Below are 247,079 nucleotides of genomic sequence, written 5' to 3'. Positions count from 1 at the left end.
AGCCACCCCTCATGGCTAGATCTCATCTCTGAGAGTCCATTGGGTTAATGAGTAAGAGGTCCTTTTGTTTTTCAGGCCACATGTTAAGGATGATCAGCATCCAATTTATTTGACCCCATGAGGTCAAGAGTCATTCTGTTAGACCACAATCTTGTGTAAGACAAATCATTGTTCTTTTGTCACATTTTGAATTACATAAGATTTCATTTTGCTAAATCAATTTATCTATAAATGTTGTAGTTGGAGTTTGGTGTTTGCTAACATTTTTAGGAACGACATAGGCCTACACTTGGGTCAAATTACATTACTGTGATCTGATTAGTGTGCTCTGCAGGTTTACTATTGTTCTAACCAAGCAGTGGGATTTTTAAGTACAGGGAGGTTCTTTCATAGTGTGTGAGATATGCGATGCTGGAAACATGTAGGTGTTGAAAAACTTAGTTTGGGTAAATATGTCACAATGGACGAAATTATTATTAGAGGGAGTTTTTGTAATATCATTAGTAGACATTAATTGTGTTGTTTAGATGGCAGTTAACTACTAAGACAAATAATATGATTAGAAAGAGACAGAGTGGAAAGGGTTGGATTTATTTAACCTCAGTGTGCTAGAATTTCTATAGGTAATGCGTCCCGAGACCTGGACTCTCTCTCTCTCTGCCTGTCAGACGGCTAAGACCCCGATCCGCTTGAGCAAACAAAGGCCTATCCCAACCAGGACACTGCTCCTTCTCAATAGACCAGACAGAGAACCAGAGCTGAACCAACAACAACAATAAGAACTGCATCCAGAACTATCTCCACCTGTGGCATCCAGAACCAAACAGCTTGCTGACAGGCAGAGATCTACTCTCATCAGTCCCTCAGGCAGGGCATGAAGTTCCAAGCTGAGCCACGAGATTTGGCACAAGAGCAAAGTGTGGGACATGAGAGCAGAATCCGCCCTCCATAAAGCAGCAGAGAGACTGTAAAGGAGGAGATGAAATGCAAAGCAGTACAAAAACCGCGGCATGATGGGGACTGCAGATGTAGCTGGGCAGATGGCTGCCTCAAAGATTTACAGCGAATGGATTCAACGGCTGATGGATAAAGGGGGAGGAGTCAGAATCAGAGGAGATGGTCGAGCAGAATGTGTGGTGGCCGGGGTCGCGGCTTGAGATAAACCAGAGGAGAGGGGAAGGGAATCAACGGGAATGATTGAGTTTACACATAAACACACTTATTATAAGCGCACATTTGAAGAACTTGAATTGACTTGATAAATAAGTGAAGAAAAAAGTTGTATTAACCATGAATTAATCAATTGGTCAATTCAAAATAGCAGTAAAGAAGAAACTATTAAAGTAAAATGAGAATCATCCTAAAACACACTGAGGGATAAAGGGGGAGACATGACAGAGTAGAACCATATTCTTCAATCTTTTCATCATGTTAACAAATCATTCTTCAAGAGATTTTTATTCACCTGTGAATAAAGTACTGATCTCATTTGTTACAATATTGATCACCATTAAAAGGGTAATTTTAGGAACCACTCTATAAGACAAATCTTTATTTGTATGGATAGGGTTAAAGGGAGAGCTGGTGCAAAGCCAAATATAGTATTCCAATCTATAAAGTATTGATTTCACCATTGTGCCATAGTTATTATCATAGGAAATCCTTGAAAAAGTAGGGAGTAATTGTCGCATGTTCGGACACCCAGGGTTCCACACACTGCTAAATAATTTGACAGTGTTTTTGGGTAGACCAGGATGAGCTATGAAATGCAGAGCTACACAGATCCTAGTAATGTGTTGACACAGGATAATAGTTAAGTACACACGTTTCTGAATTAGATCTATTAGACATGTTAATATAGATTGGGTGTTAATGAACTGCAGTAGTAGTACAATAAGGAAGTGACATTTTTTGGCTAACACTTTTCAGGGAATGTGGGAAACAGCTGTCCCAATGAAAAGTTAGAGATATCGGAAAATTATAGTTGTAATCGTGAATTAATTAATGATGATGCTCCATATATGACAGATTTTTTTGTAGACAAAGGATATTGGCCTATGCTGAAATATCAAAGTCTCTGCAGAGCACGACACATGGCCAAAAAGACTGAGACCAACTGACCTTTGACCCTGACCGACAGTGTAACTTGAGAAGGCACTGTCAATGACTGACTCTAGGGTGAACCTGACCAAGACTTTACAACCTGACAGTGTGAGTGTGAGTGTATGTCTGCATGTGATCAGTGCAACTGCATGATTTAAAACAATGACTAATCAAGCATGTTTTTGGACTAACACATTATTCTGGGGCTCAACACAATTCCACAGAATTGGAAAACCGCACTTGTGCACTCCCACAGGAGTTTGCAGAATGTGAAACTCAAACTAAAACATGAAGATTCTGTTTCTTTTAGGACTGAAAGATGGAGAGAAACACTTCATTTCACTGAAGTGTTTACTGTGGAAATGTACATTTGGGGAAAATGTTTGGTATTTTCTTATAATCCATTATTACCTGAAGGTTTTCTTCCCATACAGGATTTTGGTTACACATGAGTTCATGTGTAAAAAGGGGGAGTGTAAACTTCACAATGTACATTTTTCATTTAAGCCCCTGTCACACTGTCCCGAAATTGACACCCGATGGACACACGATAAAGGAAATGTTCAAATTCGGCTGTGATCGTAGCAACATCGGGCCATTCGTGAGGGCATCTAAGCCATCGTATGACCGCCGGTGGAGTTTCTCAGGCTCCGGCAGCAACTTCGTGAGCGGCAACTTCGTAAGGCACTCGTGAGGGCATCTTGTCAAATCGTGTCATCTTCGTGTTATCATCGGTGCATTCACCCTCACTCTGATCGGGACGAATGCCCGATGGCACCGATGATAACAAGATGCCCTCACGATGGCCTTACGAAGGGCAAAATGGACACACAAATTCAACACGAAAATTAACCTTAACCGCTCACGAAGTTGCTGCCGGAGCCTGAGAAACTCCACCGGCGGTCATACGATGGCTTAAGATGCCCTCACGAATGGCCCGATGTTGCTACGATCAGAGCCGAATTTGAACATTTCCTTTATCGTGTGTCCATCGGGTTTTTTATTGCACAACAAAATCATGTAAATATATTATGTAAATAACCCAATTTGTGTTCTGTGAAACTAAAAAGGATATAATATTTTATTTTGAAGGACAGTTGACAGGAAGTTGTTGTTGTTATGGAAATAACATAACGGAGAAAACGTAATATTTTCTACATATAAAGACGGATAAAGTAAAGAACAAAGTCTGAAGATATCAGTACAGTATCATAGTACTGTAACATAATTGTTTTTGGTACTTTCATTGCAGTTGTATGTCTTAATGTAATGTAAATGTTGCCTTCGTGTGTGGTTCGGGGTCATCTTCGTGCGAAATTCACAATTCCATATTCGTGTGTCCATCGGGTGTCAATTTCGGGACAGTGTGACAGGGGCTTTAGGGACTGAAAGGAACCTGCTGCCCCAACTCGATTGTTCAATCTGACCATTGATTGACAGTTTTAGAATTGACCTGCTCCATATCTGGGGATAAGATACTGTATGATTTTTTTAATCATTTTTTGTAAAGCACTTTGCCTTGCCTTGCCTTGCCTTGCCTTGCCTTGCCTTGCCTTGCCTTGCCTTGCCTTGCCTTGCCTTGCCTTGCCTTGCATTGCCTTGCCTTGCCTTGCCTTGCCTTGCCTTGCCTTGCTTGCCTTGCCTTGCCTTGCCTTGCCTTGCCTTGCCTTGCCTTGCCTTGCCTTGCCTTGCCTTGCCTTGCCTTGCCTTGCCTTGCCTTGCCTTGCCTTGCCTTGCCTTGCCTTGCCTTGCCTTGCCTTGCCTTGCCGAGGCAGCAGAGGCGTCTACTTCTCTCTAATCAGTTCCACCAGTGAAGGGAAAGCCGCATCTCCCCCTCCCGATCAGCTGCCCTTGTTGGCGTATTCCTCTGAGGGGGGGCTGATGATTCACCACACAAGGAGACTGCTTTCTAGCACTCAGGTTGCCCTCTCATGGTTCCTTCACTGCCATGGAAAGTGGTGTTCTGTCTCCATGAAGGTTTCAAGTACTCTAAATCCCAGCTTCGGATGGATTTATACAATGTTTGGGGGACGGACACAGTGGAAAAGAATGACAGTGGGTATGTTTCAAAATGCCTTGTTTAAGTTTATCTCTGGAGAAAGAGATAAAAAGGGGGAATTGAAGAAAATTAAAATAAAGTGTTATGGCAAAAAGTTTAATACAGTGTAATTCTGGTATATTCATTTTTATGTCACCTGATATATGGGATGTTAAGTGTTAGTTAATGAGAGAAATGTATGTGCGTTCATTTCAAGACTCCTAAAGAGCATGAGACGATTGGGTCACACACAATTAGAGAGACAATGGTCCTTCTGATTCTGGGTGAGCTGACTTCAGAGTGGAAGGGAAGTTCAGAGATGGCCTTAGGGTATGGGAACAGTTAAGCTTTGTTGGTTAGCTGGTCCTGAGGAGGTCATGAGATGATGACTGTGAAACCCCAACAAGTATGGCTTTCATAAAGAAAAACATGTGACATTGGTGTGGTGAGCTGGAGGATAAGAGGTGTGTGTGTCAAACATGCATAGGGAGGATGTGTGTGTTTATTGTAGTAGCTAGGTATAATTACTGCTCAAACTTATGTGTTTGTGTTTTGTTGATTTCTATCTGTTTTTTCATGTTATAAGTACTAAATTGCCACCACATTTTGGAATAATTGGTTTAAACAGATGTGTGTGTTAAAGATGTTTTTAGGGGGAATGTGTGTGCGTTCTGTTAAAGAGTCCTCTGTCTGTGAAATTACTCCAAAGCATGACTGTGGGACTGCCTAAGGGTAGACACACACACACTGTAAGGAGATGGAATCAACAAACTGCTGACTCATTGCCTAGGGTTTGCCCAGAAGTAAAACCGGCCAAACTCCTCCCCGCTTATGTGTATAAATACTGTACTATTCTTATGCTCTGGGCTCTCTTCCTGAATGGCTGTCGTGGTACGTATATCACACGGTGGTAGGAATTGAGCCCGGAGTACTGTTGCAGAGTGCTCTGTATGGTGTATTGTGTTGTGTTTTACCATTAAAGCAGATTATTGTTTAACACCTGTATCTGGTGCTTTGAATTCCTTCCTTTATGATTTTACAAGATGCTCACCAAACGAACACGCGGAGCCGAGGTGGGTTTTAAAACCACTCTGACTCCAACAATCTATACAAAAATAAATACTGTGGGTCCCCCATAATCAAGTAAAATACCTCAACATTTTACCTAACTGCAATACTTGAGCAAGCACCATAAACTACATAGGGCCTGATTATGTTCTTCTGTAACTTTGTATATTTATCTACTGTATGATTAACTAAAATATAATATTTCATCACTTCGGCCAATGACATGACCCCAGAGACAGATGTGTAGTGAATGGTGGAACAACTTCATGTATGAAGTATGAAGTTTTGGTCAGTTTGCCACATTCATCAGTGCTTACTACAGAAAATAAGACCCATAGATGTTCCCATAGTCATCTCTAAACGCTGATTAGGAAGCGATAATGATGTCACGAGAGCAGGCGGGATGATGCACCACCTTCACCCCTCCACCACCACAGGAACCGTGTTTCCACTTGAAGCTTTTATTAGTTCAATAATTGCATCGTACATCAAAGTTGTGAGGAGCCTGTACTGTCTGGGACGTGCCGATAAGGTGCCTGCATGTTGGATGACGGACAGTATCATCCAGTCTCTCTCACAACACCGCCTCCCTCAATGCTTTAATTAACTATCGACGGCGAATAAAAGCAGTTCTCTGTCACAATCCTGAAGAAAGTCCTGTAGTTGTATTTGTCTGGTTAAAAAACAACACCTGCAGCTCAAGTATTGCTGATGTACCCTGAGCAAGGAATATGTAACCTGCTTTGGGGTCATTGCACGACGAGTCTCACCACTATCATTTATGCAAGAGGATAGAAATGTCATGACCTCTGCCCACAGAGTGCAGTGGGTCAATAAAACATATTAGTAGGTTGGTAGGCATTCACCAGATGTCAACGGATTGATGGTGTACAGTATAATGCTGCATGGCCAGTGATTTGTTGCACTGTTGGTGCTTGTTTTCAAATATTTATTGTGGTGCATTTCGTGGGTTGAAGCAACTTTGAAACAAACATTTAATGATCTTAATGATATTTATAAGACATATAAAGTGCTTTGCTTGGAAAATTCAACTGTGCCTGAAAGTGTTTGTTTCCACAAAAAGGTCCTCTGCCCCCTTCATTAGGTTTTCCTCATCACACTTGCATACATGTGGCATACAGTACTGGATCAAGATCAGCTCCCAAGCTAGAACTCAGATGAACTTAACCAAGGCTGAAGGTATTTCAGGGCTTGTTTATCTGGCTCGATGTAGTCAAAGACTTAACATCCAAGGAAATAAATACATCTTCAATACTGCATACAAATTGACCATTCTCTGCTATGTAAACAATGAGATTAAAGTATTGCACAAATTTACACATTATATATTAGACCAATTTATACTCCTCCCGATCTTCAGAAATGGAAAGCAAATGTTTAAAGAATATATCTAACACATGTATTTTACCAATGTTTACTTCACTTACATTATTGACTCAATTGAAATCTTGCATATTGTGTAAAACTTCATCATAGTGTCAAAATGTAATATAAAACTGAAATTGTATTCATGATTTTGAAGCCTAACCTTTCAAAACTCTAGGGGAAACTCTGGTTTATTCTTTCTTATTTAATAGTTTATAATAATAATAATAATTATATATGTATTTTATTATTATTATTTATGTTTTTATTTAAAATGTTGAGCATGTCTGAAATGTTTGTACACAATTACACAATGTACACAATTTCATTCTAAAACGATCTAAACTTTCACTAAAATCTCCTTGCTTGTCAACCTTTTCACACGTTATCTGGCACAGAGGAGCTCAAACATCACAGTGAAACCCTCTGATGTTAAAGGAGCTCTCACTGCAGGAACAGGGACGAATTCTTAAGCTGACTTGCAGAAAACAATGTTTTGTGTGATGAAGGTGTTGCTTGAATGAATAGCAAGCTTCAAGTAGATTTAGGTAGATTGGTCGTCCCAAAATCAAGGCTAAAGCAGCGAAGAGACAGAGCCTTTGCTGTTGCAAAATTATGGAACTAATTGCCCCTCCAGGTTAGACTTGCTCCAACTCTGCCTGTTTTTAAATCTCGTTTAAAAACCCACTTATTTTCCCTGGCATTTACAGGCCAAGTATGACACTTGTACTTTTAAATTTGGGTTGTTATCTTACTAGTGTTTTGTATTGTTTTTACGTCATGTATGAGAGTTTTTCAGTCTGTGGCTTCTGATCTGGTTTCATTGTCTCGTGTTTTACATTTGTTTCATGTCCTGCTTGTTTTTTATGTATTTATGCTATGTTTTTATACAGTTGTTGATGTACAGCACTTTGTTCAACTCTGTTGTTTTTAAATGTGCTATAGAAATAAAATGGATTGGATTGGATAGTAATTGACGCTGTCACGATCTGTCTTTGTGGTGTTTTGCCTTGTCTGGATCTGTCTTTGGTTCCTGTCTGCGTTGTGTTTTGTCTTGTTTGGATCTGTCTGTGGTTCCCTGTCGTTAGTTTCCCTGGTGTGTCTGATTACCCGATTGTGTTCACCTGTGGCCCCTGTGTTTTCTCCTCCCTCCTCACCTGTGTCTTGTGTGTGTGATTAGTCTTGTGTGTATTTAAGTTCTGGTTTTTCTGTCTGTCTTTGTCGGTTCGTCTTTTGTTGTTGACTGTGTTCACCGGTGAGTGTTCTGTCTGTCCAAGTTCTATTTTCATTATCCTTGAAATAAAGGTATTATCAGTTTAATCTGCATTTGGGTCCTGCTTCCTTCGCTCTACCGTGACAGAACGAACCGACCACAAAATGGACCCAGCAGATGATCCATGGGAGGTTGAATTACAGCATTTAACTTTCTATCTGGCTTGCTGCTTCGATTGGTGGAAGGGAGCGTCCGGTGTTCGGCAGAAGAGGGCCGCTCTGGTAAAGGCGCTCCGGTTGGCAGCAGAGAAACCATGTTTTGTTGAGTTTTTACCTAACTGGATTTTGGACTTCCTTCAAGCATGTGATTCCAGGCATGCTAGCTCCCTGTCTCCCAATTCCCATCCTGGCACCATACGCCTTGGTGGGTTCCGCCTGAAGTCTACCCGTGCTTCTGCCCCAGTTCCTGCTTCTGTCCAGGAGTCGTATTCCGGAACTCGTCAGGCTTATGGAGGTCCACGGAGCATTCAGGAGGCTGCTAAGAGGAGTCGTCGCAAGGCCAGGCTAGCAGCCCGAGCCCCAGCAGCCTTGGTTCCGGCTCCAGTACAGGCCCCAACAGCCATGGTTCCGGCTCCAGTGCCGGACCCAGCAGCCATGGTACCGTGCTCCAGTACCACCCCACACAGCCATGGATCCGTGTTCCGGTTCCTTGCCCAGCAGCCATGGTTCCGGCTCCAGTGCCGGCCCCAGCAGCCATGTTTCCGGCTCCAAAACTGGCCCACACAGCCATGATCCAGGCTTCAGCTCCGGACCTTACAGCCATGTTTCCGGCTCCAGAACTGGATCTTACAACCGTGGTCCCTGCACCAGAGCTGGCCGATACAGCCATGGTTCCGGCCCCAGTTCCAGCCATGATTCCGGCTCCAGTACCGGGCCCAGCAGCCATGGTTCCGGCCCCAGTTCCAGCCATGGTCCCGGCTCAAGTACCGGCACCAGCAGTCATGGTCCCGACTCCAGCACCTCGTCTCCTGCTGGCTCCCCAGCCGACGCCAGCTCCCCGAGTCTTGTCGGCATACCGGCCGACTCCAGCACCTCGTCTCCTGTTGGCTCTTCAGCCAACACCAGCTCCCCGAGTCTTGTCGGCGTACCGGCCGACTCCAGCACCTTGTCTCCTGCTGGCTCCCCAGCCGACGCCAGCTCCCCGTGTCCTGTCGGCGTACCGACTGACACAAGTCCCCTCTCAAGTTCCTACCCGAGTCCCCTCTCCAGTTCCTACCCGGGTTCCCTTTCGAGTTCCCTCTCGAGTCCCCTTTCAAGTCCCCTCTCCAGTTCCCTCTCCAGTTCCCTCTCCAGTCTCCTCTCAGGTCCCCTCTCGAGTCCCCTCTCTAGTCACCTCTCAAGTTCCTACCCGAGTCCCCTCTCGAGTCCCCTCTCCAGTCTCCTCTCAAGTCCCTTCTCGAGTCCCCTCTCAAGGTTCCTCTCCAGTTCCCTCTCCAGTTCCCTCTCAGGTCCCCTCTCGAGTCCCCTCTCTAGTCACCTCTCAAGTTCCTACCCGAGTCCCCTCTCGAGTCCCCTTTCCAGTCCCCTCTCGAGTTCCCTCTCCAGTTCCCTCTCGAGTTCCCTCCTTTAGTCCCTCCTCTAGTCCCCTCTCTAGTCCCTCCTTTAGTTCCCCTTGTGAGTCCCCTCTCGAGTTCCCTTCTCTAGTTCCTCCTCTAGTCCCTCCTCTAGTCCCTCCTCCAGTTCCCTCCTCTAGTCCCTCCTCTAGTCCCTCTCTGGTCCCCTCTCTAGTCCCTTCTCTAGTCCTTTCTCAAGTCTCTCCTCTAGTCTCTCCTCTAGTCCCATCTCCAGTCCCTCCTTTAGTCCCTTCCCTAGTCCCTTCTCAAATCCCAACTCAAGTCCCTACTGAAGTGCCGTTGGAGGTTCCGCTGGGGCTCCTGCCAACTCCATGTTCTGTCCCGTTGGGGGACCTGCCGACTACTCTCCTGCCGGGGGTCCTGCCAACCCCTTGTCCTGTCCCGTTGGAGGTCCCGCCGTCTACTCTCCTGCCGGGGGTCCTGCCAACCCCTTGTCCTGTCCCGTTGGAGGTCCCGCCGTCTACTCTCCTGCCGGGGGTCCTGCCAGCTCCTTGTCCTGTCTCGTTGGAGGCCCCGCCGACTATTCTCCTGCCGGGGGTCCTGCCAACCCTATGTCCTGTCCCGTTGGAGGTCCCGCCGTCTACTCTCCTGCCGGGGGTCCTGCCAACCCCTTGTCCTGTCCGGTTGGAGGTCCCGCCGTCTACTCTCCTGCCGGGGGTCCTGCCAACCCTTTGTCCTGTCCCGTTGGAGGTCCCGCCGTCTACTCTTCTGCCGGGGGTCCTGCCAACCCCTTGTCCTGTTCCGTTGGAGGCCCCGCCATCCTCTGTCTCGCCGGGGGTCCTGCCAATCCCGTGTCCTGGTCCTCTTCCGTGGGGGATCCTGCCGAGGCCTGTCCCACCAGCTCTGGTTCCTGTCCGGCCGACACCGGGTCCTGCCCGGTTTCCGGCGCTGGCCCGGCAGCGCCTTCCTGCCCGGCCTCCGGAGCTCTCTGGTCTTCGCCCTTGAGCCCGGCCCCCTGAGAGCCGCGGTCTTCGCCCTCGATCCCGGCCCCCTGAGAGCCGTGGTCTTCGCCCTCGAGCCCGGCCCCCTGAGAGCTGTGGTCTTCGCCCTCGATCCCGGCCCTCTGTGAGCCGTGGTCTTCGCCCGCGATCCCGGCCCCCTGACTCTTCCTGCCGCTGCCCTCGTCCTTGAGCCCGGCCCTCTGACTCTTCCTGCCGCTGCCTTCACCCTCATGCTCGGCCGCCCGAGTCCCCCACCTTAGACTCTGCCTTGCCCCCGGGCCGTCCGCCCGAATCCCCCTTTTTGAACTCTGCCTTGCCCCCAGGCCGTCCGCCCGAGATCCCTTCCTGGTCCTCTGCTGTGCCTCTGGGCGGTCAGCTCAGTCCCGTCCTCCTGACCCCCTCCACCCACCCTGGTAGCCTAGTGATACATCCCTCCTCCGGACCCCCTCCACTCACCCTGCTTGAGGTTTTGGACTTTTGTGTTCTTTTTTTTGGGACGTCTGGGATCCGTCCCTTGAGGGGGGGGTACTGTCACGATCTGTCTTTGTGGTGTTTTGTCTTGTCTGGATCTGTCTTTGGTTTCTGTCTGCGTTGTGTTTTGTCTTGTTTGGATCTGTCTGTGGTTCCCTGTCGTTAGTTTCCCTGGTGTGTCTGATTACCCGATTGTGTTCACCTGTGGCCCCTGTGTTTTCTCCTCCCTCCTCACCTGTGTCTTGTTTGTGTGTATTTAAGTTCTGGTTTTTCTGTCTGTCTTTGTCGGTTCGTCTTTTGTTGTTGACTGTGTTTACCGGTGAGCGTTCTGTCTGTCCAAATTCTATTTTCATTATCCTTGAAATAAAGGTATTATCAGTTTAATCTGCATTTGGGTCCTGCTTCCTTCGCTCTACCGTGACAGACGCAGTGTTTTCCCTTATTTTATGGGTTTAACTGCCCTAATTACTTACTGAAGTTTAGAGTGATATTAAATCCTGTATCATGTGCTTTCCAAGTTGATGGATTTGGTTTGAAGCGCAGCATCTCTATCGGTATTGCCAACTTTTATCTAAAGAAAAACAACAATTGTGATTCATGGTAAACTCAGAAGCTTTTTTAGGGGGCTTTTAACCATTTTGCAACATTTCAAGCACAAAAAGATAACAACAAAATCAGGAATGAGACAAAAACTATTTTGAAAAGAGATACAAATATAGTTATATAGCTTTAAAACCAGAGCCAGACTGCTTTCACAAACAATTGTAATCTCTTTCTTGATTTGATTGGACATAAACCTCTTACATGGTGAAACGTTGGCACCTGTTGTCGTTCAGTCTTGAGGATTACACTTCAGGGTTACCTCACCTCGTGCCCTCAGCAACCCAGGGATCATTCATGTCAGACCAAATACAACTGTTGACTTATTATCATCCGGCGAGCTTTAAATGCAGAATAATACATCTGACCTCTGTGAACCTTAGAGGCTGTTCAGTGATGTACAAACCTATTGTCACATTCAGGTGTCTATAAAGGTTAAATGACTTAAATATGTTTAATAGAGATTTATGAGTGAGTGGGTCTAGACTCTCCATTATGTACCTAATTAAAAGGATAATGGGATCTTAGTGTGGGAACGTGTATATATAGTGTAGTGTGTATGTCCCATTCTTAAGCTGACTTGCATAAAACAATGTCATTTGAAAGGCATAAATATAAAGGTACAACGGTCAACTTTAATCTCACTTAATGTTTTAATTCACATGTAAATAACATTCTAGGAGGTGGACAAAATAGCCCAAACAGCTCCATATAATACCATTTTAGTGAAGTTCATGTAATGTTTAATCTACCAAAGATGGTATTTATTTGTACACACAACCTAGTAGTTTACACTGTTGTCTATCAGATGATTAAATTACATCTGCAATATTTGTCTTCAGTCAGGTTCAAAAGCTTTTTCGTTGTAATCCTGTTTGGCAACCACATAAAAACATTGTCTCCTAAATGAATGTATATAGCTTTCCACCACGCTCTGTAAAGGATAAAGACCTACCTGCAATTTCTTTACTTGCCATTTATTTGTGCAGTTAGTATTCCCAGTATGCAATGAGGTTTTAAAGCAGGTTTAAATCATTCAAATTCTCTGTATTCGGTTTGAAATTAAATAAGTTTATCATGTTTTCATATCTACTTGTCTCGATTAATCTACCGTATTTGTTACAGGCTGTTAGAGCCTGTTAGAGAAAAAAAGGGTTCAACACAAAAAAAGAGAGACAACATAAGTTTATATTTTAGTTTAAGTTTATATTTTATTTGAACAGTTATTACTAAATGTATTGGAACGACTCTGTATAGCGCTTTAGTCAAGAGGTATTGTTCTTACATGTGCTGCATTAAATACATTGACCTGACTTGATACTAATTAAACTTTCTCTGACCCCTGGTGTGTATGTGTGTGTGTGCGTGCGTGTGTGTGTGTGTGTGTGTGTGTGTGTGTGTGTGTGTGTGTGTGTGTGTAAGTAAGTAAGTAAGTAAGTAAGAGAGAGAGAGATAGACATAATGAGAGACTTAACAAGTGAGGGAAAGAGCCAGACATCATCAGCTTTCATTAATATTTACTTTAACTACATTCTTGTGACACATCTTCTTTGATCATTTATTTTTCACACTTTCTCAGTAGACTGAATCTGGTGAGAAGCACTGCAGAGATGTTCTGTACCTTACAATCAGGACAAAAGGCGAGGGATCAAGGATCATCATTTGGAGGAATTACTCTTTGTTAAATCCAGATCTGAAGGACTTATGCTTATACTGAGGGCATCTGATCCCAGCTGTCACACTTGAGGAGTGAGACATTGAACACCTAGGAACTCCGGGAGGAGGAAGAAGAAGAAACTACTCGACAACTCTGCAGGAAAAGAAAGCTTTGTACCATGCATCCATCTGCTGTGCAAAATGCTTCCTACTACATGGGCCCACATGGGGAACCCCCTCTGTCACGCACTGGCTTCCTCATCCTCTCCATCATTATGGCAATTTTTACCGTTCCGGCCATCATACTCAACGCTACAGTGATCATCGTGTCCCTCCTGCACAAGCAGCTGAGGCAGCCGCTCAACTTCGCTCTGGTGAACATGGCTGTGGCTGACCTGGGAACAGCTATGACTGGAGGGGTCCTGTCCGTGATCAACAACGCCCAGGGGTACTTCTCCCTGGGAAGAACAGGCTGTGTTATGGAGGGCTTTGCAGTGTCCTTTTTTGGTGAGTAAAAGAGAGTATAAGTTGAGTACTCTTCTTAAACTGTTCATACTATTACGGATTTATGGTTCAACATGCATATCCTTTCCAGAAATGTTACATTTAAGTACATTTTTACAAGATAACTAATTTCATCCCATACATTTTTGCTAACAACATTTTTAACAAATTCCCCATTTCCTTTCTCCTCACTTCTCCACAGGCATCACATCTTTGTGCACAGTGGCTCTGATTGCAGTGGAGAGGATGTTTGTCGTGTGTAAACCATTGGGACAGATTACCTTTCAAAAAAAGCATGCGTTAGGAGGCATAGCCTTGTCCTGGCTGTGGTCCCTCACCTGGAACACCCCCCCCCTGTTTGGATGGGGCAGGTATGAGCTGGAGGGCGTCGGGACGTCCTGTGCACCGGACTGGCACAGCCGAGACCCTCACAACGTCTCCTACATCCTGGCTTACTTTGCAGTGTGCTTTGCAGTTCCCTTTTTCCTTATACTAGCATCCTACTCGAAGTTAATGTGGACATTACACAAGGTTAGCACGTATACATGTTGCTTCATAACAGGTGTGGTGAAAAGTAGCTAAATGCATTTAAGTACTCTCCATTTCTTTCTTTACATTTTTTACGTCATTTACTCACTATTTAATATACTACTGAGGTACAATTTCCGTATTCCCATACTAAAATGTTATACTATTAGAATCACAAGATGTATCTGAAATCTGGAGTTTACTGACTTCAAATAAAAATAATTTACATTGCCAAGAATTTGCTAAGTTTATAAAATACAGGGAATTGTTACAGATTAAACCTGTGACTCTCAACCAAGCAAAACATACATTCAGATGTCAGCTGGTAACAAGTCCTGTCAGCCTCTCAGCTGATTTAAAAAAAATGACTTTAGGCTGAAAAAGGTTAAATAACACAATACTTTTCAAAAAAGATGACACAATTGTTGATTCTGATGTATCATGTGACCCTTTGGAGGCGGCCAGAACAAATCGACTTAACTGGATATTTATAATTAGCTCAACTTAAATAATTAGCTTAACCTAACACTGCTTATTTGTTGACTTAGTATTAACAATGTGATCATACATCATAATGTATCCCACAGATGGGCCATTTTACTGCAGAATGATCACTTTTATTTTGTATAATTTACTTTTTATTGAATAAACTTGCAATTGAGTATATTTTCATTGTTGTATTGGTACTTATTGTATTTGTAATACTTTTTCTAAAGAGAAATATTTTATAGCTTACAAAGCGATATGCAACGGTTGTCCTTATTGAAACCAAGGCTTTGCATTCTTGTGGTGTGATCCAAAGACCATTGGACCCATAAGTGTTTAAAACGATACTCTGCTCCCACAGGTATCCAAGATGGCCTGTCTGGAAGGCGGTGCGGTGGCTAAACGAGAGGCGAAGGTGGCGTCCATGGTGGTTTTGATGGTCCTCACATTTCTCATCAGCTGGTTGCCTTACGCCGGCCTGGCCATGATGGTGGTCTACAACCCGGATGTGGAGATTCACCCGCTGGTGGCAACAGTGCCTGTTTACCTGGCCAAGAGCAGCACTGCGTACAACCCTATCATCTACATCTACCTCAACAAACAGGTAATGTTACTCCACGCATAGATACTAATTGCAGGTCTCCCTTGAGAAAGAGATCGGTGATCTCAATGGGATTGATTCACCTGGTTAAATAAAGGTTTGAAATGAAAATCATTGAATTTAGCCAAAAGAGATGAACAACATGCAGGTAATAAACCTTGCTGTGAATCGGCTCTTAAATTCTTAGCTCCATCTAGTGGTGTTGATGGACAGTGTTTAAGGATAAAGGTTTAAAGACGTTTCTACAATTTAATGTAATATTTACATGTTTTATTGGGTATACATTTTGCATATTCAAATCAACATTTTGTTGTCTTCCCTTACAATTAAATGTCTTTTTTATTCTGAATTATTTGTCAACGCTAAACAAAAAACAGAAAAATGTATGTATGACTGAATTACAACATGTAACATTTTACTTGAACTCCCCCTAGCAGGTAGTTTTTATGCACAATTTAAAGATTTAAATAGTTTTAATGTATGGTATTTGTATATCATTTGTTTGTTTTAAAATATCCTATATTGACATATTATTATATTATTACAACAGTGTTACAACTACAACTTAATATTATTATTAAAATATAAAAAGTTATTCTTGCCCCTAACTACATCATAGCATGTTTAACAAATGTTTATATACAGTTCTGCTTATAAATGCTTAGAAGGTTCAAATGTAACATAAGTGATTGTTGATTTTGCCACATATTCTAACATTGGTGTTATATAATAGTCAATATTATTATGTAGCATACATTATATGAATTGTATGATTTTTTTTATAATAACGCAGCTATAACTTGCTGCAAATTGTTTGTCAATATGTTTAAAGAAGACAGTATGTGTTTGCTGAACTTTTTAGGGCTCATTTTTGTTTTTTTACAGTTTCGTAAATACGCAGTTCCCTTCCTGCTGTGTGGGACAGAGCCTTCGGAGGACGATGAGACATCAGAGATGACGACTGTGGAGAGCAACAAAGTGTCTCCCGCCTGAAATGTATACAACATCAACCATCTAATAGATTTCTGGCTGAAATGTTCACAATCCAGATTGCACATCTTTGTGTCACCTGACGCACACATATCAGCAACACTAGCTCCAAGTTTTAAATGATGGATTGATGGTTAAGACTAATATTTCTTCGACTTCACATGAACAGACTGAGTGGTGAGGAAAACAGTGTCATGTATTGTGCAGAATACAAAAAAATGAGAACAGTAATTCAGCATAAGTTTATTCAATGATGATCAATATAAAATAAAATATCAGTTTCGATTCAAATAAAATGAAGGCCAAAATAAAATGAAAAATACAAAAAAATGTATTGATACAAAACCTAGAAGGTTATAGTAAAGCATTTGCTACTAAGAGAAATGATGTTTACTGAATAAAAACATTAAGGAGCAAATATCAAGACTTTCAAGTAGAGAACATTACCATGGGTCTTTCCATACGTTTGTACATATTTTACATTATCTTCTATTTTAATACAGCTTTCAGAACATTAATAGTTGTAAGAGTAATTATAATCATAACAATATGAAGAAAACTAATAGAAACGTTCAAATCAATAATGTGTTTCTCTGTAAACCGGTACTCTACCATTTTATTTTTTTCCCTACCTGCGAACAGAGAAACAGTGCACCTTGAAAATATTTTTTTGAATACTCTTTCATTCCCAGCATTGTAAGGTGAGGTGTAAATGACAAATATAGATTCCACTAAACCATACACACAGTCACAAAAAGTACAAAATTGTCTCACCTTAATACACAAATCTGTTTAGAAAAAGGAGAAACAAAAGCACTATACAGTCACTTGTGCAAAGACAAACAGCTATGTGCTAATATTTAAATACCATTGGTATAGACCAAATCATCTTTTCTTTTTTCAGGAATCCCTGACATGAGGTAAAAGTAAGTTCTTTTCATCTGAAGTTTAACACAACTTTTAAAAGTGTTTACAAAATAATGCATATCTTCAGTTCATCAGTACTGTATTTGCTACGAATAGTACAATGTGCCTGTTATGTGCATTGGTCCTTTTATATGACAGTCATCAACAAAAGGACTAGAACACATTTTTTTTACTCACAAACAATTCAAAGAGCCCTTTCAATGTGCACACAAAATGGAAAACCTACATTTTCATGACAGTATTTGGTTGAATTAGAGTACAGAGCGCACTCGCCTACAAATCAAACACTCATGAACGACACATTAACCCTAAATATCCCAGGTGCTAATTCAAACTCTCAATGGTAATGCCTGAAAAAGCCCACTTCAGTTTACTTAGTCCAGTATTGTAATAGATAAATAAAGGAAAATTGATAAAAACCTAGATATACTTTATTGTCTTGTGTTCAAACTTGTGGGCTTCAGTTGCTCATTTGTATGCATCCATGTTGAGTTTTCCCTCCTAGCCTCATTGGTAAAATATGATAAAAACACAAAGTCCAGGTTCAATCCCAATCTCTTTCACAGACTTGACTGCGGGACACTGACAGACAGGTAAATTGAGACAATGATATGTTGTCACGTTGCCCAACGAGGTATACTGTACGCACCAGGCCGGCTGAGAGAGAAAGGGGCGGGGGGGGGGGGGGGTAGTATTGCTTAGCCTCTCTCCAGCATCCTGACAGCAGGACACCCTCTGTCCTTCTTCCTACAACACGTTGGACTGTTTCTGACCTTTGGATGTGTGCACGAGCCTCCTGCCACCACCCCACTGTGAGGCCTCTCACACTTTACGAAGGCTGAGATGTGATTGCCAAGATTCAGTACAAAGGTTGAATGGAATTGCACCCTCAACAAAGAGTATGTCATGGAAAATCCCAGCACAAGCTATGGGAAATATTTATTTATCCCTGTTATAACCATCTATCACTTCCCGTTCTTTCAGCAGCAAAAAGGCATTTCAGTAGGGGCTGACCTAGGTTTGACTCTGAAACCAACTAAAAAAGCAGCATTGTTAATGCACTATGCATCTTAAATTCTTGTGCATGCCCTGCACAAAATATGCAAACAAAGGTGTTCATCACATCGGTATAAAATTTCAGCGCTGGATCCTAAAAATGCTCCTTTAAAGGGGGCTTAACCTTATGCAACTGGTGTTGGTTTAATGAAGTAACACGTGTTCTCCTAAGCTAACAAATCAAAGCTATTTGCATATCTTGTGCAGTAGTGTTGTCACACAAGCAGAACCTCTTAAAAATGCTGTTTTCATAGGCAAAAAAAGGGTGCATATCAGCAAAAAAGGCAAATAAAAAAAGTCTGCTTTTATAGCATTACAGGAGTCACAAGGGTCCATATTGCTGATCTTTTAAATGATACATAATTACAAAATATAGAATATCTCTTTACAAAGTTTCTTTTGTTATATAATACAATTTACAGCATATCAACTAGGAAATATTAATCAGGATATTCTAACATTTGAAAATAACCTGCCTGCTAGTGCATTTATCACAAATGCTTTTGTCGCTTCAAAAGCACATATCTCAAGTTGAGTGATGCTATAAGTAGGACAGTTAGTTCCTGCATAATCTGGTACGACTCTACTGGTGCTCTTCACTTTTTTGACTCAGCTGTAGCGATCATTAAACGGTCTGCACTAAAACAACAAAGGGAACAAGTAGGAACTACGGGACGAGATATGCCTTTCTATGCTTGCATTGAAAACTTGCATGATATGCCAAACCTTAATAAAGTGACCGAGGTAATGACATCGTACATCTGATTGTCATCACCCTTAGAGAGTATCTCATACCTTTGCCAATTGGTCCATCTTTCACTGGTATCAATGTCCTCATCATTGGCTGCAGGCTGAACCGGTTCATCACCTCCATTCCCTCAGCAGGTTTCTGGCTCTTTGTTGTGACCTCCATTGCCGGAAGGTGGAGAACAATTAAATGAACAGGACTAATGTGTCTCTCTTCTATATGCCTTTTCTCTCCAATGTAAAAGGCACTTCTTTTGGTCAGAGCCAACAGATGCATTTCTTTTTTAAATTTCCACTGATAGTAGTCTGTTAAAGTTCTACGTTGCAGTTTTCTTCAGCCACTGCTATAAAGTCGTGATGCAGATCATCTCGTCTGCCAGGTCCTCCTCATAAGGAGCTCTAAGTTCTGTCTCTGGCTCCTCGTCGCTGTAGCTGGCTGCAGTGTCCTGCAGGTCATAGTCCCTTGGAGTCAGGATGGGGAACACGTTGACCCCGTTGGGGCTCGGGGCCATCCCTCCGTTCAGCAGGTGGCTGGCCGCACTCTCCATCTCATCTATCGTCATCTCACACGCATCTGCAATCTCGTGCTTTGTGGCAGCGACGAACTTGGGATCCTTGGCATATCTCCCAAGCCCTTCTGATATCAAAACCTGCTCCACAGAATGAGAGGAAAGAAATACATAACTGTGGATTTCTGCAATCTTGTTTGACTTATCTTGCTTGTCACATTTTTATTCGACAACAGAATAAATATAACAAACGCATATTCACAATAGCTGCAAAAATAAAAGTGTTAATAAACAGTGCATACACTGGTTTACAGACACTCACAACCTCACAGTCCCTTGACCTCTATCCATATTTCAACCTGTCGAAAAACTGTTGCCGCAAAATAGTAGGGACACTTTTTGATGGCAAAGATAACTTTATTTGGTCCGTCACGCCTCTCCTCCTTCAACCAATCCTTAAACTCACCGCTTCCACAAGGCTGGTGGCGCTGCCTCTCTTCTGGTGGTACTGGTTGTGGAACTCCGGAGGCACCTGCAGGTGGACGGGGGAGTACGTCCTCTGGGAGAACTCCGGGTCGTCCGTGTACCAGGAGCTCTTGCGCACAGACACTTGGCTGCTGGCGACGCTCCCCCTGTGTTTCTGGTCCACTCGGATGAGAGGGGTGTAGTATGGCGACTGGTCCTTACTGCCCGGAGTGGCGGGGGGCGTGGCCCAGGAGCGGGTGGAGCGGGTTGGGGAGAGGCGGTGGGCTCTGCTGGAGTCCAGGCCTGCTACGGCCATGACCTGATGTGTCAGGAGAGACAGGGTACAAAGTGAGCACACAGCCACAGAACTATACTACTACTCCAGGAGGATTAGTGCACAACTCCTTTTATACTATTTTTAGGCATATATTATAGGTCTCAGATATATAAAAGCAGGTCTATGAAGTGTTTTGCTCAAAATACAAAACAGATCACCCCCTAGCCATGCCTCATACCCCTCTAATTCAGCCGAGACGAGAGCTTATGCAGGACAATTCTACCCAGAAACTCAGCTAAATGCTGCCGTGATGAAACACCATATTATGTTCCAAACCACATGAAGGATTATTTCTGAAACAGTATGGAGCTCAAATGCTTTTTCTCTCACGGGTTTACCACAAGGTGAGTTCCTTTTATTATTTCCTGCTTTTTTACACATACTCTCTCCAGTACAGCGTTAGCTCGGAGTGTTAGCGATGCTTGCTAATGTAAACACAGACCATATTACTTCCAAAATAGCGCATTGTTTCTGATAGCGACGTTTCTGATAAAGCCAGCCCACATTTCTGATATAACGTCATATCAGCAGCAAATCTGGATCAGCTCCATTGTACCCCCGTTTTTAGAGATGTGAGTAAGGAGGAAAAGAGAGAGGGTTGTATTTTGTGTGTGTCTACTGACACAACGGGGACACATATTTATGTATAAAAGATATCAAAAAGTGCATTTTGCATGATAGGGGACCTTTAAATAACTTTACCTAAATGTACATTTTATATAATTCATCATAGAAGGGGAATTATACATTCCATGCAAGTCAACAAGGTAGTGTTCAATACAATGTGAGCAGCAGTACGGTGAGGGGGCCTTGTGCCTGTGTTACCTGTTGCTGCATGAGGTGCAGTGGCAGAGCAGTGCGCTGGTGTGGAAGCTCGTCCTGGCTACCTTGTCTGCGCAGACACTCAAAGTTGAAGGATGGCCTCCTGTGACCTGAGCGAGTGAGGAGTGGACAGTGAGTGGGCTATAATATATGCCCAGGAAGCTTCGACAGCATGCAACACTCAACGAACATTAAACGGTGAGTGGGTACATCATACAGTAAATGTAGTGGTATGAGTGCATTAAGAAGCTATTTTATGCCTTGCATATACACATGTTTTTGGAACAGTAGGTTTGTAGGCAACTTGTTATTTTTTGTTCCAATCATTTGCTTTGACCTACTATGAAGTCATTATTGTGTTCTCTATAACATTGTGAGATTTGATTATAACTTAAAAATCGTTTTTTCGCCTCTTCCTGCATGTAGATGATGTGTTATCTGTTATGTTTCCATATGTTTAAATAGTGCAACTTAATTATTTGTGTGTGTTACAGGGGATGGGGTCTGTTATAAGACACAGGAGTAACACTCTACCAATATTTGGACTCTACATCCTACATTATATGGCAAGACATGTTTGTGTCTCATTGAACCTAAAATGTATAACATATTGGTATGAAGATATGTAAACATGTTGCAGGATGAAAAAGGGTCAAGACCTTGAGGTGTGGCAGGCAGTAACCGTCTCTTTGGTGACCTCCGTGAGTCGCGGTAAAGCAGCTGCTCGTCATCGTCATAGTAACTGTCAGGGTGATGGTAACCTTTGGGAGTCTCATACTCGGTGTCACTGTTGGGATACCTGTCAACACAAACAATAAAGATGTTGGACGACAATGATTTTGGACACACTTTTATGAAACCATTTCCTTTGGGTTAAGTTTTATGGTTCTTTAAACACCTTAGTACATGCTTCCTTTTCTGAGTGCAACTCAATGACAATGTAGTCGTCACATTAGGTACAACTTAAATTGCTACATAAGTAAGGAGATGTACCTCTCTCCTGAAAGCATACTATCGTCTTCATAGAACTCCTCCCCGCTGTAATACTCCCCAGAGAGCCGGTCTTCTTCAAACTCCTCCTCCCTGCGGATGGTGGGGTGGTGTCCATCGACTCCATGCGACCTGAAGAGAGCGCACAGGGATCAGAGCGTGCACACCGCTGCTGTTCAGCGAAGTTACTAAAATATGGCCATGCACTGCCATGCAGACGCAAGCAATGCAACTGACCACCCTTATTTTATTGAATACCATCCACAGCCAAACCAAGACAACAGGCAGAAGATTTGAGCTGAGGAGCATCACTCTGTCTTCTAATCACCTCTTCTCTTTAGAGGTGCTTCGTTAGTTGAGTTAAAACACTGATGTTTTCTGGAGTGAATAAGTGAAGGACTTTTTAGGGCATATAAGCATTAAAAAAGGTGGCTAGATTTACAAATAAACATTCTCAAACACTTCCCTTGTTTGTAGGTCCTTCTTCAAAGCAAGCACGTCACTTTGTCACATGCATATACTGTAGAGGGCTGCTCTCAGCAATATGCCGCCCGCTAACGCTCATGTTATTGCTAATTCAAAGCATCGACACAACTGCTTCACAACAGAGGCAGATGACAACCAGACAAATGACTTGCCAGCATATAGCACACAACACTGACTTAGTGAGGATGCAACCATTCCCTGGATGAAACAAATAACATAAAAATAAAGTCCTTCTTTTGCTTTAAAGACATACCGCTGGAGCCAAACCTAGAAAAGCAACATACCTAACATAGGTCTCATAGTAGCGCCTTCTGTCCCAGAGAGCAGAGGGATGGTTGAGAGAAAGCATTTTGGTTAGGAAGGAGAAAAGGAGGAGAGAACACAGAGAAAAGGGCAGAGAAAGCATGACATATATATCATACAGTATATGAAACATATACAGCATTCTCATATATATGTATGAGGAGGAGAGCGTGTGATGGCAGGTGTTGACGCAAGTGTTGGGTGACAATTCCATTTTCTACTTATGAGATAAGAAACAATCTAAAACGCATTACTCTTTTGTAAAGTGGCAGCAATGAAATTGTCCCCCAAACGTATTGGGTACTAAAGAAAATACTGGAGCAGCTGACTAAACAGGGCATGGGAAATCAGGAGATAAGTGCACTATTGATCACTTGTGAAATGAACTGTCAGTATGAGACTAGGCTTGTGATCCATTATGAAGCGAAGGGTTTACAGTACAGCAAAGGTTTGTGCAAAGGGAAGATTTGATAAGAAGCTGGGTCCTGCCTGTGGGGAAAAAGTACTTTCAACAGATAATGTCCTTCTCAGGGAGCACAACTAATGGGTTTTTTGTATTTCCTGCATTGGATACGTCAGTCAGATAGCTGCATGGCAGTGTCAAGTAAACAATAAACAGATGAAAAACTTCTGAAATCAATGACATTTCTACATTTGGCAGGGTCAGAAATAAAGAATGTACTCAGAGACACAGATCTGAATCCACGTGTAAGATTTTAACTACAGTGTTTCTGCAGCAGATCAAGCGTTGATGATCAGCGTGTGGTTACCTTTGACCCTGGGGGGTCTGGGGCTTCTCATAGTCGTAGTAGGAGCTGCGGAGACCTGGGTAGCCGTTGGGCGGTGCATGCTCATAGTACCGATGATGTCCTCCGTTAGGCAGGCTGGACACGTTGGCGTTGTTGAGGTTGATGTTGGTGGATTTTGGAGATTTGCCGTAGGAGTTGTGGTGGCGGTTGTGATGGTGGTGATGTTGGTTGGGGTGGGACATTGCGTTAGCTCGAGATAGGCGTCCCACCGGCTGGTCCATGTGGGCGTAGTGGGGCGGAGGCTGCACCTGCAGAGGTCTCTGCGTGGCGTTGGTCTGGTGGCCGTTGGATCGCCGATGACCACCGTTCATGAGATGGTTACCGAAGAGTCCCCCGTTACGCTGTGGAGGAACGCTCAAAGTAAAACCACTTTCTACTTCTCACAAAGAAGCACAACTAATGTTTAATTGATGTTAAGGCTCAGGGTTTCAGAAATGGTATGAGCAAAAATAAGTTGAAAAGCTGGTTTCATGGCACATGACGTGAGCAAAAATGTTTGTAGTTTTGAATTGAAATGAAGAAAAAACAAGCCAAAATAAATCTAATTAAAGCTACATATTTGTAGAAATATAAACTAGAGACACGATTACAACTATATATTTAGCTCATCAATATTTTCTTTTACATGTACATTAAGAAACTTTTTTTTAAGCACAATATTTAATGTTGCCACAAACATTCCTCCTGTCATGTAAAATTAAATCAGTTACCCTATAAATTTCCTCGTCTTCCTCTGGAATAAAGTCTACTAGCTCGTCATCCTGCAGATCACATGATATCGCTCGGCGAATTTCGGGCCCGATATCATGCAGGGTGCGAAGGCCAGCCTGTAACCATGACAATAAGAGAGCTAAACGCTACAGTGGGGACCTTCATCTCACAGCAGCAAATCTGACAACACAGTCACAACCAACACACACACACACCTGCGCTGAATATGCAACAGCTGACAGTAACAATACTGACAGACAATGAGACAGACAGATGTGCTCCCCATAATGCAACCTGCTGAGAGGCTTACTCACAGCATCCAGCTGTGCTTTGTGGTGGAAGTATAATTTCCTTCCTTTTCTTTATTTTGGTGATGTTTTTTTAAACCAAATTAGCACAATATACACAAAAATGTCCTTATAAACAAATTAAAAGTTGGTTATGTTTACGGTCAATGATACAGATATATGGGGGTAGACTGTAGCCATATATCATATATTATATAAAGGTAACAGAAATGGCGACAAGCTTGTGAATTTCATGAGTGGATGAGGAATTGTAAAGCAGACGATGACACACGCTTAACATCAACATTGATGATATTTAGAGACGCAGAGACATAAATAACAAATTCACACATTGGGAACATAAAAAAAAACACATTAACAGATTCATACTGTACACCAAGACCATGAACGTCCTGCTGGATCATAAACCATAACATTAGCATACTTAATGATATTTAATGAAATGCACAAAAAAAGACACATTTTACAGGTTGACACAACACAATTGCAATGCTTGAAAATCCATGTTTTCCCACAATTTCAAACAATCTTTCTCGCTTAAATAATACACACACAAACTGGGCGAGACTCACCTGTAGAGCGATAGCTGTGTTGTTCTGCGTCGGGTGAGCACCCACCAGGCCTTCCTCTTTACGTTTCTTGAATTTCCTAAAGTAGTCCTGTATCAGGAAGGTGGCATAGAACTTCCCCACGGTTACCTCATCATCTGAGTGAACAGACCACACAAATGCTTCCTGTGTCAGCAGGTCACTACACACTGAACCCTGGGAGAGAGAATGAGACACTCTTCTCCCCTCTCGTCCATACTGTTACAAACTGTGGGTCCATCACCTCGGGACGGCAGACAAGTCAGACAATCTTTAAGCAAAAAATGATTTGTATTGTTACTAAATACATCCATCTTGATGGAGTATATACTGTACCTTAATATGCACCACATTAATTATTTTACTTCATAACTTTCATGTGAGTTTGCATATATCTAAATCTGAACAGCTTTGGATGATAGGTTTAATAACATATTTCTAATTTAAATGACATTTAATTGTATTAATATGACTGATTTAAGATGTAAGTAATAACTATTGTAACTCCTTCCTTACTGTTGCACTATGAGGAAGACAGAATAAGCAGAATCAAAATCAGATAGACTTCACATACACATACAGGGTTATAAAATACTGCTACTCTTTAACTAGCACTGAGTGATTGGCAGTTAAATACAGGCTGCAAAATAGAGACTTTACCATATTTAAAATATATAATCTATGTTCTACAACTTGTAACCTTGTAATATATTAACACTTTTGAGATTGTTAAGTGGGAGTAGGGTGTATGAACTAAATATTTCGTAATTGATTTACATGTCAGAGAATGCCATTTAATTGACTACTTTAGCACATGCAAGCAAGCGGATCTACAGTATGCATCATACTGTACATGTCAGTGTGTTTGGGTAAATGCACCTATTCATGCCGATGTTTTCCTTTTAGTTATATGTGTATGTCGTCAGATATTGCACTTAGAACTGTGTATTAATATCCTCTTGCATTATGTATTTTTGTCATATTTGGATTTTTTTCCCTAAGTGTTTGAGAATCATTCTGAAGCAGGGGTCTGAATCACTTTGCACAAGCGCGCTGGGGACAGAGATCGGAGAGAGAGGCAACACTAGTTCCATGCCACCACCCTAAAACAGAACTGCTTCAGAATATTCTGAAGTGCGCCAGAGTTTTGGATACAGAGATATAAAAGTGTGAGAAGAATAAGCTGTGGAAGCCCAAGCAGTGAGAAGAGGACAGATATTAAGACAACTGAGTGGGACAGAGAAATTGAGAAAGGAGAGAAAGAGACAGGTAAATAGGAAAAGATAGAGAGAGGTTAGTGAGAGGACAGAGCATGCACTCGCACGTTGTCTACAAGGCCATGCAAGCCCAAAGCCCAGCAGACAGTCAGTGGCCTCCGTCAGCATCCGGGGCAGGAGGAGGACACACATGGATAAAAACACACTGCTGAGGGGACAACCAGGAGAACATGAGCAGAGCAGAAACAGCACAATACAGCTTTACTTGTGTGTGAGAGTTAATATGTGTGAGCACGTTTTTATTTGAGGATATAGTTATGAAAGAGTAGTTTGGAGATTCCTGTAATTTAATGCAACAGCGTACGGTTAGTGTGTGTGTGTGTCTGTGTGTGTGTGTGTGTGTGTGTGTGTGTGTGTGTGTGTGTGTGTGTGTGTGTGTGTGTGTGAGCTGCTTTAGCTTGGTTTGTGTGTCAAACTATAACAAAAGGACCAGGAGGTGTGTGTGTGATTTCACTAACCACCAGCAGGGGGCACAACTTGATCCAGGAGCTTCATGCTGGTTCTCTTCCAGATTTTCTTGATGACAGCTCGCAGCTCTTCGTTGGACTGCTCTAGATTACCTGCACCACAGGGAAACAAGCGTCGCTGAGAAACCAGCAGTAACAGCCATCTTAACTCCTCACAAGCATGTTATTACTGGTAACAGAGCATCAGCAGTGTTGTATGTGTTTTAAGAGAGTGTTTTGGGTTTTATATTTTGCTCATACCTTCTGTTTTGATCTTCAGGGCAGTGCGCACCAGTGCAAACAAAGTGGCGTTAAACATGACCGTGCCGTCACTGTTTAGAGGCATGTTCATAGCTACCAGCCTCTGAAAGAAGAGCACATCGAGGTTTTAAACAAGGTTGAACAGTCCAGCATAATGATCAGCATTTATGTGTATGTTTTATAAAAAAGATTATAAAATATGGGAGGAGCAGAGACCTTGCAAGCGACTCTGTGAGGGCACAGCTTGCCGAAGCCGAGAGGAGGCTGGATGCGACGAAGAAGTGTCACAACATCCAGATGCTTAATTCTGCCCCTGTGAGAAAAACAATCAGATGTAAAACCTGTACTGGGACAAATCACTACACAGAAACATGACTGCGAAATACTGTACTATATATATATATATATATATATATATATATATATATATATATATATATATATATATATATATATATATATAATAAATGTACTTTAGGTAATAAAGCACATACTTGGCCTCGGGGTCGTACTCTGACCAAATTCTTTTGAATTCATCGAGGTGGTGTGGACCAAGAATGGACCAATCACGTGTCAGATAGTCAAAGTTGTCCATGATGACGGCTACAAACAAGTTGATAATCTGGAGGGGCACAAGAAGATGGTCTCTCACGTAATTTTGCTTAGCATTGTGTGGCTGTTAGTGTTAAGCAATCGAGGTTTAAAAAAAATCTAACAGCTCTTGTAGAAAGGGCTGTGAATTGTGAATGCTACATAGTTTTCTATGAGTCTTGGAGACTAGATCCTTTAAACTAAATGAAACAATAGACATACATTGTTGTTGCATGAGTGGGGATTTGTTTTTGTGCTTGTATGATAATTGAAAAGGAACTATTCATCTATTATATTAACGATCCTTCTTTAACTGTAGCAAATGTATACATTTAAAATCGTTAATCTTACGGTCCTCTTGTGATACTGGTATGAAAAACAGTGCAGAAGGTAATAATACACCGTAAATACTGCACTTAATAAATAAGTATTAGCCAAATATTGTTAAATGTGTGTGATTACCAAGAAGGCGCAAAGCATGTAGAAGCTGATGAAGTAAATGATTGCAAATCCACTGCCACACGTCATCTCCTCCCCGGGGCCGTAGTCGGACTCTGGGTCACACAGTTTCCCTGCTATACAGGCCAACATGATCTCCTGCCACGCCTCTCCAGTGGCACATCTGGACAGGCATGAAAGATACACAATGATTACTTAAATAAGTGACCCAAAAAGAACACTAAGAACACAGTGAGTCCGTTTCCTGGTGACCCCTGACTCCAAAGTCCTTCACAAAATTGAAAATTGTTTGACTGATAGATGTTATTATTTGTTTATTGATTGTTATGAACCTGTCTGAGGACCACAGATGGAAATTAGCTATTAGCTATAATCTGGCATATTGCATCTCTTCTCTTTGCTGAGATTAATTTTTTTGTATGCACGGTCCTTCTATAAATAAATAAATAAATAAACACCTGAAGAGGAGGAGCACAGCCTGAGGGAAAGTCTGGAAGTTGTTGTTTCTGTTGATGTGTGTGCCGTCCACCATGGCAACCTTTCCAAACACCTGAAGCAGAAATATAGCAAACATACAATTACCTATGACCCTACCAACTCCAGAAAAACCTCTTCTATCACACTATGTTACTCACCTGCATGCCAATGACAGCGTAGATGAAGAACAGCATGGCTATCAGAAGAGCAACATAGGGCAGCGCCTTTAGGTCAAAAGAGAAAAAGGTTTAATATGGTAATATTCCCTCGGTAGCAGATCAGGTAATCGTTTCACTGTGCTTCACCTGGAAGGATTTGATAAAAGTCCAAAGGAGGGTGCGAATGCCTTCCCCTCTGCTGAGGAGCTTGACCAGTCGCATGACTCGAAACAGTCGAAAGAAGGTGATTGAGATGCGAGCGCTGTCCTCCGTGTTCTGTGGAGAAACAGAACAGAGTCAGAGGACAGGAGAGGAGCCATGCATGAGGAGAACACAGAGCACCTGGCTGTGCTTCACAGCATGACAAGGTCTGAACTGAGACCCCGGTCAGACACATATGGGCTGAGAAAGCACTGCGTCTTAAGGGCAAAAGTGCCTGTTTAGAGCACACCCATGCATTTTGCATTTGGGCATGAATTTGTTTTCTGCTCATGTGGCAACATCTATTAAGATTCAAATAGCAGAAATGATATACAGTAAATACAAAGCTGCAGATTCTGGCAAATATTTGATAAAATCATAATCCAAGAGTGTCTGAAGCAGTGTAGCTCCAGCTGATATGTTTCTGTAATACTGCGTCTAAAGCACTGTCAGGCACCTTGTCACTGTAAGACCTACAGGGAAGGAAGCAAGGAGGCAAGCATGCTGGAGAAAACCTTGCCATACAAGCATGGCACCCTCAGTCCAGAGTCACTGCATGCAGAGTCACAGTGGGGCCAACCCGAGCGGGTCGGCCAGGAGGTTCAGAGGTCAACCTGATCCCAGGGCTCACCCATGGGTCCCCACCCCACGCAAGTATGGTGGCAGAGACCATGAAGCGGTGTCAACAGCACAAACGTGAGGAGCGGCACAGAAACCGCTCCCACCTAACAGGACACGCAGCGTCACGTTTGAGTGACACACTATCTTAAGAAATATGTCCAAACATTAAGGAAAATTAAAAGCGTATCTCTTTAAAAAAAAAGAAAGTATATACAGTATGCAAACAAAACAAATGCAAGAAAAGAACATTCAAAGAATGGGAACATACCATGAGAAAGTAAATAAAATAGAACATAGCCAAAGTTCATAGGAGGTATAATGGAAACATATCAAACCAGGAAATGCAGATCTAAACATGGCCCTGAAAGGGAGGAGGGGAAGGGAGGAGAGGGGGTTTGGGAGAGGAGCATCTTACCCCCTGCTCATCCACCACAGGTGTCTCCGTTGGCTTTAAAATCAAAGACCTGCATTAATGACTTGTACAGAGCCCGCAGGTCTCACACACATAATATGGCCAAACATATAAACATCACATTGGAAACTTTATCACACAACGGCAGCACGTGAGACGCAGACAGAACAGAGTCACTACTCCTCTCATTGACGAGACAACACTGTCTTATTGTTACACTATGACAAAGACAGACATTCATTTATCACTGTCTATGTACACTTCATTTAAGGACAGACATAAACACATTATCGTAAGACTTTAAACGCCTGCCACACAACAGGTTTACAGCTTAACATTCCTATGTAGGACTCGCAGTCAGACTGACATACAACATGAAATGACTTCATTACTTATTAACATGTAAGACTGACATAAAACTTTATCACTCCCCCGGTGTAATGGTCATAACTGATTGGTCATTACTGATGGGATTAAATGGATGTTATGGTTGAAATGTCTTCACCGCTCTCCAGACAACGTTAATGAGAAGTTAACTGACTGACAATCAAGTATTTTTCAACACACCCTCACAGAGTTATTGCAATTCATGTCATTAACAATAAATCACAGTATATCGGCAGTATTAAGCGAGCATTTGTTCATATAAAGATGCAAAAAGAAATCGTTCAGAGGTGAAAGTTAAATTCAACCTGTACAATGATTTTTTTATAAAAGAATGGAATAAACTCAGCACTGAAAAGAGTCATATGAAAACAAAGAGATACTCCAGACAGATATGGCTTTGTTCAAATACCTCAGCGTGATACTTCACAAACCATCAATATGAGGTGCAGAATGAGCAGAAATCATAAAATGAAATTTCTTGAGGAGGTTCTTTAGGTAATCCTGGCCACAGCCTTGATGGAGCATGCGCTGCTGGGGAAGCACTGCACGCACACACAAGGCATTTTGAGGATGAGGAGCCGTTGGTAAAGTCATAGCAATGCAGTAACTCATGCATATCAGTAGTGGCCTGCAACAAAACTGCCATAGCAGGGCGCTCTCACAGTCCGGTGCAGAAAGAGGTGAATGAACAACAGAAGAGAGAGGAGGAAACCAAGAGAGAGAGAGACCAATACTGGGTCAGGGAGTAGAACCAGACAGTGCGAGTCATACTGGATGAAGAGGAGAGGCAGAGAGGTGTGAAGAGTAGAGAGTTACTGTAGGAGTGTTCATGCACCTGACTGGAGTCTACACACCTGCGCTACACATGAGCTCCACTCTGAGCTTTAAGAGCTCACTACAGGAAGACAGAACAAAACACAGAGACAATCACTCACAGAGACACAGACACAAGATCATCAAAGAACCTCAAACTCAGCTCCATCAAACCACCATCAGTGTAAGTGTACAAAACCAGGTCTAATTCAGTGTTTTCCGCTGAGAAATATAGGTTTACTGATTCTTACCTGATGACTGTATAATAAAAAAGATGCTGAGACTTTTACTTTAATTTGTGGACTGTACATTTAGACTAGTCTGTTTTAATCTCTACAAGTAACTGTTTCTATCAATGACAGTACGCTTATTAGTTTTTCCTAATATGATCGCATTGAATAAGAAATCTGTGAAGTTGCAGTGGCCTACACAACCTTAAGGAAAGTAGATGATATTACGTTAACGCAGTTCTCAGCTTTTCAAGGAGTTGAGCTCCACTGATTCTATATTAAAAATCTCCTTAATGTTGTGTAGGATGGATTTTTCCAAGCTCGGAGCTTCAGGGCCATTCTGTCTGGAGGGTAAAGAAAGATCGAGGAGTATGGCAAGAGAGAAAGGGCAAACTTCAAGAGGCTCTGTGAAAACTGACCGGAGGGGAAGGGAGTGAATGGCCGCGCGCCATCTGTATGAGGCGGAACATGGAGAGGATGTTAATGGAGCAAGGTGAATGGCTAACACTTCCCAGCATGCATTTGGAGAGGTCACAGCAGTCCAGTGAGAAACTTAACAATCACACAGCCTATGACTGGAATGGCAAGCAAGCAGCTTCAATTAATACATCAAAAAGCCACTACAGAGAAGCTTTCAGATATGTTTTGATAAAGAGTTTCATATCTGATCCGCCAGTTTGCTTTATGACACAAACCACATGCAATGCAAACCACAAGTAAATGTAAATGATGGATAAAATGCGCCTCACAAGAATGACTATTAAAGTCCTTGTGAAATTGATATTATGCCCCCAACCTTCACAACACACATGTTTATACATACAGCACACCTTAAAGTATAGGCTGTATACATGTTAAAACACACATGCATAACAATTAAACCTGCACACGCCATATGTTTTAAACAAAGTTAGTGCTCTTTTATACACTCATGCAGACACACATTTAGGAAAACAAACTGAGAAAACACAGAAAACATGAATTATAACTCCAGAAAAACAGCACTGCAGCTCAGACGTCAGGGCACTCAGGAGGGGGCGGGGGGGCAGGTTGAGCAGAGAGTCCCCATCATCACTTAACTATTGATTCTGGTCCTAATCTGTTTCTGGGGTTTGTTTGTATCCTTGACTTCAAAACTGACTTTCTTTACCATTTGAATAAACTCAAACTAAACACAACAAAGTCCTTTACAGACTTAAGTCATTGTTTTAGGTGTTTTTGTGAAGAGCAGAGCCATAAAGAGTTGAGTATTTTGTAGTTGGTTTAAGTAAATAAGTAGTTATCTTATTTTTATCGAGCCTTGACATGAATTTCAAAGAGACTGACTGTGATTAATACTGAAATATGCTTAAAGTAATTACAATTAAATCTATTTGATACTGTTCTAACAAAAACCTATTTCTGAGTCAATAACATTTGATGACCAATGAATCCACTATAAGGGGTCCCGGAGATAAAGTTGTTATAGACAACGGGTCACACACACACGACGTTGTTGTTCATTGCCATACTTGCCTCTACAAGTTTCTATGAAAACAAAACGGACAAAAGTAAGAATTAGAAAACGTCATCATTAATCATCCTGCTCAAAACAAACATACAGTACAGGCCTCAGATCACAAACAAATGTGAGCGGCTCCTGTTTTTGTTGTGTAAAGGGTTAACAGTCAGCATGTTCAGCAAACATTTTTTTATATTTTCTGCAACAAACAGTACTGCAACAGATTGAAAATAAAACATTTAGCAGAAGGTAAATTCCAACGACAGACTATTAGATGGACTCATTGTGCTGTAATGTAACAACAATAACAATAGGACATAAATGAAGATCAAACTGAAGCTTTACAGAATAAGCCAATGGCGCTTTAAAACTATAAATGCCTACGTTATAGCATGCAAAGTAGCATAATAAATATAGAAGCTCATAATTTAAAAAGGCTACACTGAATACACTGGAGAAGTGTTTCCCAAAGTCTAAAGGGACATCAAGTGATTAAAGACAATAAATAGTTGTTTTCTTCTTTTTGAAATACTACCTAGTTTTACTTCTTAAGGACTGAAAATATCCCTTAAGGCCCTGTCACACTGTCCCGAAATTGACACCCGATGGACACACGATAAAGGAAATGTTCAAATTCGGCTGTGATCGTAGCAACATCGGGCCATTCGTGAGGGCATCTAAGCCATCGTATGACCGCCGGTGGAGTTTCTCAGGCTCCGACAGCAACTTCGTGAGCGGCAACTTCGTAAGGCACTCGTGAGGGCATCTTGTCAAATCGTGTCATCTTCGTGTTATCATCGGTGCATTCACCCTCACTCTGATCGGGGCGAATGCCCGATGGCACCGATGATAACAAGATGCCCTCACGATGGCCTTACGAAGGGCAAAATTGACACACAAATTCAACACGAAAATGAACCTTCGCAAGGTCCTTCGGCAATTTTTTGGCATGCCAAAGATTTTGCCACTGCTCACGAAGTTGCTGCCGGAGCCTGAGAAACTCCACCGGCGGTCATACGATGGGTTAAGATGCCCTCACGAATGGCCCGATGTTGCTACGATCACAGCCGAATTTGAACATTTCCTTTATCGTGTGTCCATCGGGTTGTTTTATTGCACAACAAAATCATGTAAATATATTATGTAAATAACCCAATTTGTGTTCTGTGAAACTGAAAAGGATATAATATATTATTTTGAAGGACAGTTGACAGGAAGTTGTTGCTGTTATGGAAACAACATTACGGAGAAAACGTAATATTTTCTACATATAACGACGGATAAAGTAAAGAACAAAGTCTGAAGATATCAGTACAGTATCATAGTACTGTAACATAATTGTTTTTGGTACTTTCATTGCAGTTGTATGTCTTAAATGTAATGTAAATGTTGCCTTCGTGTGTGGTTCGGGGCCATCTTCGTGCGAAATTCACAATTCCATATTCGTGTGTCAATTTCGGGACAGTGTGACAGGGCCTTTAATGAAAGACAACCCAGAAGAAGAAAAAACATAGTTTCACTTTCACGGTCCTGGAGACAAAGAGGCTGGGAACCGCTGCACTAGAGGTTGAGAAAACATCTTATAAATGCCATGTGGCTTTTCTGTAAGGCTTCAGTTCAACTTGAAAAGCAGAATAAAGAAGTACTTACATTAACTTCAGTGATAGCAATATCGACGACACTACCGACAACAATTAAGGCATCGAATGTGTTCCAAGCATCAGCGAAATAGTGCTGTTAAATCACGACGGTACATATAAGGGAGGTGAGGGAAAAGATGGAAGCAAAAGACCATGAAGAGAAGGAGAGATGATCAGAAGATCAGATCATTGAAATGGCAGGGTCAGGAGAGGACAAAAAGAGAGAAAAAAGGAGAAAAAGTGTTAAGATTTATCAGATAAAAAGCCAGAAGTTAGAGTCCTGCCATGGCAATCCACAGTGTGGGCCGAGGGGGCCCGAAACAGAGAGAGGTCGGAGGGCAGCGGGGCTCGTTGCAGCTTTACTTACATCAATCTCACTGAGCACAATGTCTACTATGCTGCCCATCACAACCATGGCGTCGAACACATTCCAGGCATCCCCAAAATAGCCCTAAGTGAGGTGGAGCGAGCGGTGGGCAAGATGGATGTGAGATCAGCACAAACAAAACGTCTTTACTCTTACACTGAAATAAAAACAGCCTAATAATTTCAGAAACACAGAAACCACTGCTGGCTACTTCAGCTGAAGTGCTCACTGCATTATAGTGCACGGAGATGTGCAGAATGTGGTTGATCTGCACCAAATTGATGTTGATACTTAAATCACATGCAGAAACACTGCTGCCAACAACTGGACAAACAGTGTTGGCTTTTATATTTAATTAAAAGAAAGTCGCACTGCACCCCACACTGTCTCTTACTAGCAACCTGTCCTTCTTCGCAACACAGAGCTGTTGGCCAGGCAGTCGAGGGTAAAGTGAAAAAAAAAGATTACTGACGCACCCTGCTCCACTCTTACACATAAAGGTAATAGTTTGTCATTTGATCTTTTACTGAAAGTTAGATGGAAGCGCTTGTCTGGGAAGACATTTGCGGGGGACTCACCCTGGGCTTGAAAGCGATGAGTTTGAGAACCATTTCCACAGTGAAGACAGCAGTGAAGACCATATTGAGAATGTCCATTACGTAGTTAAAGAGCGCTGACTGGCCGTAGTGCTGCAGAGAGGAGATGAAAGGCACGGGAAAGGAAAATAAAAAAGGGAGAAGCTTGTATTCTGATGTGCAGTTTATTAATTTTACACTAAACAAAAAACCTGGTCAAAATTATAAAAAAACAAACAAACAAATTGTACAATAAGAACAAATAGCTTTAAGAAGACTTCCATTAAAGCCAGTAGATGTCAAATATGTATTAAATTACAGTATGGTTGAAAGTTTAAGCTTTATAAGACGAGAGTAAGACAGTCAGAGGGGAAATGTGTGTTGCTTTTAGTCCATTTGTCTCTTTTCCCTGCATCCTGCATTGATGTCTACCACAGTATTTATTTCAGATAAAAACCACTGGAGGGAGCCAAAATGAAACATTATAAAATTGTTTAGCTAGCACCAGGAAAATAAATTGCTAAAGTAACAAAGGCAGTTAGTACATCAAAGTCAGTTAGAGCAAAAAGCTTGGTGAAGTTAAGATATTAATATAAAAATATATTTTTATTTTCCTCCATACCGGTGAAACTATCTTTGCTAAATATCTGCCATCAGTGTGTGATACATTCTGATGAAATCTTTACGAGATGTAGACATGTTTAAATACATATATTAGAGGATGTTGTAAAACTTACATAAGAATTTTTGTTTTATATTAAACATATCAATCACAATAATGACACGTATGTTAACTGATGACTTCTTACCTGTACAGCCAGGCAGAGCGTGTTGAGCATAATGAGCACAAACATGATGTACTCAAACCCGGTGGAGTTCACCACGTACCAGAACTTGTACTGGTACGGGTTTTTAGGGATGTACCTCCTCAGTGGACGGGCCTTCAGAGCGTACTCCACACACTGACGCTGCACGGAAACACACAAAGACGGTTTCAGTGCTCATTTATTGACACACTTCTTACATCTCAGTCCAACCTCGACTTTCTAACTTAAGAGACTTACTGCGGCCTATTTTATTTTCTATTGAATAACTTGAAACCAGTATATTTGAACACACACAAACACACTGCTTTCAATTTCCCACATTTCGTGAACCCCATGACTGACCTGATTTTTATCGAGTTCACAGTTTTTGTACTCTTTCTCTCCTTGTTCCTGAAATGTGACGATCACAAAACCTACAAAGATGTTCATCATGAAGAAAGCAATGATGATGATGTAGATAATGAAGAAGATGGAAATCTCCACGCGGTAGTTGTAAATGGGTCCCAGGTTCTCCCTGTTGGAGTCGATTGCCTTGTAGAGCAAACTGAGAAGAGAGGACAACAGAGAGATCAAAACTCACAGCCAAAACTATTATTTTAGTAATAACACTGTATCGGACTTCTATTGTTTCAAAGCTCTAACAATGGGATTCAAATATTTGAATCTTACGAAGGCCAGCCTTCAAAGGTGGACACAGTGAACAGAGCCATCATAGCCATGAGGACGTTATCAAAGTTGAATTCGCTGTTGTGCCACATTCGTCTGTGGATGGACGGCTGGTTCACATCTCCATCCTTATACAGGATGTACGTGCCCCTGAGAGGAAATAACATGTTAGGTAGGGGTTAAGACTGAAACTAGGATCACATTTGCAGGTAATCAGCTGTGAAGAAACACAGAAGAAAACTAACTTGCACTCTTCTGAGTTGGACTTTCCTTCATCCGTGCAGCGGTAGAACTTTCCCTGTGGAGGAAAACGTGAAATGAAATGCTTATAACATAAAGTGTTAACCACTATCTATTGCTACGTGTATGATGTGAATTTGCTGCTGACCTTAAATAGCTGCACCCCTATACAGGCGAACATGAACTGGAGCAGAGTGGTGACGATCATGATGTTTCCGATAGTTCTGATGGCCACAAACACACACTGCACCACGTGCTGTAAGACAGAAACAAAAGATGTTGCGGAATCCACCCTGACTGTGTTATTATTGTGGAAAATAATGTAGGAGACTTCGGGATGAGACCTCACCTTTAGGCCTTTGGCCCGATTGATGGCCCTCAGGGGTCGAAGAACACGAAGGACCCTAAGAATCTTCACCACTGAGATGGCAGAGGACCTGAACATGGAAGTTAATGGTGTGATGTCTGGCTAATTTGCCAATTTTTAGTTTTTTGAAGAAGCGCAGGGAAATGCAAACATGAATGTAAATCCAGTAGTGCCAGCAACAATTGAAAAGGGGATTTTTCAATTGTTGCTGGAACTATTTCATTAAACAGGGCTCCAATCAGAGGGCGGTTGTTTCCTAGTTTAATTGTACTCACTGAATGCCAAAGGAGACAAGGGAAACCCCCACCACCAACAGGTCGAGGAGGTTGAAGTAATTTCTACAGAATGCCCCTTTATGGAGAAAGGCTCCATATGTTGTCATCTGAGGAGACGACAGAGGAAGTTAGAGGAGCAAATGGCAAAGAAAAAACACACATATTTCATCCAACACATACAAGACACACCACAACACAAAGTCACACTGCAGAATATGCAGACACACATATTGTACTGTATTAACATGTTAAATAGGTAGAAAAACATATGCTAACATACATCACTCTATCTTACACACGCACACACGTCTCCACACTCTTGAAATCACTCTGATTCGGGGGGGCAACTCAGAGCAGTGAAACAGGAGGCTATATCTACCGTCGCCACCCCCACAGCCCTTAACTACATGAATGTAGTAGTAAGTCATTCATTTCACAATCAACTATGGGATGAGGCAATCAAACATGCATTTTGTTGCCATGATGTCAGGGATCGTTACTACCTGCGAGAACTCTAGTTATAGTGATCGGAAAGTAGAAATGGCCTTACTGTCACATTCATGTGGACCGTTATCTTAAAGCACATTCCGTTATGTTCTTTAATAGTTCAGAATAAGGGGAAGCAGCTCCCAATTAAAACTTCAGAGTTCAGCAGGCAGAGAAGAAAAAACAGCCAAAATAACTCTTCTTTCAAATAATAAAAGTAAAGGATTAATTTTCAAGTGCATGTAAATGTGGAGCCTTGCAGAGAGCCGGAGAGAAGAGAGCGCTAACCAGGAGCTTTTGGAGTAAGAGATGAACTTGGCAGGTTTTTTGCCAAAGCGGCTGCAGACGCAACTCCACATTTCTATGCACTCAGTCAGGGAAAGCAGACTGAACCATGCTCGGCAGGAACATGGTTGGTTTTGCCCCCTCTTTTATGAGTAATCTGAAGAGCAGTCAGTACGAGAGGCATGGAGTCAGCTTTGACTGGAGTTGATTTCAAACACCTCCCTGAAGATGACCTCGAACTCAACTTCAGACAATGCCTTAAAGATGTCTGAACAGCCCATTAAAATGTGTTGCACAAAAGGGTTGCATCATGTTTTTTACATATCTCCATCATCAAAATCATTTCAGCGATGACTGCCCGGATGACGTGACACCCATGTGATTATGTAATGTAATGTAGATGTTTCCTTCCCCCAACTTGAGTTCTTTGATTAGTGTATTTTTGAAGAAATCTGTTTGTGTAAGTGTGTGCAAAGTTAAAACTCCAATATTTGCTAAAAGAGGTGCCATGAAGAAAAAAGGAAATAAGAGAAAGGAAACAAACAAGCCAGGTTGTACTGAGTGGCAGGTGACACACAAGGAGAGAATGCAGCAAGGCTCTCGTTGTCATTTAAGGGGTTACCTTCAATACGATCTCAAATGTAAACATACTAGTGAAGACATAATCTGCATAGCCTAGGACCTGGAAGGCAACGAAACGTTTGGAGTGTTATTGGGGTACAGTTAGGCACAGCAAGGACAGGGGACATGGCATTTACCTTCAATACGATCTCAACAGTAAAGATAGCCGTGAAAGCATAGTCAAAGTAACCAAGTATCTGCAAAAAGCAACGTACATGTTTAACAAAGACAGTTCATCGTGCAGCTTCATACATCATATTTAAAGATGAATGAGATAAAGTACATCTGAAGTATTTTCTGGAAAGAAGTTGTTAGGATTCAACACAAAACTCTAATTAGTTCAAGGTGATTTTACCCCTGCATCTTATGCAGATTATATCATTATCAAGCATAAAAAAAGACCAAAAAAACGACACAATAACCAATATTATTGAGAATAGTGCAGTAGAAATTATAACAATGCACTGCAAATAAAACATAAAGCTCTCTGGTTGATTGTTTGCTTCCTGTACCGGTGTTTTGCTTCTTTGAGCTCATACAAATAAAAGTTAATATGCTTTACATTATTGTCAACCATAAACGAAAAACTTCCTGATGGGATTGTGGCTTCATTTACATTCTGAAACGCAACACTAGCTTGACATAAAGCATCTCACTTTAAAATATTCATCGCCTTTTGTTTTGTTCTAGCTGTGTCCTCACAAGCAACTCTTTAAAAGCTCTCCTTTACGGTGCATTCAAGGACACGCTGTGATTTGTGAGCCATATTACATTCATTGTTGCTGTTAAAACAATTCCAGGAGACAAACAACATTTAAAAAAAGCTTGCTGCTGAGTACATAAACTGCTAAATCATGAATGTCGGAACAAAGCAGCTTGAGCGGGTTGCAGATCTCACCATTCAATTTGGACAATGTGTAATTTCAAGCATTTATCCCGGCGTCTTGACAGGAACAGCCTTTGTTCTGGTAATTAGTCTGTATGTATTGTTTTGGATTCTAAACTGCAAGCCATATTTTTTAAATGTATTATCAAGGACATGATGGATGACATAGAAGCAAAAACCTGTTTTCCCTTTATCTCTGCTTCTGTTGGCCCTCGTGGAGAACATAATAATAAGAAGAACAGCAACAGTGGACACAAGTATATATGTTTTTCTGATAACATCTCTCTAACAATATATTAAAACACACTTAAATCCTCCAAAGACAAAGCTGTTTTCAAGATGCTGCCTCAAAAGAAATAAATCACTTTATAACCTCAGGGGGGAAATGCTTTATAAAAGGTTCAGCAGTTATGTAATGTTATAATTGGGCTAAATTATGCAAAACCACCAGTGTGGTTAACAAATTATAACACCACTGCATTTAAAAAAAAAATGCTAACTAATATTAAACCTAGAAAAGTGTCATATTGTTTATTTTACTTCAGTCCCTTATCTTCGCTACACAGTTTCCTAGAGCCAGTAAATACACTTCTTGTGAAGGTTCGTAGACTTACATTATTGCGAGTTGAGAAGTTTCGGATGGGATCCTCAGCAGCAAGAGAGACGGAGCTGAGCATGATGAACACCAGGATAAGGTTGGTGAATATGTGGTGGTTGATGAGTTTGTGGCAAAACACCCGAAACCTAAAGAAGAAAGAAAATAGAGCACAGCCCGAGACATCAGTGTGATCCGAGGTCTGACCGTGTGTATGTGTCCGTGTGTGTCACTGTGTGCTTCATACGGGTTGGTGGTGCTGAAGATGAAGAAGGCACTTCCCTCTGGGATAGGGGTGATCTTCTCCTTCTTTACCAGTTCAGAGATGACCGGCCGAGGCCCCGATGGAACTTCTGGATCCTCCTCCTCCGCTGCAGTGTCCTCAATCTCCTCCTCTTCCTCCTGACGGACAAGCAGAGCGGTTTAAAGTGTGTTTAACTCCTCAAAATGTAAAGATAGGGTATTGTTTCATTCAGAAAGTAAATACCTTTTCCTCTTTTTCGTCCTCCTTTTTGTCCCTGTAATGAATATAGATATTGTTATAAACGATGGAGAGGAGTTTGAGTATATACATCTGGGCATGTTTGCCACAGAATGACATGGTAGGAGATCAGCTGTCACCCTTTCTTGGGTTCGTCTGTGTTGAGAGACTCTGCGTCTGCCAAGTTGTCCACAGCGATAGCCAAGAAGACGTTCAGCAGGATATCTGAGCAAAGTGTTCAGTAAAGGACAACGCTCTCTATAAAAACACCATTAATAAAAAGATGAATGTAGGTGAACTCAGGTTCTCTCAGTTTCAGCAGTTTTGCGCATGGCGGAGGATACAGTTTCCGCAGATGAAGAGGATGATGAAGTAAAAGCACACAATCATCCCAGAAGAGGAAGGGCCTCCGTACGCCATGATGCCATCGTACATCACAGCGTTCCAGTCTTCTCCGGTCAGGATCTAAAATGTATCAGAATATTAATTTTGTGGGAGAATAATCAACAGCAGTTTTCTCACATGTATAGAGTTCATTGTCACGCGCCACCTTCCAATCCTTGCTTTGAGGCTTTAATAAACCCATTAGAGCCGCTTTAAAGGTCCCCTATTATACCGTTTTTCATTACTTTATTATAGGTCTCAGATATATACAAACATGTCTCTGAAGTGTTTGGCTGAAATACCAAACAGATCATTGCAGCATTACCCATAATCCCCTCTGTTTCTGCCCTGTTTCAAAAGTGCTGATTCTCTGTCTGTTAGTTTAGATGAAAATAAGGAGCTACTCCACACGCCCCTCTGAGAGATATTTGGTTAAAAATAAATGGTGCTCTAGGAGGAGATTCAGGTGATAAGGTGGGGGGGGGGGTTACCTTGGTTGGTTTTGGCTAATGGTTACACAAGCCAACACATCGTTATGACATCATAAAGTGGCCAAAATCTGATCAGCTCATTTTCAGACAGGTTTTTATATAAATGGATCAGGAGAAAAAGTGAGCGAATCTTTTCTCCTGAAAGTTTCAGAATCTCTTTCCACAGAGGGGACACATGTTTATGTATAACAGACGTGAAAAAGTGGATTTTGCATAATAGGTGACCTTTAACATGGCCAAATATACTCAATGTATTTGATTGATACTTAGAGAGTGCATTGTTCTAGTAATTAAAAATAATATTTGGGACTAACAGATAAAGGTTGATTAGAATTGAGATGTATCTAGAGACAATGTTTGGCACACGTTTTGCATTTGTCCATTCATTTACCTTTAAACACCAACCAAAATACTGACTATATACTAAGCAGTACGTTTGGCAGTTCAGTTTGATGGACTATGACAAACTATGTGATAGTGACTCTTCTTTAAATTACATCAAACCTTGCCTGGCATTTCTTTACTACTACTCTCTGCAGTGAGCCAATACTGGGTTATATATCAGCAGGGTGTAATAATATTACTTTTGTCGGTAACGGAGTAGTGTAACGCGTTACTTTTATAATTCAGTAATCACACTACAGTTACTAACATTGCCCCGACACGCGTTACTTCGTTACTTTTATAAAATAATCACACTCACTGACAGACAAGAGGGGTTTCCGCCGCAGGTTTATATACATGTAGGCCTATGTAATCTGCGCGATTTGCGAGACCACATCTCCACGTGCAGTGCTGCATAAACATGGATGAGTCTTTTCATCTGTAAACTCCCTCAACGGGGCCGCTCGACTTGTGTTATGTCTTCCTTAAAGCAATAGTAATTGGGGGGCAAGTGGAGTCTCGCAGAGGCAAAACTGTGGCGCGCACACTGTAGGTGCGCCGCAGTCTGCGTGATCTGCCTGTAGGGAGGGTCGGGCCGGCCCTGCGAGTAAAGTAACGAGTAAAGTAACGAGTAAAGTAACGAGTAAAGTAACGAGTTACTTTATGTAGAGAGTAACGAAGTAGTGTAATATATTACTTTTTAAAAAAAAAGTAATATGTTACTTTTTTTTAGTAACGACCCCATCTCTGTATATCAGCCATATTAATTCATTGCTCTGGCTCTGTTTCTCTTCTCCCTTCAGCAGTCTGTAAAACCTCTTACCAGGATTATTTCTAAATCTGAATCACACAACAGCATTTATCCTTTTTATCTGTATTTGAAATGTATTTTCCATAGGATGCACCAATGGGCAAATACTGATTGTTTGCTTTTCCTACTGTGTTGTCCTAATCTGAACAGTATATACCTGAAACACTGTGAGGAGGGCTTGGGGAAAGTTGTCAAATGTACTCCTCTTGGTCTGGGTCTCATCAAAGTTGAACTTTCCACCAAAGACCTGCATGCCTAGCAGCGAGAAGATGATGATGAAGAGGAAGAGCAGCAGCAGCAGGGAAGCAATGGACTTCATGGAGTTGAGCAGAGACGCCACCAAGTTACTTAGAGACTGCCAGTGACTGAAGTAGAGGAGAGAGAAAGAGAGAGACAGGTGATTAACTGAACACACACACACACACACACACACACACACACACACACACACACACACACACACACACACACACACACACACACACACACACACACACACACACACACACACACACACACACACACACACACGGTAACAATCTTACCGTGTGACCTTGAAGATTCTCAGCAGGCGGACGCAGCGGAACACAGAGATACCGAGAGGAGACATGATTGCCAGCTCCACCAGGATGGTTTCAGTGATTCCTCCACACACCACGAAGCAGTCAAAGCGGTTGAACAAGGACACAAAGTAGCACTGTAGCCCAAGACTGTACATCTTCGTCAACATTTCACATGTGAACAGGGCTAGCAGCACCTTGTTGGCTACATCTGAAACCCAGAGAAAAAGAGATAACATTAAACAAATAAATTGGAGCGATATATAAGGGGTTTAGGATGACACTAAAGGACAGTAGAAATGTTGCTAAAAATAATGCACAAAATGGTCGATGGTGTTAAAAAAAAAAAAAACTGCATTGAAATAAATGTTATATTAATAAAACTGAAATGCATAAAGTGTTCAATAACATTTTATTTTTATTATACATTCCTAATAAGACAATTGGAAAAATGTGTATCACAACATACAATATTTAGAAATCCCATAAGATGTATGTTCTCCTACCCTAGGTTTCCACCTAGCTTTATTGATTTGTAAAATCAATAGATAATTATAATAATAATAATAATACAATAATTATAATAATTCATACCCTGCACTTGTGTCAGCCACATAGGCTGGTTGTAATGCTCTGATGATATGGTGAGTGTGTTGAGGAACACCAGGATGATGACCAGCCAATAGAAAGGCACCGATTTGACGGCCAACCGGCACTTCCTGCGGCAGAACCTGTTCCAGCGACGCCAGCGCCGACTGCAGGAGGAGAAAGCAACGTTAGTGCAAAGAAAAACACTACATGTGTCACGCTTTGCTAATTCATTGATTAAGAAGTACACATGATTTGGTCACAAATATTACAGTGTCCAAACAATAGAATAAATACATCACCTTAGTGTTTCCTAACAAAATCACTACAGTCTGAATCCAATAATAAGAAGAATGCAAAGGAGTGAGGGAGAAGAGCCACGGGGGAACTGCATCAATACTTTTTTGCAAGTCACACGTTCCAGTAAATGAGGAGAAAAATACTGCGTAAGACTGTTCTCTAAAAATACCTTAAGGCACATGCTGAATTTCTAAAAGCTGTTGATTTATCATCCTCAGTAAAGACTCATTAAAATACAGTAAAATGAAAGCCAAGCATTTAAAAATAAAAATCTGTATAATATAATGCTGGGCATGAACCCCTATAGCAAAAGCTGTATGCACCATGCAGAGACAAAGACTCACAAAGATACTGACCTGAACTTTGACTTTGAAATTTTTTGACTGAAAGAAAGAAGAACGTCAAAGTTTACAAAGGAAGGTTGTAGCAGAGGTTTGTTAGGCATAGAAGATGTCCAACTGCAAAAGTCAACAGAATTATAGAGTAGGAAGTCAATATACATGCAAGTTTTTATTGTGGCTGTTTGTCCTGTAACCTGAAAAGCAGAGGTTTTTTTTAGACTGTAGCAACGCTCCAAGCAGCTATCTGTTGTATCTTCATTTGACGTAAAAAAAGTGTTGTTGTTTGTTGTTCTCACCACAGAGGTCCGCAGCATGGTGTCTTTTCATCCTCCCCATTTTGGTTCTCTGTGTTCACAGATTCTGTTTCGCTCGCTGGAACGCTCGCTGCAGCAGCAAATAAAGCACATAATTACAAAATAATACTCGCTTCACTGTGGCACCACATTCTTCAGATTCAGTGCCTCCCAGGGGCAAGAAGTGTGAAAAGAAATAAATCGGAGACTGCCTTTCTCACATCACGTTATTCTGACAGGAAGTTCTTCAAAAAGGAAGTGAAAAGAGGCACTGAAGGAACACATTTGACTAATGAGCAGAGATTTTAAAAAAAGGATCATACTCCCAAGCCTATGTGCGTCACAATGATTTGATACTGATTTAAAAAAATAAGCAACATAATGATTGTTTTTCATTGCTAAACCACGTTACAGCTACAAAACTTTTGACCTCATAGAGAGGAAGGAGCTGAGCACTGTGACTGTGCATCACTGTCATCATTAGTATCATTTACCAAGTGCTGAAAGGGAGCTGACATGGGACAGGCGAGAGGACAGCTGCTCTATGAGGGCTGACTGATGCAGACAATGAGGGAGCAGAGGGAAGAGGGGAGCCGGCCGAGGAGGACAGAGCTCTTAAAGCTGTCTCTGAAATGCTACACTCAAAGTACTGCCAGCGCTGCGGAAAGACTTTCTGCGCAGACAGATGATTAACTGTGCGAAACGTCTCAGTGCTTTAACTCGTGTGAGGGAGCGTGGTGTGTGCCGCTGCTTAGCTTATGTAGACGTGTTGGCTTTGATTCCTGAGCGGTCGGACAGCTCTGAAAATAGTGCTGACTGCTGGAGTAGTGATCTGGGTTTAGCCCTGTTTCCTATATTCATACTGAGCCCCTGCTTTTTAAATGGGACATGGAAAGGAAACGGGGCGTGCCTGCTATCCAACGCAGCCGCAATTTTATTCCATATGAGACTAATTTAATAGTAAAACATAAAAAAATGTTTGGAAACAGAAGACCTTTAAAAAAGGAAAAAACAGTGAGGAAAAAAGGAGAGAACACAAACTGGAAGAGGCTGTGATGCTCGGACACAACAGGTTTGACAGAATAGTAAAGCACAAAGTGATGCACAGCAACACACACACACGCACACCAACACACACTCTGGATGCTCCAACTGGGATCTTTTATGCCACTGTTGCTTACACTTCTGATTCATTTGTTTTTTAAAGATTTGTATTTACCAATTATGTGGAGTGTTTGTAGATAACAGATCAATGATTCTTCAATGATAGATTGTAAGTCGCTTTGGATGAAAGCGTCAGCTAAATGATATGTTAATAATCACTTGTAAAGTATTATGTTTGTTTTTTGAAGCAGCAGCAGCAACAGTGATCCTCTGGCACTTTTAGTTTATGGTGTTTTTTTGTTTAATATGTTCTAATATGAAGTTTTTATTAGTTATATTTTTGTGTTAATGGTTTTCCTGTCTGTCCGGTTGCACTATGAGTTAATCAAGGCAAGTTCTGTTTTTTATAAAAAGGCAAACAATCTATCCAAACATTATTATAAATAGAAAATAAATTCTGAAGACAGTCTGATCTGATTCTGGTCAAATTGACACATTTTCCCGTAGCAGATTCATTTGAGCATCAAACACTCACATACACACACATACACAAAAGCAAGAGAACACTGGAGGGAAACCACAGGATTTACCATGAGTGTCGGACGACTGGCTGAACCACCCAAACCTTCCTTTCTTCTTCTCAGTAAGGTCAGCCAGAGTCACCCCTTCATGTGTAATGCATGCAAGCCCATGCATTCAGACACAACGGCACAGCAGAGGGACATGGGGGGCGAGAATGGGCTGCTATCAAAATGGGTCAGAGCAGACAAGCACCACAGGACAACAACAGTATTCAAAATATCAATATCTGACAATGACAAGAGCAGCAGGAGCCACGGGGGCTGGGGACACTGAGGAGGGTAGAAGAACAACACAGAGAGCCGTTAGTCACTGAAGGCGCCTGCAGGTGACGAGGCCCTGCGCTAACATGTCACAGTGCTAAGTAAAGCATTTGCATGGCAACGTGTTAGCCGGGGATCGTCATGTATCGTCGTCAGACACCAAAAGCCGGGATGGGTGTGTGGACCTGCCTCCCCGTCACACAGAACCTCCGCGGATTAGGGAGCCTAAACTTTAACTCTATATGTCAAGTATGACTAGAGGAAAAGACAGGTGGGAGAGGCGACAGTAAATGGACAGAGTGCATTAAAAAATGAGGGGGGAGATCGTAATGAGAAGACAGAATGTAAAAAAATAAAGATTGTACAACTCAAACTAAAGGTGCATAATGTTGAAGTTCTGCATCATGTGCTGCTTATATAAAGAGGATTTGGATTAAGAGTTTCTCTACTGCTCAAGTAACATATTTGTTCTTCTTCTCAGATAAACTGTAAGGGTAGTCGCAGTGTGCTCCACTTCTATCAGTGACTGCCATCGAGCATGAAGATAAGAACAGTCTGTACCGCTCTGCTTCAAACACCTCATGCATCTATGTTGGTATAAAAATGTATGTGTTCTTTGATCATAGTCAGGAAAGTCTCACTGAGTATAGCTGAAATATTGTTCATCATTATGGGAAATTCCATCATGAATTGTAAATAAATCATTAGATTATAAAGTGTGTAACATTAGCTGACCTTTTACCTGCAGCTTTGATCGATCAGCAGGCTTCACCTATTTCTGCTTCACTTAGTAATTTCCTACAATTCTCATGATGACTTTCCGATAAAACGTAATCAGACCAACATCAAATCTGCAAGACTTTCAAAACGGATTGTTTTGCTTTCGTCTGTCAGTGGAGAACGTTGAAATGATGTCCTCTCTGTTGGATTTCTTCTTACATGATTGTTAAAAGAGGAGCAACATTGTAGGGCTAAAATACGAGCAAATGATTTCGATTGTAGGTTCGTTTACTAATAATATCTGCTATTTCTGTGCTACAGTAGATATGTCTGTTTCTGTGCTAGATATGTCATACACTCATGATTGACCAGTTATCTAAAGCAATAAGAAGAATAGAGTTTTCTAACACTAAATAGACACAGGCATGCATGCATTGGTTTGGTTTTAAACAGTATAAAGGGATACATATTTATCTTAAAAAATCTAAACATTATCTCAACCTAATTAACTTTTTAAAAATAAAACTCCAACTATGACACATTAAAGATTTCTAGGGTACAAACTGATGCATTTCATTATTATATATAAATACTCTAAATAATAATAATTCACAACCCACTCAAGCTACCAATAACTCCGGGATAGATTTTCTCACAGACTCGATCAGTTTGTAGTATTGAAGGGCTCTTGAGATGCAACCACAGCGTTTTCTGTGAGGAATGGGAGAAGGTGCTTACGGTTGCGCTTGGTCTCATCAGCCTCATCCTCGTTGTCCGGGTCGATGTCCTCGGCCTGAGTGATCCAGTCCAAGTAACCCTTCAGATCCTCCTCCAGCTGCTGCTTCTCCCGTAGCTTCTGGAAGTCTCCCCGGGCTTTGGCTTTCTCTCTCTCCTTGGAAAACTCTCTGGGTTCGCAGAGGGACACACAGACCAAACAGGAACACATACAAAAGAGTGCATGAATGACCAAAAAACACACACAGGAAAAAATTATGTTTTTCAACATGCAATGGAACAGTCTTCCTTCCTGAATTAATGAATATGCATTATGATATTTTCACTACATTGAATAAATATTATCTACATATTCACATACGTAAATCCCAGCTTTTAAATGCCTTGTGTGTTTGTTTTAACCCTAGCCACTGGAGGGAGTTGTACACCTTTGAAAGCGAACACAGCACTATATTTAGATCCCGACAGTACAGTAGTGTATTCTTCAGGCGAGCGTCTTAATCATACAGAAAAGGCAATTTAGGTGGACAGATGGTTTCAAGACACACAAAACATTTGCACAGCATCTGAATTCAAAGATTATATAAAACAAAGACCGTTGAAACTAAAATATGTGGGGATCCAGAAGACGGTGTGTAAATATATTCAGTGAATGTTGGGATATAGCATTACTGAGAGAAATATGTATTAAACTGTGATAATTAAAAAAGCAAAAAAGCAAGGCATTTAGGAAGCTGAAAAATAAATTATGCCAATCTAAAGAAAGAGACTGCAAGTGTCTGTGTTGATGATTCTGTTAACCTTGTTGGATTTAAAAAAAAAAATGAAATCTGGGTTTTCAGGCTGGTCAACCATCCAGAGTTAATTCTACTGTAATACCCCACCCCCACTCCACAGAGCTGGGGAAGTAAACTGGGGTTTGAGAGAGCTTAGGAGCGCAGAGGGAGTGAAGGGCGAGGAATAAGATTAATTTCTCTCTCAGGAGGATGGGTGGGTTTGAGGACGGGGAGGGAGAGGAAACGCTCACTTTGCAGTTGCCGCGGAAATTCTTTTTATGCCAACAGAGGTCAGAGAAGAACGCCTGAGAGAGAATATTCATTTATCTTGTGGTCTTAACACAGAATAGATAAAGTAGAGTATAATATCTTAATATTTGTGTATAAAGATTGTCAGGATCCTTACATCCCAAGACTCTGCAGCACAGCCTTACTTATTTATAGGCTAAAACTCAATAGTAAGCAGTGCCAGAGTGCACAACAAAACACTGCACACGCTTTGCACACTGCACTCCAAAACCACTGCACGAATGTCCTCTTACCCACTTAGCACACCTAACACAAGGTTTAACACGAAAAAGGATCCCAGTATGATCAGGGTAACAAAATAAACACAGGGTGTTCCGAAGCCGATGGCGTCATTGACCTACAGGAGCCAAAAGTAGGCGGTTAACAGACAGAAACACAAAGAGCAGAGACCCTCCAGCCTGACATCAGGCAGAAGGTCTCTGTTTGCAGAGAGAGGAAAGTGCTTACCCGCTCAACACACCCAAAACCAGGTTAAGAACGAAAAAGGAGCCGAAGATCACAAGACTGACAAAGTAAACCCATGGAAGCTCTAAGCCCATAGCATCGTTCATCTGGAGAAATAAGCATAGGCACAGAGGAAGGAGAGGAGTGGGAAGAGAGGAAGAAAAGAGTGAAACAAACTGTTAAAGGAAAACATAGAACAGCTTTTTCTTCAGATGAAGAAGAATAGAGATCATGCAGGAGTATTAAAAGTAGCAGGACAGCATGTTATTGTTGTTGTGAGTTGTTGAATGCATTCAATCTTTTATTCAATCAATCATATCAGAGTGATAAGAGCTGCCTCAAGACGTTTTCAGCAGCGTCACCATCACAATGTCAGTCACATGTTGGTTTGATGTGATCTGAAGCCGGCTGGCAGTCACATGATATTGGACTGGGAAGGCAGAGACTCACCCAGTACAGCACGTCCGTCCAGCCCTCCATGGTGATGCACTGAAACACGGTGAGCATGGCAAACAGGAAGTTGTCAAAGTTGGTGATGCCTCCGTTTGGACCGTGCCAGCCTTCCCTGCACACGCTGCCGTTGATGGGGCATTGGCGCCCGTGCCCTGAGATCGCACATGGAGCTGGTTCCTCTTCTGCTATCGTGTCTATAGAACGAGAGCATCATCAGAATTGTGGGGAATTACTGTTTTTTAAATATTTGATTATTTTAAACAGGGGTCTCACACAGTATTTGGAGTAATCAAACAACTTTCTAGCAAGACTGTAAAATTAGCAGATATATATGAGATGTGTAAAGTAGAAGGTGTACTCATCAAGAGGGCTTACCCACGCCAGGAATAAAGCAGGTTGCGTGCATTTTACCGATGAAAAGCTCCAGGCCGATAATAGCATAGATGATGATGACAAACAAGACCAGGAGGGCAATGTGGAGCAGAGGGACCATGGCTTTAATGATGGAGTTCAATACCACCTGTAAACCTAAGCAAGGCAGAAAAAGAGACATTTTATATGGAGCTCGGCTGCACTTTGCACAGTAATACAATCCAGCTGCTTCTACTTTCTACCACTCTCTATCCCTGCGATTACTGCAAATACAATCATGATGGTTTACATTTCAAAATATGAAATCTACATTTTGTACACAACATTCACCATTAAATATGCAGTGGTGGAAAAGTATTCAGATCTGTTACTTGAGTAAAAGTACTAATGGCACATTACGATGAAATACTCCACCCAAAGAAAACGCCCTGCATTCAAAACCATCTCCATCCGGACTAATAATATATAAACCTTAAACTCACTATTAAAAAAAAAGGACTATCTATCAATGGCTAGGATCATTAAACAATATGAACAGAAAATAGGTGGTAAACTGTATGTGTTGGGTAAGAGTTGTCTGTGTGTGGGTTCAGCTCAGTACTCACTGGGAACTCCTGAGACCAGCCGCAGGGGTCGCAGCACACGAAAGGCTCGAAGGGCTTTAACATCGAATCCACCTCCAGGTTTTCCTGCGTGACCATGCCCTGACGGATGGTTAATTTCTCCTTCTAATTCGACTTCTACCTTGTCTTCTTTGGTCAAAAGCTCCAAGACAACACTGAAGAGTCTGTGAGAACACAAAAACGTCACACTATGAGTCTGCTGAGGAAAACATGCTGTATGACATACTATTAATCGATAATTAGTTTACACACAGAAAATGAATCGGCAACTACTTTGTCATGGTCCAGTGATGGGTTGTCAATGGTGAACGACATTAATTCATAATACATCCTTCATTACTTTAAGATTTGCACCCTTATTATAAAGAATTACCAATGCGTTGTCATACATAAGCCCAAGCACTGTACAGAAAACAGACTGTTTTGTATCATCCATAATCACACATTCAATAATTTCCATTACAAATTATTAATTAATACAACTTTTTATTCATACTTAGTTACTTTACATTTACTTCCTTAACTAATTGTATTAACTGTAACATATTGTATCTCATGACACAGCTAATAAATTGTGGTTAGCTTAACAGCTGATAAATCAAGGTTTTAGCGTGGTAACCTAATTACTGAATCAACCAATAGGAAGTTCTCTCGCACATAATATATTGTAATTCTGGGACTCTATAATAATACCATAGGCTGAAAACATTTACAAAACCTTCTGAAACATCTGAAGCTTAAATGAATTCCTGGCTGAGAGGGTTTTAATTGAATTGTGGATACCAAAGCATAATTTAGCTGTGAAACTATAATGTAGCATGTGTCATCAGTTTACTTTACAGCCACCCACAAACCATACTGATATCACCAGGATGCATTTGAGTTTACAAGAGTGCTACAGCGGAGAAAGCTGAATACAATGCACTGATAATGTTAATAACTAGCATATAAAATGGGAAGTTAACACTGTAGCAGTAGCTTCCACATATTCATAGTGTTTGTAAAAAATGTTTTGTTTCAATATAAAGTCATGGCTGATGCTGAAAGTGCATTATAGCAGTATTTGACCCCTTTTGTCTCAATATCTATACCAATGAAAGTATAAAGACGGAAGAAGAATGTTTTCAAAAGTGGCCTAAAAAGGGAAATCAGCAGTGAAAAAACCTTTAAAGAGGTCACTGCATCACAGTCAGTCAGACATTCCTCACCTAGCCAAGAGGGGAAATCATCTGGACACATCACATCAAAGCTGCACTAAAGGCAGTGAATGGAGCTGCCGATGGGAAGGAGTTCTGAGGGCCTGTGAGCGCAGTCTGCTCAGACTTATGTTGAACTGAGTCACAGCTGCAAGACTGCCCATGTGCCACCGGGGTATCATTACTCATCCAGTCATGTTCAAAGGAAAACATATCGACACCTTTTACCTCCTTTTTACTCCTCCTACTCCTAAGGAGATCCAGCCTCATGAATGTAATGCTTTTTTACAAGGTTAACAAAGTGTATCCTCAAATCAAGTGGATTAAACCCGTTAACAACAAATCACTTTACAATTATTCATTTTGTGTACAGCGCTTACTGTGTTTGAGGAGCTTCATTCATTAGTTTCTTCTATTTTAGGCATCCAATGGTTCAAAATTAATTAATTTCTGTTTAAAAATAACTGCTAATTGATTTTAAAATGCTATGCAGAAAATAATGAAAACACTTGAAAAACTATACATCCTTCTCTTTTTTACTCATGGGAACTTCTGAGTACATTGTGAAACAAAAAAACACATATTTGTACATTGAAAATCGATACAATTTAAACACATTCATCACTGCACAACATTAGTGTTCAAAGTTGTTGGCGCTATTTTCTTTATGTTTTGGTCTCCACCGACTCCTTTGAGAAATGTAGAGTACGTCTCTTTAGCTGCTAACTGCTACACTAGGTACTGTATGTTCACCAGCTGTCAGGAAGAGCAGATTAGAACAATCCTTCTACAGTATAAAGGTTAGTTGGAGTACCATCTCAGTACATACAGTAATTAATTATTAATGAAAAAGTAACATTTAGTTTAGTTTAAGAGCTTTAAATACACTGGAATGATACAAGTAAAGAAAAATCGTATCTCATAATTACTCACCTCCACTAATCTACCCTCAAAATGAAAAATGTCACTTTTGTAAGTTCAATTCAATACATATTTGTTTTCATGACCTTACTGTTACTATTTGTTTTGTTGCAGAGCTATTTTATATTTCTTACACCCACTTTATTATACATGTAATACAAAAATCGTTTTAATAAATCTTTCCACTTGGGAATGGCTCTTTTCTTGATTAAAAGTAAAAGGCTTTTTATCGTAACATCAGACCTTACATGTCTTATTTATCTTGCATTTAAACATATTTCTCTCTAATAAGAGCATTATAAAAAAAACTGCATTCAAGCGCTAGGAAAAGCACAGCTGAAACTCCAACCCCTCCCTACTTAGGCTGAATGTAGGCTGAACCTTGACCTTATGGCATACATTTATAAAGCCATATTGACAAAGCTATATTTGAATACTGGCAGTATTATTCCAGTGTGTCATTTCAGTGATTTAGCTGCAGCGTTCGATCTCCATAGCAGACGTCTTTGCATTTGACTACATGGCAGATCAGCCCTGCATGCTGCATACAGACAGAGATTTGACCCAGCTACCCACTGGACTGTGTGTAGGAGAGGAGAGAGAGGAAGGAAGATAGAGGAGAAAAAAAGAGACGCTGCGATAAGGATGAAGATAACGAGAGCAGAGTGTGCACGGGATAAGGAAGAGGGGGGGGATTGAGGTGGGGAAGTGTAAAGCATGACGTTCAAGATCAAAATGGAAGGGGGGAGTATAAGAAAGAGCTGCAGAGACAACGCAAAGCAGGATGGGAGAGTGGGAGAAGAGAGGAGAGGAGAGGAGAGGGAGTGTTGGAGAAGAGATGAAGTATGGAGAGATGGTGACTCACTCCAGTGGTGGTAAAGCTCTGATTTATTCTCTCTGTATTTTCTGGGTCATACACTGTGGGTGTATGAGGGTCTCTGTTAGCACTTGGTCGCTTGGAACAGAGGCTCAAGCAACTTTCACTTTAATACTGACTGCCTCTCTCAGAAACACTGTCAACGGCAGCTGTCAAACTGAGATCAATGTGCAAATCACAAAACCTCATGATTTACGACACATTGTTCAGCTGGCTTGATGCCAAATGAAGCAGGAACTAGTTTTAATCAAATACATTGTTTACTTTCAGATTAAGTATATTGAAATATCTAAACTCTATGACTTACCCTATGACGACAATGACGAAATCCAGCATGTTCCAACCGTTTCTCACGTAAGCGTTTTGGTGCATCACCAAACCATAAGCGATAATCTTCAGAAAGGTCTCAATTGTGAAAATGATGAGGAAGGCATACTCGACTGTTTCCTGCAGACACACAGAAAATAGAAGAAGAATAGATTTTTTATAGGAACTACATATGATGGATTATCATGAAAAAGCATGAGCATGGCATTAATAACACACACAGGAACAAACACTGAGGCACAAATACAGCAGCATACAGATACAAACATATACAAAACTGTGGTGTAAACATTTAAATCCAGCTCTGTAGTATTCATGAATGTACCGAAAGAGAAAAGACAAAGCAACTTTAAAAACGGGAGTGAAAAATGAGCAAAATAATGCTGTTAATTGTGTGCCGTTATAATAATAATAATAATAATAATAATGCATTACATTACATGCATTATTTTTTATTAGAGCGCTTTTACAGGTACTCAAAGCGCTTTACAAGTACACATTACACATATTAGACATGTAAGAGTCATTACTGTGGACATTACCCACAGGAGCAAATGCGGGTAAAGTGTCTTGCCCAAGGACACAACGGCCTGACGCAGTGACGGCCGAGGCGGGATTCAAACTGGAGTTCACCATCTGATGACCAACGCTCTAACCACTGCGCCAAAACCGCCCTTATCTAAAACATTACCCGTTTGTTCAATCCGTAACACAATGTAATATTGACATAGCATTTGAATGTATCAAACCGAACCAAAGAAGAGTTGCATGTTGTTTCCCAAATGCCAGTCACTCACATGGCTGCAATGAGGAAAGCTTCAACACATAGGTATTTAGTGGAAGAGCTATGAAGCAGGCTGAGCCCAAGAAAAGGAGGATGACTGGTTTTACGAGAGATTTACATTTCAAAGTACAATCAATTCAAAAAGAGAAAACATAATTGTTTAACCAGAGCAGCCAAATCTCACCTTGTCTCGACCTCATTCTGATCTGATTCGGTTCTCACACTTTCCGAGACTGTCTCAGCAAATATTCACAGAAGACTTTAATAGCCATGACAACAAGAGAAACCTTCAGTTACATGATCATATTTCAAGCCAGGAAAGAAAGGGAGGAACATCAGTGTTTTTTTGTTTAGTGTTTTAACCTCCAAATTACAATGAAGCTGTTTCGCCTTTTGGGTCAATTAATTTGTTTTGCTATTGAACAGACCTCAAAGAAAAAAGTGGCATACAGCTGACCACATGTGAGCCTGCACAGTTATGTTTCTTTGGTTTAAGCTTGGGAGATTTATTGAAAATATGCTAGAAAAGGTAAAAGATGCTTGGCTTTGTATAGGCCTTGTCAGACGGTTATCTTTTGCAACTCAAAATTGTAGAATAACCAAAAGAAAAAGTACAAATAAGCACAAATAGGACTATGGTTAAGAACAGTGATTCACTAAACTGAACATCCGGTCCAAAATCTCTCTCCCTGTATGGATGTATCCGAGAGAATAAAAGAAAAAAAGGTCAAACACACTTTTGTTTTTAGACAGTATGTACTGGAACCAGTGATGTAACTCAGCATTACGCCTCTCTGCGGTTGTTTCAAAGACAGAGAGAACACGAGAACATAAAGCCATCAGGTTGAGGTCGATTAGGAGTGTGGCTTACTACAGAGGCACACGTTGCTGGATAAAGGGGGGGTGTGCATGTTAGTGCACAGGGATGTGTGAGAGGTTGATGGTGGACACGCCACAGGGTGACTCGTCTTATTTAGGACAGTCTTGGGACCTCCCTGGAGATATGAAACCAGAGAGAGGCATCCTTTATGCATGAGACAGGTCAACGTAAACTCTGCACGCAAGCTGGTATACGTCTCTCAATACAAACTGCCATTTGACTTTTAACATGGGAAGAGCAGGGGTTCTTATTATACACACACACAAATATACAATATATATAAATAAAACTTCTTCCACTTAAGAGAGTCCTTAATCTGTGTGTTCTCTGCAGACACCATCAACGCTTTGGGCTGCGGGTCTCGTTTTCCCAACAGTTTACTGCAGATTGTGTGAAGCACTTAGCCCAGAATAGGAGCCTCTTTGTTACTGAAGTAAAAGGTTGAGTTAAGCTTGTGGCTGCTGCCTCTGTGCCGGAGCATGCTTAGGCCTCAGGGAGCACAGAGAACAGAAAGATGCATACCAACGGGGATGGAAAGGAAGTGACGGAGAGAAATGTGAACAATGAGAAGTATTTCTTGAACAAAAAGGACCAAACAGCTGCTGCAGGAAACTGTTGGTACAAATGAGGATTCATTTAGGCCGTAATAAGTCCAAAAATAAACAAATTATTGAGCCTTTACTTCGCCTGCCAAAGATCTTAAGAATTACATGTTTCTTTCTCGTGTTTGGTCAGTAATTGAGTAATAATTGAGCAAATATGGAAAGCAGAAATTCGTTGTCAGAACAGATTTAGCTTTCCAAGCCACAATTCATTTATGCAAATTGCCACTTCCTGGTTCGAGAAAGCATGTTTAATATAATAGCAACTGATAACCATTCCCTCTCAATTAACCAACAATGTATTCAATCATCAGCATGTTAAACTGCAAGCAGAAAAAGAACGAGGGAGAGCCACAGAAAGAGAAAGAGTGAAAAACGAAGCCTTTGGGAATGACCATAAATATCTATGACTCATCCCAGTTTATTTGTGCTGAAAAGAGACTTACAGTATATTCTCTTTTCTCATACAGTATATGAAACAATAAGCAGTTTATGTGTTTACATCACTTGCTTATATTCTGTATACACAAACAACATGATACAACAAGCGCTCACACAGGCAGTCCTTCAGTATACAGCACATGCTTATGTACTAAAATGCACGCTAACAGCACATTATAAATTCATGCAGAGCAGGAAACAACACGCCATTATACATGTCCGTCCTCAACGCCCACAGCACTGCAGACCCTCCCCTGCCACAGGGAGACATTCTTGTGTTCATGTACATCTCAGTTCATCTCACACACTCACATCACCATAGGACAAAGGAGGCTAACCCGCTCAACCATGCATTCTTCTACATAACTGGCCATATGACTGAGCCATGCGGACATAAGCAATGTAAACCTATTAAGAATTCAGATGGGCCTGTGTGCAATGCCCATGAGGCTCCGTTTATCTTCTTCCAGACTACACACACAAAGCACCAATTTTGTGCACACTAATAAACAGTGGAAATGGCGTCATGAAAAAAAAGAGACCTTTTTCTTGTTTATTTATACATGATATTGTATCATCTACATAAGTCTGGTTATACGGCAGCCTCCTGTGATACACGAAAACTAATCACAGTGTTGAATATTTTGAATTCAAGATATGTATTAAAATACATTAAACATGAAACACTGTCCATAATGTTCATTATTGCTTCCTAACCAGATATGTCCCGTTCCTTTATATCAGCCAGGTCAATGTAATCTATACAACACAGAGTTATTTTGTGTACAGAAAAGACTAAAATAATCAAATTAAAATATTCAAATTGTGCTTACAAACAAAATACATGTTAAAAATGTAAAATAGGTAGGACAGTAAGTCATGACAACATTTGAAAGAGGCCTGCAGCCATTAAATATATATCTCATTAAGGGCACGACAGTGAATTAGAAAAATGAGGATGATGAAAATGATTTTTTTTTTGCAGTGAGTTAATGTGAATAATGCCAATACAGTAATACAGTTGGGGCTGCAACTAGACTATTTTCATTATTGAGTATTTTGTAAATAATATTTCTGTTCTATAAATGTCAGTGAAAGATGTTTATTGCAATTTTACAAAGCACTAACTGATGTAATTCTCGTTTACTGCAATCCAACAGTCCAAACCAAAAACAGAGCAGTTCAGAGCAGATGACAAATCTGAAGCTGGGAAGCAGATCATTTCTGCAATTTCTTAAAATAAATGTCTCAAAGTTTTAATGTGAAATTCAATACATTAAACTAATTGCTGCAGCTCTAATTTATGCTAACAAATGCATTCTGCAGCCAGTAACATGTATTTCTTATTTTCTTATTACATGATCACCTGAGTGTTACTACATGTGCGTGTATGAAAAGCCACATCTGAGCGTGTGGTGGCGAGGCCATATTCCCATGAGTCACAGTGACATCATGCATGTTTGATATCTGTGTGCGACCAGAGCGCTTACAAGCAGAGCAAACACAACAAACTACGAGCTATAATACCAATGTCAACACAAACCATATATAGTGCAGCGGAGAGTCCACACAGTCAGCACATACAACCAACACACAGAGAGACCATGACCTGCACTGTGCAGCTGGCAGCCACGGGACAGTTTGAGAGCAGACCTCAGAGTGCCACAGAAACGTTATAATGTCATTTTGGATCTGATCCTGCACACAATAAGCAGACGTATATTCTGTAGGACTTTCCACATCATTCTCCCTCCCCCATGTGCTCTCATTTCCTCGCTAACTCTCTTTCCTTCCCCTGTCTGTAGAGATCAGTCAGTGCCATCCAGCCACACCAGGCATTTAGTGCTTCTTCACCGCCTACTCCTGCAGGTTTGCACAGTAAATACATGTGTTTGAGTGTGCAGGCTATGTTGGGATGCATGTTTATGTGTGTGTTATGCATGTGGTTCGTGTTAATCTTAAGGCCTGTGACATTACCATAACAGCTGATCCTACTTTCAAGAATTTGACATTTTATTACTGTTTGTATATCATTTCCTGGTAGTTCTTAACAGGAAATAGACTGATTATGCATGTCTCTACATTGAATTTCATTGTTCAATTTTCAAATATTTTAAACTGCTGACTACATTTAATAATAAAAGATAAAAAAGAGCAGCAAAATGTCTTGAAATCCAGCAATTACATGACAAAATAAAATGTGATATATACCTCATCTGTTCTAATGTCATGATGATCCACGTGTTTATATATATAAATGTATATCTACATACACGTGTATTTGTGGGTGGTATGTGAAGTACTGTGGGGGTGGGCAGGAGTAGTGTGAGGATGTGGATGTCACACTGCCAAGAAAAACACTACATGTGCAGGTCATCTTAAGTATACACACACTACCAGTATATTCACAAAGAAAGAAGACATCACACTGAATATTTCTTGCATAAGCTCTGTGATGTATTGCTAAGTTTGGCCCTATAAGTAACACAATCTACACAAATGATGTAGTTGTAGAATCAAAATGTTCTCAGTTAGCAAAATGCTGCAGCTTTATTACTACATTAAACGTATTTTAAAGCGACCTGTGCAGAGGAGCCAATATAATTCAATCTGCTGAGGTTATGTGACTGTAGTGAAGAGAAGAGGGAGGTAATGGAACTGAAACCTGACTGCATCACCTCAGGGGGAATAAAGCTTTCTCATGAATTTCCATTTCAGTCAAGCTTACACACTATTTTCTCTATTACAAATATGGACACACACACATAAACACACACACTTTATGTGAGGAAGACAATATGATATATAGAGTAACTGGCATGAAAACCAAATCAAAACTCAGGAAATTGAAATAAGATCCCAGAAGACAAAGTTCAGCTCTTCAGTTCAACGCTGCACGTCAACCAATCAGCTCGGCTCTTCACTTTTATTGAAATTCCTCCCTTGTAGCTTTTGGCTCAAGCATGCATTGAACAAGACTTTGCTTAAGTCAAATATGCTTACACAAGAAAATATTGGATTACTGACTCAATGCATTAAATTCAGTATCTGTCTTATTATAATATCCGCATGCCATGATAAGGAAAGGAAGATAACTGAAGCTAACATGTACCTCCACTGCTATATTTGGGTTTGCAGGTTTTCTTTATTGTCTCTTCAACAACTCCTCTCATTATGATTTGGTGTCATACTCAGTTATCATGCCTCACATGTTAAATGCATTGCTCTCACTCTGTCGACTTCAGTCTCCCTCACATACACAGATTGGAAAAGTTTGCAAAGTAAAAAAAAAAGAAAATATATATATTTGGTTCATAGAAATCGTCTGTGATTCTCCTTTAAGAAGGCCCATTTGACGCACATGCTCTGCTGTTGTACTTAATCATGGCTGCACTTTCACGCTATATCCACATGAAGCTAACACCGCTCTCATTTCCTCTTTGCTCTCTCTTGCACAGTCTCTTACACACACACTTGCACATGCAGAAATACACATTCAAGATAACAAGCAGGGACAGTGCTAGTGTGAGCGCCAAATGAGCAGTTACATTAAGTGACTAAACACATACTACTACCATCATCTCTATGGGAGTCCACAGTCCAGACGTTGCTGATTGTGCCAGCCATCACACACACACACACACACACACACACACACACACACACACACACACACACACACACACACACACACACACACACACACACACACACACACACACACACACACACACACACACACACACACACACACACACACACACACACACACACACACACACACACACACACACACACACACACACACACACACACACACACACACACACACACACACACACACACACACACACACACACACACACACACACACACACAGGGTTCCAGGTAGTGTATATGAAATGCCTACATACACACTCCTAACGTTCTAGATGCACATTAGCTAATGTGAAAAGACGTCTGAGCTGAATTACCACTAAACCTAATGACTGTTTCATGTCAGGATCAGATGAAGAGCAGAGAGGAAGATGAGAGGCCAGGAACTGCACAGGGATGGTTTCAGCAGGACTGATTCTCCATACTTTATTTCCTTTCCATCCTTTGTTAGTCTCTTGTCATAATAAATGGATCTCACAGTCTATGGACGGAGCTACTTTTTTGTCTGACCGATTTGATGGTATTGATACTCTTAATCTTAATCATACTGTTTTTCATCAATATATTATAGGTCTCAGATATAAACAAAACATGTCTCTGAAGTGTTTGACTCAAAATACCAAACAGATCATGCATTGTAGAGTCCCATAAACCCCTCTGTTTCAGCCCTGTTTCAAAAGTGCTGATTCTGTATATGTAGCTTTAAATGCAAATGAACATGAGCATGATTTGAAAAAAACAAACAAGAGACACTTGTTTCAAACAAATGTCCAAAGTTAAAGGTATTTTTACACATCACCTTGAAATTCAGGTATGGTTAGGCTTAGGTTACAGATGTAAGTAGACCAGTGGCGTCACTACCAAGGTAAGGAACTTTACCCCGAATAATGAAAACACATTTTTTTAGAAAGTCACTGATTTTTACTGCAAAACCCACACACATACCACCAACTGCTTCATTCGTCACCCACATACAAATGTACAATATTCTTTACACGCGCAGCCACAACATTGGCACATAAAGCACATTCCATGGAAATGCATGTCATCAACTCCCAGAGCGTAGACTAGAACCACAGGCTACGATTACTATTATTATCAAAACAAAGAATGTAGCAATCAGTAACATCAGTGGCTAAAGGATTTTATATCATGTTTGCTATAAGGCGATTCAAAACAAGAGAATAACAAATACAAAGTGTGCATGTATAGTACGTGTGCAAAATGGGGAACCTAATCTGCATCTTTCAAATTGTTTGAAAAAGTAACATGAAGGAAATCATTGATGCACCAACAGTATTATCAGATAAGACTTCACAGTATGGTGCCTCTGATAATCTATGACATATGAAGCTTAGCGCAAGTTCAACCAGGAAGACCGTCTTTCTCATTCATGTTTACGTTATTACTCTCTCTCTCCTCTCAATAAGTGACAGGGGGCGTCACTCTTCAGTCTAACCAATCACTTCGCTCTATTTCCAAGAGCCTATCATAGCGCTCTGTCAAACCTTTTTAATCTGCTCTTTCCCCCTCTGACAGCTGTCATTTCAGGTGACTCGACACAACCCTCCTCCACCCCTTTTCTCCTCCCGTCCCTCTGAATCCAGGTTCAAGCTAAACCACTCCTCTTCAGACCCCAACTATCCATTCACCACCACCAGTGTCTAGACCCCAGGGGGTTTCATTGGATCGGTTCTACCCTCCCGAATGATACTTCCTGCACAACGGGGCCTAAATCGCCAAAATTACCATTACATTCATTTGTTCATCTGTGCAATAAATATGCATCACTCAAAACCGTCTCTCCTGATTGAAAAACCACTACAATCTGGCACATGCCCCTCAGTTGCCACACTGAAGCTCTTGGTGGCTGTGATCAGTCAAAAGGCATTGGCTGCCAGTCTCAAGTTTGGCACTGTGATGGTTGTTAGTATGTATTTGCATCGTAGTTGCTCATTTTGTAGTACACAGTATGTGAATTTCACACCTACAGTATAACATATATAACAATACTTTACTTTAGCGTGGCATTTGTCTTGTCGTGTAACAGGCCTGAGAGTTCATTGAAGCTGCTGTTAAATTGTGAATGAGTGAACTGACTGTCGATGTAAGTTTTAGGGGGTGAATGCAGATAGATCCATGTGATTAGTTAAACTGCAGTGCATTTGAACCAGATTGGAACTGCTGACTGCTGACCTAGATGGAGCTGATAAACTATAGCAAGTATTAATTTAAAATAAAAATACAGCTATTCTCCTAAAGCTAAGAGCAATTTTATGTTAAATGGGCTTTTAATGTATCTCGCAAGAACAGGAATACCTTTCATGTTGCACTATGGCATCAGGCAAGTGTAGGCATAAAACTTGAGGATAAAACTGTGGTTTAAACTTTAGGACTTGATGTTTAAAAAAGACTTACTACTCAACATTGTTTCGTTCTGTTGAATCCATTGATCTTTCACTTGCACAAAGCATTTAGTAAAACTGCAAGATAATCAAGTCGTAAAATGAGTGTAACATATTTGTACAAAACCTGCCATCTCAATTAAAGATGACATTAGAAAATATGTGCTGTTTGGTTGTGTGTCACAGTATAAAACACAATAACACTACATTCAATTACTGGGGGATGACAGGCATGTAACTGTCATTATTCTAAACAAGCTGCACTTGTTAATCTTAAACAGGGGGGACAGTTGTTTACAATGACCATCTCCCACCCCATCACCTCTTCTTGTCTCAACCACTTGAGCTAGTTGTTGCAGCAAATGTAGCAAAAGAATATCCTTTTTTATTTTAAATGTAGGAAAGCTGTCATAGTATGAAAAACATGCCACCATGCAAACAATCTGAGTATAAAAGATGTCTTGTAACAACCAATATCATAGCACTACCTTGTGTGCAATCTGAGCCAAATGTCTTCACGCTTAGTCATTAGCATTCAATCATAATTAAAAAATATGTATCAAAGTGATTCATGAATTAAAAAAATCCTGAAGTGTTAAAGCATCCTAATGTGAAACAGATTAAAGCTGTGCATTCTCTGCTGGTTTCCAAATGACCTCTGAATTGGTTTGTGGAAGGACATTTTTGGCTTTACATGCTTGTGTCCTTTTGTCCCCAGTAAAATAAATAGCACTGCGGCTCCAGAGTTATGCAATTACTGTGGTATGGGCAAACATTTCATGATACCGTACGCAATTCGCTGTGTTGCCTTCAGAAGGATGAATCATATTCTTCACGAAAAGGTCATTGTTTTGCTCAGCTACCTTCAGCAGGAGCTGCCCGGGGTGTTGAGTCTCAGATAGATAAGTCAGAAGTGACCTTAAAGTGAAGGCAGACTTTTGTCTGTCCCCTAGACAAGGTGGGTGCAGAGGAGACACAGTCACATGCAGAATGGGCTGTGTGTCTTATGACTAAACAAATGAAGAGCAAGAAAGCAGGAGAATATTGGGGAAGTTACTGAGTTCCGGACAGGGTTTGTTTTCTTACGTGCCTGTGTGTGAGCTCGCTACATCCTGTTACTCACTTGTGCCTCCTGGTGTTAGCAGGACCCCAATCTTTTGCCCTGTGTTCAGCCCGAGGAGGAAATTGCTTTCTATTTATAATGAGCTGCTGCATTTAACCAAGCCTTACTAACAAGACGAGCAGACTCGTGCTATTTAGGCCTCTGTGACTTTGCAGCATTGCACATCCTAACCCAAAGCATCTCTGCAGCACATATAGACTCAATGTGGACAGTGTAGCACAAGCAGAGGAACAGATGCAGTAGTTTTACCTTTCAAGAGTTAAGGTTAAATGAGAACGCACTAAGTAAACTGTCTACATATCCATGAGTCTAGAAGTCAGCTCGTCTGTTTCAAGGTTTCTGTTTCTCTTGGTGCTGAAAGTTACACCACTTCTGAATGTATTACTCAGTGAAAAGCAGCTGAGCTCAGCAGCCTTGTGATATAATGTGATCCTTGCTTTACACATCAGGCCTCTCAGCACCCCACCTCAGGTTTCATATCAGTCCTCAGCCCACCTGTGAGGCTGCGGAGCAGAGCGGTGTGAGATGGCAATCTTCCCGACAGCCTTACCTGCTGGCTGCTTTTGCAAAACTAGCTCAGCATTTTTGCCTGTAGTGCTCCTCCTGTGACTACACTGTGAGTTCTGTAGAACAACTAAGGCCAAGCTGGCACACCTGCCCGACAAAGTATTCTATTGTTCAGCCTCTGCTGAAAAGGGAAATATTGCATTATTCACTCTCTGGTATTGGATTTATTGTTGACACTGCAGGATTAAACCAAAGTCCTGTGCAAGCTATAGACAAGTATCAGTATAAGGATCAGCAAAAACATGTATAGTGCAGACAAGAATCCACAAAGGAGGCAGTTGTGCATTTGAACTTTAGCCCCACTGAAAAAGCAATTAAATGATAATTCATTTGCATTAACATGTTTTACCATCTCTACTTGCATGTGAGCCTTATCAAGGATGAAGCTCAGTTCTGGACCATGAAGGGGTCATGAAAGGAGCGTCCACGTCGCGGCCCTGGGAGTATTGACGAGATCGACAAGATCGACAAGATCAAATAGATCGACTAGATACTGCTAATCCTATCACCACTACAAGCAACAGTTACAAGCTACAAAACAGCCACAAGCTACGCTACAAGCTACGCTAGCCGCAAGCTAGTATGCACAAGCTACGCTACAAGCTACGCTGAAAGCTGTAAGTAAGCCACAGAACACCAAGAGAAAACATCATGCCTGGAGATAGACACAAAGGACGATGCCGTAAACGAAGGACCCCCTCAAGACCGGCATTGACAGTCATATCTGTGAACATTGAAGGGTTCTCCTCTGCAAAACAAACCATCTTAGCCGACCTATGCAGCAAGCAACACTGTGACGTCCTCTGCTTGCAAGAGACGCACAGAGGGAGTGAAAACAATCGCCCCACCATACCAGGAATGGTCCTGGCCATTGAGCGACCTCACCGGCAGTACGGCAGTGCTATTTTTGTAAAAACAGGCTCAGCTATAGAAGATACAGATATGTCAGATGGCCATAATATCGAAGTCCTATCTGTTGAGCTAAGCAGTGTTGTAGTAACATCTGTCTACAAACCACCACCTGTAGACTTTGTATTTCCCCAGCCAATCCCCAAAATACACGGCAAACCACAGATCGTTATCGGTGACTTCAACAGCCACAGTACCCAGTGGGGCTACCCTGAAATGAACAAGGATGGAGAAGCAGTAGAGGACTGGATGGATACTAACCAACTAAGTCTGATCCATGACCCCAAGCTACCACACTCGTTTTTCAGTGCTCGCTGGAAACGTGGCTACAACCCAGATCTCACCATGGTCACAAGTAACATCGCTGGACTGTGTAAAAAGACGGTGCTGGACCCTATTCCATCAAGCCAACACCGCCCCATTGGGATCCTAATCAATGCGGCTGTAGTCCCAACCATCGTGCCCTTTAAAAGGCGCTTCAATTACAAGAAAGCAGACTGGAAAGGTTTCACCAACGAGCTGGAAGAAAAGATCACAAACATAATACCAGTTAGCAAGAACTACGACCAATTTGCTAACCTGGTGCTGAAAACTGCTCGGAAACATATCCCACGAGGATGTAGAGTTGAATATATACCGGGACTTTCAAAGGACTGTGCAGGACTCTATGACAACTACGTCAGCATGTTTGAAGCAGATCCCTTCTCAGATGAAACAACTACCCAAGGCGAGAAGGTGATGGAAAGCATTGCCCAAGAGCGAAGCAAGACCTGGAATGCTCTTATAGAGTCCACAGACATGTCAAAAAACAGCAAGAAAGCATGGACACTTATTCACAAGCTACGAGGTGACCCTAAAGCAGCTCCTCAGCACCCAAAAGTCACGGCCAACCAAGTTGCCAACCATCTGCTCGAAAATGGAAAGAGTAGAAAGAGAGGGAAAAAGACCAAGCTGAACCGCAAGAAATACACAGAGGACCCTGCTTTTACAAGACAGCTCACTATGGAAGAGCTGGAAGGGGGAATCTCTATCCTCAAACCAGGAAAGGCAATTGGACTGGATAATATCGCAACGGAACAGATCAAGCACTTCGGTCACAAGGCAAAGACGTGGCTCCTACAGCTCTACACACAAGCTTCCTAACATCTGGAAGAAAGCCCACATTATAGCACTGCTGAAACCTGGGAAAGAACCATCCGCTCCCAAGAACTTCAGACCAATCTCACTTTTGAGCCACACCTACAAACTCTTTGAACGTCTGATCCTCAACAGAATTGGTGCCTTTGTTGACGAACACCTCATCCCTGAACAAGCAGGTTTCCGCCCTGGCAAGTCGACAACTAGCCAAGTACTCAACCTCACCCAGTACATCGAAGACGGATATGAGGAAGGGATGGTAACTGGTGCGGTGTTTGTCGACCTCTCAGCTGCCTATGACACAGTCAACCATAGACGTCTCCTCAGTAAGATCCTGGAGACCACAAGAGACACCCGCCTGACAGAGCTGATTGAAAGCATGCTTGAAAATAGGCACTTCTTCGTTGAGCTAGGAGGAAAGAAAAGCAAGTGGCGAAGACTCAGGAATGGCCTCCCACAGGGAAGTGTGCTTGCACCACTTCTCTTTAACATCTACACCAACGACCAACCAAAAAGTGTAGACACCCGCCGCTTCATCTATGCAGACGATCTTGGCATAGGTGCACAAGCCACTGATTTCAAAACTGTGGAAGACAGACTCTCTAACGCTCTGGCAGAGCTAACACCTTACTATGAAGAGAACTACCTACGTGCAAACCCATCTAAGACACAGGTGTGTGCCGTCCACCTGAGAAACCGTGAAGCCAAGCGCCAACTGAAGGTCAGCTGGTCAGGAACCTCCCTTGAACACTGTGAGCACCCAGTCTACCTAGGGGTAACCCTGGACAGATGCCTCTCTTTTAAGACCCACACTGAGAAGACCAAGTGCAAAGTGAGTGCGAGGAATAACATCATCCGCAAGCTCACCGGCACGACCTGGGGTGCAAACCCACAGACTCTGAAGTCAACCGCACTAGCCCTCTGCTACTCAGCTGCAGAGTATGCCTGCCCAGTATGGGAACGAGCTGCCCATGCCTAGAAGCTGGATCCCGCCCTCAATGCTAGCTGCCGCATTATCACAGGCTGCCTGAAATCAACACCTACAGACCGTCTGTACATCCTGGCAGGCATAGCCCCACCAGAGATACGACGAAATGCAGCAAGCAAGAAAGAGCGCCAACAACAGTCTACTGACCAAAGACATCCTCTCTTTGGCCATGTGCCAGCCAAAAGCCGCCTTAAATCCAGGAAAAGTTTCCTGAAGAACGTCCCACCCCTCGGAACACCGAGCATAAGTAGTGAAAGAGTCACTCGGTGGGAAGAAAGACTTGACAACCTCCCATCAGCAACAACAATGGAGCTAAAGGCGAGCGAGGCACTGCCCCCTGGAGCAGACACCAACTACGCAGTGTGGAAATGCCTAAACAGAATAAGATCTGGTGTTGGACGTGCAAAAGCCACTCTCGCCAAATGGGGATACCTAAATGACGGGGATGTTGTTTGTGACTGCGGCATTGAACCACAAACCATGCAACATCTCCTGATATGCCCCCTGCTGGAGCAACCCTGCACAACATCGGACTTGGCAGAGTTTAATGAGAAGGGACAGCAATGTGTTCAGCTGTGGCTGAACCACATCTAACCAAGCCCTGTAACTGACTGCCTTGTGGACACGATAAGAAGAAGAAGTTCTGGACCGTGTGAGAGGCAACACACAAATTATAGCATTTCTTAATGGGTGCATCCCTGAATCCAATCGGACATTTTTGTTTACAGAGACATATAAACTCCAGTAACAAATACTAAACAGTGAAGCCTCAACAGGTTGAGACAACAGACATATTACAAAATATTCCGAGGCATTATATTAGATCAGATTAGAAGTGGAACATAGATTATTTCCAAGCAATGTTAGTTATTAAGTTTGATGGCATTTGGTTATCCCTGGAGTGAATATTGAAACGCTACCAGACCTCCTGAGAGTGCTCAGGATTTATTAACAAAGCAGTTAGGCTCCATAATGATTGCATTGCAAATCTATAAAAGGTCCCGAAGGTAGAGGCTATACGTCAGTTACGAGTATAAAAAAAGCCCCTGTCAACGCTAACACACATGGTTCATTATCAGTCTGAGGCCTGGACACACTTTAGTGAGTGGCATCTGTCGCTGATTGCTGTTTAGCTCAATGGAGTTGCTACATCCGTAAAGCAAAAAGAAAAAGACAGCTGGTGTGTGTGTCACTATTCTAGTGCAGTATTAAAATAGTCTTCCAATGGTATTGTTAATGTTTTTAGATTCACATTAGGGGCGCAAGATGCAGTGTCCTACCAGTCTCTAAAACTGTTTTCCAGATTCTAGTTCCATACTTCTTGTTCAACTTTCTGCCTCTTGACCCTGTTAGGACAATACAACTCTTCTACTTCCACTCCCAAGCAAACCCTGACAACACACTGTACTGTACATGGTACTTTATCATACACTGTAATGTCCCAGGTGGCCCACTTTCCCCTGATGCACAACCTCTGTGTAAACAAACACCCTGAAATCACCCACATCAGAAGCAGGACACATTACTTCTTTAAAGTAGACCAGACACACTTTTTACTGAAGCTGTAGCTAATCTAGCACAGCAGGTTGAGCAGCGTAACATTCAGAGAAACACTCCGGTCGGTCTTTTACAGCAGGCTGGTATCATTTCTCTAACATGGTCCTGCTCTCAGACGAAGCTTTCAAGAACATTCAAACCTCTACACTGAATAAACTGCACGTGAATCATTGAACACTACAGCTGCATACTGCTCATAAGGACCACATTCTGTGTGTTTGTCTGGCTTTTGGAGAGTGCACTCATCCCCAGCTGTGGAACAATGCTTACAACACTACATCACCCATAATTCATCACACAGACATAAATGCACAAGGTGCACAGAGTGGTGCAATGACGATAAATGCTAAGAATAGAAAGCTGAATAAAACCTCAGTACAGGGAAACTATGACATGATAAAGCACCAATGAGGGTAGTTGTCAAAGTGTTTCTGTGTATAGGCACAGCAGCATATCTGCACCATAAAGCAATATGCTGAAGATACAATCTGTATGCAGCATCTCGAAAGAGGGATAACATCAAGCTTTGTCAACTGAAAGAGGATTATGAAGTAGCATTTGGTTGTGTATTTTAGGATCTAACTAAGATTGTCTTCCAAACATATCACAAACATCGCAACTGATAACAGTCATTCATTCAAGCCATCCATCACGGTCTCCACTCATTGAGTTCATCTGAAAACTATGCAGAGCATTACCAATCAATCTTTAGTCTGAGTAGCAGCAATGAACAACAGGCACCAAATGAATAAACAGATTATTACAGTGATGTAGAAACTACTCACCAGGTCATGGTTTGTGGAGTTGGAATCATCTGCTGGGAAGGGTACATACACAGCTAAGGCCATACAGTTGGCAAAAATAGCAATTAATATAAAGATATCAAATGGCCTGAGGAAAAAGGTTAAGGAAAACACGAAAAGTATGTATTAAACAGTAAGAAATACTATGGATACAACATGTTAAGTTATTAAGTGTGATATATTCTTATCCTAAATGATTTGATCCGTATTTCTGGAAAAATATCTCAATCTGCAGATTTACCATATTAGCCAGATGACACCAAGAAACAATTTCCATCTTAAAATTAGTAATAAATCAAAGCACAAACTCTGTCAAATATAAAAATGAAATGTTGTCCTGATGCACAACTTCATGAAAATAGATTATTGGTTAAAACAACCAACCAAACTACATTGCTTTATATCTTTCTGTAGACATTTTTTTTTTAATCTTACGGTCAATTCTTCACACTCCTTTGATCACTGACAGGATATTTCAATTAACAACTTTTAGAACAACAAACACACTGCTGCACTGCTGCATGCAGTCCATGCAGAACAACTTGGACTATTGATACAGCCACAGCTACATTTCACAAAGAGTGCTGATGTTAAAATATTTCTTTGCCATTCACATTAGGCAATCTCCTTTATGACATCTGATGGATTTTGTTATATCAACATCTGCTTAAGCAACAAACCCACCAGACACACAGCTGCATCGTGGCCGTAAGGGTTGCACGGTTAACTTTAAAGATGTAATTCGATAGATCTTTATAGCAAAAATAAAATGTGAGCAAACAGAAATGCTCAGTATTGGTTTAATGGATTCAGTTAAGCTCTCCCTCACTATTCTATGGATATGGGTTCAAGAACAAATGAACAAAAGAAAGTAAAAACCATAAAGCACCTAGTGAAAGCGTTGTTTGAACTAGAGGTTCAGATAATATACTGGAAGATTAGCTCTGGTTTAACTCGAGACTCATTTCACTTGGTGTCCAACCAACAGGCCAAAACCCGAAGACATCCAATATCCACGGACACAAACGAAACAAGTCTCACATTGAACCAGATAACGCTTAGTGTTTTTCCTTGAAAGATTAATCGGCTAACCAAAAAGGTTTCAATTAGCTTTCCAATCTTATCGACTTATCAACTTAATCTGAGCTCTGTGAACAGGTAATGGTCTTTGGTCAAAACTCCACACAGACATGCACCCAGCCCCACACTAAGCCGCAGTTAAGGATACTTCCACTCCACCAGGCTGATGCAGGCCCTGCGTATGGGGTTGTTGAGTTTGAGGCAGAACAGAGCCCTCGGGGGCCTGCTGTTGGCGTTACTGCCCTGTTTCTTGCTTTTGGCATACTGCTGCCTCTTCTTCTGTGCCAATGCACCTACCGGGATGGTAGTGGACGCTGGGGCAGGCAGGGCAACAGGTGCGGGGGGTGCCACAGGGGCTGGGGCTGGGGCAGGGGCCACAGCAGGGGCAGGGGTAGAGGCAGGAGGGGCCTCTGGGGCTGGGTCCGGGGCGGGCCCGTTGGCGCTCATGGTGTGGGCGTGGCTCTGTGAGGAGCATCCAGCAGCATGGATCTGCCAGGGTAGACGGGGTGGCTAGAGGAGGGCAGAGTAGTCTGACCAATTAGCTGGCACGTCACCAGGGGGAGCGACTCTGGTGCTGCTGGCATAGTTTGCCTCTGAGAAGGCGAAAAAGGGGAGAAAATCATCAGTATATTTCACAACAATATGTTTTACAACAATAAAGACTAATTGATATTGCTTGTCTTCAAATCACTACAGTACATCGACTTGCATAATGCAATACAACACACTTTAAGGTTGTCGTCCGTGTTTATAACGCTTTGTAAGACCCAAATGCATAAGTTTGACCTGCAACAACGCGACTGAGACCTCTCAGGTAACGTTTCCGTTATTCCCAATATTTCAGTTCATTATGTCAGTTCAATGTCTGATAAAGCTGCCTTTAGATTGTGTGACCCCAAATGCTTTAACAGGCCTCCTTATGCAATACATTGGTTGTAATATAATCATTTGAGACCTACTGTATGCCTGTTGTGTAAATCATTCAAATAATGTTGATTAAGTGGCTATCTCTTCTTCCTATCTTCTCCCTTCTTCTTTTCTCTCCTTTCTTTTTTTAAATCTGTGTGTAAAGCCTCGTATACGTGCTATCTAATACAACTTGACTTGCCTTTATAAAATATGTTTTCTTTATTCAAGTTACTGACAATCCAGCTCAAACTGTAATGTTTCTATTAGAAGATGGAGCTAAATCAAAATATGTCTCTCCCAGCAGTGCTTGTGCTGCAGAGGTGCACTGAGAAGGTATACAATACATTAGATGGTCCAAATGGTCTCAAAGGCAATGGGAGTACAGTGAAGTAAAAAGATGAAGGCAGGGGTAATTCATATTGGTATATCAAAAAAATACTAAGCTACAACTTATGTAACAACGTTTTAGTTTAGCTTAGACATAACTGATGTTATGATCACAGACCTACACATATCAAAGATGGCAGAATAAAGAAAATAAGTCAGACAGCTCATTGAACTTTTAAGGATGCAACCTAGATAATTCAATAAGGTCAGCACACTTGTAATGTGTCTTGTTTTCATAAACAGGGAACATTTTGAAATGTGCCACTGAAGCTGAGGACCGTTAAACAAGAAATATAGCAGGTTGGCCTGGTTCTGGTGATGCCATTAAATTCTTAAATGTATTTAATCCAACATTTCCTAAATCTGAACATATACGAGGGGAAAATATAAGCAGATAATATGCAGATGTCAACAGGGAAATTAAGCTTTAAATTCAGCCCTGCCACTCTCAGGCATCTCTTGGTCACATCAGTTGTGTAAGTCCTTGAACTGCTGAGCAGGCCCCGCAGAGGAAGGAACAGAAAAGGTCACATTGCAGTGATGCTCCAAGAATAATTCATCTTCATATTGCAAAGAGAAAATATGATATGTGTGTTACTGTGATGTAAGACTACACATCATGTAGTGAATTCAGCCAGCTTTTCATCTCCTTTATGCTACGATGGTGTAGCCGAGGCTAGTGAGCTCGATGTATGAACAATGTCTACCAAATGCGCTTATTTTTGGAATTTTAATTTCACTGCTGCATCGACAACGTCGACCGTGAATCCGTGATGAAAAGGAACACTGACATTTCCATGAGCGATTCGTGACAAAGTAACAATCATCCTCGTAATTCTCCTTGGACGCCACCAAGGTAGGAAATGGTAAAATCCCCCCAAAAAATGATGTGAAATGACAGGCTGACTCCGGGCGCTCATAGTGAACAATTGAGCATCGCACAGCCGTCAGATGGTCCTCGCTGCTCAGCAGAAAGCATCTTTATTACAGCAAACCTGGATCAGAGAAGCTCTGATTCTCAGGGCTAATATAGTGGACAGTCCACATGAACAGAGCCCACCTCTGTTTGTGGAAAAAGGTACCAACCCGGTATCAGCCCAAATCAAACTCCATTAAAATGTATTTACGTGTATTGTTCATGACAGGGGGATGAATCCCCTCCTCTGAATCCATAAATCATGACAGCGTCGAGAGAAAAGTGGCCATTTAATTATAACGGCTGTCCTCTGACAATAAAGGCTATCATCATTGCCTGCATGCAGGAAAACGCAGCTATGCTAAGAGGCTAACTTCAGTCAGTGGAGCAGAAACCGCACCGTGCTGTACCTTTTATCCGAAGACTTTATGACTCAGGTCCTCTCCGCTCGGTAACACGGGTCCAGGGCGAGAAACGCAGGTTCGGTCTCAAACAGTGGGGTAAAATTCATCAGCTCCGGTAGCAGGAGGGATACATACAGCCTGTGCATTAATTAAGCTCTCCCATGGTGATCGTGGAGAGCTGGAGACAGGAGAGTGCGCACCAGACAACAGAGCATCCTCGTCCGCTGCCTGCTTACCGTCACGGCGCCAGTCAACAGTGAAAGAACAGCAGAGCTCTCCTCCTCACATCCGGAGGTGCTGCTGCTGTGGCATGTCCGCAATGTTACCTGCTCACCGATAAAAAGGTGACCCACTTAAAACAGGGTGTCACATGCCGCATGCGTTAATCACGTGAAGGTCACTAAGGCAACAGAATAGACTCAAATCAGTGAGCCTGGTTATTTGTTCATTTTGTAAGTGATCTACTATGAGGCACTAAACCGGCTTAGTAAATTATCTTACTTTCTAAAAAGGGTTACAGGTTGAACCTAATGGTTAAACAAAAAAACTACTTTATTAATGCTTTATTGTTACGTTTTAATACAGTCTAGACTCTATGGTTTATTACCAAGAACAGCTTTTGTGTTGCCAACATATGAACATCCCTTACATCACATTAACCGACAACTTATCAATACAAAAGGATTATAAAGCCAACTGATTTATTTACCATAACACAACTTAAGTAACACTGGGAGACCGTTAAATTGGTATTCATTCCTATGATTAGCAAGGGTAATTTATTAGAATGTAGCCCAGCCCACTACCAAATAAAGACAGGATCCAGCAGGACAATAACTCCAATTTTGTTTTGTTTTGCCACTCAACTATAAACCATAGGACTAAGACAGAAAACAGTATCTCTTATGTTTGTATTGTATTGTCAATAAATAATTGCCATTCTATAAGTGAAAACTGACACTATTTCCTGCTCAAAATATTATTAAAGTTACTTTTTTTTTTTAAATAAAGGATAGAAAATGATCAAAAGGACATGGAATCATTATAAAGTCAATTATAAATAATGAGCAATAATAATTTATAATTTCAATCTTCAGAGATCTGGCTTCTGTAAATGCAAAAGGCCCATCAGTCAACACTAAGGCAGGTTTGACAATGCACTGAATTGCAGGATTGGGAGATTCTGCTGGTGAAAGGATTCTCAGCATTCCCCAACTACAACAGGCTTTCTATTGATCATCAGCAAGCAGTTGCTCAGCAGTTTTTTTGACATCGTTATATCTTTTTTTCCCTAATGTTTTTTTATGTCTATCTTGTTTAAGTCAGTGAAAATGTCTCCTTCACCCTGACATGTTGCCCTCCATCAAACTGTTCCCTTTGCAATGGAACTACATTTCCCATTTGCGCATGTGATGAGAAAGTAAGTCACACCACCCTCCTTTTCTAATGGTAAGACACACTAGAGCAGCTAATTGTGAGCAAGCACATTCTGGAGTGCTTCAGATGTACAAAAAGATGCCTTCCCCCAAACGTATCATTAATTTACGTATGTCCAGCGTGAAACCATTTTACATCCAGAAATAATACATTTGGTTTTACATCAGCCTCAAATAGAATGCCTCCCATTACGCACTACAAAAATAAACCATTGTAACTGTCTTTACGGCTAAATAATTGTAACTATGTAAGTGTAAGTTAAACTATACTCATTCTAAACGTGTCATTCATTTTGAATGGTGTTAGTTTTGACGTAATCTTTTAATCCAATGGTTAACATTGTTGTTAAATTAGAAAAAAGCTGATTGTAGGTTAAGACAGTCTTGACAAATGCAACTGCATCACAAGGTACACACACTCAGTGGCGTTTCTATATGTACAAAAGTGGTGGGGCACAAAAAACTCAGATGTCTATAAGCTTCTGCAGTGAGGTTCATGGCTGGTGAGGCACTGGCACTGACTCTTCAGGTTTACAAATATTATATTTGACCTAAATCAAAATATAATATTATTTTCAAAAGCTTTTTTAGTCTGATGCTTCAATTAATTTTAAACAGACAGTTCAACAGAACCCAAAAAATGTAATTTTATCATTTAAATATTGAATTGTTCTCTCTAGTAAGATCCCATTTTCAATAAAATGGTGGTTTTACCTTGACTTGAAGATGAAGTCCATTTACCTATCCTTCTGGACAAAAATCTCTATTACTTTTTTGTAAAAGTCCTCCTTATCTTCTTGCAGTTTCAAAAGTCTATCATAAATCTAAATGATGGATTTATGATTCGAAAATGATAAAAGTAGGGTAGACATGTGGATATTATCCGGCTGAACAAAACGTACATTTATCTAACAGCTACGTTTCCCACAGATCTTATTTTGAGCTATTTTCTAAAATCCTATGGAGAAATCTCATTGCTTTTTTGTGGAGGGAAGCCATGCGCAGCTTACTTCCTGGTTTTAGGACGCGTCTCTCGTCTCCTCTTCACACACCACACTTTTCGCGGCACACGTACTTACAGCCAATCAGCTCTGAATTATGTGAGATGACGTATGGTGGGGATGGCAGCTCTATGCCCCTATGGTCATTATTTTTTGCCACACACATTAAATAGGAAAATACTCTGAGCATGCGCAGTGTAGTTTTTGCAGTCACCGTTCACTTAGACAGTGAGAGGGAGGGGCAGGATCGGGTTTTGTCCCACATGGCTCTAAACAGCTCAATAGGCACACACTGTAGACACTAATTAGAAGAACACAGACTAAAACAGCAATGTACAGACGAATCAGATGATTAAACATGATCTTAAAATATATTTTATATATATATATTTTTTTTTTTGCATTTTGTTGTAATCATTATTTTAATACTTTCTGCTGACACTAGGTGGGGCTGTGCCCCACCTGCCCCTAATGACCAGTCGCCACTACACACACTAGTCCCACCCTTATAAAAAACAAATGATAGCTTTGACCTACAGAAGACCCTTAAAAACTCTTCAGTTGTTTTTTACTTTCAAGGACTAATTACATTGGTCAAGCGAACGAGTAAAAGCATGCAGCACTTAGAAACACCAACCGTTAGGCCACTGACTTTTGTTATAGAGTATTTCAATGAATGGTTTCACCCAGAAGTATTTCCTTTCTCAAAGTAATGCTTTCATTAATATCCAAAACCATAGAACAGCATAAAAACAGAACCTGGTCATAAAATAGCCATTTTCAATAAATATTTGTGACCACAGATCATTACTGCTGAGCTATTACTGCAGTGTAGTAAATATCCTACCTGCCAGAGTAGAACAGCTGAGCCTCGTCTTCACCTACATGTCCCAGCTGACACCAGGCAGCCCAAAACAGTCCTGTTCTCGGGCGGGCTGGTCAGTGAGTGAGCGGCAGCAGTGTTTGGTGAGAGGAGGCAGGGACGAGGCTCCCCATATCAACTTACCTGTCTGCCCAGGATAATGGTTTCTTCTAGAATCACCTTCAATTATTCACCTATGGATGAGGGGTGTGTGTTGGTAATTGTGTGGCTGCTGCTGCATGTTGTTGTTTCAGAAGGCCGACAACTGTGAACTCATTTTTCGTACATTTTGTTAATGAGAGGCAATTCTCTATCCAAACTAAAATCTGAGTTTTAACAACATCTTCATTTAAAACACAATGTATTAATATAATATTAATATATTAAGATTATTTTGTATTTAAAGGTCCCATGTCATGGCCATTTCTACTGATCATAATTCCATTGTTGAGGTCTACTAGAATAGATTTACATTGTTCAATGTTCCAAACTCACATTGGTTTTTCATATACAGTAGCATCTCTGTATAGTATGTGTATTCACTCTCTGTCCTAAACGGCTTGTTGGAGCTCCTGCCCCCCCCCCTCCTTGTGAGCCCAGTGTGCTCTGATTGGTCAGCTCGCCCACTCTGTTCTGATGAGTCCACCACCGTTACAGCGGAACATCAGTGATTATGTGTTACAATGGCGTTAGCAACCAGAAAATGACACCAGCAATGACAAACAGATGAGAATGCTGCGTGGGGTCTGGGTGCTGTGTTGGCGGGACGTTGCACGGCTCTCTGCTGTGAGGAGCGGACAGTGTGAGCTGGATTACTGGTGTCGTTTCCTGGTTGCTGCGTGGGGTCTGTGAGACAGCGAGACATCGCGAAACTCAGCCTGAACTCAGCCTGAGCGCCATGGACGCGGGAAGGGGGGGTGCTGAGGGGGCTGCAGCACCCCCATCTGCGAGGCTCCACTAGCTACATAATACAGAAGGGGACAGGTAATAACCGGAAAAGCATGACATGGGACCTTTAATACAAAATAAAATGGAGCTTCTAAGACAGATATGGTTCCCTCATTTTATCTTTGGTGATGAAGCAATAGTTTGAGGATTGGGAAATACACAATTATAAATTTCTGTTTGACAAAAATAAGATCAATAAATACAATAATAAATCAATACAACTCCCATTTCTATATAGTAATGCGAAGTTTGAGCGAGAAGGCATCCAGCTCAGCATTAGCACTGAAACAGGGAGAGGCATCTCTAAAGATCACTAAATATGACACTGCAGGGGGTCACTGTGTTCCTCAAGAATCATTTTTGGAATAATATCACAAAATAATAAAGTACACAACTTGCTGCTTTAACATTCTGGTATGTGTAAAGATGAAACAAACAACAATTAGTATAAGGTAATTATTATTGACCTATTGAGGCTCTGGTAGGTTTTGTTTGGTTTCCCCCTGCCTTTAGTCTTTATGTTAGGCTAAGCAAAATAACTGTTCCCTCTATAGCTTTACAAAGCTTCTCATAACTCCTGACAAGAAAGCAAATAAGCACATTCAAAATGTCCAACTATTCAACGGATTATAATCTTTAGCCTTTCTATTAGTTTACCACGTTTGAAACACAGTATAACAATGATATGCCCTAATTTTAATTAACTAATTAATTTGAACGTATCACTTCTGTTTCACTGCTTTTTTTCCTTCTGCTTGTTTCTCCTGTTGTTCTTGACCTGGTTGTGTCTGTACTGTTGATTTCACTACGAAGCTGGCCATACTGCAGGGAGGATGGTGGAAATAACAGTAAATGTTTCCGTATCCATTCACCTGGAACAGCCGATGTGCAGGTAGCTGTGTGTGTTTATGGTTTTTGTGACATTGTGTTTAAACTCTGCATCTCTCTTCAAACACACACAACCCTAGTGTGTACTTCCAAGGTGGATGACGCAATGCAGTTTGTTTTCAGGGAAAATGGAGAAAAAACACAGAGGGTGCAGTGGCCCCCAGGGACCACGGGTGTCATTTGGCTCTGAAGAGCAGTCTGCACCCACTCTGATTTGATCTGCTTCTCTACTCTCTGTGCCACCAAAACATTTGACTGAACCTGAAAAATGTAACAACTGTATTTCTCAAGATAAAAAATACATTATAATCTTAATTTCCCAATAGTACATTTTCAGTACTTTTACTTTTTTAAAGGGTCCTGATTAAGATTTCTTGACCTCTATTCTGTGGATTCGCAAATCCGAAAAATATAAATGTCGTCAAAGCACATCTTTGACTCTTGCTGTGTTAGAGGTACTTTGTTTGGCTATTCTCTAAAGAGATTATGATGTTTTGGGACTATAAAAAAGCACAATGTGTTTAGTTTACACACTCAAACAGCTGTTATGTTTGTAGATCTCTTTGAAAATGCACTTAGCTTTTACTATTTGCTTTATTCTCCTCTCTCTCTCCCTCTCATTCTCCCTCCCTCTGTTTCAGCAGCTTTTTTTTAAAATCAGATCTCAATAAAGCTATGAGTGTTCACTCTTAAACTGCAAAACTGCTATTTTCTTTCCAGTGCTGTTCTCATCTAATCTCAATTCCATTCAACATTTCAGTATCATAACTTGCTCTATATCTGAAATGTATTTTGTCAATCATACTGTGGTAATAAAGGTTTCTAATATTTGAAGCCTTTATTACCCTATATTAGCACGTGCAAAATGATGTTGATTTCCTTGCCTTACCATGCATATAAAACCTGTTTAGTATGGCACTGAATCAAAAGCACTGATGCAAGAATCACTGCTTCTGCATGTTTATGAGAGGGCAGTGTGTATATTTGCGTATGTGTGTGTGTGAGGGGAATGTGTTGGTGGAGCTGCTTGAAGGAGAGCAGTAGTGATGGAGCCTGAAAGCCCTGCAGCGCAACTGTTCTCCCAGTGCATCGTCAACTTCACTGCTGAGCCCACAACACACGCTCAGCCTTAACCCCTGCTCGCTCCACACTCTACTCTTCTCTCTGAATCTTCTTTTCTCTCTTTGTTTCTCCTCTTCCACTCTCTCTCTCTCTCTCTCTCTCGCTCGCTGGGCTTATCTGAAGCTTTTCAGCTGAATCTTTATAAAGCGTATCTTCAAGTAGTTGAATCCACTTGTCTTGATTTCCTCATCTATTCATCCACATTGGTACCAAGGCCATGTCTCAGCCTTTTTCAATTTTTTTCCACCCACCCATTTGGGCCTTCAACTCAATCCAGACCCTTACTTTCGGGATGATCACCCATTTCAGCTGCAAACAGCTATATGACTGAATGCTCTGTTGATAATCCAATCATAAGTCCTATGCTATTGTCTTAAGCACTGTAAGGAGGTGGGGCCTCTGGGTGACAGACAGCTCTCAGATAGAAGGGCAAGCAGTATGTCATCATGGTGACTGCAGAGCGATTTAAGTAAATGGAGTGATAAGAGCAGAGTGGAAGAGGCTCAAGCCTGAAGGAGCGACTGGCATTAAAGCAATGTACCAAGATTCATGGTTGTGAGATTCTATGCATACGAGTGTGAGAATATTCAGAGTTCACTTATGTGTGTGCATGTGCACATGTCAGCATGCCTGAGTGCATGTGCACATATAGGACTTTATATCAGTAGTGTGAATCTGCATCTGTGCTGCTTCTAAAATCCCATGAATCATTAAAACCCAACAATGCTGACTACATTGTTTAACCTGAGCACTGCATTGTGTTGGAAGAGTCACACACATGCTCTGTGTTATATTAAGGCATTGTTTAAAAAGTGGTTGATTTGCTCCTCTTTTTCTGCCAGAGAGATTAAAAATAGAAACATTCATGCTCTCTGAATGTACTTTCCCTCCAGGAAGTGTGCAGTTGTGGATGTTCGACATTGGCTGCTCACCATCACGTGGCATCTTCTTCCCAGGCTGCCATTGGCTGGCACCTGTGGGGCTCTGTGAAGAAAAGCTTTTCTGACAGCACCCAGGAGCCCAGAGGAGTTGCTGCAAACTGGGAGAAGGACAATGTTGGTGGAACCAGAGGAGCATTGGGGGCGCTCAAGAGATGGCATCACCTCGGCTGGGAGCGTGGAGGTGCTGGGAAGTGACCTCCAAGTCGCAGCTAAGGGCAGGAATCAACAGAGATGTTGACATGGATGGTGAGATGCAGAGGATGTGAATTAGGGGCATCATCATATGAGCTCAGCTGACATTTAATTTGTTGTCATCTTATTTTACTGTTTCCTAAAACTTTACATCAATCTGGATTTGTTTCATCCTGTGGTTTAAAATACACGTGTCATTGCCATTTGACCTCACTATTGATTCCGTATAAATTAATTTCAAAATGAATTAGTTCATTCAAAAATCCTCTCTGCTGAATGAATATGTTATATTCCAATGTTTGTTTTTTCCAGTTCAATAATAAGCTTATAAAGTGAATGGAACTATCATATTAACCACAGGCCATAGAGTTATACATTTATAGGGAGACAGGGTCCTCTGGTGTTAAATGTGAGAAATACAACAGGCCAGTATTGCAAGGCTTTTCAAAATGGAGTAATGAAATACAGTGAATGTTCATACAACACATGAAGGATTATTTCCAGCTGATCTTAACACTCTTTACCTCACATATGTTTTGTGTCTGGGTTTTTGGTGACCTTTTATGTTAAGGCGAGACACGGCAGGCAAAAACATCGTTTTTCAAGTAGGCCTACTGGTCAATTTTGAGATTTTGTGCTATTTTGATTCCATAACATGTTTTCTTTCAGGCTTTTGGAAGGAAAACGTACACAATACACATTTAAGTGTTTATTTTACTATAGTTTGTCTATTTGCGTCTGTATATTTCTCCTAAATTCACCAAAAGTTAGCATTCTAACGTAACATAAAGTACCGCGACCGCTGTGTGCACCATGTCAACAGAGGTATCGCTGGAAAGCTGTGTCTCTCCTGCACAATCTCATCGGATCCAAATATGGTAATTTCCTTTGTATCAGCAACCAATCGTGAAAGCACAAAGGGGTCTTAAACCAAGAAACGAAATCTCATTGGCTGGTGTACATTTCTGACAACGTGATTCGTTCAGATGCGTCACGTGGTGTGCTAAAACACTTCCTGGTTAGCTTTCAGCTAGAAATTGAAATCTCAAAATGCCAAAAGAACGGCGAAAAAAACGTTCACAGAGAAGACGACAACAATTGTCACTTGCACGAAGCAAGGTTATTTAAAAAAAAATGACACTGAACATGAAATACCTTCACGGAGTGCGTCGAGGCGCAAGCTGTCATCCAAAGAACAGGAGGGTTTAGCTAGCGCCTCACTGCAATCTTTAAAGGTCGTTTTCTCAAAATGAGTTTTTTCTCCTACTCTGAGTTCGAAATTTCAACTTCAGTAGCACGTACATTCACCAAACCTTCCAGTTATATTCCTATCAATATTATGAAGGCTTTTACAGAAGGGTTTGTTCATATATAATTCATAGCCTGAATTATACAACATTGTATACCTAAAAACATGGCGAAAATGGATATTTTAGGGCTGTTGACAGTATTTTCTGATTTATGGAGTGATAAAAAGAGATATCCAATATCCCTTCTGTAAAACCCTTAGATACTAATATGGCTACAAAATGAAACAAGAATTTTGAATCTGGCTATATCCAAAGTTCAGATTTCGATTCCTGAAATGTGTTAAAATATGTGCATATTTAATGAGATAATGGATAATTTGCATATTTAAACATGCTATTTCAGAAAACTTGTAATACAAAAGACAATTGCCTTATTGTAAGTAATTAACTGGAGAAATTTCTAGCTGATACCTTTAAGTTAAAAAAATTACCCTATTCACCTGGGGTGTCTCGCCTTAAGCAAGTAATGTATGATTTATATATGAAGAAAATGGTCAAACATCATTGAAAAATCAAGACATTGAACGCTGTATGATGTTCATTCAGATCTAATTATATTATTTCCTCACTGCTCCCTAACAGCATTATTTTTCATTTTTTACAATAAATGTAATACCACCCCCTGTTTCCATCCATTGGAAGCTTCCAGACTGAACTACAGCAGCAGACTGAGCAACTCTACGCTGTGAGCAGTTTCATCAGATACACTTTAGCAGCAGCACATGTTCAAAATTAAAGCTTTTTTGATATTATGCAATAAAATGTTGGCCCTTTTTTCTGAATAACCCACTCATTAATAGACAGTTTGTAATTGAAAATGTATCAGATTTACCGAAAGGTCCTAGATGGTACAATGTAAGCAGTTTTTGAGTCTCCTCATATCTTTATCTCCTTTGTTGACTCAGCAGGTGATCATTGAAAGAGGTCAAATGTAGCATCAAAGATAATCCTCTAGGTGGCAGGCCAACTCTCTCCATAATAATAATCCCCTCATGTTCTGTGCATGTCAAGCATCCCATTTAGCTATATAAATCTTGTGACAGTAGTATTGAGAATGTAAAGTTGTATACCTTATATTTAATTTATGTTATATTGCTTATTAATTTAACAAAATGTATTTAGTTTATAAAAACATATGAATTAGACAAAAATATATAAATTCAAGGCAAACTCAAAACACAAATGCAAATAAAAAAAGTAGACCCTAAAGTAGAGTAAACACAACCAAATGATTAGTTTCTCTTAAAACGTTTTTGTCGATTATCTTTAATAAAGCTCTAATATTACAAATACATAGCCACTTTTAACATGGGAACATCAACATTAACCTTTGGGCACACCCTCACACTCGCTCTCACTTTTCAACTAAAGCTCAATTGTAAACAAACCCTCGTTGCAGGCCTGAGTTGTAGCTTGTGAGCGTTGAGGCCTAAAACAAGCCAAGTGTATGGTTAACACAAGCAGTAAAATATCAGTCAGTCTCTCAGTACTTACGATTCATTTGGAACAGTCAGAAGGAGTAGATTGGGGGGAATGGATGTCCGGCTGCAGGCGGGAGAAACAGCTCCTGATCTTCTCCACTCACAATTGTCGGTCTCCTGAATCAAAACAATCAGGTGAGCAACATGTCAACATGCCATTTCATGACGATTTAACAATAGCTTGGCTCAACTAGCTCCAAATGCAAAACGAATAACTACTATGCTAATGCTAACGGCTACCCCCGATTAGTTAAACAATAAGAATTTTACACTAAAAAATATTAGCTCACAGGTAAGAAATAAGTCGGATAGGCCTACATGGTTTACATTGTGTATCCCTAAATAGAGTGGCGCAGGAAAGCAGTTTACCAATTTCGTTTTCATCATGAAGAGTAGACAACTATAAGTTTATGTTTTAATGTAACGTGTTTATAGTTGGCAGAATATAGTTAGAATAAGTTATGTGGTTAACACAAGATTATTAGGTTTTTAAGTTTTGTTTGCGGCATTAAACACGTCAGTAAATACCTCACTGATCCATGTCTGATGCTTATTTGTGTCTTAAAGACGGTGGTTATTGGCAAGTTAGTAAATGACACGACACGAATTCGCCGTTAGCTAAGCAGCCATGCTACCGTGATGTAGTTCATTTATAGCCTAAAGATATCTGTTAAATTCGGGCAATCATAACATACCACATTCCAATGGGGCAGTCCTATAGCTTTTTTCCCCCTGCGATGCAGCTTCCGGCTAAGCCCCGCCCCTTTACCTGTCTGTGTTATTGGGGTTGGCTGATTGAAATATTTTCCATTAAAGTGCACCTATCATGCTATTTGTAGGCAAGTCTCAGATATACAAAAAACATGTCTATGAAGTGTTTTGCTCAAAATACCAAACAGATCACCCATTCTTAGCCATGCCTCATATCCCTCCGTTTCAAAAGTGCTGATTTGGGGTATAATGCTGTAAGATTAATAAAAAAAAGAGGAGGGGGCTGAGCTCATGCGGGAGATTCTACCGGCAGATACTGCGGTGATGAAACGCCATATCATGGATTATCAAGAATTATTTCTGTAACAGTATGGAGCTCAAAGGCATACCACAAGGTTATACCACAAGGTGAGTTCCTTTTTATTTCCTGTTACTAACTGTATATCTGTAGACTTGGTAGGCATATGTCTTAAATGTCCGGTTAGGATGTATTAGAACGAAATCTAAAATGAAAATTGTAAATAAGCAATCTGTATGTAAAAAAACACCTGTATGTAAATTGTAAATAAGCCATCTGTATACGTCAAATATGTCTTATATGTCTTAAATGATATGATGAATTGGAAATGGGGGACCCTGATGTAAACAAGACGAAAGTCTTTCTCTGGTCTGCATCCCCTTAACAATTGTATGTTTTGAGCTGTACTGTACTGTACCCAATATACAAGCTCTTAATAAACTTTTCAATCAATCAATCAATCAATCAATCAATCAATCAATCAATCAATCAACCACAAGGTGAGTTCCTTTTTATTTCCTGCTTCTTCACTTCGCTAATGTAAACATGCACCTACCATATTACGTCCAAAACAGTTGGGCATTGTTTCTGATAGCAACGTTTCTGATAGGGCCGTGGGTGTAAAGCCAGCCTACATTTCCGATATTATGTCATATCGGACGCAAATCTGGATCAGCTCCGTTGTAGAGATTTGGGTAAAAGAGATAGGGTTTTACTTTCTGACGCTGTGTGAGTTCCCTGACACACCTTGGACACATATTTATGCATAAAAGACATCAAAAAGTGCATTTTACATGATAGATCTCCTTTAAAGTTCAGGAAAACAAAGATTAAAATATCATGCTGCAAAGCCTGCTCGCGTACTTCTAAAATACACGTTAGTCTTTTAAATGAATTCTAATGAATTTTGAACCTTAAATCTTAACTCTAACATTTATAATACTTAACCTTTTCTACCGTTTTAACATTTCATACATTTGAAGGTTGACAACTGTTTGTTTTGGTTGTTGATCCATATTTATAAATGTTTTAACTTTTAACACGTTGTATTCAGTGGCGTAGCCACCATAGGGCCAGGGTGGGCCCAGGCCCACCCAGTTTACTCATTGGCCCACCCTGAGAAAGCTTCTGTCATTTAAAAAAAAAAAATTATTATTATTTTTTATTATTTTATTATTTTTATAGAAAAATGTATTCACCCATTGAGAATATCCAAGAATTCAAAGTGAAATTCAAGTGAACAAATATTGAGTTTAATTAATGTTGTATGTGTTTTGTCCTAACCGAACTCATTTACGGTAAAAACTGATTGTTGGTTCCGGCGCGCGCCATAATAACGTGAGAGAGGCAGAGAGCTGCCTGCAAAATAAATGATGGCTCAAAGTTCACTAATGAACTTTGTTTTTTTTTTAAAAGCCAGACTCCAAGAAGAGCCCCCACTGCCCTCGTCTAGCAGCGATCTATACGATCATTTTCTGATAACGATGAAATAGCCCTGCCTCCCTCTGCCCACGTCTCCCTCTCTCCACCTCTCCTGCTGCTGGGCTGTCAGAAGAAAACGTTTATGTAGCATTTCTTTATTGTCGAAATTATGACATTTATAACGGGATCAAATCAAAGTGAATGGCCTGCTGCTGCAATTAATAATAATAATAATAATAATGATAATTCATTCTATTTAGGGGCGCCTTTCAAAGCACCCAAGGACACCTTACAATTCATAACATATTCTAAGGAAAGGTTTTAAGACAGTACAAAGAATGCAGTCCGGGTGATGTTTTTTATGTGTGGTGCAGATGAGAGAGCTGTCCAGAATGACACCAAGATGTTGTGTTTGTGCTCTTGATAAGCCATTAAAACAGTAAAATACGTGTCTCCTGTTCACCAAAACATACCCATCTGTTATGGAAAAAGAAAGTATTCTAAAAGTAATCTGCCACCGGTACCGGCGGGGATTGTTGTTAGCTTCTGATGCGCAGAAGAAAAATCTGGTCCACCCTATTTTTTACAGGCCCACCCTAAAATACATTTCTGCCTACGCTACTGGTTGTATTTCTAAATTGATCATGTTTGTCTACAAATCAACTTGCCAGCTAATTCTTTACAACAAAAAAATGAATGATGGTAATTTTATGAAATGTTAAATGTATACTACATATTTTTTGCAGCATGATAACATTGTCTATTTGTCGTACTGTGTGAATAGGTCGTCTTGGATTTTAAAGCAAGGGAATTATATGCGATGTTTCATTTAATGTTTATTGGAGCAATTCTTAAAAAAGTGCTCTGTACTGTTCATCGGCTGTTTTACCCAGTTAGAATATGCTCTGAGCAGTGAGTTCCAGGCAGTGGCGGCGCCAGGGGGGTGCTAGGGGGTGCACCCCCCTGGATAGCCATAGCATCCCCTAAGCACCCCCAAGAAATGTATGTCTCTTCTTTTTTTTTATGTGTGTGAAATTCATAATTTCAAAAATTATTGATTCGAAAATCATATGCTACAGTACAGTACACGTAGCCTACTTCTGGGTCTTTGTGTTTCATTCAAGCTCTGCTCTGTGTGTGGCACGAGCCATTTTGTGTGCGTGCGCGAGCGAGCAAGAGAGAGTGTGCACCAGTACCGGAGATCGTTGTGGTTAGTATCTGGTGCTAGCTAGCTACGCTAACGGATATAAGGAGCTTTTTCAACAACAAGGTGAAGGGAGAACTCTCTCCTGTCAGATAGCTCAGTGAGGTAAAGGACTCTCTCAGTGTTTAGATAGTTAACTTTAGTCTAAGTTATCTCAGTGGGTCTCAAACGGTTTGGTCATGATTAATGTAAATAAGTATATCCGAGGCACACGTTTATATGATCATTATAGGTATAAAAAAATAAGAGCATAAATGAAAAACAGGTATGAAATACTATATGACAGTAAAAGAAGAATACAGTTTAAAAGGGGAGTGATTTGTAAAATATCCATAAAGAAAAAGAAAATCTGTTTACAGTTCTGTTTCATATGGGTGTTGAGAGGTATCCATATATCTCTTAATTTTGCTCTCAAAGTGCACCCGATTGATGCATTTAATTTCAATATTTAAAAAAACTTCCCCGGGGGAGCATTCCCCATAAAAACAAACCATAAACAAAACTAAAGAATAATAGAAAATAAATATTTCTATTATTACAATTATTGTATTGTAATGCTTGAACAAGTATAGTCAGCATGCTGATCAGATTTAAATTATTACAGTATGATAAAGGATGTGGAGTCTGGCTATTGATTACTGCACATTTTGAATTTGTGTTTTATTTGTGGATTTGTCATAACTTAATATATAGCTTGAAAATGCCCAAATCTTATGCTCTCTATCTCTCCCACATTCTCTCTTTTGTTCTGTCTGTCCCTACTTTTCAGTTTCTTGTTTATTCTTCATTCCTCACCTGCATCCATCAACTTTATTTTGTGTTATATTTAGAAGAAAAGCCCGCTTAGGCGTCACCAAACATGGGCTTTAGCAGTAAGAATGTGCTGTTTGGAGTGAGTAAATAACAAAGAACCATCAACACTACAATCATTAGCTTAACCCCCTTATACCCTCAGGGGACATGGAGGGCTGGAACAAATGCCAGCTAACCTTGGGCGAGAGGCGGGGCACACCCTGGATCAGTCGCCAGCCAATCTCAGGGCTGACACACACAGACAGACAACCATTCACGCTCACATTCACACCTACCATCGAGAACTGAATTATTAGTTTAGACAGTAAAGCCAAAGGGAATCAGGGTGAGATGCTTCAAATGCCTGACCCCGCTCCTCTTCCCAATTATTCAGCCCCTCCTTAGACACGCACACACTAATGCACATCTAGCTGTGACACACCTCCAGCATCCCAGTCTCACTGTAGCCAATGAAATGACCCGCTCGATTTTAGCAGAAACACCCAGCCCACATCACTGGATTCCCCCTCCTCTCCTCCTCTCTCCTTCTGGCTGTGTGTGTGTGTGTGTGTGTGTGGTGTGTGTGTGTGTGGTGTGTGTGTGTGTGTGTGGTGTGATGTGTGTGTGTGTGTGTGTGTGTGTGTGTGTGTGTGTGTGTGTGTGTGTGTGTGTGTGTGTGTGTGTGTGTGTGTGTGTGTGTGTGTGTGTGTGTGTGTGTGTGTGTGTGTGTGTGTGTGTGTGTGTGTGTGTGTGTGTGTGTGTGTGTGTGTGTGTGTGTGTGTGTGTGTGTGTTGTGTGTGTGTGTGTGTGTGTGTGTGTGTGTGTGTGTGTGTGTGTGTGTGTGTGTGTGTGTGTGTGTGTGTGTGTGTGTGTTGTGTGTGTGTGTTTGTGTGTGTTTGTGTGTGTCTATCCTTGTGCATCTAATGTAATCCTATGTGTCTGCACGCCTGACAGGATATATCCAGCCTCTCCTCCATTCTATCTCTCTTTCTCTTCAGCTCCCGCTTTATCACACACATACACAGGTGCTGCTCTTTGCCAACTCTTACTCTCTCACACACACACATTTACAACTCACAAACTTAAAATAGGATCATAGCTGGTCCACTTTTCTGGTGCTGAGGAACTTGACATTTTGCCTTCATGGAGGATTACCACAAACCAGACCAGCAGACGGTGCAGGCGCTGAGGAACATCGCCAACCGCCTCCGGATCAACTCCATCAAGGCAACGACTGCAGCAGGCAGCGGGTGAGTCGACTGCACTGGCTCTCAGACATCAGCTTAACCACTGTGACGCAGACATGCACAATGAATGAAACACATAATGCAAACTTAATATTTCTTTGCAGTATGGATTCTATACTCTATCTACTGACTTACTCACATACATGTATGTGCAGATGCACACATAGCGAAGTGCTGAAAGAACAGCATGTACTGCCTTTGTTCTCCTCCTGTGATATACTGGTCGTATCATTTCAACATCCATAAATGCTATAATTAGTTTTGCTCTCAAAATGGAAATACCAATTTCTATATTATTCTGCAATTATAGAACATTTATGGACCATTTTAAGAAATGAAAGGACTCAAAATGCATGTGGTTTTCATTCAAAAATATTTGCGAAGAGATCAATATTATATTTTTCTAGCTTTGGAAAGCTAATATGCAGTACAGCACTATAGACTACCATGTGAAAAGTCAATTGTATGTTGCAGATAGACATACATATGGCGTTGTTGCTGCAAGAACATTTTTATTTTGTGATACTGGTATCACAAAATAAAAATGTCAAAATACATGTTTTTTATGTATCACTATAAATCAGTGTTATGACTGTTCAAACTATTATGTGAAGCCAAAAATATTCTCTATATTTAAAGAATCAAGAGGGTTATCATGATGGAGAATTCCTCGCCACGCCACAGTGCATGCAGTGTAACCGACACTCATAGAACAAAGGGAAGCACTGAATTATATTTTACAAAATGTTGCTTAAAGTAACATATCTAAGTCTTATTAGTAATAATGACTAATGGCTGTGTTAGAATGCTGCATGTGTCATATTCATGCAGTTTTAATTGAAATTATTTTATTGATTTATATCTTTCATTGTGGAAAAGACCAAAAGCAAGCCTCGGGCCTTTGAATGAAGTATACAGCATGTTGTCCATAGGGCTCAGGTCTAAAACCACCACTTTATGACTTTATTAAGAGTATTCCAATTAATTAAAAAAGGTTCCTGCTCTAAAATTGAGCTATTTGGGATTTTACAAGACTCATTTAACAAAAATCTTTACAAGACTCATTTAACAAAAAATCTCCAATCCAGCTTAGCTTTTTTACAAGTAGTCATTGTAACATCCCATATAACTGCATAATCTTAATAATAACAACTGTATTCAACTAGTGTGTGTATGTCTTTGTGGTTACGGTACATTCATGCGTGTGTTTGTACTCATGCCTGCCATATGTGTAACAGCACGCACGGTCTTCTTTGTTTCACAGACACCCCACATCATGCTGCAGCGTGGCAGAGATCCTGTCTGTGCTTTACTTCCACACCATGAAGTACCGCCCTGAAGACCCGAGGAACTCTAACAGTGACCGCTTCATCATGTCCAAGGTGAGAGTCAGGTTTTTAATGTCGTACAGAATTTGACCTTTTTCTTCACTTCAGTGTAGAATGCTAAGAAAATGTTGATTTATGCATTTCTTTTTCCTCAGGGTCACGCTGCTCCGGCCCTGTACTCCATGTGGGTTGAAACAGGTTTCCTCAAGGAGAACGAGCTGCTCAGTTTGTGCCAGGTTGACTCTTCCCTGGAGGGCCACCCAAACCCTGTAAGCTGTCAAATAAGGTGTCATCCTATAGAGCAAAAACAGTCAATCAAATGTTTTAAATAACACTGTGTATGTGTGTGTTTTTGTGCATTTCAGAAGCAGCAAATTGTGGATGTAGCCACTGGCTCTCTGGGACAGGGTCTTGGTGTGGCTTGTGGAATGGCTTACACTGGGAAATACTTTGACAAATCTAGGTAATTCTTCATACATGTGGATAAATGACTGAAAAAAATCACATTAGTTTTACAATTTTAGTTTCCTTAAATGCATTTTGTTTTTCTTTTGCAATCTAGATTTCTTGCATGTGTTTAAAAACCCATGCCTTGTTTAAATCCACAAATTAAAATGTGTAGGCCTGCAGAATGCATTCAAGTGTTCAGTGATTGGGATTTTCCAGATTCTGTGGGTGTGTGCTCCGGCTACATGCTCTGCTCTCACAATTATTCTGCTCTAATAATCACAGCCCCAGCAGTCAAATCTCACTTATGTATACTATGTACCATCAAAGCTGATTTAATATCTGATTCAAATTCAGGCATTGTGGATATTGCCATTAATGTTTTTTAGGTATGTCAAAACTGATTCAATGTTCTTTTTGCCTTTTAAAAAAATATATATTTGACCCATATGGCGCTGTGGGTTCTTAAGGGAGACATGTTTTAGAGGCAGGTGTGAAACTCAGCAGCCACACCTTAAGGGGCCTGAAGCTGCTATCGTGTCACAGCTGGTTATCAACCCCACTGTCAGCTAAAGGAAAAAGAATCAATCAGACTGGAAAAGAGTCTGAGAACATTTTCCATTTTTGTAAGATTTGCACCCCACCCACACTAATTGTATTATCTCACCCTGTTCCCAGCTATCGTGTGTTCTGCCTGCTGGGGGATGGCGAGATGTCGGAGGGTGCTGTGTGGGAGGCCATGTCGTTCGCCTCCCACTACCAGCTTGACAACCTGGTGGCTATCATGGACATCAACCGTCTGGGCCAATGTGACGCTGCACCCCTGCAGCACCACGTAGAGAAATACCAGAAGCGCTGTGAAGCTTTCGGGTAACCTAAAGGTCAAAATGTATATTGCAGTACAGGCTGATATAGTCTCAATGTAGCCTACTGTATGCTGTGATGGATTTTTATGTAGAAGCTGGTGGTAATAAAAGGAGCATTATCATATGTCTATCCATAGCTATTACATGTATTACGCTGCCATGGTATGCATTTAGCTTTCCACCTATACCAAGCATACCAGATGTAAGACTTTGTGTGTGTGTGTGTGTGTGTGTGTGTGTGTGTGTGTGTGTGTGTGTGTGTGTGTGTGTGTGTGTGTGTGTGTGTGTGTGTGTGTGTGTGTGTGTGTGTGTGTGTGTGTGTGTGTGTGTGTGTGTGTGTGTGTGTGTGTGTGTGTGTGTGTGTGTGTGTGTGTGTGTATATAGCTGGAATGCCATTGTTGTGGATGGACACAGTGTGGAGGAGCTTTGCAAGGCTCTTAGCCAACCACGTCATCAGCCAACTGCCATCATTGCTAAAACCATCAAGGGCAAAGGCATTCCAGGTAACTATCTGTCAATCTCTGCTCCCCATCTGCAAATGCATTGCTCTCACCCTTGTGCATATTACATAAAGGTCTTAGTGTGTGACCCATTAATCAAACACTGTTTAAATATAGCAATGTGATGGTCTGTTCATGTTGTTACAGCTGCGGAGGATAAGCTGGGATGGCATGCAAAAACTCTGCCCAAAGACATGGCCGAGATGGTTACGAAGGATCTGCAGAGTCGCATCATGAACAGCAGCAAGCACCTGTACCCTCCTTCCCCCGTAGAGGACTCCCCCCCCGTCAGCCTGAGGAACATCAGGATGCCGAGCGCACCCAGCTACAAGACTGGCGAAAAGGTTTTCCACCCGCACACTAAAAAGTGTACAGAAACCACAGAAGTGCATTATTGAATCATTTTTTAAAGATTAAGCTTTGTTAATGATTATTTTATATTTTTACAGATAGCCACACGCAAGGCATATGGGATGGCTTTGGCAAAGATAGGCCGCTACAATGAACGTGTTGTGGTCCTTGATGGAGACACCAACAACCTCACCTGCTCAGACATCTTTAAGAATGAGCACCCTAACCGCTTTGTGGAGTGCTACATTGCTCAGCAGAACATGGTACGTTCCCCCATCAACCAACATATTATATCTTTATTCTTATATTTATGGAAAAAATCATAGTTCTTTGTATGGTATTTTTTGTGTAATTCCCTAAAAGCATAAAACCTCTCTTTAATATTGTAATTTTGCTGATGAAATGCTTTTTCTCAGTTCTGATTGGATAGGAAACAACCCTACATCTCACAGCTGTGAGTCGGAGCTTGTGGTATTTAATTAAACATGACTTGTCTATTCATAATCAATAATGAACAAAGCAACCCACTTGCCTTCTTATGGCCAATGTGGCTGCTGCTGACAGCCTCCCCACATGGACCTTTGCCATTGTCTGTCTGCTTGGATTAATAATTTGGAGAGAGGCGTTCAGTCATAAATTCCTTGTGCTCTTATTGCTGGTTCAAGCAGCAAACTCAAATGTAGGTCATGTGAATGACGATAAGCAGTCATGACAAGTGTAGTCAGAAGTAAAATATTCATCAGCGCAGAGCCGGGCACCATCCGGCTGAATGTAAGAGAAAGTCAAACGCTAAATGGCAAAATGTCTGTGGATTTAAAACCTATCGATTTAAATTAAGCAGAATCAAAGAAAATAATCAAAAGCTTTAAATGTTGTAAATAGAGAAGAATGTACTTTTATGGTAAACGTTTTATTATTAAATACATTCTATATTAGTCCAGTTTAAATGTATCCTTTATGGTAGTTTTCTTTGGTTGTCTCCAGAGAGTTCGATCTAACATTACATTTACGTTTTCATGGTTGGTTTTGTGGTGCTTTTGAAAAAGCAAGGAAATAACCTGTGGTATTTGGGAGAGTTTTGAAGTCAGGATAAAAGGATATTATTTGTAAGAGGAGGCATGCCACTGAATCCACGCATATGGGAAAATAAGCTCCGGAGCTTTGGAAAAAACTCTTCTCATCCCTCTGGACTTAACATGGTCTGTGGTTCAAAGACGCTTTAAAATATGGTGTTTGATGCAGATAGTTCTCCCTCTGGGAGATCTCTAGAAGCACAAGTGACCTGTGGAAGGTTATATCTCTTTGCTTTAGTATCAGTGCTAATAAAAACTTGAATTTCCTTTTCCCAGGTGAGTGTTGCCATGGGATGTGCTGCCCGTGAGAGGAACGTGGTGTTTGCTAGCACTCTTGCTGCCTATTTCACCCGGGCCTATGACCAGCTCCGGATGGCAGCCATCTCTGAATGCGACATCAACCTGTGTGGCTCCCACTGCGGCCTGTCCACTGGTGAGCCAGGACAATCCCTCTCACACACCTTACCCTACCAAACCTTCACAAAAATGCACCTTTTATTCCCCTCCCACTGAAGCCAGACATTTCCACAGACCATTTCATAGTCACTAATGATTACAATGTTTTAAAGAAGGATCTTTGTGTGTTTGTGAGTGTGCCTTTGTATCAATCCTCACTTTCCCTCTAACTCTGTGTTTTCCTTGCTGTATTTCCCCCCTTTGACCTCACAGCTAATACTCAATCCTCCCATTTTCTCCCTTCCTCACTGCCCTGGAAGCTGTCAACAGGGAACCAGGTGTCCCTCTGTTAGTGCAGGTATACTGCATGCACAGTCTGGCTTTATGTCTGTGTATCTGCATGCATCCAATAACCTGACCTGTCAAAAACCTTTGAGGACTTTCTGAATGTTGAGAGTATACAATCAAACACAAATGTACATATTACAGGAGAGGAAGGCCCCGCTCTAATGGCTCTTGAGGACGTGGCTATGTTCAGGGCTCTTCCCACAGCCACCATATTCTATCCCTGTGACGGTGTGTCTACAGAGAAGGCTGTGGAACTGGCTGCAATGACAAAGGTACATAAAACCTAAAAGCAGTGTTCTTGCTTCCCTTCTGTCGTATCTCTAGAACATGTTTTTATTGGCAAAGCAAATGTAGCCTATTTTGTGTCAAAATGTTTCCGTGATCAAATGTCAATGTTTCTCTTCGTAAGGGTGTTTGCTACATCCGAACCAGCCGCCAAGACAGCACCATCATCTATAACAGCAATGAGGACTTCCATGTTGGAGAGGCTAAGGTGAGTGAGAGGATAATAAGAAAACAGAGAAACTTCAGTGCAAAATGAACATTCACTGTCAAAACTGTAACCTAAAAGATAATATAATACTTTTCTCTTTGTTTCCAGGTGGTGTACCAGGGCAAAGATGACCAGGTGACCGTGGTTGCAGCTGGAGTGACTTTGCATGAGGCCCTGGCTGCAGCTGAACACTTAAAGAAAGGTATAGTACATGCAATACTGCTTCTGGTCATAAGAAGATAAGGAATATACCAAATTGCGTCTGACACATCAATTCAATCTAAAATATGCTATGATAAAACCTATTGTAAATGCCAAATTATGTAATGTTATCTATAATTACTGTGCATAAAATAAATAACATCTAATCTTAGATTTTGTTTTTTAAATGTGTCTTGATTTTGCACTCAGATAGGGTTTGCTTGCAAATACCATATCATATTTCATAAATGCATTATAGTGATCTTAATGACTAGCAGGATTCTTGTTACAAGAACCACTTCATGAATTACATGTCTTAGTCATTAACAGTATCACGTTACATGTTGTTTTCATTAACTGAATAAACTGAATTTCCAGAGAGGATCTCCGTCAGGGTCATTGACCCCTTCACAATCAAACCACTGGATGTCAAAACCATCATCGATAATACACGTGCCACCAGGGGACGAATCCTCACCGTGGAAGACCATTACTATGAAGGTAGGCTTGCATAAAAGTTGCTAATACTGTTCAGCTTCTGCATAATGTATGACCACCACCAACCTAACAGCAAAAAGCATCTCAGCGTAATGCAGCTTTGGTCATTGGTCCAAACCCTTGGCTGTGTTGCGCTGGCATGTTTTTATTGGCTCAGAGACAGAGACGCGAGATTTCCTTAACTGAGCATGTGCCCATGGGGCTCTGTGTGACCTATATAACACAGACAGCCATGCCCTGTGTCTGGTTAGGGGGAGGGGGAGGGCGATGGCATGGACTTGACTAGACAGAGCCTTTATGGCATCTGTGTGATGTTAGGTATCTTATTCGTTTTACATCTGAGCTAGAAAGTAGTATAATATGTTTGTATGTATATATGTCCATTCAAATGATCAACATTTTACCGTGATATCTTGTTACAACAGTTACTATATCACTTTATCACTTTGTTTTTAATTGTAGTATTATTATTTTTATTCTATTTTATCTTTATTTTTTTGTTTGTGTGAATCCTGTTTTTCACACTGACCCTGTTGCTGCCATAAACGCCTAAATTTCCCCACGGGGATAAATAAAGTTCCATCTTAATCTTAATCTTATAATGGTCAAGGGGCCATGTTTAGATTAAATGTATTTGTAATGTTTTCATGCCATCTCTTGTCAGTATTATTCAATATCTTAATTTTGATTGTCAATGAAGTTTCAACGCTTTTTAATTCGATGCCTCAAGGATGTGGATTCGCCTTCTCTCTCTACACCCCTCTCATGTGATGACTTGTTGTTCCTCAGGTGGCCTCGGGGAGGCAGTGTCCTCAGCATTGGTCAATGAGCCTGGCCTTAATCAGGTCCGCCTGGCAGTGTCCCATGTCCCCCGCAGTGGCAAACCACATGAGCTGCTCAAGATCTATGGCATCGACCGGGACTCCATCGCCCAGTCCATCCGCAAGATGCTCAGCAGCTCCACCAACGCCAAGTAAATGTCTCCCTGCCCCACCCACCTACCTGATCACACCCCTGCAGATGAAGATAAACAGTCAAATATGTTTTATTCACATGACACCCAGCTCTTCACTGTGAATCCCCCTAAGTAAGTAATGTGATTTTGTGCCGTACACTTTAGAGTTCCATTTTTGCCTTTCTCTCTTTCAAGCATCCATTACAATCACATACAAGAACAGAAATTCACAAATTCAAAAAGACACCCTCACTCCTAAACTCAGCGTTATCATGAATCCAGTTAAATTAGCAAAATGTGTCCATAACTGACTGTGATGCTCACCATACAAAACAATTCATTATTACATGTTAAATATGAAATGCTCCGATGTGTTTGTTTTTTTATTGCTCTTTGATTAACTTCAACTGGAAATGTTTTATATTGTTCTGATGTAGCTCTTGGGTGGGGCATTGTAGTTAATCCTGCAGTAGTTTCAGAAAGAAGCCAACTGAGTTGTTGTTTGTAGAAAGTAGTCGGAAAATCAAACAAATGTAGGTAGGACATAAAGAGCAGACAATCAAAACCATAAGTCACATGCTCAGTTCATTTAAACTGTTTTGGTTTCATAAGTTGTTCCATTCCTCTTTAGCACTGTATTTCTTAAAACCGATTTCAAAGTTACTATCAACATACACACCTCAGTGTTCATTTGTGTTAGCTGTACAACTGGACCATACCAGCAGTGTGACGATAATAACTATGTGCTCAGTGACATTGTCTTTTTTTTACAAAAGGTAGAGGGCTGTTGGCCCTTTACATGCTGATGAAGAATGTGACTAGCTGCAACTATGACATTAGAGTTACATATGTCTTGTTAACCCAAGAAAAAACACTTTCTTTGTAACTTGACATTTTGTATGTACCTTACTTTCATGTAATAAAACCCTCTGCATTTGAATTTGAATTTTTACTCTGTGTTTTTATTTGTTTTGAGTTTTTTGTTAAAGCGCTGGTGCAAGCAATATACATACACATCTGTACATTCGTCTTTTACTTTAAACAGTGCACAAAATCATGAATACAATGTCATTCGTCATCACATAAGTACACAGCACTGTGAAATGTACTGCATTTATCCCATCCTAGGTTTAAGAGCAATTTTGAATAAAAATCTGATCATTCAATTTTTTGACAGAGAATGATATGTGCCGGTTTCTGTCGATACATGCGTGGCTTCCTACAATTCCATGGGATAATTCCATCAAACACAACTCTGCGGTCTGTGGTTGCAAACGTCTTCTACCACCTCTGTTTCTTCCTCAGCTGCCTGTCCAAAAGATTAAAAAAATACCATCCCTTTAACTTTGAAAGACATTTACAATACAGTATTGAAGCTAAAATGAAGCTACAAACAATCAACAGTATGCAGAATAAAATCAGCGTACAAGCCCACTTACCTCAGAGAGCTGTATTTCCGTTTTGCTCCTCTAAGAGCAAACACAATGATTCCAAATCCATATGACAGTGTATAGACTGGAAAAAAAGCATTACATGTTACCACAGCATTTTACCAAGACGCCTGCATTTATTACATGCTATTAAATCATGTGGTTTACCATGATAGGAGTTTAGGTTTAGGATGGCCATAAAAAGTGCAAAACAAAATCCCCAGTAAACATCTATAGAGAGAGAGAGAGAATTAAAAGATAATGACAGATCTGGAAACCGATCTGAATGTAGACCTAATTCATAATTATATTTAAAGGTTCTTGTTTTATTATACAGTGTTTTGCAATGGCAATCAAAACCAGTAATCGTATTACTCACTCCAGTGCTGATAAAGATTATAATTAAATCATGACTGAAATCAGTGTGCGTACCTCTTCTGTCATATGGAAGCCCTTTACATCTCCTAGTATGGGGTGGAATATCTGACAGACAATATAACAAAGAATTTACATTAGTATTAGCATTCATGTCCGAAGAAAACCTAAAGGGAATTATGGGCTTGTCCAAAATGACATGTCAAATGAACATCTTCTGGTAAAAATATAACAGCAATTCAATTCAAGTTCAAATTACCTGACATTATGCCCACAATCTCGAACACTGTGGTGAAAAACACAGCAAGAACTGATGGAACAATGAGTGCTGAAACACAACACAAACATTATTAAACAGAGGACATTTTATCAAGTTGTAAGTTAGTTCAAATCAAATCAAATCAAGTTTTATTTATATAGCACATTTATAAACGATTTTTGGTCGAGCCAAAGTGCTGTACATATAATAAAAATAGCCTATAGAGACACTTTACAGCAAATACAACAGCACAGATTGTTCAGAATATCAGTATGAGAAAAACGACACCCTCTATCCTTAGACAGATAGTTGGTGATTACGTTGCATTTAAGAATCTAAAATATGATGTCAACTTACAACAAAAAGGCCTATACAGTGCTGTTCCACATCCCAGACCAAAGCATATTGAATAAAAATGGTAATATTTGTCTGAAATGTTCAAAAGAATAGATTACAATTAATAAATATTGTCAAAATAAACATATGACTTTTGTTTTCTTCCACCACATTAATGTACATACATTGTCCGTATAAGTCCCCTTCCATATTCCTGAGAAAGACACATTATCATGAACTTTTGGTAGAGAGAGGACAACACAAATGGTGTAGATGGGTAAACAGAGCTGTTGCTAGAGACAGAGAGAGGTGGGGGAGACTGACAAAAAGGGAAAGAAAGCAGGAGAGAGAAAGAGAGAGAAAGAGAGACCAGCATTATATAGTAATATAATACAGAAAGATTATAGTGAGAGTATGAACTTACATTGCAACAGGTGAAAAAGCCTGAGAGCCAGAAAAAAAAACAGGTAACCTTACCATTTATATTCAGATGCAGGTAAATTCTCCAAGCAGGTGTTGCGACAACACCTATAAGACAAGTTTGTGAACCCTGTCAAACAACTCTGTTAAGTAATACGCACAGACGGGAAGGAAAGTCCCAGACAGCAGGTTTTACTTTCACATCCTTTCACAGGCTATCTTTATATGTTTGATAAGTGTGAAGGCTAACTGGCAATGGTTTAATGCAGGGGTGTCAAACTCAAGGCCCGGGGGCCAAATCCGGCCGGCGACTTCATTTCATGTGGCCCGCAAGAGCTTGCAAAGAATATAATATGTTTATTATACAGTAACATGCCACTTTACAGAAGCAGGTTGCCCATACACTACATGTCCCACAATGCATCTCGTTTTGTGACATGCGCACTGAAGAGACTTGCTTTTATTTGCCCTGGACTTCTGCTTTCAGACGTAGTTCATTACTAAGTTATTATCCTATCCGATAATTATCCAATTCAGAGGCAATAATGTAATATAATACATTATATATATATTATATATGTATATTTATATAGTTACAACTCGCCCTTTGAGTGCAACCATAATGTTAATGTGGCCCGCGATGAAATAGAGTTTGATACCCCTGGTTTATTAATGTATCTCAATTTTTAGCATTTGGCTTACATAAGTGTTGTCTGGACAATGTTTGGAAACATTACTGATGTAAACAAACATTAGACAAACATAAAAAGCTTGTATATATATTTCTATAATGTCAGTCCATGTAATAAAGCAAAATGCCAAATATTAGATATTTCCAGCCTGATTTTCTGCATTTTATATAGGCCTATGGCCTATTTTAATGTAATAATTTTGGGTTCAGGTCTTTTGATCTCAGCTCTAGGAGATTCCAATGGGCAATTTCTTGGGTGTAAATACTTCAATAAACAACTTATTTCCTAGTTTTTTTTATGTTTGCACCACCAGACACCAAAGCAAATTCCTTGTATTTGTAAATATACCTGGCAATAAACTCAATTCTGATTCTTCTGAGGCTAATCTTACAGCCAAAGCAAAAAGTAAATATAATGCAGTGGGTCTATGACATATTAATATAGTCGTAGTTACATTATAGAGACTGTAGATGGCAGTGCTGTATCGAAATCTTCAGTAAATTACCAGAACCAGTCCAGGCCCGCACAATGCATGCTGGTACTTGCAGTCAACAGGACAGCTGCAGAACGTAGATTTTGATATGTTGGAAAAACCTCAAAACTACATTTCCCTTCCCACTAATGGCGATTTGAATGTATTGAAAGGGAAGCTTTTTTCCCCCAATCGATGATCTCAACTGAAGTTTCCTCTGTCAGCTTCACATAGAGGCTGAAGAAACTCATCGAAAATGAAAAAAGTATCGTCGAGGTTGAGCTTCGTTGAAGTCCTCGGCGGGAAACGTCAACTGGAACGTAATAACATTTAGGTCCCGACAATGCGGCTCAAACAAAGCAGGCAGTGATTTGTGGTATCTGTGGTTTTCTGTGCTGCTCCTGCTCAGCCAGGGCTGGGTCCCGTTACACTGGGTGAGTCGGTGACTCACCAATATGTCTATGGAGGAGCAGGAATATCCCGAAGCGGTACTGGTGACAGAGGCCGGGCCGCAGTGGCTTCAAGTGGAGGTCGAGCGTCTCAGCCGGGAGCTCCGGGAGACGACCCATGAGAAGATCCAGGCGGCCGAGTACGGGCTGGCGGTGCTGGAGGAGAAGCAGCAGCTCAAACAGCGATTTGATGAGTTGGAGACAGAATACGAGACGGTCAAACATGAGCTGGATCAGCTGAAGGAGGTAAACCGGGGTCATAGCCACGCAGACACACTGACACTTTGAAGATTTACGGTAGATTTAACGTTAACTCATTAAATGTATCGGTATGTGAGTAAACAGCAAGCGAGCAAACGTCCTGTTGGCAGCAACCGGTACCAGAGGTTGTAGCAACAACACTCATATCGGTAATCACAATCATCATATCATATATTAGTTAATCATAGACTGGATGAAGTTCATATCAATCATGGCCTTAGTTCCTTTAAAGCTCAGCTATAACTTTAATTTATGCCTCCAAAAACTACAAAGTGCCCCAAAGAGCATACTGACAGGCTGGAAAACGATATGAAGTCTGCCAGATTATCATATTGTAACCAATATTCGTATGGTTTAATGATTTCTTCACCTCGAAGGATAAACATCACTACATTACTTTTTGGTCACTTGCCCGTACTTGCTCCTGGTATGCAGTAAGGTTGAGGCCTTCAGATCAGAGCCTGCAGCTGCAGCAGTATGTCAAATTGAGATGCCTATGTGGCCAACCTGCTGTCAGTTTATTGGGTTTAAAAGTAACAGGAAGGGTCCAGGCTGTAGCAGAAAGACACACTTTTCAGACCTGTTTTGCTGCTCAGTTTAAAGTGAAGCTTGAGAAAGATGATAGCCAACCCATGGTATTTTTGTAATGCGTATCCCAATGTCCTTTTCAATTATTTAGAATACTCTTTGGAGAGACATTTCTAACCCAAGACAACAACAGTGCTAGCATTGTTTTTTGTGGGGGATTTGTCAGTGTCTTTGGGTCGATAAGCAGTCAGAAGAGACCTTGGTTCACATGGCAAGGAGGTTTTAATCTTCACCATAACTAAATTCAGCTGCCTGAGACTTTTAATAACCCAATTTAGCATTACAACGTTATGACTTCAAGCCATGCTGTTGTCAACAAAGCCATACACATCACCTCAGCCCTTGATCTTTGAAAGGAGATGTACACTTTTAGATAACTATTTGCTGCTGTATCTGACAGTTATCAGAGCCAACAATAGGAGAATGAGGAAGAGTCAAACCTAAGGTGGGATGGTAAAAGCAGAGACATTCGGACACCTGAAAGTCAACCAAATACCACACAAACATTCGTTATTATCTATCTAATAAACCATGCTTTAAAAAAATGCAATAACACCATAAGAATAAGTGACATTGGATGACATTAAGAACTGTGGGAAGTTTTGACCCTACATCAAAGGAGAAGTTGGGGTTTTCCTGTCTGCGTACTAACGTCAGTCTTGTATAATCTTGCGGGCAGTGTCACTGTATCATAAAGCACTTGTGGTCTCCTTGTTATCGATTTGTCATTGGTGTTTTACTGGTAGCCAGAAAGCCACAAATGCATAATAATGTGATCAGGTAACGGCTGTGAACAGTAGTATTAGATAGTAGTAATAGATGGATGCCAGTCCATTACTTAGATATGAATAACTTAGCTGCATCAACAATTAGTTTTTACTATCAAATTATTTGCATTTTGTTTACTTGCCTTTATTTTGTATGTTTAACATTTTGTCTGACAGTTGTAAAAAGTGCAACAACATTTCTAATTCTCACCGTCATGTATTAAGGTTGCTTGTTTTATTCAACTAATAATCAAAGCCTAACATATAATAATGTAACATGTGCCATATTTGACAAGCATCAAATCATTTAATTGACAGAATGTTTGACTAATTGTTACAACTCTATTTCTGAATAATAAGTGACCCATCATCTAGTTAGGATGAGGAACACTGGACACATGTCGATGGAAATGCTTAGTTGTTTGCTGATGGGGATTTCCTCTCATGGCAGATACTGCAGTCCAGTCACTCGGTGAGTCATAGATGTGGTCATTGTCTTGGTATCTCATGATGCTGACTGTTACTTCTCTTTTTAGTACACAAATATAGGAGTCCATTAGCACCCACTGTGCTGGAGGCTGCAGATCCATTCACATTGTGACTGACAGTGGCCTGTCACGTGTTTGTTGACTGAAAACCTCTGCTAAAGAAAATGTGGGGTTAGAGACTGGTGGTAGGGAGAGCTGCAGCTCGGTGGTGGGTTTCTGGACTTTCTTGGACAGTAGTTGTGACGTCACCAGTTTGGCTCAGTGTCATGGCTTGTCGGCTGCATGTCCACACGCCTTTATATCAGGTGGCTGTGGGAATCTGACGTTAACCTATTCATCTTATTTCAAGGTGTGTTCTGACTGTCAGTACTGTTAGCTTAAGCCTATATGCTTTTTCTTGGTATCCTTCCATTTGTGCACTCACAGTGGTGACCTCCATTAGACCTTGATGCTATGGAAAGGCTTTTATGGGACCAGAGAGTGACTCATCTGTTTCCCCGGCATCTTGTTGCGTTCTTTGTTGTTATTTTGGCCGGAAGTGACTGAGTATGCCACAAATGCAACAGCTTTTCAGTTCAATTGACAGTATATGACCAATTTCTGCTTTATTTTGCAATATATATATCAGTCATTTTTTTAAAGAAGCTGAATTTCAGTAGGATAAAATGGCAATTGTCTAAATAACTCACTGATGGTCATGAAAGCTCATCACTCCCAGGCTGTATACCACTTGCTCCATCAGTCAAGTTGTAAAGGATAGGTATATATTAAGGAAGTTTGCAAAGATTGTAATTAGCAGATATAGTTGGAGATGATTCATAGTGTTTTATTTGAGTGCTGTAGTTTATTTGTTTGATTTGACTCGACATGTGTTTGTAACAGTGACTGTAGTGATTACTGTAATAGAAAATGCAGAGGCAAAACAGACATAAATGTCTGGGGCACAACTTTTTATCAAAATGAGATATACTCAATGTTTAACTGTAAATTCAAAATGTGGTTGTCTCAACTCAGATTTCCATGACAGACCAAACTGAAAGAGATGATTTTGGATTGGACGACAGCGTCCTCCAGCTTGTCATGTGAGCATGAGGAATCTAAATGCATATAGTTCAAATGTATCAGTGCTTGCACTAATCTCTTTTCATGCTCTGCCACTGTGTAATATGAACGTTGTGACATTAAACCAATTAGTAGCAGCAGGCTGACAGTAATTGTCAGTTAAGGCTTTCTGTAAAATAATACGCAAGTCACCGTATTAATGACTGGCATGGTATTTTCGGAATGAACAATGTTTGGGTAAGATAACTTTTATCACCGCCAGAGGTTATTTTTTGTCTCTCTTAAAACAGGCCGGCTATTATATGTTTTATTATAATATGTTTCTGATGTTTATTCTTTCCCTGTGTCCCCAGGCTTTTGGACATGCTTACTCAGCCCACAGGAAGGTGGCAGCAGATGGGGAAAGCAGGGAAGAGTCTCTGATGCTGGAGTCAGCCAGTCAGGAGGCTCTGTACCAGGAGAAGGTCCTCGAGCTGCAGAATGACCTCCGGCAGGCCAAAGGTTCCCTCACCAGCGTACAAGCTGAAAATGATCGCCTGTCATCCGTTGCCCTGGAGATAAGAGAGGTGAGAGTGAGCGGTTTTAAGTATCAAAGTATTGAAACATGAGTAATAAGGAGCAAACTTCAAATTAGAGCGTAAAGAGTATAACTAACTCTCTACCCATGAATATATGTGTTTATATGAAGTGAGCATGAATGTTTTTATTTGTAAGTATTTAAACAAACGTAATGTCTCTGTTAAGAATGAACTGTTTATGTACAGATTAAAACTGCATTTTACCAAGTCAATCTGAGTATTTCTAATATGTTAACTTGAAATTGCTCCCTAGATATTGTTGACATACAGATCCACCATTTACACGTGTGGTGTGATGTGAGCTCTTATACCACACTTTTGCGGTATGCTAACATCTAGTTTAGTTTGTCTCACAGATGTAAGAGCCAATTACTGAATCAAAGTACTAGTGTGTTTGAAATGGTACACATCTTCCCAATAATGTCACCAGTTAAAAGAGAAATATAAAGAGAGACGGTTAGTTTAAATGATTTAAGTTGAGGCCAGACAGCCACTAGTTGTCAGGGTGAGTTGTTAGAGAGTTGAAGCCGATGCTGGTAGTGGGGGAGGGTCTGCCTAGGAGCAGCAGGAAAGATGATGCAATGGTCCACTGTGGGTGACACAAAGGATGTCCTCTGCCAGGGCTCTGTAGCATGGATTGGTAAGTGAACCATGTCCTCCTTCTGTCATTACAGACGCCTGCCAAAGTCTTACCCTGTGCTATGTGAAACATGCTGACATGCTGATACTCATGTCACTTGACCAGCTAGGCAGTAGCAAGGATGTAGTGTGCACTTCATGGGTCATTTTCAATCGATAAAATGCATAGAGCATTTTGTTATTTTTTTTATTTTGTGTTTATTGTCATGCATTCTCCCTGTGTGTAGGGTTCAGAGCTGGCGGAGCTGCAGCGGGGTCAGCTGCGTGATGACCTGAGAGAGTGTGAGGTACGGGAGGCTCGTCTGCTGCAGGACTACAGCGAGCTGGAGGACGAGAACATCACTCTTCAGAAACAAGTCTCTGTGCTGAGACAGAACCAGGTGAGCTAAAGAACATGGAACCTCACTTCGTTGCACAAATTGAAGTGGGTGAAAATTATGAGAAATAGTAACATTTTTCCCGTATAAACTCCTTTTTATTAACGAGTGGTAACGTTTTTCACGTATAAACTCCTTTTTAAGAACAAAACCACACACGTAAAAATGTTCATGCACCAATAAAACCACATAGTCATTATGTCATGTAAGAAAGTGACAAGGCAAGACATGTCAACTGCTCCACCTACACTTTAGATTTTTGCTGTTCACCTTATTAGTAGTTGCAATTAAGATTTTATGAAATATTTGTATGGTCATTTTTGCACTATGTTAGGCACCTTGGCATACAAAAAACCCACCAATGAGGTAGGGCTGTACCCGAATATCCGAATATGTGGCCGTTGGCCCACTATTTGGTTTTTAATTTCGTTATTCGGATATTCTTTTTTTTTTTTAATTTAATTTATTGAAATCTCCAATATCAACGTAAGAGCTTGTGCCTCTTCGGGGGGTGCTAACACTTAACCATCAACTTTATCGTTTACTTTCTCCGTCTTTATATGTAGATATGACTTTTCTCCGTTAATCTCCGCTCCTTTTGTCCGTCACGTTGTTTCCATAGCAACAACAACTTCCTGTCAACAGCGCTAACTCTCCTTCAAAATAAAAGCATGTCCATACAAAATAGGAAGCCAAGCCAAATTACACTTAAGACATATATACAACTGCAACAAAAGTAACAAACACAACATCCTTTTCAATTTCAAAGAACATACATTGGGTTATTTACATGAACAAATAACTATAAAACAACAATACTGTAGAATAACAAAATGAATGCCTTGAATAAACCGAAATGCACGTGTTGAAGCGCGCCACAAATCAAAAAAGTAAAATGTAGTTTAATTATTATTTTTGACCGTCTGCTTAGGTGGAGTTTGAAGGTCTAAAGCATGAGATCCGGCGTCTGGAGGAGGACTCTCAGTGCCTTCACAGCCAGCTGGAGGAAGCCATGCGTCTGAGAGAAATCGCCGAACGACAGCTGACTGAGGCCTTAGAAACGATTAAAACCGAGCGTGAGCAGAAGGCCACTCTTCGAAAGGAGCTCTCCCACTACATGACCATCGGCGGCTCCTTATACAGCAGCCCTTTCAACATCTCCATCGACAACCTAAAGCTGCACGATGATCACTCCATCTTCTACGAGCCGGACAACGACGATCTGATCAGAGGCTTTGAAAATGGCTTGGCCAAGATGGCAGAGTGTGAGGAAGACAACAGAGGGAACAAGAGAGAGGCTTTCAAGCCGGCTCCCGGCCTGGTGGACGACCTGCTGACCGAGCTCAACATCTCTGAGATCCAGAAACTCAAACAACAGCTTATGCAGGTATGAAGTCGGCCTCCATAACCACAATGTATGGCCTGATATATTATCAACACATTCACTCAAAAATAAATGAATTACAAAGTATGTAATGCACAGGAGTAGTTGATTGTCCTTCCTAACTGCTCTTGGGTAACTATTTTATCTCAGCTGATGTATCTGGCCTATAGTTTACTCTTTGAAAGCCCATACAAGCAGTAAAGTGCCCAAACATTTATTTGTGTTCAAATTAATGGGTCAGTTGAATAATATATCTGTAATAAAACAATGCCTCCATTCATGACCGATATATTTTAAGAAATGTTTACGAAGGTTTGTGGATTCATATTCAATCCATTTGAACATTACATGAATAGACAAGCTAAGTAAATGCACAAAGCTCATCAGGGATTTAAGATTTTGAAGAAATGTTTTGTTGACGATGCCAAAACAGCAACAATAGTTCATACAAAATGTCAATGCGCAGGATTAATATATACATTTAACGTAGTCAGAACTGTAACTGTCCACATCAAGTGTTGCTTACATTGTAAATACATGATTGTTGATCATCTTTGGATTTATCAGTTGTACATTCTTTCTTTTTATATGTTTAGGTGGAGCGAGAGAAATCGTCCCTGATCAACTCTCTCCAGGAGAACCAGAAGCACCTGGAGCAGGCCTATGGGACTGTGTCTGAGCAAAAGGAAACGGTCAACAAGCTGACTGAGAACCTCACTGCCATGAGGAAGCTACAGGCCAGTAAGGAGCGCCATTCTGCTCTGGACAGTGAAAAAGACCGGGACAGCCACGATGACGGAGACTACTATGAGCTGGACATCAACGGGCCGGAGATCCTGCAGTGTAAATACACAGTGGCTGTGTCTGAAGCTGGGGAGCTGAGGCAGGAACTGAAGACGCTGCGGTCCAAGTACGAGGAGTGTCGAACACAGTATGAGGAGGAGCGCTCCCGGTTCGATAGCGACGTCCATGACCTCAGGTCGAAGTTGGCGTCCCTGGAGAAGATCAGCCAGGCGGATCAAGCAGATGTGACTCGTCTGGAGAAGGAGCTGCGTCTGGTCAGCACGTCGGCGGGAGAATCACTCGGCAGCCTTAACGTGGCGCAGGATGAGCTCACAACGTTCAGTGAAGAGCTGGCCAATCTCTACAACCATGTGTGTATGTGCAACAACGAGACGCCCAACCGCGTCATGCTGGACTACTACAAGGAAGGCAAGGCCATAGTGAGAAGAGGTAAAGAAGGGAAGGAGCACCAGTCTTCCATACTTCTCACCAACGGGCTGATCACTGAGTCTGAATCTGAAAGCTCCGGCAGCACCACAGTCACTTCCGCCCCAGAGCACCGGCCAGAACCCATGAACGTGTATAACCTCGTGGCCATCATCAGAGACCAGATCCTCCACCTGCAGCAGGCGGTGGACCGCACCATGGAGCTGTCCCGTCAAAGACTTGCAAACCTGGAGCGGAGCACAGTGGCAGACAAGGACAAAGAGGCTTGCATTGGAGAGATCCTCAAACTGAAGTCCCTGCTGAGCACCAAAAGGGAACAGATTGCCACTCTCAGAGCCGTGCTGAAGGCCAACAAACAGGTCAGAGGATCCCAGTGTGTCTGTATGTGTGTGGCCTAGCTGTATGCACGCTGCTGCTGCTGTGTATGTTTCCCAAAGGAAGGATGTTCATTGTTTCTCAGATAGACTTGGGCCTAAAATAACCGCAGTGCAATAAATGAATAATGAATGAATACTTATATAAGTTCTTATTCCCTTTTAGACGGCTGAGGGTGCGCTGGCCAACCTGAAGAGTAAGTATGAGAGCGAGAAGGGCATGGTGACGGAGACGATCATGAAGCTCCGCAATGAACTCAAGGCTCTGAAAGAAGATGCCGCCATGTTCTCATCTCTTCGAGCCATGTTTGCTACAAGGTATGATTACTACCTAAATGTGAACAAGCACTTATTTACATTTTAAGACTTTGCCAAGTGTTCCAGCGCGCACAACATTATTCAAACCTACTAATGTCCTGTATACTTCAAAGGAAATATGAGAAAATTACCAGATTAGAGAGGACATTTATTTAAATCATGTTAATTCTTCACTAATTTTAGCATATTTCTCCTAAAAATGAAAAAAGAAAATGTTAAATATTTCATGTTGGTGTGTATAAGACACAAGGCATTGTGGGAACAGTCTGATGTAATACTGTGTGAGTGAGCGAGCAGAAACCTCATCCTCCCATCTGGAAATTGCTGTCTCGGGAATGGAGAGCCCATGTGACTGCAGCAGTGTATAAAAGGCAAGCTGCTCCACCTGCTGGATATAATGTTCCTCTCTGGTTTCTTCCTATCCCCCTCTCTCTCTTTTCTCTACATCTCCCTCTCCTCCCCTCAGGTGTGATGAGTATGTGATCCAGCTGGATGACATGCAGAGGCAGCTGATTGCTGCTGAGGATGAGAAGAAGACTCTGAACTCTTTGTTACGTATGGCGATCCAGCAGAAACTGGCCTTAACCCAGCGCCTGGAGGACTTGGAGTTTGACCATGAGCAGGCCCGCCGCAGCAGCGCCACAGCCGGAGGAGGCAAGGGCAACACAAAGGGAGCCTCTGCCAGCAAACATGTAAGTCGTATGCTCTACTGCAGAACCAACTGTGAGCCACAGAGCACCTGCAGAGGCTCTGGGTTCTTCTGCAAGGCTTAAAGTGGCCCTTTTAAACCTCTACATCTTTATTATTATTTGTATTTTTGTATCCTTATTTTTGCAAGATTTTTCTCTCGGGCTGTGCATTCACTAATTTGTTCTCACTCTAAGCTCTCTGTTTTGGAGCAATTATAGCTCTAACACAATATATGGCATACTAGTATTATTTCTTCATCCTGTACAGTACATTTATTTATTTATTCATTCCACACATGGCAGTTATTTTAAAACAAACATGTTCACTTTACGAAACGTGTACACTCATACTGGGTTTTAAAAACAAAGGTATAGCGCATGGTGGAAAGGAGCAGGGAGAAGGACATCTTATTCGATCTGCCCCTTCTTACAAAAAAATAACAAAGGAAATAACCATTAAAAAGTCAAATGAAAGCAATATTATTTCAGTCACGGTTGCTTACAAATACTGAAACATAAAACCAGAACACAATCAACAGTCAACTTCATACTGTCTAAATATGCTTTCATGATTGTGCTCACAATGACTGGTTTAGCAGAACCATTCCTCTCTGCTACTATTCATGTCAAATAATATACAGAATATATTCATTTGGGCTCAAGGAAGGCACACATCTCCTGAGCATGAAGTATAAGTGTTATTTTCCTTGTGATATTTATATATCGTTATTTGGCTTGCGATCCACGTGAAACATGAAACTTGAATTCTAAATTGAATTCAACTGAATTAGCTTCCGGGCTACATCCAATTCCAAATGTATATGTGATCATTATAGAAATATATCATTAGTAAGTGTGCGGGTCATTTGTTTTGTGAGCGGATGATGCCACATGTAACCAACAAAATAATTATGTGAAGAAGTGCTTAGATATTCTGGCCTGAAAACGAGTTGGATGAAGAGGTTTAATAACAATGTTTACAAGGATGTTACATACAGTACATGTGTTATCTACTCGATATTTATCTTGAAGAATTCATTTATATTTAAGGTCAGTTCATATTACAACTCCTTTATTCGCTCACTGAGCCGAAAAGGCTTGTGTTCTATGACTAGTGATATACTATTCTCTATTTTCTGTATCATATTCAGGAAGTGAAGAGTTTGATTTAATTATTTGAATGATAATGACATCGAGATCATGTAAAATGTCCCTGTATTATCAGTGGCCCCTTACTGAATCCTGCATGCATTACACCCCTCATTCTTCTGCTTTCATCTAATGTTACCTTAATTATATAACTTAATTCAAGTGATTCAGTGGAAATACACATTTCAACAATCAACCAACAATCGAATTAATGTGATTTCTCTTCTGTTTCTGTGTTTCTATTTGCAGTAAATCAATCATGCCAAGTGTCCTTAAGGAGCTCCGTCAGCCTGTCTGTGACAGTCTCCAGTCACCCGGTTCCTTCACTCTCTAATCATGCTCCAAATCATGTTAATGTTAACACTCGAACATATACATCAGTCATTGCCAAGGGCCTTGTTTTAGAGTGCCAAAACCAGAGTGAACATTAAGAGGGAATGACTCGTCGCATCAGCGGTCCTCTGCAGTCTTCCAACAATATGCACCACTATTATTATTGAACCATAGAAAGCATCAGCGCAGGCCTTTGCTGATCTCTCATTGCCAATGTTACCATGACTGTGCACTTTTTCGCTTTCCCTACCCATAGCTGATTCCTCTATCTTTCTAAAAATCATACTAATTATTTGAAATATTATACATTCATTTTTTTTTACCAGATGTGCATGTTCATCTACCAGGTGATATTTTTAAGTGGTTCAACATGTTTTTTATCCTTATTTATTTCATAGCAACACATTGAGAGATAATGTGGTAACTGCTTTTAAACCAGAATCTAACAAGAGGGACAAAAACACTTTTCTGCCTTAGTTGTTTTCCTTTTGGCCTTAAATGTATGGGTGCGTTTCTGACAACCCATATAAACACTTTCTAGGTTTCAAGATAATTGATAACCTTTGTTCCTGTTTATCTGATAAAAAGAAATATGAAATATATTATTTTCACTAAAGACGATCCTGCAAATATGGAACTTCAGTTTCAGGGTATTACTACATGTTGTGTGCTTGTCCTTTGTAGACATGGCAAAGCTGTTACAAATTCAGTATGCTTGTTACGACTTATTTAAACATTTCTAAGTTAAGGTCAGATGTTGAAAGTATTCATTAACTTTATTCATGAAGGAGAGTTTTAATGTTATTGTTTTAATACACCTTTGTTTAAAACGTCTAAGTCCTTATATATAAACAAGCCTGCAATGCCATTTTGTGTCTGTTTCTATGACTGCAATTTGCAAACATGGCAAGAAAAAAACAACAAAATGTTTGTGCTATGTTAAACACATTGTTGCTCACATACTTGGTCCTAATTGTTTTTTTTCATATGATTTTACTATATCTACAATTGTATTTATTTGACACTGTTCAGACAACAGGGTGCCATTATCCTCTTTCTTTCATAAGGGAGTCAAGAGTAAAAGTGGCTGGTCAGAATATTGATCATTGAAGACTGAACATGGGGTAAAACACTAGTAAAATGTTTGACTGTGGGTTACTGCTAACAGTTAAGGATGGTGAACAAATAAATTAACTTTAAAAGTGTCATTTTGGTTCATTATCATGCAAGCATAATGTTACTCATCCAATTGTCATTTTTAATAAAGCTTCATTCTTTCACTGTTGAGACATTATCCTATATTGCTTGTTAAGAGTCAATTATTATGCCTCCAAGAGTTGAGAAAAAGCTTCACTATTACCATGTATATGCCTTTCTATGCCTATCTGATCACTAAGAAATGAATTCATTTATTCATGCACTTTCTAGTCTCATACGACACAAAGTTGGATCTAATTTGAACGTGACATTTACCCTTTTAAATGTACAACGAAACAGTTTAATAATGTGTTTAGCCATAGTTTGGAGATAATTGTCTCGTTTTATTGTAAATACATCTCAGCATTTGTATAAAGTAATGCATTTATTTCGTTAATCTGGGAATTGCCATATCTATTTCCATTTCCGGTCAAAAGGAAAGTGTTTTTGTTTCCTTTTTTGAAGACGTTTACGTAAACCACTCCCTGCCTGCGCGGTGACGTCAGGGGGCGTTCCAAACAAAGGACAGGGGATTCCACAATGGGAGGTTTGTGTCTTTCCTTACGAGAAATTAGTTACCCTTATCTTTACAAAGGTTACTATTTGCATTCTGTTTTGGTTTAATCTCTTCCCATTTGGTCCAAAAACACGAACATTATAACAGCGCTAACGACCTCAAAGGTTGCCTGTCTTCGCCAATGACAATGTAGCGTTTCAGTCAAGTCCTGTTTCTAAAAAGTTTCTTAACGACACATTTGCACTTAGTAACACGCTTAAATGTTCGATTTGCAAATGTTTAGATAGATTACCAACCATATATGTATTCTCACACTCCGTTACGATTAGAGACTTGAGATCATGTCAAACTTATTTTCTGTATTCAGACCTATGCTACCGCAAACGTACTTCTCTTTCCAATGAACCAGCTATCCTGTTGTCAGACAGCGTTTTGAATGTATCGCTGATGTGCTGAGTTATTGTTTTAAACGTCTCTCTTTTAACGCGGACAGACAGTTTCCATGAACAGCTGTTGGCGGACAGCGCCTTCCTCAGAGCTGACCGCAGACTGGACACAGAGCTGCTGGACAAAATCATCCTGCAGCTCAACAGGATCTACCCGCAGATCCTGTCAGACAAGGAGGCCACCAAAGTAAGTTCTCATCACAAAGTTCCTCACTGTCTGGGTCACAAGCAGGCAGAGGTGGAAGAGATGAAGTCAAAGATGTAGCACAGTGTATAGTTCGTTTTAAGATGTACTGCAAAGGGAAGCATCCCTGTCGATGTTATACTTTATTTGACTATTATTACTGCTGGTATTTACTGTGCTGGAATCTAGTCTATCATTTTCTGTGACTATTTCATGAGATGTCAATTGTCTACTGTGAATCACATTGGACTGCAATTATTGTATGAACGGTGCTAAACAGTTAAAGACTATTATAATGCATTATATTCAATAAACTTGTAGCAGGTTCTTATGCAGAATGTTATATACCGATATGATTGGTAACTATGGTTGTGGGATACATCTCAATGAGTTAGAAATTCATTATTTCCCTTTGACGTTGAGTAAAACGATCATGTAAACTAATCAATAATATACTGCAGGAAGGTGCAAATGGCTTAAAAGTATATATTTCAACAAGTATATTACATTACATTACATTGTATTTAGCTGACGCTTTTATCCAAAGAGACTTACAGTAAGTACATTCGACCATATTAATTGTACTCGCTTATATTTTTAAGTGAATGTACTTTATTATGTGACATTACATACAACAACAAACACTGTATTTAGAATATGTTGTTGTCAAGCACCTGATAGTCTTGGTACATATAGGTACATGAGTATTCTTTCTTTGAACAGAACGCTTCTGATTATGTCCTGCAATTAGCAGTTTATGACAACATGAAAACATATTGAAATCAAAAAATCCTGGACCTTCCTGTCTGGCATGGGCAAGACGTGTTAGCAAGCATTTCCATATACCATATATAATGATATCCTGTAATAACTGTTGTTATCCAGTTCAGAAACTTGGATGTGTCCACAAGTGTCCGAGTGGGTGAGCTTCTGACCCACCTGCAGGGGAAAGGAGATGAAGCCTGCAGGGAGTTCTACAGAGCTCTTCACCTGCATGTGGAGGAGGTTTACTACAGCTTGCCTACCAGGCTGCGCCTCAGAGGTTAGTCCCCCAAAACAGCGCCTTTATATTATGTGAGCTATTTATTCATTATTTGGATATTACAGAATAGGCTTAAGGTATGTAGTTGTTTGTTTGAGTATATGTTACATTGTATTCTTATCCGTCCTGCTCCAGATTCCTTAGATCCACTCACAATGCCACGTGTCCAACAACAGAGACATGTTCTAAATGACAGAGGTAAGATGCTAGTTATTTATTATTTAATGATGGGCAGCAAATGATCAATGTATATGATAGTCATTGTGATTGAAACAAAATATGCCATTAGTGGGACGAGTAGTCATTTAATGCTGAGAAGTACACAGATAATTCATTATATTTCTTACGTTATGCTAACCTCTTTCCAGGTCCGGCCTTCTTTCTGGGCTGTTTCAGCGTTGCAGTGGGAATGGCTTTACTTTACTACTACAGTGGTAAGTAACTTTGCAGTTTTTCAACATAACCTGACTTTGCAATGTTAATAATCAGATATTGTCAGTATTATTGGGTATTTATTACCAATTTAAGAACGCATGCTTTGAACATACTACTTCACTTAATGGTGTTCATTCAGTGATACAAGATGGTGTCTTTATTCTGTAGAGACAAAAGTGACGGGAGGTAGCCGGGTCCTCGGGATGGCTTCTCTGGGTTTGAAACGAAAAGCTCAGGAAGTTCTCATATGGTACACTGAAGAAGGCCTCATGAAGTAAGGGAGGAGGGGGGCGACTCCTTCACACCAGGTGCTTCAGCAGTTCCGCTCCTATGAATTGTACCAAAGCATAGCACACTATATATTTTCAGGATTTGATACTCATTTTGTACACACTTGTATGAAGTATTCTGGTTGTGGTCTAAAATGAGGAATATGGGGTATGTTTAGAGCTACATTTGGCCCTTTGCTCTGTTTTCCTCACATGTTGTTACCTATTTAAGTTGGCAAATGGGACTGAATACACTCATGGCATGAACACAGGGAAATCAAAAACAAGCTCATTAAGTTGTTCTCACTACCTTTTAATGTGGAACAAAATAACTTTTACAAACCAAATAAACAAGAAAAACATAGTATAGTGACAAAATTAGACATTTTGAAAAAATAAATATTTACAATAGGAAGTATGTTATTGACTATAAATGGTCAATTTTCAGCAAATGCTAAATATAGCCTTGGTGTATTTCGCAGTCCTATAATAACTATCCTTAAATGCAGAAATGACAATTTGGTACTGAGACTATCCTAAAACTTTTTTTTTTGTGATGAAGAATAAGGCAACTGATGTCAAGCATACAATTTAAAAGTTCTCCCCAAATGTAGTCAGAAACCAACCCCATGATGCTCAGCATTGGTGGAACAATACTGCCCTCTTGTGGCTAAAAGTGAACTACATCACCAGCAGTGCACACATATGTTGGCTTGTCTTGGTTTCATAATAGCTTCCCGAAAATCTGCTGCTCACATTTAGACAGAAAACGGGATAAGGCGTTTTAACAGCAAGATATTATATTGAGCCGTGTCCGTATAATAACACTTTTAGACGAGTTTTGCAACCACGTGATTCCCTCCGCCAATGAAACACGCTACCAGCGCAGTGCATTATGGGAAGAGCTACCCAAAACATAAATAATGTCTAATGAAGAGTCGTACTAATACAAATTAAACACTAATTTAACTTTTTACGAATGAAATATTCACCATGTGTGTCTAATATATGTGTTTTTTTTTAGTATCCAATTCGGAAGTTACACCGTAATGAAAAGTAGGTTCCATATTTCTGGGTATATATAGAGCGGACTTGCGTGTTAATTGTTGTGTTGTATGAAAGGAGAGAAGGTTAGCACTCCCCTCGACAAGGATGGAATTGGCCCTAGTGGCCATCAACACATATACGGTTAAGGCACTGCCACTTACTTCGTGGCATCTATAACCAGATTTTTTGATTAGTATAAATTCGACTTAATCCAACAAGTATTTACTATCTCTTAATTTTCTTTTCCCCGTTCAACGTTTAGACCATTTACTCTAAGAAAGGAAGCATGCCTTAACATGTTCCTGTGTCTTTGTTTCCGCTGGGTCGGGCAGGATGTGAACTCTTATTATGTTCCTCTTTGCCTTCAGCATTTAGCCTCTGCTGAATACACGAAGGGTTACTGAAACTCCTGTGTTTTCTATCTCATAGAAGGAGCTAATAAACTCAGTTTCTGAGCGTTAAAGTGCATTCAAATTTGTATATAATTCACAGCTATAGATATTGTATTTTGTAGAGTAGAGTGGATATTATATTAATCTCATTGTGCCTTTTGGTTGACTATATGTCAATAATTTAATAAATTGTATTAATTTACTCTACACAGATAGAATTAGTTGGTATTTATCAGGCTGTTTGTAAACCATGACATAGAGAACATACTAGTAACTATCATAATGGTGCTGTGGTCTCTTTATTAATTGTCTCTTGCTGGGGTAAACTTCAGGGTATCAAAAGCCAATACCAGACTTTGTTGTTATTGTACGAATTAATTTTGTAATATTATTCTAAAAGGAAATATTGATAACTGATTTTGGATGTCCATTGCCTGGCGGTTTGTTACATTTTGTGTAATGTGTCACGTACAAAGGCCTTAAATTGGAAGTGCCATCGTTTGAACTGAGACTTTGGTCTTTTATAAAAATGCATGATAAGAATAAACGGGACAAAAAACACATCTTATAATTTCTGAAGTTTTATTTATAAAATGTATTTCAAAATAAGTTACATAAGTTGTATAAGTAATACAAGATCATGTGAAGCTTTGGAAATATTTGGTCATTTAAAAAAGTGATTTAAAAAAAGCCTAAAAGTAACCACGTCAACTATATACTGCAATAGTTTAACGTTTTTAACTAATATATACAGGTTCAAACAAAACACACAAGGCTTTCGACAGCACACAGAACAGAGCATGTAAGGTCCACTTCATTTGATTGGTTGAGGTTTATGAAAGTGTAAACTGTTTAAAATGTTCCCCCAATGTAATAAAGCTTTTATCATGTAATGCCTCATGAGCAGCATGGTCCATGATTTACTATTAAGGATGTCTTTTGGGTTATGCTATTGTGATGATGTTCTTTGTTTCCTAAGGCTGCAGGCATACATTGTGGTTTAGACTGACAGATACTGACACATTTCAAAATAAGGGATGCAAGTCTTTTTTGGTTCCTGATTAGTTTCCTCTTTTTTTTACATAGGTAAAGGCAGTCATTTATCATCATCGGTAACCTGAGCATGATGAGGTAACAAACTGATTGATGGCCACATGAAATAAAAACAGACCGAAAACTTGTCCAAAGTCAGAGGAAGGGAACTCTAGCACGCACGCACGCACGCACGCACGCACGCACACACACACCAATTACCAGAGTCTCATGCCTAGGACGTCAACAAAAATGGAAGTGCAATGCCACTTAGTTTGGGGAATAAATATTCTGCATATTTGTGTAAATAATGTGGAGGTCCTTCTTTACTAAGTTGATCAGCAGGCATGTAGAGTCCTGTAAAGGGTGATCAAGAACTCGGGTTGGGCCGCTGTACACCAAAGGCTGTAATGAAGACGTTGACCACGACTATGATAAAGACGAAGGCTGTGGTGGTATTCTCCAAGATGTTCAGCTTGAAGTGCATGCGTGTATCATTCAGGTTCCACTTAACTGTAAAAAGAAAAAAGGAAATACATTAGTTTTGCCTAGTCCGTAGGAGTAGGCCTGCCATCCCCTCAAGAAACTATCACAGAGTTTCCTGTTGTATTGGTAATCATTTCTGAGCTCCATGGTATAGATGAACAACATCTGACAGCACAGCCCTCAAGTGAATAATTCGCTTCTTCCTCCATTAGGACATTACATGCTTCGCTGGGTTGAGAATGTTTTTTTCTTTAGAAAGAGAAGGTCTGTTTTGTTTTTTTAACGACCGTCTCAGATTTGGCAAATCTCCAAGACATGACTTATTTTCCAAAAGTTAAGAGAGCTCTTTAAAACTGGAAACAGCTGACAGCAGAGGCGCTTCTTCCTGTTGTGACTCCCTAAACTCAGCCAACAGTATTCTGTTAGGATAAGATAAGGAGCCAAAGGAAGAGTGAGTACACTGATATGTATGTGCTCCCAGGGTTATGGGTTATATGCAGGGGTGCACATAACTGGTACGCAGATAAGCATGCGCGGCAACAATCTGAAATGCGTACCGTCACTCACTTGTGTCACAAGGCGCATTTGCGTACCGACGTCTTATGAAGCTTTTCCAGAAGGCGGTTAGATCACCGGACGACATAGTCGGTCTCCGTGTGCACAGACAGGGCTGCTGTTAACGTCGGTCTGTACAACGGAATTGTGCCAAAACTACGCCTACCGGCTGCGGAGGGAGAGTCCCCCCTGTCTTATTATACATCCATGGTCACTACCCGATCTGCAGCTCTGCCCAATCTGCAGTGCGCATGTGCGAGATGGTCCGTCATATTGGAAACCCAAGTAGGACCCTTGACACGGTGGCTTTTGGCAAATCATAAAAAGACAACGCGAGAGATGAGTTATTATTATTACGTGACTTCACTATTATTTAACAACTCTTTTTATTGGGTTCTTTTATTTGGGGTTAAGTAGGCTACATTGTCAGAATAAGTGAGAAATTAATTTAACTTCTGTTAGACAGCTATATGCCATACATGTTTGCATACATTCACAGTAAATATGTATTCAGTATGGTAGCTGTCTAACAGAAGTTACATTTCTCACTTATTGTGATAATGTACTTAACCCCAAATATGGCGGATCATCTCGCACATGCGCACTGCAGATCGGGTAGTGACACCCCCCTTCACTGGAGAAGGGGAAATATTGACGTTCGCGATACAGAGGGCTTCATCAAATAACTCTGAGTGAAGTATGAAGTTGGAGTACCAAACACTGACTCCAGATACTCATCTCAGTACCTCACTGAGAAAGTTATGTGCACCCCTGGTTATATGCCCAGAGAAGCCTAAATATTATTGTGCTTCTTTTTGTGTGGTTAAAAATCTTCGTTGGTAGACCTGTAAAAACAGCATGAGACATTTGATATCCAATTTAGTACAAATGGTTTCAGTTGTAGAGAATGATTAGCCAACAAATCCTATCAATGAACAGCAGTTGTTAGTTGTGTTCCCATGTGACAGTGTAGTTACAAATGCACACACATTGTAACAAGTACACGTTTTTTGACCCGGCCTTTGCCTGTAACAGTGGACTCAAAAAGTCCCATTTGTGACTTAAATGGGTGTGCATGTGTAACTTCAGTATCACATAGCATGGGAGATTTGATTATTGAGTTTCACAGAGTTATCTGCCTTGAATCTGTAAACGGATTTTCGCAAAAGCAGTTCCTTTTGTTACATAACAATTGTTATAATCAAGTCGACACACCTAGCTAATCTGGACAAAGTAAACATGATCTCACATTTACTTTACACGTTGTTGCAGTAGAAGACACGTTATTGTGAGTAGCAGAGGACCAACACAATATATTTTATATATTTCAATGATCTCTTTAAATATATAAAAGCCTGGAAAATAAGAAATTGGAGACTCTCAAATCACCTATGAAGATGAGCAGAACTCCCACTATGATTTGTAGGATGAGAGAGATGCTAATGAGAGTGATAAGGGGTGCATAGAAGGTGAAGCCGGGTCCTTGCTCCATCACAGCCTTCAGCTGTGAGGCGTTGGCCATCAGTAGAGCTACATCCAGCATGCTCTCTGCCGCACTCTTCTTATTGGCATAATGGTTCATGTTCAGAGGCCCCTGTTGCCTCCTCCCCTGGCCTCGCAGCGCAACCTAAAGGCAAACATAAACCATGACATCAGTATGACATCAGTATTGACGGTTAGAAATGTGGTAATTCCATTCCTCTATTAATGTCTCAATTATGGTAGATTTCATGAACATAAAATATGTTGTCATCAGGTGTTAGTTATTTACTTTGTGATGTAGCGTCTGAGGTATTTTTATTAAGTGCAACCTCACCCCCCGGTCTAAGCCAAACTCCACCCTCTGCAAAAATACAAACAATTCTACTAAGTGGGAAAGAGGCCGAAAAAGGGGAAATGGATTAGAAAGGCTAAATGACAGATAAGTTCAAACAGGTCCACTCAGCCGAGCAAGGTTGCATATTTGTACATTTGGTAAGAAATGTCAATATTAACCGCAGCATTGGTGAGTTTAATCACAGTGGAGTCATATCATTTCCCTTACAGCTTAAACATGTGTATGTGTGCACACACTCTTTAAACTTAAGAGATGTGGTCTAACTCACGACACTTCTAAATGAACCCACTCTGTTAGTGTACTGATGTAATAGAAATAAACACATTGAGTATCTTCACTTTTACCACTGTAACTCTAACACTGGAAACAGCCTGCTTTCTTCTCCTGAAATTGTGTAAACAAGGTTTTTAAATGAATGGGACAAAATAACAACGCACTGCTGCAAGCATGATGAGTTTTATTTAAATATGTGTGGACAAATGATGTCACCTTCTCAGGAAATACAGTGCTGGAAATGCAGGGGTTCTTTTTCAGCCTAAATCTTCCATTTAGAAATAATTGTTATTATGTTATGTTATATGTTATTAATAACTCAACCATGACAATACATTTGATCGCAACTGATCATCATGACGGCAAAACTATAACCCAGATTTGTGCAATTCCAGTATTTTATTTTCTATGAAAAAAAATGGTGGAAGTGAAAGTGTATAGTGGCTAAATTGAAACAGGAACAACCATGACCCTCTGAGCAGGTCACAAAACTCACAATAATGACCTCGATCCGGTTTCACTAAATACATCACATGTAAAACCACATATGGTTCCATGAATCATTTCCCCTACTTTTTGTAGAACAGTAAAGAAATGGGTTACGTTTGTCTCTTTGGTGAAATGAGACCGTAGTAAATGGTTAATTGAAAACAAAACTATCACATCACAGGAAGCCAGGGTATGTGGTCATGAGTTTAGGTTAGTTCCCAGGGTTTCATCTCGTAGTTCAGAGATTGCAAAAATGTCCCCCTTGTGTAAAGGTTGACAACGCCACACACTGAGGCTCAGCTTAGCGTTCTTGTTTCTTCAGAAAACTACCAAGCCACAGAGGAAAAAGATGCTCTTGTGGTAAACCAGCAGTGTCAATAGCTGTCCCGAGGGCTGCTCGATTATGGCAAAAATCATAATCTCGATTATTTGGGTCAATAATTGATATTGCGGTTATTAAAAATGATTATCCATTTACTTTGAAAACATAAATGTATTGGAGAATTTTTTTTTTGAACAGTATGTTTTTAACAGTTGATTACCCTGAACTTTAAGTATAATTCAACTGAAAAACCAATTAAAAAAAATGTAATTTGAAAAATAAATAAATAATAATAATACAAAAATAATCTTTTTATTTCAATTACGCTGTTTTCGTAATCGTTGCGAGCCATAATCGTAATTGCGATTAAAATACGATTAATTGAGCAGCCCTAGCTGTCCCCCATTAAATGTAATTGTACTGTTACAGCTTCATTTTCACTTTGTGTCCTCTGACTGTCCTAGCTTCCTATAAATACGGTGCTTTCTTTAAACGTTGGTTATAATGTGTTCTTTATGTGGTGTGGTTTTTGTTAATAACTTTGGATGGTTCAATATACCAATAATCATATTTTAAAGGTTTTTCCTAAGTATTGTGTGTCAGAATCTGAATTTATAAAGTATCTAATATATAACTCAGTAAAATATAAGTAGGCTATAGTAAAAAGTACAAAATGTGCTTCCAAATGTACAACAACTACAGTAGTATAGAGTAGTATATAATACAAATACTCGAAAGGATGATGAAAAATGACAGTAGCTCAAATGTGTACTTAAGTACAGTACTACAGAATAAATGTACTTATTTACTTTCCACCACTACACAGTACCATATAAAGGGGAGCCAGTGTAGACCCTCGGACAGGCTAATAAAACACACATATTTATTGTTTAAGAGAGCAGATGTAAGTTTGCTTTTACATTACTGAATGTGACCAGGACAAGCACAGTTTAAAGCTATTTAGCGTTAGGTCCGATCAGATCATATCCCTGGTACACCTGGAGGTGGATTCCTTTACAGAGCAATGCTTGTTGGATTTGACTTACAGCCACATGGTCTGCTGTGTCATCATTAAGTGTAAACTGAGCCCTGAGGATGAGAACAGGGCAACAAAGGCAAACTCAGCTCACAACACAAACACATGTTATCTGTTGAATAGAAACTAATGCTAATCTGCTAACCGGTCACATTGGCTTAATGACCTCAAACCCGCAAACACGGAATGACACTTTAACAATGGTTAAAAAAAACAAACACCGTTAGGATGCGTGGAAAACAACAGTAGACAATATATATCCGCTGTACCCGATCAATATATCTTAATTGTGACTGTTTTTGAGGGGATTTTACCCCGCCTGAGCTGCCCTGGATGTTAGGGGACGCTTTACATTACGCTGTCTTTTGTCACGAACACCGGTATTAACTTACCTCCGCCTCTCCATTTCGGTCGGCATCACCGTTCATTTCATAGCTGTCCGTAGCCATCTTCTTAATAACTTTATCCAGAATAGCTTGTTTTATACTGAGTGTTCAAGGGTTCAAGGGAGACGGTGGTCCAGCCGGCGGGTACAGACTGTATAAAGGCTAGCGTGACGACAAGAGGGAAAAACTCCAGGCTACCGCCCCTCCTATACGGGGGAGCCCGTCCTCAGGCTGTTAGTGTAAACACGGCAGGTTGCTCACTGGAATTTATGGGGGTATTTCCCACAGTTGAAGTGAAACCATAATTTCTTCAGAAAAGCAGCGTTTAGGACTGTAACGTTATTTAGCCCTGTCCCATGGTGGACAGACTGTGAAGGCAAGATGACGTTGTATTGCCACCCTGTGTATTAATGTGGTATTGCATGCTCAACTCTTTGGATGTCCTGGCGATGCAATGAACCAAAGGGTGCTGTATTTTGTCCTAATTTAAACCAATTCAAACTTGTTCAAGGAAAACATGAATTTGATATACTGAAAAACTAGATTTGGTTTCAGAGCTTTCTAAAACACCTTCTACATAAGTGACACCATATGCTAATTAAAGCTTTTGATTTTCTTTGGTGATGGATTTTACAAGTTATAAATACATAAATACATTATTGAAACTTGTTAATTGGCAAATTAACCGATTCCAGTAGGGACCCTGGGGTTTCTTTTTTATTCCCCTCCTTCCCTTTTTCTGTGCATATTATACTTATAAAATAACATTTTCAAGTTGAACACAACAAAAGATAATACAAAAGAACAGAAATTGCCATCTTTGCCTAATTTTCCATCTAGACTTGAGTGCCACCTACATGTATGCGTTTTAGTGTAAAAAGTTAATTCATTAATTAATTACAACTTTGGGAAAAATGTAAAATCATTATTATTGAATTCAACTTGAAGTACTTCTTACTTGAAAACTATGAGGTATTTATAGGGATTAAGCAATCATACCATATACATTCATTCTGTTTTAACCTTGCAGGGGTGCATGGTAATGTTATTATATTGATCCTATACTCAATTATTTTTGTCTTTTCCCCCACAAGTCAGATCCTGTAAGTGTGTATCTATTTTAAGAAGAGTTGGCAAAGTAAGATGAGCAACATAGTGAGAGTCTTAACTGAAAGTCTTATCCAATGAAACACATGCAGTCATGTGTGTCTTCAGGAAACAAGACAATGAATGGGATGGCCATACACTTTTGTTTGCCACATTCAAGGCTTCACATTGTAAACCGCCCCCCAAACATTGACCGCACCCACCAACTGGTTCCTATTATTTCCTCTGTTTCCCTGGTGACCAGGGCAGGTTTGACTGAATGATTGACCCCATAAAATGTAAAAATGTTCCTTTTAAGTAGATTGTTGTAAAGAATAATATAATTTAGACCTTAAGTGAATATTTTGACCTATCCATTCATGTTCTTAGTATATTGTTTCCCTTTAAATGTTCTAACTCTTTGGTATGAAAAAAACGAAATAGTAATCCTATACAAGCATGACAATATGACCTCTGTGTAAGTCAGAATGTTAAAAACAACTTTGTTTAATTTAATGTATTTATATATATTTAATCAAGGCCTGCATTTGAAAAGTTGATACAAAGCTTCACAATATGGATACACATTTTAAGTTTAAAATCTCCCTCACTTTATCACCCCTTTCCAAATATTTTTCAAAGATTAGAAAATAATATTATTTTGTTAATTACTTATTGTCATTTTGAAAGGCCAATGGAAAAAGTATTTTTACATTCGTTGTCATTAATGCTTTAACATGTTGTTTTATTGGCAGACACTCAGGTTAGTTTGGGTCTTGTTGTTTGTATTTAATGTTTAAATTGTTTACATTGGTTAATCTTCATGTAACTATAGCATCTCAACACAGTGCAAATGCCAATGCACAAAACTACCCCAAATCAATTGTTGACATTAAAACATAATATAGCTGAGACCCAGCTTGTCATATAGCTGGTAATAATATTATCATATATTTTGCCAGAGAAATACAGTTGGTGAAAAGTGTGCCAACTAACCCTGGTCTCACCTAGGCTGCAGTATACTAGGCTAATATAATAGCATGACATAGCCTACTGTATACACTTATAATATACAACAAGTATATCAAAAGCAATTTTAAAACAATATTTTAATTATAAAATAATTCAGATAAAACCAAGGTGAAACAATGTAGGCCTATGCTGTGTTTCTAAATAGAATTTTAGAAAGCACTTTATTTAATTACTAGCGTATGTTAGGCTATGTGGCATGTTATGTACCACCCCCCCCAGCACAGGCAGCTCAGTATTGTATTAAAATGGTCTCCGGTGCGTTTTACACGGTAGCCCATAATCCCTAGCAGCGTCCCTTTTGGTTGGTACGTTACATATATATATGTATATATATGTGTATATATATATATGTGTATGTATATATATATATGTATATATATATGTGTATATATATATATGTATATATATATATATGTGTATGTATATATATATATATGTATATATATGTGTATATATATATATATATGTATATATACATATGTACGTTCCTCACAGGAAGTTTACCACGTCACCATCGGACGGACATGTGGTCCATGCATAGGGTCCATGCAGCCTCTGTCACGGGAGGCTGAGGGTGCCGCCTAAAAGCGTGCCGAGTTATTGGATACGTGTTGTTGCTAGGGGCGTGGGTTGTGCAGTGAAATATTCTAGTTTTCCTAAACCTGGACGAGATTAAATACAGGAAGACAGCAGTCATATAAACTGCACGACAGATGAGCAGATGTATTTGACCTGAGGGAAACTGTGCCGCAGTGAGACATCTCTGATAATCGCTTCTATCCTGCACTCCCCGGGACTGTAAGGAGAGTACGGAGGATAGTTAAAGGAGCGACGCAAAGAAGCTGAGGTCGCACTTCTCGGAACTCATTTTCACCCGGAACACCTGCTATTTATTTGCATCAAACGCTGGATGAGTGTTTACAGGGGATGACAGCTGCGCTATTGGTCTTCCCGTGATGTGACTTTGCAGGGATTAGTGAGCGAAACAGCCTAAACATCCTCTGTTCACACAGGCCAGCGGTTTGTCTGCGGAACACATTATATAGCCTATTTGCGCTGGAGCAGACCTTATACAATGTGGAGGGAACTGTGTTCGTGAGCTCATATATGTTGACCTGGCAATGACATTAGGTTTAACTTGAATAGCTCCGTGCTGTATTGCAGCAAGGTGGACCGGGGCGTGAGGTGGCAATGCGCGCATCCTCCGAGCTGGACATTTTGTGGGGGTGTTATGTTTCCTAAACACATTTGAAGCATAAGGCCATACATCCATCCTGAGCTGGCGAACTGCGTCACTGCATGCGAGTTTTGCAGATAGGCAGTAAACTCTCTCACCGCCGGGAGAGGAGCATCATCCTCTCTGCACTATGTCTACGATAAGCGCTTAACAGAGCAGCAGGGATGGATTTGGCGGATCATTCCAGTAACGATCCGCCACTGGGATCCACATTTTCCTCAGCACCCAATTTAGATTCGGACATTAATGCAAACGGCAATAGGGCTATATATCAGAATGGGACGGACCACAATGTCAATAACATCCAAATGGCAGCCCTGCGAGGAGCCAGTGACCCCAGCGCATACCCCTCCACAGACTACCGCGCGCTGGTCCGCCAGAGGTTCATCCGGCGGAGTTTGTGGTTGTCAGACTCCGAGGAGCAGCAGCCGGTGGACACGCCGGAGCCTGTCAACAGCAGCCCGGTGCTGAACATTGACCTGAGGACCATCGTTGATAGGACTCGAACCCGGGTTCTGCAAGGAACCCGCCTGGGCCTCCAGGAGACGTCCAGCACGGAGAGCCAGGTGGGGAAGAAGGACAACCCCTCAGAGAGTGCAGATGAGGAGAAGAGACACCGGAGCGAAGCCGAGCCAAAGGTAGAGGTGGCGCCTTCGGACGTTTCAGGTAAAGCCGGAAGTGACGAGAACGAAGAGGAGCCAGGGATGAAGGCTGTGTCCACTTCACCTGGAGGGCGCTTTCTCAAGTTTGACATTGAGCTGGGAAGAGGGTCCTTCAAGACTGTCTATAAAGGTCTTGACACCGACACCTGGGTCGAAGTGGCATGGTGTGAACTCCAGGTGGGTTCATTCATCATTCAAGGCCAACATTAGCCACTGATAGCACTTCGGGATTTGTCTTCAAATATGAAGTGCATCACAAATGAAACCCATTATTATTATTATTATTATTATTATTATTATTATTATATGATTATTTATCTCTAACAGCACTGTGGGTAGTGGTTTGTTAAAAAACAACAATGAGCCCAAAAAGTCATTTTGCAGCCAAAGGTAACCCAAGATGTTTCTCTCAAGAAAACAAAGGACTTGTTTAATGATACTGCTACTTAATTAATTCTAGGTTTTTTTCAAACTCTCCGTCAGGAGTCTCTCAGGTATACCAGTAAAGCGTCATATGCACCTTGCATGACAAAGTGTCACTAACTTCTTACAGATGCCTCAAAATCCACCCTATAGAGTGAATGTGAATAATTGTCAGATTATCTGTCTATTTATTTGTATTTCTTGGCTTTTATTGTCATAACTAGGGTCAACCATTTAAAGAGCAGGTTGAAATTGATGAAGTCTGCAGTTAGTTGTGTTTTTATTTTTCATTGATTTAAAGATTTGTATCAACAGAATAGTTCTGTTCCATTGTTTTTATACTCTGATATTGCTGAGGTACTATATGCTTTACAGCACCAGATGAATTACTGCGTTTGTTTCCATATGGGGGAACTGAGAAAAGGCATTATTCAGAGTAATGTTACAGGGCATAGTGAGGAGGAGGTGACTGTCAGTCATGTTCTCTTTGTCAGCACTCACTTTGCTCCAGCCTTTCCTCTCATAATTCCCACCCTTAATGTTTCTTTATCATGTAGTTTTGTGTTTATCAAAGACATTATGAGACTTTAATTTTCAAATGTTCAGCTGTATACTTCCTTGAGATATAACTAAATTAAATCAAAGTATTTCAGCATTCACACCTTAACAGTGTTTAGCCCATTCACAGTGTTGCCAGGTAATCTTTTGACACTTTAATTAGTCATCATTTTAGCATGGAGCTAATACAAACATAGCAGTGACAGCTTACTGTATCACTAACTAATGTATCAACTTTTAGGATTTATATTTGCTAAGCTTTTACAGCCTGCATAGAGCAAATTACTACCAGGGAAACGACCCTGGGATTTGGTTCAGCCACTGTCAATAGTTCACATCTTCTATTAGTTGATATAATGGACAGTTGTCTAAGACTGAGTCATGCTAAAGCACTACTTTAAATATTGTGTTTACCAGTGATGTGCTCATGAGTTTCTTGGAAATAAGTCATTAAAACATCATTACATTTTCTCCCATCAAATATTTTTTTAATCAGACTTCGATTAGATGCGTTGTTTGAGTCAATGCGCTAGCTACCTGTGTATTGGAGCTCAACATACATTTATGAACTTCAGTCTATCTTAAAGTGACCATAATGAGGATACTGGTTGTGACTTTGAGACGCAGCCCTGCAGCAGTATTTTATAGGTTTGGTGCGGCTTGATAACGACCAGAGCTGATGCTTTTTTTTTGTCTTCCTACTGTTGCAGAACTCAGGTTCACCCCATCAGGCCCGGGGGAATAAGTAATCACAGCACAACTCAATAAGGTTTAGACACAGAATGAAATCACTATTACGTTGTGCTTATCTCACAGCTTTTTGTTGGCAACAACACAGGTCCCTCCAGATTCAAGTGAGGCTACGTGAAGTTCACCATTTCTTTTTTATGCACATGTATATTATACATATAACGAGCATTATTTGCATGGGCAACTTCAATCAACCCTTGTTGGAATTAAGGAAATGTGTTCCTAAATGATTGTGCAAAAGGTGATGAATTGTCCTGGCTTCAACCCACATTTTAGCCTGGTTCCTCTCAGCTTTGAGTATACGTTTAGTATCCAAGTCTTCACGGGTAAGGCCCTAATGTTTTTTTAGAGTAACTATTTGCGTCTGAGCAGGTTTTTATGAGATTTAGTGATGATTCAACCATTCTGTCCCTAGAAATAAGGCCTTGCCCTGCAGAGCTTGTGTGCATGACTCACACAATGCTGCTGCAACTTAAATAGATATATAGATACTGTGTGTGTTTGAGGGTAAAACTAAGAATGAGACAGCAAAATACATAGATTTTCATTAAAAGGTTTATAAATCAGATTTAAAAAGACGCCAGTGCTTGTTGTGGAGCAGAACAACCTGCTGGACTTGTTACTTATTTATTCAATGAATGATTATTAAACAGCAATTTGTTACCCAAAGTGAGCAAATGATGCAACCTAATTCAGTAAACTGCCAAAACATTTCACCAGCTTGAGAACTGTGTCTCACTGTTGCACATTATTTGTCGTGTTTGATGGCTTAATTAGGAATACTAAAACTGGAGAGTGGAGAGTGAATCTTGCTGATGCAGCCCTCTGCACCAAGACAGAAAGAGAGAGGAGAGTGGTTCAGCTAAGGACAGCAAGATACACTCATAGTGTTTCATACACAGCAATTCAAGAATACTATATTTATATTCATTTCAGCATTATTCTCTTCATCAATACACACTTATTGAGAAAAACCTGCTGTTCATATATTGTTGTTCTATGCTTTTATTGTTCAAAATGAAGATTCTTTGTTGTGTGCCACACCCTGCTCAGACCTTCTCTCTGCCAAGAACCATTACTAACCTGTACATAAACCTCCTGGAAAATTGGACAATGTTACCAGAAAGATAGTTTTATTGTAATATATTTGTTACTAATGAGAATCACCATTATGAAAAGGGCTGAAGCAGGTGAGGCATATCCTTCACGATGCCGCTCGTAATCGAGCATGTAATGCTGCACACTGCATAGGTCATTCAGTCCACACTGAATGAAATCTGATTCCCCAGCATCAGTCAACAATCAATGCGAAGTGATGTACAAGAGGTTTTTGTTGAATTCCAGACATTTGAAATACTACATTCAACATTATCGTTGCCATTAAAATGTGTGCATTGAGACAGCAGGAAAAAAATCCAGAGGTCATTCAGCATTTTGTGGAGGCTGAGGCCATTGGGTTGTATCTGCCATGCTGACTGGAGAGAACAGAAATGTAGGATGTTCGCCCGTCAGCTGTTTTACTATTTATACAGTGGTTCAGGGAAGGCAGGGGCCAAAATATTGATCGAGTATACAAGGATTCACTCAGGCGTGTTACCCAAAGATCAATTTAAACTCTGAAGAATTGAACATTAACATTAATGATTATGTTCCTTTTTATGTCTTGTATTCTTTGATGGATGAGAAGGAATCTCCAGTGGCTGTTTAAAACTCTTATTGTTATTTTCTTATATTGCTTTTTTATTTTTAACCAGCAGCAGATTTGACATTAACTGATTAAAAATACGTTATAATGAAATATAATCTTTTGTTTATCCGGCATGACAGATGTGTTTGTCTCTGTATCACACCACTCAGGATTTTACTCACAATGGGTGAGTTTATTGAGTCCTGTGTTTTACACACAGATCAAATTAAGTAGATGGTTCAGTCCTGCATGTTTACATACCAAAATGCCAATGCTGTGTTCACTCTTAACATGAGCCACAGGCATTTGTAACGGAGTGCCCACATCTGAAGGAATGGTACACTATTTAAAGAAGGTTTAAAGGGGATTTTTATCTTCCTTTACCTCTTGTCAGAATATTCGAAAAACACTGAAAACGACGATGATTCAGCAACTTCTTCCTCCCCCTCCACAACTTGTTCAATTTGGATAAATTAAACAGCACTGGAGCTTCTCCTATGATAAGGCTCTAGCATACTGACAAAAGTGAGTGGGTGAACCTAGAATTCATTATTTTACATTCAACATTTTTTTTTCCTAGGAACGGAAACTATCAAAAGTCGAGAGACAGAGGTTCAAAGAGGAGGCAGAGATGTTAAAGGCTCTCCAGCATCCCAACATCGTGCGATTTTATGACTTCTGGGAATCACCGGTTAAAGGGAAAAAATGTATCGTTCTGGTGACAGAGCTGATGACCTCAGGGACACTTAAAACGTAAGTTTATATTAAAACCCTTTTCTATAATTATTGATATTGGTGAAGTCATGGTATGTTTTCCGTCTTAGCTCATGTGTGTCCTTTTCATCCTTATACCCATCAGTAAATCACAGATTGTAAGTTGCACATATTAGTCTCCTAATATTAGTTCACCTTACAGTTTAATGACCAACATCATGTGTATCAAGTTTTATACATATTGCCTTTATTTTTAGTCAATGTGGTTTGAACCCGAAAAGTATTTACCTGGTGACAACTTGAACATCTCCTTCGTCCCACAGGTATCTGAAGCGCTTTAAGGTGATGAAGCCTAAAGTTCTTAGGAGCTGGTGCAGGCAGATTCTCAAAGGCCTCCACTTCCTCCACACAAGGACCCCTCCAATCATCCACAGAGATCTGAAGTGTGACAACATCTTCATCACTGGTCCTACAGGCTCTGTCAAAATAGGCGATCTGGGCCTAGCGACACTGAAAAGGGCCTCTTTTGCTAAAAGTGTTATCGGTAAGTGAAGTCCTTGTCTTTATGAGAGATATATTTTAAACCTGCAGTAACTCTTTATGCCCTCTGCTCCAGTTGAAACATTATCACCTTTTAAAATGATATGGGAAATGATACAGAGCAACATTTGCATTAATTTGTTTTGACTCTGACTCTGGAGTATGTAAGACCAACAACTCCTGAGGGAAATATCTGGCCCTTAAACTTTCATTAAACACGTTTTTTTAAAACAAAGATTAACATCAAATCAAAGTTTCAAAGTTGCATCCCAACAATTTCTCTCTGTCTTGTGAGTGATTACTAAAAACAGCTGTGTTGGGTTTCAGTCCTTGACACTGATATTGATCCCTCTGAAATAGGATGACACGCTTAAAACTGCATTTTACTTTATCATTTATCTGTGTTTTCTTGCATTATTCTCTAGGCACTCCTGAGTTCATGGCCCCAGAGATGTATGAGGAGCACTATGATGAGTCTGTGGATGTCTACGCCTTTGGGATGTGTATGCTGGAGATGGCCACCTCAGAATATCCCTACTCTGAGTGTCAAAATGCTGCTCAGATCTACCGAAAAGTCACCAGTGTAAGATCACATTTAAGACTGTCAAATTCTATTACAACTGCTTTAAGTCAGGATTAGCTGTCCTTAATGAAATAAATAAATGTCGACTGGAGACATTTACAGGGTTTGCAGCCAATGATTGTTTTCACGATAAATAATCAAATGCTTTTTGATGGAATGTCTTCTGAATAACCACACAATCTTTAACTTGTTAACAATTGATGACACCTGCCCACATTTATTCATTGTTAAAGTATGTCTTGAAATCTCATTAAGAGTTATAAAGTGAGATGTAGAAATGTTTGCTAACATAAGCTGCCAAAACTACTAGTCATCAAAGCAAGGGTGAATTTACATCTTAAGAATTACATTACATTATTTAATATGTTTTCAGTGCATACACACATTTAGTCTGACCTTAACTAGCAAAAGTTAAATGTTTTTTTATTTAAAAAATGACTCCGTCTTACACTTTGAATCCTTTCTCATTTAATTTCAACACTCAATATTTTCAGTGCCAAAGAAAACCTATTGTACCGCAGTAGATCTTTAATCCCCAGAGTCAAGGTTCCAGGGAGAAATGGGTTTTGAATGTATGTTTTATTACCCTGCAGACAGCACGTTCTGTACTTCCTGGTATGTAGTCACACACTAAGGACTGCTATTTGTAATTTCTTGAGTTGATAAATGCTAATGCTTGTTTGTATTGCAGGGGGTAAAACCTGCTAGCTACGGCAAAGTCAGTGACCCAGAAATCAAGGAAATAATTGGGGAATGTATCTGCCACAGATGGGAAGAAAGGTAAGGGGAGCTGGACCTTTGGCAGTGACGCATATTGTATATAGATAGAGGCTGACTTTTAACAAAACCCTGTGTTGTTTTGTTTCTGTTCCTGTGTGACGTCAATACCATTATTTGGCTCTGGCCCAGTCAATGTTATTGTGTGTTATGCATCATTGATGTGAGGTCACTATCATCGTGGTCCGTAGCCCAGGGCAGTATCTGATGTTTGTTTGTTTCCTGCAGGTACTCCATCAAGGACCTCCTGAATCACGCCTTTTTTGCAGAGGATACAGGCGTGAGGGTAGAGCTTAATGAAGACGATGATGGCAAGAAAGCATCCATTGCCTTGAAGCTGTGGGTTGAGGATACAAAAAAGCTGAAGGGGAAGTACAAGGAAACTGGTGCCATCGAGTTTTCCTTTGACTTGGAAAATGAGGTCCCAGAGGTTGTTGCCCAAGAAATGGTAAACAAAATCTTTGAATTACCAAAAATAATCATTGTATTTTGATAAATATGCACAGAAAATAGTTGTAACGTTTATGCCATTGGGGGTATATAGGTGTACTACACTAGAACAATCAGGAGATCTAAACAAAGGACTGATCCCTTTTGTCTTAAGACTTGTTTGGATGTCTATTGACCTTTGCTTTTTCACCGGCCCTAACTCACTTTTCTGTCCCACAAACTTCATTTGTCGACTCTTAGAAAATACCAATTTTTTATTGACTGGCTTGTGTCTGTTGAAATTCATTGACACTTCAAAAATAGCTTCAATTCAGTGCGTAAGGAAGATGAAGCTGCAGGTAACCATAGCAACAATACTTCTTTGTTCTTCTAGGCACGGTGACACACAATGAGGGAGTGGAGGTAATTCAAAGAGATGCCTTTATATATCAGGACAACTTGTTGTGGATTATTAACTATGTAGTATAAATGCACTACAAAGGGTTCTTTATACAGAAGTGTCTTGTTATAATACAGTCTTTACTTTCGAACACAATCCTGGGCCCTTTTAGTTAGGTGTAATGTATCTGGTTTAGTGGTCATGTCAGTAATCATACGCTTGATGTAATTATTGATTAAAACTAAAGGCAACTGATCGGTTGATCTGTGCTCTCCCATGTAATGAATGTCAATTTGTTTATTGATTACATATACTGTGGAATTACAACCTTAGTTTGTTCTTAGCTGCAGTGATCATCTAACCTGTGTCCTGTAGGTGGAATCAGGTTTTTTTCTGGACTGTGATGTAAAGATAGTTGGGAAGTCCATCCGGGACCGCGTGGCTTTCATTAAATGGAAAAGGGAGCGGACTGTCTCTCCAGCTGTGAAGAAGCCGCAGCCGAACCTCCTGACGGTGCTCGGACCCGCCGTGCCACAGGCAGCCACATTAGCTACGACAGATGGTGAGGAACAGGAGGTGGAGCAGCAGACTCTGGTCTGCACCGTGCCAGCCACCACGTCTTCCACAGGTGAGAACGTGCAATCAGTAAAACACATGAACGTATCCTACATCATACAAACTCATGAATCCATTAACAGGACAGGACACACTGCTATGAATCGTTAAATTGGTATATTTGAAAGTAAATGAGACTGCAGCATCCGAGTAAGACCGATTAGTCATCATAAGACATCATCACCCAGCTTTTGAATTTTAATGAGATTTTTCCCCTGTCCTTTCTCTGTGTCCGTCCTTCCTGCAGAGGACGTTGTTGAGAAATGTAATGTTTTATTCACTCTGTTATTACAGCTGACAGCGGAGTGGGCCCTGCCATGCAATTAGATGATCTAAATAATCAGCAGAGTATCTTCAACCAATCGCTTCCAGAGCCCATCTCCACAGCTCAGATGATCTACAGTCCTCCTGCTCTGGTTGAGCCTCAACACCAGGGGCCATACCAGCAACCCACAGCACAGGCCTCTCAAGAAAGCTACACACAGACATCCTCTCAATTACACCAGGGGGCCTACCAGCAAACCACAGATCAGCTGCATTCTGGGGCCTATCATCAACCTGCAGCACAACTGCACCAGGGGCCTTATCGGTCTCAAACCGTGAGTGACAGTATTTCTAATTTCTCTGTGGAAACTTTTGTAACTTTTTTCATTGAAATCTTTGGAATTTTACACTGCAACTTGTATGTTATGACAACAGTGTGTTAGAAGGTCCTACCATGTCAGGCATTAAGGTTAGAAAACCCTCTCTCACTAAGACAATGAATAAAAGCCCCTCTCTATGTCCACCACAGGATCTAGCTTAACCAATAGCATAGAACTCAGCGCATGCCACAGGCTTCGTATCCTCTAACTCAGCCCATAATCCATCATTATTATCTTCTCAAATGCCCCCACATACACACTCACATCATGCCTCAGCAAGTCATTTCAATTCACCTCTGCGTTCCCTGAGTTTACTGCCTCCCTCCTCCCTCCGTCTGAGCGTCACAGCCCCCACCGCCAATGAAAGGCTTGCATGTCTCTCCTCATGATGGTTAAGACAAAGGGAGGAGCATCTCTGTGACACAAAAATATACACTTTTTCTCCACATCTTTTAATTTATCTTCAGTCTCTAACCCCGGCTCACCCACATCTCCTACATACACTTTTCTTTTTCTTTTTGGCCCTATTCTCAAACAGTCAACCAGACCCAGTGACTTCCCCTTCACATCTTTCCCCACCCTCAAAATTGTGCTCTCACTGAGTTAATATGAGGGTGGATATCTCTTCTGATCCACTTTTCCATCACATCATCTTCTATCGCATTACTTGTTAAATTACACAAACATGACCATGTACAGGGCCCAATGCATGTAAACCCCACTATATGTTTTCTGACAGACTATTTCGGATCCATCTACACCAGCCACTACTATGCACCAGAGTAGGCAGACAGCACAGAGCTTCCCAGCTGCATACCCCAATCCACAGCCACAGTTTACTGACCAACCCACCCAGGAGCAGGTACTGCATGCACCAACTGCGACAGGCCCTGGCAACAGCTTAAGTGAGACACAAAAAAGCAGAAGTAGAAGGCCAAACCTTGGAAGTCAACACTTGCCAACAGAGAGAATTGTCCCAAATGCTTGTTTGATATTTAGAGATACTGATTCTATCATCGGCATTCAGTGTCACCTGTTACAGATAGCCAAAACATTTCAACATGGAGGAGATTATTGTGCTATTTAGTGGTACCAGCTATCTGAAAGCCCACTATTTTGAGTTATATCTGCATGTGAGGTGGGTACAAACTGCATCTGATACCCATTTTAAGTTCCTCATCACATATTGTACAGTATTTGTTTGTGTGTATATGTCAATGTAAATGGTTTTACATTTGTTTCCTTCCCATTTGCCTTTACTCCATTTAGTGCAAACTTCAACAAGCTGCTGTCCTGCCCCAGGTATGGCAAACATTTATTTTAACTTAACTGTGGGCTACAGTACATACACTACAAACACCACAGAATAGTTGGATCAAATGAAGTCTGCCTGCCACGCAGCTCCCTTTTTTAAAGTGGAGCTTAGACTACAATTTCTTAAGTTTAATGCAGAAATCACTTTGTATTTCTATCACACAGCTTATAGCTTGTTGCATTGTTTTCGTAGCTGTTATCTGCTGAGCAGACCACACCTCACCTGAGTCCTGCTGACACACCTACCAGTTTTTCACAGTCAGTGTCCAGTACTCCTCCCCCGCTCCTGCCCCATGAGATCAGCACACAGGTGCGTTGTAGAAGCATTAGCGCACAGTCACACATAAAGACCAGTGACCATCCCCTGCCATGGCGATATTTGCGTGAAAGTTCACCAAACTTCAAATTCCCACGATGCAAAGATGCAAATTTGCTTCGCTACAGGAAGCAATATTTTCATACCCTTGCTTGCATAGAATAAAAGAAAATGGGTGGCAAATGTAAATTATGTGTGAATTTGCTTAGAAACAACAAATTATGGTAGATAACTTGGTAGAAACATTTTACAGATGTTAGTAGGTCATACATAAAGGGCCTATCTGAATGTTATTTCCATCGACTGGTTGCCTTTGTTCATTTTTGATCATTTTCCATTCTTTCCCAGTTTTCCTCACCATATCCTGTTCAAATAGGGTGCCTCAAGCCCTCCTCCATCCCCCTTACTCCTCTGCCATGTGCCTACAGCAGCAGTGGCCCTCTTATGTCTAGCTCCCATTACTCACCCTTACTCCACCAACCCTTCCTTACTCTGACCTCTCACTCTGCCCTGTCCTCTCTCGGGTCCCCTCAGACCCCTCTGTCCACACCTCAGCACATGCCTAACTTTGCACTCCCTATTCCACTTTTAGCTATGTACATGTCCTCTGCAGTGCCTCAGCAGCAGGGCGGCCCTCTGACATCTCAGACAAACTTTAGCTTCCATACCACCCATTCATTACCTTTCTCCCAGGTACAACCTATCCCATACCCTGCCCCCTACCCTGAGCAGGAATTGGCTCAGCCGCCTGTTCAGGTGAATATTTAGCTTAGTTCTCACTGTTGTGGTTGGGCCATGGGAAATCTCTAATACTAAGGTAGCAATGTGTCTTGTTGATATAATTCATGCAGGGCTTGTGTTTAGGGACTTAGAGGTAAATATGAACCAGTTGTAATTTATTGATGAACAATTCCCTAAATGTGCTATTGTTTCCTGGTACAGATGATTCCACCACAGGGTAATGTTGCCCTGATCCACCCTGGGTTGCCTGCTGTACAGACTCGTCTCTGGGAAAGTGGAGTAGATGCAGAAATGTCTACAGCTGTCCAAGACTTAACAAGTGCTCCTACAGTTTCAACTGCAGCCTCAATCTTAGGTCCAGCTCTAGTTGAAACGCAGTCCCAAACACAAACACCAGCTCTGGTCGCAGCACAAAACCAACAGCTTTCAGCATCAGATCAAGCTGAAGTCATGCCTCAAACTATGGATCCAACCTTTGTTAATGACCCACTGTCAGTCCCAATACAAGTTCCGACGGCAGTGCAAACGATAGCCCCAGTTCAAGCACCAATTTCTGCATCAGATCTCCCTTTTGAATCACCAAAAGACTTATCGAAAAGCTTAGCCCCAGCCCCTGTTGCAGCTTCTGTCCCAGCTGCAGTTCTGCAGCCTGCTGGCATCCAGACAGCAGGCTCAGTGTCTGAGAGTGCCAGCGTGGCCACAACTCAGCAAAACTTTGAGTCCACCTCTGCATCCGGCACCCTTCAACAAGAGTCCTGTCTAGAGGTGTGTATGTTTTTTGCGTGTAATATTGATCAATACACATATGCATATATACTTACTAAAAGAGCATGTTTTATATATTCTTGCAAGAATCCCTTCTGTAGATAATGAAACTTCTACCAAGGTCTCCTAACTGTTTTGTACATGCACAATTCTCTGTCTTCAGGATGCGCTTCAAGACAAACCCATAGGTTTACCCAATTATGCCTATGACAGGTGTGTGTGTCAAGATTTTCACAGTTTTTTCAGCTATTAACAGATTCTATAGAACTTTGTGTGATGAAAATGCTGACACCGACATAGAGGTGATAAAGTGTTAAACTTTTTATTTTATAGTTTTAACTCTGATGTGGCATCTGGTAAGGAAACAAGTGATGGCTATGACAGCTTGGCTAGTGGAGGGAAGGGGGACGGAAAACCCAGGAAGCATCACCGCAAGTCTGCCCGCACACGCTCCCGGCAAGAGAGGACCAGCAAACCCAAACTGAGCATGCTAAATGTGAGTCATGCTGTCATTTTTGAAGTTATAGTTTTTTACAAATTGTGAGTTGTATGATTGTTAAGTGTATTTCCTGCACACACAGGTTTGCAACACTGGTGATAAAATGGTTGAATGCCAGCTGGAGACACACAACCACAAAATGGTGACCTTTAAATTTGATCTGGATGGAGATGCTCCAGAGGAAATTGCCACTTACATGGTTAGTTGAAGCTTTTACAATTATTTGGTTATATTTATGACACTGTTTAACATATTTTAAATTGTATGCTTACAGGTAGGGAATGGGTTTATCTTACTGATAGAGAAAGAGATCTTCATTGACCAGCTAAAGGACATTGTGGATAAAGCTGAAGACATGCTGAATGAAGATATTGAGGGAGAAAGGGTCTCCGCCCTAAGTTGTAGTCCTGAACAATTCCAGATATTTGAAGGACTGGCAGGAGAGGTAAGAGGGACTATACTCGTCAACTTTTGTAACGCTTGACTTGTGCAATCTAAACAACTAAAAATGTCCTAAACTTTCATATTTTAAGACAGTATAACAGCTTGATCATTACTTTCCTTGGTAATTTAGCTACCTGAATCAGTATGCAAATATTAATTAAGTTGAACTATTCGAATTGACTGCAAATATTATTTGGATTATATGTAGTTCATTACTCCCTCAATCAAATATGGTTATAGATATTTAAATACAGAATGGCAAGAATAATATTGACTTAGCTCATTGTCATCTGTCTTTCTCTCTGCAGTATCAGCAACCTGGAGCACATCAGCCTGTCTATCAGCAGAACGGTAAAACAATAATGCCCTTCATATTGTATCCATCTGCATGTCTTCATTTTGAATGTCACATTCTCCTGGAAGAAAATAAGTGGAAATTGTTTGAACAATTCTTCACACAGGAAAGCGATGGTTCATAATTTGCCCTGTTGAGGAGACGCCCACATCCAGCCAGGAGACCCCGTCTGATGGGACTGTTACACAGTCTCCATGCAGTTCCACCACTACCCAGCCTGCTGACAGTGTCACTGCAAAACCCAGAGGTGACTTTGTTGCTACAGAGCAATTTCAGCCAACTTATACAGCTTCATAGAACAATAGCACTACTTTGTGGCAGCTGGATGAATTGCAGCCTAAAGCTCTGGTGTGCAATAATAGCTTTTAAATAAAAGGTTTCAAAAAAAGTTGGTATATATTTACACTAATTGAAAGAATTTTCTCTCATCTTGATTTTTGTGTCCTGCAGAAGAAGGGTCGTCTTCCACAATGTCTGGTGGAAGTGGAGGCTTCACCTATGACGTCTATGGATTCTGTAGCCCTCCGATAATGTCCAACACAGACCCTCTTTTCTTAGCTACCCTGTCTCCCCCTGTTTCTGCTCCCCCGACCCTTCAGTCAGTGACATCAGGGGTGCCTGCTGGCAGCTCGGTGCAGCCCAGTGTTCATCATGCTCAGCCCGCCAAAGCACAAACTTTGCCCCCGTCATCCCCACATACGTCTTTCCCGATTGATGAGTCACGGGGATCCCCTTCGGAATCCGTCTCTCCAATTCATGCAACTCTGCAGATGCCCGACATGTCATACGCTGTTGCTATGGCTGACGAAGTGCCCTGCTGCCCTCTGGTTATGCCCTTATCTCTGGATGTGAGCGGTTTACAGGCTGTGCCTCCTCTCGCTCCACTTCCACTCCAGGAGCCATGTTCAGCCAAAGATCCTCCGTCTGTCTCCTATGCCTCGGCCGTACGCAGCGAGCGCCCACAGCAACCTGTGGTGCTTCACCAGCCTTTTTCCAGCGTGGGAGGAACCAAAATGTCCTCGGTACCCCAGAGCCCTGCGCCATCCCAGCACGGCGCAGGGCATGGTGAGTTAGATGGTGAAGGAAGGCTTGGCCGTGGAGGCTTTGTGGACAGCACTATAAAAACACTGGATGAGAAGCTGAGGAACCTGCTCTACCAGGAATATGCTCCCATGTATCCATCGGGCAGTGCTGCAGAGACCCCGGGCTCCTGCACCGAGTACATACAGTCTCCTCCGGGTCCAGATAGTGCCACAGGAGGGTCCGGAAACAGCACGCCGGGGCCGATAGGGGAGGGCCGCTACAGGGTAGGAGAACAGCTAGTAAGTACAATCCACAGTGACTTGTTAAACTGAATGAAAATATACAGTATTTTAGTTGCATTAAAAAAAAAACACTTTCTAATTTTAGAGTAAGATTTTATCTACAGTAAGATCTCATGAGAAATATTTAGTTAGAGATCAACTAAAGATTGTGTCTACATTAACAGGTGTATAATAAAAAAGTAATAAACAGTTTTATCGTAATTAATAATTCCTTGTTTTGTTCATCTCTCACCTTAGCCTCAAATTCCAGAGAGAATGGATAGTTTGAGCACATTGAGTGACTCAGCTGTGTGTGGTATGTACAACACACACTAATCAATCTAACAACCTGCTATCATTAACTATTTGTTGATTTTGGCATTGCCACGGTGATCATTGTTGTTGAAATGTTTGCAGCTTCCCTGTCAAGAAGACACGTTCCTCACTCCACCTCCTGCTCTGGAACAAGAGGCCGATTTAAAGTACGATTACGAGATTTTACTCATTTAAACACATTTAAACACAGTTGGTAACTTTGTCATATTGCTGAAAATATCACTGAGAGAAGTTTCAGCAAATATGACAAAAAAGGTATTTAGCTAACTGTAGTTTTAAGGGGCAAGTATAATTGTGTTTTTAGATGAGTTCAACTGCATATGCTCTAACAGAAGCATTGCACAATGCCTTGTGTTTAGCTGATTTGCTCTTTTCTTTTTGCAGATCATCTCTGTTCCTCCTGAAGTAGCCAACAGACTAGATGTGAAGCGGAGGAGCTGGAGCAGCGCTGCCTCACCAGCACACCCTGTAGGGTACAGTGAGGACTACATCCAGGCTGAGGCCTTATCAGAATCCACCACAATTGGCCGTTTCTCTGTGGTTAGCACAGAAGATGAGATGACTCAGAGGATGCGTTGCAGCCGATACTCTGCCCCGCCAGATTTCTACCTGGACACACCTCCATCAATGGCCAAGAGGGAAACTCTGCCTCGGGCCGTGACATCCAACTCTGTTGCTGTGGATGTCACGGTCCATGCTCGTTTCCTGTCCTCAGACTCAGGGGCTGAGAGCAGTCCTGCAAAGATGGCTCCTGCCACCCCGTCACAACATACTCGCTCTGAGCGCAGAGGAAGTGACCTCATGAAGAGGGCAGTGGCATTCCTCCGTCGCTCAGGGCGCAGCAGCAGTGTGCAGAGCTCTGACTCACCAAGCAGGCATGGAGGCATGCACGGCTCGGCCTATGCCAGCAGCGATAATGACTCAGAGATGGAGGACTCAGACATGAAGAGGGAACTACAGAGACTCAGGGAGAAGTGAGTATAGCCATAGTTTCTTTTGGCCTTATTAAATGTCTTTTCATGAAAATATGTAGTTATTTATCTTCAAGTGACCACTATGCTGCCGCTTCCATCCCCTCAGACATCTGAGGGAGATCTCTGAGCTGCAGGCCAATCAGCGGGGGGAAGTGGAATTGCTGTATTGCCGGCTTGGCAAAGCTCCTCCTCCTGGCCTGGGTCTTTCTCATGATGCACCACCTGCGGGGCGTAGGAAGAAGTCCAACAAGCACAGACTGAAGCCTGGCAAACTTCTCAGCCCTCTAGTCCAACAATTTAGAAATGTCACAACCAAAAGTAGTGACTCAAGCAGAACAGGTGAGTCACTTTTAAGAATGTCAAAGATTGAATATTTACAGCACTGGCACAATGAGTATGCCATTCTGATGCCTGTGTGTGTGTGTTCAGTTGTTGCTACAGGTACAAGTGAACCCACAGTGAGCCTAAATGGCTCTCCAGCCAAAGGGTCTTTCCCCACTCATGAAGGGAGGGCTCGGTCATGCACTAGTCACCTTCCCAGCTCAACGCCAGAGCCTGTGCAGACTCAGCAGCCCTGTTCCCTCAAGGGCTCTTTGTCTTCTGATAATATTTACGGTGGACTACAAGGAGACGGCACTGGCACACAAGCTCCACCGGGACAAGGTGAGCACACAACCAAACATCTTAGCCTGACAGTCTTTACACAAATACAAGAGTGTAAACATGTATATTCAACAGAGAATAAGTAACAAATACATGACTGTGGATTTTTACAATAAGGTTGGGTATTTCAGTGTGTGCTCTTCTTACCCTGTTATCTTCTCCCCTCTTTGATTATACTCCTCTACAGGCTGGTCTAATAACCCCCAAACTTCAGAGAGAGTGACCTATAAATCGAGTAGCAAGCCACGAGCTAGATTTCTCAGTGGGCCTGTGTCTTTGTCTATCTGTTTGTACCTCTTCTCTTCCCGCATAGCTTCATTTGTCTGTTTGTCATCATCATCCTTTATTTCTCTACTTTCAGCTTACTGATATATTTTTCTCTGTCTTTGCCAAATATTATGCAACACTGCCAGGTTTTTAACGCTTTGCCTCATCCTTACCACTTTCTTTTATCTTTTATTTTTGATAGCGCAAAATATATGGCTTTTTCAAACCCATGAAAGTAAAAAAGTAAAGTAGAGATTTTGAACTAACTATAATATATTATTATTATATATGTATTTATACTCACGGTTCCTGTTTAATTAACTATTACCCTTTTCAGAATGTTGAGGTTTGGAAAATTAAGTTTAATTTGAATAAATTATTTGCATTATTTCACATTTCAAGTGTCTCATACAGATGCTATTTGAACAATTCAACTTTACCACCAACCATTACTAAGCAATAGACTTCTGCATGCACCCCAATCAGCCATAACATTTTTAATTTCTCATTGCTTCTTAACCTCTCCTTTCTATCTTTGTATCTCTCTAAAACTGATAATGCACATTGATAGGGATAATTCACTTGCATGATTTTGCTTATAAATGGACTCACTTATTTTAGGGGGCTGATTGCTTTGAATGTTACTTTGGTTTTACTTTGGTTCTTTGTTTTGTGGCAGTATTGAGCATCTTTGTTTTGCACTGCATCTTGTTATTTAACATTATTACCAGCTAATGGAAATGTACATTTGTATAAAGTATTTTTGTGTTACAGGGACAACACTGAAGCGTCTGTGTCTCGGCAAAGAGCGTGGCAGCAGTACGTAAAATGACTGTCTTGCTAAAATGAGTTCAAAGGCGGGTTGATTTCAATCGGTTAAATTAACTCAACAACATGATTTCATGGTATGGGTGTATTTGTGTCTCTTCAGGATCTGGAGCTGGGCCAGGGGCTTTCAATCCATCCCAGCAGCCGCCTGCCGGTGCCACGCCTCCTTCTCATCAGCCGGTGACAGGACTGGCCCAAGCTCAGGCAAATAACAGCAACAACAAGACAGCCACATACACTGGCTTATCCATGAGTGCCAATGAAAACAACCTGTCTGAAGACTTGCAGCGGCTGATGGAGGACTGGGCCCAGGAGGTGCTTATAGTCACCCACAGGCCTGGTACCAACTCTCTGAGCATCAGTGGGCAGCAGCTCTGGAATCAGGTTATGCATCGAACACATGGACAGCTGACAAGTGCTTCAGACGTGAGTCTCATGCTAGTTGTGCACCAGTTTGCTCTGCATTCATATAAAACAAAAATGATTAAAACATATTTTTAAAGTTAAGTTGATCATAGAGGTACAGTGATAGTTGTGCATATACCCACTGTCTTTAGATAATGTAACCTGAAGTGGAGAACAAAACGCATTGACTAGGCATTTTGATTAGTTTAGGATTATGGGAAATTACAATTATTTTTAAACTATTGTATATGTTAAAGGTCCCCTATTATACTGTTTTTCATCAATATATTATAGGTCTCAGATATATACAAAACATGTCTCTGAAGTGTTTGGCTCCAAATACCTTGGTTGGTTATTGGCTAATGGTTACACAAGCCAAAAAATCGTTATGACATCATAAAGTGGCCAAAATCTGATCAGCTCATTTTCAGACAGGTTTTTATATAAATGGATCAGGACAAAAAGAGAGCAAATCTTTTTTCCTGAAATTTACACAGATTACGTTGATGTATAAAATACATTAAAAAGTGGATTTTGCATAATAGGTGACCTTTAAGACAACACACGATGTAGTACTAGTTTGATTATATTTAGTTCATTACTCCCTGACACTGACAGTAATTACCCATTAGCTTTAGTAAATATAAAAGTGTACAGTTTGGTCCTGGAAGTGTTACATGTAATGGGCAGCAATAACCCTTTCTAATTGATTGTATTTTATGACATGCAGTTAATCATTATTGTGAAATTAAAAATCGGCCCATTATCTGACCCTGTTAGGTATCATGGACAGCCCCAGGTCCGGAGGCCTGCAGTGCTTCTCTGTCCTGGCCTGATAGCCCGGGGTCAACAATCATTAGCAGCCCCTCCACTGGGCCCCATGGCAGTTGTCAGCTTCGCTCTCCTGCTGCTTTCAGGGCCGTGTCCTCGCCTCTCTCTGTTAGCCAGTGGCCTGGGTTGCTCTTTCCTCTTCCTTCAGGAGCCTTTGCCTTTCCTGCTGTATGCTCATCCCAGGACGTCCCCAGCCCGACTTCAGCTCCATCATATCAGACGCCGGACCCAAAAGCCAGGACTCTGTAACCTAAGTAGCATTGTGTCTTCCAACTCCGTTACCAAAAATAAATCTCACTATAGTTCTAGTCAATCTTATGTGCATATACTGTATGTATATATATATATATATTTAACCAGCATGTGTATCATATGTACATACTCATATCCACTCTTGAGTTTAAAGTGATTTGGTTATTTCGTATCAACATACCTCATGTCCATATTGCAGTATAATCCTTCAGTGCAGTGTAATGGCAGTAGTACAGGTAAAGAAGCCTAATAAAACCAATCGGGCTAAAAATAGTACATTTTTGTCTTAGCTTATTAATGTATCTTACCACTCATTAAATGTATACAATGAACTGTTCATTAATAATACGTTTATATAAATAGTTCATGTTTTTTTGCTCATATCACCTCTATGGTTGTGTGTATATGAATCATTGTGAGTCTACTCTGTACATAGCCTCTGTGTTTGTACAGATAACATCAGATAATCCATTGCTCGGTGCTGCAGATATGTGTCTTAATGCAACACCTCATTAGCCACCATCATGCCGTCACTGTGAAGACTTGACATCCTGGTCACTAGGACCGGTTGCTTTACTCTGCTCTCAGTCCAAGGGTAGGTTTCATTCTTCATCGATGAAATGCTTCCAGCACAAGCGCTTGAAATATCTTTAAGAGATTTGAATGAACTTGAATTTTATCTTCATGTGGAAAAACACCTGTGAGAGTGCCTTGAAATGAAGTTTCAGTTTTATGAAGAGAAGCTTTTAGATTCAAAGCAGATACCAGATATTCTATATATGCTTTAACCTCCAAAGGTAATTGATGTGATTTGAATAATACATGTGGAATTTCACATCTAATTTAGCAACACAACATAAAAAAATACTTTTATCTGGTCATGTTGAGACATAAAATATCACAGATTGTAAAACTAAACCTTGTTCACTGAAGTAATTATTTGTGGGATTTGCTCTACAACCTTCCACCTCCTGCATGAATACACTGATATTCTGAATGTGCACAGGTTGATGTGGTTTGCTTCAAGAGGATGTTATAAAGAGAAACTAGCATTGAAACAATACAACAAGGAGGGCTGAAGGACTCAACCTTGAGTCAAAGTCATTGTCATGCCATACCTCTAATGCCGTCTGTAGCTTTACATATGGTTGCCTTTGTGGTTTTACAGAAATTATTTTGTGATTGGTTGTTGTCTGATACATATTGATGATATGATGATGTGAGAGGCTCATAAAGAATATGAATAGATGAGAAGCCACAACTGTTTGACATTTTATTATGACAATGCATAGGTTTTCTAGATGATGTTTATCCAACGCTAGCCTCACATGATCATCTTATAAAGCTAATTATGTATATGGCAGAATCAACTCAAAGATCTCCAACAAATATTACACTGTCATGCTTTAAGTTATTTCAATAGTGCAGCCTCAATCATCACTTTCACTTCCAATACTTAAAGCTCTTGTAAAACTTTTATTAGGAAAGCTACTGCTGAATAATACGTTTGCCTAATTCATTAATGTCTCGCATATTAATATTAGAGAGAGTATGGGTCAAGCTTGAGAAATACGGAAAACTACATTTCCCACAATGCTGTTCAGTAGGACTTTTGACATGATAAGGGTTATTTTGTAATTTTTGGAAAGACCTTTCCAGAGCCACATAATACAAAAGTACAAGCAGTGCTCTTTAGGATGAATGAACTGCCCGACTGCAGTGCCACTTTAAAAAACTTTCCATGTTTGCACAGTGTGATGATATTTTGTCTTAAAGGTATAATTTCTTCCATGATGGTTTATGGATTATTATTATTTTCATGAAAACGTCTCCTATGTAGCTTTTTCTTTGTGCTTTTCACATGTATTTGATCTCTTTAATGCTTTCAAAGCAAGCTAGGTGTATGGTTCCTTTCGCCCACTGTATCACCTGTTTTCCAAAATTGGTACTATTTCACAAAAGCTGTATATACTTATATAATAAATTAATATTTGCTTGACATCATACAATATTAGTCTTGTACTTGTTTTATTTTCAGTGCATTGTGAACATATGAACCTAAATTGTCTAATGTTGTCTGAGTTTGCATTGTAAGCTGTGGGCAGCAGTGAAGCTTATTTTTGTGTCCCATTCCCGGCAGTATGGGAATGGAATGTAGGGGACAGTTTGTGTTTGTGTGTGTGGGGGTGGGGGGTTGTGTGTGGGAGATGTTGATACAAGAGAGAGAAAGCGGAGTTCGACCTTTTAAATAAATGTGTATACACATCATGTTGTCCATGTCTATTTAGGACAGTTTGATCTGTGAGCATTTCATTCTGCTGGGAGCCATCATGGAGAGAGCTGTGCTGCAAATCACCCTCTTTGGGCTGCTGCTGGCTTTGGCTGCGACACAACCGAACAAGGTGAGGACACAAAACCTAATAGAACAGAGCATGCCACTGCAATGAAACTCAATCTATTGAATACATCTATTAAGTATGAACATCTAGGGATTTTTTGTAATTTAATTAATCAATGGCAGCAGTTTTTTTCTCTAGGGGGGGGGGGCTATTCCAAAATGTAAGCAAACGTTTACACAAAGTAAAAACATATGTCATCATAGTACAATGCAGGGCTAGCTCAAAAGCACCACAGAACTTGATACAGTCTATTATTTGAGAAGGGAATAAGAACCTCCTTATTATGCTTACTGATCTCTTTTCCTGTAGCTTTCATTGAGTTGGACAGCTATGTTTAATTTCCCAAACATGGCAAGTCGCATAGCAATATCCATGTGGACTCTAGTTTGTTCATACTTTTTAGTTTTTTCTGATATGTGCTTAACCCTTGTGTTGTGTTTTGGATCTGCCGTGACCCGTTTCAAGCAACAATTGTATAATATCTCTCTAGTTTTTTTTAATTGGAAAAAGGCTTCATGATGACCTCCACAACAACTATATTAACATAGCAAAACTGATTTTGACCATTTTACCTGAAGTTCTCTGTCAAAAAAAGTGTATAATTTGGTGTTCGGGTCCGGGAAGCCCCAGCAGTGCATTGAACTGTTGTGGGTGACTCTGGGTCAACTTTGGCCCAATCGAGACTCATCTTTTGACGTGACCCAAACCACCCCTTTCTTCGTAACACAATTTCAATCAATATTTTATTGTAGATCATACATTTTACTGACTAGGGTGAATTGACCTAATGTGGGACATTTTTTGCATTTCAGACTTCGGGAATATATTGCGATATGAAGCCGATACAATAAATCAAAATCCAGTACCATTCTGAAATCCCCAGGATGTGTCCTAATCAAACCACATTTAAGTTAAATGCATAAATCTGGTGCACTTTGAGAGCTACATTAAGAGATTTATGGATACAGCTCTCAACACTCATATGAAACAGAACTGTATTACAATAATCCAAAAACCATTAGAATATGCTCACAACCAATACAACATATTTGATAAACTCCTCTCTCCTATCTTTATCTTACCTATAGTCTGCATTCTTTCTTTTTAATGTATACATATTCGACTAATCACTCCCCTTTTAAACTGTTTTTTTTTTTTTTTTTTTTACTGACCTATTGGAATGATTTCTTAACTTAGGCTATTTTTTACAACGTGTGTTGGAAGGATTTATTAAATTACTATGAATATTTGGGCTTAAATTAATTGCCATCTTTTAAACTCAGACATTTATCCCTAACATTATCCCTGACTTTGTCATACCATGTTAACAGAGCCCCCCAATTACCCCCAATTAAGCCCCAGATACCCCCAATTATTTAATATGATTTGCCCTTCACCTTAAATATCTAAAATAATGCATTAGAAGACTAAAACCCTGTAAATAACCATTGCTCTTGCACAATCCATGCCCCTTTTAGAACTGTCCCACATTAGGCAAATCATACTGTCCCACTTTGCGAAACATGTTTCCTAAAGTGGGACGATGGAACATTTGATTGAAATAAAAAATATAGAGTATATTTACACCATATTATAATATGTTCTGATGAACAAACATATCATGAACACATCCTGATAAAAACTTGCAAGATTGTTTTATTTATACGAAATTTAAAACCTTAACATTACATTTGTCAAAACACTTTGGGTGGTCTTCACACAGGGTACTTCCTGTTTGAAGGTTTTTCCACCCTCATCTGTGATTGGACATTTGAGAAGTCATGTGATTTTGATCGCATGACATCACAGCTTGTGTTATCCCGTAGTTTCATTGACTTTCATTTGTTTGCGGAAGACCTACACCCATTTGAGTTTAGGTGTCCCACATTAGGGCGTGTCCCACATTAGGGCAACTCACCCTATATCATATTTATCTTTATTTTGCTAGTGGAGCCTCGCAGCGGCGAAACCGTGCCGCGTCAAACTAATTGTGCCGCATAAGTGCGCCACATTTTCGGCTCCCTCCGCAAGATTAGGCCCCCTCCGCAAGGTGAGGCCCCACGCAGTCTGCGTGATCGGCCTGTAGGGAGGGATGGCCCTGTGAATGTGTATTACTTATACTGTTGGGCAGTAAATATGTGAACACAGTTGGGGGTCACATTTTAAGCACAAAAGATGGACCCCTTGATGTTGTTCATGATTGTTGTGATGTGTAATCAAAATAACAAAACAAAATAAGAATAAGAGCGGGTTAGTTAGCCCAACAAGACTTTTATGATGCCATCAACTATTAGATTTTCACCATGACCTGATCTTTGGTCAGCTGGTCTTGAGCCAACATGATTAACCAAGCCATTCAATTTATTGAAATGTTCCTCCTGCTTTATTTGTTTAGGACAACTGGGACATCTACAGCTTTCACATCAACTCCACAGTGACCAGTCGTTACGCAACCACTGTCATCACGAGCCGCATGGCCAATCGTATGGACGAGTCAAAGGAGATAGAGTTCCACGTCCGGATTCCCAAGAACGCCTTCATCAGCAAATTTAGAATGTGTGTTAGGCAAACATGTTTACAGGAATTTGCACAGAAATGATTTTACATCACAGAATAAAAATAATAAATCTCAGGCTACTAAAGAGTACTACGCATAAAAATGACACATTTCCCTTGGTCTTCTTCAGGTTTATTGATGGCCAAGTGTACGATGGCGTTGTGAAAGGTAAAGAAAAAGCCAGGCAGCAGTACACTGAGGCTGTGTCCCGCGGACAAAGCGCCGGACTTGTCAGGTACAACAGATCACGTTTTTGACAGGTCTTTTAGATGGTAGCCTATGTGTGTCCTCTCGAGAACGACGGAAAAAACATATTTTTGTATGACTTGTATGAAAATGTGTTAAACATCTTTGCTGTAAAGTCTTTCAAATGAAACAATCTGAGAAGGAAATATTCACCTTTGGTTGATCTAATGTTACACCCACAATAATGTTATAACCTGTGATTAGGGTTTATACATATTATTTTTGTTTAAATTGTACACAAGACCGAGGGGGAAACCACTGTTTTAATGCAAAGTTGATCATCTCATTGCAGTTCTGTAGGGAGGACCCTGGAGGAATTTAAGACCTCTGTGACTGTGGCTGCTCACAAAAAGGTCACCTTTGAACTTACATATGAGGAGCTGCTGAAACGCAGGCTTGGAAAGTACGAGCTGCAAATCCACGCTCGACCCATGCAGCCTGTGAAAAGCTTTAAAGTGGGTCTCCCTTGATCTATTCTGGAAAACAATAGTGCGGCAAAACATTTAGCATGTTCACTACTTCTAACTATTTTAATGTATTTCATTTTGCCAGGTTGATGTGCACATTCACGAGAAATCGGGCATCAATTTCGTTGAGGTTAAAGGAGGACTAGCCCTGGCTGATGCCATCAACAAAACACATGCAGACAATGAGGTACATCATAAGATAAGATAGTACTGTATTGATCCCAATTTGGGACATTCTTTAAATGTCCCAATGGGATTTAGCAGTGATTAGAACTTTTGTATTTAACTCAGATTTGACTTTATTATGATTTATATTTAACCATTTAGCTACATATATAATGGCAATGTACATTATACATTCTGTCATATGGCTCATAATTTTCTATTTTTATAGGTCTACTGTTGCACTTTTTCAACATTTGTCTTTTTCTGGTTTGATCTTAAGGCGAGACACCCCAGGTGAATAGGGTAATTTGTTTAACTTAAAGGTATCAGCTAGAAATTTCTCCAGTTAATTACTTACAATAAGACAATTGCTTTTTGTATTACACGTTTTCTGAAATAGCATGTTTAAATATGCCAATTATCCATTATCTCATTAAATATGCACATATTTTAAGACATTTCAGGAATCGAAATCTGAACTTTGGATAAAGCCAGGTTCAAAATTCTTGTTTCATGTTGTAGTCATATTAGTATTTAAGGCTTTTACAAAAGGAATATTGGATATCTCTTTTTATCACTCCATAAATTAGAAAATACTGTCAACAGCCCTAAAATATCAATTTTCGCCATGTTTTTAGGTATACAGTGTTGTATAATTCAGGCTATGAATCAATGATATAAGAACAAACCCTTCTGTAAAAGCCTTCATGATATTGATAGGAATATAACTGGAAGGTTTGGTGTATGTACGTGCTACTGAAGTTGAAATTTCAAACTCAGAGTAGGAGAAAAAACTCATTTTGAGAAAACGACCTTTAAAGATTGCAGTGAGGCGCTAGCTAAACCCTCCTGTTCTTTGGATGACAGCTTGCGCATCGGCGCACTCCGTGAAGGTATTTCATGTTCGGGGTCATTTGTTTTTTGTATAACCTTGCTTCGTACAAGTGACAATTGTTGTCGTCTTCTCTGTGAACGTTTTTTTCGCCGTTCTTTTGTCATTTTGAGATTTCAATTTCTAGCGGAAAGCTAACCAGGAAGTGTTTTAGCACACCACGTGACGCATCTGAACGAATCACGTTGTCAGAAATTGACACCAGCCAATGAGATTTCGTTTCTTGGTTTAAGACCCCTTTGTGCTTTCACGATTGGTTGCTGATACAAAGGAAATGACCATATTTGGATCCGATGAGATTGTGCAGGAGAGACACAGCTTTTTAACGATATCTCTGATGACATGGTGCACACAGCGGTCGCGGTACTTTATGTTACGTTAGAATGCTAACTTTTGGTGAATTTAGGAGAAATCTCCAGACGCAAATAGACAAACTATAGTAAAATAAACACTTAAATGTGTATTTTGTACGTTTTCCTTCCAAAAGCCTGAAAGAAAACATGTTATGGAATCAAAATAGCACAAAATCTCAAAATTGACCAGTAGGCTACTTGAAAAACGATGTTTTTGCCTGCCGTGTCTCGCCTTAAACTGCATATTGTTGTTCCAGTAGTGTGATGCAGTGATTAGATTTCAGTCTTATCACATTTAACAAGAGGTAGAGGATTTTTTGAAGAATAAAACCTGCTCATCAACTTCTGTGTCAATAAAAAGTCTGTAAAAACCTTCTCCTTCCTGTTTCCAGGTGTGGGTGAACTTCTACCCAACAGAAGACCAACAGAAAACGTGTACCAGCTGTGGAGAGCAGGGAATGAATGGAGATCTGGTTATTGTTTACGATGTCAATAGGGACAGTGGACTGGGAGACATTAAGGTAAAGCAATAGTTCACGTTCTGGAAAACTTTAAATGGTCTATTATTTATTTTTTGAAAACCACTATACATACTGAAATAAAAAAATATTTTACCATCCCCTGTTGGTTCAACAATATTTTATCACAATCAAACTTTCTTCTTTCCTCCCCCAAGACTTCAGCCGGGTACTTTGTTCATCACTTTGCCCCATCTAGTCTTACCCCCATATCAAAAAACGTTGTCTTCTTGATCGATCGAAGTGGCTCAATGCACGGCAAAAAAATTCGTCAGGTAAAGTAATTGAAGAATGTGAGTTTGTGACATATTGCTCATATCAGTAAGACATAACTCTTTATTATATACATATAGACACAAATGAAACACAACATATTACATAGTTTTATACTTGAATAAAAGTCTTGATCTGTCAATTATGTTTTTTGCACAGACCCGGTTAGCCTTAATCCACATCTTGAACGACCTGTCAGAGGATGACCACTTTGGTCTTATCACTTTTGATGGCAGCATTTCTTACTGGAAACGAGAACTTGTTCAAGCCAACCAGCGAAACCTGGAGAGTGCCAAAATATTTTCAGAAGATATTAGAGAAAGTGGATGTAAGGATTTTAGTTAAAATGTTATGAAGGGATGAAAACATATCCCAGCAGAACGGTTGTGATACAATTGTTTGTTTTTTTAGCCACAAACATCAACAGTGCAGTGTTGGAAGGAGCCAGTATGCTCAACGCACATCCGAGAGAAGATTCAGCATCCATCCTCATTCTTCTCACTGATGGAGACCCAACAACCGGTTCTTGCACATTCTTGCACATAAACACAAGCAAATACTTCAAACATGTTTTATAAGGACCCATGTCCCATGTGACACAGTCCATCATTTTAAAAATGATTCCCCTGCAGTCATTTTCTCCATATCCTCTCCTATCACCAAGCTATGACCTACTCTTGTGGGATATTGAACATCATGGAAATTAAAACACAAATAGCAAGTCAAGTTTATTATCAATTAGCTTTAAGAAATGTGCACCCTCACCATCGATAACTTTGACTAGTCACAGGATAGTTGTTGGATTGGAACGTCTGAGTGGATTGGTCTTATTTAGCCGAATGTCCTTTGTCTTTGCAGGGGTGACAAATCTTGAAGAAATCCAGTCAAATGTCAGGGTGGCTATTGCGGACAAATTCCCACTCTACTGTCTCGGTTTTGGTTTTGATGTAAATTTTGAGTTCCTTGAGAAGATGTCGCTGCAGAACAATGGTGTGGCACGACGGATTTATGAAGACTCTGATGCTGATTTACAGCTGAAGGTATTTGCGATCAGTTGCTCTTATTGTAAATGTGACAATGTTATTTGATGCATTTCCATAGAGAAAATGATAACGGTTGGATGTGGAGAATTACACATTTATACATTGTACATACTGCATGTCAACAGGGTTTCTACGAAGAGGTGGCCACTCCTCTTTTGATCGATGTGACTATGAGCTATAATGGTGGCACCAATCTGACGCAGACTGAATTCAGCCAGTATTATAACGGATCAGAGATTGTGGTGGCCGGTAAGATCACTGACAACGACATTGGAACCTTCACTCCACAAGTCATCGCAATTTCAGTAAGAATTGCTTCGCACTGCACACCATCTGTAATCTTCTGAAAGGTTGTTGAAAGGTTCCTGTGTATATGCTGACATATTACTTCATTTGGACTATGACAGAGCAGTAAAAAGATGACGTTTTCTAACCCCAACGGCACCGTGGAGTCCACTGGAACAGAGTCTGCCGACCACATCCAGAGGGTTTGGGCCTATCTCACGGTCAAACAGCTTCTGAAGAAAGAGTGAGTGTCATGTCGACCATCATTTTTTCTTGCTGCCTCCTCCTTAGATTCAGACAAATGTATTTATCTACTTGCAATTCATTTGCAGCTGTGCCCAGTCCATACATTAAACTTCAAAACTCAAATGCAAAGTATATATCAGAGTAAACACAAATAAAATTAACAATACAACGGAAAACGAGCAGCAGTAAATTTAATTAGACATTTTGCTTTACCTCATATAAATATCCAACTTGAAAACAATAATGTAACAGTCTGTGTTTATACATATACTAACAGTACATAGGTGGGCCACAAAGACAAGGCAAACATGTAACTTGTAATATTTTAACTTAAAAATACACGGTATATTAATTATTGATACCACAGGTAAAGTAAACGAAAAATACTTCTCATTTCTAGTCGATTGCAGTGGAAAGAAATTACGATGAACATATAGCTCCTTTACATTAATGCTAACACTGACATGATTGATCAACTATCATCAAAAATCTTTTCAGCACTTGTTGCAGAAAGAAAAAAGTTGACTAAAACGGTGGTAAAATGTATGTGGGAACATTACTTGTAGGTGAAGGCAAAAAACAACAACATTAGCAAAACATAAAGTTATAGTAATTGTAGCTCTCTTCACTACACAGACACAGGTCGGTTCTTTGAAATGGGCGTTTATTCTTGGCATTTAATCTTGTAGCCTCCCTTCTTCCGTTACGCCGTGAGAACTACAACAACGAATAACACATATACATAGCCAAACACATTAGCATAGTGTGCTACACATGACAAAATATGAATGAAAGCATAAAACAAATAGCTCATTGGCCGCTTGTTGTGAAAGGAGATTCATCTTTAAAGTTCCTTTTCTGAATAACTTTGTCACGGACTGCAGCAGAGCTTCCATAAAATACATCAACCCACGTTGAGTTGTCCATTGCATCAACAAAACACTAGGCACAACAAACAACAAACACTCACGCATATTGGTGTAACATATACAAATAACTGTATTAAATCATGCCATATTTTAAAGATTATAATATTATTGAATTAATGATGTTATTCTTTTTAATTAAGGCAACTTTGTTACTTCATTTACAATAATCATACTCATGCCAACTCACATGTGTAAACACAATTTGTGACACAGGCTGCTGTTATCTGGAGCTGAGAAGGAGAACGTGAAGAGAGAGGCCTTGGAGCTGTCGCTGAAGTACAGCTTTGTAACTCCACTCACATCCATGGTGGTCACCAAGCCTGAGGGAGGGGAGACCGAAGTACTCCATAAACCCAAGGAAGGAGAAGCCCCACAGACAGGGTCAAGGCATCAAAATATAGCTTATTGTAAGCAACCCAATGTGAATAAAGCAAACACGATGCAAAATCCAGTGTCAAGACTTCGTTCTCAGAGCAATTTTTTAAATAGTCAGTCTAAACAGCATGATTTGATAAAAGGTGGTGTATTCACTATGTATAAATACAGTTACTAGATTTGATAAGGATTCCTTATTGGCAGGTGTAGCGCTTGCATGCCATTGATAGATATAATTTAAAGAACTGGACATACATTTTTTGTTAAAATAATCCACCATCATTTATTTATTTGATTAACGTAAAGGTTGGTAAATGTGTTTCTTATTCAGGTAATTTAATATTACCATTGATTGTTTATACTAGTGTATTGCAACAGAAGAGATGATTTAAGTGATTTATAATGGTTTTGATATGAGGATCCCTGACATGACAATTTTGCAGCAATGCAAGCTCATTTGTTAACATCCAACAAATGTTTATTTTGTCATTGTTTTTTGTCTTTACAGCGGGCACTGTGATGCATACATTTGGTAAGACATACATCTGAATTGGACATAATAGAAACAATATTGATTAATTAACAATTTGATGTATTTTAATGAATAACATACATTTTGTCTTAAGAGTAAATCTACTGATTATTTGCAGACTAATATGTTATTTACTGAATAAAATGTTGTTGTTTACTATATATTAAAAACTGACAAAGCAGGAAACTGATAACGTATCTACAAAGCAAGAATATTTCAAATTAAGTTTACAAATGTTTTTAAGAATTTATGTTATCATCTTTTTCTTTTTAGGAGCACGACAAGCTTCACCAGGTAATTTGGACCAATTAATAATATACTGTACTTCATACACGTTCGCATAAATAAGCTTTAGAAAAGGAATAATCACATCCAAAAAATGAGCAAGAAACAGATGCTAATCTTGACAATATTTTAAAACAATTAGTGTCCGTTTTCAAAGTAAACTAACAACTGAATATTTCCTTCACTTTATCATTTCTTTCTTTTTGACAAGACCCCCATGAATAATATACATTTTGTCTTAAGAGTAAATCTACTGATTATTTGCAGACTAATATGTTGTTTACTTAATAAAATGTTGTTGTTTACTATATATGAAAACTCATCTCTTTCGACTCCACTTCGAGCGATAGAATTATTAACAAAGCACTTATATACTAATAAAGGACTGGCTTACCTAAAGCCAGTTGAGTAGCACTTGAAATGTTTGGCTCTATGAAACCTGATGTACTTATATGATTCTGTTTACTTCAAGGTTGTGTCTTCCTGGTCGAATGTACTTATTGTAAGTCGCTTTGGATAAAAGCGTCAGCTAAATGCAATGTAATGTAATGTAATATATTGAAAACTGACAAAGCAGGAAACTGAAAACGTATCTACAAAGCAAGAATATTTCAAATGACATTAACAATTGTTTTTGAGAATTGATGTTATCATCTTTTTCTTTTTAGGAGCACGACAAGGTTTACCAGGTAATTTGGACCAATTCATAATATACTGCACACTTTCACATTCTAAATAAGCTTTAGAAAAAAAGAAATCACGACCAAAAAATGAACAAGAAACAGATGCCAAAGTAAACTAACAACTGAACATTTGCTTCACTTTATCATTTCTTTCTTTTCGACAGGAACCCCGGCATGTAAGATACAATTTCACCTTTTCATTCTAACACTATTCATTATTAATCAATACAATTATGAAAATATGACATAACATGAATACAGCATACATTTTTAAACCCGACAAAATGTTTTTTTTTCATTATGTTAAAAATGTGAAGAAGCACTGTAGTTCATTTGATGTCAAGAACTGAGGGTGGAGGAGGATGCATGCTTTAGTGTTTTAAAGATCAGCTGTATACTAGTTTGGTATCATAACTTCATTTGTATCATCTTGTATTTTTTCACAGCATACCCTGGTCTGTCACGTCAGAACTCATTTGCACTGTTCTGACATGAATTATTATTAATATAATGATATACAGTTTACATCAATTAACAGCTATTTTGTAATTTGTATCATAACTTTTTCTTTATCACCTTTTTAGCGGATGGCTATAATAATAATTCATTTATTTTATATAGGCGCCTTTCAAGGCTCTCAAGGTCGCCGTACAAACACATAAAAAACAAGATACACAATACCTAACACCAGCATAAGAAACATAAACAAGACAATGCAACAAATCAAATAAATAAAACAGAGGATGTGTGATGGATAATGATCAGGGTGGATAAGCGAGTGTGAAGAGATATGTTTTGAGGCGTGATTTGAAAATGGGGAGAGAGTCAGTGTTGCGGATGTCAGGTGGGAGGGAGTTCCAGAGGCGGGGTGCAGAGCGGCTGAAGGCTCTAGACCCCATGGTGGTTAAACGGAAGGGGGGTGCAGTGAGGCTGAGGGAAGCAGAAGATCTGAGTGTGCGGATGGGTGTGTTGATGTGCAGGAGGTCGGAGAGGTACAGAGGAGTGAGGTTATGGATGGCCTTAAAGGCGAGGAGCAGAATCTTAAAAACGATACGGGATTTGACGGGGAGCCAGTGAAGTTGCTGAAGAACAGGAGTGATGTGGTTAATGGAGGGGGTTCTGGACGGTGATGATGCGGGCGGCAGAGTTCTGAACCAGTTGAAGTCTGTGGATGGATTTGAGAGGGAGACCAAAGAGAAGGGAGTTGCAGTAGTCGATGCGGGAAGTGACGAGGGGTGTGAACAAGAATGGCGGTGGTCTTAGGGTTAAGGGACGGCCGGAGGCGGTTGATGTTGCGTAGATGGAAATAGGCAGACCGAGTGATATTACTGATGTGAGATTTGAATGAAAGTGTGCCGTCGAGGATGACACCCAGACTCTAGGCTATGGTTGGATGGACTGTAAGAAAGCATTTGAACTACTCTGACCTGATTTGATTTCAATGTTAATATTATTATATAACGTACACAGAGCATACATTCTTTTTAATTAGTAAACATTTTTAAACTAAAACTAAAAAAACTGAGCAGAAAAACTCTGGTTTATTTGATGAATATTAAAAACTCTGTGGGATGTACATGCTTGAGTATTTCAAAGTAAATTAACAGCTGTTTTGTAATTTGTGAAATAACTTTATCTTTATAATTTGTTCCTTTTAAACAGATGGACGAGGTAAGATATAAACATATGCATTTTTCTGACATGACACTATTACCTTATAATAGTAGAAACAATAGTTAATGTTTTGTAAAACTGAAGATGGAGGGAGATGCATGCTTGACTTTTTCAAAGTTAATTAACAGCTGTTTTGAATTTGTATAATAACTTTATAATATTTTCCTTTATAATAGTATCATCAATTTTATAATAAGATTTGAATGTGCATCTGCACTGGTCTGACATGATAGATCATTATTTCCTTTTCATTATTATAATTATAAACCGCTGTCGTTGTGCAACATGAATCAATTCTCAATCATGATTATTTCTTTAACATTATGCTAAAAAATCAACTAGAAACACTAGTTCATTTTTTGTAAAACAAAAACTGAAGGTGGAGGGAGATGCATGCTTGACTATTTCAAAATTAATTAACAGCTGTATTGAATTTGTATAATAACTTTTTCTTTATCATCTTTTTTTCCTTGACAGGTTTAGGCTTAGGCTCAGCATCAGGCTCAGCATCAGACTCAGGCTCAAGGCTTACAAAGTTAAATGCTGGGCGAGGTAAGACATCTGCACTGCTCTGACATGATGGACACCTTATTTCCTTATAATTATTATAATTATAAATAGCTGTCATTGTATGAAAAAAGCATAAATTCTCAATCATGTTAAAAAAACTCAATAGACACACTAGTTAATGTTTTGTAAAACAAAATCTGAGGGAGGTGGAGGGAGATGCATGCTTGACTATTTCAAAGTTAATTAACAGCTGTTTTGAATTTGTATAATAACTTTTTCTTTATCATATTTTCCTTTTAACAGCTGGGAGAGGTAAGACATGAACGTCTGCACTGCTCTGGTGTATTTATACAAAATATATATAAAAAACTGAGGGTGAATACTTAAGTATTTCAAAGTAAATTAACAGCTGTATTGTAAATTGCATCATAACTTTTTCTGTTTAACAGTATTCTCAGTATTCTCTACTCAATCAGGTAAGATGTAGTTACACATCTGCCCTTTTCTGACATGAAAGATACACTAATCATTTATTGTAAATAATTATGTATAGCTCATATAATATAACCTGCAGCATCAATTATCTCTATTTGCAAATATTCAGATTCTTCACAATACATGTTGAATGGTTAAAAATGGTTTACTTGATGAATATCAAAAACTAAGGGTGGAGGAAGGTGCATGTTTTTTTTCTTTCCAAATAAATTAACAGCCGCATCGTGATTTGTATTGATTAATTAATAATGTCTTATATTTTATACTCGTTTTCATACATTTTTGGTAACAATCAAAAAGTTACATGAGAAATAGTTGCTACACATTTTCATATTTCTGCTTATTAAAGTTGAGCCACAATATATGAACATCCAGTTTCATTTTCAGTTTATCTAAACGTACTGTTTACGACACATTTGGGAGGATGCAAGCTAATTTACAAATCATCACCATTTCAAAGTTTTTGAACAACTGCATCATAAATAAGTGTAATCATCCTTTTCCTATAAACAAGGTACAGGTACACATCTTCAGCATTGTTACATACACAATTGTTTAATAATAATAATTTCAATTTCATATACTGCATACATTTCAGATTAGACACGATGAGTACATTTAGTTATTTTAATTGTTTTTAATTATGCTGCGAGTGGTGGGTACAGCTGGGTGCTTATTTATCAAATCTTGATTATTTAAGAGAAAAAATAATTACTGTATCACATTTTCATGATATTGTCCCTTTTTCCTATGACTCCCCAATGTGTGGAACTAGGACCAGGGCAAGGTCTATTTATTTATATATTTATGACAAAGGTTCATCAGTGTAATGAGTAAATGTTGTAGCAGTGAGGTCATACAAGGATGTCTTATCTTAGCTGATGGCCGGCCATAAACATGGTGGGGGTTTTATGTATCTCACCTGGCCTTGATGGATGTGTTCTACTAGTTAATTAGCAGTTCTTCCTTAATGTACTGTGTTATAATCCAACTAAATATGTTCAATTCAAAAATGTCTTTACTGTTCGTTCAACAGATCCAACAATGACACAACGCGGCCATACTGTTCCTTTGGTTGGGTTAGGGTTAGGGTTTCATGCTCAAGGTAAACTTTTTCTTTGTTCCAATTCTGATCCATCCTTTGCGTTTTGTACAACCACCCTAAAAATCCTTCAGGCAGTGCATTACCAGAGTTTTTCTGCTCATTTTGGTTAAACACAGGCATGGAATGAGACGATTTTCTCAGAATGTATGCTGTATGTTGTTTCATGTCAGCTTCACACAGGCTGGACAATGTGTTTATTCAGATGTTTGTTTTGAGGCTGATGTTGGGTGTCAGATTAGGGGTGTCAATTAACCCACTTTTCTCTTCAATTAACATCCTTAAAATTGTCACACATCGATATGTAACTGAATTTGTTTAAATTGATTTTATTTAGATATGGATTCACTTGGTACCTCCGATATTGAAGATCTTGAAGAGGCTACCATGCTATCACCTAACAGCTGAGTTTCTCAAATATATCATTCATGGTAGAATTGATATGAAAACATTACATGTCACTTGTTTAAACAAATGTTTTTTTGCTACAATGTTCTTCAAATCATGTGAGACTGAGACAAACATGTCAAAGTCAGCTGCTGAAAACCATCACAGCATTTGCATCAGTTCAGTCAGACAACTCACGTACTTCTTTAACATGTTTATTAGAAGCAGCATATAGTTGAGTTTGGCGTCTAGGCTCGGCCTCATCACTCCACAGACATACATAGCACGATGAGTGATGATTAAATAACTAACCCCGAGCCTACAGGTAGAAGCTGGGGTGGTGGTGGGGCAGGCAAGCAGCAGCGACGTGGAAGTAGCTGCAGCTAGCAATGCATAGAGATATCTGGCAGGTTAAATAGAGCGGCATAAGGAGACTCTGTTTGGTTGGTTGTAGAGTGGCAAGGGGGCGTTATGTATGAATGCAGCATAAGTGCTCGAGTTGACTGCCTGAACTAGCTCGCAGGCTTCGCCCCATAAAACAAAGAGTGAAGAAAGACAACACATTATAGGAGGATATATCAAACAAATGAATGACCTCTGTTATGCACCTTGGTATAAACTTTACACCAAATTCAGGTCACATTACTTGTGTTTGAAAACGGTTTGAATCTACACATTTTATCGTTACTGTGTGTGTGTGTGTGTGTGTGTGTGTGTGTGTGTGTGTGTGTGTGTGTGTGTGTGTGTGTGTGTGTGTGTGTGTGTGTGTGTGTGTGTGTGTGTGTGTGTGTACACTAATCATTTATTGTAAATAATTATGTATAGCTCATATAATATAACCTGCAGCATCAATTATCTCTATTTGCAAATATTCAGATTCTTCACAATACATGTTGAATGGTTAAAAATGGTTTACTTGATGAATATCAAAAACTGAGGGTGGAGGAAGGTGCATGTTTTTTTTCTTTCCAAATAAATTAACAGCCGCATCGTGATTTGTATTGATTAATTAATAATGTCTTATATTTTATACTCGTTTTCATACATTTTTGGTAACAATCAAAAAGTTACATGAGAAATACTTGCTACACATTTTCATATTTCTGCTTATTAAAGTTGAGCCACAATATATGAACATCCAGTTTCATTTTCAGTTTATCTAAACGTACTGTTTACGACACATTTGGGAGGATGCAAGCTAATTTACAAATCATCACCATTTCAAAGTTTTTGAACAACTGCATCATAAATAAGTGTAATCATCCTTTTCCTATAAACAAGGTACAGGTACACATCTTCAGCATTGTTACATACACAATTGTTTAATAATAATAATTTCAATTTCATATACTGCATACATTTCAGATTAGACACGATGAGTACATTTAGTTATTTTAATTGTTTTCAATTATGCTGCGAGTGGTGGGTACAGCTGGGTGCTTATTTATCAAATCTTGATTATTTAAGAGAAAAAATAATTACTGTATCACATTTTCATGATATTGTCCCTTTTTCCTATGACTCCCCAATGTGTGGAACTAGGACCAGGGCAAGGTCTATTTATTTATATATTTAGGACAAAGGTTCATCAGTGTAATGAGTAAATGTTGTAGCAGTGAGGTCATACAAGGATGTCTTATCTTAGCTGATGGCCGGCCATAAACATGGTGGGGGTTTTATGTATCTCACCTGGCCTTGATGGATGTGTTCTACTAGTTAATTAGCAGTTCTTCCTTAATGTACTGTGTTATAATCCAACTAAATATGTTCAATTCAAAAATGTCTTTACTGTTCGTTCAACAGATCCAACAATGACACAACACGACCATACTGTTCCTTTGGTTGGGTTAGGGTTAGGGTTTCATGCTCAAGGTAAACTTTTCTTTGTTCCAATTCTGATCCATCCTTTGCGTTTTGTACAACCACCCTAAAAATCCTTCAGGCAGTGCATTACCAGAGTTTTTCTGCTCATTTTGGTTAAACACAGGCATGGAATGAGACGATTTTCTCAGAATGTATGCTGTATGTTGTTTCATGTCAGCTTCACACAGGCTGGACAATGTGTTTATTCAGATGTTTGTTGTTTGGTTGGTTGTAGAGTGTGTGTGTGTGTGTGTGTGTGGTGTGTGTGTGTGTGTGTGTGTGTGTGTGTGTGTGTGTGTGTGTGTGTGTGTGTGTGTGTGTGTGTGTGTGTGTGTGTGTGTGTGTGTGTGTGTGTGTGTGTGTGTGTGTGTGTGTGTGTGTGTGTGTGTGTGTGTGTGTTCTGTGTTAGATTAAGGTCAAGATTAATATGATGTGTTTATGCAGTGGTTTGTTTTAAGGCTGAGGTTATGTGTCAGAATGCGTGTATCGATTAATGCTTTTTCTGTTAGATTTACACCATTTCTATACATGTGTGTAATGTGAATATATGTAACTGACTTTGTTTAAATGTCATTTACAGTTGATGTAGCACCTACTCAAGTTCATGCCACCATTGTGCCGGCAACAGATAACAGTTGAGTTTCTCATAGATGTTATTCATAATAATGTATATAATTACAAAATAGTTAACTAAGATAATTTGGTTTACACTGGAATGTTTCAATATGTGTAAAATAAGTGCTAAAAGTCAGTGCTTCACAGCCACAGCTGTATTTACCTTCTCTCAAAAGTGTACTGATCACCACATGTCATATTTGGACAATCATTATGAATGAGTTTATAATTCAGGGCATCATATTTACTCTCACGACAAGTGTTTCCTTCAACTGTGTGACTCTCCTTATCCTTTATTATTCTTTAGTTCCTGTTTCCCATCGGTTTCTGCTAAAAACTGAGAATCAGTCAATTCCACTCTGCTTTGATGTCACTGGAGACGTTCGCCTTAAACTACTTCACCATCCCACCAGCGGTCAGTAAAGCTCCTCTCTGTGCCTTCACTATTTCACTTACATATCTTTAAAAGCCTAATCGTAAACCTCTATTAGTTTGCTTTTTTTCTCCCTATGTGTAAAAGAAAATACTTATTTCTTTCTCCTCCTTTTGTGTGTATAGTGTAACCCATGATCACCCTTAGTTTGCAGTGGTGGGAAGTAACAAAGTACATTCACTCAAGTACTGTAGTGGTACTTCTACTTTTACTCAAGTACAAGATCTGAGTACTACTATCTGAGTGTAGGAATACTCTGTTACAAGTTAAATTCAAAATGTTACTCAAGTGGTCCATTTCAGAATAATATATATGATATGTTTTGATTATAATTATAAAAGTGTTATCAAAGCTGGTAAAGGTGCAGCTAGTTTGAATGACTTTGTATACTGCAGGGTAGCTTGTGAATTTACTCCAGGTGTCACTAAAGTCTGATTTAAGAGTTGATAATATTTCACATCATTAATCCAGATCTGCAAAGTAACTAAAGGTATGACATTAATGTAGTGGAGTAAAAAAACAGAAGTAGAAGTACAAAGTAGCAAAAAATGGAAATACTCAAGTAAAGTACAAGTTTCTCTAAATTGTACCTAAGTATAGTACTTGAGTAAATGTATAGTTACTTCCCACCTCTGGTTACTTCATTTAAATATAAATGTCTCACAACATCTTTTGGCCCCAGGGAGTACCACTGGGCTGCAGTACAGTGTATTACTTTTGATACTTAAAGTCAAGTCAATTTAGCAGTGGTGGAAAGTCTAAGTACATTGACTCAAGTACTTTACTTAACCATTAGATGCATAAGTGGTTTTCTTAGAGTATCTTTGTAATTCCATTTTTTTATCATTTCATATTCCAGCTATTCCTCAAAAAACATGTTTTGGATATCATGCCATTCAAATTTTTAATTTAAATGTTATACATTTTAAGAAATCGTAGTTTTTGTATTACTACCCCAAGCTTCCATAAGTGGGTCAAAAATGACCCGCATGCATTTTCTATGGAATTTCTTTTTTCTTTCAAAATGTAATTTTTTTTTCTAAAATTATAAATAGTGAAAAATTAAATATAAAATATTTCTAGTGTGAACCAAAATATAATACTAAATATTATACAAGTGATTTTTCTTAACCAAAATGACAAAAATTGCATAAAAACACATATTATTCTAATACAGGTCCTTTTTGACCCACTTATGGAAGAGTGTAGGGTCCAGTCACTCGTGCATCTAAGGGTTAAGTACATGTTTAAGGTACATGTACTTTACTTGAGTATTTCCATTTAATGTGACTTTATACTTCTTTCCCACATTTGGGTAGCATATATTGTACCTCACTTTATTGATATGAAAACAATAATGACATTAATGTACTGGTACTTTTACTAAAGTGAAAGATATGTGTACAGTAAGGATAACAGTGTGATATTGAGTTGAGTTAAATTGTTTCTCTTTTGTATCAGAGCTGTCTGTACACGGCGAGCTTGATTCAGTAACGAATGGAGGCTTCACAAGGATTGTCATCCAGCTCAACGCTGACCTGTATGTTGATGTTGAAGTCAATAAAATCACCGTGATAGAGGGATCGAGAATGACACACCACACTGGACAGGATCCCATCACAGCTGGAAGGTGACTCTACGTAGTAATGGCAGGAATCTTGCCTTCTTGTTTTTCATATTTCAACATATTTCCTTAAATATTAAACTTTTCCATGCAAAACAAGTCTGAAAGAAATTAAGACAAGCTGCATGTTTTTTCTAGTTGGACAATTATTAGGCGGGACAAGGACATCGATGTTGCTGGTGGGGACACACACTTGGTCATCTTAATTCAGGGAAAGGACGCTCAATCATTCCTCTGGCCCGTTTTAAGACAGCAGTCATCGGACAGCGCTGAAGGAATTTTAGGTGGGTACAAATTATGACATTTTTGTATGATTTGCTGCAATGTGTCCTTGAAGGCCAGCTATCTTCCCTAATTGTTTGCACTCTGTGTCCAGCTCTGAATCCAGTTTATGAGGAGGTGCCACAAACTCCCACCACAAAACTTAGGATCAAAGACCAGGAGAATGACGTTACCAGGTATATTTTAGTTGGTTTTAATAAAAAGCTATCTATCTATCTATCAGTATTATTATTATTACAAGTATATGACTATTTTTGTCTTTGTTTTCCAGGGACAATGCTGCTGACTACAGTATTTCCCCCCCCCTGACACTGGACTGCTGGCTCCTGTCGGCCGACTCTGCCCTGCAGAGACGCCTGGAGGCCTTCATAGTTTGAAAGGAAAATTATTCAAACACAAACAGATTAATCGGGGAAAAATACTTTCTAGCTTTAGCTAAGATAATCAAATAAATATTATCCAAGCTCATTGGTTGTTGTTTATGAACTTAATTAGATGATATTTATCTAGAATTTATGGTATCAATGGTTTGACTAATATTTTGAAATTCAAATGTATTTCTTAAAACATTTAAATCAAGAACATATCGTGACATTTCTCCTGCAGCTCTCAATTCATTTTCCAAAGTGTTATTCCTTTATTATTCTTTTAGGATTCAAACATTACCATCATGTCATTAAAAAACAATAACTTTGGTAACACTTTGTTGCCCATGTCAATTATACATGATAAAGATACATGTTTATTTAAAAAAAATATGCAATGCGTTTTAATCTGCTTATGGTGCTGGTTAATTATCATTATAAGCAGTCATGAGCATGAATATCCATATCGATTTCCAACAATATTCACAATATCCTTCATGCGTTGACCTTTTTAGTTTATACTGATCATAGTGCAATCATGTGATTCCCTTTTATTACTTCAGCAATGGCCAAAAAACCATCAGTGACAATGATGAAAGTATTAAGATATATATAGTAATTTAAAAACCCTACAATATGCTATGATTATTGTTACAAAGCATAATTAATATTTGAGTGCTTATGGATATGATATATAATCTGATTTTAACGTATTTGTGTATGTATGTATATTATATGAAGGACGTTTTTAGAAAGTTTTGCCCAAACTTTATATTCCAATGACATTGTTATAGTTAGATGTGACTATGCAAACACACTCTCTGTGATTTATTTACTCAAAAGAGTAACTATTCTATAACCATCATGTAAATAACTGCCTCATGGTCAAACATATTTTCTACAGGGTTTTAAAGCCCAGTTAGCAGCAGAGCTGGTCCTAAAACATACTTACAGTTTAGACTGAGAGGTTCCTCTACTCAAAAAAAGAAAATAGTACGGTGTGTAAACAGTGGAGTCTACTGTTTATACACCGTTTTTTTTTTCACCAGCAGCTGCATTTACATAAAGAGCATAATGTCACCAAACATCTTAAGAAGGTGTGGACAAAATAAACTATTTAAATCATGCACTAGCCATACCACAATATTAAAAAACATGATAATACAAATACAAGTTCTTGCACTCAGAGCTTAACCTTCAAAAATAAGGATAGTAGGGGTATAGTTGATGCACTAAATGTTTACTCAGCAGCAGTGCAGTCAAATGTGGTATGAGACAATGGATTATCTCTTTATCAAGACTAACTACAGCAATGTTTAAGAGTAAAATATATCAGTCTGAAAAGTAAATAGCATATTAAATGTATAAATTCTTGGAAAGCTTCAGTGAATGTTCCTCACAGTTCAACACAGAGCTTGAATAAACATACTTTTTCTACTTAGTTTGCAGTAGCAAAGTAACTTCCTGAGTTTACAGAGTAAACTATAGTTTTTGTATTTTTTCCCTGTTGGTTTGAAAACATTTCCAAAGTTATAAGCCACAACGTTTTTTTCCTTTCGTTCAACATTAAGTGATCAAACCAGTCGAGCAGCTATGGGAGGCGTGTTATAGTGATACTTTGGATTGTCCTCTCGCGGTGCACTAGAGTGCAAAGGTATGTGGGTTATTATGAGCGGAGGTGGTAAACTTGTTTATCAAGGCAGAGTCTACTGAGAGCTACATTACACAATCAAGGATCTCTGCCAAACCGACATAACAAGAACAATTAATCAAATGTAACAAATTGTTGCCAACAAACCACATGAAGTGTCAACTGTGGTTAAAAAGCAGCTCTGTTTATGAAGCTACTTTAACTCAGTGTTCAAGGTGGAGTTACTTTTTAAACAAAGTAGTTGAGGACTTTGAGCTGTCTATGTTGTTCTGGTTATAGTGTAATGAGGAATTCAGTCAGAGCAGGAAGTCTCAATATGATGTGCTTTTTAACAAGGTGAAGGACTGTGCTGTGACTGAGCAAGAGTGATAGAGAAAGCGGGAAAGAGAGAAAAAAGGGAGGGAGAAAGGGAGGGACGTACCTTGAAGAAAGACAGTGACGTACTTCATGATTCCTTTTTACAATGACTCAAATAACACAAGGTGTACAGGTAATCTGAGGAGAGGAGCGTACTTTCGGTGGTTTATTAAACTCAGTAAGTAACCCAGAGGATTTTTGATTTGTGTTATTTCCTACTGCTGATGTTACATGTATATACTGTCAAAGCCCTGTTTGTTTACAGGAGTGTTAAAAGGACTACAGAGTTCCCAGTAACTTTGTCCATTGAGGGATTTGTGAGCTTGACTCATCAAGTTAGTTGTAAAACACAAACAGATGGAGCCCATTTGTAAATTATTGAAAAAGAAGAATATGATGTCTTTGATTATTATATCACTGCAAACGTGTGAAGAAACACCTGCCCATACCTGGATTGTCTTTTCCTTTTCAGGCTGGGACTAAAGGTGAAACCAATCAAACTCAGCTAACCACGTCTCGATTCCCTTCATGCTGATGTGCAGTTTGATCAAGAACATGTTAAAGTTAAATGGCATCCTAAAGTCACAATGAGGAAGAAGACACTGGACTCGTTTAAAAAGGTTGTGATGTTGCTCCTGGACAGAGATGTTTGGTGAAAAATACTGTAGGACTCCATTGGAGTGTCCTCAGTCAAAATGCTTCATACTGGATGGACCATTTGGTGCGTTTTACTGACTCTACACATATCAGCCTGCCATCTGGAGATTTCTGGATATGACAGCGACAGAGTCATTTGCTCCGAGGTAAACAACTGGAGGGTGAACTGCTGGGAAACATTGAAGCAGACATTTCCTGTACTGCAGAATAGTACATAGAGTTATTGTTGACATATTACACTTTTAATTTCCTTTTACTGCTGGTGTAGCCTGCTCTGACAGTTTGATTTCCCTTTTCACTGATAAAGTGTTTACTCTCAAACATTTAATTAAGCAGACACAGGGATATAACCATCTGCCAGCTTGTGAAGATATAGTGCCATTGTATGTAGACCACCAATCACAATATATTCCTCTGAACAGTAAATATTTACCATCCAGATTACATTCAGTAAAAAGCCGATGGCACATATTAAACATATGTCTTTCTCCTTTTTCCTTTCTATTTTTGACTTTTTTAGGGTCTCTCTAATTGCACCATGAAGGATGAGATGCCTTTTAATGTACAAGAGGAAAATGCTGTGGTTGTCCAAAACCTGACTCCATATTTTAAGCTCTGCTGCAGGGACAGGGCGCCGTGTGTATTATGTCTGATTATAGAAACAGAGATCAACATTCATCCGGGTGAAGCCCAGGAGGATGAAGGCCACTCTGGAAATGGAGAAGAGGATGATGGGGAGGAAACAGAGAGGAATTTTAAAGGTATAATCTACATGTTGCCAACTATAACTTGTTATTGGTTGTTTTGTTTAATCAATTTAACAATCCATTCCTTTCTGTTGCCACCGCCCGTCTCCAAAAGTACATAACAGGTTTTCAACGTTTTCTTACCATCAACTAATGTATTCGTTTTGTTATAGTTTGATTTTCAAGTCAACTTGCAAGTACTTTCTGCTATAATAGGCATCACAGTGAACTCGTCTTTTCAAAGTTACATTACTGTCACATGGGGACTAGCAGTAGGAAATATTTAAAACAACATCCAAGATGTGACAGTCACCTGCTCAGGAGCATGTTAACATGTTAACCTTTATTTATTCAGGGGGAGGTATACAGTGAGCAATTCTCCTTGTTTCAGGTTGTGGGATGTTGCGAAATTATTACTGGAAGAATGTTTGAGTATACATGGAAGCTGTTATTACAGGGTTATTGTGAAATGAACGGTGCTTTGTTTCACAGTCGCTGTACAATGTGACTTACAGACCACAGAAACTCATATTTGCTTTATCTTCACCCTTGATCAACTAACTTGGAGAAATTCTACATGGTTAAAATGTCATGTTGATCAATTCGTATAAAGTGGAGTAAATGAAAACCTGACTGCTAAACCATATGGTGTGGCAATACAAATCATTCCCATGAGTACACTATGATACAGGGAGCAATAGTTTGAACAGGAAACAATAGTGTGATCTTATAAGTGTGGTTTTAGAGGTGTGTCTTACATGTTTACTATCTTATACTGTGCCAATGAATCATGAACCCTATCTTGTCTGTGTTGCAACAGCGTCTGTGACGGTATGCTACTGTGCAGCTCCTGCCATGTCCATGTGCAAGAAGGTGGAGTTTACGGTTAACCGTGCAGCTCTTTCTCATGAAAAGCAGTCAAAGGTACTGTAGACTCCCTGTACTGAATCAAAAGTATGAACTACTCACTTCTAGTAAACATTGTCTTATAAACTCTCAATGTTTCTTATACTTTAGATTTCTGTGGTGATTATTGAGCCACTTGGGGTTTCCTTCAGCAGTCGTGTGATTGTTTATCCTAAAGCTTCACCTCTGAGACAAGAAGTTTCTGTTCCTTCTCTAGATGATGGTAAAGTCTATTCTTTTAACTACAAAGCACTTGTTAAACTATTATAAACCATTAGTGACACATATTGTTATCTGTCTTCAGTTTGCACCCAGGAGCAGCAGGAACGTCCAGACGAATGCCATGGTAAATATTCCCCACATAATACCTGGTTGTTTGTTTCCTTGTGCCTATTTATGAGTATTTGTTTTGGCAGAATATAACTAGTTTCTTAATTTCCTCATGTCAGTGCCCAAGCTTATCAGTGTTATCAACAAAGAGATGAATCGGATGGAGCTGCAGTTTGATGGCAGGAATAAGAGCTTCCCCTCTGTGTGCATCCAGTATGAGAAGAATGGAAGGTGTCAGGTCAGTGTTGTTTATCTGTGCAGTCTGTAATTTTTTCTTTTGTTATTGTTGTTTTTTGCAGAGTTCAAGAAGGTCAAGTTGACCAATTCTATTTGCAATGTTTTGTCCGATCAGCAGTACAAAGACCCAAATGCATCTAGTTTAAAGTCAAATACAAGAACAACAAGTAACACCAAGTAGAACCAGTGAATGTTTAGCATTTTTCTTCAAAGTTGAAGTTTACTTAAATGTATCAATATCATCTTTCTGTAGGTAATTCAGCAGTAGCATACAGTGGCATTAGATGGAAGGACAGAACAATTACAGACATAAATTCAATAAATGTTCCTTTAGTTACTTGCAACCACTAGTTTCTCAATCTCATTAATAAACAATATGTAAGTCTAGTTATATTAAAACCCTTGTTGTGTTTAATGTTACTTTGAAGGGATGGAACAGGACGACCATCCCACTGTATTCTGTGACCCCCTGCATTTGTCTCCAGGTAAACATCATGGTTCTATTATAGCTACTGTACCACATCAACACTGTATACCTTTATAATTGTGCGTGTTTGTGTGTGTCTGTGTGTCTAGGTCTGGGATGAGGATGTGGATGGGCAGAGGTCCAGGCGCTCTCACAGTTGCCCTTTCACTGACACAGGTGAGACGTCTTTTTTTTCTAGTTCATTTTCTTTCTGGTCTTGTTATCACAAGGTAAAGACTGAGCAGTTTAGCTCTGAAACGCTGATGTTTACTATGTGTCCATTCAAGATGTATTCCAAAGGAACGTATGGCAGAATGTGTCAGTGTCTGTGGGCCCGGGTCAGATGAACAACCTCCGCCCAATGCTGTGGTGGAACCTGTCCGCACCCTGCAGGCTGGAGGGGGAGGTGTGGCCCTGCAAGAAGGAGAGCAGCTGCAGGGAAATGAAGGGCTTTAGACAGCAGCTGTCAAATGGCACATGGAAACAAAACAGCAAGGGACAGTGGGTAAGAATCTTTTAAAATACTTATTATTGGTTTTAAGTCTATAAAAAGCTTAGCTCCTTCCTATGTTGTTTACATGTTCACTAAATACACACAAAATATTCTGTTAGAATCAATATACCTAGAATCAGAAATCAGTTTATGAACTCCTTCTGGTCTCTGGAAGTCTCTGCCACTTGTTAAAGGTCTACTGCAATTGTAATACCATCTTATCTTATGTGTCTTTATCTTATCTTTATGAGTATTTGCCTCTATTAATAAACATGCTCTGTAAATATACTTGACTTGTTCCCCTCAGTAATTTATGATTGTGTCTTCTTTAGAAGAAAACAGGGGTGTTTGAAGAAATCAACCTGAAGCTCTCACCATGTGTGATGGTAAAGTATTCACAATTTCCCTCCCCAGTAATGTTATTACTTTACCAACGTTGAATAAATACTTTATTTAAATATATTTGTGCAGGTGAAGGTAAAGGGAATGGATCGGGAGCTGGGTCCATTCTGTTTTGAAAACAGTGAGTCTGACACATTAATACTTACACAAACTGATGCTGGTTTGGACACATTTAGCTGAAATGCAGCACATGTTCCTCATGCTTTTTACAAACAGAGTTTTATTTTGTACTACTTGCAGCTGACAGGTGGCACTGGAGTCTCCTGATTGTTGGTATCATGCTGCTCCTTTGCTTGACTGTGTTAATATCTTCATATCTTCTCCGGCATGACTTTGTGAAGAGTAAGTTCAAATCTTTTTTTCCTTTTTGCAATAAGTTTAATGAATATGGATGAATTCCAGGACATTTTTCACCCCTCCGATTCTAGCTTATGCAAACATTGAATCAGTTGTGCATGGCACTGAAATGATAAATACATTTTGGTGTATTTCTGCTAAGCCCACTGATATGTTTACTCCTATCTTTATGTCTGTCATAGAATGGGTGTGGAGCTGGTATCATGGCGGATTTGTACAGAGTAAGTATTTTCTTGTAATATCACTACTTTTTTATTAAAAAGTCATTCAGTTGGAATGGAACAACTCTCTGATAGTTATCCTCTTGTTTTATTTCTCCAAAGTTGGCATGAAGTGTCATGTGGTGTTGCTGAGCCCCCCAGATGTGGATGACGGTGTTTCGGAGTCAGTGTGTCGGCTCGGCTCACAGCTCTCTAACCAGGGCTTCAGCGTGTCTGTGGACCAGTGGAGCAGGAAGGAGCAGTGCACTCTGGGGCCTCTGCCATGGCTGTACTCCCAGCTGCTGGAGCTGAAAAGCCTGGGCGGCCGAATTGTGATTGTGTTGACCCACAAAGCCTTAGAGCGAGTAAAAACATGGACCCACCAGAACCAAGGGGTTATCAAGATGAAGAGGGAAGACATGGGTTTTCCTCAGAAGTCTTCCCCTTACTCTGATGTGTTCACAGCCTCTCTGTGTCTCATCCAAGCGGACAAGCAGCTGGGCAGAGCTGCAGAACGTTTTGTTCTTGTGACATTTGACCCCAATTCAAGCATTGACAGGAGTCTACCAGAGCTTCTTCAGGGGCTGCGCCTGTTCCAGCTTCCCTCTCAGACCCAGGCATTCTTGTCTGAGCTCGCCGTAGTGGGGGCGGGGAAGGGATCAGGGAAGGGATCAGGTAAAGACATGGGCCCTTTCTCATTTAATCAAATCCCCCTCCTCGACTCCTTGACTCCTCGGTCCTCCGGTAGTGACCCGGAAATGAATTTTAGTGCGCTATGTTGAAGGACATCTCATTTCTCTAAATGCACTTCGAGGACCGAGGATCGAGCGTCGAGGAGGCTCTCTGGAGGAGCAATAACAGAGGATACACTGATGGGTCCTCCACGGCTCCTTCGTGGATGCATTTCCGGGAACAGAGATGTTTCAAAGAGTCGTGACGCACGGCCGGACTTATCTCAGCCAATGACAGCTCTGCATGCATCCCCTGGATATTATTTTATTAACTGCTCTCATCACAACGCGATGTTTACAGAGAGAACAGCTGTGAGGTCCATGCAGAAAGCAGAGCAGTGTGTATAATATATATCACTCAGTATAACAGGCCTACTCTCTTTATTTGCTTTAGTTTAGTAGATATCTACAAACAAAGAGTCGATATTTTTCTAAAACCATTTAGTGCTTCACATAATAAAATACACAACGGCTGTAGCCTGATTATATGCTTTAGGAGCTGTAGGTGCGTGTGGTACAGTGTGTAGGTGTGTGTGTGTGTGTGTTGTACAGTGCGTAGATGCAGCGGACAGACAGGTCTCAGTTGGTTTGGTCCTCTGCTTACTTTTAATACTTGTAAATAAAACTTGTGGCCCGTAATTTATTTCCCTCATTGTAGCGACCAGAGAGGGAGAGGGGGAGGGGGGGGGGGGGGGGGGGGTGGTATGTGTGTGTGTATGTATGTATGTATGTATGTATGTATGTATGTATGTATGTATGTATGTATGTGTGTGTGTGTGTGTGTGTGTGTCCGCATCTCTAGCCTGTTATTGTCTCATTATACCGCACTGTGAATGAATTAAAAGTAAATATATAAGTGGTCATGAACACATCTGTCCATCAGACAGAGGGCTGCTGTGCCTCCTGTCATCATTGATGGACGTCTCTTTAAAATGACCGCTCAGAGGAGAGGAGTTCTCATTTCTCTAGCCGCCTGCTGCTTCCCCTCCTCTCTCCTCCTCGACTCCTCCGTTCGCATCTCCTGTGGGCGGGACTAAGTCTCGAGGATGGGAGTCGAGGAGGGGAGTTAGAGAAATGAGAAAGGGCCATGGACAGGGTGGAAATTGAGGGCATCAGATGGATGGAGGTCAAAGTCTAAAGAAGGACCAATCTAGCAGAATAAATCACACTGTAAATATCTAGAGTTGATAAAGAAACGGAGACAAAGACCTTTTAGCACCCTTTAGTTATTTTTTGTACATTATTGCTGCTCTGTGCATATGAAGCATGTGTTCATCCAAAATGTGGATGAGATGAACATCCACATTATTAAATAATAGCTGGCAATTATCTATTTGGTGTTATGCCATGAAATGACTGTTGCAGCCAATTTGATGTATTTTAATATTTGTATATGAAGGTGCTGTGATACTACTGAATTGACCTGGGCATAGGCGGGGACTCAGCCAATTTCAGGGTACAGCCTACTATTTAGGGAGGACACAGGTGCACAGCATTAGGGATTGGGAATCACCAGAGGGAGGCCACACAGTTTTTCAACCGTGCGTGTTTTCGCTTATTTTCTGTTTGTTTTGAGTTAATTTCAGTTTATTTCTTTATCAGTTAGTTGTTTAGTTATCAGTTAAACACCCGGCTCTACTTTTGCTGTCATCATCCTGCAATCCAAATAAACATCTTAAATGCACTCAAAGAGAAGACCTGATTTGCTGTCAACACCACGCGTCTGGAAAAGCTTCACACCATATCCCTCACTGGCAAATATTTGTTGTTCGGTTGCCTTTCCAATGACCATAAACCATCTCCCAAATGTTCAACTCTGCATTTGCATGTTTTAGTCCCACCCTGTTTATCTTTTACAAAATATATGATATCCCAAGTAACTGCAGGAACATTACGTTTTTAGCAAATATAACTAAGGAAGGATTAACTTGTGTTTTTGTTGGGGACTATTTTCAACTGGACATGATGTACTAGTGAACACCAGCAAGATATCAAATCAAATCAAGTTTTATTTATATAGCACATTTATAAACGATTTTTGGTCGAGCCAAAGTGCTGTACATATAATAAAAATAGCCTAGAGACACTTTACAGCAAATACAACAGCAGATTGTTCAGAATATCAGTATGAGAAAAACGACACCCTCTATCCTTAGACCCTCACATCGTACAAGGAAAAACTTCCAGAGAAAACCCACAGTTTAAGGGGAAAAAGTGGGAGAAACCTCAGGGAGAGCAACAGAGGAGGGATCCCTCTCCCACACTGTAAAACCTGACAAGTTAATAGAACTCAAACGTTTTGTTGAAACCAATTACATCGAAATTTTCGAGTACCTTAACTTAAATGTTTTAAGTTAAAGTATAATCTTATCAATTGAGTTCTATTTACTAGTAATTTTTAAGTGACACAAACATATTGTTTTAAGTTAAAGAAACATGGATATATTAAGTTATTTAAACTAATAATTTAAAGATCAAGTATCTTTAACTTAAACATTTTCATATCTCTTCAACTAGATATTTTGGGAGCACAGTAGATATGAAAATCAGGTAGATTTAACTTAAATATTTGTATTACCTCTAAACCCCAATATGAATTAAAAATGTCAATTGAGTAGTACTCAAAACGGAATGTCGAATACATTTTACATTAAAACCGATTACATCGAAATGTTTTGTTAACTGTAACTCAAAATCCCTAAGTTAACATTTTGACTAAACATTAAGAAGCACTTTAACACTGACAATTTAAATGCAAATTACTGTTTTATTAATTGACATAAACTTTACCAAACAATAGATAAATTATAGCAAATAACTAACTTTTCAATACAAAATAAATTAAACAGTGCTAAGGCCTTGACAAATATCTATGATATATTTTCTTAAAAGTATAAAATAATGGTAAACAGTCCTTCAACTTGAAGCTCAACAGTAACACAGTTTTCAATGAACATATTTAAAGTGCAGGATGTAAACAGAGAACTGTGTGTGTGTGTGTGTGTGTAATATGTATTGTAAGGTATCAAAATGTATGTGAAAATGTTTTCCATCCTTTAACATTTACAAACAAACAAACTTGAACAGTAACACATTACAATGCATAGAACACATTTAAAGCAGCAGTATGTAAACAGAGAACATTGTGTGTGTGTGTGTGTGTGTGTGTGTGTGTGTGTAAAATATGTATTGTAAGGTATCAAAATGTTGTCCATCCTTTTTTAACATTTACAAACAAACAAACAAACTTGAACAGTAACACATATTACAATGCATATTTCAGATTTAAAGAGTGTGTGTGTGTGTGGGGCACAACGCCAGCGTCCAGCCACAAGGGAGTGTGTGTGTGGGGCACAATGCCAGCGTCCAGCCACAAGGGTGTGTGTGTGTTATATTATAGGATGACTAAAATGTGAGCAGCTCATTTTTTAGGCTCAATACCCTGGGCCTCATGTTCCCTTCATCCAGGCCCATCAATACTTTCTGGATGAAGTCGAAAGTGTTTGCCAACTCTTTCGGGTAACTCAGATGGAGGGCATAGATCAGTGCGAAAAGATGGATGAATGCCTCAGCCAGTGTGGGGAGTTCGATAACTTTGTCCCCCTCTCTGACGACAGCGATCTTCTCTGGGCAGAAGAGCGTGGCATTTGTCGACCTGGCACTGATCAGAAGTCCGACCGCGACGTCATCTACTTCTGGATCCTCAGACTGCTCTACCTGATGACAAGAACAGATACACGTTACCTATTACCCCAAATTGCCTTAGCTATCTCAGAAATATGTTTGCTGAAAAATACATCAGTGACATATCACATCAAATAACCTAATGTTTTGTGCATAACGTGGGTTTAAGGAAACGCCTATTCGCATTGCACCAGAAACTTCAGCCTCTAAAATAACCAATCAGTTGACATAAATTCTTTCTACAGAAAAAACATGTATAACCTTCATAAGGGTATTATTTATTGCATCACTGTATTAGACTGTGTTACTAGTAGCTGGTTGTACCTAATAAACTGGAAACTGAATATGTATAGTATAATCTCTCCCTACTACACATACAAAAATATATGGGGAACACTAGAGATTATTTTGTATTAAACACTAATGCTGCAGGAAAGAAAGCCCTCTCTTGATTGTGTGTGTGTATGTGTGTGTGTGTCTGTGTATGTGTCTATGTATGTGTGTCTGTTTGTTTGTATGTATGTATGTTAGGGGTGTAACGGTACACGTACCCTTCGGTTCGGTACAGGTGTGTACCGAAGTGTACCGAACGAATATAACGTTAAACGTAAAAAATTGAGAACGTGAACAACTTTTTGGAAGTAATCTCAGGTGCTGCGTCGCAGCATTCAGAGTAATTTGCTCACATTGGGTTCAACGCGTCATAGAGCGAGCAAGTCATTTAATTGGATGAGAGGCATACTATGAGAGCTGGTCAGAGGGATGCGTTCAAGGACAAGGATGAAGGACAAAGACAGGTGGACCGAACCAAAGCTGTTTGTCGGCATTGTTCAACTAAAATTGGTTACGCGGCTGGCAATACATCAAGCTAGCACACTCTTGAAAAGGCATCACCCGAACGTGAATATCACCGGTACCAAAAGATAAAAAGACTGAAGTGCAAACCCAACTCCCACTAGCATTTAAGCCTCCACCACTCGCAGAGAGTTCAGACCGAGCCAAAGCTGTTACAAACACCAAATATCCTTATGTTGCCATGTTAGCAAAGCGCTACCTGGCTGTATCTGCTGCCTCTGTCCCTAGAGAGGGTGTTCTCCACAGCAGGAGACTTTGTTAGTGCCAGCAGATCTGCCCTTTCGGCAAGCAATGTGGACAAGTTAATTTTTCTTTAAAAAAACATGAAAATACAATGACAAGCAAGTCCTAATGTCAAGCTGGCTGCTTAGGAACTAGTACAGTAGGCTACAGTTCAAATACAGATTATTTCAGTGAATCGAAAAGCTGCACCTTAATGTTTATTTTATTTATTTATTTTTTTTAGTGAAGATTCAGTTTAATAAAAAATAAAAAACCCAAAACTAATAGTTTATGTTTTGTGAGTACTAGTAGCCTACAGTAAAGTTCAAATACAGATTATTTCAGTTCATCGAAATGCTGCACCTTAATGTTTATTTTATTATATTTTGTATTTATTTGAGTGAATACATTATTCACAGTTTAATAATAATAAAAAAATATATATATATATATGTTTTATTTTGTGAAAAAAAATTCTGCTGTACCGAAAACGTACCGAACCGAGACCAAAAAACCGAGGTACGTACCGAACCGAAATGTTTGTGAACCGTTACACCCCTAATGTATGTGTGTCTGTTTGTATGTATGTATGTATGTATGTATGTGTGTCTGTTCGTGTGTCTATGTATGTGTCTATATGTGTCTGTATGTATGTATGTGTGTCTGTTCGTGTGTCTATGTATGTGCGTGTCTGCATGTGTGTCTGTTTGTATGTATGTATGTGTGTCTGTTCGTGTGTCTATGTATGTGTGTGTCTATGTATGTGTGTGTCTATATGTGTGTGTCTGTTTGTGTGCATATGTATATTTATAAGATAAATTATATTTTTTGATGATCTGTCACATACATTCAAAACAGTTATTATGCTGACTTACATGCCACAGCCTCAGAAACCTGGAGTCATCCTCATGCAGAAATCCAGGCAGACCACGGAGGACAGCAGCACGTTGGCTATGGCCTTGATCCTTGAGTGCGATAACATATCTTTGTTTTACTTTGGATGCTAAACAGCATAGCCACACAACAATTTATATCACAAGGGCTCTTCCATGACTGAAGAGATTAACATTTTGAAGCAATTGAGGTGTCTGCGATCCCACCTGTATCTCATTAGCACAACAACAAGGTGCAATAACATTACCACTGCTGTTCCCTGCCCAAACACAAGTATCTTAATAATAAATCTATCAGGATGACCCCCGCCCCCCAACACACACACAGAAAATCCACTCTAGTATGATAATAAAACACCAAGAGGCTTAACCGACTCACCTGGAAGTCATAGGCGGTGAAGAGCTGATCCAGAACTTCAGACAATTTTCCTTTGCGTGCCGCCTTCTTCCTGAACAAGCTCAACAGACATGCCGATCCAACTCCGCGTAAAAGTGGTTCTTCAGGTTGAAGTTCGTTATTCTATGAAACTCTGCACAAATCTGCCAAAATATAAAATGACTATTTAATTCAGAGTACAATGTATATGTGGACTATGTGGACTGTGTGGATGCAAGGCTTACCAGGCTGAAGAAGCCCTTTATCTGCCAGTTGCTCCTAAAGAGAAAAAACATTGAAGGTTAGCTGGGTTGCAAAGTTTTCACAAAATGATCAGAGAAACACTATTTTCGAGCATAAAATGGCGGCAGGCGGGGCGCTTTCTTCTTTTGTTATCGCATGCATGTCTGGGCATGTTTTATTAACTTAGCGGCAAAGAGGATTTAGGTTAATTTGATCCACATTCATTTTATCCACTAACGTTGTACCATAACCGTGCGTTCTGCATGTTTTGTAAAAGCAAGCTAACTTGAAACCCATTAGGCGCATTCACACTGCGGTACTTTTCCCACAAAGGTTCATGTGAACTTAGTTCATGTGAACTCTTTTATCGCGTTCACACCAAAAAGAGCCGGTACTAAAATGTGTTCATGTGAACCTTTTTACCCCCACGAAAGTCCCTGCTACAGAGCAGGGACTTTCGTGCAGCTCTCTTGTGAGAAAAGAGCTATGTTTCTGATTGGCTGGGCGGATTGCAAACCATGCCCCGTAAAACTCCCAAAAAGTTTTGTGAAGCCGCCATTTTATTATCCTCGCATTAGCATTATTAGCATTAGCCCAGCGCAGAAACGCAGAGACTAATTTATGGCAACACAAAATAAAACATGGGAGCGGTGGAGATGAAGAGGTGTCGGTGTTCTGGCGATTTACTCGGAAGGCTTCAGTAGAAGCTGCTGGGAGTCCCAGCAGCTTCTACTGAAGCCAGTCCCCAACTCCGGGGACTTCCTGCCGGGGACTTTGGGCGGCAGCAGAGCCCTAGAGAGATAAGAGTTACGACACTCTTTGATGTCGCCGCCAGCCGGTCACGTGGTTTATGTATGCCGGGATAGTTCAAAACGCACTTCCGTTGCAATGCTTCTCTATGGCAAAAACAGCACAAACATGGTCAAAATAGTCATAGATTAAACCAACGCTGTTATTTTTTAAAGATTGCTTTCATATTTACATGATGTGGTTACACTTTGTATGGATTGGCACTATTTATAAGTTTCGTTATTTAACGATATTTTGAGGGGAAAGTGTGGTAGCACAAGCAGGCTATGTTGCTGTCACTGCCAGGGCAGTCACGTCCGTAGTATAGTTGCGCTGCGCTGTCATGTTCTTCTATGGGACAGACAGACAGCAGCAATTGCGTTATTAAATGGTAAATATATATATATATATTTTTAAAAAAACACACACCCAAGTACTTTTTCAGCTGTAATTGCATTATTGCATACTTTTTATTGACAGTTTTAACTAAATTTAACTAATTTAATGAGATAATGGATAATTTGCATATTTAAACATGCTATTTCAGAAAACTTATAATACAAAAGACAATTGCCTTATTGTAAGTAATTAACTGGAGACATTTCTAGCTGATACCTTTAAGTTAAAAAAATTACCCTATTCACCTGGGGTGTCTCGCCTTAAAATATGGAATATTCAAAATGTTCTTCCGAGGGATAATATCCTTCTCACCTTTTTCACCCCTGACCCGTTTTCATGCCTGTACTTAGATACGTTTTACATTTTTGGAGGGAAACGTTTGTGTTCATGTTAGCATGGGTAGCATGATCATGTTAAGACTATGAATATGATTTTACCACAACAGTGGATGAACAATTGATATATGTGTTTGAACAAGAACAACAGGAAGAACAAAGTAAAAGGGACGAACAAATGTGTGAACAAGTATTAAGAACAGTGTATGGAAAAAGTGATGTGATGTGGGATGTGTGTTAGAACAAAACAAAGTAAAATGAATGAGAAGGAGAACAAAGAGGGTTAGGGTTCAACAGAAAAAGCCAAAAAACACAATTTTTGATTAATCTAAAGTGTAAAACAATCTTCAACACAGACCAAATTAGTGCCCTTGGACAACAAAACATATGGTGGGGCAAAGAAACGATAAATTAAATTGAGAGAGTGGGAGACTAAAAATGATTACTATGATAAATATTCAAACTATTTACAAAACTATTTACAGAAGCTCCTGTTGAACCAGCAACAAAAACATGTTTGTCAACAATAACGAGGCCACTTTGCCAGGGGGAGGTGATCCAGCGACGAGACAATAAAGCAATTCATATTAGGTTCTGTTGAGACACTACAGCAGGGGTGGCCAACCCGCGGCTCTCGAGCCGCATGCGGCTCTTTGCCTAGTTTCATGCGGCTCTTCAGTTCATATCGAATTGTATATGTGTGAGTTTGGGGGAGAGACATTGACTCCTGACTAGTGTTGCACGGTGTACCGATACTTGAAAGGTACCGCGATACCCTGCCGTTAAAAACGTTACGATTCCGCCGTTTCATTAGTATCGGTACTTTAAGAATGACGGGGAAAAGTACTCCGGTGAGAAAGCGCCGTTTTAATAAGAGCCGTGTGTGTTCAGCGCTCTGCTTCCACTCCCTGCACTGCAGCCTTGCCTGCAGTCCCTCCCTCTCAAGCACGCTCTAAGTCCCTCCCCTCTCAAGCACGCTCTAAGTCCCTCCCCTCTCAAGCACGCTCTAAGTGCCTCCCCTCTCTCGTGCACGCGCTAGCTGCCAGAGCATGTGAGAAAACGAGAAGCATGGCTGCAAGTGGGAGTGCAACTGCCGCTGCGCCTCGGCTTGTTGACAAAAAAGACGCCAGAAGCGAAATTTGGAAGTATTTGAGCTATATCTCTGACAGTGAGGGCAAGCCTACGGACACCACGAGGCCCGTCTGTGAGACATGTATTAATTTTATTTAATACGAATTCTTGTCATTTATTTTATTTATTGTTCTCATTGTTTAAAAGTTTGTGTTATGGTTCTGGTTCTGGTGTGAAATAAAGCACAATAATTACATTTAAGACTGTTTCCCTTTTTTTAAGAAAAGTATCAAAAAAGAATCGGAATCGCAATTCTTGACTTGGTATCGAAACCAAAATGTTGGTACCGTGACAACACTAGCTACTCCTGACAGTTAAACCTGATATTTAGTAGGTCTGTTAAGTATTGAATGCTGATAATTCTGACGTAATTTGGCCGGTCAAAGTTGTTTGGGCTCGGATAAAATCGCTCCGTTACTTTCGTCCCGTGTTACTTTCGTCCCGTGTTACTTTCGTCCCGGCTCTCCCTATGTGTGTATGTGTGGTGTCAGGTGTCAGTATGAGAGGATGACAGCGCGTCTAATTTTGATGTGACCCAAGAGCCAATCACAATAATACCTGCGATGCAGTGAACCAATCACCTTTGAGGGGGGGAAAACCTATCGTTGATTAAACACTATCCAGTGTTTCCCCTACCATTGTGTTGGAGGGGCGCTGCGCCCCGCCAACGGAGCCCCGCGCCCCCCCCTGAAATTCAAGGTGTTTCAAAAATATATATAATATATATTTTTTAAATATATATATAGCACCAAATTGCAAATAATCTATAACTACTGTCACTTTTCACATTGAACATGTGCTCTTTTATTAAATAAACTAAACGCTTTCATTTTAAGTTGTGAGTTTAGTGTTTTTGACCCTAAGAAACACTGATGCAATAATCAATAACAATAATCCACAGCTCCTCTCTCTGCTCCAGAGGATTTAAAAAATATATATCCCAATGCCACAAAGATGCATCAGTGACGTGGTTGACATCTTGTCTCCAGAAAACAAAAAACTGAAACAAGCGTTATCAGTGACTGTGTGTTTGATGTGGCTCTTTGCAGTAACATAGAAAAAATGTGGCTCTTAACCTCTGACTGGTTGGCCACCCCTGCACTACAGAATATAAAACCTTCCCAGCCATGACCTCTCAGAGGAGAATGCAGCACATCAAACTGGAGTCAGGAGTGTGAATAACACATTTTGACCAAAACAAATTGTTGCTTACCAATACAGTGACTGAACATTGGACACCAAAAAGTTTGACCTCATGTCGTCACGCAACACTGTTACTGCCCTAAGTCATTTCAAGATGGAGGAGTATAAGGCCATCAGCTTCCTCCGGGACTCCATCCATCTGTTTCGGGGCCTGAAGATCGGTCCCAAGGGCAGCTGGAAACCAGTCCAGACAGGACTGGTGATGGCCACAACAACAATCCTGGAGGTCCAGCATGACCTGTTGAGACAAGGGCACACATTTGTTCTCACAAGCCGCTTCACTCAAGACTGCCTGGAAAACACATTTTCGTCCATTCGTCTGAGGAACTCTGTCCCAACACCTGTAGAGTTCCAATATGCTCTGCGCGTTGTCACTGTGGGTGAAAAAAAAAAGTGCTAATTTTTTTTTTTTTTTTAAAAAGTGTTTATTTAGTTACAAATAAACATTTTGGATGCATGACCATGTTTTAGGCTCATCCTTCATTCACTGCTGTAGAGTAGCCTATTCAGTAGGCTATTACTTGTTTAAGACTGAATAATACCTTTGAAGAACAATCATTAAACTAGTGTGTATATTACAATACAAAGGAATCTATTCTAGCATGCCATCAAGCATGAGTAGTGCTAGGCTAGTTGTACAGTACAGATGAGTTAACACTGAACAGTACCAAAAAAAAAAAAGTACAGTCAACATGTCACATAATGAAATGTTAGTATATCCCAAAATTCAATGAAATATTAAATGAAATATTTATCACAAACGCCACCTCATTTCTACTAGTACTAGCAGTTAAGTCATATCATACAGAAAAAGCCGACTAAGGATGGCTGACACGGTCAGGTTCAGCGGATAAAAACCAAAATAACAATAAAAACACATAATCAATCTAAATCCTGCTTGTTAGTTACCCAGCATCATTGATATATAAGCTGCTAGCGATTCATTACTGAAATCTTACCTTCAAAGCTGACGAAGTCGCGCTAGCTAACTAGCAGGCAATGCTAGCTAAATTGGTTGTAACAACCAAGATCAAATATAGATAATTACGCTGTGCATATACAAATGAAGACCAGTATAAGCATCATCAAGGGCCTCTGATACAATATAGACAGTTGACAATTCAAAAGAGTTCGATATTTCAGCAACTTACCTCTGGAACTAATCGACGTGCCGTAATGTAAGTGAATGAGGTTCAACGCCCAAATGACAATATTTTGAACTATTTTGATGTCCATACCCCGGAAGTAGGCGCCGCCATTTTTTACAACGGAGGTCTATGGGAGTGTCGTAACTCTTATCTCTCTAGGGCTCTGGGCGGCAGTATACGCCGTGAAGTGGTTTGTGGCCTGCCAGTAAGCCCAAAGCAGAAGAAGAACAAGTGACGTCAGCGGCTTCATTTGCCTAACGGCCCGTCTACACTACAGGCATCGAAAAAGCTTGAAGCTGGGCGTGTCTGAAGCTTGGCGATTTTTTGCGAGCAACGCGACCAACAACCAATCACATGAATCTCCCGCCCCCGACATACAAAGCAATAGCAATGTTAAAACGAAGTAAACTGGATATAAAATCCCCAAACAGGCGAAAACCTACCAGTTTCACCCACTGTCTCTGCCACCTCCCTCCATGCCTGGTTCCTCCGGTTTGTATCCCGGTAAATAGTTCTGGTCGGAAAGAACCGGGTGATTTGCTACCGTAATTTCTCCTTTGGAATATGATGAAATGAACTGCGGTCTGGCTCTCCCAGCTTGCACGCGGTTTGATTGGCTAGCGCTTGTACTGGCGGGAATTTCAAAAACGGGATTTGATTGGCTGACGCCAGCTTCGAGCAAGCATCGAGCCTCAAAAGTTGAACATTGTTCAACTTTTGACGCCGATAGACGCTCGCGATGCTTGCAACGCCTTGCCATGATACCCACAATGCAGTTCGGCGAAGTTTGAAAATATCCTACGTCACCCCATTCAAATGAATGGGCGAAGCGTTGAAAGCATTTTTTGACGCCTGTAGTGTAGACGGGCCGTAATCCACCCCCAGGGACTTTTTCCAGTGTGAACGCGATCTGTACTTAGTTCATGCGAACTAAAGAGTTCACATGAACTAAGTTCACATGAACCTTTGTGGGAAAAGTACCGCAGTGTGAATGCGCCTCTTGTAAAATTAATAGTCTAGTATTTCAAGTTAGCTTGCTTTTACAAACATGCAGAACGCACGGTTATGGTAATTGTAGTGGATGAAATGAACTTAAATTCTCTATGCCTCTAAGTTAATCAAATATGACCATACATTGCATGCAGTAACAAAAGAGAAGAAAAAAAACTCCCGCCATTTGTGGTTTGAATTTTCCGGAGAACTTTTGCAACACAAACGTTCCACTTTGAGATATAACTTAAAGCAATATAAAATACTGTCTTACAGGTTTAAATCATTTTTCAAGTGAGGCAGATATTAAATCTAGGCTAGCTAACAAGAGCTCAAATCAAACTAACACACCATGCGACACAAAGAGCATTAGATGCAGAAATTAATAACAAATCATTTAAATACTGTGCAAAGGCAAGACGTAACTTACCGCGGTAGCGCGGTCAAATTCCGGCAGTGAGACTTGAGGGCACGGTGGGCAAAGTATACTTCTGGAAGTTTGAGTTTGAGTGATTTCATCCGAGATGAGCTATAATGGCGGACTCAAATGAATGAACGCGGTGAGAGCAGTGAGGCAGTGAGGCACGTCGGGGGCGGAGCACATACGTGATGACGACAGACAGATTCAGTAAAAACATTTGAGTACAATCCCCAATATGACCCAAAGTGGATGAATACTGTATACACAATATTACAAATCAGTTCATAGTCATCAGAACATTTGCGGTGAAATAACTTTTATAAATGTTTGGGTTAAAACAACCCATATTCTTCAAGAAGCTTGTACTGTTCGGTCTTACAGGACGGACAGACGTGCAATAGATGCCGTGTGTAAATCGAAGAGATCATACATTTGACAGCATATAGACAGAATGTTAGGAAATGCATGTGTCTGTAATAAGAAGATGAATCCACGAGGATGTCAGCTACAATCCTGTGGAAGCCATCAGGGAAGCAGCATGATGAGACCCAAGGTTCAGCCACGACCCGAAATCCACGACTTAATCCAGATCCAGGACACAGGACTACAGCAAGAGGGTCAGCCTCGACTCCGGATCCCGGCGTAGATATAGAACAAGAAAAAAGATTTGGCTGGGTTAATCAGAACAAGAGAATACACAGACAGAGAGGGAAAAGGTCATTGGATAAAAGTTATTCTTGATAACCCTCTAAAAAAGATCTCATGAACTTCCCTCAATCTATCAAGACCCGAGCAGTTCTGATATAGGATAAGAAACAGAGATAGGGAGCACAACAACAGGACTGAATGTTCATTGTTATGAAGTTAAATGTTACAATGTGGGAGACCTGTGATTTTAATGTTTTGTGCCAAAAACTGTGGTCTACTACGGTAGAGGAATACGTTATATCAAGTTTCGGCTACACTTTTACACACACTGCTTGTTTAAGGATTAAACCAATTTTTTTTTTATAAGAAGAAACATGTAGAACATCCTCAGACCTATGCTTCATAATATTTAACCTCAAATGTAACAGATGTATCATATCCATGTGCTGTCCGTCTGTCAACACTGGTTTATAAATACTTGTGCTTATTTTTGTGCATGGTGGATGTCAGATTTTGATTGGCCATCTCCAGTCAAGGGCTGTGGATCTGATTGGTGCAATATAGTGTCAGTTTAAAGACGTGGAGGAGCGCTTGTTAAAAGTGTTCACTACATCTCAGAGGGGCGGTGCTATGAGGCAACTCGATGTTCCACCCGCTCGGGATGTTTGGTTTATTTTTGGCATCAAACCACGAAGGAGTGTTGAAGTGTGATAACTTGTGTGTCAGTTGTATTCACCCTTTTTAAACTTTATTAAGACCGACAGAGTGCAGAGTCAGTCCGTGAGTCAGTCGACGCACACAGAGGAGGTAAATAAACCCTTAACGCATGTCTACCGTTTGTTTTGAGTACATCTTAATGGTTGCTGTGCTTTTACATAATATAAATGTAGCACTATTTAAGTATTATTAGCTTAATTAATTTCGAAATTGCAAAGTAAATCAGAGTGAAATGTGAAGCATTTAAGCATCTTTTTAATGGTTGTGTTTATGGTGAAGCTAACCTTTATTTATGGGCCATTCTACCGAATTGGTGCAAAGTCAGGTTGGAAATGTTTTGAAATGTATGTTTTTTTCCCATAACTTTGTCCATATATATGTTGTAGTTGTACCATATCTAAATTACACATATCTAGTAAAATAACCGTACATTTTTATATATCGTATTTTCAGACTGTATTGGAATGTTCTTCCTCTACCAAAAATGGTCACTACCGAAACATAGTACATACAACACTGTAGTAAAAAAGCATTACTGTATATTAACCTGTTAAGATTGTTTTACCTTCCCTTCTCTAAATAGTATTTTAACATATGTATTGAGGGTTAACTTTTCACAATTAAATCAATCAAATTAATTTTGTAATCAAATTTCAAAGTTCAATTTATACAATCCATAAAAATCATAATGCAGACTTTCTTTGTAAAATGCATAATACTGATCATATTGATTCCAGAGTTGATGATTTGATTGTTGAAATTGAACATACATTAAACCAATCAGTATCATATCATTTTAGTTGATAAGTCAATATACTTCAAAACATCCAATGTTTCGGTAGTGACAGCAGTATTTTGTTCTCAAGGTTGTATCATATTCCCTCAACCTTATGTTGAAGTGTGAATGTTTGAAGCTACTGACCCAGAATCAGCACTTTAGTAACAGGCTGAAATAGAGGGGGATGAGGCTAGAATGGGTGATCTGTTTGGTATTTTGAGCAAAACACTTAATAGACATGTATTTTATATATCTGAGACACCTATAATATATGCCTACAAATAGTACAATAGGATACCTTTAAATTAACACACTGATTTTCAGACTTTAAAACACATTTATTTCAAAACTATGGGATTTACCTGCTTACCATTCCATTTTGTCACTACCGAAACGATCATGTCAATTACCGAAACGTAACCATATGTTTCGGTAGTGACTGTTTTGGTAGTGACGATTCTAGCAAAAATTGAGCATAACAAAATAATGCTAGCAAGTACTTGGCAAGCATACACGTTTTTGAAGAGGTTAACACACATAAAAACATAATGCTTTGCATAAAACTCCGAAAAAGTTTACTTAATTGAAGATAATATGTGTTTGGTAGTGACAATTCTTAAGGTTACACGCCGATTTTCAGATTTTGGAACAGATTTATATCAAAAGTATGGGATATAGCTACTTGCCATTCAGCCATGAGGGACAGGGATGCAGTGTCACTGACTAGTCAAAAATGCAGGGGTGTGGCTAAAAACCAGGCTCAGCCATTGGACTAAAACACCTTGTGTTTCGGTAGTGACATGAAAACTGGGGACATGATTTTTTGAGTATAGTTTTTTTATTAAAAAATGAAACCCACAATAAATCGAAATATTCCAACTTCCGTTTGAATGTAATCATAAAGATCTTCTAAATACACCATTGAACAAAATAAAATAAAAATGTTTTTAAGTGTTATTCACAGAAATTGGAATTTAGATGTCAGGGTTGGGGACAGCTACTTAAAGTACCCTATAAATTATGTTTTTGTATATATTAAGCTTATCACTATATACTTTAATGCCTTATGTTTAAATAGACCATAACATATTCTTAGTAAATGTAGTGGAAACTTCTGTGTAGCTATGCAGTGGGAGTCACCGACTCAGGAAGGAGACACGGGAAGAGCAGTAGCTTTGATGTCAAACACATGATGGTTTATTTGGAGTTAACGGCCGGAGGATTCACATCACAAGTCCAAGAGTCAGAGGTTCTGACTTCACGGTAGAGTTGCCACGTCAATTCTGGAGAGCCTCTCTCTTGCCAGCCCATCTAACTGGTTTCGCAGAGAGTAAACAACATATTTGAGGAGATAGCCTAAACAGTGTGGGAACACAGAGCTACTTGCCTCGGACACTTATGACCTCGAAGATTTTACCTTGGAGTCCACAAATACAGAGAAGGAAGTGTCCCAGTGTACCCACAACACAGACCATCTGTATCCCAGTATTGACCGGTCACAGAATGGGAACAATAACATTATTGGCTAAGCCGCCTGTGTCCTTAAAGAAGGTAAACAGACATCGAGGTTTGTCCTGTATGTTACAAATTGGCATGATAATTGATGATGATAATTATTTCCACAACAGTAAATATCTATGTCTGAATACTTAATTGTTTTGTTAAATAGTTTTTCTTGTTGTGGTACCACACTTTGCACTAATTCGGTAGAATGCCCCATATACTAATTTCGTCTATAACAATGCATCAAACTTTGTAAGCAGGTCATGTGCTTGTTTGTAAAATTGAATCTAGCTGTCAGGTAAATGTAGAGAAGGCAATACAGCTTGCTCTATCGAGCACATTTTTCTACCAATAAACTTAATGTTGTGCGTTGGCAACTGTGTTAAATGTTTTTTGTTAGTTTAGTTTTTTATGTTTCACTTCCTGTTTTATTTTGTAATCACCTTAGTGGCTTCTCAATACTCAAATGTCCCCTCCTCGACTCCCCTCCTCGAGACTTAGACCCGCCCACAGGAGATGCGAGCGGAGGACCGAGGAGGGGAAGCAGCAGACGTTTAAAGAAACGAGAACTCCTCTCCTCTGAGCGGTCATTTTAAAGAGACGTCCGTTCATTATTACGTGGCAACAGCTACATCAGCTGTCGAGTGTTTTGTCATAGCGCTGTATCTCTGTTAGATCAGCTGAACATTGTTCCCCCACATATTTACTTTGAATTCATTGAGAGTGCGGTATAATGAGACAATAACAGGCTACAGACACACACACACAAATATATTTATATAAATATATACAATTTAAAGTATGAGAGCACTCTCATAATAACGTAACACAATCAGAGACTGGATATATCCCCCCCTCTCTCTGGTCGCTGAAATGGGGAATTGAAATTACGGGCCAAAAATTGTATTTACAAGTAGGCCTATTAAAAGTAAGCAGAGGACACCAAACCAACTGAGACCCGTCTGTCCGCCGCATTTACGCACTGTACAACACACACCTACACACTGTACCACACACACCTACAGCTCCTAAAGCATAAGCCGTTGTGTATTTTATTATGTGAAGCAATGCTCTTAGAAAAATATCGACTCTTTGTATGTAGATATCTACTAAACTAAAGCAAATAAAGAGAGTAGGCCTGTTATACTGAGTGATATATATTATACACACTGCTCTGCTTTCTGCACGGACCTCACAGCTGTTCTCTCTGGAAACATCGCGACGCGATGAAAGCAGTTTCTAAAATAATATCCAGGGGATGCATACATAGCTGTCATTGGCTGAGATAAGTCCGGCCGTGCGTCACGCCTCCACCGTTCCCGGAAATGCATCCGTGGAGGAACCATCAGTGTATCCTCGGTTATAGCTCCTCCAGAGAGCCTCCTCGACGCTCGATGCTCGGTCCTCGGTGTGCATTTAGAGAAATGAGACGTCCTTCAAAATGGTGCGCTGAAATTCATTTCCGGGTCACTACCGGAGGACCGAGGAGTCGAGCAGTCGAGGAGGGGAAATTTGAGTATTGAGAAGCCTCTCTAGTCTCGTTCCTGTTTCCTTTTCTTCCCGCATCGTCAGTGTCTGCCCCGCCCCTGATTGTTTTCCACCTGTGTCCACTTATATAGTGTCCTGTCTCCCTGTCTGTTGCCAGATTGTTTTGTGTCTTATGCCAAACTCTCCAGCGTTTTCCAAACTCTTCTAAGTTATCGTTACGGTTATTGTTCATATTAGTAATTATAGTAAGGTAAGATCAGGTAGAAGTATTTTTCTAGTTTATTTGTTAGGTAAGCATTTAGTGTCGATTTATCATTGTATGTATTTTTGTGGATCTGCTGATCCTGTGGTTTTGTTATTCATTATATTTTTTTATACAACTGCTTTTCAAGTAAAGACTCTTTTTGATACTTGAATCCTGTGTCTGCATTCATGCTTTTGGGTCCACTCCTTGTACACCCGTGACACTTAATGTGCTTTACATGTATTAGAGGGGAAAAAAGAAAGATCTACACATATACCAAATGCTTATACACACAATCTGCATGCATACAACAATCTCATATACTGAACAAACTCTGCCAACATAAGTAAGACTGTGTACATAACTGAATATAACAAAAATGAATAGCTAGAAGTCTATGTTTGTTTTTAGTGTATTATGTTTTTGTTTATCATCTCACTTTAAAATGTAAACCACCTAAATTGCTCATAACATTGAAGTTAGTTTAAGGTCTTCTTACTCAGTTCAACCTATTCCTAGCCGTCTCTCTTTATATTTATATTTGAACAGATGTACAATTATACGAAGATGTCCTTCTTTTTGTATTGTTAATGTAAATTCTGCTTCTTAGCTTTAAACGTACATACAGCTTATAGATGGATTAAACTGCGATATTTTGGACCTAATGGAACAGATGGCAGTCAGGACGCTCCACAGGAACCCTCTGCAGGCTGCGTGGCTGTGTGGTCTGCTGGCTGCTCAGGTGCTCAGCTGTCCAGACTCCTGCAGCAAGTGTTCAGGCCCAGAACATGACCAGTGTGAGCAATGCAGAGCAGGATGGACACTCCACAATAACACCTGTGTAGGTACTGTGCAGAGCTTACCTTCACATTTATGTTTGGTATAGGACAAGCAGACTAATGTTCTAAATTTTAATGAATGCGTGTTTTGATCTGTTTCAGACATTGATGAGTGTGGCACTGAGCTGGGTATCTGTCCTACAAACAGATACTGCTTCAATACACAGGGTTCGTTTGAGTGCAGAGGTCAGTGGTCTACAATCTGCGTAAAATACTCAATATGTTACCTTCTTCTATAGAAATAATTAAGACCAAATGAAATAAATAACTGAATAAAGTAAACATAACATGCCAGAAAACAGTGGAAACATATCAATCATAATTTACCAGAGGGTTAGGAAGACATCCTCAAACACCTTGTTTAGCTCAACCAACAGCCCACAACCTAAAGATATTCAATTTACAGAAAAATAGTAAATCCTTACCTTTGTGAGGTTGAAGCCAGCTAATATATTACATTGTTTGACTGATACAGGGCTAACAAATATATCCTTTATATATATCCTATCCATCTATTAATTTTATATTCTATTGATTTATATACTTAGAAATAGAGCCCCAAAACGGACAAAAGGAGGTAAAAGTCATCAGTATAGCTCAACCAAACACAGCCAAATATATGAATATATCCTCAATGTCAGTTAATGATATTGTGAGTGAGAAACTAAGTTTAATCACAAACACAAAGTTGGTTTCCTTACATACAACCAGTTGAGAATATAAAATAAAATGTAAATCTTTCACTAGTTAATTTTATGTTTTTAACATATATTATCATGTATCAATGCCCAGGCAATATCAAGCCTTGTTTTGTAAATGAATAAATGTAATGATCACTCTTTCCTCAGATTGCGACCCGGCCTGTGTGGGCTGTATGGGCAGTGGACCAGCACGCTGCAGGAAGTGTGCCTCTGGGTACTCACTGACAGGGTCCAAATGTTTGGGTGAATACCTTAAACATAATATTTGAAAGAATGATTTTGTGCTCCAGATGAGATTGCATAATGAAGCTCTCCTTGTTTCTCTCAGATATAGATGAATGCAGTGACAGGGTACTTGCCTGCCATGGTCTGGATGAGATCTGTACCAATACAGAAGGCTCTTTCCGCTGTGACTGTGCTGAGGCATTCATCCACAAAGATGGTGTCTGTGTGAAGAAGCAGCAGCCTCGTGAGTCTTATCACAATCCCATGCACCTCACCTGACTGCAGCCTCTCACATGTGTACCTCTCTGTGCAGGCGTTCAGGACAAAGGTCTGTTTGAGGATATCCAGGACGACGAGGTAGAGGTGCTGCAGCAGATGTTCTTCGGGGTGGTGCTTTGTGCTCTGGCCACACTAGCTGCCAAAGGAGATATGGTCTACACATCTGTATTTATGGGGGCAGTGGCAGCCATGGCAGGGTACTGGCTTTCTGACAGGGGGGACCGTTTGTTAAACAACTTTGTCAGCGGACGTTAACACAAATAGTACATGCTGTATGCCAGCAAATTAAACAATCACTGTTCAGAAAATGCAACTGAATCGTGCGCATTCACGTTTGTTATAAACAATATTAGTTTTTGATATGAAAGTATTTTGCTCTGAAAGATGGTCATATTTGTCACTCTTTGCTCTCAGTTAGAGAAATTGTTGTGGCAAACTTTTAAGCACTGAACTATCATGAACAAAAATGTAAAAAATACTTGAGGGTAGGTAAGAACGGAGAAACCAGCATTTATTCAAAAACGAGTAAGCTAGAATTTGAAAGTACACAACCGAAAACAAATCTGCCCCTTCCTTCAGACTTCCTTACATAGCCCCTCCTCTAACACACACGAATGCGCACATGACCAATGAGGGCACGAGATGGAAGGCTGACAGGCAGGTAGGCCATCCAATTATCTGCCGCGGGCCGAGGCAGATATTTGGACTTGCTTTTTACAGCGCCACGGCTTCCACAGATGAAATATTTATATATATTTATTGTCAAAGCATTTAATTTATTCCTTGCTATCAGGATGTTAAGAGCATTCCATGGAATATAACAAGTGTTTCTGAAGTGAATTACCTACCCCACCTTTAAGGTGTTTGTGCAGAACCAACCTTTCCTTTTAATAGGAAACATTTTAATAAAATTCAAGTTTTAGTTACATGAACCTGGAGAAGTGACACTTTTCTCTGTCCCTGCAGCTTCTCTCCGCTAACTACATATTTGTCTTTCCCCCACTGGCTTGGATGTTCTTTACATGTTTTGAGTTTTCATTAAGTCTGTGGTACCGAGCTTCTCAAAAGGAATGTGGTTGTTTATTCTTGACCTTTAAAAATGTAGTTGACAAACCTTTATTTAAGGCACACCTACCAGTTTATAGTCTGGAGATTCTTAACCTTATTTTACAGTCTGTGGATTGAGTTGGTTCTGTTGTCAACACAATCTCCAGTTACTGGAAGACTGCAAGGTTTAGTAGAAAGTTGTTATGGTGTTAGACATTTTTCTAGCTTTAGATGCCTTGTTTTGGTATTTGGTGCCAACAAAATAAAATGTTATTAACTATACATAGATTTAAAAATAATTTACTGCTTGCTTGGATTTTCTCCCAATACTGTATCAATGACATTGTATTTGTATTCACGAAAAATAAAGTTTGTACCTGTTCTACAATATAGTATATCGTGTTTGCACTATCCAACAGTTGCATATAATGATCGTAGTATTACTAGAAAGTACTTATAATTAAGATTTGAGTACAGGGATGCAAACTTGTCACCTTTCGGCGAAATTCGCCGTTTTGAATCCAAAATAGGTCGTGTTTGTGATTCATGTAGATCTGCAATAAAAATGTTTTTGGGGTATGGGGGGGTCTGAGACCCGGAGTAATCTGCGGCCGCGATGATGGTCTAGCTTCAGCAGCTACATTACCTACGGGTGCGTTCGTTAATATTAACTGTGTGGTCGGGAGTCACTGTGGCACAGACTGGACCGCTGGTGAACAGCTGTTAGAACGGGTCTTTCAGGTGTTCAGAGCAGAGCGGCAGAGCGTGATGTGAACTGAACAGTTTTTCTGTCGCAATATTATCGTTGAGCTGGCTAACTAGCATACATTGTCACTATCTGCTAACCAACGTTAGCTTTAGCCTTCGTTTTCTAATAGTTTTTTTCAGCTACCTGTATAAACAGAGGTGGTATAAGTATAGATCTTGTTCTTGAGTAAAAGTAGAAGCACTCAGATCTTGTACTTGATTAAAAGTAGAAGTACTCAGATCTTGTACTAGAGTAGAAGTACTCAGATATTGTACTTGATTAAAAGTAGAAGTAGGCTACTCAGATCTTGTCCTAGAGTAAAAGTAGAAGTACTCTAGTAAAGGTAGAAGTACTCAAATCTTGTAGGCTACTTGAGTAAAAGTACAAGTACTCAGGTTTGAGTCAAAGTAGAAGTACCAGGAATGTAGGAACAATCCTGCAATCAAAATGTTCCTCAAATAAAAGTACAAAAGTATTACTTGAGTAAAAGTAGAAGTACTCAGGTCTTGTACTTGAGTAAAAGTACCAGAGTGTAGGCATACTCTGTTACAGTAAAAGTTCTGCATTCAAAATGTTAATCAAGTAAAAGTAGAAAAGTATTCTCATCAAAATATAGTGAAAGTAGCGACAGTAAAAGTAGTCATTGTGCAGATTGGTCCATTTCAGAATAATATATATGATATGTGTTATAATGATTGATCATGAAAGTGTTCTCAAAGCTGGTAAAGATGCAGCTAGTTTGAATGACTTTGTATACTGCAGGGTAGCTTGTGAATTTACTCCAGGTGGAACTAAAGTCTGATTTAAGACTTGATTATATTTCACATCATTAATCCATGTCTGTAAAGTAACTAAAGGTATTACATAAATGTAGTGGAGTAAAAGTACACCATTTACCTCTGAACTGTAGTGGAGAAGAAGAACAAAGTAGCAAAACATTGAAATACTTAAATAAAGTACAAGTATCTCAAAATTGTACCCACGTATAGTACTTGTTGAGTTTATGAACTTAGTTACTTTACACCAGTGGCTATACAGATACAAAGACTAAGCCTTGCACAGAGGCATGAAAATACATTTTCAAAATGCTCAACAGTGCTGCCAAAATTATAAACTGACTGCTACACAATTAAAATAAATGCTTTTATATATTTCTATTAGATGGGACTCTTTGGCGTTATTATTAACTGCTGCTTTAGTTGTTCTGACTGCTAAAATCCTGTTATTCCTCATTTTAAAGCCGAAATTCCGTGGGGTCGGGGGGCTCGGATCCTTGTCACCTTTTTCATACCTGATGAGTTTGCATCCCTGGAGTAGAAAAATGCCAACAGAGACAGAAAGAAAGTCACCTTTATTTGATGGATATAAACAAGCTGGCCAACACTCAATAGTAGTATTCTGTTATACATCACATACAATAGCAAACTGGGGAGCTGAGGATAGCCTCAGAGGGTTAAAAAAAGAAGCAGAAAACATCACAGAGTATCCATGCTTCATTCAAAACTTTGACTCAGTCTCTCTCTTTTTTCTCCATGGACTTCCTCTGATAAAGTTTTTTAAATAGATTTTTCTCTTATGCATTCATGACACACACACCCACATCCATGAAAGCAGCTATGTGCACACACACTCACTATCACTCCTTTCTCTATTCTGAATACATTTACACAAGCAACTCCAAAATCATGCTGCACTCTCACAAAACTGCACAGGCTGTCTACTAAGGGGACACAGTAAGTGAGACACACATCACTCTCAAACACAACATCACACCGTCACGATGCAGATGCAAGTAATGAATGAGGAATGATGCATCATGGGAGGCTAGCTCACGTTCACACAAGTAATCATTCAGCATGCTGGACACTCACATTTAACGTGTTCCTAGATCTTTACTTTACAGCTCAAAACATTTACTTATACAAATAGTACAGTCTCAAACTGGCATATTTTATAAGCTTAAACCATAGACAAAATTAAGTTAACTTAAATACAAAAAATGAAGAATAAAAATGTAAACAATTTTTGTTCTGTCAAAACAAAAAAATGTTTCTGGCATTGGTCACAGTGATTTGTTTAATCCAAAGTTTTCAGCAACATACAGTTACAGAAAAACAACCTGTATACAACGATAAAGTGAAAATGTTAGGCTTTTCATACTTTTTTCTCAAAGGCCTTTTGAAAATAACTGGTGAACCTACAGGCCTTTCAAGTATTTTTCTACACGGCTGCCTCCAGCCACAGACTTGACTTCTTGACTCCACCTCACACTGAGTGCGATGTTCGTTTTTCACACCCAGGATTAGTCTTTCGTTTAAACCCAGGGAACAAGCCCCAGCCTCTAAGCCTCTGTGTCTCCTACCATTTTTTTATTTGACACAACAGTTGAGAAATCGCTCTGCATAGAGAACAGGAGATTATCCTTACGTCGTCGCTTTCAGTTGGCACGTTATGTAAAATTCAGCATGCATGCGCACAATTAAAATGTTTCATGTGTTCTACCATGTAAATCATATATGGTATTAGGAGAACCCCCTACTTCAAGTATTCAAAAGATAAGGACCTGAAAGTCGGGGAATTGCACTCGGCCCCCCGATGGTGGATTGAGAGGATTTTTGCTCCTGTCTGTTTGCATTGCCTTCCCATAAAAAGAAAATTCCAAATCAGGACCTTTCTTTTAACATTTGTAAACACAACCACGAAAGTTTCACACATCAATGGATTCTTGGTCAGTGACAGGATGTGTGTAGGTTCATAGGTGAAGCGGACACATACTTTTTGGAAGATGGGTAGATGGAAAGACATTTACATACAACAATCAACACTTGGCCATATAAAGGAGACACAGGCACCATGAAGGGAGGGAGAGGAAGTAGGGGATTGTAACAGTCTAATTCAATTTTCACTATATAATGCGAGTTGTTTTTTCTACTTGATCAGCTGTCACAGTCACGTATGTCACCACTTCTGTTTACAAGACGACAACGACGACAAACACGCGAAAGAAATGCATCCCGACAGAGTCACTCGAACCTCTACTTGGATGTTAAACGTGATAGTCATCACTCACAAGTGCAAGTTTCTGACTGCTTTAGTCCAGCAGCCATAATCTCATTGCTACTGATGTGAGCTGCAAAATTCAGTCTTTTTTTTGTTCGAAGTTGTCACCACAAGCCAAGTGATGTTCAACTAAATGTTTTCATAAGGAAGGAATGTAATAATGTCATATTTTATACACTTCTAAATAGATTTGGATATACTTCTATTCCTCAAACTGCTCTAAAGCTCTTATATTTTTTTTCTTTTTGGGCTGTCCTGTTTTCAGACAGGGAATGTTTCTTGTTGCTGAAGGGTTTTCTCACAATGTACAAATCAGAGGAAAATCACACCACTCAACACTCTAAAGACATCTCACTGACCTCCAGCCAGTTAGAAAAATAACCATGAAGAAAAAAACATATATATCTTGTCAGTTTGAAACGATTTTCTGACCACATATAGACACACTATAGATTTCTCTCTATATGTATAATATATATGAATATCTATCATATATATTGTGTACAGTTTTTACGAGGCACAGGCCACCTTGTTGAGAAGGAGAAAACAGGTCACTATGTTTGGGGTGGTCACACCGGAGAGGGGAGCAGGACCATACTGTAGTCAGAGATGGGGTGTCAATGGTACAGCCAGACCTGCGGGGAAAACATCGATTGAACCTCCACCTTATAGTCTATACTGTATTTATAGTAGCACTCTTCATACCATCACCTCTGTGTGGGTCTTGAAGTAATTGTTGTTCATAAGGTCAAGACGTATGTACAAAGCAGTCTTACAGTTGTTTGTGAAGCCCGTTTTGGGATCAAGTCCCTCTACTGTAAAAGGACTAAAAGATGCTCTTGACCAGGTCTTCTGACACCATTTAGTTTGAGCACCAGCAGAAGCACCATTAGTAAAAATTCCTGCAACACGGAGGAGGTGCATAGGTGCATAGTATCAGAAAGGAAAGGTAAAATGACTTATGATATTTATTTTTTTAACCCTCTCTTGGCCGCTCTGATTGGATGGTTGATTACACTTTTGGTGATAAATTTGAGCAAGGATGTGGGAATAAAAATGCATTCACTCTACATTGACTTCTGCATAGATTGATTCTTTTGTTGACTACTTTTGATTAAAATGAGGTAAGATGAAGAGAAACATTGATAGCACCCACAGCCTTGAGGCTATAACAAGCCCATGAGCTGGAAGGCCCTGCTTCAGTAGCCAAGGGAACCCCACCACTGCAGGCAAGGCTAAAGGCATACTATCAGCAAGCTTTAAGCTCTCCCTTTTACCAACAAGAAATTAAAACAGAAAACGATCTAATCTGGTGTGTGGAAAAAGCAAGTGCCTCTAAACAGATGTGTTGTGTGTTGGCATGTATAAAGGTAAAAAAGAGGTCACTGTGTGCCACAAAGGGTAAATTAGCTCATCGACACGATCAAATGATTAAAACTACAAAATAGTCATGAGGGTGATGACAGCCAGGTCGAGGGGTCAGATGTCACCAGGTGGGTCAGCAGGGCAGTGAGGATCAAGAAACCAGAACAGAGTCAGGTGGGGAAGCCAGCCAGAGGGATCAGTGGGTAGGAGAAACAGACAGCAAGAAGACCAGGATCTTGATCCATCGCAGGGAGGAGGATGAGGAACAAATACTGGGCTCTGGCAGGCAGTCATGAGATCTCTGCTGGGTGGATGGAGAGGGCGTTGTTGGCCTGAAGAGGTGTAGTGATCAGCAGGTGACAGACAGGTGAGGTGACCTCTGTGAGACGTAGGGCTGCCATGTTGATCACATGCCATGTTCAAGCAAGAATCTGACAGGGCACATCTGTCTCTATGGGTATCAACATCATTTTAATGTAGTCCTGCATCTGTGTTTCTGTACAGAGGAAGAAGAGGACGGCTGCTCCTGTTTCACACAGAGAAGAGGTCCCAGGTCACCTTGAGCAGAGAAAAACTAAATAGAGTAAGTTTGTACATTTATTTTGATTAGATTCATTGTGTGTGTGTCATTGTACATTATGTGTTGGAAATTACCTGATCATCTGTCAGTCTCCCCGCCTGACCTGCACACCTGAGTGCCCCCTCCTCGTCCCCAGAGAAAATAAACAAAAGTCCCATTGCTGAGTGTCGACTGAGTGAAGGTAATACATGTTTGGTCGGGTAGTGTTTCAACATCGTGGCGTGGCTGTGCTACTCCAGTAGTGACTGAATCATCTGAATGTGAGAGATTACAAAAATCAAGGCGTCATGCAGCTGTTATAAAGTTATAAAGCATGAAGAAAATGAGAATCATAAAGTTATAACATCTTAAACATATCTCACCCCTCAAAACAATATTAGAGCTTTGGTTGTCACAGCAAGGATTATGCCCAAATGCCCTCGTCGTCATCCTGCTAATGGTAGCATTTCACACAAGCAGCAGGGATTTGCATAAGAGGAGGAAGTAGACAGAAACCAGAGTTACAGTTGAACAAATAACCTCTCTGTAACAGCAGGCAGTGTGAGAAAGAAAATATGTTATAAACGTCTAGGAGTAGTTGTAGTACTGTTTTAACTTAAAACTACAAAACAAATGGCCTCTCACCTGGTCCTGGGCAGGGCGGTGACCAGCATGTGGGGGTCCTCGGGCCGGCCCTCCACGATGATGGGGCGATGGGTGACGTGGATGTTGGCCGTGATGCGGGTGCTGGGGGTGCTGGGGATGTGGATGTTGGGGTCCTTGTTGGGGAGGGCCGTGTGGGTGCTGCGGGTGAGGGTGCTGGGGAGGAGGATGTCCGTGTGGGTGCTGGGGAGGGTGCTGTTGGTGAGGGTGTTGGGGCTGTGGGGGTCGTGGGTGCTGTTGGTGCTGAGGAGGTGGTGGGGGGTGCTGCTGGGTGTGCTGCTGTGGGTGCTGATTGGGATGCTGATTGGGGTGCTGCTGGGGGTGCTGATTGGGGTGCTGCTGGGGGTGAGGGTATTGGGGTTGTGCCTGCTGTGGGTGTGGGTGCTGTTGGGGGGGCCTGCGGGTGTTGCGGATGCATGGTGTTGGGATATGGAGTCTGCTGGGCGTGAGGAGCGTGAGGAGCGTGGGGAGGGTGGGCAGGGTGGGGAGCGTGCGGAGCATGGGGAGCGTGGGGAGGGTGGGGGTACTGAGGCTGAGGCTGGGGCTGAGGCTGAGCATGGGGAGGCTGAGCATGGGTAGGCTGAGGCTGGGGGTGGTGAGGAGCGTGGGGATGATATTGTTCGTCTTCGTAGTTGTCGGCAATCAGCTTCATCCGGCTTTGTGTCTGCAGAAAGAGAGGACTGTTAGTGCATGCTGATCTGAACAGTATTCCCTCACAATGAACATCAAATGAGTTAATGACTGGACAATACACAGCATTTAGTACATTTGGGTTGACATAAAAACAAGGAACACCTACAATAAGATAAGATAAGATAAGATAAGATGAACCTTTATTAATCCCCGAGGGGAAATTCAGTTGTTCAAAGCAGCAACAGGGTAAGCGTGAAAAAAACAATGTTTTACAATCCAGTGCAATAACCATGCAAACAACACTGAGGCGTATGTGTTTCTTTTATTCTCAGACTGAAGTTGATTTATCTCTGTATTCATTTTTGAACTATACTGTGATTTGGTTTAAAAAATACAGGAACAATCTAAATTGTTAAATACCTACAGTAGATCACTACCACTGTACACTAAATACGGATCTAAAGTCACTTGCCAACTGAGCATTAAGATAAACAGCTCGAGAAAAGTCCAAAAGCATCAAAATTCACTCCCAGCTCACTAACTAACGTGTTACTATACATCATTACAAAGATGTGGTTCAAGGTGAGTTTTATGCTAAATCTCTTTCTGGGTTGGGTTCAGTGACTTCCTTACTCTCAGCTGTTTTCCTGGGGACTGCAGTCATTCCATACTAATATTTACCGTATAACATATTTTACAAAATGTTGAACTGGTCTTTTAAGTGTCAGTCCTTGTTGACATGGGACTATGTACACTATAACCACAATTTGTCTTTAATCATGCTGTTTCACTGCATTCTCTCTACATCATTATGATTAGTGATAATCATTTGTGTACATACTTTAGTGTTATTTACTGTACATAAACTACAAGAAGAGCTGCTCATGAGTCAGGTTGAAAACATGTTGAAGTTCACTGACAATAAGCAGCATACATCACAATAAACAGAGGTCTAACCGTCATTATTTTTTAATTAATACATCATGGCAATAAAGGGCCACTTACAGAGACATTAAGAGGCCGTAATGTTGCTGCCTGAATTTCTGGTGTATAAATCATACTAGACCTTTACATTACATTACATTACATTACATTACATTACATTTAGCTGACGCTTTTATCCAAAGCGACTTACAATAAGTGCGTTCGACCAACAAAATACAAACTTGAAGAAAACAGAATCATATAAGTACATCAGGTTTCATAGAGCAAAAACATTTCAAGTGCTACTCAACTGGCTTTAGGTAAGCCAGTCCTTTATTAGTATATAAGTGCTTTGTTAGTAATTCTATCGCTCGAAGTGGAGTCGAAAGAGATGAGTTTTCAGTCTGCGCCGGAAGGTGTGTAAGCTATCTGCTGTCCTGATGTCAATGGGGAGCTCATTCCACCATTTTGGAGCCAGGATAGCAAACCCACGTGTTTTTGCTGATGGGAACTTGGGTCCCCTTCGCAGCGAGGGTGCAGCGAGCCGTTTTGTTGATGCAGAGCGGAGTGCACGTGCTGGGGTGTACGGTTTAACCATGTCCTGGATGTAGGAAGGGCCAGATCCATTCGCAGCATGGTACGCAAGTACCATTGTCTTGAAGTGGATTCTAGCAGTTACCGGAAGCCAGTGAAGGGAGCGGAGGAGCGGCGTGGTGTGGGAAAATTTAGGAAGGTTGAAGACCAGACGAGCCGCTGCATTCTGGATGAGCTGCAGAGGTCGGATGGCACATGCAGGTAGACCAGCCAGGAGGGAGTTGCAGTAGTCTAGGCGTGAGATGACGAGAGCCTGGACCAGAACCTGCGTCGCTTTCTGGGTCAGCTGGGGACCTATCCTCCTTTAGATCTAAGACTTCGAGTGAGACTCAAGTCAAAGATTAAGATTAGACTTGGACTTAACTGCTGCAAGACTTTACTTACTTGAGACTTGACTCCTTGAAGACCTGACATGCCTTGAGGCTTGAAAGCAAAAACATTTAAGACTGAAGTTTGGACCTGGTAAACACACCTTGAATTTAACATCACTAGGCCTATGCACTGAATGGATTTGACCTCAGCTATGGAAATGAACACAGCTTTGATAGGAAACTATCAAAGCTCAAATGAAATGGCATGTTAATGGCCAGATAAAACTCCCAAATGACTTGCAAATGAAAACTTGTTACTTGAGTTGGACTTGGATGGAATTACTTGAGATTTGACTTGCACAGTAACAATAGATTTGACTCATACAGCAAAATGAGACATACTGAACAAGCAAAGAGGATCAGTGGCCATGCATGTGCACTACCCCCCTGTAGATTAAATGGAAAACATGTCTAGTTGCCTTTTTCATTTTGATTAATGTTGCCAACAGTTTTCATTGACATTATGCTGCAATACTAACGTGTTGCTTGAGCTGGTGCATCAGTTTGTCCCGCTCCCTCTTGAGGGACAGCACCTCATCCTGGGTCTTCTTTTTATTGGAGGTCGACAGCTCCAGCAGTGCAATATTAGCATCTTTCTCACTGATGGCTGCAAGCAGAGCCTGTTGCCTGAAGAAGAAACAACAACGTTTTGTTATCAGCATTTATATTCTTTGAATTAGAAAGAACATTAAATAAATGTTATACAGGTAAGCCATCCAAATCCACTCTTAATTAAAGGTCCCATGTCATGCTTTTCCGGTTATTACCCGTCCCCTTGTGTGTTATGAAGGTTGTTATGCATGTAAACGGTCTGCAGAGTCAAAAACCCTCAAAGTACACCCTGTAGCGAGTAAAACTCTAACACAGACCTCCCCAAAACGCCTCGTTGGAGATTTCTCATTTTCTTCCTGGGTATCGCTACGTATGGATACCCAGTAGCCACGCCCAGAGCTATGGCTGCACCCTCTGCCAGCCTTTCACGAAACAAAGCTTCCCAAACCTTTCAGCGATTCATGCCAGATATGTACAGCGTAGGGCACTGAAGAACGATGCTGTTCCTACTTTGTTTGGACCAGCGGGAGATTCGGGTACACAACCCAAAGTATTCATTGTTGTTTGTGTATTTATGATGTTTAAAACAAACAAGGTATCGACCACGACTGTTTAAATGGGTAAACGTTTTTCGGACTGCTAAGTTGGGATCGCGGAGAAATGCTCTCCGCAGACCCATTCTCACAGCGTTACAAACCTTTTTCTTATTCAATATCAAGCCACACGTATTGTTTTTACTTCGGCTGTGAGTGTTTGTGTGTGCTCAGGATGAGTTTCACTTGTTCTTGCTGTATTTGTTTCGCCGACACGGAAGCCCTGTCTGCTCCTCACAGCAGCTCCTCACGAGCAGCTGCACGTCGCTTGACCAATCAGAGCACACTGGGCTCACAGGGAGGGAGGGGCACGCTCCAACAAGCCGTTTAGGACAGAGAGTGAATACACATACTATACAGAGATGCTGTATGAGAAACCAATGTGAGTTTGGAAAATTGCACAGTATAAATCTATTTTAGTATACCTCAACAATGGAATTATGATCAGTAGAAATGGCCATGACATGGGTCCTTTAAAGAAACTTCAGATCAAGCGAATCAATCAAATGAATTACATTAATGTCAGGTACTGTTTAAGAGCAAGTAAATACTTATGAACATGATGCTGCTTAAAAAAAAAGTTTACAAAAAAGACTCTAAACGTTGGGAAATTTCATCCATGAAAAAGTTATTAGGAGGTTTATTTTATTTGTATATGTGGGACTATTGTCTACTATTTATTTAGTATCTGATACTTAATGGATATACTTATACTATAGGAGTGAAAAGGCTCAATTGATTTAAAATGTAAACTAGGAATTATTGTATTTATGTATGTTAATGTATTTTAAATTATTATTATTTTAATGGAACATTTGAGATTCCAGACCAGTAATGAATTAAAGCCTTAGCCAGAAAAAACAACAAGAGAAGTGGCCATCACAAAATTATTTGATGTATTTGTGAAGCTGACAATATGTCATGATGGCACTAACTTCATCTCCAGGATCTCCTCCAGCTGTTTCCTGCGCTCCTGTCTCATGTTGGTGAGGTTGCCGTCCCGCTCCTGCAGGGACTGCTGTGTGGACGAGAGACGCTGCTTTGTGGAATCCAGCTCCTGCCTCGTCCTTTCCAGCGTATTCATCAGCTCCTCCAACTGCATCACAGAGGAATCCACACAAGATGTGACACATAGAAATGAAGACGCATGTTTCCTTAAAAACATGTTGAAGCATCGGTTAATACCAAGCAGCAACCTTTGGGTCTGAAATGGGAGATAATGTGGAAGTGCCTTAAACCTGGATTTCTCCAATATCCAGCAAAAGGCCATTTGAAAAAGAAGTCTGATTACAGTATAGCGAAGTCTATGAGAAATCGACCCTACTTTGGATATGATTTATAACCACTTCAAAACATATGGCCCCAACAAGTTTGAAGCGGTTTCAAGTCTCGTTCAATACAGAAAGATCTTCAGTTTGTAAAGTATGGTCGTACTTATAGTAAAACAGACGATAAAGCAGCATTTGTTTTGACAGGTCGCCACTACAAAAGGTGTCTGTGTTGGTTGTTGTCGTATTCTGGTCGTACAACGTTGACCTATTCACGGTGTCATTTCACCTCAGAACATTTAGTAACTTTTTGTCCCTAAAAGTGTATTTTTCCGTGTTTAAATTTGAATTTTCTTCACCTTCTTGTTTCATAAAACTGAAATAGTGACAGCCATGCAATGCATAACTGGAGCTTGCAAAACAGCAGTCAAATAACCAATCGATGAAGTCTTGGTGACTACGTCCCTCTTTTTACATACAGTACATAGTAAATACACAGTGTTCTTTCTTAACCGTACCTTTAAGTGGTCCATGGAGCCATCCTTACGAGGGTCTTGTCCTAAGCCCTTCTTGTCCCCTTGTGGTCCCAGTTTGACATTTGGACCCTTCTTGGTCTGGTCTTTGCCACCTTGTCTGTAAAACCATAAAACTTTAAGGATATTTCCATGCTTATACATTCTTTTCGGAGATCCAATCTGTAGTTGCTGCAACATTTATTTACTATAAAATGTCAAAATGCATTATATTATTGAGGGATTAGTGTTGCATAGGAAGTACAGTAAGTAGTGTGAGTAGGGTACAATATATTCCCAAATATCATACAACAAAAAGAAAAAACATGAAAAACAGACAAGAAAACAAGTAAAGCGTAATGGATGATCGTGTCAGGTGCATTTTGAATGAATGTTGTTTAAAAAAAATGGTAGCAATCACAAGATGACCGGGACAGCGACAAGACATGAGTATCACAGATTAATTCATAGCTTCATGTAAAAATGACATTGCTGAAATGAATCACATTAAGCACAAGAGTTAGGGTGGATCGAGGTAGAGATGGGTGGGAAATGTGGGGAGGGGCATAACTTACCTTGGAGTTAGACTGCAGATGGGGAGAGGATGAGGTAGAAGACAAAGATATGAGACGACAAGTGGAGGAGACGAGAGCACACAAAGGAAAGGTAAAAAACAAAACAAAAGATACATTAGATCCACAAAATAAAAAACAACCACAAAAAACAGTACAGAGGACCCCGAGGAGATCACAGTGTATTCATTGTGCATGGGATATTACAGAGTCGCCTGTGACAGCCACTGCACTGCAGCCTGACACAGATAATGCAGGATGCACCTTCTCTGAAATTACGGCACCGTGTGCATCTGCTGCCAAACCTTGGAGACATGCAGTCAGACAGGCACTAGTCAGCAGGGCGAAAGAAGAAGAGGGAAGACAGGTCTGAGTGGCCGAGCAATAGGAAGGAAAGCCAACCGTGGTTAGACCGGGAGAAGGAGTGAGCTACTGGGAGAATTAGTCATGGATGCAGGGAGGTTCAGACAGAAAAGACCCAACTGGACTGACACACTTCACGATTAAGGGTTCAGTCCAGACCCTACCTACTACAGCACCTCACTCACAGACGTGTGTAGACTTGGAGACTCAGCTCTGTTCATGCAGGTCACTAGGCTGTTTCTCTTTGTATCGGTTAGAGCAAGCTTGGAAGGGTGAAGGGGAAGGAGAGCAGGAAGGTTGGCAAAGAGAAAAAACCACAAGAAGAGAGAGGGGCTGTCAGGGGTGTGAGGGTAAAGGGGGAGATGGGTGGATACAATGAGCTGAGGAAGCAAGAAGAGGCCTCAGCTCTGGATGGAATTATCTTGTATAGGAGACAACAGACAACCAATGCCACATAAAGACACAAAAACGTGAATGTGTGCGTCTGTTAGTGTGTCAGTGTGTATTTTCACTTAACAAAGCACACTGAAGGACAGAAAATATAACATAGTTAACAAAATAGATGAAAAACGAAAGGTGAGTAGGGAACAACACGCTTCTAATGCAGTATATATGCAGTATTTACAGCATTAAATATCTATATATACACATATTTCTGCACACTTTTTGACAGGGGCTTTCAGTTAAAACTGTGAACATTTCAAAGTCAAATCTGTGAAATGTCGTTACTAGTTTGCTGCATCCCTGGTGTGATTTTTTTTTTGTGGGACTTTACTATGCATCATTACAGAAGCAGGCCACAGCAGCAAACCAAGCATGAAGTCAAGTCTACTGTTAAGCCAATCCAAAGTAAAGCACAGAATATACTATATGAACGCCTTTGAATTACAAATCCTGAACTCAAAACATGTTATTAATTTGGATCATTAAGACATACAATATTTGAGTCACATATGAAATAAATAATTATTTTTGATGTGGTGCTGGTTTGTCATTGTAATGTGATTTGTCAATTTACTTTATTCTCCATTCTGTCATCAGTTCAGGCTAAGATGACTTTTAATGATGGTTGCCACATGCAGTTTGGAAAAATAATAAACGTGCTGCCTAAACTCTCTCACACTCACACAGAGTAGTTCAAAAACATTCATGGCACACATGCATACCGTTGAGTAAACACAAGAGTAATAAATAGAAGCAAACATGAATCCAGGGATCTTTGCATCATGTGTGCAGTAGAGCGCTAACACCAAAAGCCCGTCACTCTGATACAAAGTGATGTGAATCCTTCAGACAGCAGGCAGACCCAGGCACACAGGTGTAACCAGATGCAGTTGCAGCAGTCGCAGTCCGAGACTTTAACCACGCAGCCGAGCAGAAAGTGCCAGGGCAGAGCACTCACTTTCCCAGGAAATCCCACACCATGCCCCCTATCTGCTGGGGGGCTGCGGACACTGAAGGGAGCGGGTCAGGGGGAGCTCTGCCACCGGGACGAGAGGCGGGGCGAGGGGCAGTGGAAGGGGGGCTGGTGTCGGGGTGCACAACAGAAAAGGAGCCCGGGAGATGGTGGAGAGATTTAAAAAAAGGTTGAGTTGTCGATTGAAAAAAAGATCAATGGCAGAGGTTGAAGAAGGGATAGGTGGGCATGAAACAGATGATAGAAAGGTAAAAGGGATAGAAAAGAGTGGGTAAAGTTGGCAAAAAAGGAAAAGAACAGTCAATTAATTGAAAACCACCAACAAATGAGCATGAGACAAAAATTAAATGGACCCTGTTTTTTTTAAAGCCACATTTTCACTGCATGGTACTCTACTGGCTCTACTCAACTCTTAATGCTCTCTTTCTTCTCTAGACAGAGCTAATGTGTCATTTTCATGCAGTCCATTCAGTCTTTATTTCATCATTTTAAATTCCAGCCAAAGTGAATGACGATGGTTTCCTCCAACAGCTGAACCAAAGCCAAAAGCTTCTAGTGTTGAGGCTCAAGACCACGTACCACACTGAGAAGTGAGCCAAGAGCTGATGAGTCCACCAGCTTTATTTATGTGGTCCATTAACTGAAATCAGTTTGACCTCTTCCATTATGGGGGTGATTGAGTGGCACTTTGTGTTCAAATATCACATCTCACATAGCGTCACAACTTCAACAGAGAGCCTTCTGTGTGTGTCTCAGCAAGCAGCTGAAATGATTGTCCATCAAAGGGTGTATTTCTGAGTGTAAGACCAGGTCTGGGTTCAGTGCAAGACAATGTGCTTTCTCAAATTCACGATACCAAACACCACAGAAAAAATTATCTACATGTATATATACAATATAAACAAACATTTGGGATAATAACAAATTCACACAAATTACAAAATAAATGTTTTAGAGTTTTTTGTGTGATGCAAACAATAAGGCAACATTTAAAACAAATATACAGATAAAGCCATAACTATCTGTATGTCCACAGCAGCAACATATCACTTTGAGTAAGAGAGAAAATAAATCACTGGATTTTTTAAATCATGTTGTGCTCCTGTAATGAATGTTTGCATTATTGTATATCATAGTTTGAAAGCCAGAAGGGGTTTGTTAGAGGATAGTATGTTTATGCAGAAACATCAGTGTAAAGTTAAAGGTGGGGTAGGTACGTTTCAGAAACCGGCTCGAGATACACTTTTTGTTATATTCCATGGAATGCTCTTAACATCCCGATAGCAATGAATATCTGAAGTGCTTTGACAAAAAATCCATAAAAAAAATGTCATCTGTGGAACCCGTAATACTGTAAATCCGTTTAGCGTACCCGGCTAAACGGATTGGATTGCCGCCCTGTCTGTCAGCCTTCCATCTCGTGCACGCACAAATGTATCTCGTGCCCTCATTGGGCGTGCATTGCAGCAGTACTTCAATGACTCGCCAGCAACAGGCGGCCACTTTCACCAGTCTGCTGACGTCATGTGCGCGTTCATGTGTGTTGGAGGAGGTGCTCTGTAAGGAAGTCTGAAGGAAGGGGTGGATTCTTTTCGGCTGTGTACTTTCTAATTTTAGTGCACCCGAGCCGGTTTCTGAAACATACCTACCCCACCTTTAAGGTTAAGATGCCTTTGAATACTTTTGCCAACTTGTCCAAGCAGTCAAAGTTAATTACCTTTCCAGTTCAGCGATTTTCTTGTCCTTGTCATTCTTTTCAGTCTCCACCTCTCGCAGGATGTCCAGGAGCCTCTCCACCTCCGTCTGAGACTTGTTCGCCTCGTCCTTGTAGTAATTCATCTCCTTCTCCAGCAGCTTCACTCGGTCCACGTACTCCGGGTTCCCTCTGGGGCCGGTCTGATGATCCACCTCATGGGCCTTCTGCATCCACGTGCCAGAGAAAGACACAAACATGCACGCAACCATAGATACACTCAGTTAACATTATAACATCAATGTAACATTTGTGATATTGGGCTATATAAATAAACATTGATTGATTGATTGATAATCATGCAGCACAGCACAGCATGTTTTACTGCCCACTGAAGAGAGATACACGCGGTACATTGCAGTCCATCATTGTCTTATATTAACCACTCCCCTTGCACTCTCTCTTTCCCTCTCTGTTTCTGAATGAATATAGCAGAGTAAAATGTTGTGGACAAGGGCGCTGGTGCTGGCTCATTAGCTTTAACAGAGCTATTATTTAGCTCCATTTAACAGCCCTCTGAGACTGCCAGACACTTCCCCCACTTGGTGAGTGTGCAGAATACAGGATTGGGTATGTGTGTGTTTGTGTCTTGTGTCAAAAATGGTGACAAATTAGTGGCAGTGGAAAGATAAATTGTGATTCTGTCTCTTTCTGTGACAAACTAAACACAGCTCTACTGCTTAGTCAATACTGACTTATCTCACTACTATTGCAACAGTTTGTAACTCTTCATGAAGTACATTACAGTGGTACACATCACCCTCGAGACAATATGCAGCCACACGTCAACACAGGTCGCAAAAGTGCAAAGTTGTACAGAGCCATAGTGCAACCACCAAAACACTGCAGAGATCTCCAACCACGGCTGACACCTCAGCTAACCACACCACACTGTGACGAAAGAAAGCGTGGCAACACCAACAGTGACAACATGCAACAAGGTCGACCACGTCATGCAAACCCAACGAAGCTGCACAGTCTTTGTGATTGTCAGTCAAAAGAATGGAGAATACGTTTCATATTTTAAGCATGAGGAGTGATGTCAGGATTTTACTTGTGGAAGATTTCTTTCAATGATTGCAAAAATGTACATCGTTATTATAGATCCACCAATTCATGTGAGGGCATTTCAAAATAACCTTGTTAAAATAAATGTTTTGGATTTAGAAATTAGGCTCCATTCAGCCTGCCGTTTAAGATGTCGAAAGCCAAGGATCTTTTTAGGATGTGTTCAAAGATTGTAAAAACACACTATAGCTACTGTACTTATAAACTCAACAAAAATCTGTCAAAGATACACGTGATGTTATCAGCTTTAAAAATCGATTATCAGTGCACCCCTTGAAACTATTTTACACCTGACCTGGATCTGAGATTCTTAAATACACAGAATTGTATTCTGTAAAAGACAAAAAAAAGTTATAATCCACATTTTTTCTCCGTCGTCTTTAAACATATTTCAGTTATAAAAACGATAACAAAAGGTCAGCTTCACACTTCGAAACCTGTTTTTTTTTCACTAATGTGCAAGAAGAAGAAAACACACTGTAGTTAAATACACTAGCAACAGATAAACCAGCTACAGACCACTATTAATAAAGTTCAGAATTATCTTGAAATACTGTTTAATAAGCACCAGCTTCACCATGTGTCACAACACAAACAGTTGCAGGATGAGTACGTTGCACAGGACTCTGAGTGCAGTGTAAAGCTCACTATATCAGTACGGTGTGATGATCAACATGCGTCTGGTGGCTCGGAGGTGTAAGCAGAACCTGCGCTGACGGATGGCATGATCACCATTTAGCATGTTTCAAAGACTAAATCAGTGGTCCTCATGCTTTCAATATGGGCCTCAGAGAGCTCAGGAGAGGGACTTACAGGATTTTTCATGTGACTGAATAGCTGCTCAGCTTGCTACATTGAAAACGGAAGGGTTGAGGAAGGGAGCGGGGCGGGAGAGTAAGTGTTAGGATTTAGTTGAGCCAGAGGAGGGAACAGCAGGATCAGACATGTCACAATACATGTTGGACAGAGCAGTAACATAGTGTCAGTAGGCTACAGCAGACGTTGTTACAGGTTAGGGACAACACAGCACGGACAAATGTAGAGGGACAGACATGGGGATAGCCTGTGGGTAATGGAGTAGGAGGAGGCGGGTGACGTATTTTATGGACTGCCTGCTCCCTGCAGCAGGCCTAACAGAGCAGTGCAGCCAATCACAGCAGCGAGGGTGTTATTATCATAATCAACTGTGTTTATATAAGGCAGGTTCACATTCTTCCGTATGAAGCTTAAAAAAGGATTAAAAGTCTTCACATTTCCTTATGTTTAATGGCAACAAGTGCATTCTGTTGAGGAATTGGAGATTAGCCATTGAGAATCACCCTCTATGGAAAAAAACACACAGCGAGAAGGCCTGCCACAATCACTGCTTTTGTTAAAAGAAAATATAGAAAAATGATCTGATGTTCTTGTCCATATTGTACGATAAGTTGATAACGATATAGTGAGAGGCCTTGGTGCAAGGTCTTAGTTGCAGAAATACTGTAAATTAGTGGAGATGGAAATATAAAAAATACAAAACTCTTTTTAATAACTTGATAGTCTCTTTCAACGTGGTTCCAGAGAAGCTATGCATAGTTCAGCCAAAGTTAAAGTGGACCTATCATGGTATATTTGAAACATATATTGTAGGGCCATACCTATATAAAACATGTGTGAGAAGTTTTTTTTCAAAATACCAAACAGATTATGCATTTTAGCCAAGCCTCATTTCGCTCTATTTGCTCTTTCCAGCCCTGTTTTTGCAAGGGCTGATTCTGCTTTTGTGGAAGACTACAGTGCCACTTACAGGCCTGGCATATGTACTACAGCGTCTCCAGCGCTTTCGAGCGGTCTCTCATTCCCCTGATAGGTGGAGAGTTGCCCATATAGGCGGAGCACCCCTTTTCTGACATCAGAAAAATTCAAATAATAATCAGCTCCGTTGCAGCCCCGTTTTTAGAGATTTGTGTATGGAGGAAAAGAGAGAGGGTTGTGTTTTCTGACACTTGGTGAGTTCCCTGACACACCGGGGACACATATTCATGTATAAAAGACATACAAAAGTGCATTTTGCATGATAGGTCCCCTTTAAACTGCATTAATCATAACATTTTAATGAAGACTAAAATAAGCAATTTCTCTCTTTGACACCTTCTTCATCTGTGTATAACCTTTTCATAAAGATAATGTTTTTTTCATTTTCATTTTTAAAATTCATTTTCATTGGTTTTAATTTGTATGCATCCAATGGGTATATTGACTGGGTGTAAGGGTTAAACAAATCAGATGTATGTGGGAGTTGAAAATGAAAAATGAAATCGATGTTTTGAGTGTGTTCAGAGCATTGGTTACAAAGAACAACAACTGTACATTTGAAAGTAAAACACATTTGACCTTTGAAACAGTAGGTGACAAACACATTTTTATAAAGCCTTGTAGTTATTGCTCTTTAACTTTTCTTAAACTTAGATGTCAAATTCAGATGTATATCATGTGAAAATCTACTACATTACAGATTGTAATGCCAACGTTTGCCAACGTTAATGCCAATGTTTCACCCTTATTTTGGACTGCCTCTTTAATGCAACATGTGGACAGAATGATAGAGCTTTAAGTCCAGTATAAAAACAAATGGAATAGTAAATACCTGTGTCATAAAATAATAATGAGATCTACACATTAGCACGATGAGTAAAATGTGTACTTTGAAATGCACCCTTACCTTCTGCAACTGCGTCTCCAACTTACTACACTCCTCTTTTTTTTGCTCGATGGCGATCTCCAGTGTTTTTAGCTTTGATTCCTTCTTGAGGCTAGAGGAGGCCAAAGACGAAGCATGATCCTTCAGATCGATGAGGCTGGACTGCAGGGAGACAGCGCAGAGAGTTAGCACAGGTTCAAACCAGCTGGTCAAACTAGGACAAAGTGACACAGGTTACAAAGTAAGGGCCTACTGATAGGAACAGGAAAGATATGCAGTAAAGTACAGCAGAGCAGAGTAGTAGAGAAAAAGATGCAGCATGTCTTTGTACTCACTGACCTCTTTCTCTGTTAGTTCTATCTGAAGGCCGTTGACCTTCTCCTTCAGATCCTTGTTCTCCTTCCTGTAGGAATCCACTTCATCCAGACGTTCTCTGTCTTCCCTCTCCCTTTGGTCCTTTAAACGCTCTATAATCCTCTCCTAACACACAGAGACATCAAAACAGAGTTAAATGAAATACACTTGAGAATGCTTTAAAGAAACATCTTAAGAATTACCAAAGTCTTAGCTCAGTATGAGAAACAAGACACATATCAAGCGACTTAAGAATTAAGTGTAAGAGTAAGCGCTAAGAACTTTAAGTTGTATGAGGTGTCAAAAACAAAAAGTTCAAATTTGCGGAGTAAACGTAAAGGATTATTACTTTTGGGTTTGATCTAAGGAAAAGTTTGGAAAATATGCTTATTAGCTTTTTGCTGAGACTATCTTGTTTGTTAAATCTGTACAAAAACTGCCACACGTCAATCATTTTGTCCTGCAGCAGGTGTTTACATCTCAACTGTGAACACTGCTCCTCCCTAATGCGGCAGTTTTGTACCATACCTTCTCTGACAGAGCCTCCTCCAGGGTCGCCAGGGCAGTGTCTGTGTTACTGGAGTCGGTCTGCAGAGACTTGACCCGGTCCTTCAGATTCCCCAGCTGCTTGTCTTTGTCTCGCAGCTGCTCCTGCAGATTCTCAATCTGACACAGGGAGGAGGAGGTGGCACAGGGACGAAATAAGGGAAAGAAGCAGGTGTAAAAAGCATGACTTTAAACCAGAGTACTCAACGTTGCTTTAAGAGCTGGACCCTCTACAGACAACGTCATGTTCATAGTTTGAAATGTGCAGGGGCTTTATAACGAAGCATTTCCATTAAAAACATCAGAAACGGCCAGACTTTGAGGAGTTTAGGAAGTAGAACTGAAAATAGAACAGAATATAAATCAAGCAGCAATCTGTTAGAACTATGCATTGAGACTAATGTAAAAACACAGCTATTTAAAGACATTAAAACGTGTGTGCTGATCTAATATACTATACTATATGGTTGACACAACAGAGAAATGAAACCAAATAACCACATCAGGAGAAATCACGAGAGATGTCAAAGAGAGGGATAAAAGTAGATGGACGAGAAAGAGGAGGTGTGTTAGAACAAGGGGAGAGAGAAAAAGCAAAGGGAATGGGTGAGCGGGTCAGTGTGAGAGAGGGAGTATTTATAGCACACACACACTAGAGGCAGTGAGGCAGAAATATCTTCTTGCTTGTCTTTCTATGGACACTTTTCCCCTGAGAGCAGAGACTCTAGTCTTAATGGAGATAGTAACTATTCTGTTTTCTCTTTTCACAGAGTGACTGGTTTTGTTCAGGACACAAAAATCTGACATGAAAAATTACCCAACTCACTACTCATTTATCTGGAGTAGGTCAACATACATCTGCACCTCCTCACCATAGTTCATTGTAACAGATGAATCATGTAGCAATAACTCAGAGTGGTTAGTAAGTGGTTTGGACAATTTCCTCAGTTTGTAGTCACACTTTTTGACTTTTAAACTCCTGTTATCCACCCAAAAGGGCAGGTCTTTTTTTGATGTTCACCTTTTTCTGCAGGACATTGATCTTCCTTTCTTTGACCTCCAGCATGTCCTTCATATCCCTGATTTCTCCGGCGAGAGTGCCCTTCTCCTCCGTCAAGTCCTGCAGCTGCTTGGTTTTCTTGTTCAGGAAGGACTCTTTCTCCTCCAAACGCAGACGCAGAGCATCTACCTGAAGCACGACACAGCCAAACACACCCAGTGCAGTGAGTCTACTTACAATACAATAATCTTACATCATTTTTATTTGATGGTAAATGAGTAACAAGGAATTATAAGACAAACATAGGCACAGCTATGTTTCTTCTCCCTGGCCTTCTAGTCAGAGCGGAGCACGACTCATGACATTTCCCTGTGTTTGATTTGCTGTTGTAATTTATTGTCCTCTGTTTTGCGATTGTAGTAATGTGTTATTTATTATTTGCATGTACAGCACTTTGGCTCGACCAAAATCGTTTTTAAAATGTGCTATATAAATAAAACCTGATTTGATTTGACAGCTAATACTGGCTTTTAGGTATTAATTAGGGCCGGGACTCGATTAAAAAAATTAATCTAATTAATTAGAGGCTTTGTAATTAATTAATCGAAATTAATCGCATTTTTAATCGCATATACATATTTGACCTAAGAACAGTGAGAAGCAATTTTTTTTCACATGGATTTTAGTATACCATTAGGCGCATTCACACCGCAGTACTTTTCCCACAAAGGTTCATGAGAATTTAGTTCATGAGAACTCTTTGAACCTGGGGGAGGATTAGGCAAATGAAGCTGCTGACGTCACTTCTTCTTCTTCTGCTTTGGGTTTACTGGCAGGCCGCAAACCACTTCACGGCGTATACTGCCGCCCAAAGTCCCCGGCCGGAAGTCCCCGGAGTTGGGGACTGGCTTCAGTAGAAGCTGCTGGGAGTCCCAGCAGCCTTCCGAGTAAATCGCCAGAACGCCGACACCTCCTCATCTCCACCGCTCCCATGTTTTATTTTGTGTTGCCATAAGTTAGTCTCTCTGCGTTTCTGCGCTGGGCTAATGCTAATAATGCTAATGCGAGGATAATAAAATGGCGGCTTCACAAAACTTTTTGGGAGTTTTACGGGGCGTGGTTTGCAATCCGCCCAGCCAATCAGAAATATAGCTATTTTCTCACAAGAGAGCCGTACGAAAGTCCCTGCTCTCTAGCAGCTCTCTGCTCTCTAGCAGGGACTTTCGTGGGGGTAAAAAGGTTCTCATTAACTAATTTTAGTACCGGCTCTTTTTGGTGTGAACGCGATAAAAGAGGCTAACGTCCACGCTAGCTTCCACGCTTGCGAATTCCTTTTTGCATAATTTGCACACAACCGTGCTCTTATCAACGCTTCCATCCGTCCGTTTTTTAAAACAACATTTCCCACTGTTGTTCACTGTGGTTTGTTGTTGTCTGAAGTCATGAACGTTAGTTGGTGCTCCAGTATAATCGGTACGCCTGAAACTCATCCAGTGAGAAACGTTCCACGGTGCAAAAATAAGTGCGATTAAAATGCGTTAATTTTTTTAACGCGTTAATTTTTGTGTAATTAATTAATCTTAATTAACGCGTTAAAGTCCCGGCCCTAGTATTAATCAATTTTAACTTTATCTCTATGTCATTCAAAGGAGCATAGGTCCTGAGCGAGTATTTTGTAGTATGGGAATGATGTAAGGCGTATGCATTACAGTAAGGGTAATGCATCCTCAGTTAGTTGTTTGTGTAGCTATTTAATGGTTATGAGATGTGCTTTGACAGTGCACTTCTCATTTCTATATATTTGGTGGAGCCCTGAGTCACAGTTTAGTTTGAAGTCCCAGAGTAAATAAAGTGCTGATATGATTTGCAGTAATATGCCTCGGGCTCAGGGCTAGCCTCTTATTTGCTCGGTTTGGTTTGGAGTATGAAAATGTTTGTGTGGCAGTGAATTGTTATGTTTATTTTCGTTATGTTTTAAGGGTTGTTCTGTTACCTCTGTTTGAAGGATGGCAGCACGTTGCTCCTTGGCAGTGAGAGACTCTTTGAGCACCTCGATATGCTGTTTGCAGTCTGAGTTCTGGTTGTTGAGAGTCTCTAGTTTTGTCTGCAAGGCCAGCAGCTCCGACTCCTTCTTTGACAACTCCTGCTTCAGCTGGTCAATCTACAGACGACAACCATTACAATTAGCAATGCATATGTGGGGGTATGACAGAGACAATGAGTGGGAAACAGTGAGCCATGCAGTCAGTAAGGCTTATGCACTATTTTCATCAACACGCTCTCTCATTAAAAATGCATTTGGGACTGACTCTCCTGCATTTGTCATATATTATACATCATCTCTATTCATGATTAATGAAAGAAGTCTAAAAATAGAATAACAAAACTGTGGCTGGTCCACGCCTGGTTGACTTTTGTGAGGAGCGGCATGTAAACACAGGGCCAAAGCTCCTGAGAGACATATGAGCCCCAGAGAGCAGCAGACATACACACCTTGATACAATAACAGATTTCAGATGGCCCTGCTGGTGTAGCTCCAACTGCTAAAAGTTATCATGACGTAATGTAGCATGCACTGATAGAAACTCTCACTGCTCTGAAAACTACACAGGTGAAGCGGTAATGTCCTAATGTCGACATTACGATTCTTGGCAGCACAATAATAAAGTACCCAGCTTTTATAAGCAATTAAGAAAGACATGTTAAGTATTGTATTATGCCATATAACTCCCTTGCTGAGTTTGCCTTATTTGGTATCCTTGGTACGCTGATTTCTTTAAAAAAAAGCTTCTCTCAGATAGTTGCCAACAGAACACTTTGCTGATGAGACAAAATGCTAAAGCAGCTTATTTAAAAGACACACAGCTTCGTTTAGTATTCTCCTTGCTGCACAGTCATACTGTACCGAAACGAATCAACTGTGTTGGTTTGTCAGCCATATTTTCATAGGATCTACATTTCATGCAGAGTGCAGAGCTTATATACCTTGGTCTTCATGAACTTGGAGTGGTTTTTGTAGACCTCCATCTGTTTGATCTCCTCCTCTCTGTCCTCTGTGTTCAGTAAGCCGTTCGCCTTCAGCATTTGGATCTCATCCTCCAGATCTCGAATGTTGCGCTCCAGAGAGGCAATTTTGGTGTCCTGCACACAAACATGCAGAGGAGACACACCTCAAAATCCAGACTGGCATGTCCAAAAGTTGCAAGCTGCAAATGAATGTAAGCTAGATACAAGAGCCCAGGACAGAAAGAAAGAGGGAGACTAAAAGACAGAGGGAAGAAGAGAGAAAGAGATGTAGCGAGATAAAAGAGTGGAAAAAGCTCTGGAAGACGCTGAGAGCAACTGCAGTATCTGTTGGTCAAATCAGAGGCTTTCTGCTCAGCTCCTTGCAGCAGCTCAGAGGATTAATCACCATTAGGAAATATTGAGCAGACATCCAGCATGGAGAGATTAGCCCAGGACAACGAGAAACGTGCAGAGGGAGAGGAAGAAAGTAACAAGGCGTAGCTTTTGCCGTAGTTGCTTGCAGATCGATGCAGAATCCAGACTCTGGACTGCGACTGTGAGTCCAGCTTTAGCTTCACGGCTTTTTAAATAAATAATACAACGTCTTTAAGATTAGCCATGGTCCATCAACCTCTCCAGCAGAGCATAGAGCAACCTTGTTCCTTCCTGTCGTTCTCTCTTTTTGTGTCTCTCCTCCTCTCCTCCTAGTGGCTCTGGACTCATGAACCTGTGGCCGTAAGCAGGGTCAGTCCCGCTGCAGAGGAACATTGGAAATGTGTCGAAATGATGATTGACAGACGACCTGAGCACTGCACATGTACTTCGCCCTGCCGCTGTATCTCACCTCAGTGTTCGTGTTACGAGACGAACATCAATTAACTAACATTGCTTTGCTGCAATAGATATAAGACGGCGTACCTTCAAAGGAGGGGGAATTTATTCCATCCACATGTGATCACTGGTACATCGACCTGGTCAGTAAATCTTATTCTTTATCTCTCTTCCCCTGCCTCTTTCAATCTATCTCTCTGCAAACTGGCCTCTCGCTGTCATAAACAACCACACCTGTTTCCATGGTAGCAGCAGGCAGGCTATATACTGTGCACTGTCTCTGGTGAGTGAGCAGGAGAGGGCGGGAGGGATGTAGGGTAGATGGGGAGGGAGGATTATTCGTGCCTCAGCATCAGCATCCACACAGCAGAGGGAGTGGAGGAGAGGGGAGAGATGCAGGGTCTTCCTGCACAGCACAGGGGGGAGAAGGCGGGTCTTCCCTCTCTCTGTATGCAAATCAACAGTATCCCAGAGCACAGATGTCACATGACCGCATCGGGGGAAGGCTGAGGCCTGCACAGTGCCGACCCAGCCGAGAGAGAGGGGCTGTGTCAGCTCAGCGATGATGTCATGATTTATTTTGAGGAAGTGATGTCAGGCCTCTGCAGTGAGGCTGCCGGAGAGTACAGCCATACAACACTTGTTGATCTGAATAAGCCTTTTTATATAACATATTGACATATTACAACTGAATCAGATTTGTGTATGTATTAAAATGTAGTGTGTGTGTGAAATGTAATTTGCTTGATCTAAAGGCGAAAGAAAATTATACTGGATGGGTGGGGTCTTCTTGAATATTTTCTAATGTAATATGAATGCTTGTCCGAGTATTTAAGTGTCCCTTAACCTTGTTAAAGTTACATTAACATTATATACATATTTTTTTCTCTCCTTGTTTCACTGTCCTGTATTCAAATCCAAGAAGATGCATTCATACATTATTAGTACTGCACAACCAGCTTAAATATAATTTTAAAAAATCCAAATGTTTGCATCATTTGATACTGTTTTGCTTAATAATTCAGCTAGGCAATTTTAGTGTCTTCAAAAAAAGACTGTGTGCGTGTGAAATAGTTTGAAGCACTGCAAATGTCACAATGCCAAACTAAATATAATCAGGCTGAATTGTTGGACCTGCAGTCTCTGATATTGAAGAGTTAATTTTTGAAACTTCGGTTGCCATGACCAGCTGCTGCATCTCTTCGGCGAGGGACGACAGCTGTAATGTTGAACAGTAATATTGATTCTAGTTGATGTTTACACAACTGCTTTGTGAACAGAAACACAGTCTGTGCATGTCTGCGTGTGAGAGGGAGTTAGAGAGATGTGTCAGTGTGTTAATTATTGACTCAGCTGCTGATCGTCACAATAACAACAGAAGATTCAGCAGAACACACAGGCCTGTTAAGTCATACAGCAGCTTACATAATACAAGGCCTGTTAATGCTAGTGACTCAAACACAACATCTGTATTTTAACATCTGGTTCTAGACAGACTGTCAATTATTAGCTTGTTTGAAGTCTGTAAACTGTCAGATAGAGGTGCCTTTCTTTAAAAGGTAAAACAAATTAACTAAATATTAGTTACTCCACTATTCTAAAGAACAGTTCAATGGACAATTTCAATGGGGACTGCTGTAGTGGGTAAAATCCTGGCTGTATATTGTGCGTCTGGTTCTTACTTTCATCTCTATGATGGTCTGCAGGGCCTTGGTTTTGCCTGGATCCTGGTGCAGCTGATTTCTTCTGTGCAGTTCCTTTTAGAAAAGATGCATTATTATGTGGCACAATTACAGCAGAATCTAGTGTTAACGCAACAGAAAGCACGATTATATGACTACAATTGACTTAAGGGAAAAAACACTACTAAATTCATATAAAGGCACATTGCACATGTAAAGTGTTTACGTTACATAACCAATATGCTACAATATGAGCCGCAGAATAAAGCATATTAAATCGACACTGCCCTCTAGTGATGAAAAGTGAAAACAGTTAGTGTTCAGTCTTATACAGTTACCCCCATATATTAATATTAACTGAACCTGGTCATAGAGTACCTCTCGTAGATGGATGTTCTCCTTGTCTTTTTGATCCAGAATAACCTCCAGGTGTCCGAGCTGGGCCTCTGCCTCAGCAATGCGCCTGGCTCTCTCCTGCTCCTCGTCCTCGGACACCCTCCCGGACCCCGGTGGCAGCCCTTTGCTCTGCAGCATCTCCAGCAGCTTCTTTATGGACTCGTCCCTGGCACCCAGCGTCTGCTTCTGGGTCTCGATCCTCAGCTCCATCTCCTCAAGGGTCTTCCGCAGCAAGAAGAGCTCCTTGGCCTGCCTGTCGTGTTCGGCCTGCAGACGCCGGAAGTTCTCCTCCGTCAGCTCGATGGTGGTGAAATGGTCTGAGCGGTTCCCACCCTCCTGTTGAAGCAAGTGGTTCAGGTCTCTCTGTGTGCGCAGCTCATCCTGCAGAGCCTGGATAGTCATCTGGAGGTGCTGGAAGAGAGACTTTACAATTATTGAAATTAATATTAGATGTTACCACAATGCAACGTTTGTCATGGCAACACACATGAGGGTAAGCACATTTAAATACACTTCTTTAATGCAGTTGCACATTGTTCCGAGGAATAATGCTTCAGCTGGTTGGAAAGGGGGGGACATATCACTTTCCAATCATTCGAAGCAAATAGACTGCAAACAAGTGATATTGTCAAAATACAATACGGCCTATTTAAGGACAATTATTATGTATATTATTTCTTTAATCTATGTGCATGACAATAACATTATTAAGTCCCTATTCTTTTCACAAGTGAAGATTGCTCAATCTTTTTACATGTGAGCAGAACTAATAAGAGTTGTTATTGTGCTAATCTGAGTAAAAGACAACCCGGATGCTTCCGGTCACAAAGTCGCATCCAAATATAGTGAAAAGAGGTCTGAGCAAATATCTTAAATTTTATTTTTTTATCTTCAATTTCACTATGACCTTTTAACGTTACTGGACACTGTTATAATTATTATTATTATGTATTTATTTCAACAAGGACCATGCATACAAATACATTAATCTCAGAAAAAAGAGAAGAGATTAATTATGCCAGATTTGAGCCAATAGCTCATTTCGTATCATGTGATACTGTATCATTGCACTGTAGAGACGGCACTGTAATGTGTTGATTACATGCATTCTTTTTTGTGAAGAACGATGTACATGTCCAGAATAAAATTAAAATAAAAACAAGCTCTATTAAGCCTACTATATTTTTTTGTGTGCAGGGGTATTTTTTGTAGATTTAGGGGAGGAGTGTTATGGCCTCATTTCTGTCACAGATTGCCTCAGGCTTGGTCTCTCCTGTTAACATTTTCCTCCAGCAGATATCTCCAGAGAGAGATCAATCTATGTCCAGAAAATGGCTCAATCAGGATTTAGAGGAGAGAAAAAAGATTCTTACACCACAAACAAACCCACTTTACAGGCAGTCTGGGCTTGTAGGGTTTATGTTACTACAGGGGGATCGACCACCAGACACATTTGGATTGACACAATTCAACAAACAGTCACTTTTATCATGTCACAGTGTTTATAGGGTAACACATGAGGGTTCACAGGAAAAGGATGGGGTGTGAGCTGCTGTAAAGATTTCACTTCCTTTTTGAGGTTCATAGGAGAGGTTGTAATGGTGCAAAGGGATTGTCAGGTGTCTGAAAATACACGGCACACTGAAGGTGACTCTATGTTGTGCACACAACTCGTGGTGCAAACATAGGGACAAACCTTGTTTCTCCTGACATCCAGCATCTGCAGAGCATGGGCAGAATGAATAGAAAAACACATGGTATGGTAAAAACAGAGCGTCAGAGCATGATAACAAAGAAACGGATGATAAACACTAAACAGCCAGAGATTTTAAATGAGAGACACGCAACGCAGCTGCTCGGTTATCAGCTCCAGCCCTGAATCAGAATATTATCATACACACAATGAGAAATGTATTGAATGACAACATTTCTGGAAAGAGATGAAGAGTAGTTTTGAAATGGCTGTAAAAATGGTTCTGAGCAACGGGCATGATCTAACATTGACTTGTCTTAGATGTAATCACTGGTCTAATATTGTTAACAATTATTTCTAGTAACATTGACTTAAAACATTTGTTTTGGTTTGATTTTATTCATCTATCAACAGCCTCCACATAACATACAGTATGTAGTCAAATATTAACAGTGCAAAGCAGCAGCAGCAGTAGTAGTAGAAGTAGTTAGTGCTGTAGTAGTAGTATTAGAAGTATTTTTAACACTGTAAGTAAGGGTTTTGTCTTATCAGTCTACATTAACTAATTTATTGTCAGTATATTACTTCTCCACTACTTGTGTGAAACATGTGCTCTTCCGACCATTGGGGGGCAGTGTTTGTGTTAGCAGAAGGAGTTGATAAAGGTTTCAGCTGACTGCAGGGCTGTTGCCATCTTTAACAGTTTTGGACATACTTATGGAAGTCAGTGAGGTTAAATCCAGCGACAGAAACCACCTACCTAGTACATCTCAAATTCTGAATTTCATACCGAGTATAGCCTTACTTATTATTATGATGTCACATGCCAACATCCCTACTGTTACATCTTGTAAATATAATGTATAACAATGAATGGATCCATACACTGTCCAAAACTTATTTTTCCTGACAAAAAAACCTTCAATACAACAGTTATTTTCCTCATAAAATAAAATGAACATGCTCCCTAAGTCCCTGTAAATATTGGCCTGCTGCTACACTGCTTATACAAAGTAATTACTATCAAACAGTGAAAGTGAGTCAAATGCAAACTCTTAAAACAAAACATTTTCTCTCTCCTCATATCTTCTGCCTTTAATCTGACCTGGCCTGCTTCCTCTACCCTACTCTGTTCTCCCTGATCAATAACCTGCTGTGTTGAACTGAACAGCAGAAGGCGGCCCAGGGAATCAATGTTTTTCAAACTGTGGGTTTAAATGAATTTATGGCCGTTCCCCCTGACATCTGCAGCAGAACTGTTCTAGCTCCTGTGAGTCAGTCATCTTCTGCTGCATATCCTGCAAACAAATCTTCCAGAGGTTTCTGGAGTCCTGGAGAGATGTTGAGCTACAGTGCTCCCCTCTCTGGCTGACACCGGGGCAGCCAGGGGTAACTGCCTGTCATAAATCCTTTTGTGCAGAGACACAAAATCCTTCTGAGAGCCCCATCGACTATTGCATTTTGTCAAATTTCCCCTAAAAACTCTGTCAAGATGCCAAAGCTATGTGTTAAAGTGTTGGTTGATTAAACATGTAGTATTATACTTAATATTTCCCCCAAAAAACCTTAAGTCAAAGACTCAACAGGTAGCGGTTATTGTATGGCAGATATAAGGTTTACGGTATTTATGTTAACAATCTTAGCTGGTTGCATCCTAACAATTAACTTGAACTTTGGCTAAGACTGGGGACACTTTATTATTTTTTTCGATCATAAACCAAATATTGTACAAATTAGAAATTTGACCTGATGATGGGAGCAGATAAAAACAGTTTGGGGATCATTCAAAATACAATAATTGATCCCGGAGGGAACATGAGTTTCTGCTTACAATTTCATTAGAATCCATCTAATAGTTGATGATGCAATTCCCTTAAAACCACAAATGTCCGACTCATTGTGGAGCTAGAGGGAAAGTCGGGGGGTCAGAAATTTCATTAGCATACATTTTGTTAGCACCATGTATTTGCAAAACTTTCTGAAAAATGTATACTAGTTGAACCAGAGGATACGTTTGGGAATCACCAAAGGCAAAAGCTTAACCCTTTGAGGATTACAAATATCTAGACTCAATTTCCTTCCAATTCATTCAATGGTTTTGAAAATATTTCAGTCAGGGCCGAAGAGTTGGACATGTTAAAACATTAACATAAAAGCTCTGTGCATAGATTGATACTCAAAGCTGATGATATTCAAATTATTTTACAGGTGGCATGCAAGCACGAGCAGCTATATCTGCTAAAGTATACTGCATATATGTGTGTGTTAAGAGAGAGTGGGCGTTTGCATCTGACAGATGGACAGCTCCAAAGTGCTGAGTCAGAGCATCCTACTGCTCACTACATCCCTAATCTCTGTGTTGTATGTCGTGACGGCTGACAATATACAATTGCGCCCACAGCCATGCCAGCAGACTAGGCATTTATTAATCTCCACTCAGCAAAAGAAAGGTAGAAATCAGCGTTAATGCAGAAATCTGAGTTGGAACAGTAAACAGGAGTGATGCTGAATTGTAAATTATATTTTCTTACAGTACTTACAGAACTGTAAAGCAATAAGTGTTTTTCCAAGGTGCATGGCGCTATTTAATATGGTTTATTTATATTCCTGTTTGTCATCTAAACAGTATAGGATGCGCCTGAGCAGATACTAGGAGTTCCCCTCATAAAACAGAACAGCCAACTGTGACAATGAAATATAGTTCCGTTTTATAAAGCCAAACAATGTCCTTTTCATTTACTGAGAGTCACTTTGAAGTAGGGATGCACGATAATTATCGGCCCGATATTAGGAATTATGACGTCATCCCGATAAACCCGATACCAGTATTAATAGCCCCGATAATATACAATATATTTTTTGGGTAAAAAATAAATAAAAATACTGCGGTGTGGGTGGAGGGGCGCTTGTTTTTCACTCGGCTCCTCCCGTTTTGCCAGTACTGTGGTATTAGTGGTTTAGGAAGAGGGGAGTTCTTCACAAATCCAGCGCTCCCTCACTCATGCCTGGCTGTGACGTAAATGGTGTGCGGCCGTGAAGCCAGGACAGTAAACAAACATGTCGTCGGTGGTATGGGCGTTGGAGCTATGTGCAACTCAAGGCATATGCTCGAACCGGAGCTGCCTGGACGCTGCAATCATGTTGCGCACTATCCGTGCTGAGTGTGCTGACTTTTCGTACAATGTCCCACTGTCTGGCTTCCTGCATAAAGTCAAGTGCTCGGCGCAGTTGTGGCGAAATGTCGCTCCTCTGTTTTCATTTAAACAGCTCCTTATATCCGTTAGCGCAGCTAGCTAGCACCAGATGCTAACAACAACAATGCACGTAAGGTCTCTCTCTCGCTCGCTCAGGCCACACATACACACACCCTCCCGGTCCTCCGATTTTTTATTATCGGTTATCGGTATCGGTCTTGAGAAGCAGGAAGTTATCGGTATCGGTATCGGTTTCAAAAAACCAATATCGTGCATCCCTACTTTGAAGTGTAATAATAAGCGCACATTCAAATGTATAATTTAGAGAGTGCCTGCAAAGTATTTGCAGATTTCAACTAGGAAGAAAAATATATCATATGAAAAAGGGAAACATTTTAATCAAGAACCCAACAGGGCCATAGAATATATACCTAAATAATAATATAAATTGTATATGATCAGCTCTACAAGGATCTAACCGACACAGTGAAGACCTGGGCAGAAATGACCAAAGCAAGTGAAACATCTGCACCATCAAACTTTAAGAAAATAATGAAAGAAGCTAGAGATGAACAGCTGAAGGAAACAGATGATCGTGAATCCAGATAGAACAACCTGGTCATTTACCAAGCAGATGAAAGTACTGAAGAAACCCCGGTAGAGTTCTTTGACAGTCTTTGTGAAAACATTTTTGAAATAGGGAAACTTCAGACCAAACAGGTTATCAGACTAGTAGGAACACAGGCTACCCAGGGCCTCAAACAGAACAGACCATTACAAATTGTACTCAACAACAGGGATGACAAAGAGAAAATATTCAAGAATGTGAGGAAACTAAAAAACAGTGAAAACAAGTATCAGAGAATAAGCATTTCAAATGACTACAACAAGGAAGATCGTGAACTCATCAGGAATAAAGTCGAGGAGGCCAAGGCAAAAACAGCAGCCGATGAGTCAAAAAACTACGTCTTCCGAGTTCGCGGTCCACCCTGGAACCTGTGACTAGTCAAACTAAGGAAGCAAGAATAGATCTCGAACCCATAACCCAATATCGAGAAAACGGACACCCAGCAACCACCAATAACAATGTAATATTGACAACTGAAAACCAATCTGAAATCAGTGACCAAGAAGTGAGTGAAAGCCTGTCAACCATAAATACAACCTCTGTGGATGACTCAGCCGACAACATTGTAGGGACCACAACCACCACAACCTGCCCTGGCTCACTCACTGCATGAAACGCCAAATAAAAAATAAAAAGAAGTTATACAACAAAGCCAAGCGATCAGGCAAAACTCGTGATTGGGAAAACTTCCGCAACCAAAAGAAACATGTTCAAAATAACCTTCGCAGTGCACACTGGGCCTATATCGAAAACACACTCACCCAGAGTCTTGCTGAAAACAATACCAGACTATTCTGGAAATATGTCAAAGAGTGTGGAGCGGACAACATTGGAGTCTCCCCTATTAGAGAGGGTGAAGACCTCTACAGTAGCAGCAAAGACAAGGCTGAACTCATCAACAAACAATTTAAATCTGTATTTACTAAGGATGATGGTAGCCAGCCCTCTATATCAGGAGATCCAGCCCCGCAGATAGAAGACCTGATCATCACGACTGAAGGAGTGACCAAACTACTGGCAAATATTGAGATCAACAAGGCTAGCGGCCCAGATGGTCTACCCAATCGTATACTCAAAATGCTGGCCCCCCAAATAGGCCCACTGCTCAAGTGCGTATTCACAGTCACTTCAAACAGGAAATCTACCCGATGACTGGCTGCAGGCAAACGTTACGCCTATATTCAAGAAAGGGGTCCGGCACACCGCCGCAAATTACAGACCAGTTTCCCTGACAGTAGTATGTTGTAAACTCCTGGAACACATCATTTGCAAACACCTGTTGAATCACCTGGAAAGGCATAATGTCCTCACCCCGTTCCAGCATGGATTTCGACAAAACCATTCGTGTGAAACTCAACTCCTAGTCACAATGCATGACCTGGCAAAATATCATGACCAGAAATTGCAAGTCGATGTGGCAATCCTTGATTTCTCAAAGGCTTTTGACACGGTTCCACATAAGCGCCTGTTGCTAAAGCTGGCCCACATGGGTATAACCGGCCCAATACTTGATTGGACCACAACCTTTCTCATGCAAAGAAGCCAACAAGTAGTCGTAGAAGGGGTGAAATCAAGTACAGTTCACGTTGACTCTGGTGTCCCACAAGGCACTGTGCTGGGTCCATTGCTTTTCTTATGCTACATTAATGACCTGCCGTCACATGTAGCATCTACAGTGCGGTTATTCGCGGATGACTGCCTGCTCTACAGGCCTATTAAAAATGGAAGTGACCAAGAAGACCTACAGGGTGACCTGACTAGACTTCAGGAATGGGCTAAAACTTGGAGAATGTGCTTTAATACTAGTAAGTGCTACATCCTACGAACAAGCAGATCAACAAACCCGCACATTAAAAACAATACTCTATGTGGCCAGGTGTTAAAAGAGGTGACCCACCAGCCTTATCTTTGGCCAACACATTGGCCAAATTGTAACACAGGCAAACCGTTCGCTCGGCTTCCTACGCCGGAACCTGCGACGTTGTCCCCAGAAACTGAAGGAGACAGCTTTTGTGGCCCTAGTACGTTCTAAACTAGAGTACGCCAGCTCGGTCTGGGACCCCTACACTGATAAAGACAGTGATGCCCTGGAATCAATACAAAGAAGAGGTGCAAGATTCATTTTTGGAGATTATGAATGGGACAGCAGTGTCACAGAAATGCTCAAGCGGTTGAACTGGGTGGAATTAAGTGAAAGGCGGCGATTGGCTCGTTTGGTTCTCTTCTTCAAGATTGTCCATAACATCTCAGCCATTGATGCATCAATGTACCTAGAGCTAGTTAGAAGAAATGCAACCCGCAAAGCCAACTCTTTGAACTTCGAGCAAATTTTCGCAACTAGTGACACTCTTAAATACTCCTTCTTTCCGAGAACAATCAGAGAATGGAACTTGCTACCAGAAGAAGCTGTCATCGCAGAAACCGTGGAGTGCTTCCGGCACATTTTAAGAGACATTTAGCGGGGATCATCCATCCCCCACTGAGCGTGATACCTCTGGGTTCTGCTCAGTATTAATCCAGATCCTATATTCTAGTAATGACAGCTATTTGATTTAATACTATGTCTTAAATCTTTCACTTTAAACTGATACAACATGCTCAATGATACACAGCCTCTGTGTAATGATGAAGTGAAGTCAGTGAGAGTCTGTAGACAGCCTTTCAGGGCAGGTAGTAAATAAACTATTCAGATAGATGAAATGGCTGACTCTTCAACAGCAATGTCAACAAATGAACGCCTTTCAAATAGCACAAGTATTATAGTAGTAGTAGTATAAAAAAAATGTCATTCAAAATTATTTTCAAAAACTAGATTTGACAAGCTGACATGTGGGCATGAGATGACAGGAATCAAACTGCCAACCCTGGATAAGTTCATAACCATGAGTGGACTACCTCCTGAGCCACAGCAGCCTGTAAAAACTGTGGATTCACCATCTTGTCTAATTCTCTTTTCATGAATCACCTGGCCTCCTTTCAAAGAAGAACACATCTTTATTGCATTCTCGCTTTTGTGTAAGATGGACATTTTTGCACTGTTAGCACTGCACTGGTCTAATCTAAAGACGTGCTCTTCCGAAGAACAAGACACAAGCAGAATGTAAAACATCCTATCCCTTTAGCTTTGTTCCTTCATTCTCCACTCCCATCTTAATCAATCAAATTCAATCAGATTTGTTTTGTAAAGCCCAATATCACACATGTGTCTCAGGGCGCATCATAATGTGTACAGCATGAGACACTAAGTAAACATGTAAAAAACTCCCAAAGGAACCTCACAATTAATGGGGAGTGTTCTTTCACACTGTACATGTTTTCCTGCTGCAACAGTTGAGACTTCTTATTTCATTACCTTATTTCCTCTGGCTTAAGCAGCAGCCATCTTATATGCTCACCGTGGGGGATGGTTACCACTGGAAAAACCGATGAGCTCTTTTAAATGTTCACATGATACTCCCTGAGTCAACTTGAGCTCACAATGTCATGACCTTTACTCATCATGTGTATGTGACTCCTGAAAGATCTGAACTAGATCTAAATACAATACTATTTAAAAACAATAATAACATATGTCATCATAAAACGTCCTTTATTGATTTCTTAAATTAATTTAAGTTTTCCGAAACAGTACCTTTAAATATGCAAATGCATGCTTCTTTGGGTGAATTTAAGGAACATCTTCATATCCAAATAAAGAAAGTTTTGTAAAAAAAAACACGACGTATTAATATATATTTTCTATGTTTGGTTTTCGAACTCATTGACAAAATAGCCAAAGCAGTCAAAACTGTCCATTGCATGACCATAAGGTTCTCGATTTAACTCAACATACAACAATACATGTACATTTCTGACCTCCTGCTAAATTATGAACCATCCAGATCTCTCAGGTCTTCAGGGACTGGTCAGCTTTCTGTCCCCAGAGTCAGAACTAAACATGGTAAAGCAGCGTTCAGTTATTATGCTCCAAATATCTGGAACAAACTCCCAGAAACCTGCAGGTCCGCTGCAACTCTGACTACTTTTAAATCCAGGCTGAAGACTTTTCTTTTTGTTGCTGCTTTTAATTGAACTATTCATATCTTAGACTCCACTGTAACTTTTATCCATGTACTTTTTCTTTTAATGTTTAATTGAACTATTCATATCTTAAACTGCACTGAAACTTTTATCCATGTATTTTTTCTTTTAATGTTTCTTTTATTAGCTTTTCTTTTTAATGACTGATTTTAAATGCCTTTTTCTTAATGTCTTTCATTTTTTGTAAAGCACTTTGAATTGCCCTGTGTTGAAAAGTGCTATATAAATAAACTTGCCTTGCCTTGCCTTGCCAACATACTGTGTGGGGTGCACACCTGCTTCACCTCATATGAATCACGTGTGCCAACGACTAAATGTGACTTTACCTCTCCCACACAAGAGACAGACGGGTGGTGATGACTAAACACCACACATTAGCAGCTGGCACGACTACAAAGGGGAGAAAGCTGTGATCATGAATTCAAGCATCACTGTCCACATTAACACTACAGAAGGAATGTATTGGACGTGTAAGAGACCCAACACCCTATACTTTACTGAGACACAACAGTCCCCTCCTGAACAAATATTCCCCCTTTATAGCACTGTGAGATGTAACATTCGGCAGTACAGAGTAAAGATAAAATAAAAACATGTCATGCCTTAGAGGCAAGTATCCATGCATAGCAAAGGCAGTGTGATGAGAGGAAGCTCAGCCTCCATTTTGGGGCTTACTGTATGTGTTGAATAGGGCCGACTGGGTGGCTGAGCAGCAGTGGTCATGACTCAGTCCGCTCTACATGTAGCTCACAGACTTCCCTCCAGCAGATTTTGTCCAGCTTCAGCATGACAAAACATTCTGCTGAATTCAAGTCAAATAGATTAACGGTATTGCCTGAGCCAGTAGCATAGTACATACAAAATGCGTCCTGGGCTAGTTACCTCCAGTCTTGACCATCGACTGTCGTTATTAAAGCTCTGAAGGCTACGGTTGGTATTTCACTGACAGTTCAGTTTGTGCTCCAATGAAACAGATGAAAGATAAACTAATGCCTGAGCGGCTTTCTTTTCTCTAAGATGTTGTAAAAAGATGCACATATCCCCAGATCTTATTTTTTTAACAAAATAAATGATGCACTGCATTTGCTCAAGCTAATCGAGGCCTAAGGCACCTGATGCAATTGTAAAGGCTGCTAGAAGATGGATGTAATGATTGGCCTGAAATGACTAGATTATTAATGAGGCAATTTGCTCCTCAATCAGCCTCTCAAACCATCCCACCATAAGTATACACTTACGTAAGGACGCCTCACAGCCCAGTATTCAAGATAGAAAAAATACCAATTATAGTAACAAGGCACATCTGCCTTTTATTAGCCGGAATACTTCATTAATGAACCCAGCTAGGAGTAATATAAATATAATTCAATGCAGACAGAGTCAGAGCAAACTGTGATGGTTTGCTATCCTGGCTCCAAAATGGTGGAATGAGCTCCCCATTGACATCAGGACAGCAGATAGCTTACACACCTTCCGGCGCAGACTGAAAACTCATCTCTTTCGACTCCACTTCGAGCAATAGAACTATTAACAAAGCACTTATATACTAATAAAGGACTGGCTTACTGAAAGCCAGTTGAGTAGCACTTGAAATGTTTTTGCTCTATGAAGCCTGATGTACTTATATAATTTTGTTTTCTTCAAGTTTGTATTTTGTTGGTCGAACGCACTTATTGTAAGTCGCTTTGGATAAAAGCGTCAGCTAAATGCAATGTAATGTAATGTAATGTAATGTAATGTAATGATGGACAAGGCTGAGCATAAAATACAATAAAAAGAGCTCTCGCTTTGTATCGAGTACAAAAGACATGAAAGCCAACACTATACGGCTTTCTTCTGTCGGACACATTCAGCTCCTACAGTGTATGAAGCCAAGCTAAAAATATATACAAGGATTCCCGCAGAGTATTTAATCACACTGAACACAAGGAATAAGTGGCATGATGAATGGCTTGGACTTGTCAGTGGCAGAGCTGGTTAAGCTTGAACAGGCACATTCTACACCCGAACACTGTCCCCATACATTTACATGAATCATAAAGATATAAAAGGATCAAAGTACCTCTGGCTCCCCTCTAGGGACCACCAGCAGGTAAAACTGAGAGGCAGAGCGCTCCACATCCTTCCCTTCAGCAGCGTGACACTGCTTCAGGGCTGGCAGACTGCAGCTCTTTAACCTCCAGTCAAATCAGGTGCGCCACAATTGATCCGTTTTTAAAGGGGATGTTAGGACACACAATCGCATGCAGATATGTCCTGCACAAAGACAGGCAGGTCTCATTTAAGGGTCACACTAATGGTGTCCTGCTGTGACCTTGAAGGGTGGAGTGATGGTGTTGAGTGATGAGTGGCCTGCTGGCTGCTCAGGGTTTTGCATCACTCAACCCCAGACAGACAGAATCGCAGACAGACTGGCACAGACAAGACAGCCAGCTGGCAAATTTCAGACTTAACGTTGCTTGAGACTTCGTACAATCAGCTGCATCATCTCACAGAACTGCTTAAAAAAACACTCAATCTAGCAAGGCACAGCAAATACCTCAGTGTGTCGTGCACTTTTCTGTGTAGCTGAAATCTCAAATTAAACCAAGAGCTGGCCTCTGAACAGATAACATTTCTTCTCATATTGAATGCAAGTGCAGTAGGTTATTTGGCTTTATATCTACTTTTTCTTTTGTTAAAACTTATTTTTGACTTGAATTAAAAAAAAATATTCCTAGGGCAATTAGGTGATGAAAGATAAATAACTTTTCTGCATATTGATAAGTTTCTACATTTAGTCACACACACTCAATCTTTTGTCAGCTGCATCTCCGCAGATTTCTCAGCCTGAGACGGCGGGACGCGGGGAGGCTGCGGGAGGCTGCTGTGTGTGTGTGTGTGTGTGTGTGTGTGTGTGTGTGTGTGTGTGTGTGTGTGTGTGTGTGTGTGTGTGTGTGTTGTGTGTGTGTGTGTGTGTGTGTGTGTTCGGGCTGGGTTTCGCTGTGTCTCGCTGTCTCGCAGACCCCACGCAGCAGCCAGGAAACAACACCAGTAATCCAGCTCACACTGTCTGCTCCTCGCAGCAGCGAGCCCCGCAACGTCCCACCAACACGGCACCCAGCAGCATTCTCATCTGTTTGTCATTGCTGGTGTCATTTTCTGGTTGCTAACAAACGCCATTGTAACACATAAACACACATCAGAGCACAGTGGGCTCATAGGGAGGGGGGGGGGGAGCAGGAGCTCCAACAAGGCGTGTATGACAGAGAGTGAATACACATGCAGAGATGCTGTATGAGAAACCAATGTGAGTTTGGAAAATTGAACAATTTAAATCTATTCTAGTAGACCTCAACAATGGAATTATGATCAGTAGAAATGGCCATGACATGGGACCTTTACATATTTATGTGCGCAAAGAACTTTTTCCAGAAAGGTTGCACAAGTACTGAAAAACATGACTGAATGCAATAATGCTCTGAACTCTGAGGGTCTGTGGAAGATGGTGAAAGCAGAGACACACAGATCAAAGAAGACCATAGAGAAATAGCAGACTAGAGAAATTGACTGCAGTAATGGATGGATTACAAGGGCTGAGAGGTTTGGTTTTACCTGGTTCTCTTCATGAGTGATTCTCATCTGCTCTTTCAGGATCGATGTGCGAGCGGCCTCTTCTTTCCTCATTATCCGCTCCTTCTTCAGCTCAGGACTCCAGAAGCTTTTGATGCTGTTGGTGGATGATCCAAGTTTGCTGTCTTTCAGGTCAAGCTCCCGACGCAGCAGCTCATTCTCTCTCTGCATATCCCTGAGCTGGACCTGAAACTCCAGCAGCTCCCCCCCACTGCTCCGCACCGCCTGCCTCAGCAGTGCGGAGGGCATCCCCTGGTGGTGGTGGTGGTGGTGCTGCAGCATGGAGAGGGAGCCCAGGTCACTGTAAGACAGCAGGTCGCCGTGGGGCAGCCCCACTGAGGCGATGTTGGGACTGCTGCCCATTGCTGTGACGCGGCCCCCGTACATGGCCCTGCTGGTGGCGCGTCCCAGAGTCATAGTGCCTTTCGGGTAGGTGGCAGTGGAGCCCAAGCCCTCGTGGTCGCTCAGGTACATGGGCCCCGAAGTAGCATAGGCAGCATTGAGTGACTGGATGTTCTCCATGGAGAGCGTCTTTCCCCCCGCACCACCCCCGCCCCCGCTGTTGGCCCTCCGATGGCCCAGTCTGGGGGACCTTGGCAGGCGCGGGGACCGTGCGGGGCTGCTCTCTATATGGCCTACAGCTCTGGCACTGCCGTACATGTCCTGTGAATCGGCGGTGTGGCCGCCAGAGGGTCCTTAATGGGAGCGTGCTGAAGTGAGACTGCTCTGACCCTCTGAAGCATACATGAGTGACTTTATTTCATGCCTTAATGGGTGGAACACTTCAAAGTCAGACCTGAGGAAACGGGAGAAAATAACCTGTTAGATGAAAAACAACTGTTTGTATGTGTCAGATGAAAGGAGCAGAAATAAACAGCAGGTTTCCCTGGGAAAGAAAATTGGCCTGAAAGATGCTCAAGTTAGATAAATAGTTTTTAAGACTGTCTTACCGAACATCGTCAGCTAACTGTCAAAGTTTATGTGGCTCTTATATCAAATGGCCTAGGAATTTTCCCAGCATCATCCTGGTTACCCACTGGCCAACATTTATCTACATCCCATTAATACTATCAGGCCAGACAGCTATACAACCACAGAGAACATCGGGTAAACTATAAACTAATTAAAACAGAGGATACAATATTATATCTAGTATATTGTCTGTTCTGGAGATTTTTTTAATGAGAATCAGGCTTAATGTAAAACAACAAGCACACAGTTTATGCATCAGCTAATTCTGTAAAGACCAAATTAGTAAAAGAACAATTTGGCCCCCATTTTGATCAGTGATTATAGTGAGATTATAGAGGATAACACATCACAAATAGTCAGAGAGCACCAGAGTACACCAACATCTACCACGGTGTTGCCCAAAACAATGTAATCATTACAATGTCCCCAACTCAGTGCAATAACAAATACAAATTCAGCTGTCATAATTAGGCCCGTGGCCGATGACATAAACTAATCCTCTTCTGAATTGTATTGTCTAATAAACACATAAAACGTGCTTATAAAATAGCCATGGGGCAATTATTTTGTAACCATGTTGTTGTGCAATTCACAATATGCTCTACAGTTTTACTAGCCACCATTTTATTAAAATGGCATAAATCATAAGATCCTAAAATAGTGCATAGCCTGCTGCCTAACAAGGAGCAAGGGATATGGATGGCTTAATTTGTTATGATTTAATAATAGTTCTGCCATACCTCAAGCTTTAATACCGTACGAAATATTTCACTGTCTATAAAATATTTAAGCATGAGATGACACATAATGTCTATTCCATTATGGTAGAAATATTTGTAAGTACAAAAGTTGGATTAACAGCGAATGTTGGAGACAAAGTTGCTGACAGACCTTATTGATGTCACAGGCTGTCTGGAGACAAATAATATTGGATAGTCTGTGGACAAAAAAAATTAGACTCTTCCATCAAAGTGAACTACGGCACTTTTTCTCCTCGGGTGAAACTTGCTGCTCAGACCCAGTTGCCATGGTGACTATGCCTGGGCTAACGCAGATAAAACACCTCAGTCGTCTCACATGACGGAAGCATAAGTTCCAAAAGAAGTGGCAAAACTAAGAGGGTGAGTGCTGCGGCAGTGTCAAGCTGACATGACGGCATGAAGGCCTCATGGAGAGCTTTCTTTGTAACAATCCCAATCACCCCTAATTTTCTTTAATGATTCTGAGTGACAGAGGAAATTACAATTCATGTGTTAACAGGTTTCCTCTGTGTATGAAGTTTTGGATGACAAGACCCTCAGTTGCACTCACTGAACTGTGTGGAAACACATAGCTAGGAGGTAATCACTGCAGGCTGGCAAAGGAGCTCGGACAGGACACTGTCATCACTGCTAGTTATATTAAGGTGTCTGAGTGGACAGGAACGTCCCAATATAAATGGCGGAACAAATTATCTGAATTTGGATTGGGCGGAGCATGTGTTAACATTTTGCTTTTATAGTATAAGAACAATGTACACCAACTTGTTTTTTCTATTCAGTTTCTGAGATACACTGGCAAGTTCAATAAAAAAAACACATAGCTCTTATCTGCATTAGTCAGTTTTTAAATAAAATGTCCTTTACAAATGTTCAACCTGCGTAAACTGTTGTTAAATTAGACTGATGGGTTATATTATAACTAGAACATCATATTTTCTGTATTATTGCAGGTCTGTAAAGTCTGGTAGGCAAATGTATTTGGAACAATAAAAAGATCCAGCAATTGGCAGAATAAGCAAAACTATCTTATAATAAAGGATAATTGACCTGCATGTTGTCTGTTGAGCCGCATAATAAAATGGTCCTATTTTCTCAGGACGAAACTGGTCTAACATCAGTCTACTTTAATTACTGTTCCTCTTTAATAAATATTTTCTGTGATAATATTTGTTTCTAGCCTTTTCCATGTTGCAACTGTTGTTCCTTCCTGTGATTCAGGCAGTAGCTTATTGGTACCCCTTTAAGTTGCCTTATCTTACCCTGAAAACGGTATACAAATCTTGTTTGTCAGCTGACGCATTCTAGTAGTGTTATTAAACTTCAGCTATGATTCACTTATGTCGCTGCGTTTGTTATTGTGAATCACATCAAAATCAAGTTATGTGATGTGGGGAAAAGTAAAAAAAAGATTATGCAAACTGTGTCGCACGGGTGGGCCAGTGATCTGGGCTGTGTGCCATCCAACCACAACCTCCACTCTTTAATTCAAGCTTCATCTGTGTTAATTCTAATTTTCACCCTCAGCTATTTATTACATTTTAACATATGCCAAAAAATATCTAGGCTACTTCAGAAAAATGATGACAGGAAAACTCTGTTAAAATAAATGCTAACACTACAGACTTCCACTATAAAAAAATAAACACACTGAACCTGGCTGTCTCAACAAAAGTAAACCATCTTCACTGTAATGTCTGTATTGTATATAAGATGTTTTTAATGTTCTATTTACCCAGCTGCATATTGTGCCTTAAGGGCTTTAGATGCATAGTCTGTCAAATGTTTAGTATGCGTATGGGAATACTGATATGGTTTGAGCCAAAAGTAAAAGTGTACAGGGATGAGCTGCAAAATGTGTTTAAGTAATCAATTAATATTCTAATCCATGCAATGACAGAAAAACTAAAAATTGCCCAAGGTGACCCATCATAATTACGTTTTTTTGTCTCTAGCAGTATGATACAGGGATCTTCGATTTAGAGTGTTTCTAAACAGATATATTCAACATCAACAAATACAACGATTCAATTATCATTTGTGTACATATTGGACATCTAATTTAACATAATATGATGTGTACAAATCCATAGCAGACAAAATCATGTTCTACACACATTTTCACACATATATCCACAGAGCAGTAAGGCTCATTTCTCATGTTGAGCAAAGCTAATTGACCAAAGTGCAATCATTAGATCATTGCAGAAAAAGTGATACAACTGGAAAATCTGAGAGATGCCAGCTGAAAAGGCCAATTGTAACCCATCAGTAGCCTACAATTAAGAAAGGATAAGACAAATACTTAAAAAGGTTAACTTTCATTGTTAGATATTTACCATGCAGCTTTATGTGGCTCTTAGCCATGATGTAACTGTCATTTGTGACCACTACTCAGGTATTAGTGAGTAACACGCAAAGTCCTCTCAGCAAATGCCAGTATTACTACAGGCCACTGATGAAATGATCACTGGCAATTCAGAGAGCAGTGGTGCGTTAACAGATGGGAGGATTCAGATGTTCTGACACAAAGATTTCACCAAAGGCGATGCTGAGTGTATCTGTGGGGTTAGGGAGAGTCTTTTTCTATAAGGCGATCATGACATTTTGAAAGCCAGCATGCAGGCATTTTATTCCAACTCTTTTCAATCTGAATAAGACTACTAATTAGAAGCAGTGATCTTTGACTGTGATAACATGCTTTTGAGGTCAGAACGCATGTCTAGGGCGGACAAAAGGGATTTTTTTTCTAAAAATAGCCTTTCCAATGGGTTGATAATAAAGGCATTTCATGTGAAAAGAAATGCCAGGCTGTTCAATGCGATGCAGTGCTACTTGAGCAAGTGCAACACATGCAGCCTCCTCATCACGTATTACTACACAGCATAGCCTACCAACCCCGTGCTACCCAGACTTAAATGATTGGATGATAAAATACAAGTGTGGGTCTTGAAATAGCCGGATCACCAGTCCACCACAATTCAATATTCAACAATAGTCCTGCTTTGAAATGGCTTGCGAATGCAAAAAAAGCCTCTCGTATGAAACGACCTCGGCAGATGTTTATCTTAATTAGGCTACACACTAAGGCTCCCGTTTGCAATTCAAATATTTACTCTTATGTTTGCTTACTGGTGATGTAGGCTGACTAACATTTAATGCAGCATATGAGGCACGACAGACCAATTGACAGCTCATTGGGCCTACATTTTCGATGGCTCCGACGTGGTGTGCGTCGAGCACCTGATACATGACATATTATTCTTACCCGAGGTAGGGAAGCCCACTGAAACCTTTATTTTGAAATACGTCGCTGCACTATCGTTTCCACGCGGCTTTAAAGTACAAATTCCAGGTATCAAGTCAGCACTGACTGGCTGTGTCTATATGCACATCGACGACCACCGGAATTGCTTTAAATGCACGTAGCCTCTGCTTCTAAAGCCAGAACGCTCACAATACGCCCGAAAAACGAAAGGACACACGTGCCAACACTTCGAAAAAGAAACGCGGACAGACTGTGTGTAAAATAAAAGAGGCAAATGTACCTTGCTCGATGTTAATTCCTCTCCTTCACCGCTTGAGATGGCATCTTGACGCCTCCATTCACCGGAGCAGCCTCTGAGCATCCTGCGCTGTCATTGGGCAGCGGCTCTCTCCTCCTCTACACACAGGAGAAGCATCACAGAGGCAGCTGGCAGCAGGGGATGGGCGGAGGAGATGCGGGAGCGGCCTGCTCTCAATTTCTCATCATCTCGGTGTTGAATGGTAATTATTGACAAAGTCACCACACAATAATCAAATATGTTTCAGTTTGTTATTTGAATTTCATATTTGTCTCTTCAATGGCTGTTATCTTTCATTTATTTACAGGTTCCCGGAAACACTGTGATGTAGTTACAGTATGGGTAGGAGGGCCTTATTCAAAATGAGATGGCTTTGGATCAGTCGTCAAATCATGGGTAGAGCCGGCAGAAGGGTTTTCGATGGGGTATGTTTTGCCCTTTATTTTGACTCTTAGGCAGCCCTTCTTACCAGCTGTGCATCATCAAGACATTCTGACTTATTGCTGTAGGTAAAATATGGTTGGGGTTAAATAAGGGAGGGGACTATAGTGTGCCAATCCTAGTGTAGGAGGAGGGATTTGCACGCCTGGCAGGCTCAACTCTGGGGGAAAAATCCTCAATATTTTCAACCTGTCATTTATTCCTCCCTACTCTTGCACATCTGATCCACTTAATTCTTATTGGCTGAGTAGAAGAAACAGAATTACCCCAACACCACTTGCAAAGTGGATCAAGTAAGCAGGGGTGGATAATACAAGCTTGCACCACTTGGGGAGACTTGCCTTCTTACAGTTAGTTAGACGGGTGAATCGATTCCACTCTCATGTCAGTTAAATATGAAGCTATAGCCAAGCATAGCTTAGCATAAAGACTATAAAAAGCCAGTCTAAATCTGTTTAAAGGGAACGCTATCCACCTAAATAGCAGTCACAATTGTTAAAGGAAAGGTCCAACTGTCAATGGCAAATAAAAGCAATACATTCCATGTGCTATGTTGTTCAGAACGCTAAGTTTGCAGCTGCAAAATCTGTTGTCTTCCCCCCGCATCCAGCATTGTCATTTGATGTGACAGTAATGTAACTAGCTATGTCTTAAGCAGTGTAAAAGAAAAAATAGGTGCAAAGAATGTTCCAGAAAAGGGTACATTAAATAGTGTTTTGGCTGAGTAGATATTCATTCTAGCCACAGTTTACGGCCCAAGGAATGACAGAGGCTGCTGCTGGATTTGCTGTGTAGAGGATACAGCTGGTGATACCCCCAGGGTGTCAGATGCTGGCATGCAATGCATCCTGGTATAGGTATGGCTGGCACGGCTTAACAAGCAGAACCCCGCTTTCTCTGTTAGTAAAGCACACAATGAGAAATGTATTGTTTTAATTCACATCCACAAAAAGCTGGTAGTTTCATGTTTGCAGTAGTCTTCAAAATTGTATTTGAATCTTCTCATTTAACTTCCATCAAGAAGTAAGTGTATTTCTGTAAAATGTCAAACTCTTCCATCTAGTTTGAAATTCAAGTAATGCAGAACTGCGAAAGGTATTGTTTTAAGTAGATGGGGAGTGACCGGAGTGACTCAAGCAAAAAGCAGTGAAGTATGGTGATGTCTTTTATACAACAATAAACCAGCTCTTTTCCTGTATTCAGACTGTCAACATTATGAGACAGTAACCACAGTGAGCAAGTCTGACGGAGGATTTTCTGTCACAATATGAATTAATCTGAACTAATGACATCAAACACTGTGACTTAACAATGAGATGAGCACGTCCTTCAGAAGTGTTCAAACAAACAGCCCTGCAGGGTTTTCAAAGCTGAAACAATGCCCCTGGATCCTTTCTTCCATCCGCTTTCGCCTGCCTTCAGGCGTCCTGGAATTATCGAGACTTTCTCCCATTTTGCATTGTAAACACTGATGCTAAGTGAGCTTGACAGGGCCCAAAGGAGAAGCATCAGCATTTCTGTGTCCTGAACACACAGACAGTCTCTCAGTTGTTGTTTTTTTCTCTCCTGCACATTGTTATATGAACATGCTGTTTGGGCTCCGTTGATTGAATACCTCTTTCTTCTACTTATTGCACGCACTTATTGTAAGTCGCTTTGGATAAAAGCATCAGCTAAATGCAATGTAATGGTATTTAGATTTCAGTTACAGGCAGAATGTGAGTGGCAGCTGGTTAGGTTTGCTTGTCCCTTGCAGGGTTCATGGCAAGTCTTGGCTTCTTATCCCTCTCAAATTTTACATTTATATAAATATTAGTAAAGGTAAAAGTGTACAACAAAGTCCTTTTAGCCATGGGACACAGCATCTTAGTCACAGCGCGTTAGACACTGGAACGAGGCAGGACATCTTCCACAGCACAGAGATCATCTGATCCTCCTTGGTGCTATATCCTTGTCGGCCAAAGCAGCATTAAAGGAAATGTTAAAAACATTGTTGATGGAAACATTTATTTTTTAAAGCCCTGCATCACTTGGTTATCAGCCTGCTTGGATTATTTTACAAGACACTAGACAACAACTGCTTATACTGTATGACTGCATGACAAATAATGATGTTCACAAATTAAAAGAAAATAGATTAATGTCTTCTTGTGAAGGATACAAGAACAAGAGATGTCTACCTTGCATTTTATGGAGCTCCAAAGTTTTCTTAGTCGAGTAAATTAATATGTAATTATAAAAAAAGATAGTCTCATCATGATATATCTGTATGTATGTACTGTACTGTTACTGTACTGTGTGCTGTACTGTATGTATGTAGCCTATGTATGTATGTACTGTATGTATGTCAGCAATTTCCTAAAAAGGCCAACTTCACACTGCTTTTCAGTGTAGATGTTTATGAATGCAAAACATGGCGGGACAACAACTAGCCTATAACAGTTTCTGCAAAAAGTTATAAGAGAACTTTACATTTAATAAATAATTTAACATTTCCCACAGTTTAAAAAAGGTGATAACCTGACTGAGCACATACTTGATATCAATCTGCTATTGAATTTCTCCAGTCCAGGTTAGATTAAATGCGCAGTTTGGGTCTTTGCTCCTACGAGAAGGCCAATTTCATCGCGTTGTTCTGGTGCTTTGAGGTTTGGTGATCCTCTCAACAAGATGCTTGAGATCCTGAAAGTCTATTACAAAAGTTAGTACTGTCTCCGCCGCATACCAATTACTGGAAGCACAACAGAGTCCATGGCAAACTAGGAGGTTGTTCCTGTAAAACCATGCACTCAATATAAAATCTGACTATTCATCAGAGCTGGTTTGTAACAATGTCTCAAGGCTGATCGGCACCAAGGTGTTTAAACCATAGACTGTATATATAAATGGACGTAGGGTCCGTGACGTCACCCATAGGATTCTGCAGAGTTGCGGTGAAGCCCTTAGTAGGCGGAGTCGGCCACTAACGGCTCGACAGTGACGCCAGAGTTCAACTCCCGCCTTCTCCAGCCTGCTCCAAATAAGGGCAAAGAGGCGGAGCCGAGGCGGGACCTGCTGCCACCGAGCTGGAAGTTCTAGAGCAGGGGTGCCCAACCTTTTTTGAACCGAGAGCTACTTTTAAAGTTGCCAGTCTGCCGAGATCTACCAGTCCAAATAGAG

General features: G+C 40.4%; 11 protein-coding genes and 1 non-coding gene across 49 annotated transcripts; 9 read left to right on the top strand and 3 right to left on the bottom strand.

The window, feature by feature from the left end:
- Positions 1-13,288: 13,288 nt before the first annotated feature.
- Positions 13,289-16,386, top strand: LOC117548199 (parapinopsin-like). Its single transcript, XM_034219327.1, has 4 exons — positions 13,289-13,616; positions 13,816-14,144; positions 14,989-15,231; positions 16,114-16,386. Exons 1-4 carry the CDS (start codon positions 13,289-13,291, stop codon positions 16,219-16,221), a joined length of 1,008 nt encoding a protein of 335 aa, XP_034075218.1. The 3' UTR covers positions 16,222-16,386.
- A 62-nt stretch (positions 16,387-16,448) lies between these two features.
- On the bottom strand, positions 16,449-75,062 carry cacna1da (calcium channel, voltage-dependent, L type, alpha 1D subunit, a). 16 transcript variants are annotated; one of them, XM_034219309.1, is made up of 50 exons: positions 74,827-75,062; positions 72,353-72,797; positions 71,107-71,212; positions 55,252-55,391; positions 51,933-52,114; positions 51,331-51,483; positions 50,953-51,149; positions 50,506-50,609; positions 48,977-49,143; positions 47,267-47,341; positions 45,576-45,663; positions 45,295-45,321; positions 44,645-44,805; positions 44,036-44,261; positions 43,648-43,855; positions 41,765-41,885; positions 41,561-41,645; positions 41,427-41,457; positions 41,187-41,341; positions 40,959-41,088; positions 39,596-39,655; positions 39,460-39,519; positions 38,067-38,173; positions 37,774-37,861; positions 37,573-37,680; positions 37,430-37,482; positions 37,188-37,334; positions 36,861-37,062; positions 36,501-36,659; positions 35,695-35,805; positions 34,760-34,843; positions 33,124-33,135; positions 30,182-30,214; positions 29,092-29,220; positions 28,945-29,010; positions 28,768-28,859; positions 28,313-28,472; positions 27,754-27,881; positions 27,476-27,572; positions 27,260-27,362; positions 27,011-27,112; positions 25,261-25,394; positions 24,380-24,496; positions 23,631-24,010; positions 22,842-22,868; positions 22,075-22,203; positions 21,741-21,880; positions 21,085-21,191; positions 19,924-20,241; positions 16,449-19,598 (listed from the first exon to the last, which is right to left on the bottom strand). In XM_034219309.1, the coding sequence occupies exons 2-50, from the start codon at positions 72,649-72,651 to the stop codon at positions 19,293-19,295; spliced, it is 6,414 nt and encodes a 2,137-aa protein (XP_034075200.1). In that variant the 5' UTR covers positions 72,652-72,797; positions 74,827-75,062; the 3' UTR covers positions 16,449-19,292. The 16 variants fall into 16 exon arrangements, with proteins under 16 accessions (XP_034075200.1, XP_034075202.1, XP_034075203.1 ...); XM_034219311.1 differs by lacking the exon at positions 39,460-39,519; XM_034219312.1 differs by lacking the exon at positions 39,596-39,655.
- Positions 75,063-85,049: 9,987 nt separating this feature from the next.
- On the top strand, positions 85,050-99,077 carry LOC117548132 (transketolase-like). 2 transcript variants are annotated; one of them, XM_034219169.1, is made up of 15 exons: positions 85,050-85,136; positions 90,427-90,678; positions 91,940-92,057; positions 92,159-92,272; positions 92,369-92,466; positions 93,129-93,320; positions 93,701-93,819; positions 93,964-94,160; positions 94,266-94,430; positions 95,517-95,673; positions 96,126-96,256; positions 96,394-96,477; positions 96,586-96,679; positions 97,057-97,179; positions 97,966-99,077. In XM_034219169.1, exons 2-15 carry the CDS (start codon positions 90,572-90,574, stop codon positions 98,151-98,153), a joined length of 1,887 nt encoding a protein of 628 aa, XP_034075060.1. In that variant the 5' UTR covers positions 85,050-85,136; positions 90,427-90,571; the 3' UTR covers positions 98,154-99,077. The 2 variants fall into 2 exon arrangements, with proteins under 2 accessions (XP_034075060.1, XP_034075059.1); XM_034219168.1 differs by lacking the exon at positions 85,050-85,136 and having other exon boundaries at positions 90,302-90,678.
- Positions 99,078-102,281: 3,204 nt separating this feature from the next.
- LOC117548131 (protein bicaudal D homolog 2-like) lies at positions 102,282-114,100 on the top strand. Of its 2 annotated transcripts, XM_034219167.1 has the most exons (9): positions 102,638-102,810; positions 105,683-105,750; positions 106,084-106,296; positions 107,175-107,327; positions 108,256-108,711; positions 109,305-110,297; positions 110,479-110,630; positions 111,097-111,322; positions 112,718-114,100. In XM_034219167.1, exons 3-9 carry the CDS (start codon positions 106,153-106,155, stop codon positions 112,718-112,720), a joined length of 2,127 nt encoding a protein of 708 aa, XP_034075058.1. In that variant the 5' UTR covers positions 102,638-102,810; positions 105,683-105,750; positions 106,084-106,152; the 3' UTR covers positions 112,721-114,100. The 2 variants fall into 2 exon arrangements, with proteins under 2 accessions (XP_034075057.1, XP_034075058.1); XM_034219166.1 differs by lacking the exon at positions 105,683-105,750 and having other exon boundaries at positions 102,282-102,810.
- A 395-nt stretch (positions 114,101-114,495) lies between these two features.
- On the top strand, positions 114,496-118,893 carry card19 (caspase recruitment domain family, member 19). The gene is made up of 6 exons (XM_034219172.1): positions 114,496-114,545; positions 115,009-115,148; positions 116,031-116,187; positions 116,323-116,385; positions 116,556-116,621; positions 116,791-118,893. The coding sequence occupies exons 1-6, from the start codon at positions 114,539-114,541 to the stop codon at positions 116,898-116,900; spliced, it is 543 nt and encodes a 180-aa protein (XP_034075063.1). The 5' UTR covers positions 114,496-114,538; the 3' UTR covers positions 116,901-118,893.
- LOC117548237 lies at positions 118,000-118,127 on the top strand. The gene has a single exon (XR_004569307.1). It is a non-coding gene; the product is annotated as a U6atac minor spliceosomal RNA (small nuclear RNA).
- Positions 118,894-118,898: 5 nt separating the features above from the next.
- LOC117548135 (ninjurin-1-like) lies at positions 118,899-125,004 on the bottom strand. Its single transcript, XM_034219173.1, has 3 exons — positions 124,753-125,004; positions 121,793-122,030; positions 118,899-119,875 (listed from the first exon to the last, which is right to left on the bottom strand). Exons 1-3 carry the CDS (start codon positions 124,807-124,809, stop codon positions 119,733-119,735), a joined length of 438 nt encoding a protein of 145 aa, XP_034075064.1. The 5' UTR covers positions 124,810-125,004; the 3' UTR covers positions 118,899-119,732.
- A 2,488-nt stretch (positions 125,005-127,492) lies between these two features.
- On the top strand, positions 127,493-149,186 carry wnk2 (WNK lysine deficient protein kinase 2). Of its 5 annotated transcripts, none has more exons than XM_034219289.1 (27): positions 127,493-128,940; positions 132,762-132,934; positions 133,219-133,439; positions 133,861-134,018; positions 134,710-134,798; positions 135,024-135,243; positions 136,000-136,252; positions 136,534-136,838; positions 138,153-138,185; positions 138,862-139,269; positions 139,456-140,019; positions 140,183-140,232; positions 140,353-140,515; positions 140,601-140,717; positions 140,793-140,963; positions 141,271-141,313; positions 141,424-141,564; positions 141,768-142,639; positions 142,880-142,937; positions 143,039-143,103; positions 143,342-143,931; positions 144,038-144,270; positions 144,361-144,594; positions 144,782-144,856; positions 145,636-145,680; positions 145,793-146,115; positions 146,875-149,186. In XM_034219289.1, the coding sequence occupies exons 1-27, from the start codon at positions 128,266-128,268 to the stop codon at positions 147,172-147,174; spliced, it is 6,579 nt and encodes a 2,192-aa protein (XP_034075180.1). In that variant the 5' UTR covers positions 127,493-128,265; the 3' UTR covers positions 147,175-149,186. The 5 variants fall into 5 exon arrangements, with proteins under 5 accessions (XP_034075180.1, XP_034075179.1, XP_034075182.1 ...); XM_034219288.1 differs by having other exon boundaries at positions 144,782-144,880; XM_034219291.1 differs by lacking the exon at positions 138,862-139,269 and having other exon boundaries at positions 144,782-144,880.
- Positions 149,187-149,342: 156 nt separating this feature from the next.
- Positions 149,343-168,878, top strand: LOC117548191 (inter-alpha-trypsin inhibitor heavy chain H3-like). Of its 8 annotated transcripts, XM_034219293.1 has the most exons (30): positions 149,343-149,579; positions 151,972-152,132; positions 152,264-152,368; positions 152,672-152,834; positions 152,932-153,033; positions 154,649-154,777; positions 154,933-155,049; positions 155,207-155,375; positions 155,459-155,569; positions 155,906-156,087; positions 156,216-156,395; positions 156,498-156,619; positions 157,764-157,957; positions 158,434-158,457; positions 158,731-158,751; positions 159,411-159,431; positions 159,590-159,601; positions 161,088-161,096; positions 161,577-161,651; positions 161,913-161,921; positions 162,059-162,085; positions 163,141-163,209; positions 163,544-163,609; positions 165,397-165,465; positions 166,037-166,090; positions 166,379-166,486; positions 167,966-168,134; positions 168,267-168,412; positions 168,505-168,586; positions 168,682-168,878. In XM_034219293.1, exons 1-30 carry the CDS (start codon positions 149,508-149,510, stop codon positions 168,785-168,787), a joined length of 2,874 nt encoding a protein of 957 aa, XP_034075184.1. In that variant the 5' UTR covers positions 149,343-149,507; the 3' UTR covers positions 168,788-168,878. The 8 variants fall into 8 exon arrangements, with proteins under 8 accessions (XP_034075184.1, XP_034075185.1, XP_034075186.1 ...); XM_034219294.1 differs by lacking the exon at positions 162,059-162,085; XM_034219295.1 differs by lacking the exon at positions 163,544-163,609.
- Positions 168,879-169,183: 305 nt separating this feature from the next.
- il17rc (interleukin 17 receptor C) lies at positions 169,184-176,418 on the top strand. The gene is made up of 15 exons (XM_034219302.1): positions 169,184-170,961; positions 171,256-171,586; positions 171,961-172,201; positions 173,007-173,110; positions 173,204-173,315; positions 173,397-173,438; positions 173,542-173,660; positions 174,088-174,144; positions 174,236-174,302; positions 174,413-174,630; positions 174,951-175,004; positions 175,090-175,141; positions 175,261-175,362; positions 175,560-175,598; positions 175,701-176,418. The coding sequence occupies exons 2-15, from the start codon at positions 171,479-171,481 to the stop codon at positions 176,357-176,359; spliced, it is 1,974 nt and encodes a 657-aa protein (XP_034075193.1). The 5' UTR covers positions 169,184-170,961; positions 171,256-171,478; the 3' UTR covers positions 176,360-176,418.
- A 13,914-nt stretch (positions 176,419-190,332) lies between these two features.
- LOC117548052 (protein disulfide isomerase Creld1) lies at positions 190,333-197,854 on the top strand. 2 transcript variants are annotated; one of them, XM_034218989.1, is made up of 6 exons: positions 190,333-190,452; positions 194,986-195,220; positions 195,317-195,400; positions 196,063-196,158; positions 196,244-196,384; positions 196,454-197,854. In XM_034218989.1, the coding sequence occupies exons 2-6, from the start codon at positions 195,040-195,042 to the stop codon at positions 196,672-196,674; spliced, it is 723 nt and encodes a 240-aa protein (XP_034074880.1). In that variant the 5' UTR covers positions 190,333-190,452; positions 194,986-195,039; the 3' UTR covers positions 196,675-197,854. The 2 variants fall into 2 exon arrangements, with proteins under 2 accessions (XP_034074880.1, XP_034074881.1); XM_034218990.1 differs by having other exon boundaries at positions 190,334-190,452; positions 195,049-195,220.
- A 1,692-nt stretch (positions 197,855-199,546) lies between these two features.
- Positions 199,547-243,599, bottom strand: erc2 (ELKS/RAB6-interacting/CAST family member 2). 9 transcript variants are annotated; one of them, XM_034219002.1, is made up of 21 exons: positions 243,462-243,599; positions 238,166-238,979; positions 224,959-225,399; positions 224,581-224,655; positions 222,047-222,202; positions 221,055-221,222; positions 219,083-219,250; positions 218,044-218,181; positions 217,501-217,641; positions 217,183-217,323; positions 215,295-215,330; positions 213,378-213,580; positions 211,646-211,768; positions 209,884-209,895; positions 209,315-209,429; positions 208,464-208,624; positions 206,863-207,010; positions 203,844-204,525; positions 203,582-203,652; positions 203,294-203,473; positions 199,547-203,197 (listed from the first exon to the last, which is right to left on the bottom strand). In XM_034219002.1, exons 2-19 carry the CDS (start codon positions 238,841-238,843, stop codon positions 203,645-203,647), a joined length of 3,594 nt encoding a protein of 1,197 aa, XP_034074893.1. In that variant the 5' UTR covers positions 238,844-238,979; positions 243,462-243,599; the 3' UTR covers positions 199,547-203,197; positions 203,294-203,473; positions 203,582-203,644. The 9 variants fall into 9 exon arrangements, with proteins under 9 accessions (XP_034074893.1, XP_034074896.1, XP_034074899.1 ...); XM_034219005.1 differs by having other exon boundaries at positions 224,959-225,387; XM_034219008.1 differs by lacking the exon at positions 211,646-211,768.
- Between the last annotated feature and the right edge of the window lie 3,480 nt (positions 243,600-247,079).

The sequence above is a fragment of the Gymnodraco acuticeps genome, unplaced genomic scaffold, assembly GCF_902827175.1.
Source record: "Gymnodraco acuticeps unplaced genomic scaffold, fGymAcu1.1, whole genome shotgun sequence".
Taxonomy (NCBI): domain Eukaryota; kingdom Metazoa; phylum Chordata; class Actinopteri; order Perciformes; family Bathydraconidae; genus Gymnodraco; species Gymnodraco acuticeps.
Note: the sequence above shows the minus strand (reverse complement) of the source record. Positions and strands in the feature narration are given on the sequence as shown.

Bases quoted from the DNA above. Each gene is read 5' to 3' on its own strand.
- LOC117548199 (XM_034219327.1), top strand. From the start codon at position 13,289: ATGCATCCATCTGCTGTGCAAAATGCTTCCTACTACATGGGCCCACAT. The intron at 13,617-13,815 runs GTGAGTAAAAGA...ACTTCTCCACAG, and splicing joins CTTTGCAGTGTCCTTTTTTG to GCATCACATCTTTGTGCACA. The intron at 14,145-14,988 runs GTTAGCACGTAT...CTGCTCCCACAG, and splicing joins TAATGTGGACATTACACAAG to GTATCCAAGATGGCCTGTCT.
- cacna1da (XM_034219309.1), bottom strand. From the start codon at position 72,651: ATGAGCGCCAACGGGCCCGCCCCGGACCCAGCCCCAGAGGCCCCTCCT. The intron at 52,115-55,251 runs GTAAGTCATAGA...GTGTTCTCACAG, and splicing joins TTCGTCATTGTCGTCATAGG to ACTCTTCAGTGTTGTCTTGG. The intron at 41,342-41,426 runs GTATTTACTTTC...CTTGTCCGTCAG, and splicing joins AGGACGAAAAAGAGGAAAAG to GAGGAAGAGGAGGAGATTGA.
- LOC117548132 (XM_034219169.1), top strand. From the start codon at position 90,572: ATGGAGGATTACCACAAACCAGACCAGCAGACGGTGCAGGCGCTGAGG. The intron at 93,321-93,700 runs GTAACCTAAAGG...GTGTGTATATAG, and splicing joins AAGCGCTGTGAAGCTTTCGG to CTGGAATGCCATTGTTGTGG. The intron at 96,257-96,393 runs GTACATAAAACC...TCTCTTCGTAAG, and splicing joins AACTGGCTGCAATGACAAAG to GGTGTTTGCTACATCCGAAC.
- LOC117548131 (XM_034219166.1), top strand. From the start codon at position 102,571: ATGTCTATGGAGGAGCAGGAATATCCCGAAGCGGTACTGGTGACAGAG. The intron at 107,328-108,255 runs GTGAGCTAAAGA...CCGTCTGCTTAG, and splicing joins CTGTGCTGAGACAGAACCAG to GTGGAGTTTGAAGGTCTAAA. The intron at 108,712-109,304 runs GTATGAAGTCGG...TTATATGTTTAG, and splicing joins TCAAACAACAGCTTATGCAG to GTGGAGCGAGAGAAATCGTC.
- card19 (XM_034219172.1), top strand. The intron at 115,149-116,030 runs GTAAGTTCTCAT...GTTGTTATCCAG, and splicing joins CAGACAAGGAGGCCACCAAA to TTCAGAAACTTGGATGTGTC. The intron at 116,622-116,790 runs GTAAGTAACTTT...TTTATTCTGTAG, and splicing joins TTTACTTTACTACTACAGTG to AGACAAAAGTGACGGGAGGT.
- LOC117548135 (XM_034219173.1), bottom strand. From the start codon at position 124,809: ATGGCTACGGACAGCTATGAAATGAACGGTGATGCCGACCGAAATGGA. The intron at 122,031-124,752 runs GTAAGTTAATAC...GTTTGCCTTTAG, and splicing joins ACCGAAATGGAGAGGCGGAG to GTTGCGCTGCGAGGCCAGGG. The intron at 119,876-121,792 runs GTGATTTGAGAG...TTCTTTTTACAG, and splicing joins AGTTCTGCTCATCTTCATAG to TTAAGTGGAACCTGAATGAT.
- wnk2 (XM_034219288.1), top strand. From the start codon at position 128,266: ATGGATTTGGCGGATCATTCCAGTAACGATCCGCCACTGGGATCCACA. The intron at 141,314-141,423 runs GTAAAACAATAA...TTCTTCACACAG, and splicing joins GCCTGTCTATCAGCAGAACG to GAAAGCGATGGTTCATAATT. The intron at 143,104-143,341 runs GTACGATTACGA...TTCTTTTTGCAG, and splicing joins GAACAAGAGGCCGATTTAAA to ATCATCTCTGTTCCTCCTGA.
- LOC117548191 (XM_034219293.1), top strand. From the start codon at position 149,508: ATGGAGAGAGCTGTGCTGCAAATCACCCTCTTTGGGCTGCTGCTGGCT. The intron at 155,050-155,206 runs GTAAAGTAATTG...TTTTTTGCACAG, and splicing joins ACGGCAAAAAAATTCGTCAG to ACCCGGTTAGCCTTAATCCA. The intron at 155,570-155,905 runs GTTCTTGCACAT...TTGTCTTTGCAG, and splicing joins TGATGGAGACCCAACAACCG to GGGTGACAAATCTTGAAGAA.
- il17rc (XM_034219302.1), top strand. From the start codon at position 171,479: ATGCTTCATACTGGATGGACCATTTGGTGCGTTTTACTGACTCTACAC. The intron at 175,005-175,089 runs GTAAAGTATTCA...ATATTTGTGCAG, and splicing joins AGCTCTCACCATGTGTGATG to GTGAAGGTAAAGGGAATGGA. The intron at 175,363-175,559 runs GTAAGTTCAAAT...TGTCTGTCATAG, and splicing joins CCGGCATGACTTTGTGAAGA to AATGGGTGTGGAGCTGGTAT.
- LOC117548052 (XM_034218989.1), top strand. From the start codon at position 195,040: ATGGAACAGATGGCAGTCAGGACGCTCCACAGGAACCCTCTGCAGGCT. The intron at 195,221-195,316 runs GTACTGTGCAGA...GATCTGTTTCAG, and splicing joins CCACAATAACACCTGTGTAG to ACATTGATGAGTGTGGCACT. The intron at 195,401-196,062 runs GTCAGTGGTCTA...CTCTTTCCTCAG, and splicing joins GGGTTCGTTTGAGTGCAGAG to ATTGCGACCCGGCCTGTGTG.
- erc2 (XM_034219002.1), bottom strand. From the start codon at position 238,843: ATGTACGGCAGTGCCAGAGCTGTAGGCCATATAGAGAGCAGCCCCGCA. The intron at 219,251-221,054 runs GTAACAGAACAA...GTCGTGCTTCAG, and splicing joins CTGCCATCCTTCAAACAGAG to GTAGATGCTCTGCGTCTGCG. The intron at 211,769-213,377 runs GTAATTAACTTT...CCCCGACACCAG, and splicing joins AAAATCGCTGAACTGGAAAG to CCCCCCTTCCACTGCCCCTC.